This window comes from Bufo gargarizans, chromosome 2 (assembly GCF_014858855.1).
Source record: "Bufo gargarizans isolate SCDJY-AF-19 chromosome 2, ASM1485885v1, whole genome shotgun sequence".
Classification (NCBI taxonomy): Eukaryota; Metazoa; Chordata; class Amphibia; order Anura; family Bufonidae; genus Bufo; species Bufo gargarizans.
The window spans coordinates 575,950,011-576,238,368 of NC_058081.1; the positions used below are offsets into that span (position 1 = coordinate 575,950,011).

Sequence of the window (288,358 nt, forward strand, 5' to 3'; positions counted from 1 at the left end):
AAAACGATGGGGATTGTTGTACATTATATACAAGAGGAAGTGACAATAATGGGGATTGCAGTACATTATATACAAGGTGCAGTGATAACGATGGGGATTGTTGTACATTATATACAAGATGCAGTAATAACGATGGGGATTGTCGTACATTATATACAAGGTGCAGTGATAACGATGGGGATTGTTGTACATTATATACAAGATGCAGTGATAACGATGGGAATTGTTGTACATTATATACAAGGTGCAGGGATAACGATGGGGATTGTTGTACATTATATACAAGATGCTGTGATAATGATGGGGATTGTTGTACCTTATATACAAGGTGCAGTGATACGCAGCAGATTACCTTATATATATTTTTTATTCCAATGCTTTTTTGCCATACAGCTCTACAAAGGAATTGACATTACAGGGAAGACATACTTTTCTATAAAAAAAAAAAGCCAATCATACAAAAGACGTCATTACTCTGTCCTCCTTCTCCTTGACCTGTCCTCTGCCTTTGACACTGCCGACCACTCCCTTCTTTTGCAAACTCTCTCATCTCTTGGCATCACTGACCTGGCCCTCTCCTGGATCACATGATACCTCACAGACCGGACGTTTAGCGTCTCCCACTCTCGCACCACCTCCTCGTCTCATTCCCTCTCTGTTGGTGTCCCGCAAGGCTCTGTCCTAGGACCCCTGCTCTTCCCTATTTACACTTTTGGCCTGGGACATCTCATAGAGTCCCATGGCTTTCAGTATCACTCTTATGCTGAGGACACACAAATCTACCTCTCTTGTCCAGACATCACAACCTTATTATCCAGAATCCCACAATGTCTATCTGCTATATCATCCTTCTTCTCCTCTCGCTTTCTAAAACTTAACATGGATAAAACAGAATTCATCTTTCCCCCATCCTGCTCAACCCCCCCAACAGACCTATCTATCACGATCAATGGCTGCACAGTCTCCCCGGTCAACCAAGTCCACTGCCTTGGAGTGACCTTGGATTCAGCCCTCTCCTTCCGACCGCACCAAGCCCTTTCCACCACCTGCCGCCTCCAACTCAAAAACATCTCCCGTATCCGCACTTTCCTTAACTTTGAATCTGCAAAAATGCTTGTACATGCCCTCATCATCTCCCGCCTAGACTACTGCAACATTCTCCTCTGTGGCCTTCCATCTAGCACTCTCGCACCCCTCCAATCTATCCTCAACTCCGCTGCCCGACTAATCCACCTCCCACCCTATTACTCCTCTGCCTCTCCCCTTTGCCAATCCCTTCACTGGCTCCCCATTGCCCAGCGAATTCAGTTCAAAATACTAACAAATACATACAAGGCCGTCCACAACCTGTCCCCTCCCTACATCTCTGAACTACTTTCCCGATATATCCCCACACGCAATCTCCGATCCTCACAAGACCTCCTTCTCTCCTCTCCTCTTATCACCTCTTACCACAATCGCCTCCGAGATTTCTCCCGTGCATCCCCCATACTCTAGAACTCGCTACCCCAACATATCAGACTCTCACCTACAGTGGAATCCTTCAAAAGAAACCTGAAAACCCACCTCTTCAGACAAGCCTACAACCAATGACCCTGCTGCCTCTATACCGCCATGACCAACTTCACCCGCACCTACTGTGTCCTTCTCCCATACCATGTAGATTGTAAGCCCTCACGGGCAGGGCCCTCCCTCCTTCTGTACCAGTTTGTAACTCGTCTTGTTCATGCTTAGTGCAATTGTCTGTGTTATGTATGTGCACCGCTTATCATATGTACAGCGCTATGGAATGAATGGTGCTTTAATAATAAATAATTATTATTAACGCAGGGTGGTACAGCAGACTGTATGGGGCACTCTGCTACCACTATCAGTCCCACAGGGAGTAAATGAAGCAGTAGAGTACGGGGACCACCGGGCTGGACAGGGAGGACTGTTATCAGGGGTCAGACAACTCTTAAAGGATAGCTCGGCAGTCCATTAATGAGAGCATCCGATAGGGGTTATCGCACATTAGATGCAAGTGCTGTATATTATATACAAGTCATGATGTATATAGGAGGCTATTAAGATAATGTGCAGGGAGGATGAGTGTTGTTGTACAGAGGTAGTGATGATAAGGGTTGTTGCACGTTATATACAGGGAGCAGTGATGATAAGGGTTGTTGTACATTATATACATACCCAGGGAGGATGAGTGTTGTTGTACAGGGGCAGTGATGATGAGGGTTGTTGTACATCATATAAAGGGCCATTGATGATGAGGGTTGTTTTACATGATAAACATGGGCAGTGATGGTGGGGGTTGTTGTACATCATATACAGGTGGCAGTGATGATGAGGGTTTGTGTACATCATATACAGGTGCAGTGATGATGAGGATTGTTGTACATGATATACAGGGGCAGTGATGATGAGGGTTGTTGTACATCATATAAGGGGGCAGTGATGATGAGGGTTCTTGTACATGATAAAATTGGGGGGTTATGGTGAGGGTTGTTTTACATCATATACAGGGAGCAGTTATGATAAGGGTTGTTGTACATCATATACAGGTGGCAGTGATGATGAGGGTTCTTGTACATCATATTTCAGGGAGCAGTGATGATGAGGGTTCTTGTACATCATATACAGGGAGCAGTGATGATGAGGGTTGTACATCATATACAGGGGCAGTGATGATGAGGGTTGTTGTACATTGTATGCACATCATATACAGGAGCAGTGATGATGAGGGTTATTGTACATTATATACACATCATATACAGGGGCAGTGATGATGAGGGTTGTTGTACATTATATGCACATCATATACAGGGGGCAGTGATGATGAGGGTTGTTGTACATGATATACAGGGGCAGTGATGATGAGGGTTGTTGTACATCATATAAGGGGGCAGTGATGATGAGGGTTGTTGTACATGATAAAATTGGGGGGTGATGGTGAGGGTTGTTTTACATCATATACAGGGAGCAGTGATGATAAGGGTTGTTGTACATCATATACAGGTGGCAGTCATGATGAGGGTTCTTGTACATCATATACAGGGAGCAGTGATGATAAGGGTTGTTGTACGTCATATACAGGTGGCAGTGATGATGAGGGTTCTTGTACATCATATACAGGGAGCAGTGATGATGAGGGTTCTTTCTTGTACATCATATACAGGGAGCAGTGATGATGAGGGTTGTACATCATATACAGGGGCAGTGATGATGAGGGTTGTTGTACATTGTATGCACATCATATACAGGGGCAGTGATGATGAGGGTTGTTGTACATCATATACAGGGGCAGTGATGATGAGGGTTATTGTACTTTATATACACATCATATACAGGGGCAGTGATGATGAGTGTTGTTGTACATTATATGCACATCATATACAGGGGGCAGTGATGATGAGGGTTGTTGTACATGATATACAGGGGCAGTGATGATGAGGGCTGTTGTACATGATATACAGGGGCAGTGATGGTGAGGGTTGTTGTACATCATATACAGGGGCAATGATGATGAGGGTTGTTGTACATCATACACAGTGGAAGCGATGATGAGGGTTGTTGTACATCATATATACGGGCCACTAACAGACGCTTTATACTCTGCAGTCGGTGGAGGGGGTCGTTGCTAGGTAACCTTCTCCGGCCCCCGCAGGTGACGCTTTCAGGGGCGGAGATTGGACGGCAGCAGTAGGAGATTCCCGGTGCCCGGTCTCAAGTAGAGATCGGAAGTTCAAATCTTTTAAATTAATCGGTTCATTTGAAACAGTTCTTTCAAAAGAACCGATTCATGAATCGAATCTTCGATTCACTTGCAGTCGGCTGACAAGGAAGTGAACGGAAGCTCAGGAGCTGTCTGATCCTTTATAGAGGTTCGAATCCGAAGACTGATTCAGAGAAGGCTGCCAGGCAGATCCTGGGGAACATTGATCACAGTGCTCAGAGCTGTCACAAGTCTGATCAGCCAATGTGATCACAAAGTGACGCGCAGTCAGCTGCAACAGTGAGAAGCGTGTTCCTGCACAGCGCATTCTGATGATGTCACAGCTAAGGGTACTTTCACACTAGCGTTTTTGTTTTCCGGTATTGAGTTCCATCACAGGAGCTCAATACCGGTATAATAATGATCATGATAAGGTTATAGGGGAATTACCTCGGGTCCTCACTCCCCCACATTCCTATGACCATTTACCTTACCCCTACCCAAACTCCCCCCAAGAATAACACGAAGCCTTATCTTGGAATTAAATGGCCACAGCAGCCTTTTATTAATACAAACATAACATAAAATTGCAATATAAATATATACATATAAACATATACACATATATAATAATCCTATACCTGACAAAGGAGGTCCTAGAAGCCCCCCGGTTCCAGCTGATGCCCCAAACACCCGGTCAAGCCACCTTGCCTCCAGCCGTCTCACTCCAGCTCAGAGACACCGAGTGATGGTCACCCCACTGAAACCCACCAATTTACCATACCTGGGAGTCCAGCCCCACCAATTGAGGCCCTCCCATCCACAAACACCAAGCCCTACCGCCGTCTTCCAGGACCTCCTACCGCCAGACTGCTATGACAAATTCAAGTGCACCCAAAATTTGCCCAACCACTTGTAGAACTCATCAACGTACCTCCCTCCTTTCCCATTTCCCCCTTTTTTTTTATTACAAACACTCCCTCCCTACCAACCTCAAAACCAAGGGAGGGTGGGCGGGAGTTTCTCCTGCTCTAAAAAATGGCGTCTGTTTTCCCGCTTCGCTCCCCCCTTAAAAACCTAATGCTCCGCCCCTAACCTAACCCAGCCCCCCTTCCTGACTTAACCTTTTCCTTGCCCTAATTAAAACTACCGTCCCCTCGTCCCCTAAACTTATCATGGCAGCCTCCCCTTAGACTGCGCTCTAGTCCGGCTGTACCGTTTTATCCTAATGCATTCTGAATGGAGAGCAATCTGTTTAGGATGTATCAGGATGCATCAGTTCAGTCCCTTTTACGTTTTTTTTGACGGAGAAAATACCGCAGCATGCTGCAGTTTTATCTCTGTCCAAAAATACTGAACACTTGCCGGCATTAATTTAAATTAAAGTGTATTAGTGCCAGATCCGGCATTAAGTGTTCCGGAAAAACAGATCCGGCTTTTCGGTCTGCGCAGGCACAGACTTTTAAAAATGCCCAAAAAAATTAATACCGGATCTGTTTTTCCGGATGACAAACTGAGAGACGGATACGGTGTTGCAATGCATTTGCCAGACGGAGCCGCATCCGGATCAGTCTGACAAATGCCATCAGTTTGCGCCCGGATTGCCGGATTCGGCAGGCAGTTCCGGAGGCGGAACTTCCTGCTAGAATCCTCTGCCGCAACTGTGAAAGTACCCATGGCTAGCAGTCAAATTTGTCCATAGTCTTTGCAGTGTATGGGTGTGAACAGGGGCGTAGCTAAAGGCTCATATGGGCCCTGGTGCAAGGGTTCAGCTTGGGCCCCCTACTTTGTGGCAAGGGACAGGGAAACACATAGCCTTCGTGCCACCTGAGGCAAAAATTGAAACAGCACCCCCCCCCCCCCTTCCCCCTCAATCCAAATTCTTGACCTAACCCCTTCCCTTCAGCCACAGGTGTAAGGCTGAGTTCACACGGGCGAGATTTCCGCGCGGGTGCAATGCGGGAGGTGAACGCATTGCACCCGCACTGAATCTGGACCCATTCATTTCTATGGGGCTGTGCACATGAGCTGTGATCTTCACGCATCACTTATGCGTTGCGTGAAAATCGCAGCATGCTCTATATTGTGCGTTTATCACGCAACGCAGGCCCCATAGAAGTGAATGGGGCTGAGTGAAAATCGCAAGCATTCGCAAGCAAGTGCGGATGCGGTGCTATTTTCACACATGGTTGCTAGGTGACAGTCTATTCACTGTATTATTTTCCCTTATAACATGGTTATAAGGGAAAATAATAGCATTCTGAATACAGAATGCTTAGTAGGTGATCAATTGAGGGTTAAAAAAAATATAAAAATTAACTCACCTTCTCCTCTTGATCGCGTAGTTCCCGGTCTCTTCTTTACTTCCCTAATGATGAGCTGTCGGCTAAAGGACCTGTGGTGACGTCAGATCACATGCTCCAATCACATGGTCCATCACCGTGGTGATGGACCATGTGATCTGACGTCACCACAGGTCCTAGCCGGTAGTTCATCATTAAAGAAGTAAAGAAGAGACCGGGAACTACGCGATCAAGAGGAGAAGGTGAGTTAATTTTATTTATTTTTAACCCTCAATTGATCACCTACTATACATTCTGTATTCAGAATGCTATTATTTTCCATTATAACCATGTTATAAGGGAAAATAATAACATCTACACAACACCGAACCCAAACCTGAACTTCTGTGAAGAAGTTCGGGTCTAGGTACCACAGTCGGTTTTTTATCACGCGCGCGCAAAACACATTGCACCCACGCGATAAAAACTAAACATCGGAACGCAATCGCAGTCAAAACTGACTGCAATTGCGTACCTAATCGCGCGGGTTTGCCGCAATACACCGGGATGCATCCGAACACGCCCGTGTGAACCCAGCCTAACTTGACCAGCATGTACTTTCTATAATACAAGTGTCCTCTTATATGGCACAAGGGTCTTTGGGCCCCCTCAGGCTCCTGGGCCCGGTAGCGACTGCTACCTCTGCACCCCCTATAGCTACGCCGCTGGGTGTGAATAATTTAAGTGCAGTGTTTTCTTTCTAATTATTCCAGTGCTTTAAAAGTTTGATAATGTTCTATTAAAAATGGTTTATTCTTTAAAACCCTGTGTGTACATGTGTAATTATCTACCCCACTGTAGAGGTCATGGTTATCAGAACAAAAAAAAAGCATCCAAGGGGTGTGAAAAACTCAGGACTGGAGGGGTAAATTATATAATTAAAATAGAGGTTTATGTGTTATCTTATAAAAAAAAAAAAAAAAAGACCTCTCTCATTTAAGTTATATAGCTACTGAATGAGACAGATGTTTCAGAAGGGATTTCTGTACCTTTAACATACATATCTCCTTGAGAATTCAATCTAAACGAGGATCTCCTCTAATCTAAACTCTGTGTCATTTCTCTTCTCTCTCTGCTGACTGTCCGCTGTCTGTCCCCATCACTGCTGCAACCTGGTCATTAGACTCAGTTTATCGTTCTACTGGAGGCGACACACGATTCTTTTAACTCAAAGAATGGAATGAGTCTACCAACTAATAAGTAGAATCATTTGATTAGCTTCTTAGACTCAATGTACTGTGTGTAACTCAATGCTTTCTTCACAGATCTGATTGGTGGCAGGGGCGGGCTGGGAAGGGGCTGGCAGAAGTCTGGCTTTCACTTCTGGATCATGTTACACAAGACCGGCTAGAGTCTCTGCTACCTCACACGGATCAGCTCAGTCAGATGAACCGGACATCTCTAGTCTCAAGCCCCGATCTGGTGCCTGCTGGACGCCGCTGTGGGATTGTCGCAGGGACTGTGGCAGCGCCCTGGGGGAGGTTTTGGGCTGCAGACCCTCCTTCCTCCGAGCCTCTCTCATCGTGTAACCAGGAGGACGTCAGAAATGAGTCGATGAGGAGCTGCAGCATCCCGGACTCTATGCCCCGCACGCTGGAAGCCGGTCTCAGGTGAGAGCTCAACCCTAAGCACCCGTACAGGGCCTGCCGGGTAAGCCCGCAATGTAGTGTAATCATGGTGGAGTCTGTCCGCTGTGGAGCCGCACACCCCAGCCAGTGGATCCTCAGCATAGAGCGCGATCCCAGCCAGTGCCGGGTGTAAGAGGCGCCATAGAGAAGAGATTGTGTCGGGTCCCCAGTGCACCCTGTCCAGCCCGTATATACAGTGCACTGAGCTACTCTTATCTGTGGTGTTACATAGGACTGCAGGTGACATCTGTACTCAGAGAGTTGATTCTGTGTTATCTGTGGTGTTAAATAGGACTGCAGGTAACATTTACTACATCTGTACTCAGTTATCACTGTGGTGTTACATAGGACTGCAGGTGACCTCTGTACTCAGAGAGTTGATTCTGTGGTGTTACATAGGACTGCAGGTGACATCTACTACATTATCTGTACTCAGAACTATCACTGTGTCATCTGTGGTGTTACATAGGACTGCAGGTAACATCTGTACTCCGAGAACTATCGCTGTGTCATCTGTGGTGTTACATAGGACTGCAGGTGACATCTGTGCTCAAGAGAGTTGTCACTGTGTTATCTGTGGTGTTACATAGGACTGCAGGTGGCATCTGTGTTCAGAGAGCTATCACTGTGTTATCAGTGGCGTTACATAGGACTGCAGGTAACATTTACCACATTGCCTGTACTCAGAGAGTTATTTCTCTATCTGTGGTGTTACATAGGACTGCAGGTAGCATCTACTACATTATCTGTACTCAGAGAGTTAATAACGTGCAGGATAATACAGTACATGCAGGTCTCAGGAGTTAAATCCAGCTCTGCTCCATCTGTGTAGAGGACGGTGTCGGTGTTCCCTGGATGTTGAGCTAATGATGGTGCTGGACGCGGTGGCGGCAGGAAGGATCACCAGTGTTCATTTCCTATGGAGCGGAGGTGAATCGGTGAAGACAAACAGAGGTGTGGAGCATTTGCTTTAGCAGTCACCTGAGCCTCCTTCCCGCAGGAATCTGCTGACTGCAGTGACTCGTCCATTGTTTCCTTCTCTCCCTGGTCGCGTCCAGCAGAGACGGTGTAGGGGCAGTGACTGGGGAGTCCGCTGATGATGGGCCTGTCTGTTGGTAATGGCGTAGTGTGGGGATGGTGATGAGTGCTGTGCTGGGGGCCCTGCTGCCTGTCATGTATGACATGTACGCTCACTGCTGCCTCCAGGAGAATCTGCTGCCAGGAGCCCTGGGGAGTCAACGCAGAGTAAACCTCAGTGGTAGTGTAGCCGGTGGCTGTGTGTACACAGTAACAGGTAAGTCACATACAGTGTGGGAGACTTACTTAAAGGCACCTGAAAAAAAAAGTGTGTACAAGTAATGCGCCAAATTTATTATGTCCTTTTACAGCAGTTTATGAGGGGAATTGATCAAGCCCTGCCAATTCTGGCTCAAAATAGTAGTGACTTTGTGACTTTTTGGGGGTCAATTGTGAAAAATTACTACTTTTTTAAGCACTGCGTCTTCCAGCGCCACCTCCAGATTTAGAGTGAAAGTTTAGTTAGAGTTTCAGGGTAGATCACTTTTGTGAGACATTTATGAAATGCGACATTTTAAAAAGTCGCATCTTCCCCAGGCCTACCTTAAAAGGGCATCTGTCAGCAGGTTTGTACCTATAAAACTGGCTGACGCTTGGCAGCTGACGACATCTGTGTTGGTCCCATGTTCATATGTGTCTGCATTTCTGAGAAAATGATGTTTTAATATATGGAAATGAGCCTCTAGGAGCAACGAGGGCGTTGCCATTACACCTAGAGGCTCTGCTCCCTCTGCAACTGCTGCACCCTCTGCGCTTTGATTGACAGGGACAGGCATGATCACGTTTTTACTGTCTGGCCCTGTCAATCAAAGTGCAGAGGGTGTGGCAGTTGCAGAGAGAGCAGAGCCTCTAACGCCCCCATTGCTCCTAGAGGCTTATTTGCATATATTAAAACTTCATTTTTCTCAGCAATGCGGGCACATATGAACATGGGACCAACAGAGATGCCTTCAGCTGTCAAGCGCACATGTAACAGGTCAGCCAGTTTCATAGGTACAAATCTGCTGACAGATGCCCTTTAAAAGGGTTGTGCAAGAACGGACAGACCTGTAAAGGGAAGCTTACTTACCTGCTCTCCGCTCCTTCTCCTTCAGGCCTGCGATGCTCCGCCGGGCTCCCTGGATATAAAAATCCGGCTTACCTTACATCATGACAAATGGTCACATGACACAAGGGGATCTAGTCACCGTCATGCCCAGTGATTGGCTGCAGCCATGTCACACCAAATGTTCTTAGCGAGGGAGCCCAGTGCAACATACCCTATCTTAAAGGCGTTTTCCGACCCCTGGCACCCCTGCTGAAGAGGCCACAGCACTCCAGTGAGCACCATGGCTGTCTCGCAGTTACTCTAGGCCAGGGACGTCACGTGGTCAAGTGAATGAGGCTCAGATGTGATACCAAGCACAGCCACTATGCAATGGACGGCGCTGTGCTTGGTAAGCTCTAAGAAAGCTACGTTGCTCACCAGAGCGCCAAGTTAGACCTCCACCAATCAGATACTGATGACTTATACTGGGAGAGGTCATCATTATAAAACACTAGAAAGCCCCTTTAATATTGTGTAGCCCCTCTGTCTCCAGATGTGACCCCTGTAGTTTAGTGACCCCATGTGTTAATGCAGCACTGCTCTTATAAATATGAGACTATGGGGGGAGATTTATTTCTATACCTGTAGTAGTCTGTCATCCGCAGTGGAACAAAACGGGAGGGGGGGGGGGCGATTTATCAAAACTGGTGTAAAGTAGAACTGGCTTAGTTGAACATAGCAACCAATCAGATTTCACCTTTCATTTTCCTAAGGAGCTCTGAAAAATAAAAGGTGGAATCTGATTGGTTGCTATGGGCAACTAAGCCAGCTTGCTTTACACCAGTCTTGATAAATCTACCCCAATCTGTGCTCGGATAGCTGAGATTCTGCCGCCATGTCCACAGCGCCCTGTCAGACCCGAGGCATTCAGAAGCACATACCCGCCCCACGTTCCCTCCACCGTTACAGCACTGTCCTCCATATTACAGCATGTTTTATACTCCAGTCACATATTCAGTAACAGTGTTGAAGTACTTTTATTTTGGGTAGGGCTCCACAGCTGTCTGGTCACACTGAGCCCTCTGCCTCCCTCTGTTTCGTGAACGACCTGTTCTGCATAGTTGCATTTTGTGGGAACCCGGCTCTTTCATTGCTGTCTTTTCCCACCACTCGCATGGAGTTAACACAATCCTTGGCTGATCTGACCTCACTCCTCTCTAGACCCCATTGTAACGGGCTCCCCCCTCCGTCATATCTGCTTTCTTTCCAGGCTCTTTTCTCTTCCTCTCAACGAAATGCATTGAGCACTCCAACAATAAGGCAGCTCTGATGGCAGCAGCCGCTGAATGCAGCACTCTGGACAGAGCCAGGGAGGAGGACGCACCTCCAGTCAGAGAGGAGACCATGGGCCAGGCTCATTTCTGCTGGAGTGGAGAGGGGTAAATGCGTCTGCAGTACAGGTGCTCGGAGAAATATCATGTGCCTATATCCGGAGATTGGGGAGAGTGAGGCAGCTGGCTCGGGCTGCCCCTGTTAATAATGATGCCATCTTCCCGGTGGCTGTGTGACTTCAGTTCTATCAGTGGGCACCAATAACCTGCTGCATGCTGTGCAAGAACTGCAGAGATCTGCACAGCTAGACCTCAGTTATCTCTCTGGCTGCTGAAATACGGTATTTAAGTTTTTAATTAAAACCAGACATTACAGACATTGCAGGAAAATGCTTCTTCAGGGTTTTTTTGAGGAACCGGCAGCAAAGTAGGGAGCAGTGAATTGGTATCCCGCAGCAGCATTATTAGCGGCTCCCCGCTGTGAAAATATTCCTTGACCCTGTACATGCTGTTGTCTGCAGGGGCCTTTGATGCAGCTCTCCAACATGAAGAGCACTCCAGGAGATCACCCTCTGCTTTTCTTCTCCTTGACTTCAGATTTACAAACTTTAACGTTATATATCTCTTCTATCTTTATTCTCTTATCGCATTCAAACATAAAAATACAAGACTTATTTGTGCTGGGAGGCACCTTGTAGTATTAGAAATGTTCTCCATTGCTCTGTCTACAGACACTAAACTCAGCCCTTTTTACTTCCATTCATTCTCTACAAAGTCTTTCAGCCATATTATTTCCCATTTCAGAAGCACAGTTAGATGCATTTCACTCAAAAGCAGTGGGTGTCTCCTTTCTGTTGAATCTGCCAGCACTGTACTGCTGTGACCTTACTTCCCAGTACACTTGTTTTCTTCTTGGAAGCTCAGAAAGCTGATAAGGAGGGAGAGATCAGACTTAAAGGGAACCTGTCATCTGGATTTTGGGTATAGAGCTGAGGACATGGGCTGCCAGCAGAGGAAAGGAACACTATGCTGACACTGCGCATACACTAGCTCGCGCATCGGGAGATTACGGCACTCTAGCTTTGTGACGTTGGGGAGCAAGGAGGAGATTCGGAGGATGCGGGGCAGTGCTGGGCTCCTTCACAGTGGACATGGCTGGGCTCCTGAAACGTTAGTAACAGCTCCTTGGGCTTCTTACTAGCCTCATTTACATATATATATAATATTTTTTTGACACAATAAAAGCACAGAGAGCTATGGGGAATGGCTATGGATATTGCGGATGTGCTAGCGTGGATCTAGCAGCCCATGTCCTCAGCTCTATACCCAAAATCCAGGTGACGGGTTCCCTTTAAGGGTCCAGTCACACATCCGCAATTCCATTCCGCATTTAGCAAAACGGAATTGCGGACCCATACATTTCTATGGGGCCACACGACGTGCGGCCCCCGATCCGGAATTGCGGACCCGCACTTCCAGGTCCGCAATTCCGATCCTGAAAAAAATAGGACATGTCCGGCAATGTGCTTTCCGCAAAATGTGGAACGCACATTGCCGCTGTCCAAGTTTTGCGGATCAGTGGATCTACAGATAAAATTCCAGCTCTGCTGGGCCTACCGTCTCCGGGATTCCTCTAATGCGCACATTATTACGCCGATGGCGATCCTCCATATCTTGGAGCTTTTCTTTTATGGCCGCCACGTCCTCCTCCAGCGCTTCATGCGCATCAATCAGTGAGTTGTGTGACACAGCATATTCAGCCATTTTGTTTTCCACGTGTGTGACTCTGTCACCTACTCCCTGTATATCACGCTGCAGATCTTTAAACATGCTGGAGATGTCCGCTTTCAGCGAGGTTCTCAAGGAATCCAGTAATGTACGCAGAGTGTCCTCTGTGATCGGGAGAACCCCATCTGCAGCAGAAAGGAGAAGCGATGGGCCTCTGCCCGTTGCAGGGGAGGGAGCAGAAGTCACAGAGTGCCGGGGAGAAGAGGCGGGAGATCCCTCAGGACCGGCGCTTGACGGTGGAGTTCTGGGGAAGAACTCCGTCATTTTCTTCGGTGCCTGCTTCTTTCTAATCTTCCCCATTCTGGGAATCAGGTAGGAGAGCGCAGTATATGCCAGGACCTCTCAGAAGTAGTATGTGAGCCGCTGTGGATATGCGGGAAGCGGAGCTACAGTCTCAAGCAGCCGCCGCCATCAACGCGCAGGCCACGCCCCATCAGTGGATCTACAAAACACACATGGATGTGTGAATAGACCCTTAGGCTCATGCACACGACAATGGTTTTGGTCCGCATCTGTATATCTGTTCTGCAGCCCCACAAAAATTTTTTTTAAAATGTCCTATTCTTATCCTTTTTGCGGACAAGAATAGAAATTTCTACCAGAGTCCAGGACAGTTTGCTCTGCAAAATGCAGAACTCACACGGCCGGCATCTGTATTTTGCGGAACGCAAGAACATCTACAGCCGTGTGCGTGATACCTTACAGGCACACAGGAGGCTCCTATAATCTTCAGAAGCAGTGTACAAAGCAGTTCTTTTATCAGGATCTCAGCTAGCTCTGACAGGCCCCCACTTCCTCTGAGCCGTCTTCTGAGTATATGTTACCAGGGATGGATCTTGGCTAACAGGCAGTGGACTGCACTTTACAGACATTAGCATCCAGCTGTCCCCAACGGGGTCCACAAACCCACGCAAACACGGGGAGAACATACAAACTCCATGCAGATGTCCTTGGTCGGATTTGACCCCAGCGCTGCAAGGCACCAGTGCTAACTACTGAGCCACCGTGCTGCTATATATATATATGTGTGTGATTATTTCACGTAATTCACTGTAGGCAGAGAGGGAAGGGGGATGAGTCACTCAATTACAGCATCACACACTAGCCTCACCATGAGAACATTATAGCAGTCATCCAATTTCTACAATCTACTACAGGTAACCACTCACAGCAACAGTAAACTATCAGCGGGTTACTTATCTATATAGAAGTTGTATCTCATATGACCACTACAGAACAATAGGGCAGGATGTTGTATTTTATTTTCAATGGCATTTCACGGCTGAAATGAAAAATAAAAACTGCAAAAATACCCTTTTTGGCAGAGGTGTCCCTTTTTTTTTTTTTTTTTTTTTTTAATCTACAAATGTATTGGCCAATTAAGGTGTGTTCACACTCAGCAGTTGAGGTGCCATGAAAACTGCATTAGGAAAACTGCGGTTGTGGTTTTCACAGATGAAAGTTAAGTAAATATATGTTCAAAGCATCCGCATAGAAAAAAATTGCATAAAGATGTATCCTGCTTTTCATGTGCTTTTACCTGCTACGCCTGCATATACCCTGAGGCTACCTGCACATGGGAGCGGGTTTATAACAAATGGGGGTCATTTATCAAACTGGTGTGAAGTAGACCTGGCTTAGTTGCCATAGCAACCAATCAGATCCCACCTTCATTTTGAACAGCTCCTTTGGAAAATGAAAGGTGGAATCTGATTGGTTATTATGGGCAGCTAAGCCAGTTCTACTTTACACTGGTTTGATCAATGACCCTTAAAATGTCCACGCAGATTTCTCTGCGTTTCTGCACCAAAATGTGTTAAGGGCCGCTTCACACGAGCGGATGCCGTGCGTGGCATCCGCTCCGTGAAAGAGTGCCAAGACCCGCTGCAGACTGCAGAGGCACGGAGCGGTAACATGACTGTTAATGCTCCGTGCCTCTCTGTGATCTCTTTACTACGAAATCACACTGACAACTGTGATTTCGTAGTAAAGAGATCACAGAGAGGCACGGAGCATTAACAGTCATGTTACCGCTCCGTGCCTCTGCAGTCTGCAGCGGGTCTTGGCACTCTTTCACGGAGCGGATGCCACGCACGGCATCCGCTCGTGTGAAGCGGCCCTTACTTGCGGATTTTGATATGAATTTGCCCCAAGCGGGTGGAATCCGTAGATGCATTTAACTTGCATGGCAGGTTATTTTCCGAAAATCTGCAACAGAATACAGTACCAGCTTTCAAAATCTCATGTACACAGTGCGGACATTTTAAAATCCACATTATTCCAATTGTTTGTGTGGATTTCCGGCGCAGATTTCACCCTTTGCAATTCAAAGAGGGAGATATGGGGCAAATCCGTTACAGAATCCGCAAGTTAGGCTGGGTTCACATCAGCGTTTTGTTTTCCGTTCTTCTGATCTGTGGTGATGTGACCACAGCCTAAGGCCTCAAGCACACGACCGTGCCGTTTTTTGCGGTCCGCAAACCGCTGATCCGCAAAAAACGGAAGCCGCACGTGTTGCCTACCGCAATTTGCGGAACGGAATGGGCCCCGGCAATATAAATGCCTATTCTTGTCCGCAAAGCACGGACAAGAATAGGACATGTTATATTTTTTAGCGGGGCCGCGGAACGGAGCAACGAATGCGGACAGCACACGGAGTGCTGTCCACATGTTTTGTGTCCCCATTGGAGTGAATGGGTCCGCATCCGAGCCGCCAAAAGAGTGGCTCGGATGCGGACCCAAACAACGGTCGTGTGCATGAGGCCTAACACATGCAGATTTGGGGTGGAACCTTAACCCCTTCTACCCCGGGCCAGTTTTTTCGCCCTTCTAACCAGGTCATTTTTTGCAAATCTGACATGTGTCACTTTATGTGGTAATAACTTTAGAACACTTACTTATCCAAGCCATTCTGAGATTGTTTTCTCGTGACACATTGTACTTCATGAAAGTCATAAATTTGAGTCAATATATTTTATCTTTATTTATGAAAAAATCCCATGTAGTCGCAGGAGGAAGTGTAGACAGGAAGTGTGTGAGTTGTCTAGACTGCCAGGGGTTGAGGGTAGGCAGTCCCACAGTCTCTGAGATCTGTTGTGGGGTGAGCCATTGATCCGAGGTAATCAGATGGTGGGCCCTGAATTTGTTGCAGTTCACTAGCTCTTTGAAAGGACCGCGCTCTAACCCTGGGGGGAATTGAGGGTTTCCCAAAATAGGGAACATAGGAGACGGGGATGGAGAGATACCCGGGCGATTCTGAATGCAGGCTAGGGCTTTCAAGGAGGGGCCAATTGTTGGGTGTAGGCGAGCCTCCAATGGGACCTGGGTGAACTCAATATTTATTACCCTGATTCTGCGGTTTAGGCCTCATGCACACGACCGTTGTGTGCACCCGTGGCCGTTGTGCCGTTAGACGTTTTTTTCTGCGGCTCCATTGACTTTCAATGGGGCCGTTGAAAACTCGGCTTGTGCACCGTTTTTACACCGCGCCCGTGACCCGTGTTTCGAGGCCGTGAAAAAAATATAACCTGTCCTATTTTTTTCACGGCTAACGGTTCACGGGCCCATTCAAGTCAATGGGTCCGTGAAAATCACGGATGCACACAAGATTGTCATCCGTGTCCGTGATCCGTGTCCGTGATCCGTGTCCGTTTTTTCCTATCATTTCAATGGCAAACTTGACTTAGATTTTTTTTTCATCTTTCATGTCCGTGGATCCTCCAAAAATCACGGCAGACCCACGGAAGAAAAAACGGGCACGGATCACGGTACAACGGAACCACGTTTTGCGGGACGTTAAAAAATACGTTCGTGTGCATGAGGCCTTACAGAAACATCCCACATGTGGTCGTAAACTGATGTAAGGGCACACGGCAGGGCGCAGAAGAAAAGGAGCGCCATCTGGTTTTTGGAAGGCAGATTTTGCTGGACTGGTTTTTAGATGCCATGTCCCATTTGAAGCCCCCCTGATGCACCTTTACAGTAGAAACTCCCAGAAAGTGACCCAATTTTGGAAACTAGGGGATAAGGTGCCAGTTTTATTGATACCATTTTTGGGTACATATGATTTTTATCATTCATTATTACATTTTATGGGGCAAGGTGACCAAAATGTATTTAATTTTGGCACAGTTTTTATTTATTTATTTTTACAGCATTCACCTGAGGGGTTAGGTCATGTGATATTTTTATAGAGCAGGTCATTACGGTCTTGGCAATACCTAATATGTATACTTTTTCTTATTTATTTATGTTTTACACAATAATAGCATTTTTGAAACAAAAAAATGATGTTTTAGTGTCTCCATAGTCTGAGAGCCATAGCTTTTTTTATTTTTTGACCGATTGTCTTAGGCCTCTTTCACACTTGCGTTGTCCGGATCCGGTGTGTACTCCACTTGCCGGAATTACACGCCGGATCCGGAAAAACGCAAGTGTACTGAAAGCATTTGAAGACGGATCCGTCTTCAAAATGCTTTCAGTGTTACTATGGCACCCAGGACGCTATTAAAGTCCTGGTTGCCATAGTAGTAGTGGGGAGCGGGGGAGCAGCATACTTACCATCCGTGCGGCTCCCGGGGCGCTCCAGAATGACGTCAGAGCGCCCCATGCGCATGGATCATGTGATCCATGCGATCACGTCATCCATGCGCCTGGGGCGCCCTGACGTCACTCTGGAGCGCCCCGGGAGCCGCACGGATGGTAAGTATGCTGCTCCCCGCTCCCCACTACACTTTACCATGGCTGCCAGGACTTTAGCGTCCCGGCATCCATGGTAACCATTGAGAAAAAGCTAAACGTCGCATCCGGCAATGCGCCGAAACGACGTTTAGCTTAAGGCCGGATCCGGATCAATGCCTTTCAATGGGCATTCATTCCGGATCCGGCCTTGCGGCAAGTGTTCCGGATTTTTGGCCGGAGCAAAAAGCGCAGCATGCTGCGCTATTTGCTGCGGCCAAAAAACGTTCCGTTCCGGAACGGAAGACATCCTGATGCATCCTGAAGGACGGACTGTCCATTCAGAATGCATTAGGAAAATCCTGATCAGTATTCTTCCGGCATAGAGCCCCGACGACGGAACTCTATGCCGGAAGACTATAACGCAGGTGTGAAAGAGCCCTTAGGTAGGTTCTCATTTTTGTGGGATGAGGTGACGGTTTGATTGGTACTATTTTGAGGGGCATACGCCTTTTTGATTGCTTGGTGTTGCAATTTTTTTGATGTAAGGTGACAAAAAATAGCTTTTTTGGCACTGTTTTTTTTCTTTTTTCTTTTTTTGCGGTGTTCCCCCATGAGGGGTTAGGTTATGTGATATTTTTATAGAGCTGGTTGTTATGGACACGACGATACCTAATATGTATACTTTTTTTATATTTTTATTTTACTTTAACACAATAAGGCCTCATGCACACGACCGTTGTGTGCATTCGCGTCCGGTCCGTCATTTTTCACAGTTTAGCAGAAGTCCCATTCATTTCTATGGAGCTGTGAAAAAAAATATGATAGTCCTCTGTTTTTTCTCTGCGTCCATGATCCGTGATTCCAGTCCGTCAAAAAAATATAACCTGTCCTATTCTTGTCAGTGGAAAACGAAGGACGGACCCATTCAAGTCAATGGGTCTGTAAAAAAAAAAGTATGCACAACTGGTATATCATCCGGGTTCGTGTCCATTTTTTTTCTACAAGACCTTGGTGCAATAAAATTACACTTTTCATTAACCTTCCTTGTTTTTCACCTGTCAGACAAAAAAAAAGGAAGACACAAGGAAACACAACTGAAGCAAAATCGGACACGAACCACTGAAGCCAAATCACTGACAGTGAAAAAATACTGTTGTGTGCAAAATAATTATGTTTTAGTGTCTCCATGTTCAGAGAGCTATAGTTTTTTTATTTATTTTTTTGAGCGATTTTCTTAAGTAGGCTCTTATTTTTTGCGGGATGAGGTGACAATTTTATTGGTACCATTTTGTTTGACATACACCTTTTTGATCGCTTGGTGTTGCACTTTTTGTGATGTAAGGTGCCGAAAATGTTTTTTTTTGACAGTTTAAAAAAAATTGATGGTGTTTATTGGACGGGAGGGATCATGTGATATATCATTACGGATGCGGCGATATTTAATATGTGTGTTTTTCCTTTTTTTATTATGAAATCTGGGGAAAGGGGCGTTTTTTTTTCTTCTTTTTTTTTTACTTGAAACTTCTTTTTTTTATTAAAAACACTTTTTTAAAACTTTTTTTTACACTTTATTTCTGTCCCACTCTGGGACTTCTACTTCTGGGGGTCTGATCCCCTCTGCAATGCTTTACAATACATCCGTATTCTATTGCATTGCCTGTTAGTGTATGACTCAGTGTCATACACTAACAGGTTGCTTAGGAGACCCAGCCTGAGGCTGGATCTCCTGGGCACCCGTAGAAGGCAGGTCCTGATGCCGTGCAAGCCATTGGGCAGCCTCTGCACGGCATTAGGCTGCCTTGTCACGCATCGGGTCCCCACCAAAGCAGCGTGCGGACTTGATGCACTCCTTCACCCGCCGCAAACCACTATAAGCAATGTCGGCAGATACAGCAGGGGCCCGGCTACCAGGGACTGCCGGACCCCTGGAGTGATCGGACGGGCACCGCTCAGGTGCCTGCCCTATCACCATGACATACTATTACTTCAAAATGCGGGAAGTCACTGACTTCCATGACGTAATAGTACGTCACATGTCGGGAAGGGGTTAAAAAGGTTGTCCAGGTTCACAGCTGAACCCGGACATGACCCATTCTTCCCCCCTCCAGCCTCCCTGAGTGAAGCATTTGAGCATTTCAAGCTCCGATGTTCTCCCTTGCCCTGCGCTGTCAAGAGCTGTATGTTTACATTTTTACACTGCTAGGTGGAGGCTCCCGCCTAAGGCTAGTTTCACACTAGCGGCAAGGAACTCCAGCAGGCTGCACGACATGTCGTACTTTTATTCCGGCAGCCACTCGGCATGTTTGCCATGCTGCCGTTGGAATTCCAGCCCGCCCCCATTATAGTCAATGGGGCCGAAGCGGTAGTCCGGAGGTACGTGTGCACTAGCGGCAGCACGGATCAGACAGGCTGTTCACCCGCCGAAACAGCCTGCCGCAGTTCCTTGCCGCTAGTGTGAAAGTACCCTAACAGTGTTCCCAGTGACGTCACCGGCACTAATGGGCGGTCTTTAGCGCTGCCCTAGGCTGTTTTACAGGCTAGGACATCGCTAAAGTCCGCCGATTAGTGCAGGTAACGTCACCGAGTTCAGTGCTAGGTGGAAACTACTATGAGAAAGCTCAGTACCTCACCAGATATGAAGAAAAAGCCCTTGTCCTGTGCTATATAGCGCCACTCACGGCGGCTGGAGGGGTGAAGAATGAGTTATGTCCGGGTTCAGAGCTGTGCATATTCCTTAATGCACACGGCAGTGTAGTTTATACAGATTTTTCATGTAGTTTTTGCCGCTTTTCCGCACCAAAATCTGCACGTGTTACTCACATATTTTGTAGATTTGCCCCAGATCTTATCCTTTGCATTGAAAAGTGTGAAGGCTGCGTTTTTTTTATTTAGGCGGCATGTGGATGAGATTTGCTGGTGCTGTACAACGCTGTGGACGGCAAATCAGCAGCTTCTAATGGGTGTAAACTTCTAACAGGGTGAAGCTGTTTATGGAGGGGTACAGGCCCAGTTCTGAGCGCTGCAGTCTGGAATGAGGAAAGAAGACAAAACAATCAAGGTGACCCAGATTCCTTCCCCTCAGCTGAGTATATAGCGTCCCTATAGCAGATTAGCTGGAGGGTGTCATAATGAGTTGCAGTGGAAAGGACTTGCCTTCTTATGCTTCCCCCTCCCCCACCACTGCAGTGCTACTGGTTGTCTCTGTGTTGCCCATGTGCCAGTGTGACTTCACATCAGGACTGGCATGGTCCCAACACTACCAGGACAGGGCACACTGTGAACTTCTGCAGCCTGTCCTCAGATCCCTCCTCCTCCTCCTCTTACACTGACATATGGTGCAGTATTGCATTTTTATGTGGATTTCTGGCACAATGTAAGCTACTAGCTGTGTGATCATGATCTTAGTCTGCAGGCAATGGAACCTGGAGGTCATATTGTGCTTTACTGCTGCGTGGCACTTCATGACAGCCATTGGTGTGAATGGTTAAGGCTGGGTTCACACTTGAGCGTTGCGCAAACGCGCGTTTTACGCGCGTTTTTGACGCGCATTTTTATGCGCGTTTTTGTAATAGTAAACGCGCGTTTGACGCGCGTTTGTGTGATTCACTACAGTGTCCTATGGCCACAAACGCCCCAAAAGTCGCTCATGTACTTTTTGGAGCGTCGGGCGTTTTACAGCGCGATCGTACGCGCTGTAAAACGCCCAAGTGTGAACCATTCCCATAGGGAATCATTGGTTTCTCCTTGTTGAGCGTTTTACAGCGCGTAGGAACGCGCTGTAAAACGCTCAGGTGTGAACCCAGCCTCAAGGTTCCATACAGCTCCCCCCCCTACACATGTATGCCCAGCCGAATGTGTATGACGCTGCCAGGCATCTGACGACTTATCTTCCAGGAGAACAAGAGGATCAATGTTGAAATTCAGTGTATCTGATCCTTCTCTCTACCAGCATATTTGTCAGCGGAGATTCATGAGCTCAATATGCACATTAGATTGTCTTCTAGTTCCCCTGAAATTGGTGGGTTCAGATGACAGTCCTCTTGAGCGCACGGGGACCTTACACAGCCATCAGCTATTACTCCTGATCCCCTCATACACATTTCTGTTTGGCATGGCCAAGCAAACATGTATTTTCAGTGGGAAGAGGGGCTTATCTCAAAAGGATTGGGCAGATTAAAGGGAACCTGTCACCGGGATTTTGTGTATAGAGCTGAGGACATGGGTTGCTAGATGGCCGCTAGCACATCCGCAATACCCACTCCCCATAGCGCTGTGTGCTTTTATTGTGTAAAAAAAAACGATTTGATCCATATGCAAATTAACCTGAGATGAGTCAGGGACTGGACTCATCTCAGGTTAATTTGCATATGTATCAAAAAGGTTTTTTTTACACAATAAAAGCACACAGAGCTATAGGGACTGGGTATTGCGGATGTGCTAGCGGCCATCTAGCATGTCCTCAGCTCTATACACAAAATCCAGGTGACAGGTTCCCTTTAAATCCAACACGCCTGATCCTTATCTCCCTGACATCTTCATCTGGGGGAGAGTCTGGAGGCCCCAATACACATTAGACGTTCAGCCGATCCCACTGAAATTGGCATTGGAATGTTCAATTGTTTTGCATAAATGTGGCTTAAAACTACATCACATTTTCACACAAGTCCTAAAAGTAGATAAAAATAACTAGATCAAACAAATGAGTAAAAAATATTACACTTGATGATTTATTTATTGAGGAAAATGATCCAATATCGCATGTCTGTGTGTGGCAGGATTAGCAGACACTTTTAAGGTGAAATTAGGTGTTTTTTAATCAGTGAGATGACAATCAGGTGTGAATGGGCGACCTGTTTTTTTATTTAATGTCTGATCTTCACAACACTTTTGTGGAGATGTATCATGGCACGAGCAAAGGATATTTCTGAGGACCTCAGAGGAAGAGTTGTTGATGCTCATCAAGCTGGGAAACATTACAAAACCATGTCTAAAGAATTTGGACTCTAGCAATCCACAGTCAGACAGACTGTGTACAAATGGAGGAAACCTCCATTACTAACCTCCCTAGGAGTGGTCAACCAACAAAGATCACACCAAGGGCTAGTAATAATCTGTGAGGTCACAAAGGAACCCAAGATAACCTGTAAGCAACTAAAGGCACTTCTCGCATTAACTAACAACAACTGAACTAACATTAACTGAACAACAATAGTGTGCATGGCAGGATAACGGTCCAATCACACGTCCGCAAAACGGGTCCAGATCCGTTCTGCAACGTTGCGGAGCCTATCCGGACTCATTCATTTTCAATGGGGGCCGCAAAAGATGCGGACAGCACACAGTGTGCTGTCTGCATCCGCACTTCCGTTCCGCAAAAAAATAGAACATGTCCTATTCTTGTCTGCAGTCACGGACAAGAAAAGGCATTTCTATTTAAAGGGCCGGCCATGTGCCGTGTTTTGCGGCCGTGTAAATGGACCCTTATAAGGTAAAAGCTGCTGCTCTCCAAAAAGAACATTGCTGTTCATCTGAACTTTGCTTAAAGGGAACCTGTCACCTCCCAAAACCATCTCAAGCCGCCAGCAGTACCTGCGTGTAGCGAGCAGCATGTTTCTGATGATGCCTTTCTTCCTGAAGGCAGATGCAGCAAAAGTACTGAAAACGTTTTATCCCCTGCCCGGCGCGCTTCTCCACACATGCTTGAAGTTAAGGAGGCAGCGGCCTCCTTGCTTCAAGTCACGGTAACCACGCCCCCTTCCTGCCCCTTCGCTGTCACTGACAGCTGGCAGTTCGGCTGGCTTTGCCGAACTCTCTGCATAAGCGCTGTCAGTCACAGCGAAGGGGCAGGGAAGGGGGCGCGTTTACCGTGACTTGAAGCAAGGAGGCCGCTGCCTCCTTGACTTCAAGCATGTGCGGAGAAGCGTGCCGGGCCGAGGATGCTGCTGGCGGCCTGGGATGGTTTCGGGAGGTGACAGGTTCCCTTTAAGATAACCTGGACAAGCCAATAAGAAGCATTATGTTTGGAGAAAGGAAAACCCTTCATTCCAGCATAAACACATGTGAAATAATGTGGAGGTAATGTCATGGTTTGGGCCTGTTTTGACGGCACTGGGCCAGGACAGGTTGCCATCATTGATGGAACTATGAATTATACTAGCAAATTCGAAAGGAAAATGTCAGGACATTTATTCATGAGCTTAATCTCAAGAGAAAGTGGATCACGGAGCTAAGCTCCTCCCGGCCCGCGATGCTCCGCTGGACTCCCTCACAATCAGTGGTCAGTGATTGGCTGTAAGAGGAGTCAAACTGGGTTTTTTTTTAAGCGAGGGAGCCCTGCAGAGCATCACAGGCCAGGGGCCAGTGTCGGGAAGCTGGTAAGGTCCAGCCAAGTGTTTTTTTTTTTTTTTTGCAAAACCCCCCTCCCATTCTTGTATAACCCCTTTAAAGAGAACAAAGTTAAAGTTTTGGTAGCCAAGTCAAAGTTCTGACCTTTATCCAATAGAAATGTTGTGGAAGGACCTGAAGCTAGCAGTTCATAGGAGGAACCCCACCAAAATAACAGAGTTATGTTTTGTACAGAGGAATGGGCTAGCATTCCTCCAAGCCGATGTGCAGGACTAATCAACGCTCACTGGAAACGTTTATAGCTATGGGTCTGGCGGGAAGGGGGTAGTATCTGGCAATGCTGGATCTGGAGAACTGTACTGGAACAGATTTCCAAACGCAAGTGTAAAACTAGCCTAAGGCCTCATGCACACGACCGTTGTGTGCATCCGCGTCCGTTCCGTCATTTTTCACAGTTTAGCGGAGGTCCCATTCATTTCTATGGAGCTGTGAAAAAAAACTGATAGACCTCCGTTTTTTCTCCGCGTCCGTGATTCCAGTCCGTCAAAAAAATATAACCTATCCTATTCTTGTCAGTGTAAAACAGAGGACGGACCCATTCAAGTCAATGGGTCCATCAAAGCAAAAAAAAAAAATGATGCACAACTGGTATGTCGTCCGTGTCCGTTTTTTTCTACAAGACCTTGGTGCAATAAAATTTTTGTCAGACAAAAAAAAAAGGAAGACACAAAGAAACACAACTAAAGCAAAATCGGACACGGACCACTGAAGCCAAATCACTGACAGTGAAAAAACACTGTTGTGTGCATGAGGCCTAAGTTGCAGTTATTGCTGCACAAGGGGGGAGGGTGGGGGTGTGGGGGGGGGGTTCACACCAGATACTGAAAGCAAAGGTTCACATCCTTTTGCCATTCACGTACATTGATATTGACGTCTAATATTTCTGACTTAGTTTGATTAGGTTATCTTTATCTACTTTTTGGACTTGTGTGAAAATCTGATGTAGCTTTAGGTCAAATTTATGCAAAAGCAAAGGGAAATTCTGAAGAGTTCACACATTAAGCACCGCTGTACATCTAATGTGTGTGTCCAGCTTTGAAGATGTTTTCTAGGAGATAAATATTAATGGCCTATCCTCAGGAGAGGTCATCAATATCTGATTGGCTATGGTCCGACTCCCACACCACTACTTCCCTCTGGTGAACGCTGCATCCTCTTCTTAGGGTACTTTCACACTAGCGTTTTTCTTTTCCGGCATAGAGTTCCGTCACAGGGGCTCTATACTGGAAAATAACTGATCAGGCATATCCCCATGCATTCTGAATGGAGAGTAATCCGTTCAGTTTGCATCAGGATGTCTTCAGTTCAGTCGTTTTGACTGATCAGGCAAAAGAGAAAACCGCAGCATGCTACGGTTTTATCTCTGGCAAAAAAAAACTAAGACTTGCCGGAATGCCGGATCCGGCATTTTTCCCTATAGGAATGTGTTAGTGCCAGATCCAGCATTCAAAATACTGGAATGCCCGATCCGTCTTTCTGATTTGCGCATGCGCAGAACGGTAAAAATGTGAAAAAAGATACAAGACGGATCCATCTGTCCACATGACAAGCGGAGAGACTGATCCGTTCTTGCAATGCATTTGTGAGACGGATCCTCTTCAGAGAACTCGGTGAAGGAGGTCTTGGAACCCCACTGATCAGATATTGATGACCTAATCCAAGGATAGGTCATCAATATTGTATTTTAGGAAAACCTTGTTAAGTGCTTGCTGGACCAGGACAGTGGCGTTGACTGCCTTATATTATTGGATGTCATTCTGTCGTCTTGGGATGATCTTTCACTTGTGACTTTTTAATGGAGACATTTGTGCCCTCTGATTCCTAGAGAGCAAAGCTCCATGGACCTACTGTACACTGTTCCTGGAATGATGTATGATGTAGATCTCTTCTGGTCCACCTACTACTAGTAACACTGTACAGACTGTCCCTCCTTCATGTCTACCACTGATTGCAATAGCTTGAGGATGTATAGCACAACCGCCAGACCCAATGATATGATCACGTTGGCACCCATAGAGCTGCGAGTGGTAAACTTGTGGCATTAGACAGGTGAAGCACAACAGGTAGGGCTGATGTGTGACGTCCTCGCTCTATTTAGCATCTCTTGAGAATACAAAAACATTTTTTTATTACTTTGTAAAAAAAAAAAAACACTCTGCAGAGACGTGAAGTGAGAAAATAAAATCTGCTTCTTGGCAGGGGTTCAGCTTCTGCCTTTGCTGATGTCCTATTTTTTCTTTCCAGAGCATCATTTGGGGAGCGTTTAATTGCTGCAGAGCGGCCTCGCTTCACTGACCTCAAAGCAGCAGTTTGTTGACCGCTCATTTACTTGCATTGACTGTTAAAAGCCTCTTTAAGGAAGCAATGCTTCATCCTCCTGTTCATTGCTAAGTAGATATCGATCAGGCTGGCATGAAGACCGGGCAGCCCCTCTGCAGAATCTCTGTGCTGTAGCCATCCCACATAGCCCTTGGTAATCTGTGGGGGGGACCCTCAGATGTGTAATATGCAGTGTTGCCCACTTTCTGCCATATGATGATATCATTTACAGCATCACTGGGGTCTGTATGAAGTTAGCTGGTAGACGAGACATTATGTGTAAGACCGAAAGCTGGAAAAGCCTCCTATGTACTGGAAGGTAGTGAAGGGTTAATGATGGGGTTGTCTGGGTTCCCTGTACCAGGGCCCCTTACAGTTCCCCCTTTCCTGTTACCACACAGAACCCATTTCTTTTGGCAGGGGAGTTTTGTAATATCACAGGGCAAGATCAGGGTAAAACACAGGACACGGTGAGGGCCTAAAGGGGGACCTGTCAGGTTTTACTGCTGCAGCCAATTGTTGGCCTCAACAGTGCTCCTGGCAAGGCCAGTGATTGGCTGCAGCGGCCTTGTGTTGTCAGTATTATGTCACTGCTGCAGCAGTGTAAATAGAGCCTGGCCGGGAGAACCGGAGCAGTGGTGTCAACTGCTTACCAGTTCCTTATTGCAGGCAGTTCCTGAGGGTTGTCTGGTTTTCTCCTAAAATGGACAACCCCTTTAAAAAGGCCCAGTGTCAGCATGATCAACCCTACTAAACCAGGCATAATAATATAATAAGAAATATAATTTTTATCTTCTAATTATTATTACTAACCATTTTTTATATATATATATATATATATATATATATATATATGTATATATATATATATATATACACACTCACCTAAAGAATTATTAGGAACACCATACTAATACGGTGTTGGGCCCCCTTTTGCCTTCAGAACTGCCTTAATTCTACGTGGCATTGATTCAACAAGGTGCTGATAGCATTCTTTAGAAATGTTGGCCCATATTGATAGGATAGCATCTTGCAGTTGATGGAGATTTGAGGGATGCACATCCAGGGCACGAAGCTCCCGTTCCACCACATCCCAAAGATGCTCTATTGGGTTGAGATCTGGTGACTGTGGGGCCATTTTAGTACAGTGAACTCATTGTCATGTTCAAGAAACCAATTTGAAATGATTTGAGCTTTGTGACATGGTGCATTATCCTGCTGGAAGTAGCCATCAGAGGATGGGTACATGGTGGTCATAAAGGGATGAACATGGTCAGAAACAATGCTCAGGTAGCCCGTGGCATTTAAACGATGGCCAATTGGCACTAAGGGGCCTAAAGTGTGCCCAGAAAACATCCCCCACACCATTACACCACCACCACCAGCCTGCACAGTGGTAACAAGGCATGATGGATACATGTTCTCATTCTGTTTACGCCAAATTCGGACTCTACCATTTGAATGTCTCAACAGAAATCGAGACTCATCAGACCAGGCAACATTTTTCCAGTCTTCAACAGTCCAATTTTGGTGAGCTTGTGCAAATTGTAGCCTCTTTTTCCTATTTGTAGTGGAGATGAGTGGTACCCGGTGGGGTCTTCTGCTGTTGTAGCCCATCTGCCTCAAGGTTGTGTATGGTGTGGCTTCACAAATGCTTTGCTGCATACCTCGGTTGTAACGAGTGGTTATTTCAGTCAACGTTGCTCTTCTATCAGCTTGACTCAGTCGGCCCATTCTCCTCTGATCTCTAGCATCAACAAGGCATTTTCGCCCACAGGACTGCCGCATACTGGATGTTTTTCCCTTTTCACACCATTCTTTGTAAACCCTAGAAATGGTTGTGCGTGAAAATCCCAGTAACTGAGCAGATTGTGAAATACTCAGACCGGCCCGTCTGGCACCAACAACCATGCCACGCTAAAAATTGCTTAAATCACCTTTCTTTGCCATTCTGACATTCAGTTTGGAGTTCAGGAGATTGTCTTGACCAGGACCACAACCCTACATGCATTGAAGCAACTGCCATGTGATTGGTTGACTCGAAAATTGCATTAATGAGAAATAGAACAGGTGTTCCTAATAATTCTTTAGGTGAGTGTATATATATATATGTATGTATATATATGCAAATGACTTAGTTGGAGCACCAAGGGGCGAGCTGTAGAGCTATGAGCACCACTACAGCTGCGCCCGATGTTTGAAGCACACCCTTCCCTCTGGAGATTTGATTGACAGGGTAAGACATCTCGTCTTTCCCTGTCTTCGGCTCCTGTGCACTCTGCGCCATCTGGTTGTCGATGACATAATTAAACCCAGAAGTGGAGGTGCACTGGGCTTCAGAGACAGAGGAGCTATGCTTTCGGGTTCAATGACATCATTGACGCCTGAACAGTATGAATCTGTGCTTCTCGGCAAGCAGCAGCAGATCTAGAGCGCAGATGCAGAAGATAGGGCAAGATGAGATGTCTTGCCTTGTCAATTAAATGTCAGGGAGTAGTGTTCGGAGCCCTGGGTGTAGCTGTAGTGGTGCTCATACTGCTACAGCATGCCCCCGAGTAATTTGCCTATCTATAAAAGTAATGCCCGACCAGGCACTATGCCTAGTTTAGTAGGGTTGATCTTGCTGACAGGGCTGCTTTAAGGCTTATTCACACCACCTTTCCTATACAAGTCATCAAGGGTATTCACACATCCACCTTTTTTTTACGGCTCTGTGTGGCTAACGGTCTGTTCTGGTTCGCTTTCGTGGATTAGACTCGCCCATCCAGTTCGTAGGAGATAGAAAAAAAATGAGTGCACATGAAAGCTATACACGTGCTGCCTGTTTTTCATGGATCCATTTTTCATGGCAGGAAAATTGGCCACGGTTGTGTGAATAAGCCTTGAGGCATATTCCCTGCAGGGAACGTCTCACCAGTCCTTGCCCTGAGGTCACCCCGCCACTTGTCCGTGACATCTGATATGGGGGACCCATTAACTATGTGATGACTGGACCGACCTTCCATCTCTTCTATGTCAGATGGATCTATGTAATATCCATTACTTGTAGTGTGTTCTGCTTCCTTGCTGCTAAGAAAGGAAAAGCCCCTTCCAGTGAAGACCCCTAATGTGTGCCAGCGAGAAGATTCACACCTCTAATGGTGATAATTGCCTCTAATTACAGTCGCTGCCTGTCATGTGGAAACTACAGGGCTCATGAATGAAAGTAATTCCCTTTACTTGTATTCCCTACATAGGAACAATTCTGGAGCATCTATTCACATGGCTCTGTGTTCTGCCGTTCCTTTATTATTCCTGCTAGAAGTTATGAGTAAATTGGTAGCAATTTGCAATAAAGGTCCAGATGGGTGTTACCAGTTGAGTTAGTCCCTAAGGAGTCTGATGCTATCCAATCAGTTCCGCCAGTGTCAAACTGGGCAGGGACACCCCCCAACTGGTAACACCCATGTGGACCTTCATGGCAGACGGCTAGTAATTCATTCAGGAATAATAAAGGAATGGCACATCATAGAGTCATAAGAATAGATGCTCCCGAATTATTACATGGGGAATGCAAGTAGATAGTCAGGAGAGGTGACAGCTCCTCTTTACTGTCTCTTCCCCCAGTGAGGAGCTGGACATCGCATGATTCAAAGCCATCTTGCCGTCTCCTGATGCACATCAAGGCTGAGGCCTGCAAGGGTTTAGTGAGCAGAATACCGTAGTTATTCCATGTAGCAGTAATGGTCAGTCCAGGAATTCTGAGGTCCGGCCGGGCAGACAGCGTAGGGTCAGAACTTTAATTCCTGTTTCTGGCTGTTTTCCTATGCCTTAAATGCAGCCACTGCGTTCAGAGACTCCTGCTCACGCTGCTGAGGGTTTGCTACTGTGTATCAGTCTCAGCTCTGGGGTGAACAGGTTGCATTAGCAGTGAACCCAATCCTGAGCCCCTAGTTGCTAGAAAAGGACTGGTTTATAAGAAGTGTTTAACCCCTTGCCTTCAGTTCTAGCAAGCAGTGATCTTGAAAAAGGAAGCAGGGACATTTCCTTGTAGATTGATCCAACTTTATTTACAGAAACCTAGACAAGCTCTTTAACCCTTTCAGCTCTGGAGGTTTCTGTTTACGTTTTAGCGTTAACTTTTTTCACACCCTGTCTTTCTGGGGCTATACAGTAACTTTTTCCTTTCATATAGCTGTATGAGGGCTTGTTTTTTGTGGGATAAGTTGCACTTTCTAATTCCACCATTTAATATTGCATACGATATAATGGTACAGCTGGAAATAAATTCCAAATGGGGTGAAACTGGAAAAAATGTTAATTTTATGGGTTTTGTTTTTAAGGTGTTTACTGTACGGTAAAACTGACATGTTACATTGATTCTCCAGGTCAGTGCGATTATGGAGATACCACATATGTATAGTTTTTCTTGCGTGTTTTTACTGAAAATAAAATAAAAACCTTTCAGGAAATAATATTTTTCTTTTTGTTGCCATATTCTGACCCCTATAACGTTTTTGTAGTTATATATATAAGGAGCTGAGTGACTGCTCATTTGTTTTGAGGAGCGATGTGTACTTTTCATTGATATCATTTTGGGGTGTGTATGACTTTTGTGATCATTTTTTTATAAAAAAAAATTTGTGGGAGGAGAAGCAACCAAAAAAATGGCAAATCGGCCATTTTTACTTTTTTTCTGTTTTCCGTACGGGATAAATATTTTAATGTTTTAACAGTACGGATGTTTTCGCATGCGGTGATGTCCATCATGTGTATTTTTTTATTTTCATTTTGGGGAAAGAGAGGTGATTTAATTTTTATATTTTCTTAGTGTTTTTTATTATTAATTTTTTTAAATTTATTTTACACTTTTTTTTTTTCTTTACACTTTTTTCTATAAGGAACTATAGCAAGCAATCATTAGATTGCTTCTTTCATAGACTCCAATGCATTAGCTTTGTAGTCTATAGGAATTAAACTGTGAACAAATGTGCAGTACCCTCCGTTCACAAAGGAGGACAGGGGCTATGCACACATACTCTGCACCCCCTCGGGGGAAGCCGTAGCAAACTAGGAAGTGCACGCTTCTGGGTTTTAGCACGTACATATGCCATGGTCACGTTTGACCCTGGCATTTAACGGTTAAATGTTAGCGGCGGGTATCTGCTGTATGAAACGGCAGGCATCCTATGAGTATGGCGCCCGCTGCACTTGCGAGCAGGCGCCATTTTTAAAGTCCCAGCCAGCTGGTCGGGAAGGGATTAAAGGAAATTGGTCACCAGCGACCTCCCTATCCAACTATCTGCATAGACACATAGCTTTAGTTCACCAATTTAAACGCTGATGGTCTGAGGCTCCGTTCCTGAGTTAAACATTACTTAATATGCAAATCAGGCCTTTAGTGCAAAGAGGGCGTTACCATTGCTCTAGTTGCACTCAAGCTCCGCTTACTTATGTGGCCAGCCCCTCCCTGGTTGTTTGATTGACGGGGTCAGGCAGCGGCATAACAGCGAGGGAGGGGATGACCACAGAAAGGAGCAGAGCTTGTGTGCAACAAGAGCAGTGGTGACACCCTCATTGCACCAAAGGCCTAATTTGCATATTAAGGAAAAGTATCATAACTCGGGAACAGAGTCTCAGAACACCAAAGAAAAACTGTCTTAATCGGGTGAACCACAGATATGTGTCTATGCCAACAGCTCGATAGGGCGGTCGCTGGTGACAGATTCCCCTAAAGGACTGGACAGAACACTGCCCGTCTGCGATGAGACGTGATGTGTAAATGTGGTTTGCACCAGAGGATGATACATTAGTGTTGAGTACGTTCATCCACCTCATGCAATTATATAGCCCCAACTGTACATTAGAGCCAAAAAATCTTTATTCCTGTCTTTTCCAGTGGAGGAACTGGTGAGTGCTCCACTGACCCCTGGGCTGGGAATGGATAATGGTTGTAAATTATGAATGAGCATCTTGTATTACAGGGAAGTGGCAGCACCCATTCGTCTATGGTACGAGGTGCCCTCTCTGTGGCTGGAGGCAGCTCACAAACATCATGGCTGCGCTGCTGTTCTATACTGTCCAGACTTATGTCTGTGAGATGAGATTGGTACGTGGGGCGGCACATGGGCTACCAAATACACTTGAGAAGAAGAAAAATAACGCACCCATACAGAAATGTCTGATTGCTGCAAAACCCGGCATGCAGTTATGGCACAGTCATATGTAAATGATTACAGGTGAGGTCTGATTAGACACTGGGTCATGCCACAAAGGTGCTTCACCCACTGCCCTTTAAAAAGGCTCTTAGAGGATACTTTTGGGTAGTGTACCTCTTGGTGAGAGATCGTTGTCTGCTAGACATGCCTCTGCGACGCACTGGAAGACTTGGATTGAGAGAAGCAGGATGGTTGTTTCGATGTACTGCCACCATCTCGGCCGTTCTGACCTAGCTGTTAGGAGGTGTTGGGGGCAGTGGTTATATAAGGGCATGTACACATGGCGAGCAGGCTGTGGATGGCCCAGATAGACCACCAGTAGAGAGGATCATTTGATCTGCTGACAGACATGAGTAGCTCTTACGGTTTTGTTGTCCACCATCCAGATAGAGGCAGCCCCTTCATTACACACCCTGCCCTGTGTCTGTGCGTAAAGAAAGAAAATTTGGTGTCACAGAACACATTACATTTCCTGCCATCGACGTTTTGTTTGCTGTGTCGTCGTGAACAAGAAAACGGGACTGCTGTGGTCTGGAACCAAATCATCTTTCCAGGTGAATCCCAGTTCTGTATTGTGATCCAACGATGGTTGGGTTCAAGTATGGAGGCCTCATGATGAATGCTTCAATCCCACCTTTGTTGTGGACTAACACACTGTCCCAACTGCTGGTTTGGTAACCTGGGGGGATCTCATATGACAGTCGGGCACCCCTAGTAGTGATACGAGGGACATTAACAGTTCAGTGACTTGTGAAGGACATCCTGTGAGGACATGTATTACCTCTCCTGGCAGGGCTTCCACCTGGCATTTTTCAGCAGGATAAAGCTCCACCACACACAGCAAGAGTTTCACAGGAATGTCTCCACAGATTGTAACACTTCCTTGGCCTGCCCTGTCACACCTCCACAAAATGGTTCTGCATCCGTTCAGCGATTTTGCGGAATGGGTGCAGACCCATTCATTTTCAATGGGGCCTCAAAAGATGCAGACAGCACACTGTGTGATGTCCGTATCCGTACTTTTGTTCTGCGGCCCCGCAAAAATAGAACATGTCCTATTCTTGTCCGCAGCCACGGACAAAAAAAGGCATTTCTATAATAGTGCCGGCCATGTGCGGTCTGCAAAATGTGGAACGCACATTGCCGGTGTTCATGTTTTGCGGACTGCAAAACAGTTGCAGATGTGTGAATGGACCCTTAGGCCCGTTCAGATGGCCGTATGTGTTTTGTGGTCTGCAAATTGTGGATCTTCAAAACACGGAAAACAGATATTGCAGAACGTGCATGGCCAATCCTATGGTAGAAATGCCTATTCTTGTGTGCAATTGTGGACAACATTAGAACCATGTTCTATCTTTTTGGGGGGCTGTGGAACGGTGTGCTGTCTGCATCTTTTGCGGCCCCTTTGAAATGAATGGGACCGACTCCGTTACGGAAAATTGCAGAACGGAAGCAGACTCATAAACACGGTCGTGTGAATGGGCCCTTATCGCCAACCAAGCATTTTATTTACAGGACCTGCTGGGACGCCAGCTTTGGCAAACTACGAGTCTGCAGGAACTGCAGGTCCAGCTGTAATATCTGTGGGCAAACGTGCCACAGGATACCATACAGAACCTGTGTACCAACCAGGTCTCATCTTGTATCCGGGCTAGAGGCAGACCAACAGGTCCTAGAGCCTCCTTTCAGTTCTATAGTTTTTGCCAAAAAACATATCCTTTCGCTCTAATATTGTAATAACTTGCATATATCATCATTACATCCACACATAGAAAGTTTCATTCGATTCCAACTTCTTCTTCTTGGTGCGTTATTTTTTATTGTCAATGATTTTAGCTATATGTGAAGGTGTGGAACAAAGGATGTAGAGGTGGCGACTACTTCTTATACTCGTCTGGCCAGTCTACATATGTAGAGAACTTGTGAAATCTCTCTAAGGCCTCATTCACATCTCCGTTCTAGAGATCCAGCAGACTGTTCGGATTTCGCAGGATCTTTTTCTTCACCCCTGGATCCCCATTGACTGCAATGCGCCAGATCAGGCAGCCGGCTCTCCTAATGATGTGATCGCGACCTGAGAAGGAGTCTAGTTTTGTCTCACGGCCTGGAAGTATTCAGAGATTTCACCAGTGTGAGAAACAATAACTTCTCCACCCCCATTATACTCAGACTTTTCATAAACTCCAGGACCTTTCCTTACAAACCTAATGCCGGCTTCACATTGGAACAAATAGTATTTTTAGCTGTAATGTCCAGTTGTCCCGGAGTAGACAATGTCCCACTGTGTGGAGCGCTGGTGCCTTCAGTCCTATTCACTGTGTGAACCCCCCTAGCATCGAAGACTGGACTAGGAGTTGTCCCCGGCCCACAATGATAGTATTGATAATGAACCATTCTGCTCAGTCATACTCTGTGGTGGGGCTCGGAGCTGGATAATGGGTCATTGACAGCCCTGTGCCCGCTCCTACCAGTCTAAACCCTCATTTACATATTTGCTTTTCAGCAGCGCATCTTATCAATGCAAGGTGCCCTACCGGGGGGCGCAGGGCTTGGGAAAGTGAGATCCAGGATCGGTACCTCTGTCTTGTCACCCGATTCTTGGAAAAGGAAGATCTGAAAATCCCTAAACTCCAGATTTCAAAAGCTTAATCATTGTATAATGCAAACCCCCAACTTTCTAGCATCAGTCGCTGTCGATTTTTCAAGGTTTCTTCTAGCTGTCACTGAATAGAAACGTTCTTGTTTCATTTTCCCGGCTTAAATCTGTACGTACCCTCTTGCCTAGACTGGTTATGATTGTCAGCTGTGAGAAGTATTAGCTCAGAATCGGGATTCAGCCTCTGGATAAAAACAAATTGACAGCAAGCAGGGATCTTAAAAGCAATGAGAAATTGAAAGATAAAGCATATTAGAAAGCTGCAGAATCCCTGTCCAATGATGATGTCTTATTTGTGGTGTGATTAGATATTTGGGAACATTTCCAGGAAATGTCAACGCGGCTCCCCGTCATGCGATTGCGCTGCCGAACATAGTCAACAACAACAACAAAACATTTGTAAAGCGCTTTTCTCCCGTAGGACTCAAAGCGCATAAGCTTGTCTCAGATCAGTACATAGTGATATGTACAGAGGGAAAAAGTTATGTGATCGTAAATGCCAGGCTAAACAGGTGGCTTTTTCGGTTTTGATTTAAATGTGTCCACGGTTGGAGCTGTCTTGATTGCGTTTGGCAGGGCATTCCACAAGGTAGGGGCAGCATGACAGAAAGCTCTGGCTCCAAAGGTATTTAGTTGAATTCTGAGGGTGGTTCAAGTTATTGGAGGTCGTGTGAGGTGTGACGCAGATGCAACAAAACCTTCAGGTATCCAGGGCCTAGGTCGTGTAGGGATTTGAATGTTAGCATGCCAATTTTGAAAAGGATTCTCCATTTTATGGGTAACCAATGTAGTGAGCAGATAATTGGCATTATGTGACAGTGGCGGGGTTGGCTTAACAGTTTTGCGGCAGCATTCTGTTCTAGCTGCAGGCGGTGTAGGCTTTTATTAGGAAGGCCTACATAGAGGGCATTGCAATAGTTCAGCCGTGATGTGATGAAGGCGTGAACTAGGGTTGGAAGGTCTTCTGAAGGAATGAGGTGCTTATTTTTTGCAATATTCCTTAGGTGATTAAATTTGGTTCCTGAGGTTTAACTCCTTAACCCATCAGTGTTGGAGCTAGTAAGGTCTGAGTTCCCTACCCTCAGTGGTGTTGACTGTGCCTGGAGCTGTTTTGCTGTTAAACGATGGCCTCCGATGACAAGAACCTCTGTTTTGTCAGTATTTAGTTTAAGCCAGTTTCCATTCATCCACTCCTGAAGCTCGGCTAAGCATGTGTTTATTTTTTGGATTGGGTCTGTCATATCGGGTTTGAATGACATATATAGCTGAGTGTCATCAGCATAGCAGTGGTATGTTTTAGCCGTGTTTTTGTATAATTTTCCCGAGTGGCAACATGTATATGTAAACAACAACAAAGGGGATAGGATTGAGCCCTGGGGCACACCATATTTTAATGGTACAGGGTTGGACTGGAAAGACCCCAAGGCTACCCTTTGAGTTCTGCCAGGCAGGAAGGAGGAGAACCATTGGAGGACTAAACCATCTATGCCAGAGTACTCTTGCAGTCTGTTGAGCAAGATTTCATGATCAATTGTATCAAAAGCCGCTGAGAGATCAAGCAGTACCAGGATGGAACACTCGCCTCTGTCTCTGGCCATGAGCAGGTCATTGAAAATCCGGAAAGGAGCTGTTTCACAGCTGTGGTGCTTCTTGAAGCCAGATTGTAGGAGGTCAAAGATGTTGTTCACTGAGAGCCTGGCTTCAAGTTGGAGATATGCAGCTTTCTCTGTAACTTTTCTCAAAAAGGGAAGGCTGAAGAACGGTCTGTAGTTGCTCAGAATATCCAGATCTAGGGATTTCTTGAGTAGTGGCCTGATGATTGCTTCTTTCAGACAGGTAGGAAACTTCCCCGCTTGCAAGGAGCAGTTGACTATCTTATGGAATGCTGGCATGAACAGATCAGGGCATTTCAACATGAACTGTTTGGGGCCGGGGTCCAGGTCGCAGGTAGTCTGGCGAAGATTTAGAAGGATGTTTGAGATGGCTTCTTCGGTAATTACCTTACAGTCAGACCATGGCAGTAGGTTGTTGTGGCATACATTATGAGGCTCTGCGTAGGTTTTCAGTATTGTAGATTTGATAGCAGACCGAATAGATGAGACTTTGTCTGTGAAGAAGAGGGCAAATTTCTCACGTAGGTTCTTAGAGGATGTGATGTTGGGATTCCGGCACGATGGATTGCATAGACTGTCATATGTACGGAATAGCTGGGCTGGTTTGTTGGCTGCTTTTGCAATGTTCTGTGATAGAAAAGAGGACTTTTTCTTGTTGATCATTGCCTGGTAATTCTTTTGGTGACGAATTAGAGAGCGTTTATCCTTTGAGCGCTGGTGTTTGCGCCATTGTCGTTCTAGTCTGCGTCCCTCTTTCTTTAGCTTCTTTAAGGAGTTGTCGAACCATCGCGCATGATGTAATGGTGTGAAGCGTTTGATGCGTAGGGGAGTAATAGAGTTAAAGGCAGATGATACAAGGCAGTTATATTAATGGACCATGGAGTCGAGGTCTAAGCTGTGTTCTTAGTCCAGGCATGCTCAACCTGCGGCCCTCCAGCTGTTGAAAAACTACAACTCCCAGCATGCCTGAACAGCCTACAGCAGGGCATTGTGGGAGTTGTAGTTTTACAACAGCTGGAGAGCTGCAGGTTGAGCATCCCTGTGTTAGTCCATCCAGGTTTAGATTGTGCTGAAGATGTTGGGTTGATAGACCTTTCAGAGAACCGTATTTTGTGAGATCTTTTGGTTGGCGTTTTAAAGCTGGTCCTGCAAGGGAAAAGTGGATAGTGTGATGGTCTGACCAAACTACAGGATTTATTTCCATCTTGGATATTGATAGTCCTGAATGAAATATGAGGTCCAAGGCATGGCCTCTCTTGTGTGTAGGGAGGTGAACGGCTTGAGAGAAGCCCAGTTCATTCATGGTGAGAAGTAGATCTTTTCCTAGCTGGGAGGAGTGGGTGTCCACCCATGCGTTGAAGTCTCCCAGGATTATCTAAATTCTAGGGTGTTCCAATGCTAGACAGGATAGAAGATCAGCCATTTCCTTGAGAGAGTCTGAGCCACTGCCAGGAGGGCGGTAGATGAGCAGTATGTTTATGCTTTTCTCGGCTGAAAGTTGCGCTGCCAGGCATTGAAAAGAATGGTTTGATTTTTAAACTTGATTTGAAGCATAGTGCAACCCCTCCTCCTTTGCGGTCTTGTCTCTCGCAGTGTAGCACAGAGTAGTTGGCCGGCACAGCAGCTTCCAGAGTGGGCCCAGGGTTTTGAGACAGCCATGTCTTAGTTAGAAAGGCCAGATCTGAAGTCTCTATATAACTGCTGTTTTGTTATTTATTGACCTGGCATTGCAGAGTACTGCTTTAATGTGGCCTTCCTGAGATTTGGAGTCTGTGTTAACAGCCCCAGCTGGGGCCTGCATTCAGAAGAGTGGCAGCTGTCTCTGGGAGTTCTGGGTCTTTTTTCTTTTGTATTTCAATTACGAGATCTTCCTCCCTTCCCCTTTTACCTCTTTTCTTCTTTCTGAGAGCCCCAAGGGATTTTCATATGGCCTCATGCACACGACCGTGCCGTTTTTTGCAGTCCGCAAAAAATGGAAGCTCCCCGTGTGCCTTCCGCAATTTGCGGAACAGAATGGGCGGCCCATTGTAGAAATGCTCATGTTCAGGTGATGGATTTTGAAAATCCACCTACACATTTTTTTTTCCAGCTCAGCATGTTTCTGTGCTTTTTTTTGTATGTTTTTGATGGGGTTTTCAAACAAATTACCGTAGTTTTTTTAACCAGTGGGTGTTTACTTTAAGGGGTTGTGCAGGCCATACATATTGATGTCTTATCGCCAGGAAAGATAATCAATATCTGAAGGGCAGGGGGGGCAACACCTGGCACCCCCGCCGATCAGCTCCCTGCAAGCGGTACTTCCTCTTCGTTACATTGCCCGTCGTCTCTGAGTTTCGGCGGTGCAGTGTAATAAGTACACACTCCATTTAGTGGTGAATACTTGAATGGGGTGAATACTTGTAATTACACTACGCCACCGCTACAAGGGAGACCATGCGTAGTGTAATGAAGAGGAAGTGGTGCTCACATGGAGTGTGTGCCATTGTTACCGTTGTGGGAATGAATGGAGATCTGTAGGGATCATTCGCACGTACATGATGAAACGTATATAATTGCTTTCTTGTATTACCCTTTACCCATGGCACTGCATTCTTATTTGAGGATGGAGGTTTTATTAAGGCCTCATGCAGACAACTGTATGTTCGGTCTGCATCTGGTCTGCATTTTTTTGCGGATCGGGCCCATTCATTTCAGTGTGCGGTCTGTATCTGCATGTCCATTCCATGGCCCTGCAAAAAAGATTGAAAATGTCCTATTCTTGTCTGTTTTGCAGACAAAGATGGGACATTTCTATTGAAGTGAAAAAGAAAATGGCGGCATGCGCACATCCGGATCCTCAATTTGCAGGCCATAAACCACATACGGTGGTGTGCATGAGCTCCATTTGGCATCGTCCTGATTGTCGGCATTGTGCATTGGTCTCCGCTCCGGGTCATAATTCATGCCCACACATAAGTGACCTCTGACTCGGATCGGATTTTAACCGAGAGTTCAGTTATCAATAGGTAAGACTGTACCGGAACCCATCTCCCCTTTCTGCGCTCTCATTCCCTTCCTCCCACAGGAACTGTCTTAATTAATTGGATATTTTTACCCGTCCGCCTCTGCGTCCACATGGCTGGGTTACGGAGGTTTTCTAGGACAGAGCTCCCGGGAAGCTTTTGTTTCTTTCACATAAAAGGTACAGACGGTTTTGACCTTTTGAAAGACAGATTTTTCAATTTGAGAAGCTGGAGATCTGGGAAATCTGATGGGTCTCGCACGTCTTCTAAAAGCCTATTCGGCATGTATTTTATGTTTCCTCCTCCTACCTCTGTATGATTCACCCTCTGTATGGGCATGATATCTCTGTAGACAGACACAACCCGTTTTGATTTGCCCCCTTTAATTTGAAAACTTGGCTCCAAACCATCAGAATTGTCATATATGGTGCATGTGCATGTACCCAAACCTACCTTAGAGTACCTGTCAGCAGCATCAACCCTATTAAACCAGGCCTGGTAGGTTTGATCCTGCTGATTAAAATGATCCCTGTCTTGTAAAAGTCCCTTGCATGATTCAGAAGTAAAAAGATAAACCCCACAGGCAGTAACCCTCCCCCCCCGCCATACACATACATGCTCAATAGCGGGGGGAAAACGCTTTCGTTTTGCCCCCATTCATTGTCAGTGGGGACAAAACTGAACGAAACGGAGTGCACCAGAATGCATTCCGTTCTGTTTGGTTGCGTCCCTATCGCAGACAGAATAACGGTGCAAGCAACGTTTTTCTGTCCGCGATGTGGTGCGGAGCAAGACGGATCCGTCATGACTCACAATGTAAGTCAATGGGGACGGATCTGTTTTCTCAGACATAACAGAAAATGGATCCGTCCCCCATTGACTTTCAATGGTGTTCATGATGGACCCGTCTTGGCTATTTTAACCACTTCAGCCCCGCTAGGTGAAACCCCCTTCATGACCAGGCCACTTTTTACACTTCGGCACTACACTCCTTTCACCGTTTATCGCTCGGTCATGCAACTTACCACCCAAATGAATTTTACCTTCTTTTCTTCTCACTAATGGAGCTTTCATTTGGTGGTATTTTATTGCTGCTGACATTTTTACTTTTTTTGTTATTAATCAAAATGTAACGATTTTTTTGCAAAAAAATGACATTTTTCACTTTCAGCTGTGAAATTTTGCAAAAAAAACGACATCCATATATAAATTTTTCGCTACATTTATAGTTCTACATGTCTTTGATAAAAAAAAATGTTTGGGCAAAAAAAAAATGGTTTGGGTAAAAGTTATAGCATTTACAAACTATGGTACAAAAATGTGAATTTCCGCTTTTTGAAACGGCTCTGATTTTCTGAGCACCTGTCATGTTTCCTGAGGTTCTACAATGCCCAAACAGTATAACTACCCCACAAATGACCCCATTTCGGAAAGTAGACACCCTAAGGTATTCGCTGATGGGCATAGTGAGTTCATAGAACTTTTTATTTTTTGTCACAAGTTAGCGGAAAATGATGATGATTTTTTTTTTATTTTTTTCTTACAAAGTCTCATATTGCACTAACTTGCGACAAAAAATAAAAAATTCTAGGAACTCACCATGCCCCTCACAGAATACCTTGGGGTGTCTTCTTTCCAAATTGGGGTCACTTGTGGGGTAGTTATACTGCCCTGGCAATTTAGGGGCCCAAATGTGTGAGAAGAACTTTGCAATCAAAATGTGTAAGAAATGACAGGTGAAATCCGATAGGTGCACTTTGGAATATGCGCCCCTTTGCCCACCTTGGCAGCAAAAAAGTGTCACACATGTGGTATCGCCGTACTCAGGAGAAGTTGGGGAATGTGTTTTGGGGTGTCATTTTACATATACCCATGCTGGGTGAGAGAAATATCTTGGCAAAAGACAACTTTTCCCATTTTTTTATACAAAGTTGGCATTTGACCAAGATATTTTTCTCACCCAGCATGGGTATATGTAAAATGACACCCCAAAACACATTCCCCAACTTCTCCTGAGTACGGCGATACCACATGTGTGACACTTTTTTGATGCCAAGGTGGGCAAAGGGGCGCATATTCCAAAGTGCACCTTTCGGATTTCACCGGTCATTTTTTACAGATTTTGATTGCAAAGTACTTCTCACACATTTGGGCCCCTAAATTGCCAGGGCAGTATAACTACGCCACAAGTGACCCCATTTTGGAAAGAAGACATCCCAAGGTATTCCGTGAGGGGCACTGCGAGTTCCTAGAATTTTTTATTTTTTGTCACAAGTTAGCGGAAAATGATGATTTTTTTTCTTTCTCTTTTTTCCTTACAAAGTCTCATATTCCACTAACTTGCGACAAAAAATAAAAAATTCTAGGAACTCACCATGCCCCTCACAGAATACCTTGGGGTGTCTTCTTTCCAAATTGGGGTCACTTGTGGGGTAGTTATACTGCCCTGGCAATTTAGGGGCCCAAATGTGTGAGAAGAACTTTGCAATCAAAATGTGTAAAAAATGCCCTGCAAAATCCGAAAGGTGCACTTTGGAATATGTGCCCCTTTGCCCACCTTGGCAGCAAAAAAGTGTGACACATCTGGTATCGCCGTACTCAGGAGAAGTTGGGGAATGTGTTTTGGGGTGTCATTTTACATATACCCATGCTGGGTGAGAAAAATATCTTGGTCAAATGCCAACTTTGTATAAAAAAATGGGAAAAGTTGTCTTTTGCCAAGATATTTCTCTCACCCAGCATGGGTATATGTAAAATGACACCCCAAAACACATTCCCCAACTTCTCCTGAGTACGGCGATACCAGATGTGTCACACTTTTTTGCTGCCAAGGTGGGCAAAGGGGCACATATTCCAAAGTGCACCTTTCGGATTTTGCAGGGCATTTTTTACACATTTTGATTGCAAAGTTCTTCTCACACATTTGGGCCCCTAAATTTCCAGGGCAGTATAACTACGCCACAAGTGACCCCATTTTGGAAAGAAGACACCCTAAGGTATTCCGTGAGGGGCACTGCGAGTTCCTAGAATTTTTATTTTTTTTGTCACAAGTTAGCGGAAAATGATGATGTTTTTTTTTTTTTTTTTTTTTCTTACAAAGTCTCATATTCCACTAACTTGCGACAAAAAATAAAAAATTCTAGGAACTCACCATGCCCCTCACAGAACACCTTGGGGTGTCTTCTTTCCAAAATGGGGTCACTTGTGGGGTAGTTATACTGCCCTGGCAATTTAGGGGCCCATATGTGTGAGAAGTACTTTGCAATCAAAATGTGTAAAAAATGGCCTGCAAAATCCGAAAGGTGCACTTTGGAATATATGCCCCTTTGCCCACCTTGGCATCAAAAAGTGTCACACATCTGGTATCGCCGTACTCAGGAGAAGTTGGGGAATGTGTTTTGGGGTGCCATTTTACATATACCCATGCTGGGTGAGAGAAATATGTTGGCAAAAGACAACTTTTCCCATTTTTTTATACAAAGTTGGCATTTGACCAAGATATTTATCTCACCCAGCATGGGTATATGTAAAATGACACCCCAAAACACATTCCCCAACTTCTTCTGAGTACGGCGATACCAGATGTGTCACACTTTTTTGCAGCCTAGATGCGCAAAGGTGCCCAAATTCCTTTTAGGAGGGCATTTTTAGACATTTGGATCCCAGACTTCTTCTCACGCTTTAGGGCCCCTAAAAAGCCAGGGCAGTATAAATACCCCACATGTGACCCCACTTTGGAAAGAAGACACCCCAAGGTATCCAATGAGGGGCCTGGCAAGTTCATAGAAATTTTTTTTTTTTCGCATAAGTTAGCGGAAATTGATTTTTTTTTTGTTTTTTCTCACAAAGTCTCACTTTCCGCTAACTTAGGACAAAAATTTCAATCTTTCATGGACTCAATATGCCCCTCAGCAAATACCTTGGGGTGTCTTCTTTCCAAAATGGGGTCATTTGTGGGGTGTTTGTACTGCCCTGGCATTTGAGGGTCTCCGCAATCATTACATGTATGGCCAGCATTAGGAGTTTCTGCTATTCTCCTTATATTGAGCATACAGGTAATGAGATTTTTTTTTCCGTTCAGCCTCTGGGCTGAAAGAAAAAAATGAACGGCACAGATTTCTTCATTCGCATCGATCAATGTGGATGAAAAAATCTCTGCCAAAAAAAAAAAATGGAGGGGAAAGGCGTCTGCCAGGACATAGGAGCTCCGCCCTACATCCATACCCACTTAGCTCGTATGCCCTGGCAAACCAGATTTCTCCATTCGCATCAATCGATGTGGATGAATAAATCATTGCCGGGATTTTTTTTTTATATATATATATATATATATACAAAGTGCTTGCCAAAGCATAGGAACGCCGCCTCCTCCTCAGCTCGTATGCCTCGGCAAACGTATCTGTCACTGCAGAGGAGAAAATCCCGTCTTGCAGCGCCGCATACACCGACTTGCGTGTAATCTGACAGCAGCGCAATGCTTCTGTCAGAATGCACATCGGTGCTGCAGCTAGTAGATCGGTTGGTCCACCTGGAAGGTAAAAAGACAAAAAAAAAAAAGAAAAAACCAGGCCACAACGCAATAATTTTATTAACTTTGGAACAGAACATGTAACTTTAACTTTTGGAACTAAACATTAACCTGTTTGCTTACCTGTTTTTTTTTTTTTGTTTTTTTTTACCTTTATAGAACAAACCTCTCCTTCCCCATGGGTCAATGTGCAAAGCGCAAATCGCCCAAAGATGTGGCGAAGTGCGTTATGCACTTTGTCCCATGTGAAAGGAGACGTTTGCAGCAGCTGTGAGTGAATGGGCCCTAATAGCCCTGTGTGCCTATCCTGGTGAGATGTGATCCCTATGCTAGGTGTACCTGTGTGTGGTACTTTCGGAAACACTCCCCTAAGCATAGGGCAGGGTGGTCGGGACAGTCAGGACAGAAATAGCGGGTGTCACGCCTTATTCCACTCCTGCTACAGACACGACATTTTTTTCGGGGTGGCGGTCGGTTTGAGGTACCAGCAACGACACTGGGGAAGTGTCGCTCAGTGTAGACGGCTAACTACACTGGTGGATGGGGCCACGGAACCTCCTGGATACAGGAGGTTCGCGATGATCTCTTCCTGAAATTTGAGGAAGGATCCAGTTCTCCCAGCCTTACTGTAGAGAACAAAACTATTGTACAGAGCCAATTGAATTAAATATACAGACACCTTCTTATACCAGCGTCTGGTGCGTCGGGAAACTAAATACGGAGCCAACATCTGGTCATTGAAGTCGACCCCTCCCATGTGGAGGTTATAGTCGTGGACTGAGAGGGGCTTTTCAATGACACGGGTTGCTCGCTCAATTTGTATTGTCGTGTCTGCGTGAATGGAGGAGAGCATGTAAACGTCACGCTTGTCTCTCCATTTCACCGCGAGCAGTTCTTCGTTACACAGTGCGGCCCTCTGCCCCCTTGCAAGACGGGTGCTAACGAGCCGTTGGGGGAAGCCCGCGCGACTAGTTCGCGCGGTACCACAGGCGCCAATCCGTTCTAGAAACAAATGCCTAAAGAGGGCCACACTTGTGTAGAAATTGTCCACATAAAGATGGTACCCCTTGCCGAATAAGGGTGACACCAAGTCCCAAACTGTCTTCCCACTGCTCCCCAGGTAGTCAGGGCAACCGACCGGCTCCAGGGTCTGATCTTTTCCCTCATAGACCCGAAATTTGTGGGTATAGCCTGTGGCCCTTTCACAGAGCTTATACAATTTGACCCCATACCGGGCGCGCTTGCTTGGGATGTATTGTTTGAAGCCAAGGCGCCCGGTAAAATGTATCAGGGACTCGTCTATGCAGATGTTTTGCTCAGGGGTATACAAATCTGCAAATTTCTGGTTGAAATGGTCTATGAGGGGCCGAATTTTGTGGAGCCGGTCAAAAGCAGGGTGGCCCCTGGGACGGGAGGTGGTGTTGTCGCTAAAGTGCAGGAAACGCAGGATGACCTCAAATCGTGTCCTGGACATAGCAGCAGAGAACATGGGCATGTGATGAATCGGGTTCGTGGACCAATATGACCGCAATTCATGCTTTTTTGTCAGGCCCATGTTGAGGAGGAGGCCCAGAAAAGTTTTAAATTCGGAAACTTGGACTGGTTTCCACCGGAAAGGCTGGGCATAAAAGCTTTCCGGGTTAGCGGTGATAAATTGTGTGGCATACCTGTTTGTCTCTGCCACGACTAAGTCTAAAAGCTCCGCAGTCAAGAACAGCTCAAAAAATCCCAGGGCCGAACCGATCTGAGCTGTCTCAACCCGAACTCCAGACTGGGCGGTGAAAGGGAAAACTACGGGTGCGGCTGAAGTTGGGGACTGCCAATCAGGGTTTGCCAGCACCTCTGGGATTCTAGGGGCTCTACGGGCACGTCTTTGCGGTGGCTGCGACGGGGTCACTACTGCACGTGCCACCGTACCAGCTTCAACTGCCCTTCTGGTGCTCGCTACTTCACCAGGTTGTGCAGTGCTGGTACTAGGTCCAGGAAGGGCTGGGCTGCTGGTGTATGCCTCACCACGTAATCCGACAGCACCAGCCCCACTCTGCTGCTCTTGAAGCGGATCCTGCGCAACCTGCGGTCTAGCGACACGGGGCCGGGTACGCCTGGTGCTATCAGGGACCTCAGCCTCCTCGTCCGAACTTTGGGTCAGAGAGCCACTGCTTTCTACAGGTTCGTATTCTGACCCGCTGGATTCATCAGATGAGGGTTCCCACTCCTCATCCGACTGGGTCAGAAGCCTGTAGGCCTCTTCAGAAGAATACCCCCTGTTAGACATGTGGGCAACTAAATTTCGGGGTATTCCCTGAGACTACCCAAGAAAAAAAAAGCAAGCCTGTCTTACAAATGGGAGGCTAGCGAAGTACCGGAGGCCGCTGCGGTTGATAAAAAATATCAAAACTGATTTTTTTATCGCCGCAGTGCGTGTAAAGTGAATGTGCAGCGATCAAAAAAAAAAATTTTTTTTTGTCACTGCGGTGGGGCGGGCGTGGGTGTACGCACGTGTGGGCGACCGATCAGGCCTGATCGGGCAAACACTGCGTTTTGGGTGGAGGGCGAACTAAAGTGACACTAGTACAATTATAGATCTGACCGTGATCAGTTTTGATCACTTCCAGATACTATAAAAGTACAAATGCTGATTAGCGATAACGGACTGCGGTGCGGTGGGCTGGGCGCTAACCGATCCCTAAACTACCTAACCAAGGGGCCTAAACTATACTGAAACCTAACGGTCAATACCAGTGAAAAAAAAAAGTGACAGTTTGCACTGATCACTTTTTTCCTTTCACTAGTGATTGACAGGGGGGGATAAAAGGGGTGATCAAGGGGTTAATTGGGGTGATCTGGGGGCTAAGTGTGGTGTAGTGGGTACTCACAGTAATGATGTGCTCCTCTGCTCCTCTGCTGGAACCAACCGACCAAAAGAAGGAGCAGAGGAGCACAGCAGCCATATAACCCCATCATATTTACTAATATGTGGGGTTAAATGGCTGCTGATTGGTTTTTTTGAAAATCAGCAACCTGCCAGCCAATGATCGTGGCCGGCAGGCTGCTGACGAAATACTCTGCAGTGAAATGCCGGCCCGCGATGCGCATGCGCGGGCCGGCTGTGACGTAATCTCGCGTCTCGCGAGAGGACGCGCCGATGCGTCCAGGAGGAACTAATCAACCACCTCCCGGACGCATCGGTGCGTACAGCGGTCGGGAGGTGGTTAAAGATAATACAACCGGATACGTTCATAACGGATGCAGACGGTTGTATTATCGTGACGGAAACGTTTTTGCTGATCCATCACGGATCCAGCAAAAACGCTGGTGTAAAAGTAGCCTTATCTTTATAGCATGAGGAGCCTGCAGAAAAACAGCACTGATCTCCCGGAGCCCTTGGATTTTTGGGTGTTCTATTGTCAGTCATACTTTTCAGGTGTGGAGTAGAGAATCAGAGCCTGTAAGAGGGGAACATTAAGCTCTTGATGATCAGACATTCTCAACCGAAGCACATTTTTAGTGCACATTAGCCCATCTTAAAGAGGACCTGTCGCCTCTCTTGACATACCTGTTTTAATAGCTACATGCATTCCCCAGATAATAACAATTCTGGAGCATCTATTCTTATGGCTCTATGGTGTGCCGTTCCTTTATTATTTCTACTAGAAGCTATGAATGAATTGCTAGCAGTCTGCAGTAAGGGTACAGAGGGGAGGTAACCAGTTGGGGGGTGTACCTGCACAGACTCACTCTATCCAATCAGTGCTGCCATTTTTATACTGTGCAGGTGCAGATCTCCAACTGGTTACCTCCACTCTGTGCCCTTACTGCAGACTGCTAGCAATTCATTCATAACTTCTAGTACAAATAAGGCTACTTTCACACTGGCATTTTGGCTTTCTGTTTCTGAGATCTGTCATGGACTCTCAAAAGCAATCCAAAATGGATCAGTTTTTCCCTAATGCATTCAGAATGGAAAAGGATCCGCTCCGAATGTATCAGTTTGCCTCCGTTTAGTCACCATTCCGCTCTCGATCCGACACCAAAACACTGCCTGCAGCATTTTTCTGTCCGCGATGTGGTGCGGAGCAAGACGGATCCGTCTCGTCACACAATATAAGTCAATGGAGATGGATCCGTTTTCTCTGACACAATAGAAAACAAATCCGTCCCCCGCTGACTTTCAATGGTGTTCATGACTGATCTGTCATGGCTATAGAAGACATAATACAACCGGATCCGTTCATGATGGATGCATGCGGTTGTATTATAGTAACAGAATCGTTTTTGCAGATCCATGACGGATCCGCAAAAAACGCTAATGTGAAAGTAGCCTAATAAAGGAATGGCACAACATAGAGCCATAAGAATAGATGCTTCAGAATTGTTATAAATGGGGAATGCATGAAGCTAATAAAACAGGCATGTCAGGAGAGGTGACAGGTCCTCGTTAAACCATGTCCATTTTGTGTAGGCCACACCCCTTGCCTCTAAACCATGCCCCTATTGTGTAGGCCACACCCCCTTTCCCCCTGTAAACCATGCCCCTTGTTGAATCAGCCAAGAAAAATGTCTCAGGTGAGAATTTTACTGTACGCCAGTTTTTTTGGCACATATTGCGCCATAATTTTGGCACATTTGGATTAGTAAATCTGTCCCTTTGTGTGTATACGGGTTGAGGGTTGCTGAGATCATCGTTCGACCCCTAACATATCACCCATATTGAGGGTCCTATGACTGGTCATTGGCTTTACATCCTGAGGTCGGCTGTTGACTGCCCCCACGGTATTATTACCATACAAATGATGCAGGAGATTTGTTTCAGTTGGATCCATGGGGGAGTACACCGAAGGGAAGAATATTTCTAATGTTCTTATCAAAACCTTTCTCAGTGGCCGTGAGCAACCATCTCAGGGTCAGTGAAGGCGAACAAGATAAAGATACCTCGTAACAGGAACAGTGCAGATTTCATCTGATATCCTCCCGTTCGTAATCCTATCCATGCAGCAGGGATCACGTGCATTAGCCCTCGGTGCCTGCGGTTGGATATTGAGTCGTGTTATTCATTATGTGGTTGATCTTCCCTTCTTATTGTGAAATGAAGCTTGATACGGAGGCGCTGTGTCGGCAGTGATACACGACATAGGGTTAATTGTGTTCATCCAGATCCAAGACAAGCCTGGGGCTCAAAACCTAATTTCATGTCTGTTACGGGGGTTGTCCCATCTCGGCCCTGAGATGGGAATAACCCACAGTAAGCCCCCGTGGAGGTGGAGGTAAAGAAATGGCCGAGAGACTGGCGCTCAGATGTTTCTGTAAGGCCTCTTTTACACGAGCCATGCAGATCAGGAATCTGTTCACGAAAAAAAATTATGGTTTTGAAAACAAGTTGAATGAGTCTCCATCCGGATTGCAGGCGTTTTTCCTGTACGCAAAAAGAACCTGAATAGCGCTGTACATCTCCTAGCAACCATCAGTAAAAAAACGCATTGTATCCGGATGCCTTCCGTTTTTCACACAAGCCCCATTTACTTCTATTGGGCCAGGGCTGCGTGGAAACGCACAATATAGAATATGCTGCAATTTTTCCTGAACGCAGAGATGATGCGTAAAAAACATTGCTCATGTACAGACCCATTGAAATAAATGGGTCAGGAGTCAGTCTGGATGCTCTGTGTTCTCTACACATATCGTATCCGGATGGAAAACTTGCTTGTGTGAAAGAACCCCAAACTCCATAGCATGAATGGGGGCTACACAAACAGCATAGCGCTGCAAGCTACACCGTTTCCTTAACGTCACAACTGTTTGCGTAACTCCCATTGACTACCATGGAAGATACAGACACCGGACGTTTCCACAACTCCATGGAAAGCTGAGATAAGACGACTCCTTTTACACGCGGTGGAATTTTTGTGCATCTTTGGTACTTTCCAGTCAAGCCAGTTTGGTTACCATTAAAACTCCCATAGGGGTCCTCACCCATCTTTCCTAGGTTCTTGCTTGTTATACAGTCATGACATCCCCCATTGGTTAGGAAACTAAGAAAGCTCATGGGAATATTAATGGTGGCCATTTCCTCTGGCACTATGTTGTACAGTGATGTTTTAGACCTCAGATATTGGTCGCTCCCCTTGGAGGTTCCTTGGCTCGCTGTCTTACTCCACGTCTCGGCTCTCATTCTGCTAGAGAGTCTTCTTTTTTTTCTGCCTCATTTGGCTCTTGTTCTCCCACAGCTGAAATCTGCTGCGCTCCCCGCTCCTCCCTCCGCAGCTTCTGCTTCAAGCCATTAATTCATTTACATTTCATGCTCTGACTTCACATTGCATTATCATTCCATACCGTGTAACGCTGTGCTCTACATGCGTGACCAGTGCGTGGCGTGTTACTCTGCGCATTTCATTACCTTGTTCATTGCGGAAGATACAGAGGAATCTCTCTAGACTCAACTGCTTCTCGCCTTCTTACAGCGTTTCCTTCTGAAGTAAAAAATACCAGTAAATTCAGGTCCTTGAGTTGTCTTCTGATCAAACTTTTCATGTGTTTCTAGTCACATAGCCGTTCCTGGATGACAATGTGGTGACCATTATAGCCCCCCGTTTTTTACACAGGTCAGCGGGGGCACTTACGGCTTTGGTCATCACACACACCCAGATAATGCCTTAAATCTGAACTGATGTTGAAATAACTTGGCAGTAGAGGATGACTCAAGGACTTAGGGTATGTTCATCTGCATTGGAGGCTCTTTTCGGAGCATCTGTCACAGATGTAATCAAAAATAGTGTAGAAAAAAGTCCTACTTTTTTGTCTGTTCTTCTGAACAGATCCCATTATAGTCAATGGGATCAGTTTGGCTCTGTTGCGTGCTGAATCTGACACTTTATTTTTGTTGTTCTGCTCCTATAACTCCTAACGCTGATGTGAACGTGTCTTTATAACTGCAGTTATCATGCAGTTTAATCCGCTGCTCAGAGCCAGAGGCAGCGATGTTACAAGAAATCACATTTTTCGGTTTTGGAAGTCTCTGCATTTTGCTTTTCTCAGAGAAATGGAGACAAAAGAAAGCTAAGTGCTTGGCATCACCAGCGAGACGTCCTGAATCCAGGAAGCAGCCATTCAAAGATCTTCGCTTGATGAGAATATTTGCATAGGGACAATCAAACTAATTGGACAGCTGCTGGAAATAAGGATTGCTTCGTATGTTCTTTATAAAGTGACAGTTCGGGCTCAGTAACTGCGTTTCTACATCACTTCATCAAGTGGAGGAAGAGTCCTGCCCATTCCTGCTTCCTGTGTAGGTCATATATCAGGTTAATTGCGCATTCACCTTTTAATATCCACTTTATTAAAACCTTTAGATAACAAAGGCAATGCATAATTGAAGTTATTGGTGTCGTCCTTTTTATTAATTCTGCTGCTTCCAGGTTCCATCTGCATTCGCCTGAAATCCAGCTTCTCAGACTACACAGTGGGGCACATTTATCAAGCACGCCTGTTTTTAGGCGTTCAATAAGACAGGTGTATTTCCTTCACCTGTCGGTCTTTTGAGGACTATTCATCAAGCACTTCATAAATTAGACTAGACGTATTGCATGCCAATTGTCTGACCTCTGGCGGTTGTTTTTAAGTAGTTTTGCCTGTGCATAACCTTCAGCATGACAGGAGAAGGCGCATTAAGGAATTCAATGTATGGCTTGGTGAATGGTGTCTGAGCCAAGTGTTTGGCTTTGTGTGTCATGTTAGTTCTCGTTGGAATGGAAAAGAACTGTACAAGAAAGATGGTTTGCATCTTTCTTTCAAGGGAATGAATGTCCTCAGTGAACAGTTCTAAGTATTTGCTAAGGAGCATTTAAACTAGGAAAGGGGTTGCAAAATAGTGATAATCCAGCAGTCCAACTGCCCCCCGGAACAATGCCAGAAGATGCCAGTAGCACATAGGTTAAGAAATGACAAGCTCAGAGACCCATTTTTTTGTGACTTAGGGTCCCACAGGTGGAACTCCCTAGCTACAACATGTATCACCTTTTCTGGGTAGCTGATATAACTATAAGTCATCTTTAAAGGGTTAGCAACCTTATGGGAGTTTTTTTGGCAGACCTCCCTCTCTTGGACAGACCTGCAAAGGGAAGCATATTTACCTGCTCCCTTCCGCTGGTTCCTGGCTTCTTCACTTCTCGCCCTTGGTTGCCTTGCTTGGGTACCCCACTGTCAAGATCTTGATGCCACTGCAGCCAAGGACTGGCAGCAGCAGTGGCCTGCCCCCTTGCATTATGTGACCAATTGATATTACAAAACGGGGACAAAGTGGGCCCTGAGTGAGGCATTCTAGGCCATGTAGAGAAGGAGCTAAGACCCAATGGTCTACAACCCCCTGTGAATGGAGCCTTACTGGTTTGATTGTGAATAGTGCAGAAGCTGCTTCTTGCTTTCTCAGAAGGTGAGTTAGGGCTGAAGGTAAATTGAACCAACTCTGTATTCTGCATCATGTGGATTTAGTATGGAGCAGTTTTAATTAAATATAAGCCTGGAAGCCAAGAGAGTCCTGTACATGGTTGGTAATCCTAGCTGAATTACCACATCTCCTTGTTCTACAGGCAGGACTAATACAAGATAATCAATTAGGTTCTACTTGTAATGTAGCTCCATGCAAAACTGCCCATTTTTAATGCCCTTGAGATTCTAGTTTTGCTTTAATCGAGACTCTGAAATCACTGAGTACTGCACAGAGAATTTTCGGAATACAGACTCCCTAGCTTCATACATCCCTCATTATAATCCACTGCTGCAGTCATGGGATATACTGTGCTAGCTCTGGGGTTGCCATGGTAGCAGAAACAGTCCAGCTGCTGTGTGGGTGGACTTCCTGTCATGTGACCTCTGCTCATGACCACACATTGATAGAAGTGACACACGACAGGAAGTCCATGCTCAAAACAGATGGTTTAGGGATGCAACCTACCATGGCAACTCCAGAGCAAACATATAATGTAGTATTTCCAACGACTGCAGCAGTTAACGAAAATTAAGGTGACCATTCATCTAATGAGCTGCTGGACCCTTTATATATATATGATTTGATGGTTCCTAGACTTTTTGCAATTCCACATCAAAATCTGTGATAAATCTTTGGCAAAGTCTACCTGTTACAAGGGTATTTGCTAAGGATTTCACCCTATGCAGTTCGCAGCAGGCCAATTTTCACTGCAATTTATGGTGGTTGAAATGGCCTCCCGCCATTGCTCCCCCCACCTCGGCATAGCGGGGAGGTCCAACTGCAGGGAGAGACCGGCCATCTTCCATTGCAGAAGCTGCTCCATCAGCCGGCGTCCCTTCATCCCCTGACCGGAGTGGAGCTCTCCCCCACAGCAAAGGAGTTTCACCCTGCAACTCCCATGAAGACAGGAGATAACATGGCGGCCCTGGAAAGTGGCGCGAAGCGTTGGAGTGTGGATTCAGGTACTGTGCCCTCACCTATCCCACAGAACCCAGCCTCCTCACACCCTCCTAGGAGCCCACTTATGGCCCTTTCAGGGCTCTCTTGGTCTGACCCTCCAGAGTGTGTCCCCGCTGCCCTAGCCACTTAGAACTGTGGCTCCTCATGTTCCCCAGACGCCTGGGCTAATTCACCAAGCCTCCATCCGCTGGCTGCTTTGTCTTCCCCTGCTGCCCCTGATCCCCCACATTATCTTACGAGGTGTTCCTGAGCCAATTCCAAACAAAGGATTACTTTCGGATGCTAATATCTGAAGTTACGGAAGCCTGCAGGGCAGAGATTGCTGCTGTCCGCACCGATATTAAGCACATTGTTGACCATGTGGACTCATTGGAAAATGCTCACGATGACACCAGACAATACATCTCCGCCCTCCACATGTCTGTAACATCACAAACTGCAGCGCTTAGGGACATGGGTTGGCACCTAGAGGACCTTGACAACAGAGATCGCAGAAATAATATTAGAGTTAGAGGTCTCCCAGAGGCAACTGGGGATGAGGACCTTTTTATCACCTTGGAGGCCATCTTTAACATGATCCTTGGGGAGCCGCCTTCGCATAAGATCAAATTAGATAGGCCCCACAGAGCACTCAAACCCAAGGGCACCACCGCACGTCCTAGAGACATTATATGCTGCGTACACGATTATACTATCAAGGAGACTATCATGACGAAGGCCCGGACCCTGGATAACCTTACAAAAAAGGAGACATCTGCAGCCCCTCCTTACCTTGCTAAGAGATCGCCAAAAATCGGTGGGCTTTCCTTTTGCCCTTACAGCATGCCATCAAGGAAAAACAGTGACCCTCCGCTCCTTCTCGGATTTTCAGCCTTTCTGTGAAATGTTGGGACTTCATGTGCCTACAATGTCAGATTGGGAGATCGAATTCCCTGTACCACCACCATCCCGTGTCTGGTCTCAAGACGCCCAGAAACGAAAGGCGGGACAGAATGCAGGCTCTTCTTTATCCCCACAGACCCTCACGTCTCCAGGATATTGATCACCGGATTGATCTCTCTACACTGCATACCAGGAGATGGCATCAATTCTGACTTTGTGCTTTCCAAATGAGCCGTAGTCATCTTTTATTGTGGACAATCCGCATACATATGTTCCTATTTGCCTAATTTATCTGCTATTTAGCCAGTCCAGTATATCATTTTATTATGTTTCTGCTGTCATGGTGCAGGCCCAACTGAGCACTAGTTGACCTTTACAGGTCTTGTTAGTTTGTGCTTGCTCCGTCAGGAGCCTCTGTCTGTTGTCCTCTGACACTGTGACCCCGGAAGAGGCTTTGGTTGCTGCCTCTAGCAGGGATATGTTTCTCTGGGAATCAACGCTACTCGTTAGCTTTATGTTTCTGCCCCCCCCCCCTCCCCTTCCTTGTTCCTATCTGCCCTCCTAGTCCCATCACCCCATCATACTCTCGGGTCAAAGCTCTCCTGATCCCTGACCCCTGCGTTGGACGAGAACTCTTATACAGCTAACGGTCAAAGAATACGCAGAATCACATCCTGTGAATATTGGTGAGCTGTATTCTTCCTACAAGCCACTTTTTCTTACACCACCATGGTACAGTGTGTAACACTAAATGTTTAGGGACTCAACTCTAACACCAAGAGGAGACATAGTGTTCCTCCAGGAAACTCACTTTAACTACACTTTCATCTTTCGCTTTGCAACTCGCCAATATCCTATAGCATACTCAGCTGCCCACTCTCGCCGGAGGGTTAGAGTCGCAATACTTATATCATCTCATTGTCCTATCAGCATAGAATCCTCAGTATTAGATCTGCAGGGGCGCTATATAATTCTGAGGGGTACTCTTGCAGGTCAGCCAATTACGCTTTGTAATCTGTATGCCCCGAATACATCTCAGATTCACTTCCTTAGGGTACTTTCACACTACCATTTTTGTTTTCCGGTATTGAGTTCCGTCACAGGGGCTCAATACCGAGAAAAAATTGATCAGTTTTATCCTAATGTATTCTGAATGGAGTGCATTCCTTACCCCCCTTTATACAGATTTGTACAAGCTTAATTTTCCTCCCATGTATAGGGAAATTAGAGATCTGTTTACCAAATGGCATGCACTCCCAATATCCTTTATGGGTCGCATCGGGGCGGTGAAGATGACAATCTTACCTAAGATCCTGTACCTGTTTGAGATTCTACCCATTCCAGTTCCCCTCAAGGATTTGAGATCTGTCCAGTCCCAGCTCCTTAGATTCATATGGGCCAAGAGACGCCATAGTATCCTTAGGTCAGTACTCCTATCGGGCAAGTCTCTGGGTGGGTTGGAAGTGCCCGACCTAGTCAAATATTAGTTACGCTGCATCACAGCTTGGGCATCTCTGCAACCTTATTCTATTTGGATGCAAATAGATAGACTCTGGATGGCTTCCATCCACCCTAACTCTCTGCTATGGTCTAGCCCTTATAGTATGTCATCCCCTAAGGAACTTCTGGCGCCCATGGCCTGCACTAAATCCGTATGGCCGAACCTATAGTAGTAGATACCCGCTGGTCTCCTGCCACTCTTCCATGACTTCCTTTCTATACTACCCACTACTCTCTGCTAGTCTTACCACTTCAGCAACAAGACCATGGTTTTAGCGTAGTATTTTTCACTACGCAAACATTTTGGACCCATTCACTAGAGACCTATTATCTTTCTCAGCTGTCCGGAATAAATATAGCCTCCCCTCTTCAGCCAATTACTTCCATGTTCAGAGTGGACATTTTGCTCAATATGTATTCTGGGTTAACCGTCTCCCTCCCGACGGCATTTGAGCGCCTCTGTAGAAGAGGGGTACATATGAAAGGGTTAATATCTGAGATATACTCCATTTTGCTGAACCCTTTCCCGGAACGGATTAATAGACACTCTTATATGGTTCGATGGGAGGAGTACCTGGGAAGAACCCTACATCTCGAGGAACGCTACACCACATTTCCTGGGATTGCCCCTTAATACATACCTTCTGGTCTAGAGTTAGCACTCTTCTGAGTGATCTTTTTGGCTGTAGTATACCCCCGACCCCATATCCTTTCTACTCAATATTACACCGACACATAAGAAAACATACAAGTGCTGACTGCAGCTCGCTGCCTTATTTGCCTGGTTCTTGAAACGTTCTGACCCTCCAAAGATCTCTGACCTATATGCCAAAGTGACAGAAATATGGACCTTAGAATATACGACAGCAATGTTTCAGGATAAGGGCTCGTTCACACGACCGTTGGTGTCCCGTTCCCGTATAACGGACCGCATTTGCGGATCCGCAATACACGGGCACCATTCCGTTGTCATTCCGCATCATGGATGCGGACCCATTCATTTCAATGGGTCCGCAAATCCAGAGATGCGGAATGGAACATTAAGGAAGCACTACGGAGTGCTTTCTGGTGTTACGTTCCGTGCCTCCGCACCGCAAAAATAATTTACTTTAATAGGTCTGTGATCCCCATGCGCCGGCCCCACGGAAGGTGCCCGTGCATTGCGGACCGCAATTTGCGGTCCACAGCACGGGCCTCACAAGCCCTAAGGTGGACCTGTTTCATGCTATTTGGGATGTATGGGACACCTATTGGGTTACTAGGCAACCTTGAGATGAGCCCAAGAGAATGACATAATCCCTCTCTCCCTCCTTATGTGTCTCTGTCTTTATTGTCAAAGTCTTTTTTCTTTTTCTCTTTTGTAGTTACCGTACATTCTTTATGGCTGTAATGTTTTGATAAGTTGCAGTGCAGATTATATCCACCCCAATAGTAGAATCTTTGCAGCTACCTCCTCAGGAGCATTTTCTCTATGGTGGAATCTTTTCAAATAACCGAATACGACAAGAAGCTAGGTTCTCTCTCATTCTTTAATAGTTTATATTTGACTTCCATTGTATTTGACATCTGAACCTTCAGTTTTGTTTCTTTGGCTGAAGGCTTTGTGCGTACAGCCTTGCGCATTTTACTTTGTACATTATGCAAAAGATGAAACTGATTTGTACTGTTGTATTTCAATAGAAATACAATTACTATATATATATTTATATATAAAAAATAAAAATAAAATGATGGCACAATATATTAGTGAAACATAATAGTAAATCTGGTATTGCTGCAATCGTACTGCCCCACAGAATGAAGTTGTCATATCATTCTTAGCACATAATGAACACGAAAAACATGGCGGAACTGCACTTTTTTCAGTTTCACCCCACAAATAATTTTTTCCCCGTTTTCCAATACAAAATACGGTAAATTAAATGGTGCCATTAAAAAAATATAACCTCTCCCGCAAAAAAAATAAGCCCTCATTTGGCTTGTGAACAGAACATTTAAACAGTTATGGCTCTTAGACGGTGGGGAGGCAAAAATTAAAATTGGATGTGTCCTTAAGGGTTAACCTGTCCTGCCTGTTGTCTGTAGATCTGTTCTTATTCTTCACACTTCGGCCTACTGTCCATGAGAATTCCCAGCAGACACTTTTGCTGCTCATTGCTGACACCTCGGCTTTATATCTCAATTTTTTTCTACGGCAAAGTTATTATTCTCTTGCCTGAAACAAAAGCTTGGCGTAGTTTCCAGCCGTGTCCGCTTTTATCCATCATTTTAACATCTCCACGTTTTCCTGCCAACAAGTATTAGGATTCGTCTTGATCCCGCACTCGTTCTCTGCTGTTTCTTCCAAGTGTAACAAAGGAACATATCAGGACATATTAATTCATGAGACTTTATCTGTGATCTTAGTGACAGGCAGCGTTCAGTGTCCATGAGCAGATGCGTTATGTGTGATCTGATAAATCAGTGTGCCATCATGTGTACATCTTCACGGAGAGCCTTTGGAGGATGTTTAGATATGAAGTGCTGGAGGGGGTGTATATCTCGCCCAGAATGCTCCGATGGGTGAGGTAAAAAGAATCCAGAAAGCAGCCTGGTTTGCTGAGGCATTTTTGTTTAAGTCATTTCATGGGCTGGATTTTTTTTATTATTAAATGGTGTGCAGGTGTTAGTAGTGGGAATTGTCATTCCCTTCCACTCCAGAACTGCACTTTCCCCTAGCCTGAGTCAAACCTAGGTGTAGTTGCTGGGCTCATTACTGTGGGGATAAAGACAGGGCTGAGAGCCTCATTCAGAGTCCATGCCTGGAATCTACACGACCTGTGGTGGCTGCGCAAAGCCTGATCCCCCTGTGCTTGATTGGGAGTACTTGGGTGAGGTAACCTGATGTATAGTTAGCGCCCAGATGAGCAAGGTGATTTACTTTATGTCCACTATTTCCTGATCTGTAAACAATATATACCTGACTGATTCACGACATGACCACCCGCTGACCAGCTCTTTCCGTGTTACCTTTTTAATTATCATACTTTTTGCCAATTCATAATGTGCATAATCACTATGTGTAAAATTGAAGCATAGCCTGGGCCTGAATCTATGGGACAACCTCACGCCAGCCTCGTCCATGTGAAATGATGGCAAATGTGTTAATAAAATCTTCATGATCTGTTACGATGGGTAATGTGCAGGTGAGCAGTGGATCTCAAGATTTGGGCTGCCTTCATTCCTTGTGTGATCGCCCCGGGTGTGAATACTTATCACAAGAAGAACTTTATACAATGAAGGAAAATGAGTTAACAGTCTGAATGAGCTGTGAGAAAATCTCACTGTGTTCTCACCAATGTCCATTCTGTAGAGGCAGGAATGTGGGAGGGCGGGAAAGCTGGCATCGGTGACTGCCACTGAGAATGGCAGGCACATATTCTTTATGCCAGAAACCCGGATTTGTTGCACACTTGACTGGGGGAGGGGCGCCTCTTATTTTCGATCAGCTTGTGGTGCTTGGCATAGGGGCTGCTGGCATCAAGGATCAGGTAATCTAATGGGTTCATATTGTGATACTATGGGCATTGTTTAGAGGGGTTTTCTAGAAAGGAAAACTAGCTTAACAGCAGGAATTGTGATCATGTAAAATTATCCAATACCCGTTTAAGAGGTTTTTCAGGATCGATTGGGTTACAACACCCATCACCACTCAGCAGTCTGAAAAGTCCCTGAGCGCTTTCGCCTTAGAGTTCTGGAATGTATTGTATAACACTGACATAATGCTGTCAGTGTTATCCAACACATTCCAGATTTTTAAGGGCTACATAGCATCATAAATCAATATAATGCTATGCAACCCCGGCAGTGCTGGGTGGTCAGGCCGGGAGCTGCCACAGACACACGCTGCGAGTTCAATGCGTTGAACTCACTCGTGTGAAACCAGCCAAAGCCAGAAGTGAATCTAGCAGGAAGGAGAAGTATATGTTCTTGCATTATATTTCAGATTCCTTTAAAATCCACTTCTGGCTTTGGCTGAAAAATCTGCATGAAAATCTTCCCCACAACCTCCTCCAAAAATCTCTGGGCCACATTTATTAAACTCACCTTTTTGTTAAAAAAAAAAAGAAAACTGGCAAAATGACGAAGTTTGTGTCTCAATCCTTTAGGCTAGGGCTACACAGCGACAAAAAGAGTATAGCTACACTGTGACATGTCACACAACATTTTTTAAAATGATAGTCAATGATGTCGCACTGCGACATGTAACATGCTCCAACTTGGATGGATTTTTGAGACTATGGTGTAGCAGTATGACGCAGTTCGAGACCATTGACTATCATTATAAAAAATGTTGCACGACGCATGTCGCCGTGTAGCCCTAGCCTTAATAAGTCATATTTTTTTTTTGGGGAAGGTTTAAGTCTGACATCTAGTAGTCATTTTTTTGTAAGACAGATTCATATTCACCAAGACTGCCCTAATTAGTAGGCGCATAAAAATGTGGCACAAGTGAGCTGAAAGTAGGCACACGTCTCACATTAGACTGTTTTTAAAACTAAATCAGGTGCAAAATAAAGCACACCTACATAAATAGGTTGGAAATTAGGTGCAAATGTTTGAAACCTTCTGAATTAGTCTAAAAACTCCAAAACAAATGAGACTTAAAAATAGGACAGTCAGACACAGGCTTTTTACTCATGGAAACTGGCACAGACAATATGGTAAATGTGCCCCTCTGTGTGAATGCAGGAGTCATAAGGTCTGCATGATGTGCCCAGGAATTGCTCACTAATATAAGTAGGTATTGGGAACAGATTTTAAAACTGCACTTATAGTGCCACACAAGTCTTAAAGGGGTTATCCTCTGGCTAGGTCATCAGTATCTCATTGTGCAGCATACGGGTAGGCTACCCGACACTGCTAGATTTGAGTGTGTAGTTCCCTTTAAGCCAGTCAGGCCGGTTACCGGCAATCCTTATCACAGCCAGCAGAGGGAGCCCCCAGTTCAGTATAAATAGGCTAGGGCCTAGCTCAGGAAGTTAGAAGTTTCCAGACTCAGTGCAGAGAGGATTCCCTCCTGAGTCCATGCATAGAAGTCAGAAGGGCATAGCTAATCAGCCTGAAGACACAGAATACCACAGAGGCCGATCAGATAAAGCAAGAGGTACTCAAGATAACAGAGGAGGTACTAGATAAGGACAGCTTCAAGGGTACGCCAGATAAAGGGCATTAGACCTTGGAGAGAAAGTCACATGTAGCAGGACCAGTCAGGAATAGTGAGTAAGCCGCTTGTACTGCATCTCCTGTAATCAACACTCTGTATAATGCCTTGCTAAGACCGGCCATTCTGTACTTTCAAGAACCAGCTGTATTCACTGATATTCAGTAAATGTTCCAGTTTTTGTTGGCTACCCTATGCTTGCTTCATTCTTTTATAACATCATACACGGCGTGTCACCGTTTAATTGACACTGGCGTCACGAACTCATCAACTACCTGCCTGTTCCAGCATTCGCCCCGATTTGAAGACGACAGTGGATCCCAGGTTAGTGGTCAATCTGCACTACAAAGCCCAGCATACACTACTGACCCCCTGGGACACTGCATCGCTCTTTTTGGCGTCACAAACAGGATCCGCATACTTCGACAGTGCAGAGAAGTGTGAACTGTGTGCTTTAACTATTCCACCACCGTATTGCGAGGACTGCACCCTTTATTTCCAAGCCGGTGGATTGAAATTGTGCCTGGGAGGAATCAGAGACGCTGTACTGTGTTGCGCTACCCCCAGAGAGAAAATCGTATTTGTGGACTGTGATTTATTGGACTTTGCAACACCCTGCTTGCTGTCAGGGAATCGTGATCAAGATGGCCACCGGCCGCCTGGAGTAAAGTTTCCCGCGCTGCTGAGGACCTCCGTGGGCGGATCCCTTCAAAGACACAGAGAATCCCGCCCCTCTTCATCATCGCACCGCCGCGGCCCTGCTTTTCCTGCGTCAGCAACGTCACCGCGTACACAGGACGTCCGGAGTCTCACGAGATTTGGCCTGCGCGAACCCGCCGATACCGGTAAGAACTTGTATCCGGAGGGAAGGGGATTGTTCCGGCCCCTTTAGTCACCAGCGGCCACCTCGTAATAAGTTAACATGTCAGATCCGGGAGTTGCCGAGCGGCCGGACCCGGGAGAGCTTGCGGCTCCTAATCATCCTATAGCCCCCAGCATGATGCCCTTTACCATGCCTTACTATTTTGGGGCCCCATGGTTTCCCCGCTATAACGGAGAGGCCCATACCCTAAGAGACTTTAAAGAAAAGTTGCTGGCCTTATTCAAACTGTACCCCATAAATGCCGATCAGCAAATGGAAATCTTGCTAGCGCAACTTGAGGGGGCTGCCCGCAGAGAGGTATTATCCTGGCCTGCTGCTGAAAGGAGTACTCTAGAGCAGATATTCACCCGCCTCAGGGCCACTTTTGAAACGAGGACTGCCTCAGAGATAAAAATGCACTTCTTTGGCAAGAAACAGAAGTCCGGTGAGTCCCTCCGTGACTATGCCCTATCACTTCAGGAGGCTTTGGGGGCTGTAATCCAGATAGATCCCAAGGAAGCTGATAACCAGGATCAGACCCTGAGGGAACAATTTATTACCGGAGTGTCTAGTGAGCAAATAAGGACCCAATTAAAGATGCTGTCCGCCCAACACCCTAACAGTACCTTTCTGGACTTTAAAGAACTGGCTATAAAAATTCTGGGGTCAGCAGTATCTACAGAGTTGAGCCCCCCACCTGAGTTATCAGCCTGCAGGTCAAAACCGCTTATCATTAACCGAGCTGAGGCCGGTCAAGCTGTTCAAGCTACAGCTACCGATACTATCGCCATGCTGACAGAGCAAGTAAATCACCTCACTAAAAGCCTAGAGAGAGTGTGCAGAAAAATGGAGGAATGGGAAAAACCTATGATGTCAGAAGAGGAGTTCCTGTCACCCTCTAAGCCGTTCCCACCTCCATACCAAGAGACTCACCCCAGGGATCCTGGGAGGCGCACTAGGGGTCGCAAGCGGCCCGTGTGTACATACTGCAAAAAGATGGGACACACAGAATCCACTTGCTGGCAGTTAAACGGGCAACCCCTGAGGCTGAGGACCACCCCTCGGGAGGTAGAACACTAGGTCCAAAAGATCCAAATTGGATGCCACGGTATGTAGGATCCCATCCTAAAATCAATGTGGAGATTAACGGGGTCCCCTTTGAAGCCCTATTAGATACTGGGTCTCAGGTCACTACTATTCAGCTGCCCGCCTTTGAAAGATTCTGGGACACCAACCAATTGACCCAGCCGCCTGAATCCTGGGTAGAGATTATCGCCAGCAATGGCAAACCGGTAAAGATCCATGGATACTGGGAACCCACCCTGCAGGTGGGAGAAGTAACCTTGCCTCAACAGGGGGTGATAGTAGTACAGGCCGGCGACAGAGGAGGACATCCTGTCATTCTAGGCACCAATGTCTTCAAAAACTGTTATGCAGAAATCCTTGCCGTATTACACCAGACTCTGCCCACCGCTTCCTCTGCATCCAAGAGGGTGATTCAAAAGACTATCACTGTGTTAAGTGCCCAGCAGAGGTTTGCTAACGGGAAAGGAGAAATTTGTACTGCCAAGATTCGTGATAATAAGCCTGTGACTTTGCCTCCTAATTCCCAAACTCTCTTATGGTGTCGTGCTGTCCTGGGAGTCCAAGGCCAAGATTATCCAGCCCTGGTGGAACCTATCCAGATGGAGAACTACCCTTATGTGAGAGCTGCCAAGTGCCTGGTGAATGTCTCCCAAGGTAAAGTACCTGTCCGTCTGATTAACCTGAGTGACCATCCTGTTGCGCTTACTAAGCATTACCCTGTTGCCCAGCTTTCTCAGGTGTTCTTCCAAGACATCATCCGTCTTCCAGTGACAGAAAAGCCGCCAGCTGCAGTCAGCGGATGTCCGCCGGTGCCTCAGTCACAAGTACCCTGGTGGGAAGAGCTACATGTCGGGGACGAGACTACCCCCCAACATCAACAAGAAGGGATACTACGGCTTGTCAAAGAGCACCACCAGGCCTTCAGTAAACATGCTGCTGATTATGGAGAGGTTAGTGCCATACAACACACCATACCTACTGGCTCTCATCCTCCTATCAAGGAGAGATACCGACCCTTACCGCCTACTTCATATCAGACTGTAAAAGAAATGATCCAAGAGATGAAAGACTCTAATGTAATCCGGGACAGTCGTAGCCCGTGGGCGGCACCCCTGGTCCTTGTAAAGAAGAAGGATGGTGGTATCCGTTTCTGCGTGGACTATAGGAAGATTAACCAAATAACCCACAAAGACGCGTACCCACTGCCCCGCATTGAAGAGTCACTAACTGCTCTGGGCTCCGCTGCCTATTTCTCCACATTGGACTTGACCAGTGGCTACTGGCAAGTACCCATGGCCCCGGCAGATAGGGAAAAGACTGCTTTCACCACTCCCATGGGCCTGTTTGAATTTAATTGTATGCCGTTCGGGTTATGTAATGCCCCAGGAGCTTTCCAGAGACTAATGGAGCGGTGTTTGGGTCACAAAAACTTCGAAACAGTGCTGCTGTATCTAGATGACGTCATTGTGTACTCAAAAACATATGAAGACCACCTGAAACACCTAGCAGAGGTCTTTGAAATCCTTGTCAAATATGGCCTGAAGGTAAAGCCATCTAAATGCCACTTGCTCAAACCTGCGGTAAAATACCTGGGGCATGTGGTAAGCGGAGAGGGCGTACAACCTGACCCTGATAAGTTAGCGGCTGTCCGTAACTGGCCGGTACCCACTACCGTCAAAGAGGTGAGGGGTTTCCTTGGTTTTGCCGGCTACTATAGACGTTTCATCCCCCATTTTGCTCAAATAGCCGATCCTATCCAGGAACTCTTGAGGGGGCAGCCCAAGAAAAGTCCTAGAACTCCAGTGCTCATTGAGTGGAATGAAGAAAGAGAGATAGCGTTCCAGTTGTTAAAAAAGAAACTGACCGAGCCTCCCGTGTTAGGTTATCCAGATTACAGCAAGCCCTTCCATCTGTATACTGATGCTAGCAAACGAGGCCTGGGGGCTGTGTTAGCCCAGATTCAAGAGGGAAAAGAAAGAGTGATAGCTTATGCAAGCCGCTCCCTGAAAGGAGCTGAGAAAAATGACCAGAATTATAGTTCCTTCAAACTAGAGTTCCTGGCATTAGTGTGGGCGGTGACGGAAAAATTCAAAGATTATCTAGCCGCTACCCCATTCATTGCATTCACTGATAATAACCCTCTGGCACATCTAAATACAGCTAAATTGGGGGCTTTGGAGCAAAGATGGGCCTCTCGCCTCGCCAACTATGATTTCTCTGTAAAATATCGTGCTGGACGTACTAATGACAATGCTGATGCTTTATCCAGACTTCCCACAGAGACAGCTCCTGATGATGTGCGAGATGCCTGGGAAGATGTAGAAATGCCGGCCTTCTACCATAAATTTGCTCAACAGGATCAGGCTCGGGCTACCAGTAACAGCGCTGCAGTTCCTTCACCCTCCAGTAGGCCGGAACTCAAAGAAGAAAGGTGGGTGAAACTACAGTCTGAAAGTAGAGTGCTGGGTGAATTGCTGGACTTCATTACCAGTGGCAGAACCCCTGAGAGGATTCGGCGTAAGAGTACAGATCCTGAGCTCATCAAACTGTGGAGACAGCGCCATCAACTCTTCATACAAAAGGGCCTGCTGCTACGGAGAAGCCTAGACCCAGTGTCCAACGAAAGAGTGCATCAAATTCTCATACCCCGACGAGATGCAGGTATGGTGTTGGAGATGTACCACAATCAATCCGGTCACTTTGGGGTCCAAAAGACTGAGGCAAATATCCGCCAGCGGTTTTACTGGGTGGGCATGAGAGAAGACATGGAGAAGTGGTGTCGGGAGTGTGTAGCCTGTGCCTTGAAACGAGGTGAACACCATGATCAGAGGGCACCACTGAGACCCATTGTAAGTACTCGTCCTCTTGAACTTGTCGCCATCGACCATGTGAAACTGGAGCCTAGTCGCTCAGGGTATGTGTACGCTATGACTATTATTGACCATTTCACTAAGTTTGTTGTAGCGGTGCCTGTGAGAGACCAGACGGCCAAGACTACAGCCGAACTGTTCTGGAAACACTTCCTCCTGCCCTACGGTTGTCCAGAGAAGATCCTCACTGATCAAGGTCCTGCTTTTGAGTCCCATCTGTTCCATGAACTGTGCCGCCTGCACAACTGTAAGAAGATCCGGACGACGGCCTACCATCCGCAAGGTAATGGATTATGTGAAAAAATGAATCAGACCTTGATAGAGATGCTGAGGACCGTGCCTCCTGAAACCAGGGGAGATTGGCCTAATCTGTTGCCACAGCTCATGTTCACATACAATCATACCATACACTGTTCCACCGGGTATACCCCCTTTTATTTGATGTTTGGGCGCCAAGGATTATTGCCTGCTGACCACTCCTTGGATGTACTCGTACCTGATTGCATCAACCCATTCCCTAATACCGACTGGGTTGCTGAACACCAAAGGCGATTGAATACGGCCCAAGCTATTGTTCAGGAACGTATGGACTATGCTAGAGACCGGCAGCAGAGAGACTATGACCAAGCAGCCCATGCAGAACCCTTGACAATAGGGGCTGTGGTATGGTTAAAAAATAACCGCCGTACCAGTAAACTGGACAGTAAATGGGAGCAAAGTCCTTATGTTGTCACTGCAATCCCAAATGTTGGAACTCACACTTATGAGATCACCCGGGAGGGCAGGGGATCCCAAATTGTACACCGAAACCGGTTAAAGCTCTGCCTGACACCAGGACCCAGTGCCGAGAGTTCTATATCTGAACCCCCTGTGTCAGAGTCATCGATACAGCCCGAGGACCCTATGCAGGCTGTCCGAAATCTAAGGTATGACGCCGATCCCATGCATTGGCTTCTGACACCATGGTTGAACTTGTTGGTGCCCGCTCCGGCACCTACTGTACCTTTACTTCCAGAAGAGCCGGTTCAAGATGCCCCGGATCCAGTTCCCCCTCCAGTGGATCCTGTTGTTCCTGTTGTTCCTGTTGTTCCCGTTGTTCCTGACCAAGGTCTCACGGATGGAGATCCTCCTGTTGCTACTCCCTCTTCTACCTCGGTGCTAAGGGAAGAGGAAACCCCTGTGTTGAGAAGGTCCACCCGGATGACCAGGGGACGTCCGCCAGTCCATTTAAGAGACTTTGACTATGCTGGTGGTGTATCCTCCCGAACAGTTACTATCGGAAATAGCCTGCTTGATGTTTGTGCGCAAGAATGGACTCCTCCACGTGAGCCCTTGCCTGTTCTACACCCACGGGGAAATCCTGTGTAGTTCCTTATTATACCTCAGTCAAGAAAAATAGACTAACCTGGTTCACCTTAAGTCCGCTGTGCCAGGTCAGCGGCCGTGCCTAAGGAGAAAGAAGACGCCCCTCTTTCTCGCGTCATTTATTGCAAATGTTATATTTTTGTGTGAAATAGTTGTTTATTATATTTATAATGCCATGTTTAACTTATGCATCAGCTTATGTTGGTTCAGGCATGTGTGTGAGTACGAGGCCTTACTCACGTTAAAGTCTGGGGGTGTGCAGCATACGGGTAGGCTACCCGACACTGCTAGATTTGAGTGTGTAGTTCCCTTTAAGCCAGTCAGGCCGGTTACCGGCAATCCTTATCACAGCCAGCAGAGGGAGCCCCCAGTTCAGTATAAATAGGCTAGGGCCTAGCTCAGGAAGTTAGAAGTTTCCAGACTCAGTGCAGAGAGGATTCCCTCCTGAGTCCATGCATAGAAGTCAGAAGGGCATAGCTAATCAGCCTGAAGACACAGAATACCACAGAGGCCGATCAGATAAAGCAAGAGGTACTCAAGATAACAGAGGAGGTACTAGATAAGGACAGCTTCAAGGGTACGCCAGATAAAGGGCATTAGACCTTGGAGAGAAAGTCACATGTAGCAGGACCAGTCAGGAATAGTGAGTAAGCCGCTTGTACTGCATCTCCTGTAATCAACACTCTGTATAATGCCTTGCTAAGACCGGCCATTCTGTACTTTCAAGAACCAGCTGTATTCACTGATATTCAGTAAATGTTCCAGTTTTTGTTGGCTACCCTATGCTTGCTTCATTCTTTTATAACATCATACACGGCGTGTCACCGTTTAATTGACACTGGCGTCACGAACTCATCAACTACCTGCCTGTTCCAGCATTCGCCCCGATTTGAAGACGACAGTGGATCCCAGGTTAGTGGTCAATCTGCACTACAAAGCCCAGCATACACTACTGACCCCCTGGGACACTGCAATTGTCCTGGGTGTCGAACCCTCGCTGAACAGCTGTTTGAGAAGGCACAGGCGATCCTGTGAGTGCTGCGGCTTTCACGCAGCATCCAAGCACAGCGCCATACATTGAATACTACCTGTGCTTGGAATCGAGCTCAGTCCCATCCACTTCATAGGCAATGTGAATGATGAACGTAACGTCACCAGCCTAGGAAAAGCTGTGAGAAGACCGTGGAGCTACTGTGAGCTGCGGGGGTCCTGGCACCAAACGCGTTTCGGGGTCTATTGTTACCCCTTCCTCAGTGGTCACTGAGGAAGGGGTAACAATAGACCCCGAAACGCGTTTGGTGCCAGGACCCCCGCTACATTTGGACGCCTAGGACTACGATACCGCTACTATTGGAACCTCTGCTGCTGCAACCACAGTCTTGACGCGCACTCTCTGGGAGCGGATTTTAACATCTAAACACGCTCACCAGCACAACGAGTGCAGCGCGAGAAAAGGAGGCTGTGACAACATCTAAGCGCCGGCTCTTTCACCTACGGAGCGACGCTAGAGAAACAGCAGGGGAACCGCGGACTGTCGGAGAAATCCCTGATCCAAAAGACTTCCATAAAAGGGGAGCTTAACGCAGGAGTTTAACAGTGAGTAATAGCGGGACGCCGCTCAATATAATCACTGCACCAATTTCTGATTGCGATAACTTGTTCTTGCGGATCTATATAAAGACATTCGTCCTAAGGACTCATACCTCAAGGAGTGATTTATACCCCGAATACCTAGAGGCCATTCATTTCATTTTAACATATAGTTTTTTATTGGTACCAATAGGTGGAGGAACCTATTTTTATTATCATTCTTATCGTTAATATATGTATTTTTATGCTTAATGTATTGAAGTGTATATGATGTATTTTATTAAACTATTAGGTTCCATTAGTTAGAGAGTGCCCAGTATCTTTTTATTATTGATTTTCTATTTAAAGGAAGGGTGATATCCTTTTTACTGAGAGCACCTTCTGTGTCAGCACCAGTCCAGTGCGCCACTTCTCTTTTCCAATCATACAGTACATGACAATCTCTGTCAAAGCTAGAACCAGCCCTGTACCTCTCACATGGGCACAGAGATCTCCCCATTCTTTGCTCCAATTGCTCTTCTAGATTTATTTCAAGTGGGCAGCTGTCCTTACTCAGGGCCTGTCCTATAACTGACATTGAGTGTGTGTCCAGCTCGGTTAGGTGGACAGAAAGATGAGGAACAGAACATACAGCAGGTGGCACTATACAAATACATTTTATTGAATAACTCGGAGGCTGTGCTAAATCTTTCATTACATGCAGTTATAAGAGTATTCAGATGCCGGTTTGAAATATGTAGAATATTTTTCGTGAGACAACCCCTTTAATTGGTTTATCCTGGAGTCAAGTAATGATGGTTTACTGCTGCCCCTTCTTTCTGCTGATAGGCGCAGGGTCCTGGGGGCCAAATCCTCACCGATCGGGAGCCATCAATATTTGACTTGAGTAAAACTGCTTTATAGGTCACTGTCCCCAGCTGTCAGATCAGATATGATGTCTCCAGGAATGGTGTACCAGCCTGACAGATCCTCCCAGTATGGAGAGTTCTCATGTCTTCATACCCTGTCTGTTGCCATGGCTACAGCTGTACTTTCAGAATACTGTACATGGCTTGATCATCCGCCAGACAGCCCACAGAGTCACCTACTGTATAGAGAAGACCATTCTGAAGGAATGTCAATTCTCCAGGGTGCTTTTGAGATGCATTTAGCCTTAAAGGGGTTGTCCCATTACAACTACTTATCTCCCACCCACAGGATAGAGGAAAGTGTCTGATTGGCAGGGGTCTGAACAATGGGACTCCCACCAATCACTAGAACGGGGACCCCGTTCCTCCACATGAATGGGGCAGCGACACTTGCACGGCTGCTCCATTCAACTGTATGGGCTGCCAGGGCACTTGAACTCTGCTATCTCTGGCAGTTGCATAGAAATGAATAGAGTAGCAGACACATATTACTTAGCTCCTATCCATGCCCTTTAAAGGGCATCTGTCAGCAGATTTGTACCTATGCAGCGGACGGACCCCCAGGGCGATCAGGTCCTAGTGTTTAGAAATGCCGTTGTGTTGTGGCCCTGATAGTTTGTGTCACGGTGCTCCTACCTGGATACTGTCACTCCCTGGGGTTTGGCTCTGTAGCAACAAAGGTGTTGTATTTGGTGGAGTAAGTAGAGTCCAGGCTTGGAGAAATTTAACGGTTTTACTTGAATAAACTAGACAATACTTGATCTTTCTCTTAGCTCCAGCAGGATGAGGGTAAACTGGCAGATAAACTTGAATACTTTGCTTTTTCTATCTCTCTCTCTCTCTCTCTCTCTGCTGTGCTAATCTCAGGCTGGTTCCTGGACTTTCTGGCAGTTCTGGTACCTTTGAGTGGGGAGCCTTTAGCTGTTGACCCCCTCATAATACTCTGTCTATGAACTGCAAGCGGTCGGGGTGCTTTACAATCTGCTTCCCCTGGAAGACTCCTGCTGCAGGAGGGGAGAACGCCCTCCCACTACACCATGTTGTCTTCCAACTAACTTACAACAACTTCCTACTGTATCCCACATCTGTGTTGAACATGGGACCAACACAGATGTCTTCAACTGCCAAGCGCACATGTAACAGGTCAGCCAGTTTTATAGGCACAAATCCCTATACTGCGAGCTCCCTATACATAAGCTAAATATTCATTTTGGTTCAGTAGAATTTGTTAAAAATCTATTTTTATAATATGTAAATTACCTTGCTACCAGCAAGTAGGGCGGCTACTTGCTGGTAGCAGCCGCATCCTCCGATCCTAATGACGCCCCCTCCGCAGTGTGATTGACAGGGCCAGGGAACGGAATCGTTCTCTGCTGGCCCTGTTTGAATTCCAAATCTCGCGCCTGCGCTGTACCTGTCTTCAATCGGCGCAGGCGCACTGAGAGGCGGCCGCTTGCTCGGCGCTTCATCCTCAATGCGCCTGCGCCGATGACGTCATCGCATACACCCGGAAGAGAAGACGCCGGCATCGCTGGTGTATGCGATGACGTCATCGGCGCAGGCGCATTGAGGATGAAGCGCCGAGCAAGCGGCCGCCTCTCAGTGCGCCTGCGCCGATTGAAGACAGGTATGGCGCAGGCGCGAGATTTGGAATTCAAACAGGGCCAGCAGAGAACGATTCCGTTCCCTGGCCCTGTCAATCACACTGCGGAGGGGGCGTCATTAGGATCGGAGGATGCGGCTGCTACCAGCAAGTAGCCGCCCTACTTGCTGGTAGCAAGGTAATTTACATATTATAAAAATAGATTTTTAACAAATTCTACTGAACCAAAAATTTAGCTTATGTATAGGGAGCTCGCAGTATAGGGATTATTATTAACCAAAAAAAACAAAAACTGTTTAGTGGGCTGACAGAAGCCCTTTAAGTGTGTGCAGGAGGGGATCATTCAGGATCTCAATACATCATCCTTTAATACTACAGTTCATAGATTTATGGTCCCTTATTTTTTGGGTTGTGGTCAAGGGTTAATGCTAAACATTTTTGGTAGCTGAGGGTTAATATATGTTATACTGTCTACAATGGTTTAGAATGGAATGATCTTTCTATTGTTCTATGGTGGTTCTAAGGTCCCTGGTGTTAGTGTCTCTGGTGGTCTAGGTTAGTAAAGGGTGTTGATGTTTACATAACTGATCTACAGTAGTGAAGGGGTTAAACATAATCGTGCCATATGTACCTCAGCCAAGTACAGAAACTCAGCATATTTTTGCACCACTGTTGCAAATGACGCTGCCATAGTAAAGGTAGATTATCAAAAACGAGCGTTTGTACAGCGATAATTTGCTGGTGTAAAGGTACCACGGATTACATGATAAATGAATGGAACGCTTGTTCATCGAGTAATAGGATCATTGATGCGAACACCGAGAAACAGTGCTTACGTATGAGGACGAGCGATGACATTACCGATCACTCCTCCCCATACTGTGGAGGAGATCATGTAAAAGCATTGGTCTGCTCCACTGACGAGCAAGTGATTGTCAGGAAGAAATGCTTCCTGAATCATCTACTCCATCGGGCCATGGATAACGTGCGCTCACGTGGTGACCTCCAGGTCTTCTTGTATCAGGACCTTACTCATCCCACCCACCAGGACAGTTTCAGGTATTGTTAGCCTTTCCTCCTTCCACTACACTGTTCCTTTAAGTAGTTGTTCTACTATAGATGCAGCAATTCTTTGTGGGGTCATGTGACAGTAGTGTCGGTCCAGTGTGCCAGTCATGCCATGCCTGACCAGCATGGTGAGATCTATGTGATCAGCCTCCCTGCAGCTATTTCTCGATGCTGACCTGCTTTCCTCATCTTCATTGCTCATTACCTGCGCAGCTTTTTCCCATCATGCCATTTCATCCACTTACAGCAACGTGCAATCATATAAAAAACCCTGAACCATAATCAGACTTTTTATAAGCGGCAACATTAAAGTGGTTTTTCTGCCATGAAGTGGATTAAATAAACTTGCAATTACAATCATTGCCGGATCAACATCGCTTTTTTTACAGTAGCTGTTGGCCCTACATGAAGCAGAGTGCACCATTATAACGTGTTCTGCCGCCTTGTGACCAGAATGAAATGAACTTTGTATTCGTAAATGTAGTTCCTAATGGTGGGAAACACATTCCTTCTGCTCTTGTCCGAATTCTCTGCCCTTGTCACGACACTTAACATCTGCTGCTTTACCTGGGATATCAATGCAATGGTGGCTCTGACATAAGAACTTGCTCAGGGCTCCGGGATCCTTGACTACCGTTGGTGCCTCGGTAAAAGTTTTTTCTTACAGTAGAAATTATTTTCTAAAGTTATTACCTAAAGTCCCGCGAGACTTGGAGAAGTAATAACTTCGGCTCATAGGAGCCAATACATTCTAATGCTGTACGGTATTCTAATGAAGTTTTATGCGAATAGACTTCAGATGAAGCGTCCAAAGTCGATTCACTCATCCCTAGAGGGATGTTTGTACACAAGATAGCTGACTGCTTCCAGTAAGTTCCAGGAGAATTAGGAGTGCAGCTCTGGAGTATGATACAGGCTGTACTCCGCGATCAATGCAGGATAAGCAATGTATGTACACAGAGACTCCACCAGCATAATAGTGAGAACAGCTCTGGAGTATAATACAGGATGTAACTCAGGATCACTACTGGATAAGTAATGTAATGTATGTACACAGTGACTCCACCAGCAGAATAGAGAATGCAGCTCTGGAGTATAATACAGGTTGTAACTCAGGATCACTACTGGATAAGGGCCCTTTCACACTTGCGTTGTGCGGATCCGGCATAGAGTTCCGTCGTCGGGGCTCTATGCCGGAAGAATCCTGATCAGGATTATCCTAATGCATTCTGAATGGAGAGAAATCCGTTCAGGATGCATCAGGATGTCTTCAGTTCCGGAACGGAACGTTTTTTGGCCGGAGAAAATACCGCAGCATGCTGCGCTTTTTGCTCCGGCCAAAAATCCTGAAGACTTGCCGCAAGGCCAGATCCGGAATTAATGCCCATTGAAAGGCATTGATCCGGATCCGGCCTTAAGCTAAACGTCGTTTTGGCGCATTGCCGGACCCGACGTTTAGCTTTTTCTGAATGGTTACCATGGCTGCAAGGACGCTAAAGTCCTGGCAGCCATGGTAAAGTGTAGCGGGGAGCGGGGGAGCAGCATACTTACCGTCCGTGCGGCTCCCGGGGCGCTCCAGAGTGACGTCAGGGCGCCCCAAGCGCATGGATCACGTGATCACATGGAACACGTCATCCATGCGCACGGGGTGCTCTGACGTCATTCTGGAGCGCCCCGGGAGCCGCACGGACTGTAAGTATACCGCTTCCCCGCTCCTACTATGGCAACCAGGACTTTAATAGCGTCCTGGGTGCCATAGTAACACTGAACGCATTTTGAAGACGGCTCCGTCTTCAAATGCTTTCAGTACACTTGCGTTTTTCCGGATCCGGTGTGTAATTCCAGCAAGTGGAGTACACGCCGGATCCGGACAACGCAAGTGTGAAAGGGCCCTAAGTAATGTAATGTATGTACACAGTGACTCCACCAGCAGAATAGTGAGAACAGCTCTGGAGTATAATACAGGATGTAACTTAGGATCACTACTGGATAAGTAATATAATGTATGTACACAGTGACTCCATCAGCAGAATAGAGAGTGCAGCTCTGGAGTATAATATAGGATGTAAATTAGGATCACTACTGGATAAGTAATATAATGTATGTACACAGTGACTCCACCAGCAGAATAGAGAGTGCAGCTCTGGAGTATAACACAGGATATAACTCAGGATCAGTACAAGATAAGTAAAGTAATGTATGTACACAGTGACTCCACCAGCAGAATAGAGAGTGCAGCTCTGGAGTATGATACAGGATGTAAATCAGGATCAGTGATGTCATACAGTGTTATACAGATTTTATCTGTATATAATCTGTTACATGGTGTCATTTAAAATGTCAAGACAGGTTTAGAAGAACATTTAATTTCTAGATATTAGGTTTTTCTGTAGTACCGAAATCTTGAGGGTCCAGATTTCTGCCGAAATTGCCCTCTTTATAGACTGAGCCCTGGTGGCAGGTCATGTGTGCGCCATTGAGCATTCTTCAGGCGTTTGCCTAACTGATATGGATATTGTTAATGTAGTGATCCTGAACGTCGTCAGTGGTAGAGGGACTATCAGGAATGACTGTCGGTAGCAGATATTCATCCCGATGCAGCGCATTCATCAGCACCCTACACAGATAATCTACAAGAAATGTACAACCCAATGCTGATTCTGAAATCCTCTTAGTTATGACTGTATGGTTTACAGCTTTTTATAGCCATTGCCCCAGGCTTGTTTCCAGCCGCTGTCATCCCATGCAGAAATTGTGATTACGGAATACGTGGATGAGTGTGCGGGGTAATGTGCTCAGTCCTAAGGCTCTATAGGTATGAAACTGACTGAAGAACATGTTGTTGCCCATAGCAGCCAATCACAGCACAGATTTCATTTTCCAAGAGCAGAGTATGGCATGAAAGCCCTGCTGTGATTGGTTGTTTGCTTGCCGCATGATGTAGTGGTGTGTATAGGACATGAAGCTATCTAAATACAGCAAGACCACATGCTTCTGTGTATACGGGTGTGCAGGGCGTCTCACAGAAAGTGGCTTTGTTACCGATGGCAACCAATGAATGATGTGTGTAAGAGTCACAGATAGAGCCGACTGTAGGACAGGTGGGCAAAATCTACTGCTCTGCTATCGGCTAATCCAGACTGGGGGGAGACCGACTGTAAAATAGGCGAGTAGGTATGGCTCCCATTTATCCGCTGTTTCAGGCTGAGGAGAGGAGGTGACTGGAGTCCATTGCTCCCCGATATCGGCCAGATCAGGGTGAGACAGCTCGATGTTGCTCCAGACTTTACGTTTATGGCCCCTTTAAAGGGAACCTTGATTTTGGGTTTAGAGCTGAGGACATGGGTTGCTAGATGGCCACTAGCAGATCCGCAATACCCAGTCCCCATAGCTCTGTGTGCTTTTATTGTGTAAAAAAAAACAATTCAATACATATGCAGATTACCCTGAGATGAGTCAGAGCTTGAAGATATGACTCTTCTCTGGTCACACAATGAACATTTAGGGTAACACAATGAACATTTAGAAACGCTCAGTGAGGGTAGCATAGTAGAGGTGACAAGTTCCCTTTAAAATTGCTTGTTTGTGAGCCCTAACATTTAACCTTGTCCATCCGTTATAGTGTATGCGTCACCCTGCGGCTGGGACAGGAAGGATACAGCAGCTTCTGTGTCTTCTGACCTTTCACGTACACTGCGCTTGTCAGGACCCAGAATATGAAATTAATGAGTAGATTCTGCCTCTTCTGCGGGGTCAGCGCCCTGTTCTCGGTCCTGATTTGGGGAGGATCGGCTCCCTGGAGGACGCTCCGTGACGGCACTCACCTCACTATATCATCCTTCTTGTACAGTTTGTATGTGTGTGTAGAGGAGATGGGAAGATGGATTCCGGCAGACTGGAGGGCGGCAGTGATGTAGATCATCTGTCTCTGGATCAGTTAGCGTATGGGTACATTCACACGGCGGGATTTGAAAACACGCTACTAAAATCAGTTCGGAATCCACCCTGATTTATTTTAATTTTTTTTGTGGGATTTTGACCCGCATTTTTGGGGGGTGTAAACTTCAATGCAAATCTGCATTTCTTCTCCCATTTTTGTAGTGGATCCACACAAAAATACGCACTGGGAGATTTGGTGGGGCAAGATAGGGCATGCTGCTAGTTTTTTCCTTTTTTTTTTTCCCACGTGGAAAGAAAAGCAAGTGCTGCTTCCCATTGAAATTAATGGGAGGCCATTTGGACGAGGTTTTTGGCACTGTGTTGAAAATAAGCCAAAATCACTTCAATGGGGCCGCAAGCCATTCACTTCAATGGGGCCGCAAAAGATGCGGACAGCACTCCGTGTGCTATCTGCATCCATTGCTCCGTTCCGTGGCCCCGCGAAAAAAATAACATGTCCTATTCTTGTCAGCAAAACGGACAAGAATAGGCAGTTATATCAATGGCCGCCCGTTCCGTTCCGCACATGGGCGGCTTCCGTTTTTTGCAGATCCGCGGTTTGCAGACCGCACAAAACAGCACAGTCGTGTGCATGTAGCCTGAACAGGCCCTTATGGAAAATCATTTCGCTAGCGAATGGGTATACTTTGCTCACTCCCACAAACAATGTTTCACAGCTGAGAGTTTTCTACAATTGTATCCAGTCTAGACAATCCTCTGTGCTGCTGATGTATGCGCCTCACAATCTCTCTCATGTCCTGATAGTTTGCTACAATGTAACAGTGCAGGAAATATATTAGTCAAGCTGTGCATGGGGCCTCTTCTCTATTTCTGAATGCTTAGGCTACTTTCACACTTGCGGCAGAGGATTCCGGCAATCCGGACGCGGATCCGTCTGACAAAGGCCTCATGCACACGACCGTTCCGTTGTTTGAGGTTCGCAAATCGCGGATCCACAAAAAACGGAAGCCACCTGTGTGCCTTCCGCAATTTGCAGAATGGAACGGGCGGCCCATTGTAGAAATGCCTATTCTTGTCCGCAAAACGGACAAGAATAGGAAATGTTCTTTTTTTTTGCAGGGCCACGGAACGGAGCAACGGATGCAGACAGCACATGGAGTGCTGTCCGCATCTTTTGCGGCCCCGTTGAAGTGAAGGGGTCCACATCCGAGCCGCCAAAACTGCGGCTCGGATGCGGACCAAAACAACGGTCGTGTGCATGAGCCCAAATACATTGAAATACTGGATCCGTCTCTCCGGTGGGTCCGGAAAGCAGGATCCGTTTTGCCGGAACACTTAAAGGGAACCTGTCACCTGGATTTGGGGTATAGAGCTGAGGACATGGTATGCTAGATGGCCGCTAGCACATCTGCAATACCCAGTCCCCATAGCTCTGTGTGCTTTTATTGTGTCAAAAAAATGATTTGATACATATGCAAATTAACCTGAGATGAGTCCTGTCCCTGACTCATCTCACATACAGGACTCATCTCAGGTTAATTTGCATATGTATCTAATAATTTTTTTGACACAATAAAAGCACACAGAGCTATGGGGAATGGATATTGCGGATGTGCTAGCGGCCATCTAGCAACCCATGTCCTCAGCTCTATACACAAATTCCCGGTGACAGGTTCCCTTTAATGCCGGATCCAGCACTAATACACTTCAATGTAAATTAATGCCAGATCCAGCATTCCGGCAAGTGTTCAGTATTTTTGGCCAGAGATAAAACTGCAGCATTCTGCAGTATTTTCTCCGTCCAAAAAACGTAACAGGGACTGAACTGATGCATCCTGAGCGGATTGCTCTCCATTTAGAATGCATTAGGATAAAACTGATCATTTTTTTCTGGTATTAAAGGGAACCTGTCACCATGATTTTGCGCATAGAGCTGGGAACATGGGCTGCTAGATGGCCGCTAGCACATCTGCAGTACCCAGGTCCCATAGCTCTCTGCGCTTTTATTGTGTTAAAAAACTGTTTTGATTGATATGCAAATGACCTGATATGAGTCCTGTAGCCGGAGATGAGTCGAGCGGAAAGGAGCCCAGCACCGCCCTGCGTCCTCCGAATCTCCTCCTTGCTGGCTGACGTCACAGAGCTGGAGCGCCGAAATCTCGCGATGCGCGAGCTAGCGCATGCGCAGTGTCGGCATTATGTTCATTCCCTGTACTGGCATCAGCACAGGGAACGAACTACGCATGCGCTAGCTCGCGCATCGCGAGATTTCGGCGCTCCAGCTCCAGTCACCATTCCACTCTGGAGGCAGATATCAAAACACTGCCTGCAGAGTTTTGCTGTCCGCCCTGACGAAGCAGAGCAAGACGGATCCATCCTGGCACACAATGTAAGGGTCCATTCACACGTCCGTTTTTTCTTTCCTGATCTGTTCCGTTTTTTGCGGAACAGATCAGGACCAGATCTGGACCCATTCATTTTCAATGGGTCCTGGAAAAAATCGGACAGCACAATGTGTGCTGTCCGTTTCCGTTGTTCCGTTCTGCATGTCCGTTTAAATATAAAACATGTCCTATTCTTTTCCGCAAAATTCGGATCCTGGTACAATACAAAGTCAACGGATCCGTAAAAAACGGAAGACATTCGGATGTCATTCCGTATGTCATCCGTTTTTTGCGGAATCCGTTCCTGGAAACGCATAACAAATTTTTTATTTTTATTTTTTTCAATTTTTTTTCAAAGAAATCCAAACAACTTTATTTGATTATTGAAATGTATACATGTTTCCGTTTTTTGCGGATCCGCAAAAAACGGATGACATACGGATGACATACGGAAACATTTTCAGGAACAACGGATCCGCAAAAAACGGACCGAAATTCGGATTATAGAAAAATACTGACGTGTGAATGTAGCCTAAGTCAATAGGGGCGGATCCGTTTTCTCTGACATAATCTGGCACAACACTGATCCGTCCATCATTGTCTTTCAATGGTGTTCAAGACGTATCCATCATGGCTATAGAAGACATAATACAACCGGATCCGTTCATGACGGATGCATGCGGTTGTAATTTTTGTAATGGAAGCGTTTTTTGCAGATCCATGACGGATCTGCAAAAAAACGCTAGTGTGAAAGTAGCCTTACAGTCTCATTCCCAAGTCTTTCTGTGTAAATCTGGCAAAAAAAAAATGTATCCTTTCCCGTTCCATCAGTCTCTATATGAACAGAGGGAATAAAGAAGCAGCGCGTCTAGTAGAGAACTGTTCCCACAAAGGACCCCGTCAGAGCATCATATGGTGACACACTTGGTCCCTTTGGCCATATAAATTAGACCTAAAAGAAACTGTACACGGTATTTTGCCTGTCACTACGGCACACAATGCAGTGTAGTTGTCTCATTGTCTGGGACAATGCTCAGATCTCTCCATGTTTTTTTAGTTCTTTTATTTTTTTAGGTATATTCTATGAATAGGGCTTCACCTTCTTCTGCCTGCTATATGTGGTCTGAACGCAGAACATAAAGCTTTAAAATGCTCTTTTTTCAGATGTCGACAGTTTTTCTAAAAATAAAAACAAAAAACGAGCAGTGCTAAAAGCCGCTCCCTAGTAATAGAGGCGCAGCACTGACCCGTCACATGTTTACTACGCTTCCGCATCTGTTTAACTATTTAACATGCACTCAATGCGCTTTATTTTTAGCCAGATTGCAGAAAGCAGGTTTCTAAATGTCAGATATAAAGCAGAACTCATCTTTGATGCCGCCGGGGTGAGTAGGTCTCTCATAACTCATCTGAGACGAACACTGCTATAAATACATTTATCATCATTCATGTGAATCCTTCCTCCTGGACGCCTTTACGTTTAGTGATTAATCCGGGAATGGTGGGGACAGGACAGGATGGGACCTGATCGCCAGGTGGTGCCTAAAGAGGTTGTCAGGATAGGTCATCAATATGTGATTAGTGAGGCCCGACTCCCAGCATCCCCGCCAATCAGCTGTTTTAAAGAGACAGTTTTCGTCTATGAGGCCAATGACGTTACATTCTTTGTTCAAGTATATGAGCCTGTGCTACAATACCAAGAACAGCTGCTATCCAATGGACGTTGCTGTGCCAGGTAAGCTGCGAGGAGGCAGTGGCACTCCTCAAACAGCTGATTGGTAGGGGTTCTGGGTGTTGCACCCGCACCGTTCACATACTGATGACCTATCCTGAGGGAAAGGGGAAAGGGGGGAATGGGAAAGAGGGTAGAAGGACAGAATAAAAAACCCACTTAATTAGCATTCAGTTGGAATTAGAAAGAAATCTACTTTTGTAAAGTTCACAATTCACTTCAGAACCGTAGAGGTTACGCTGTTAGGCAAGTAATAGAGGGTCTGGTCCCTGACGGCTTGAAGGAGATCTCTAGATCCTAATGTCCTCTCAAGGTGGGGGTGAACCTTCCTCTTGGTGGTAGATTTCTAAAAGGGAGAAACAGGTCTGACATCCAGGAGTTCTAAGAGAAGGACTGTCTGAAATTTTACCAAAATGGAGAAGAAGGGATTCTTCTTCTTGGAAAGTAGAGAAGACGTATGGCCAGTTATTGTATGAGAAGCACAAATACGGCAGGAGGGCCCATCTATAGCGAATGTCTTTCCGCAATAGGTGTTGCAACAACACCTCTATGGCCCTGATTTATCATTCCTTCATTTCAGAATTCAGGCACTCGCTTGTGGAAAATGTAAGCACTTGCACAAAAATGTGCGACTTTATACACTCACTTGCGTAAAATTTTTGCATTTGTACACCACTCATTCCAGTTTTGTAATATGGGTGGGAAAGTGGGTGTGGTTAACTATGTTAATGAGTTTCACTCCAGATTTATCATTGCGACTCTTTTAAAACAGTTGCAATCTCACTCCACAGTGGAGTAGGAAAACTGGAGGAGCTTCTCTAGACAGAAGTGTTAGGTTTAAGGACAAGCCAAATTTATCAAACAACCTGCGACATTTGATAAATGTGGCACAAAATATTCCAACACAGACTCAAGAAGCAAAACTGACCTCAAATATAATCCTCATGATAAATCTCCCCCCCCCCCCCCCCCCCCAATGTGCATCTATATTGTAGAGGATCTGGAATCAGCGTTTTGAGTAGATCTTGTACCACCTGTGGAATATAAGTCACATGTTCAGGAAGCCTCCTAATTCGGAAGTTCTCCCTCCTAGGCTTTATGGTGGCCTCTACCTTCTGATCTATGACATCAAGGTACCTGCCAGTGTCCAAAAAGTCACCCCGGGAGACTTAGTAATAGTAGCAGAAGTCAGATAATATCAATGCCAGCATGTCTCATAACCTTACTAGAAGAATAGCATCAGGGGAGTATTTGGAGGGCCTTCAAGGTCCGTCTTTGGGGAGGTGCTGTGCTGACTAAAGATGGTCGCCTGTGAATCACCCATGCTTTCAGAAAGAATAGAGTCCTGTGAGCTTTGTTGATCAGGTTCAGTACTAAGAGGTTGAGGGGGGATAGAGATGGCATTTGGGGTGAATGCGGACCCTCTGGGGCACTAGATGTAAGTGGATCCAGAGAACAGAGGCCTTCTGTGAAGGTGGAGTCTGCGAATCGTCCATCAACATCATCCAGCAGGTGCCCTGCCGTGTAGGGGGAGGAATTCTGCAAAACAGGGTGAAAGCTGCTGTCCTTATGTATAGATAGCTGCAATGGAGTGAGCAGGCGTTGCGGATCTCAGCAGTCACATGTCTGCCATCTTAAGCCTCCCAATTCGACATGGACATGTTACTGCTCAGCCAATCACTGGCTGGGGCGAGTCACTGCTGCAGCCAGTGGTTGGCTGAGCAGGCACATGCTTGTGTCAAGAGATGCACCAGGAAGTAGAGGTCCGGCAGGGCGCCCAGGAGCATCAGAACTGGAGGTGGCACGGGATCGGTGCGTGTGACTTGTTATCTTTTTTTATTCCATACTATCAATTTTTCTGACCAGACAATCCCTTTTACATTCCTCAGGAAGAGGGCCCTAGACAAGAAGGAGCTGCGCACCGTAAAGCCATAATAGACTGAAAATGGCGGTACTCATATTTGCTGTGAGGATTGATTATAAAAATGTGAATATTGTTGGACTGCAATATTAAAGTTGGCTCCCTGCCGGAAAATGCAGAACTATAAAAATGTGCTTCTGATAATGTCTTTTTAGGCAACATTACGTTAAAGATACATTCAGCTCTGCTGGTCCTTGACCCCCACTGTGCAGACATCTGGAGGCATAGATGCCCTATACCAGTGTTGGCGAACCTATGGCAGGGGTGCCAGAGGTGGCACTCAGAGCCCTCTCTGTGGGCACCCACAGCCTGGAAAAAGTCTATGGTGTACCAATATGCCTTAGACTTTTCCTGCCATTTATCAGTGCAGGACACACTGTGAATGGCACAGGAAGCGCATTGAATGTAGGCAGGGTGTTATAGATAAATGATAAAGTACATGGTAGATATACTATATTGGACTGTTATATTCAGGGTAAATTGCCGTGTTGGCACTTTACGATAAATAAGTGGGTTTTGGGTTACAGTTTGGGCACTCGGTCTTAAAAAGGTTAACCATCGCTGCCCTATACCGTGATGTTGGACAATCTGGGCCCAGCTCACTGTCCTCTCCCTTTCCGACATTCGGTTCTGTGTGTAGTCACTGGTTACAGCAGAGAATCCTCTTCGGGTTGTCATGTTCTGTACACATCAGCCCAGGCTGAGTATTATCTGGACACGCCGGGCCTTGTGTCACCAGATTGTATAATAATCCTCCTACCTCCCGCCATTGATTGTGGCTCGTCTGTATTCTCCTCACGTTTCTGTGGCGAGCACATGAGATGCATCAAGCCTGAATCTATGACCCCGCCATTCCTTGCTTCCTGGTGCTTTCTTTTCATGTAACACAATTTCTTGTCAGCGCACAAGTTCTGGAAGGTTATCGGCTTCTGAAGGTGCGGTTGTAAAGAATAGCATTGTCCCTTCTCCCATCATCCCCCTAGACTTAGGGCTCATGCACACAAACTTATTTTTGTGTCCATTCCATATTTTTATTATTATTTTTTAGTCCTGTATGCGGAACCATTCAATTCAAAAGAAGTGGAAATGACTCTGTGTCCATTCTATGTACATATGTCCGCATGGCCGTTCAGCCCAAAAATAGAACATGTCCTATTATTGTCCATATTACGGACAAGGATAGGACTGTTCTCTTCCACAAAATGCGGAATGCACACAGTCGGTATCCATGTTTTACGGATCCGCAATTTGCAGACCACAAGACAACGTTCGTGTGCATGAGCCCTTATCCTGATATAAATCAGCCCCCTTTAGTTCAGGTTCTACCTCCATACACTGGTTATGCCATGAGTCCTAGATCCTCAGCGTTACTTTATGGGTGTATGGACCATGCTCAAATAACCTGCCCGGTGTGTATGAGCAACTCCCCAAAGAGAGATACTACTGACATTGAATGCGGAACAGAAGACAGGTTAGTTCTATAGGGTTCACAGCTGAAATATTCCAGAGTTTTCTGCTTGTTCAATGTCTGTACTTTAGGGCGCATTCAGATTGGTAATTATAGGGGTAGAAAAATGAAAATAACGGTGAAAGTGCTGGATCCGTCACTTTGCTGACACTAACAGCGCCTAATGGACCCTGCTGACTCTAATGGAATCCATCAGGTTTTCAGCAGGTGAGCGACCCGACATTTTAATGGACAGAATATTGTGTATTTTTAACGGAATCTGTGATGGAGGACTATATCGGAGTCTCCAATGTACACGTCGACGTGATCACAGTCTTAGACTCTGTTCACATCTGGGTTGGGCTGCTGTGTTAGCAGCTCCACATGTTCATATGTGCCCGCATTTCTGAGAAAAATGAAGTTTTAATATATGCAAATGACCCTCTAGGAGCAACGGGGACGTTGCCATTACACGTAGAGGCTCAGCTCTCTGCAACTGCCACGCCGCCTGCACTTTGACAGGACCAGGCAGTGTAAACGTGATCACACCCTGGTCCTGACAATCAAAGTGGAGAGGGAGCAGCAGAGAGAGCAGAGCCTATAGGTGTAACAGCAACGCCCCCGTTGCTCCTAAAGACTAATTTGCATATTTTACCATATTTCTCAGCAATGCGGGCACATATGAACATGGGACCAACACAGATGCCTTCAGCTGCCAAGCGCACATGTAACAGGTCACCAAAATTCATAGGTACAAATCTGCTGATACAGATACCTTTAAAATTGCTAAATAAAATAGTGTAGTGCACTGCGCTATTTTTCTGGTAGAATGACGGATGCCATGATGGAATGGAATAATGCACAAACCCAATTATAGTTGGTAGGATCTGTAGGGCACCCTTAGTGTCCATCTTGTGTCAGATCTGGCATGTCTACCATATTTGTTGTTCTGCTCCTCGGACAGAGACGAAAAACACAAATCAGTAGTAGAAATGTGATCAGCGTCTTCGTTCAACTGTAATCTGGAGTTCAGCCTTGTATAATGGTGGGATATTCTGTGTACAAGAAAACAGTAAAGCATTACTAAACTGCATAGTCTGCATTGGTGCAAATGTAGAGAGGAAAGCTTTCAGGTCAATGTGCCTTCTCAGATTAGGATCTCACTAGCCTTGTGGGGTGTTATTCTGGGGTATTAACTGTATCCGAATACTTCCAGGTCTTTGCAGAACATCTCCCTCCTGCAACAGTCTTACGATCAGACATGGAGGTCAGTGGTTAAAGAACTGTGGAGCCACCAGATGCTTTTTCTTCATGAGACTGATGCTTGCACCATCTGTGCCCCGGGTTGGATGTGTAACATACGCTGTGTTATGCCTGAGTGGGTTTTATCAGCCATGATCCAGGGGACAGTTAATTCTCCACCCGAGAACAACCCAATAAAAAGGATCAAATGTATTTATCTAGAAATATCTGATGACACAGTGCTCCGAACTGAAGAACCTATGTATGGTGGCTTAGTCCAATAGAAGGGTTGGCGAAATGGACTCTGAATGCATTTGGCCCTTTCATTGTAGGCCTTTATGCTTGACCTTCAGCTTTATCTTAACGATTGTATCCTATGGGATTTAATTCTCCTAATGGTTACATTTTATTCTCCTGATGGTTCCAGGTAATCATTAGGACTTGGGGTGGACAAATGACTGTAGAAGTCATGGAGACCCGTACAGTGCCCAGAATGAGACTTGTGTTTGTCTCCTTAGTTGTTTTTTTTTTACTATTTTTTTTTATGCAATTTACAGAGAAGACAGTCATGGCTTTAGAATTAGAGAATTGAAGAAAAGAAAAATTACAAGAATAAGATTTGGTATGGCCTATAGTAAGTTGTCAACAACAGGAATTTCCATAGAAATCAGCAGGAAACTTCTAAAAAGGTTAGCGCCAGCAGAACATTCCTTGGCACGTTAGGCTACTTTCACACTCGCGTTTTAGGCAGGTCCGTCATATATCTGCAAAAACGGATACGTTACAATGATACAACCGCATGCGTCCGTCATGAACGGATCCGTTTGTATTATCTGTAACATAGCCAAGACGGATTCGTTATGAGCTCCATTGAAAGTCAATGGGAGACCGATTGTGTCATAGAGAAAGTGTCCTTCATAGGGACATGTAACAGTGCTGGAGCCTGGAGCCTCCTTCTTCACATTTTCTAACTAAATCTACAACTTTAATTGGTTCCAGATTTTTATGTTTATTTTTCTTTTTTTCTTGATGTTTTTGTATCCTTCAGCCGACAGATGTGGTTACAGGACAAATGACCCCCAATGATTTGGCAAAACTGTCTTCCTAGGGCCGTGGATGTGAACTTTATGAGCGTGAGAAAAGATGGTCAAGAGAACAAGAGAATAATCCCCATATGTAGACAGGATGCTCAGTGCTGCCAGAATCTGGCCTTGTATTAGTTCACCACATTACATCACAGTCAAGCCTTTGGCAGTCATCGAATGAGAAGACGGAGACTGCTGAAGTGGACACGAGCCAAAAGGATTTGAAGCACTGCCACGAAAAAGCATCCATTTAACCTCTCCAGCTCTGTGCAGATGGATCACTCACTGATAAATCTGCTGTCTGAAGAATAGGTTATTGTTAAAGACCAGCAGAAAGGAGGCGCTTCCACCAAACCGACCAGCCCTCTGTCACCCGTTCTGTTGGAATCATCATTATCATCCACAGATTCACAATGTAGCCGAGGGTATAGGGTGCATTTTGTGGTATGAAAGATTTATTAAAAAGGTACACCATTTTTGTGTATTCATGTACGTTCAGGCAAGAGTATTCAGCATGTACCACATAAGTTATGTCACGATTTAGTTACATATGTCAATTTTTTGTGCCATTTTTGCTAGTTATTAAATATATGCAATTTAAAACCCTGTGATACATCTCTCCCTTTGCTACATCGACAGTGTCCTAGTGAACGACTGCAATGATTTATTTTTTCAAGAAAAGTATTAACTTTTTCAGTAGCTTCTCTGGTCTCCTCCTCTTCTTAGCGCCGGCATAGTGAAGTGGTCCATACACCTTTCATTAATTTGGCCATATTTCTAAATTCACAGAACTATATAGCTATATCTCTCTCTAGACAGTGGAGAAGGAACTTTGGAAGGTGGGAGGGTTGTTCTATATAATAGTGCTATTTATCAGTAGAATCTCTGGGGCTGTTTGTGAGGGCCTTTTTTTTTTGTGAAGAGGAGAAAGACCTAACTGCAGGTTGTCACATGTGACGAGCTGTTGCCTATGCACAGAAAGTGAAGAGACCTGTGCTGCAGAAGGGTGAGTAAACTAAACAAACTAAAAAGGGTGAAAGCTACACTGGAGAGCAGCCTATTTGCACTGATAACTGTAAACTAATGGGGTGCATTACAGCAGATACTTATTTTTTTAATTTGTGGGATAACCCTTGCAACAATAATTCACTGACTTCAGAATGTAAGTCACAGGTCGAGACTGCGCAGAATCGGGATGTGTGCAGGAAGGTCAGGCACCGATCAAATAAATATCACTGATTGCTGGGTCTATAGCGATGTAATCATTCAGTTCATTGGTGAATATCAGTCTAATTCATTATTCATGTGAGTAATATTTAGCTAGACTAAAGACGGGTAACGTCAGGAGTGTGCAGAAATGTTGGAGATGGCACAGTCTGCCGCTGCAGTCTAGACTTCCTCCAGGGGATCTTCTGACTTCCATCTGCCACGATCTGACATATTGACCAAGTAACTCCTGCCTATGACGACGATGTAGCAGATCTACAATGAAGTGACAAATAAGGTTGCTTTCACTCAGTCAGTGTTTGGTCAGTGATTGTGAGCCAAAACCAGGAGTGTAGGCTACTCAGAGATAAGGTATAAGGCAAAGATCTGCACCTATTCTGTGTTTCTGACTCATACCTGGTTTCAGCTGAAAATCACTGATCAAACACTGACCAAACCTGACTGTGTGAAAGCGCTCTTACCCATCATCCAAGATCTCTGCCTACTGTCAATGATTTTTGCTTGCATTCATAGCAGATGAGGCTGCATCTCAACCTATGATAAAGCATGGCTGTGATGATGTGATTCTGGGATCCATTACCACGTCCCCTTTCATGACCCTTGAGCCAATTTTCTAGCCCTTTGTCCATTAACAATATAGCTTCTCTGGGGACCCCTCCCTCCAAGGGCCACTTAGCAGCTGCATGACTTTCCTCTCAATAGCAAACAATCCAAAATGTCAGGCTGCAAATTTCTAGGCTCTCTTCCTCCTGGATCTGTCCACAGGGTCTCCAGATTCCTCCTTCAGTTGTATTCTGGAATGTTCTTCAATATGAGTTTCTGGAATGTTCTTTGAATTTTTTTATTTTTTATTTTACAGATGTGAGACAAATTGGCGGTTATGAAGGAATAACACGTAGCATTGAGGACAGACCCTTAAGCTGTGGTAAGTGGATTCACCTCCATGTCTTGGTTCATATTCTGTGGTTGTGTGCTCACTTGGCTGAGATTTTGTCTAACCCATGCTTTTGGGCTGTAACTGATCCATGCATTACATATCATGTAGTCACATCCACAGCTGCAATCTCGGTTCTCCTCTCTTTGCATTGTGGGAGCTCAGATGACATTAGGAATTGCAGTATAAAAAGTGTCCTACCTCAGGAACACTACAGGAAAAGTATTGATAAAGTTACTCAACAACCAACTAAACTCCATCAGCCTCAGATCAGACCTTTCCCCCCCATCAGCCTCCATCAGCCTCAGATCAGACCTTTCCCCCCCATCAGCCTCAGATCAGACCCCCATCAGCCTCCATCAGCCTCAGATCAGACCCCCGAAACCTCCATCAGCCTCAGATCAGACCCCCCCATCAGCCTCCATTTGCCTCAGATCAGCCCCCCAGCCCCCATCAGACGTTCTCCACAGACAGCACACGTACCTATTTATTTTAGCGTGTGTATTCACACATCCATGTTTGAGCACAGAAGCGTGTCCTATTTTTCTCTGGACCCATCATGTCGATTATAGTCTATGGATCTGCAGACCATTTGTAGGAGATGCTCTGAAATTAATTTTCAGCTGTGCAGTGTCCATGGGATACGGATGACACACGGAGAGCAAAAAACGGACACAGGGCCAAATATGGATTCATCAAGGAAATCTCCACAGATGAATCACGGACATGGAAGTGTGAATAAGTCCTAAGGATCCTTTTACACAGAGCGATGATCAGGCCAATTACTGGGGGTGAGAGTTTGTATAAATGCTCATTCCCGATAATTGGCCTGTGTAAAAGACCATTGGCCACAGCAGTGACCTGCTCCTCTTGCATTATGTCAAATGGTCACATGATACAGGGTGAGCAGGTCACCGCTGTGGTTAGCGATTGGCTGCAGCGGCATCAAAACGGAAATTTACATCATCCTGGGAGCCAAGCGGAGAAGCCGAGTTTGGGAAGAGAAGGAGCCAGGAAGCTGGTAACAATGCTTCACTTTGCTGGTTTGCCAAAGGGGTGGGTTGCCAACCCCCTCCCCAAAAAGGCGCACAACCCCTTTAATGATCTGTTTGTAAGCAACTGGATAACTATGGGCAATTATTTGATATTAATATGACCGCAGCAGAATTGCGTATGCCTTGAAAGCAATTGGTGTACAAGACATGCTGTTATAGCAGAATTCTGAATGCAGCTCTGGATATCACTGGAGTGTAGAACATGAGATCACCAAGGACCTGCAAAACATAAGTAGAGGAAATGATGTTCAAAGTTACTCAGAGCTTATATGGGAATGTGAAAAAGTTGATGTGTGCTGGTTCCTTTTGAAGTTTTCATGGAAGTTTTCTAGTTGAGCTGTTATTAGTTGCTTGTTGATCAGGAAGCTGCCGCGTCTTTTCATCATGAGTGTTTCAGAACAGCTCCTTGTAGTAGAGGCAATTCACAGGGAACGATTCTGCTAATTGCTGCTGAAAATCTGCCCTCCAGCTGAGCCTTTGTGGAGATCATTGATGCTGCAGCTCATACAAGGAGGTGAACCTCACCTGCCACGCAGTACTGTGCAGAACCGTGGTAACCTGGAGCACTGCTCTGACCTAGTATTGAGCCAAAGTTATTACTTCGCAAAGTCTCACCGAACCCGAGTTCAGTATCAAGGTTTTTTACAGTAATAATGAACTCACAAAGTTATTACACGAAGTCTCGCTGCATACAGTATTACAACGAAGTTTGATGCGAATCGACTTCGGATGAAGCATCTAAAGACTATTCGCTCATGCCGACCCATGTACTGTGCCGCTCTGTAGTGAGGGTTAAGGACCTGGTTCTCCCCCAGTGCTTTGTGGGAACCAAGATCTTGTGTGAAATCAGTATATCTCTAGGCTACTTTCACACTCATGTTTTGTGCAGATCCGTTATGGACGGATCCGTTCAGATAATACAACCGTCTGCATCCGTTCTGAACGGGTCCATTTGTATTATCTTTAACATAGCCAAAACGGATCCGTCTTGAACACTATTGAAAGTCAATGGAGGACGGATCAGTTTTCTATTGTGCCATATTGTGTCAGTGAAAACTGATCCATCCGCATTGACTTACATTGTGTGCCAGGACGGATCCGTTTGGCTCAGTTTCATCAGACGGAAATCAAAACTCTGCAAGCAAAGCGGAATGGAGACAAAACGTGAGTGTGAAAGTAGCCTTAAAAGGTATCCATCAGCAGATTTGTACCTATGAAACTGGCTGACCTGTTGGGAGCTGAAGGCATCTGTGTTGGTCTCATATTCATATGATTCTGCATTTCTGAGAAAAATGATGTTTTCAAATATGCAAATGAGCCTCTAGGAGCAATGTGGGTATTACCGTTACAGCTAGAGGCTCTGCTCTCTCTGCAACTGCCGCTCCACCAGACTCCTTAAGGCCCCTTGCAGTCGATCGTGTCCGGATTAGGTCCGGATGTGTTCAGTGAAAACAGCGCGATTTCGCAAGCAAGATTATTTTGTTTTGTTTGCGATCGCGTTCAGTTGTTCAGTTTTTATCGCGTGGGTGCAATGCGATTTAATGCGTTTTGCACGCGCGTGATAAAAAACTGAATGTTTACAAACAACATCTCTTAGCAATCATCCGTGAAAAACGCATCGCATCTGCACTTGCTTGCGGATGCGATTTTCACGCAGCCCCATTCACTTCTATGGGGCCAGCTTTGTGTGAAAATCACAGAATATAGAACATGCTGCGATTTTCACGCAACGCACAAGTGATGCGAGAAAACCAACGCTCATTTACACAGACCCATTGAAATGAATGGGTCCGGATTCCGTGCGGGCGCAATGCGTTCGCATTACGCATTGCACATGTGTGAAATACTCGCTCGTGGGAAAGGGGCCTAAGTCTGGTTTGCATTGGGCACTTGGAACAGCCAACCCCGCCCTGCCGGGCACTTGGGAGTTGTTTTCCAGTAGAACCAAAGCACTTTTTCTTGACATGGAATGAAGACACAAAGGGGGTCATTTACTAATCTGAAACACACCTAAATTAGGGGTATTTCTGGTGCAGATGGCAGCGGTTAGTTGCACGGCTATCTGTAACTTTTCTGCGCTCACGCCAGGTCTAAAATTCTGAGCGCGGTGTGGGCAGGGAAGGGGACTGGCCAGCAAGCTATTTTCTGCGCCTGTTTTAGGTGTAAAAAATGGTCTAAATGTAAGACAACTCGGATGCTCTCTTACATTTAGAACTGGCGCTGGATGCGCCGAAGTTATGGAGAGGCCCATGCCTCTTCATAACTTTGGCAGATCCACCGCCAACTATTGACCTTTATTAAAGAGGACCTTTCACCTCTCCTGACATGCCTGTTGTAATGGCTTCATGTATTCTCCATGTAATAACAATTCTGGAGCATCTATTCTTATGGCTCTATGTTGTGCTATTACTTTATTATTTTTAACTACAAGTTATGAAAGAATTGCTAGCACTATGCAGGAAGGGTACAGAGGGGTGGTAACCAGTTGGGGGGGTGTACCTGCACAGACTCACTCTATCCAATCAGGGCTGCCATTTTCAGACTGTGCAGGGAGACACACCCAACTGGTTACCTCCCCTCTGTACCTGTCACGGTCCCGCCTGTGACAGGGACTAGAAGATTAAGGAGACTGGCTGCACATGATTGACAGTCTCTTTGGTTTCACCTTTCTGTGTTGATGCTGGGGATGACCACACCTCTTGTCTCAGTTGTAGCTTAAGTGGTCATTCCTTCTTCTCTATTTAGTCTTGCCTCACCCATCATGCTAAGCAGTTGATAGCTCCTTGTTTGTGGAAGTCCTGGCGTTGGTTCTCTTTGAGTTCTTGCTCGTCCGCATACTTCTGGAAGTGTATCTTCTTTGTTGTTTTCCCCTTCCTCACGATATTAGGCCTGAGGGGTCTCCTATTCCTTCATCTGGGGAGGAATAGGCCATCCGTGTCCTGACACTATCTGCAGGGCCCTGTTAGGGTGAGATTGGGCTTAGGTTCCTGTGTATGAACATTCCTACCATCAAGGTCTGTTCATACTGATATCAGTCAGGGCTCGGCGTAGGGACTCGCTAGGTGTGACCATTTACCTTTCCCTAGGTTCCAGGCCTAATACCTTTTCCCTTCCCTGGACTGTATTTACCACACTGCGTCCTGACAATACCCTTACTACAGACTGCTTGCAAATCGTTCATAACTTAGAACAACATACAGCCATAAGAGTAGATGCTCCAGAATTGTTATAACACTGGTAATGCATGTAGCTATTAAAACAGGCATATCAGGAGTGGTAAAAGGTCCGACCGGCGTCTAGAATGTCAGTCTTAATAAATGTGTCCCAAAGTGCACACAGGTATGTTTGGAATGTATTGGCAATCTTTTGTGGGCAATTCTGTTAGTTATATTGGTGAAAATGACATGACAGATTCCCTTTAAACTGGTGAGCACTTGAAGTATATTAGAAAGTTACAAAACTTCTCCTTGTATTATGTTTAAGCTTTTCTGCAAAAAAAAAAGAAGACTTTAATCCATTTGGGACATACTTTATGATGGATCACACAACCCAGAAAAGATCCTGAGCACATACCGACAGAGGAGAAGAATGGAGGGGCACTCCCCATTTTCCTTCATCAATGTAAATGTTATGTTCTCAGTCTCCAATAATCCATCATGGAATAGAGAGGAATCAGCTACTGTGTGTGTGAAGCCCCTGGGCGCAGCAGGATCCTGGGATTCACTGGGGGAGAGATTTCCCACCATAGGGGAGGATGCATCCCATGACCTGGACTGTCATTCACAAGTTCAAGGTTTGAGATCAGGGAGGTCAGAGGACAGCTCGGGGCAAACTACAGAGACCAGCACGGTATACAGCTGTGCTCATTTAAAGGGCCAGCTCGCTGTTGTGTAAAACTTTTGGGGGGCCATTTATCAATCTGTGCTGCCAGAGTATGCGCCTAATTTATAACGAAGCACAGGTATCGTCATAAATTGGGCGCATCCTCCGGCAATCCATGTGCCTGGAGTGAAATCTACTTCAACATCATTTACTTCTGATATCAACTGACCCAAGTGTGAACACTGCCTAATTCTGAACACAGAGAATCACAGGATTATTGCAGGATTATGTTCAAAGCCCAAGGGCTTTCATGGGCTGATACACAGGCCAATGATCGGGAACAAAATGTTCATTTTTGATAATTTGCCGCTCGTTTATCTGCATTTCCATGCGGCAGTTTTGCCGTCTTTATCAGGACGAGCACTTGTTCCTCCGATCACTGGCTCCATTACAGTGTTTGGCGCCAAATAGCCAGTTTACACAGGGCAATGAGCTACCGACAAACGGTAATGTTATTTGTGCCGCATTAGTAACAGGTCACGCAACAGGAGGTGAGCGTGGCACAGTCTGCCCATGTAAATGTGCCCTTAGCTACAGATCACATTGTCCAGAAATGTGCCACAGCACAGACTGTAATTATCAGGTATAATATCACTATGTGCTTATCATTGAGTCCTGTAATGTAGACATATTGGGGCACATTTACTAAGGGACTTGCGAATATTTTAGCTGTAAAATAGTTGCAAGTCCACTTTTTTAACCAGCTGTATTAACTGGTCTATTTTACGCCGTGTCCGCCAGTTGGGGGTGGGGCCAGGACTCCAGCCCCGGCAAATTTACCGTACTAACATTTAAACCAAGGAAACGGGCATACTGTAAATGTTAGCGAAAAAGGATGCCAGCCAGGGACTGGTGTAGTTTCCGCACAAGGACAAGGCATTAGACAAGTCTAACAGCAGATCTGACAGTATATTCTAACAGAGGCGTTCCCATGGTGATGGGGACGCTTCTAGTTAGAATATACAACGAACTGTGTACATGACTGCCCCCTGCTGCCTGGCAGCACCCGATCTCTTACAGGGGGCTGTGATCCGTACAATTAACCCCTCAGGTGCTGCACCTGAAGGGGTTAATTGTGTGTATCATAGCCCTCTGTAAGAGATCCGGGGCTGCCAGGCAGCAGGGGGCAGACCCCCCTCCCTCCCCAGTTTAAATTTCATTGGTGGCCAGTGCGGCCCCCCCTCCCTCTATTGTAATAATAACATTGGTGGCACAGTGTGCGCCCCCCTTCCTCCCTCAATTGTATTAATACGTTGGTGGCACAGTGTGCGGCCCCCCTCCCTCCCGCTATTGCATTAATAACATTGGTGGCAGTGTGCGGCCTCCCTTCTCCCCCCCCCCCGATCATTGGTGGCAGCGGAGTTCCGATCGGAGTCCCAGCTTAATCGCTAACCATCGGTAACCATGGCAAACCATGATGCCCCCACCACCATGCTTCACAGTTGGGATGAGGTTTTGATGTTGGTGTGCGGTGCCTCTTTTTCTCCACACATGTTTCTTCCAAACAACTCAACTTTGGTTTCATCCGTCCACAGAATATTTTGCCAGTACTGCTGTGGAACATCCAGGTGCTCTTGTGCAAACTGTATACGTGCAGCAATGTTATTTTTTTTTTACAGCAGTGGCTTCCTCTATGGTATCCTCCCATGAAATCCATTCTTGCTTAGTGTTTTACGTATCATAGATTCGCTAACAGGGATGTTAGCATATGCCAGAGACTTTTGTAAGTCTTTAGCTGACTCTCTAGGATTCTTCTTCACCTCACTGAGCAGTCTGCGCTGTGTCCTTGCAGTCATCTTTACAGGACGGCCACTCCTAGGGAGAGTAGCAGCAGTACTGAACTTTCTCCATTTATAGACAATTTTTCTTACCGTGGACTGATGAACAGCAAGGCTTTTGGAGATACTTTTATAACCCTTTCCAGCTTTATGCAAGTCAACAGTTCTTAATCGTAAGTCTTCTGAGAGCTCTCTTGTGCGAGGCATCATTCACATCAGGCAATGCTTCTTGTGAAAAGCAAACCCAGAACTGGTGTGTGTTTTTTATAAGGCAGGGCAGCTGTAACCAACACCTCCAATCTCATCTCATTGATTGGACTCCAGTTGGCTGACACTTCACTCCAATTAGCTCTTGGAGATGTCATTAGTCTAGGGGTTCACATACTTTTTCCACCTGCACTGTGAACGTTTACATGGTGTGTTCAATAAAAACATGGTAACATTTAATTCTTTATGTGTTATTAGTTTAAGCAGACTGTGATTGTCTATTGTTGTGACTTAGATGAAGATCAAATCACATTTTTTGACCAATTTGTGCAGAAATCCATAAAATTCCAAAGGGTTCACATACTTTTTCTTACAACTGGATCTGCCTTTTTCTCTCTATCTGTGACATTTTAACACCAATGGCATTAAAATGCAACATTTTTAAACCAAAATGCAACATTTCCTGTGGTAAATTGCGACACTTGTCTCAGACTCGGGACGTTTTTGTTACTGTTTTGTTAGATGACAATTTAAGGACAAAACCCTGTTATTTAGCTCCTTTCTATTAGATGAAAATAAATGCTTCCTGCTTTAATACTCACCTATCACTTGTTCCCATTTTTCATAAATGCGACTTTTTACACAAAACACCACCACATAAGCTGGCTTAATTGTTCACAGCTATTTGAGCCATTTCTACTGATAAGAGGATTCATTTATGGCGTGATGCATTCTTTATGGTGAAACTTCTGGAGAAAGCAGTGGATATATTTGGTGCAAATGAAAACGCCATTCTTTTGGTGCATTTTACGCCATAATTCTGGTGCAACATGCTTAATGTCCCCCTTTGTTTTTGATTGTATCCGTTTTGAGGGCCACGGAGTCCTTCTTCAGGTGTGAGGTTATAGGGCCGCTTTTTCCCTCTTGGAGCCTCCGCAGTGCTGGTTCGGTCAGATAAGTCAGCGGTAAGTGTTGCTGCATAGCGCCAGGGTGACACCACACCATCCACACACTGTTGGTTCGAGTACCAAAAAATGTCCGCCAGCTCTTAGCGCTGCTCTGAGATGTTACCATGGTAACGCCATTGAGACAGAAAAAATGTCATAAGATCTGCTCCTTTGAAATGCCACTATCCAATATGGAGTTCAAGGGGTTTTCTGATATTACATAATTCAAGCTTTACGTTCTGCCCTTTTCTCATATCCTTTTTATCCTTTCTTCACCATTTCCAATGAATGGGAGCATTTGTGTTCCATTAAGAGGCTAAAAGCTAGTCCTGGCTGAGAATTATTACAGAGGACCTGTCCCCTCTCCTGACATGTCTGTCTTAGTAACCATTCTTATCATTCTATGGGGCACATTTACTAAGGGACTTGCAACAATTTTACATGTAAAAAGCGTTGCACGTCCCCTATTCTGTCCGGCCGCTCGACAATATTATGTCGCGCGGCCGGTTTTGCGCCATGTCCACCAGTTCCGCGGGGGCTAAATATACTTACATTTGCACCTGAAAACCGGCCCAAATGTTAGCTAAAAACTAACCAGCCAGGGGCCTGCACTCGCCACGTTATAAATTAGACGTATCTAACGGCAGCACAGAGGGGGAAACTAAGACCGGCATAAAAAGCCGGTCTTGGTAAATGTGCCCCTAAGTTGTGGTAAATAAAATGCCACCAGTCTACAATAAATGTCCAGATGGGCGTTACCAGTTCAGTGTGTGTTAAGTCCCTTTCACACGGGCGAGATTTCCGCGCGGGTGCAATGCGTGAGGTGAACGCATTGCACCCGCACTGAATCAGGACCCATTCATTTCTATGGGGCTGTGCACATGAGCTGTGATTTTCACGCATCACTTGTGTGAAAATCGCAGCATGCTCCTCTTTGTGTGTTTTTCAGGTAACGCAGGCCCCATAGAAATGAATGGGGTTGCGTAAAAATCGCAAGCATCCGCAAGGTGACGATCGGGATGGGGACCCAATCATTATTATTTTCCCTTGTAACATGGTTATAGGGGAAAATAATAGCATTTTGAATACAGAATGCATAGTACAATAGGGCTGGAGGGGTTAAAAAATTTTTTACAAAATTTAACTCGCCTCAATCCACTTGTTCGCGCAGCCGGCTTCTCTTCTGTCTTCTTCTGTGAGGAATAGGACCTTTTTGGACGTCACCTACGTTCATCACATGGTCCGTCACATGATCCATCACCTCGGTGAAAGATCATGTGATGAATGTAGTGACGTCATCAAATGTCCTATTCCTCACAAAAGAAGACAGAAGAGATGCCGGCTGCGCGAACAAGTGGATTAAGGTGAGTTAAATTATTTTATATATTTTTTTAACCCCTCAAGCGCTTTTTTACTATGCATTCTGTATTCAGAATGCTATTATTTTCCCTTATAACCATGTTATAAGGGAAAATAATACAATCTACACAACCTTGAACCCAAACCTGAACTTCTGTGAAGAAGTTCGGGTCTGGGAACTACATTCAGTTTTTTATCACGTGCGTGCAAAATGCATTGCACCCGCGTGATAAAAACTGAACAACGGAACGCACTCGCAGTCAAAACTGACTGCAATTGTGTACCTACTCGCGCGGGTTTGCCGCAATGCACTGGGATGCATCCGGACCTAATCCGGACATGCTCGTCTGCAAGGGGCCTTACAGTTGAGCGAACCTACCTTTTGGCAGTTTTGGGTTCGGGGTTTAAGTGAATTACATAATGGATTCTGTTCTCACGGAATCCATCACGTAATTAAGTGCCGGAATGCCGCATAATACAAGTGTATGGCCAGCCCCGAGGGTTCCGTTCTGCTGGCGATACACTTGTATTATGACGTGATGGATTCAGTGATTAAAGGGCTTCTGTCACCCCACTAAAGTGATTTTTTTTTTTGGGCTAGTGAAATTAGTTATATTGCGATATATGACAATATAATTGTGTTACTTACTTTGATCCAGCAGTTTCTGCAAAAAACGAAGTTTTATAATATGTAAATTCGGTCTCTACCAGCAAGTAGGGCGGCTACTTGCTGGTAGCTGCTGCAGAAATCCGCCCCTCGTCGTGTTGATTGACAGGGCCAGCCGGGATCTCCTCCTCCGGCCAGCCCTGTCGGCATTTCAAAAATCGCGCGCCTGTGTTGATTCGGCGCAGGCGCTCTGAGATGAGGAGGCTCGTCTCCTCAGAACTCCCTCAGTGCGCCTGCGCCGATGACGTCTTCTATTTCGGTGATGTCATCGGCGCAGGCGCACTGAGGGAGTTCTGAGGAGACGAGCCTCCTCATCTCAGAGCGCCTGCGCCGAATCAACACAGGCGCGCGATTTTTGAAATGCCAACAGGGCTGGCCGGAGGAGGAGATCCCGGCTGGCCCTGTCAATCAACACGACGAGGGGGCGGATTTCTGCAGCAGCTACCAGCAAGTAGCCGCCCTACTTGCTGGTAGAGACCGAATTTACATATTATAAAACTTCGTTTTTTGCAGAAACTGCTGGATCAAAGTAAGTAACACAATTATATTGTCATATATCGCAATATAACTAATTTCACTAGCCCAAAAAAAAAAAAAATCACTTTAGTGGGGTGACAGAAGCCCTTTAAAGAATCCATTACGTAATTTACTTAAAGAGAACCTGTCATCAACTTTATGCTGACCTCACTGAGGGCATCATAAAGTAGTGACAGAAATGTCAGCGGCGTGTCACTCATGAGCTAAAAGTAAGTGGTTGCTGAGAACCAGCATCATAATCATTGCAGCCCAGGCCTTGAAAAGAGTCAAATCCACCTGAGAAGAGTCCTGGTTATTCCTAATCTCCTGCTCTCACCCATCTGCTGATGACTGACAGTTCTCTCCTAGAGAGAAAGGGAGAAAACTAGGTAGAAGACTGTCAGTCATCAGCAGGTGGGCAGGAGAGCAGGAATTCATGAATAACCAGGACTCCTCTCAGGTGGCCGGGACTCTTTTCCAGGCCTAGTCTGCAATGATTGTGAGGTTGGTTCTCAGCAATTACTTACTTTTTACTTATAAATGACAGATCTCTGAAATCCACTCACCTGTCTCTACTTATGCTGCCTATAGCAGTGATGGCGAACCTGTTAGAGATCGGGTGCCCAAACCGCAGCCCAAAACACACTTATTTATCGTAAAGTGCCAACACGGCAATGTAACTGGAATACTCCAGTCCAGTATAGTATATTTTCCATGTACTTTATTCTTCATTTAAGTATAATGACCTGCCTACATTCAATGTGCTGTCCGTGCTGTTCATAGTGCGCCCAGCGCTGATAAATGGCTGGTAAAGTCCAGAGTATATTGGTACACCATAGACTTTTTCCAGGGTGCGGGTGCCCACAGAGAGAGCTCTGAGTGCCGCCTCTGGCACCCGTGCCATAGGTTCGCCATCACTGGCCTATAGTATGGACAGCATAAAGTTGATGACAGGTTCCCTTTAAACCCCAAACTCGAACCTGCCAAAAGGCAGGTTCGCTCATCTGTAGTGTGTGTCCCTGCACAGTCTGATACTATCCAATCAGTGCTGCCAGTGTCAAACTGTGCAGGGACACCCCCCAACTGGTAACACCCATCTGTACCTTTACTGCAGATTGCTGCCAACTCATTCATACATTTCTAGCAGGAATAGAAGAATGACACGGCGTAGTCATAAGAAAAGATTCTTAGAATTATTACATGAGGGCTACAAGTAGTTACTGAAACAGACATATCAGGAGAGGTAACAGGTCCTCTTTAAGGCTACTTTCACACCTGCGCTTTCCCTTTCCGCTATTGAGATCCATCATAGGATCTCAATAGCGGGAGGAAAGCGCTTCCGTTTTGTCCCCATTCTTTGTCAATGGGGACAAAACTGAACGAAACTGAGTGCACCAGAATGTATTCGGTTCTGTTTGGTTGCGTCCCCATCGTGGATAGAATAACGTAGCAAGCAGCGTTTTTCTGTCCGCAATGTGGTCCGGAGCAAGACGGATCAGGACTCACAAGGTAAGTCAACGGTGGCAGATTCGTTTTCTCTGACACAATAGAAAACTGACCATCCCCCATTGACTTACAATAGTGTTCATGACGGATCCGTTATTGCTATTTTAAAGATAATACAACCAGATCCGTTCATAACGGATGCAGGACGGTTGTATTATCATGACGGAAGAGTTTTTGCTGATCTATGACGGATGTGAAAGTAGCCTAAGTCAGGATATCAGCCGCTACATCTAAACATGTCATATACTAATAGCAAACAGAGCTATAAATGGTAAACGGGAAAAATCTAAGACCCTATGAGGCAGATTTACTAATCGTGTTTAATCGGCTAGATTTGTCACAGTGGCTGACACGTTTAGTGCATCTTTAGACACTTTTGGTTGGCTTACTTTGCTCAAAAGTGTCACACCAAAATTTTAGGCCACTTTTCCTCTGACCCATGTCCCTTTGTCAAGCGAGGCGCAAAACGTATCTAAAACACGGTGCAAAAGACTAGAATGTGGTGCAAGGCTAGCTATATTCTAATTCTCCCCGTGTGTCTGCCTGTGCACCGCAGTGCAGTCATGCATGTGCCCAGCCATCATTTTTGTCTGCCAAGTCCATGCTGTTATTCATATGCCATGTGTCTGCAAAAGGGTCTGATAAATGCCCAGAGAGGCAACGCTGAAGCCATCGCAGCACCATCAGATAAATATTCCCAGCCTGCTGCATTGCAGTCCCTGCTCCGGTCCTCTCCGCTCTGTCAGTGCAGGGATGAGACGGCGAGTGCAGCCCAACAACCACGTCTGAGTATGATGCTGGTTGTTGTAGTTCCTGTCCTTCACATTGTACTCTGTATATATCAGAATGTTGGATGAGGCTGGTTGTTGTAGTTCCTGTCCTTCACCTTGTACTCTCTATATACTAGAATGTTGGATGAGGCTGGTTGTTGTAGTTCCTGTCCTTCTCATTGTACTCTGTATATACCTGAATGTTGGATGATGCTGGTTGTTGTAGTTCTTGGCCTTCATATTGTATTCTGTATATAACAGATTGCTGTATGATGGTTGTTGTTGTAGTTCCTGGCCTTCACATTGTACTCTGTATATACCTGAATGTTGGATGATGCTGGTTGTTGTAGTTCCTGGCCTTCACATTGTACTCTCTATATACCAGAATGTTGGATGATGCTGGTTGTTGTAGTTCTTGGCCTTCATATTGTATTCTGTATATAACAGATTGCTGGATGATGATTGTTGTTGTAGTTCCTGGCCTTCACATTGTACTCTGTATATACCTGAATGCTGGATGATATTGGGTATTGTAGTTCCTGGTCTTCACATTGTACTCTGTATATACCTAAATTCTGGTTGTTGTAGTTCCTGGCCTTCACATTGTACTCTGTATATACCTGAATGTTGGATGATGCTGGTTGTTGTAGTTCCTGGCCTTCACATTGTACTCTCTATATACCAGAATGTTGGATGATGCTGGTTGTTGTAGTTCCTGGTCTTCACATTGTACTCTGTATATACCTAAATTCTGGTTGTTGTAGTTCCTGGCCTTCATATTGTATTCTGTATATAACAGATTGCTGGATGATGATTATTGTTGTAGTTCCTGGCCTTCACATTGTACTCTGTATATACCTGAATGCTGGATGATGTTGGGTATTGTAGTTCTGGTCTTCACATTGTACTCTGTATATACCTAAATTCTGGTTGTTGTAGTTCCTGGCCTTCACATTGTACTCTGTATGTACCAGAATGCTGGTTGTTGTAGTCCCTGGCCTTCACACTATACTCTATATATACCAGGATGCTGGGTATTGTAGTTCCTGGCCTTCACATTGTACTCTGTATATACCTGAATGCTGGATGATGGTGGTTGCTGTAGTTCCTGGCCTTCACATTGTACTCTGTATATAACAAAATGCTGGTTGTTGTAGTTCCTTGCCTTCACACTATACTCTATGTATACCAGGATGCTGGTGGTGCTGTAGTTCACATTGTACTCTTCATATGCCAGAATGCTGGATGATGTTACTGGTCTCCCAGCACAGGCCATTATGGCTGACAGGCCCTGGTGGTGGTGGAGGCTGCTATAGCAACAGATGAGATGGAGCCTGGCTCTCGCACGCTGAAGCCTCGCTCCCGCCTCACATCTTGGGGAGCCGCTCACTGTGGGAGGGATTGGAGTTGGAGGAATAAATGGAATTGGCATTTGTGTAGCTGAGCCTGGTGTTACTGCCAGGACATCTTCATCATGGAGCTCACGTCTGAGCGATCCCAGTGTTTCTACCACTAACAGGAGGACCACGTTACCCTGGATCTAACACACTGTTAGCTCATAGAAGGAATGATCACTCTCAGAATCCATGACTGCTGGGACCCCCCCCCCCCCCATCCAAATGAAGAAAATGCAAGAAACCCCCAGGAACTACAAGACATTGACTTGTCCTCCTCCTTCAACTTACTGAATAATCTATTCTGCTGTTTCTTAGTTTTCACTTTCTTTAAAACTGGTGACAACCAGCATGGTCGCCATTTAAAGTCTAGCCTGGGGGGTTGTCACTGGACTTGTAGTAATGGAGAGAAGGATCTATAACTGATATTCTGTCCTACTACTCCCGCTTCTCCTCTCAGCAGGTTCTTTCTCCATTGTGTGACGTTCTCATCTTTGGTCCCATTGCTGACTTATGATCCATGTATGTGGTAGTGAAGTGAGAATACTCCATGCTCCCTAGGTATTCTCCCTTTCTTCTTGGGAGTGATGTGACCCTGACGGTTCATGAAAACTGTTTGCTCTCAGTGAATAGCAGCCATTGTGGCGAGTAATGCGTTTGTCTGCAGCTTGTGACCCAGAAAATCTGCTCTATTAGAGGTCATTAATGGAGGAGAAATGAGAGCAGAGTCTCCACTGAAAGTATAGCCGCATGGAGATGCCTTTGACGTCAGACAAACTGTGACTGAGCCCCAGCAATGTACAGCAGAACGTCACACCAATGTCATAGGAGGTTCACACACCATAATAACACCATGACTGGATCAGAGGAAGGCCCCAACCTAAGATGTCATGATAAAAAGTTCTGATAGACGCTGTGTTTCATTCTTCACCAATGTCAATGAAGTGAAACATTCTTCTTTCTATCCAAAAACCTCTCCTTACATAGCCCAAATCACACAGCTGATGAGCTTGTCACAATGTGTCAGTGTACATATTAGTGCAGAAGCTGTAAGAAGAACCTTTACGTATCTTCCAGCACAGATGATGATGGATAATAAACTGTGAGAGCAAGAGCAGATCTATACTCCTATAATGAATGGTTTTTTATTTGCCCAGAGTACTCCATACACTGCATATTTTTGCCCCATATACCTGTTTTTCATGCCTGCACTTTGCTTCCCCTGTTCTTGGCCTCACTGCATTCTGGCAGGAAGTTTACATGCAGAACTTCCTGTGTTCCTCAGCTTCCTGTTGGCCTTGCTAACCAAACTCCAGCATGCTTTAGGCTACTTTCACACTTGCGTTCGGAGCGGATCCGTCTGGTATCTGCACAGACGGATCTGCTCCAATAATGCAAACGATGGGATCCGTTCAGAACGGATCCGTCTGCATTATATTTCAGAAAAAAGTCTAAGTCTAATTGTTAGTCAGACGGATCCGTCCAGACTTTACATTGAAAGTCAATGGGGGACGGATCCGTTTGAAATTGCACCATATTGTGTCAACGTCAAACTGATCCGTCCCCATTGACTTACATTGTAAGTCTGGACGGATCCGTTTGCCTCCGCACGGCCAGGCGGACACAAAAACGCTGCAAGCAGCGTTCGGGTGTCCGCCTGCTGAGCGGAACGGAGGCCAAACTGATGCACTCTGAGCGGATCCGCATCCACTCAGAATGCATTAGGGCCGTACGGATCCGTTCGGGGCCACTTGTGAGAGCCTTCAAACAGAACTCACAAGCGGAGCCCCGAACGCTAGTGTGAAAGTAGCCTATCCCTGTAATGTTTCTCACGCTCTTCTCTCTGCTGTAATCTTGCTCCCCTCTAGTTAGGCGGACCAAGCCCTATGAAATATTACAGAGCAAAGCATGCTGGGGGTTTGTTTAGTAAACCCAGCAGGAAGCTGAGGAAAACAGGAAGTTCTGCATGTAAACTGCTGACCCAAAAAAGCAAGTATATTGGGCAGAAATATGCGGTGTTTGAGGTCCGGGGGGTGGCGAACCTCACCAATAGCAAGCTTACATCTTCAAATTATAACGGAACGGACATACTGTACATAAGCGGACCGCACATGGTGTGCTGTCCACATCTTTTGCGGCCCCATTATAGTGAATGGGTCTGCATCCAACCCGCACAAAATGTGGATCGGATGCGGGGAAAAAAAAAAACTTTCATGTGCATGAGCCCTGACACTGAAGGTAAACCCTGAAGCAAATGACCTGACCTTTTTTTTTATGCTTTGCATTTTACTTTTTATTGGAAAGTACTATACTACATCTCTGTAGGAATGGACATCTCTGTATGGGGAAAAACACACCGGCAAGCAGAGCAAAAAAATAAATAAATAAATATATGGAGAAAATCACCAAACCTAGAATGTTGAAACTTAAAAAGATGCCATTGCCAGGCAAAATCCATCAAACGCCTGAAAGAAACCAGTGTGTGGCACCAGCCTTAAGGTCTGGGGAGGTGATGAGCGGCTGCCCGCACACATTGGTATTTCCTCTCATCTTCACTGCATGGAGGAAGAGGAAAAGCAGATTGTGGATAAATATAGAATCTTTTCTGGTGTGACGTGCGCCTGTAGTGTGAGCGCTCCTGAATGGCAGCTTATCCCGCTGAGATCTGTCACAACCATTCTGCTGTTATTCCCACATTTTCATTATAATGATCCTCCAGACCCCCGAATCGAAGAATCCTCGTGTCCAGACCTAAGGTGTGCCCCTCCTGCTCAGAAGGGGGGGGTGCACCTGCTCTAATGTGTGGCCTTAGGGTACTTTCACACTTGCGTTGTTTGATTCCGTCAGGATCCTGATCAGTCTGAAAAATGCCTGATCAGTCAGAAAAATGCATTGCAATACCGGATCCGTTTGTCATCAGGCAAAACAGATCTGGTATTTTTTTTTTCCTTATTTTTAAAGGTCTGGACGAAAGGATGAATCCGGCATTCCGGTATTTCGAATGCCGGATCTGGCACTAATACTAATTCCTATGGAAAAAAATGCCGGATCAGGTATTTAGGCAAGTGTTCAGGTGTTTTTTTCGCCGGAGATAAAACCGTCGCATGCTACGGTTTTCTCTTTTGCCTGATCAGTCAAAATGACTGACCTGAAGACATCCTGAAGGGATTGCTCTCCATTCAGAATGCATGGGGATATGCCTGATCCGTTCTTTTCCGGTATAGAGCCCCTGTGACGGAACTCTATGCCGGAAAAGAAAAACACTAGTGTGAAAGTAGCCTTAGTAATACTTCCATGGGATGGAGGATCAGTGTTATGACAGCATGTAGCGGCTAGCAGTGGTGTGAGCCTCAGGACCCAAGAAGTTTGGGATCCTCCGTGTATGACCTTATTCGCTCAGTTAGTGATTGTGAGCCAAAACTAGGAGAGGAGGCTACACAGAGATAAGGTATAATGGAAAGATTTGTACCTGTTCTGTGTTTTGGACCTGCACCTGGCTTTGGCTGACGATCATTGATGGAAATGGCTGACGAAAGGCCTATGCATAGTGTTTTGTGGTCCGCAAATTGTGAATCTCAGCTGTGAGTATGCCTCTTTTCTTTTTACCCCGTCTAGAGAAAATGTATATTCTTGTCTGCAAAACGGGCTGCGAAAGGAACATACGGTGGCACTCGTGTGCTGTCCGCATCTTTTGCAGCTCCTTTGAGATGAATGGGTCCGCATCCATTACGAAATAACTACGGCCGTGTACATGAGAGCTACGGCCGTGTACATGAGAGCTATGACTGTGAATATGAGATTGAATTGTAGGGCACTGAATCTCAGTATAAGGCCTCTTTCACACGACCGTTTTTTTTTTCCGTTTTGCGGGCCGTTTTTTGCGGTCCGTATACGGTCCGTATACGGAACCATTCATTTCAATGGTTCCGCAAAAAAAACGGAATGTACTCCGTGTGCATTCCGTTTCCGTATTTCCGTTTTTCCGTTCCGTTTAAAGATAGAACATGTCCTATATTTGGCCGCAAATCACGTTCCGTGGCTCCATTAAAGTCTATGGGTCCGCAAAAAAACGGAATGCATACGGAAATGCATCCGTATGTCTTCCGTATCCGTTCCGTTTTTTGCGGAACCATCTATTGAAAATGTTATGCCCAGCCCAATTTTTTATATGAAATTACTGTATACTGTATTTGCCATACGGAAAAACGGAACGGAACAACGGAACGGAAACGGAACCACAACGGAAGCAAAAAACGGAACAACGGATCCGTGAAAAACGGACCGCAAAACACTGAAATGGACATACTGTCGTGTGAAAGAGGCCTAAGGCTGGGTTCACACAAGCGTGTCCGGATTAGGTCCGGATGCGTCCCGGTGTATTGCGGCAAACCCGCGCGATTAGGTACGCAATTGCAGTCAGTTTTGACTGCGATTGCGTTCCGATGTTCAGTTTTTATCGCGTGGGTGCAATGTGTTTTGCACGCGCGTGATAAAAAACCAACTGTGGTACCCAGACCCTTCACAGAAGTTCAGGTTTGGGTTTGGTGTTATGTTATTATTTTCCCTAATAACACGGCTAGGAATAGCTTAATAAAAATAACAAAAATCCCACCAGCATAAACATACGGGGCACTGGACAAAACATCCGGGCTTCAGCCCCGAATCTTTTGACCTCACGATGCCCCTGGTCACAATACCAGAATTTTGACTCTGATCCCAATTGTTGATACTAAATGATAAAAAGAATAAAAAAGATTGTTTTACCAGTGAAATTGCCACATCCGGGTTATGGACATAATGTACAGAAGTCCGGTCTTTAAACATGGCCCCCTCTCAGAAGCTGAGTTTTACACAGCAGACACCTGGAGGCAATGTCCGTGATCGATGATGATAGTGATCATGGACGTTTAACCCCTTAGACAGTGTGGTCATACGTTTAACATACATACAAAAACGTAAACTATAACGGATTCCTCAGACAGATGCCATACACTTCCTTTGTAAAAAAATGGATACTTTGCAGTATGGAAAGACGTGGTACACTTCGATTTCCCATCCTAAAAAAAAAGTATACATTAGGATATATATATAATTTTTTATTTTATTTTTACAATGGAACTCTATGGTGATGGATGCCACAGTATGACATCTGTCTGAGGTGTCCGCTAACATACAGTTTTTTTTTGTATATGTTAAACGTAGGACAAAAATTCAACACGTCCGTGTTGAACAACAGAAATAAATAGCGGTGGTGTGAATGGGGCCTGAGAGGTGGGTATGCAGGGAACCGTTACTGGTCTAAATAACATCAATTCATTATGGCGAGCTGATAAAGAAACAGTACAATATGGCGGATCTTCCCTGAACTTTATCACTTGGCTATAATAGTCTGCTGTGCATTCACTACACACTGTACTACACAGTGTGCGATGTATGTGGTGCAGAGTGTGTGATGTATGTGGTGCAGAGTGTGTGATGTATGTGGTGCAGCGTGTGTGATGTATGTGGTGCAGAGTGTGTGATGTATGTGGTGCAGAGTGTGTGATGTATGTGGTGCAGCGTGTGTGATGTATGTGGTGCAGAGTGTGTGATGTATGTGGTGCAGAGTCTGTGATGTATGTGGTGCAGAGTCTGTGATGTATGTGGTGCAGGGTGTGTGATGTATGTGGTGCAGAGTGTGTGATGTATGTGGTGCAGGGTGTGTGATGTATGTGGTGCAGAGTCTGTAATGTATGTGGTGCAGGGTGTGTAATGTATGTGGTGCAGGGTGTGTAATGTATGTGGTGCAGTGTGTAATGTATGTGGTGCAGGGTGTGTAATGTATGTGGTGCAGGGTGTGTAATGTATGTGGTGCAGGGTGTGTAATGTATGTGGTGCAGAGTGTGTGATGTATGTGGTGCAGAGTGTGTGATGTATGTGGTGCAGTGTGTGATGTATGTGGTGCAGAGTCTGTAATGTATGTGGTGCAGGGTGTGTGATGTATGTGGTGCAGAGTGTGTGATGTATGTGGTGCGGTGTGTGATGTATGTGGTGCGGTGTGTGATGTATGTGGTGCAGTGTGTGATGTATGTGGTGCAGTGTGTGATGTATGTGGTGCAGAGTGTGTGATGTATGTGGTGCAGGGTGTGTGATGTATGTGGTGCGGTGTGTGATGTATGTGGTGCGGTGTGCGATGTATGTGGTGCAGAGTCTGTAATGTATGTGGTGCAGGGTGTGTGATGTATGTGGTGCAGAGTGTGTGATGTATGTGGTGCGGTGTGTGATGTATGTGGTGCAGGGTGTGTGATGTATGTGGTGCAGAGTCTGTAATGTATGTGGTGCAGGGTGTGTGATGTATGTGGTGCAGGGTGTGTGATGTATGTGGTGCAGGGTGTGTGATGTATGTGGTGCAGGGTGTGTAATGTATGTGGTGCAGGGTGTGTGATGTATGTGGTGCAGGGTGTGTGATGTATGTGGTGCAGAGTGTGTGATGTATGTGGTGCAGAGTGTGTGATGTATGTGGTGCAGAGTCTGTAATGTATGTGGTGCAGTGTGTAATGTATGTGGTGCAGGGTGTGTAATGTATGTGGTGCAGGGTGTGTAATGTATGTGGTGCAGAGTGTGTGATGTATGTGGTGCAGAGTGTGTGATGTATGTGGTGCAGGGTGTGTAATGTATGTGGTGCAGAGTGTGTGATGTATGTGGTGCAGAGTGTGTGATGTATGTGGTGCAGTGTGTGATGTATGTGGTGCAGAGTCTGTAATGTATGTGGTGCAGGGTGTGTGATGTATGTGGTGCAGAGTGTGTGATGTATGTGGTGCGGTGTGTGATGTATGTGGTGCGGTGTGTGATGTATGTGGTGCAGAGTGTGTGATGTATGTGGTGCAGGGTGTGTGATGTATGTGGTGCAGGGTGTGTGATGTATGTGGTGCGGTGTGTGATGTATGTGGTGCAGGGTGTGTGATGTATGTGGTGCAGGGTGTGTAATGTATGTGGTGCAGGGTGTGTGATGTATGTGGTGCAGAGTGTGTGATGTATGTGGTGCAGGGTGTGTGATGTATGTGGTGCAGAGTGTGTGATGTATGTGGTGCAGAGTGTGTGATGTATGTGGTGCAGAGTCTGTGATGTATGTGGTGCAGGGTGTGTAATGTATGTGGTGCAGAGTGTGTGATGTATGTGGTGCAGAGTGTGTGATGTATGTGGTGCAGGGTGTGTGATGTATGTGGTGCAGAGTGTGTGATGTATGTGGTGCAGAGTGTGTGATGTATGTGGTGCAGAGTGTGTGATGTATGTGGTGCAGGGTGTGTGATGTATGTGGTGCAGAGTGTGTGATGTATGTGGTGCAGGGTGTGTGATGTATGTGGTGCAGAGTGTGTGATGTATGTGGTGCAGAGTGTGTGATGTATGTGGTGCAGGGTGTGTGATGTATGTGGTGCAGAGTGTGTGATGTATGTGGTGCAGAGTGTGTAATGTATGTGGTGCGGTGTGTGATGTATGTGGTGCAGGGTATGTGGTGCAGGGTGTGTGATGTATGTGGTACAGTGTGTGATGTATGTGGTGCAGTGTGTGATGTATGTGGTGCAGGGTGTGTGATGTATGTGGTGCAGGGTGTGTGATGTATGTGGTGCAGGGTGTGTGATGTATGTGGTGCAGGGTGTGTGATGATGTAGTGTGATGTATGTGGTGCAGGGTGTGTGATGTATGTGGTGCAGAGTGTGTGATGTATGTGGTGCAGTGTGTAATGTATGTGGTGCGGTGTGTGATGTATGTGGTGCAGGGTGTGTGATGTATGTGGTGCAGTGTGTGATGTATGTGGTGCAGGGTGTGTGATGTATGTGGTGCGGTGTGTGATGTATGTGGTGCGGGGTGTGTGATGTATGTGGTGCAGGGTGTGTGATGTATGTGGTGCAGGGTGTGTGATGTATGTGGTGCAGAGTGTGTAATGTATGTGGTGCAGAGTGTGTGATGTATGTGGTGCAGAGTGTGTGATGTATGTGGTGCAGGGTGTGTGATGTATGTGGTGCAGGGTGTGTGATGTATGTGGTGCAGAGTGTGTAATGTATGTGGTGCAGAGTGTGTGATGTATGTGGTGCAGAGTGTGTGATGTATGTGGTGCGGTGTGTGATGTATGTGGTGCAGGGTGTGTGATGTATGTGGTGCAGAGTGTGTGATGTATGTGGTGCGGTGTGTGATGTATGTGGTGCGGGGTGTGTAATGTATGTGGTGCAGAGTGTGTGATGTATGTGGTGCAGAGTCTGTAATGTATGTGGTGCAGGGTGTGTGATGTATGTGGTGCAGTGTGTGATGTATGTGGTGCAGGGTGTGTGATGTATGTGGTGCAGGGTGTGTGATGTATGTGGTGCAGGGTGTGTGATGTATGTGGTGCAGTGTGTGATGTATGTGGTGCAGGGTTGTGATGTATGTGGTGCAGGGTGTGTGATGTATGTGGTGCAGAGTGTGTGATGTATGTGGTGCAGTGTGTGATGTATGTGGTGCAGGGTGTGTGATGTATGTGGTGCAGTGTGTGATGTATGTGGTGCGGTGTGTGAGTATGTGGTGCAGGGGTGTGTAATGTATGTGGTGCAGGGTGTGTGATGTATGTGGTGGCAGGGTAGATGTGCAGGTGTGATGTTGTGTGCAGGGTGTGTGATGTATGTGGTGCAGGGTGTGTGATGTATGTGGTGCAGGGTGTGTGATGTATGTGGTGCAGAGTGTGTGATGTATGTGGTGCAGTGTGTGATGTATGTGGTGCAGGGTGTGTGATGTATGTGGTGCAGTGTGTGATGTATGTGGTGCAGTGTGTGATGTATGTGGTGCAGGGTGTGTGATGTATGTGGTGCAGGGTGTGTGATGTATGTGGTGCAGGGTGTGTGATGTATGTGGTGCAGGGTGTGTAATGTATGTGGTGCAGTGTGTGATGTATGTGGTGCAGGGTGTGTGATGTATGTGGTGCAGTGTGTGATGTATGTGGTGCAGGGTGTGTGATGTATGTGGTGCAGGGTGTGTGATGTATGTGGTGCAGAGTGTGTGATGTATGTGGTGCAGAGTGTGTGATGTATGTGGTGCAGAGTGTGTGATGTATGTGGTGCGGGGTGTGTAATGTATGTGGTGCAGAGTGTGTGATGTATGTGGTGCAGAGTCTGTAATGTATGTGGTGCAGGGTGTGTGATGTATGTGGTGCAGTGTGTGATGTATGTGGTGCAGGGTGTGTGATGTATGTGGTGCAGGGTGTGTGATGTATGTGGTGCAGGGTGTGTGATGTATGTGGTGCAGAGTGTGTGATGTATGTGGTGCAGTGTGTGATGTATGTGGTGCAGGGTGTGTGATGTATGTGGTGCAGTGTGTGATGTATGTGGTGCAGTGTGTGATGTATGTGGTGCAGTGTGTGATGTATGTGGTGCAGTGTGTGATGTATGTGGTGCAGGGTGTGTGATGTATGTGGTGCAGGGTGTGTGATGTATGTGGTGCAGGGTGTGTGATGTATGTGGTGCAGGGTGTGTAATGTATGTGGTGCAGTGTGTGATGTATGTGGTGCAGGGTGTGTGATGTATGTGGTGCAGTGTGTGATGTATGTGGTGCAGGGTGTGTGATGTATGTGGTGCAGGGTGTGTGATGTATGTGGTGCAGAGTGTGTGATGTATGTGGTGCAGTGTGTGATGTATGTGGTGCAGGGTGTGTGATGTATGTGGTGCAGTGTGTGATGTATGTGGTGCAGTGTGTGATGTATGTGGTGCAGTGTGTGATGTATGTGGTGCAGGGTGTGTGATGTATGTGGTGCAGGGTGTGTGATGTATGTGGTGCGGTGTGTGATGTCTGTGGCGTAGATCACTCACTGCACTACATGTATGACACATATGGATACATTGCCGCACTGTCACCTTGTGGTACAGGTCAGACTGGATGTCCGGGCTCCCCTGCAGTTGTCCAGCACTCCATTCCTCTTCAGCTCCATGCCATGTTAGCCGGCGCAGCGCTGCCCCTGCTCTCCTTATTCATCGGGACTCGGGAGCTGGCCCCTCCTCCTTTCAGATCCCGCCGGCTCAAGTCTGTCTGCGGCTGCCGCACGGATGTTGCGGTCCCCAAAGCACGGAACGGCCAGCACACGGTGTGCATGTGCCCTAACACTGGTGAAGCCTGTGGCTCACTGATGGAGTTTCTGACTCCCATATCGTAGGTCCTGGGTTTCTGAGAGAAGAGACAGAAAAAAGTTAAAGGGAACCTGTCACAGAGCTATGGGGACTGGGTATTGCGGATGTGCTAGCGGCCATCTAGCAACCCATGTCCTCAGCTCTATACCCAAAATCACGGCGACAGGTTCCCTTTAAATATACAGGGGTATCTCCAAGCACTGTCAGATTGCTGGAGGGGCCCTCCTCCAAAGCATCCCTCTTCAGACTGCTGACAGGGACTCCATAGAGCAGAGCAGGTTAGTATTGGAATTCTGACTATGTCCATATTGAACTAGTAGACTGTGCTGCAACCCTACAGGATGGTAACCAAATGAAAGCCTGCTCGGTGACCTCTAATGATAGGAGGGGACATGACTCCTCAGCTGCTGCAAAATGTCTAATTCTACATTTTTCAAACCAGCCCCTGGATCTGAATACTTTCGTAGTTGTATGTAATTAAATATTTAGTATAACCAGTGAGCTATCCAATAAAATGTATCCGTATAGCGCCACCTGCTGTCTGTTCTTTTCCCTACTTTTTGTGAGCTGGTCGAACTGAGCTTGCCGCCAGCCATATGCAGCAGGAAGGACACACCCCTTAGCTACCAGGCTGAAATGGGTTGTCTGGGTTTTTAAGAATCTCCTGCCAACAGTCATTAGGCGATAGCTGAGCATCGTCTATGAATCTAGTGCCGCTGATCTCTGTATAATTTGTGACGGGCGACACATCTTCAAAGTGTGGCTTATGGGGGTCATTTACTATTGCCAGTTTGGTGTGAAAAAAAAATGTTGCTACTTTTTAACACCTGTGCGACAAAATTTGGTTGCACGCAGCGTTTTTGTTTTTTTCTCGGTCAGAGGCTGGGCAGTCGGCCCCGGCAAATTCGCTAACATTTACGTGCGGCCCCCACCACTCCCAAGTGGCGAGGACAGCATACGAACGCACAGGTGTTAACAAGTAACAACGGGGTCTCGCAAAAACTGGCATATTGCTGTTAGTAAATGACCCCCCATGTCTTCCGTCTCTATGTTCTGAGTATCCGGAGTATGTCAGTGATCTGTTTCCTCGTGTTTTTCTGAATGCTGGTGACATCACAGCGCCTCGTCAGCCCGGATGATGATGTCATAGACTGTTTACTCCTCTTCTAAACCCGGCACATGCAGGCCTGCCCCTTGTCATTATTAGAAAGCGCCATACGTCTTTAGCAGCTTCGCCCACGCTGCACTGTGCCTGCAATGATGGGAGTAATACATTGTGCGTGAGATCGGGGTGATTGTGAGCACCAGGGGACAGGGATGATGGGAGTGATACAACTGTGTGTGTGTGTGTGGGGGGGGGGGGGTGTTAGGCTGTGAGTTTACGAGACTGATATGTTGTAGACATCACGGCTGTGCAGTAATGGGATATAAATCAGAAGACCGATTCAAGGAAATCGGTATCTGTACAGGGGCCCCTCCCCCGCTGCGTTCTATTCTAAGCAGAATTTGTGGACCTATGCGCCAGTTCTCCTTATAGTTTGCCGCGCTCCTCCGTTGGGGGTTAACGGGAGCCGCACAGATATTGACATTGTCATAGTAACAGGCCGTATGGCACTGGAGGCATGCCACGGCTGACGGTTAATAAGCCGCCTGGACGTGGGTGTCTCGTGCGGCGGGATGCGATGGATTCACGGATGAATCAGCAGCCTCGTATTTTGAGGATGATTTGTGCAGCTGCTTTCACTCGTTCCTCATAGTTCTTTTTTTTTTTTTTTTTCTCCCTCATTAAATCAGTTCCAGGTTGTAAAGAAAGGCAGAGATGTTTTACCCTTCATGCCACTATGGCGTGTGCGGCTCTGGCGGCGGCTGTGACGTTGGCTGGCGCGATGTCACTGTGCACTTGTCTGCCTTCATTATGGGGCCATTATGTTTCTATGCAGTTAGATTCGCAGTCGCTCAGCGGCGCCGGGTTATTATCTAGGCAGAGCTCTGGGTTAGTGGTGTGAAGATGGACGGCTGTACAGTAATGCTGCCATGTGGTGCCCGCTATAGACATGTCTACACATAGTCCTTAAAGGGGTTGTCTCACTTCAGCAAATGGCAGTTATCATGTAGAGAAGGTTAATACAAGGCTCTAACTAATGTATTGTCATTGTCCATATTGCTTCCTTTGCTTGCTGGATTCATTTTTCCATCGCATTATACACTGCTCGTTTCCATGGTTATGACCACCATGAAATCCATCAGTGGTGGTCGTGCTTGCCCACTATAGGAAAAGGTGTCGGCCTCTCTGGTGGCCAGGACCATGGGAGCTCACATAGGCTGGTGTATTTTACTATATTGTACATGCATGGCCGCTGCTGGATTGCAGGGTGGTCGTAACCATGGAAACGAGCAGTGTACAATGCGATGGAAAAATGACTCCAGCCAGCAAAGGAAGCAATATGAACAATCACAATACATTAGTAAGTGCCTTGTATTAACCTTCTCTACATGATAAATGCCATTTGCTGACGTGAGACAACCCATTTAAAGATGAAGAAATCTTAAAGGAAATGTGTCACCACAAAATCTAGCTGCCAGTTAAAACCAGATAGTAGCACATATCCTTTTTACTAATCTGATTCTATTTTCTGAACATGATTATGGGGGGCAGCCCCAGGGGACCTCAGTGACTTCTATGGGAGAGTCTTCTAGGCATGCCCTGTGCAGAAGTCATTGTACAAGGAAAGAATGGATAAGCTTCGACAATCACCTATTGTGAATCCTGCCTTATCTGTACACAGAAGTGATAACATTACAGGCGGGATTAGAATGACAGATAAGCAGATAACTGCAGTAAAGTGATCTGTACAGACCAAGAAGTGGCGCCAATTATAAGGCTTAGTGGCCAGTGCGAAAACTGCAGTATTTTATGGTTTGTGTTTAAATGGGTTATCTGCTTTATTTTTTTAAGTTTACCATGCCAATATCTATATTTAAAGGGGTTGTCCGCTTTATATTGATGACCCGATGGGACTGCTGAGATGTAATTACACAACTCACGGCTGCGGTTGTGACGGTGTGCAGGTAAACAATGAAGGACAGGTTGTGCTTGCACGGCGCAAGGCCTTCTCTTCATACAGCTGATCGGCGGGGGTGTCTGGTGTCAGACCCCCACCAATCTGATACTGTTGACCTATCCTGAGGCTGTGTCATCAATATAAATAAAGCAGACAACACCTTTAAATATAGAGATTGACATGGTAAATTAAAATGACTATCAAAAATTATTTAAAAATATGTTAAGTGTAAAAACCTGATTTAAAGGGAATCTGTCACCGGAATCGTCACCATTAAACTGAAACGATTGCCTTGCAGCACTTACTACCTCCTTTCCAGATGTGCTTTTCTTTCCTTGCTGCTTGGTTTCTATGTTGAAAAATCCACTTTATTCCTTATGCAAATGAGCCAGTAAGGTGCCCAGAGGGGCGTTATTTTTGTTCGAAGGTGCCCAGGAACCGCCCGCCCTCCAGCAGAGCCCAAGCACGCCTCTCCTCAGGCTCATACTCCACACCCCCATAGCTCATTTTCTGAGGACACATTCCCTTTAAGATCTTCTGTCGGGTTCTGCAAAGTTCTGTTCGGTCATTATTTTGTTATTTGTATGTATGCAAATATTGCCTATTTACAACGGTTTACTCACCTGCAGCAGACGCAGGTACTGTAATAGGTTGCATTCACAAGACCATATCAGTTTTTACGGACTGCAATATCCGGACCTGCAAAACACGGATAACGGTGCATTCTGCGGATCGGATCACTCTGCACTATGATAGAAATACCAATTCTTGTCCAGAAAACGGACAAGAATAGGACATGTTCTATCTTTTTTGTGGGGCCACGGAAGGGATGTATGGGTGTGCTGTCCACGTCTTTTGCGGGCCCCATTGAAATGAATGGGTCTGCGTCAGATTGGCAAGAAATACGTAAAATACGGTTGTGTGAAAATACGGTTGTTTGCGGGCCCCATTGAAATGAATGGGTCCGCGTCAGATTGGCAAAAAAATACGTAAAATACGGTTGTGTGAATGGACCCTTACGCTGCGGTTTTTCTGCACTTGTAGAAGTCCATGCATCTGCCGCTTCCCCGTGTGGAAGGGATTTTTAAGTTGGCGCTGTTGAATTTGATGTGACAGGTGTAATGACTGAGGCACCTCACCTCCGTGTCCTACATGTCCCGGGCTGCCTGCTGCACCCTGCCGGGCCTAGGACAATTACCAGCATACTTAGTACAAGTTAATCGGTCTGAAAATGAGTCCATGAAGGTGTAATTTGTCCAGCGGCTGCCGCTCCCTGTCATTCTTCACGTCGGTGCGGAGCATTGTCAGCATCACCCCAAAACCGGAGCCAGGTCCATCCTAATGACCACCTTCGCACACGGCAGATTTAGAAATCCATGTGCTTCCCACCACAACCCCATTCAGATGAGTGGAATTGGAAATGATTGCTAGTCACAAAAAAACCTTCTGCACCAAAATCTGCTGCATGTGAAGGCGCCCTGACAGCAGGATCCAGTCCGTTCATGCCCATGCTCTGATCCTAGCAGGCGGCCCCCTGGCTGGAGCTGCTCCATGTGATCCCAGCCCTATGAGGGACATGTACCATCTGAGCTCCCCATCTGTATCACACAGAGGAGACCTCCTCACTGGACATGTTCTGCCAGAATCTGATCTCATCATCTCCATGTACTGCAAGACCACTCCTGTCCATATGATCCAAAGGAGCAGGGGGGGGGGGTGTGTCTGCTTCCTTGCCCACCCAGGATCCAGAGCACAGAGCTTCTCTGATGGACCTGGTTCATCTATTGCTGGTGAAGATTGCTCTCCACAGGTGGTCCTCTGCTCACTGACCTCATCAGCCGTTCATATATTTCATGATGAAGCTGCCCCCTGTCAACAATATAAGGGGTGGGGGTCGGATTCGGAAGCTGCTGTGCTCTCCTGTTACTGAGAGGATGTCCCCAGGAGATGTCATGAGGGGATTGTGATAATCACAGCCGATTATCCAGGGAGCGTCACCTTAAAGGGGAAGTAGCAATTTTAAAACTAAAGCCAATTCCACGGTTATGTCAAACCAAGGGCAGCCGTACACGTTACTTACAGCAGTGTCAGGTAAGCCCGCCATTTTTGGAGGGTCGGCCAACAACTTACTGTGTATGGGGAGCTCCTGAGGCCTCTTCACAGGAACGATACGGATTGTCTCGGGATGCGTTCAGTGAAACTCGCACCATTTTGCAAGTTCAGTCAGTTTTGTCTGCGATTGAGTTCAGTTGTTCAATTTTTCCTGCGCAGGTGCAATGTATTTTTCACTGAAGCCCCATTCACTTCTATGGGGCCAGGGCTGTGTGAAAAACGCAGAATATAGAACATGCTGCGATTCTCACGCAACGCAGAACTGAAGCGTGAAAAACAACGCTCATGTACACAGCCCCACTGAAATGAATGGGTCAGGATTCAGTGCGGGTGCTGTGCGTTCACTTCGTGCATCGGACCCGTGTGAAAGGGGCCTAAGGGCTCTTTCACAGGAGCGGATGCCGTGCGGGTAATCCACTGCATGAAAGAGAGCCAAGCCGCGCACCGGACAGCACAGGCATGGAGCATGAACCTGACTGATAATGCTCTGTGCCTCTGTGACCTTTTTACTCCAAAATCACAGTGAGATAAAGTTGTCACTGTGATTTTGTAGTAAAAAGATCAGAGGGGCACAGAGCATTATCAATCATGTCTGTGCTGTCCGCAGCCAGATGCAATGCGTTATTAACGCAGCCCCATTCACTTCTATGGAGCCAGGGCTGCGTGAAAAACGCAGAATATAGAACATGCTGCGATTTGTAAAGCATTGCAGAAGTGATGCATGAAAAAAAACGCTCATGTGCACAGCCCCATTGAAATGAATGGGTCAGGATTCAGTGCAGGTGCAATGCGTTCACCTACTGCATTGCACCCGGGCGGAAATCTCGCCCGTGTGAACGCAGCCTAACTCTTCCAACAAGTGATGTCGAAGGAGAAGAGGACACACTTTTTACCAGGGAGATAAGCCGCCACCACCATAGGTTTCCAGCAGCTAGACTGAGAACACACACAAGCATGGCCGAACCGAGAGGGTGTGTATGAGGGAGCGGCTGGCGGACGCCTGTTATGCTGCAGGTGTAAGGCCTGGTCAGCGGTACGGTCACCTCTTCTAATTATTGGGTTTGTCTTTCCAGCCATAGACCCCACAGCGTCCAGTGTCCATAGACAAACATTAACAGGGGCTCAGAGTGCAGCTCTGGAGTATAATACAGTATGTAACTCAAGATCCGTGCAGGATAAGTAATGTAATATATGTACACAGTGTTCCTGCAGCAGAATAGTGAGTGCAGCTCTGGAGTATAATACCGGATGTAACTGAGGAACAGTGCAGGATAAGTAATGTATGTACAGTGACTCCAGCAGCAGAATAGTGAGTGCAGCTCTGGAGTATAATACCGGATGTAACTCAGGATAAGTAATGTATGTACAGTGACTCCACTAGCAGAATAGTGAGTGCAGCTCTGGAGTATGATACAGGATGTAACTCAAGATCAGTACAGGATAAGTAATGTATGTACACAGTGCTCCAGCAGCAGAATAGTGAGTTCAGCTCTGGAGTATAATACCGGATGTAACTGAGGATCAGTGCAGGATAAGTAATGTATGTACACAGTGCTCCAGCAGCAGAATAGTGAGTGCAGCTCTGGAGTATAATACCGGATGTAACTGAGGATCAGTGCAGGATAAGTAATGTATGTACACAGTGCTCCAGCAGCAGAATAGTGAGTGCAGCTCTGGAGTATAATACAGGATGTAACTCAAGATCCGTGCAGGATAAGTAATGTAATATATGTACACAGTGTTCCTGCAGCAGAATAGTGAGTGCAGCTCTGGAGTATAATACCGGATGTAACTGAGGAACAGTGCAGGATAAGTAATGTATGTACAGTGACTCCAGCAGCAGAATAGTGAGTGCAGCTCTGGAGTATAATACCGGATGTAACTCAGGATAAGTAATGTATGTACAGTGACTCCACTAGCAGAATAGTGAGTGCAGCTCTGGAGTATGATACAGGATGTAACTCAAGATCAGTACAGGATAAGTAATGTATGTACACAGTGCTCCAGCAGCAGAATAGTGAGTTCAGCTCTGGAGTATAATACCGGATGTAACTGAGGATCAGTGCAGGATAAGTAATGTATGTACACAGTGCTCCAGCAGCAGAATAGTGAGTGCAGCTCTGGAGTATAATACCGGATGTAACTGAGGATCAGTGCAGGATAAGTAATGTATGTACACAGTGCTCCAGCAGCAGAATAGTGAGTGCAGCTCTGGAGTATAATACCGGATGTAACTGAGGATCAGTGCAGGATAAGAAATGTATGTACACAGTGCTCCAGCAGCAGAACAGTGAGTGCAGCTCTGGAGTATAATACCGGATGTAACTGAGGATCAGTGCAGGATAAGAAATATATGTACACAGTGCTCCAGCAGCAGAACAGTGAGTGCAGCTCTGGAGTATAATACCGGATGTAACTGAGGATCAGTGCAGGATAAGTAATGTATGTACACAGTGCTCCAGCAGCAGAACAGTGAGTGCAGCTCTGGAGTATAATACCGGATGTAACTGACGATCAGTACAGGATAAGTAATGTATGTACAGTGACTCCAGCAGCAGAATAGCGAGTGCAGCTCTGGAGTATACTCCAGGCTCGGTAATGTACGCAGTCCCGCGGTCTCCCGGCGGGAGGGGTTGGCGCAGGGAGCAGCCTCTGCCTGTCTGGGCTCGCCGTGTTGTGGGCAGGTATGTGACGGAGGGGCAGAGCCAGGATCGCCGCTCGTCTCCTGCGGCCGGACGCATCGTGTGAAGCGTGCAGAGGAGAACAATGTGGCCCGCGAGCCTCTCCCCCGCCCCCTGACTCTGCCCTTCCCCGCGCCCGACCAGGAACAGCTGAAAGCCCAGCGGCGCCCGCCCTCCTCCCCCCCGAACAGACGGGGCTCCCGCACCTGGATCCTGGATGCCCGGCAGGCGGCAGTGCACCATGAGCGGCCCCGGGGGATAGTGCCTGGCAGCATGAAGGGGACCGGAGCCTTCCTAGCGCTCCCCGCCCTCCAGGCAGCCCCGTCCTCAGCCGGCAGGATGGCATCGGGCGGCGGCGAGGATCTGCAGGAGCTGGAGAGGTCAGTGGTGCGGGCGGGCCTGGGCATTGTGTGTGCCACCTGCTCCCGGGGAGGGCACTCAGCAGTACATTGCGGTGCTGGAGTCTGCAGAGCCGGGGTGTGTGCGCCGCCCCGCGGTGATGTGGGTATAGGGGTCTCTACCGAGGGTGTGATGGGGTAAAGGGGTCTGTACCGAGGGGGTGATGGGGTAAAGGGGGTCTGTACCGATGGGGTAAAGGGGGTCTGTACTGAAGGTGTTAGACCCAGGTGTGATGTGACTAATGGGGGTCTGAACTTGGTGTGATGTGGCTATAAGGGGTCTGTACTGAGGGGGTGATGTGACTATAGGGGCGCCTGTACTTGGTGTGATGTGACTATAGGGGCGCCTGTACTTGGTGTGATGTGACTATAGGGGCGCCTGTACTTGGTGTGATGTGACTATAGGGGCGCCTGTACTTGGTGTGATGTGACTATAGGGGCCCCTGTACTTGGTGTGATGTGACTATAGGGGCGCCTGTACTTGGTGTGATGTGACTATAGGGGCGCCTGTACTTGGTGTGATGTGACTATAGGGGCGCCTGTACTTGGTGTGATGTGACTATAGGGGGCCCCTGTACTTGGTGTGATGTGACTATAGGGGCGCCTGTACTTGGTGTGATGTGACTATAGGGGCGCCTGTACTTGGTGTGATGTGACTATAGGGGCGCCTGTACTTGGTGTGATGTGACTATAGGGGCGCCTGTACTTGGTGTGATGTGACTATAGGGGCGCCTGTACTTGGTGTGATGTGACTATAGGGGCCCTGTACTTGGTGTGATGTGACTATAGGGGCGCCTGTACTTGGTGTGATGTGACTATAGGGGCGCCTGTACTTGGTGTGATGTGACTATAGGGGCGCCTGTACTTGGTGTGATGTGACTATAGGGGCGCCTGTACTTGGTGTGATGTGACTATAGGGGCGCCTGTACTTGGTGTGATGTGACTATAGGGGCGCCTGTACTTGGTGTGATGTGACTATAGGGGCGCCTGTACTTGGTGTGATGTGACTATAGGGGCGCCTGTACTTGGTGTGATGTGACTATAGGGGCGCCTGTACTTGGTGTGATGTGACTATAGGGGCGCCTGTATTAGACATGTTAGGCCCAGAGGTGATGACTTTGGGGAGACAGTACAGGGGTGCCTGGAACTGTAGGGGGGTAGTATTGCCAGTGGTAGACTATAGAGTGTTGTGTATTGAGAGTGTTTGACCCATTTGTGACTTCATGGAGTACCACTGGAGGGGTTAGACTCTGGTGTAATAACTGCAGCAGGTACTGTTTTATGGGTACCTGACCCAGTTGTGATGATGACTGTGGGTATAGTGAAGGGGTGGCAGAGCTGGGTGTAAGGAGGCAGTAATAGGGTTGTCAGATCCATTTATATTAGCTGTAAAGAGTCTGTATTTGGGGGCCTGATCAGTTTGTCAGGTCTAATTACTTGAGTGTAATGACTGTAGGGGTAGTATTGTGGTGTCACACCTGCTTGTAATGACTGTAGGGGTAGTATTATGTATCAGACCCAGATGTAACAACTGAAGGGAGCAGTATTGGTGGCGTCAGACCTGGATGTAATGACTGTAGGAGTAGTATTGTGGTGTCAGACCCGAATGTAATGACTGTAGAAGTGTTGTGGTGTCAGTCATGGGTGTAATGACCGTAGGGGTAGTATTGCAGTGTCACACCTGCTTTTAATGACTGTAGGGGTAGTACTGTGTGTCAGACCCGGATGTAACAACTGAAGGAAGCAGTATTGATTGAGTAATGACCATTGGGTTACTATTGTGGTGTTCGACCTGGATGTAACGACTGTAGGGGTAGTGTTATGGTGTCAGACCCAGATGTAATAACTGAAGGCAGCGCTATTGATAATGTAATGACTGTAGGAGTAGTATTGTAGTGTGAGACATGGGTATAATGACGTAGGAGTAATATGGTGGTGTCAGACCCGGATGTAATGACTGTAGTAGCGCTGTGGTGTCAAACATGGATGTAACAAATGTAGGAATAATATTGTGGTGTCAGACATGGGTGTAATGACCGTAGGGGTAGCTTTGTGGTGTCAGACATGGGTGTAATGGCCATAGGGGTAGCATTGTGGTGTCAGACATGGGTGTAATGACCATAGGGGTAGCATTGTGGTGTCAGACATGGGTGTAATGACCATAGGGGTAGCATTGTGGTGTAATGACCATAGGGGTAGCATTGTGGTATGCGAGATGGGTGTAATGACCGTAGGGGTAATATGGTGGTATGCGAGATGGGTGTAATGACCGTAGGGGTAATATGGTGGTATGCGAGATGGGTATAATGACCGTAGGGGTAATATGGTGGTATGCGAGATGGGTGTAATGACCGTAGGGGTAATATGGTGGTATGCGAGATGGGTGTAATGACCGTAGGGGTAATATGGTGGTATGCGAGATGGGTATAATGACCGTAGGGGTAATATGGTGGTATCCGAGATGGGTATAATGACCGTAGGGGTAATATGGTGGTATCCGAGATGGGTATAATGACCGTAGGGGTAATATGGTGGTATCCGAGATGGGTATAATGACTGTAGGGGTAATATGGTGGTATGCGAGATGGGTATAATGACCGTAGGGGTAATATGGTGGTATGCGAGATGGGTATAATGACCGTAGGGGTAATATGGTGGTATGCGAGATGGGTATAATGACTGCAGTAGTGCTGTGGTGTCAGACATGGATGTAATGACTGTAGGGGTAGTACTGTGCATCAGACCCGGATGTAACAACTGAAGGGGGCGGTATTGGGGGTGTCAAACATGTGTGATGTTTTGGTGAGTGCCTTGATTTTTACTTGTATAGTAGTTCAGTATGTGCTGGTAGAACATTGGTGATGTCTTCAGTTCATGGTCTGAGTAATGGCAGGGTCCGGCCACCTCTGCACGCCCTAATAAACGCCGGGCTGCCCTCTTGTAGTCAGTTGTGGGGCGCGTGTTACCTGTGCTGGACCGTCTCTCCTCCTAGATGGACTGGTCTTTGCCGGACTGTGGAGTCAGTGAGCCACAGTTCAGACTTGGACTCTGTTTTTCCATATTCTGACTTCTTCATGCGTTGCTTATGTCTAAGGCCGGATTCAGAGGGCTGTTCAGATTTTTGTCCACAAATCGCATACGTATCTGGACGTCCACATGGTGCCTGGTTTTCTTTGGACATAGAATGGACAGGATTGGTGCGCACTGCAAGCTTCTTAGCATATAGCCATAGACCAACGGTGAAGTGTGAATTTTACAGTTTACATTAGAGAATATCTGTCACCAACATCAACCCTATTAAACCAGGCATATAGGCTGGTTGGGTTGATCATGCTGACAAAAACAATTCCCTAATTAAGTATTTCTGTTGTTCCGTTTTCAAGAATTGCCAGTTTTTTATTGATATGTATATGAGCTTTCTGGAGCACCGAGGGGACAACTAGAGCTCTCGGAGCACCAATTAGTAACACCCCTACAGCTTTAGTCCCTTCCCCACCTCCCTTTGGATTGACAGGGCTAAATGAGATGTCTTGTTGCACCTGTGCCGTGCCTCCTGGTCTCAGCGCTTGTGCAGTGGATCTGCTTCTGCTCTCCAAACAGCACATATTCAAACTGAGCAAGCGCTGAGACCAGGGACACAGCACAGGCGTGAGGGGATGGGTGCGTGCTCAGTTGGAATCTGCACTGCTTGGCGAGGTTTTTTAATGGGTCAGTGTGCTGCGCGGATCTAGTCCAGGTGGCACAGATCATTCCTTATCACAGTTTTTTGATTGTCAGAACAGCATGTATTTATATGATTGATATTTCAAAGCTTTCCTAAATCCCTAGGACAGTAAATATCCATCAAGCTGTGCATTTAAAGGGACCCTGTCACTATGAAGTGCAGACCGGAATATGGTTCCATGGGGAAAGATTCAGTAAAACTTGTCATTTTTATATTTAAACCTCTGCTTTTCAGGCTCATGAGTCATGTGGGCGGTGCCACTCAGTGATTGACATCTACCTCTGCATAACCAGGCACTCGGGGAAGCCGGTCAGTCACTGCTTGGGACCGCCCACATGACTCCTAGGCATAAAAGAGCAAAAATATAAATTAATAAATGACAAGTTTTATAGAATCTTTTCCCGTAAAACTATATACCAGTCTGCTCAGCTCCTCCTGCTCTATAACCTGCATTTTCACGATTGAAGGTCCTCTCTAAAGCGGTTAGACACCCCTCTCCGACGCCAAAGCTGCATGCAGAGGAATGCTGACTTAATCCCCCCCCTTAATAAATTATGTAATACTAGTAATCTATAATAGTTTTATTCAAGCCAGAATTGGAGTCGGTACATTTCTACCGATTTTTGACTCCACAGCCCCTGGTTCTTTGATTGCTTTGGATAATTCTGTACCCTCTCAGTGCTATAAGGTGAGGATGGGTAAAGACATCAGAGCTGCCCCCCCCCCCCCCCCCCCCCCCCTCAAATAAAAACGGAACTCCTAGAAAGTGTCACCCTCACGAACACTGGTAAACCCTGCACCGCTGTGCCGCTCCCTCTTGTAGATAGTCCTTCACCGATAATTATGAGCCCTCGAATCATACGTACAGCCGCTCCTCCCCCGCAGAATTTCAGGTTTAGCTGGGATTTAAGGCTGCCTTCACACTCTGAAGATTTTGTTGCAGAAATTTCTGTGATTGAAAATCAGTTCCTTTTCACATAAATGGGGTTTGCAGAAATCCACCAAAACAACCCCACTGTGAAATGTCTGCAACATACTCTGCCATATGTGAAGGCACCCGTTACCCCCCGTTAGTATTCTCCTTTTCTTCCATGCCCGCTCTCTCCTGCTGCCCGTGTGGGGTGTCTGCCCTTGGCGTGTACAATCTCCCTTCCCGTGTGGCCACAACTTGATTCTTGCTGGATGTAGTCATTGATTGTGACTAATAGGAGAGGAGCCGAGTCTTTAATTAGTGAACGCTTGTAACAATGGCGGCTGCATGTCGGCACATGAGTCTCGGTGAACGCTGATCATCGCTGGAGCACAGGAGCTTCCCAGCACTGGATATCCCCGGCTGTGTGCAGGTCCGGATGTATAGCCCAGGAAAACCGCTCCATGTGACGGCTGAATTTCCCAGCCCGAACACCGCTCCTATGACCTGAACTTGCAGCATCATAATGGTTTATGATGCTGTGAGTACGGTAAACCCGCCGTTGGGCATAATCGTGCTGTGAGTTCAGGTCCGAGGAGAGGCATGCAGCCATCGCCTCCAGCGTGTTTCCCAGACCGAACACACGGAGACTGGCCTTTCTTTACGTCTCTGGACGTCAATGTCGTCTATGCAGCATGCGGATAAGGCCCCATTTACATGGGCCAGGACAAAGAGCGATGATCTGGAACGCACCATTCATTCCTGTCGGTAATCTGCTTATACACGCAGCAGTCCTCCCCTTGTTATGTGGAGGAATGATTGCTGCTAAGATCGTTTGACCCCAGCAAATCCCTACACAATGCTCCTATGTGCTGCATCACCCAACAGATGCTGTCGGTACTCCCAGTAATGGTTGTTAGTATATATTTTATATCGTGGTGACCTTTTTTATTTGTCAGGTTACCCACGCCGGGCCGGGAATGACCCGCAGCGCTCCACTGGCTAATGTGCATGGAAACTTTCCTAATTCAATCCCTCTGCAGTATGACACGTCCTCGCTGATAGCGCAAAATGTCAATTAAGTCATTTGTCATTTGTGGTGAACCTCGGATCACCTTCGCCACCATTCTCTCTGGTTCCCGGAGCTGCAGACGGGCTACTTGATCGTTCGCGATCGTTGCCCAGTGTAAACACAACATGATGGCAAATAATAATCCGCTCGTGCCCTCTATCAGATCTTTTATGCTGAGCTAAACCTCATTATTTATTGTCCGTACGTCCCAGCTTGTACGCTGGCATCCGCCTATTGCTTGAAGTTGATAGGAGAGGAATGAATGATCGTATTTACAGAAAAACCCACAATTACTGTGCTGATCAGCCTGCCATATTGTTGATTGCCATTTGTTACAGGCAATTTATCTGCCCAAGTACGAGGACACTTGCCATCACAGGTCGTGGGGTTCAGGGAGATTTAAAGGGGTTGTGTTAAGATTTTACTACTGATGATCGTGGTGGGGCCGACACCCTGCACCCCTGTTGATCATCTTGGCCTGAGACGGTTCGGTGCTTGAACTACTCGGCTCCCTCCATCCATTGTGTAGTGGACGGAGCTGGTTACTGCATTAGCCATCTCCATCCACCAATCGCATATTGCAGGCCTGTAGTAGAGTCCTGGACAACTCCTTTTATACTAACAGCATGAGTTTGGAATTGGTGACCTGAGGGAACCTAGAAACTTCATTGGGCATGCTCGAGATATGTGAAGACATGAACGTAGTAAAATCTTGAAGTCTCTGAGCAGGTCTCACAGCGTGGGGTGGGCATCATACTGGGTAGACTACTGCTCTTTCCTGCTGGCAGCCCACGCCAGTCGGGCTTTGAGCTAGTCCTGTCTGACAGCTTGGTTACTAGGGACCTGCTGCCTGACGGTCATAGAAGCCAGACTGTCTCTGATTACTCGGATCTCCAGCTCAGGGCAGAATTGGTTCTGAACGGCAGATGTCGGAGATGAACCCTTCCATGCTGCTCTTTTATCTCTTAAACATCTTGGTGGAGTTGCCTTTATCTAATGATGTGAACCGCCGGAGCCCTGTTGACTATAATGGGATCTGACCAATTTCTGGCATCAATCCTGGCTTTCGGGTGGACAACAAGTCTGGATTTCTTAACACTGAAGTGAAACTACCCTAACAAATCTAGAACCAGCCCTGTACCTCACATGGATCCACAGCCCGTCCCCAATTCATTGCTTTAATTGCAGACTGATTTCAAGCTAGCAGCTCAAGGGGATTTTCCTTTCTCATGGGGTGTGTCCTTTCTGCTTCAGCTCTCTCCCTGTAAGGGTGCGGTCCAGCGTTCAGGTTTCCCGACGCACTTTTGGAAGCCAAAATCAGGAATGTGTCGTAAAAGGAGAGAAAGCATTAAAGGGGTTTTCCGAGACTTTAATGCTGATGACCTGCCCTCTGGATAGGTCACCAGTATCTGATCGTGGGGGGTCTGACACCCGGGACCCCCGCCGATCAGCTGTTTGAGAAGGCAGCGGCGCTCCAGTAGTGCCACGGCTTTCTCACTGTTTACCGCCGGCCCACTGACGTCACGACTAGTCTCAACTAGCGTGGGCGGGGCTAAGCTCTGTTCACTTGAATGTAGCTTAGCCCCGCCCACGCTAGTTGATACTAGTCGTGACGTCAGTGGGCCGGCGGTAATGCGCTGCTGGAGCGCCGCTGCCTTCTCAAACAGCTGATCGGCGGGGGTCCCTGGTGTTGGACCCCCCCTGCCGATCAGAAGCTGATGATCTATCCAGAGAATAGATCATCAGTTAAAACAAAGTGCAGAACCCCTTTAAGGACAGATGCAACTTATATATTTTTTTTTATTCGCTCTTGGTTTTGACTCCTAAAACTGCATCAAGAAACCTGAAAATGTGTCCGTGCCCTGACTATCATATCTTCTAACACTAGATCCCCCTGGTGGCAGCAGAATGATGGAACTGAGCATGTGTATCCATCTCAGCAATGTTACTTAGGCCTCATGCACACGGCCGTTGTTTTGGTCCGCATCCAAGCCGCAGTTTTGGTGGCTCGGATGCGGACCCATTCACTTCACTGGGGCCTCAAAAGATGCGAACAGCACTCCGTCTGCTGTCCGCATCCGTTGTTCCGTTCAGTGGCCCCGCTAAAAAAGATATAACGTGTCCTATTCTTGTCCGCGCTTTGCGGACAAGAATAGGCGTTTATATTAAAGGCTGTCCGTGCTGTCGCGCATGGACGCCATCCGTGTTTTGCGAACTGCAAAACGCACCACAGTTGTGTGCATGAGGCCTTAGGTGGACACAAATTAATAAAACAGGTATGGCAATTTTCAATTTCAAGGAATTACAAAAGTGTTGACGTCCAGGTTTTGGATTGAATTGAAAAATGTAGAATATTTCTTTCATGGGACAACCCCTTTAATGTTAGAGGCCTAAAACCTGCAAAATTCTGCTGATGCTTTCTGCAGTCGTTTCGGGCAGACCTTGTATGAATCGGTGTCTGCCTCCAGTCTGGCCTGAATGGCGTCGGCTACGTCACACTTCTGATGCCATGCAGTTAGCCAGGCTCCACCACCTCATTATGTGCGGAGTCAGTTGATGACTGCAGAAGTACTGGGCACACTGGGGTGCCACACGATCCGTGCTGGGTGATGTCCTGGGTATCCATGGATCTATCCTCTTAATATCGAAGGTATTGCGGTGAGGGCTCGCAGTATCCACGCCAGGATGATGGGAATCATTGATTGTATACAGATGCTGTAGATAGTGGCGGCTGGATTACACATGAGACTGGACTCCTGCTATTGAGATCTTTTTGTTATAAGCTGAGCTGGGTACAAGATAAGTGGCCTGCCGCATGCCGGTACTTACCTTGAACTGGTGCATTGCAGATTGTCATCTGTAGAGATGGAGAGGCCCATAGAGCGGCTGGGATGTGCGGCATGTAACGGTCTCACAGCCCAGCCAACAATGAGACCTTGTTCACACACAATACAGAAGGAATGTGAGGAGGAGACCCTGGAATCTGTGCCCGCCGAATACAAAAGCGATTCAGAGAGCAGAACAAAGGCGGCTGGATGCTCCCTGCCGGCTGCTCCGCAGCGTCCTCATGAATGGAAACCATTTCACGTGATCACTTGTTTATGTTGTCAGGATGCATCGGCCTCCACACCTGCTGTATCCTCCATGCGGAGTCGCAATTTCAGAGGCCCCTGGAAAAATGAAAGGTGCCATCTGATTGGTCACCGCAGGCCACTGCTCCATTTTCTTTTGCACCAGTTTTGATAAATCTCCCTCTGCATTTAGTTGTCCCGTATTTGTCTTGTTTGCTGGGTAGGTACTAGGTGGGGTACATTCACATGGCGCAGTCAGATTGGCTTTATTCTATGCTTATCATCGGTGGCACAACGACGGTACAGGTTTTGTTGCAGTTTTGTACTGTTTTTGGGAAAAAAAACAACTTGTTTTGATCCCACTGAGTAAATTGTCAGGTCCAGCTGCAGAAGAGGACCCCCTACCATAGCAGCCGGGAGGGGGACCTTGTGTTTCATACGGTCACTAGAAAAGGCTGCATGACTTACAGGGCTCCTGTCAGCAGATCTAGTACCTATGAGACTGGCTGACCTGTTGTATGTCCGCTTGGCAGCTGAAGGCATCTGTGTCGGTCCCATGGTCATATGTGCCCACATTGCTGAGAAAAATGATGTTTTAATATATGCAAATAAGCCTCTAGGAGCAACGGGGGCGTTACCATTACACCTAGAGGCTCTGCATTCTCTTCTGACTAACGAACCCAAAAGTCATATTAGTCCAGAGAACCCCCAGTTCATGATTCTCGGGCTCCCCTTATAATTTTCCCTACCCAGGTGCCTAGTGCACACTGTCAGCCTAAGGACAGAAAGTTGTGAAGCAGCTTTTACCATTGCCCTGTTTGCAATATAAATAGTTGAAACTGCAGTCCTAATTCTGGAGGTTTCAGAGCTGAAATCTACCAACATCCCTTGTTTGTTCAGTGTCGGAATCCCAATAGCTCTAAATTACAGGAACTTGGCTAAACTGGGCTGGGTGTCTGTCCATGAGCTTTCAACAATGACCAGCAGAATAGTGAGTGCAGCTCTGGAGTATATTACAAGATATAAATCAAGATCAGTGCAGAATACAGTAAGTTAATTTATGTACACAGTGACTGCACCAGCAGAATAGTGAGTGCAGCTCTGGGGTATAATATAGGATGTACAAGCATGTGAAATAAGTATTGATCATGTCACCAATTTTCTACATATAGTCCTATTTCTAAAGGCGCTATTGAGCTGAAACTCTCACCAGGTGTCGGTAAGAACCATCCACTCCACACAGGCAAATAAATCAAACCATAGATGTCCATAAATTATGTGTAATAATGAGAAATGACACAGGGAAAAAGTATTGAACACGCTTACTGAAATGTATTTTATACTTGGTAGAAAAGCCTTTGTTGGCGATGACAACTTCAAGACGCCTCCTGTATGGAGAAACTAGTCGCATGCGTTGTCAGGTGTGATTTTTGGCGCATTCCTCCACACAAACTCACTTCAAATCCTGAAGGTTCCATGGGCTCCATCTATGAAGTCTGAGCTCTAGGCCTCATGCACACAAGCGTGTGCCGGCCTGGCCCATATTGTGGAGCACAAACTGCTGGTCTGTAACATACGGGCCCTGGCCGTTTTTGCACCGCATCATGGATGCAGACCTGTTGACTTGAATGAGTCTGCAATCCAGAAGGAGCGGAACAGAGGCACTGAATCCCACGTTCTATTTTTTTTTTTTTTTTGAATTGCAGCTAGATCACGGACCCAGGGTCTGGATCCATCTCTGAAATCTGCACGAATGTTGCCTGTGCATTGGGGACCGTAACTTGCAGGGAACTCCTTGTGCACGAGGCCTTAGTTCCTTCCATAGAGTTTCTATTGGATTCAGGTCAGGTTATAGGCTTTATTTTCTTTCTCTAAAACCTAATTGACTGTTTCCTTGGCTGTGTTTTTTGGGATCATTTGAAATGTCCATCCTCGTTACATCTCCATCATTCTGGTAGATGCAGCAGGTTTTAATCAAAAATGTCCATTTATTTGTCCATTCATCCTTCCTTCAGTCATATGCAGTTTGCCAGTGCCGTATGCGGAAAAACAGCCCCGCACCATGATGTTCCCACCTCCAAACTTCACTGTTGGGCCAGTGTTTTTGGGATGATATGCAGGGCCTTTTGGCCTCCAAACATGGCATCCAAAATGTTCAGTCTTGGTCTCGTCTGACCAGACTATATTCTCCCAGTATTTCACAGGCTTGGCTAGACGTTGAGCAAACTTGAAACGCGCTTGAACATGCTTTTTGTTCAGCAATGGAGCTTGGTGTGGTGAGCGCGCAGACAGGCCATGGAGGTTGAGTGCATTACTGAAGCCTCATTCACACGTCAGTGGTTTACAGACGTGTGCTGTACGTGTTCTCCACGGACAGCACAGGTCCCCATTCACTTTAATGTGTGTATTCAGACATCAGTGTTTTAGCACGCTCCGTTTTTTTTAGCACGGTTGCATGCTCTATTTTGTCCGTCACATACACTATAGTCTACGGGTCCGTGAATACCACGGATGCAACACGGATACCATCCGTGTTTCACGGATCATTAAGAAGAGATACTTTGAAAATATATTTTTCAGCTGTTCAGTGTCTGTGAAACACGGATGCAACACGGACAACAAAAATGGACACACGGATCCTTCACTGACAGCTTCGCGGATGCATCACTGACCACCTGCTCACGGATTTTTACACGGACGTTGAAACAATTCTACTTGCTGATCCCAGGTCTTTCAGTAGCTCTCCACAGGTGGTCCATGGCTCTTGGACAACCCTTCTATATTTCCTTTCACCCCTGTGTCTGAAATCTTGAGGGGAGCATCTAGTCGTGGCCGGTTTAAGGTGAAATGATGTTAGCTCCACTTTCGGATTAAGGCCCCAACAGTGCTCCCTGGAACCTTCAGTAACCAATGCCATCAGTATGTGCAGCAACAATAAGGTTGTGAAGGTCTTAAGGGCGCTCACTGGTGTTACCATCATGAGGTGTTTCTGGTGACACCTTTTTATAGGCAATCAGTTGAACCAGCTGATAATGTTTTACTAAGTGGAGGGGATTGCTTTCTAATTACTGATTTCTGCCAGTGTCATGACTCTCCGGGGATTTTCGCACCTCTCTTTCTTCATGTGTTCAATACTTTTTCCATGTGTCATTTCTCATTATTACACATGACTTAAAGGGGTTGTTCGGATTCAGAGCTGAACCCGGACATACCCTTATTTTCACCCAGGCATTCCCCCTGAGGCTAGCATCGGAGCATCTCGTGCTCCGATTCGCTCCCTTGCCCTGCACTAAATCATGCAGGGCAAGGTCTCTCTTGTTTTCAATAACATACTGCCGGGCGGAAACGCCCGGCAGTGTGTTTGGTGACGTCACCGGCTCTGATGGGCGGGCTTTGCCTATCAGTGCCAGTGACGTCACCGGGGTTCCTGGCAGCCCCATGGAGAGCCCCGGTATGTCACTGGATCTCCCAAAAATGCCTTTGCCCTGCGCGATTTAGCGCAGGGGAAAGGAGAGCATCGGAGCAGTTCACTCCGCTTCTCCTGTCAGGGGGGCTGCCGGGGTGAAAATGGAGGAATGGCTGAACCCGGACAACCCCTTTAATTTATGGACATCTGTGGTTTGATTTCTTTGCCTGTGTGAATTGGATGGGTTGTTGCCGACAACTGGTGAGAGTTTCATGTCAATAGCATCTGTAGAAATATATTTACTGAGAAAATTGGTGACATGTTCAATACTTATTTCACCTGCTGGTAACTGAGTATCAGTAGAGGATAAGTAACATATGTACACAGTGACTCTACCAGCAGAATAGTGAGTGCAGCTCTGGAGTATAATACAGGATGTAACTGAGGATCAGTGCAGGATAAGTAATGTATGTACATAGTGACTCCACCAGCAGAATAGTGAGTACAGGTCTGGAGTATAATACAGGATGTAACTGAGGATCAGTGGAGGATAAGTAACACATGTACAGTGACTCTACCAGCAGAATAGTGCATGCAGCTCTGAAGTATAATACAGGATGTAACTAAGGATCAGTGCAGGATAAGTAATAGTAATGTATGTACATAGTGACTCCACCAGTGGAATAGTGAGTGCAGCTCTGGAGTATAATACAGGATTCAGCTCAGAATCAGTACAGGATAAATAAAGCTTCATTCACATGTCGTTGTTCTGTACATGTTCTCCAAAGACGGCACACGTCCCGATTCATTTTACACATCAGTGTTTTTAGCACGGAAGCATGCTCTATTTTGTCCATCAAGCCCATTATAGTGTATGGGTCCGTGGCTCCATGTTGCATCCGTGTTTCACGGATCATAAGGAAGAAATGAGCAGGGTCAGTGAAACATGGATGACACATGGACAGCAAAAAACAAACACGGATCCATCACGAAAGCATCACTGACCACCTTTTCACGTATTTAAGCACCGTCACGGGCTTGTGAATGAGGCTTTATATAATGTATGTAGACAGTGACTCCACTAGCAGAATAATGATGCAAACCTGCGGATTTTGGTCGGACCGGCTGACCATCTAATGTGTATAAGGGTGGCCATGCACAGTAGGTAGAAGCTGGTTGATAGTTGAACGTTCATTTTGCAGACACGGCCATACACATATAAGTCCATATTGGCCATTACTGATCATCAGGGGTCTGAGTGACTACCGATGATCCGCAGGGGGATTACTCCATGGTGTAGAAGTCGGCTCTTTAGAAGCCATTAGCTCATTCTCTAGTGTAATGAAAGCCAATAATGTGAATTGTAATACATTGCTCTCATAGTGAGCTCACGTCCAGTGCCGAATATTTTCCACATGACATACAGAACCCCACATTGTGTCCTGAAATTGATCTCACACGTGACTTTGCAGGAAATGGATTATTCCACTCATCAGGCGTAAAGAGTGGTGGTGATCGCGCCGGGTCTCTGGGTGGAGATTTCACCAATATTTATTCTTCTTGTTAAAGGGACAATAACTTATAACTTATCCCCTAGTCCTACGTGGTGGACCCGTCCATAGGCTGAAGTCACCTCCTGATACAGGTCACCATGTACTGCAGTGCATTGTGATGTTACATGGGACTGCAGGTAACCTACTACATTATCTGTACCCGGACAGTTATCACTGTGTTATCTGTGGTGTTACATAGGACTGCAGAAGACCTCTACTACATTATCTGTACTCGGTTATTACTGTGTTATCAGTGGCATTACATGGGACTGCAGGTATCCTCTATTACATTATCTGTACTGGGAGTTATCGGTTCAGTGTGTTATCAGTTGTCAGTTATCAGTGTGTGTTCTGTGATGTTACATAGGACTGCAGGTGCGTTCTATTACATTTTCTCTACTTGTAGTTTTCATGAAAGAAGACGATAAGCTCTGCTGCATCTGGTCGTGATCTCAGCAGGTGGTGATTTGCTGGGGGCCACGCGATCGGTAATGGGGATGGTCACTATTCCTGGTCCGGAGGATTCTGCCTTCTCTCTGCTGGATACCCCCACCCCCTACCCTTCTCCTTTTGCTGGCCTCAGCGTTTCCAGTCATTTCTTTCTCCTGGAGGCAGAGGGAAGGGGCTACGAGTCTGCCCCTGCCTGAATTGATGGTTTTTGTCATATTAAATATTCAGAGGAGCTGTAAACATTCTTGACCTTGGGATAATGAACCAAACTGGTGCAATGGAGCGCAACATCCCAGAGCCAGCTCTGCCTCCCTACACACCCAGCATCCACGAGCGCAGGCCATATATCTGTGGAGGTGCACTGGTAGTAACATTACTGCCAGGATCTATCTACATGACGGCGGCAACTTTTCTTTTCTGGTCTCCTGGGTGGTCTTGGATCTTTAGGGTCCATTCACACTTCCGTAAGTGTTTTGCTGTCCGCAAATTGCGGATCCGCAAAACAACGGACCACACATGGCCGGCACCCCAATAAAAAAATGCCTTTTCTTGTCCGTGTCTGCGGACAAGAATAGGACATGCTCTCTTTTTTTGCGGGGCTGCGGAACGGAAGTGGGGAGGCGGACAGCACACTGTGTGCTGTCCGCACTTCCGTTCCGCGACCCCATTGAAAATTGCGGAACGGATCCAGACCCATTCATACGGACGTGTGAATAGACCCTTAGGCCTCTTGCACACGAACGTTTATTTTTTCAGTTCCTTTTTTGTGGATTCCGTTTTGAGGTCCGTATGCGGAATTCACTTCAATGGTTCCGCAAAAACAACGGAAGGTACTCCGTATGCATTCCATTTCCGTTCCATGATAGAACATGTCCTATGATTGCCCGCAAATCACGTTCCGTGGCTCCATTCAAGTCCATAATTCCGCAGAAAATACAAAAACTGAATGCATCCGTATGTCTTCCGTATCCGTTGTGTTTTTGCGAAACCATCTATTGAAAATGTTATGCCCAGCCTAATTTTTTTATGTACTTATGTTTCTTTTTGTGATCCGCAAAAAACGTATCACAAGCAGAAGAACGGAAGCTGAACGGAAACGCTACTGAAACTGAAAAACAAATCCGTTTGAAACGGACCTCAAAACCATACGGCAGTGTCCAAGAGGCCTTAGTAGAATTTAGGCTTTTCTGTCACCACCACAGAGCGGTTTACAGCCAGCACTACCATTCCATCTAATAGCCACGGCAGCAGGCCTGATGGATGTCATTGACCGGAAAGCGGAGGAGGCAACAGGGAAGACTTCGGGGATAGGATCCCCCATGTACATCGTGTCAATAAATAAGTGGTGACCCCACTTGTTCTCCTCAAAGATTTATCGCAATGGGGAAAACTGTTGACAGGTTCTTTGTAAACTTCCTTAAAGGGGTTTTCTGACCCCTGCCAATCAGCTGTTTGCGAAGGTACTGGCGTTCCTGTGAGAGCCGCGGCCTTTTTTTTTCAGCTCGCCCTAGGCCAGTGATCGCTAATCTTGGCACTCCAGCTGTGGTGAAACTACAACTCCCAGCATGCTCCATTTATTTCTATAGAGTTCTGAGAGCAGCCAAGCAAGGGGGGCATCTTGGGAGTTGTAGTTTTACCACAGCTGGAGTGCCAAGGTTAGCCATCGCTGCCCTAGGTCATTGATCTCACGTGGCCTCGGAGCAGTTGACTGGGGCTGAAATGCGATACCGAGCCCAGTCACTATACCAGCACTGGACTTGGTGAGCTGATAGAAGGCTGCAACGCCAGTGCCTTCTCAAACAGCTGATTGACGGGCCCCAGATACTGATGACCTATCCAGAGGAATGTTAAAGGGGTGTTAGAAAACGCCTTTAAAGGAACATGCACCAAAATGCATCCAATTTATGACCTGCGCACGTTTGGCTTTAATGGCTATTTGGAGAGATAAAGGGGCTGTGGCTAAGAGGAGACCAGCAGCGTTTTCTATGGAGGATATTAGTGTATTTAGGGACGTAGGACAGGGATGGCGGACATGCTGTTGTTTTTATACATTTGGCACATTTTTTCTATTGTGATATGAAACGTAATTGATCTCCCGCAGAGTGCCGCTACTCATCACTTGTGTCTTACCCGTTGCAGAATAATGAAGTCCTCTCTGCATTTAGAAGAAGATGACTTTGTACCAGAACTTCCCCGCAGTATTCACCCCAGGGAGAGGCCGGACTGGGAGGAGACCATCAGCGCCATGGTAAGTCCACGCATACCTCACTTCTGCCACATCATTTTATTGTGAGGGGTTTGGGCATCGCGGATAATCTCGGGCACATACCACACATTGTTCTTGTTCTGGAGGTTGCCATCTGTTTTCCTGAATTAAATTGGAGCAGGACAGCGGAGGGAAGAGGCGACACGTCGATCGCTCTGGGGAAATTGTTCAGATGACTCCTGTGCTGCAAGGAAATGAAATATTTTTCAGTCCAAGCAATCAGAGAAAGAGGGACGCGCAGCATGGCCCATATCCCTGCCCCACCTCCCCATGTAGCAGAGCTGTCTGTGATAAACTGTAGCTTCTCTCTATGTAGCAGAGCTGCACTCGATACAGTGTAGTGCCCTTTCCATGTAGCAGAGCTGCACTCGATACAGTATAGTGCCCTGTCCATGTAGCGGAGCTGCCCTCAATACATTGTAGTGCCCTTTCCATGTAGCGGAGCTGCCCTCGATACATTGTAGTGCCCTTTCCATGTAGCGGAGCTGCCCTCGATACATTGTAGTGCCCTTTCCATGTAGTGGAGCTGCCCTCGATACATTGTAGTGCCCTTTCCATGTAGCGGAGCTGCCCTCGATACATTGTAGTGCCCTTTCCATGTAGCGGAGCTGCCCTCGATACATTGTTGTGCCAATTCCATGTAGCACAGCTGCCCTCGATACATTGTTGTGCCAATTCCATGTAGCACAGCTGCCCTCGATACATTGTTGTGCCAATTCCATGTAGCACAGCTGCCCTCGATACGTTGTACTGCCAATTCCATGTAGCACAGCTGCCCTCGATACGTTGTAGTGCCGATTCCATGTAGCACAGCTGCCCTCGATACGTTGTAGTGCCGATTCCATGTAACAATCTGCTTATGATGTATTTTAGTGCCTCTTTCCATTTAGCGGAACTGATTTTAATACATTGTTGTTGTATCACTCCACTCACACTACTTTTTGTGTCTTTTTGAATGCCATTGCACCTAATTGTAGGCGCAATTGGCGTTTTTACCCTGTCCTCACTACTTTCCTGAGAAGGGGGTGTGGTGAAGGGGAGAGGCTTGCGACCTTGACAAATGTATCATCTTTTATGCGAGTTTCCTTGAAATATGATACATGGGCATTTTTTTTTTGTTTGTTTTTTTGCGGATTGGATGAGGACCTTTTTTCCCTTCTAACATAATGGATCTCAGATGAATGTGATGTAATTCTTCCCTTACTAATACTCTCAAGATTTTAGACATCTAAAATTGCGCCGGATTTATCACAGTGGCTGATGCTGGATGATAAATCTGGCGCACCTTTACACTGTCTAGTCTGTTTCTACCACATATTAGTCGGCTTACCTTATGACAGACGTTTGTACCAACCATTTGGCACAATTTTGGTAAACACTGTTCTATCTGCAACTAAGGGTGCATTCACACGACCGTATAAATGGATCCGCATCATTTCAATAGGGCCGCAGTAGATGCGGACAGCACACCGTGTGCTGTACGCGTCCGTTGTTCCATTCCGCGGCCCCACCAAAAATATGGAGCATGTCCTATTCTTGTCTGCGGTTGCGGACAAGAATAGGCATTTTCTATATAGCACCGGCCATGTGCAGTCCGCAAAATGCGGAATGCACACGGCCGGTATCAGTGTTTTGCGGACCGCAAAACACTTACGGTCGTGGGAATGCACCCTTAGACCACCCTTTAGCCTAGCGAGGAAAAAAAATTCTACTGATAGACTAAATAAAGCCTAATGCACATGACTGTAAGCATTTTGCGGTCCGCAAACCGAATATGGAAGCAGTTTGTTTGCCATCCGCGTTTTGCGGAGAAGTATATAGGATATAATCTGTCTTTTGCAGAACTGACATACGGATGCGGGAAGCACATTGAAGTCAAAATGCAGATGCGGCATGCACATGGACCACGTCCGTATTTTGTGGCTCCACGGTTTGCGGACTGCAAAATGCTTACGGTTGTGTGCATGATGCCTAAGGCCTGAGCAGTAGCAAATCTGCCCCACTTTGCTTCCTGTGATACATTGTAGGTCCTCTGTGTATGTAGCAGTATTTGTATTGTCGCTCGTTCTGTCCCTGAGACTTTCTCCAGACCGTCCCTTCCTGTCACCACCTTTAGGCCTCATGCACACGACCGTTGTGTGCATCCGTGGCCGTTGTGCCGTTTTCCGTTTTTTTTCACTGACCCATTGACTTTCAATGGGTCCGTGGAAAAATCGGAAAATGCACCGTTTGGCAGCCACATCCGTGAGCCGTGTTTCCTGGCCGTGAAAAAAATATGACCTGTCCTATTTTTTTCACGGCCAACGGTTCACGGGCCCATTCAAGTCAATGGGTCCGTGAAAGAACACGGATGCACACAAGATTGGCATCCGTGGCCGTAGGTTTTAGTTTCATACAGACGGATCCGAAGATCCGTCTGCATAAAAGCTTTTTCAGAGCTGAGTTTTCACTTTGTGAAAACTCAGATCCGACAGTATATTCTAACACAGAGGCGTTCCCATGGTGATGGGACGCTTCTAGTTAGAATACACTACAAACTGTGTACAAGACTGCCCCCTGCTGCCTGGCAGCACCCGATCTCTTACAGGGGGATATGATAGTACAATTAACCCCATCAGGTGCGGCACCTGAAGGGGTTAATTGTACTATCATATCCCCCTGTAAGAGATCAGGGCTGTCAGGCAGCAGGGGGCAGACCCCCCCCCCCTCCCCAGTTTGAATATCATTGTGCGGCCCCCCCCCTCCCCTGTTGTTAACTCGTTGGTGGCCAGTGTGCGCACCCCCCTCCCTCCCTCTATTGTTTTAATACATTGGGGCCAGTGTGCGCGCGCCCCCCCAACCCCCCCCCTCCCTCCCTCTATTGTTTTAATACATTGGGGCCAGTGTGCGCACCCCCCCAACCCCCCCCCCCCCCCTCCCTCCCTCCCTCCCTCTATTGTAATAATAGCATTGGGGCCAGTGTGCGCACCCCCCCCCCCCCCCCCCGATCATCGGTGGCAGCGGAGTAGAAGATTTTCATACTTACCTGGCTGCTGGCTGCTGCGATGTCTGCGTCCGGCTGGGAGCTCCTCCTACTGGTAAGTGACAGCAATGCGCCGCACAGACCTGTCACTTACCAGTAGGAGGAGCTCCCGGCCGGACACAGAGATCGCAGCAGCCAGCAGCCAGGTAAGTATGAATCTTCTACTCCGCTGGCACCGATGATCGGGGGGGGGGGCACACTGGCCCCAATGCTATTATTACAATAGAGGGAGGGAGGGGGGGGGGGGGGGGTTGGGGGGGCGCGCACACTGGCCCCAATGCTATTATTACAATAGAGGGAGGGAGGGGTTGGGGGGCGCGCACACTGGCCCCAATGCTATTATTACAATAGAGGGAGGGAGGGAGGGGGGTGCGCACACTGGCCACCAACGAGTTAACAACAGGGGAGGGGGGGCCCACTGGCCACCAATGAGTTAAAAACAGGGGGGGGGGTCTGCCCCCTGCTGCCTGGCAGCACCTGCCAGGCAGCAGGGGACAGTCATGTACACAGTTTTTTTGTATATTCTAACCTGAAGCGTCTCCATCACCATGGGAACGCCTCTGTGTTAGAATATACTGTCGGAAATGAGTTTCACGATGTAGCTCATATCCGACAGTATATTCTAACATAGAGGCGTTCCCATGGTGATGGGGACGCTACAAGTTAAAATATACCATCGGATTGGAGAAAACTCCAATCCGATGGTATAACAGAACTCCAGACTTTACATTGAAAGTCAATGGGGACGGATCCGTTTGAAATGGCACCATATTGTGTCAACATCAAACGGATCCGTCCCCATTGACTTGCATTGTAATTCAGGACGGATCCGTTTGGCTCCGCACGGCCAGGCGGACACCAAAATGACTTTTTTTTCATGTCCGTGGATCCTCCAAAAATCAAGGAAGACCCACGGACGGAAAAACGGTCACGGATCACGGACCCACGGACCCCGTTTTTGCGGGCCGTGAAAAAAAAACTGTCGTGTGCATGAGGCCTTAGTCCTAGTAGTGAGTGGCTGGCAGCCGCCTCTTACCGCCATGTACATGTTGCTCCTGTGTGGACATTTCTACTTCTCTGGGTGACTGTAAGTGAAGTTGAGTTATTTCTTTCTCGCGCTCTGCGCCGTCCAGCTGTCCGGACTGTAGAGGTTTTTTTTTTTTTTTTTTTTTTTTTTTGGCGGATTTCGGATTAGTTCTCCCTCGTGCCACATTCCTGTCCTAACTTGCTCTTGCATATCTTTCCATGGCTTTTAAACCATAGCCCTGCTCATGAGAATGTTTTACCATCTTTTGTAAACACATTCCTTGACTTGTGTTGATTGCATCATATCTTCTACTCCAGTCACACGTAGAGCTGCATTCACAGTCCTACTGGCAGAAATCGATGCGTTGTGGGAGGAGCCCATATTACCTATTATGTCCATGTGTTTCATCGTATATGCCACTTGACTGATGCGGTTTCTGACAGTACCAACATGTCCGAAATACTGAGAAAACCCTTCTTTAATATTTTCTTGCACGAAGCCAAGCTGTGTGACTGCAAAGTGCCAATGCACTGTAGACAAAATGGCTGCCATCAACTGCACTTTTTACGCTTGCGTTTGATGTTTTGTAGAAGAAAGTAAAAAATCAAGGTAAAGTAAATCATAAGCAAATTTTCTATTTTTTTATGCAGGTTTAAATTGCCAGGCTGTACCTGTGTAAACGAGGAGGGGGACGAGCCCTTTGCAGAGCTTGCACCCTTTTATTATGCTGGTTTTCGAGATTCCTGGAGGTTGGGCTCCCATTTATCAAACGTTTATGGCCGCCAGTCACTAGTGGGGTGCCACAGGGGTCAATATTGGACCCTATTCTCTTTAATATAGTCATGAATTAGCTAGGAGAGGCATTGCACCGCAATTCGATGACCTATCCTTCCTTTCATTGTTTACCTGCCCGCTGTCGACAGTGCAGCGGTGAGCAGGTGTAATTACATTACATTACATTCTATGGGACAGCTCTGTGGTATACACTTGAATAGGAAGGAGCTGTCCCATAGAGGTGAATGGGGACGGCTTGTAGTTACACCTGCTGACTGCTGCGATGTCAACGGTGAGCAAGTAAACGATGAAGGGAAGGCTGCGTGACCTTCTCTTCAACCAGCTGATCGGTGGGGTGCCGGATGTCGGACCACAGCCAATATGATATTGATGACCTATCCCGAGGATGTCATCAATAAAAATATCTCAGAAAACCCCTTTAACTGTAGCAACCAGTGTCCGGCAGCTGCTCCCAAGGCCAATAAGATAATAGGTTGCATCAATAGGGGCATAGATGTCCGTGATGAGAACATAGTCCTGCCACTTTACAAATCACTAGTTTAACCATACATAATATATTGTGGAGAGTACTGAGCGCACAAGACAGACATAGCAGAGCTTCAGTGGAGGACTGGACTGCCAGGACTGTGACGAGGGGACATCCTCTGCGTCTGGAGGAAAAAAGGTTTCTACACAAACCTAGAAGAGGATTCTTTACGGTAAGAGCAGTGAGACTATGGAACTCTCTGCCTGAGGAGGTGGTGATGGTGAGTACAATAAAGGAATTCAAGAGGAGCCTGGATGTATTTCTGGAGCGTAATAATATTACAGGCTATAGCTACTAGAGAGGGGTCGTTGATCCAGGGAGTTATTCTTCATTACCAGGATTGTCTTTACCCTGTCAAGGCTTTTCCTTCCTCTGGATCGAGATTGCACGATAATTCCATCCTTAGGTTACCTGTACCTGATCCAGAAAAATAGGCACAGTCTAAAGTGCGAATTTCAGTGCTTTTCTGCACCAATAAAAACCATGTTACTTGTGGTTATTGGTGCGGATTTTCTGCAGATCTTAGTCTTGCATTGCAATGGTGAAATCGGCACAAAACGTCACACAAAGAATTGACATGCCGTGGATTTCTGAATCCGCACTCATCATTCACTTTGCTGGTAATGTGTTATGCTCAGTTTTTTCCGCATGAGAATCCGCACAGAAAAAATGTGTGTAATCTGCAACGTGTGCAGACAGCCTTGGGATAGGACATCAGTATTTGACTCCTGGAGAACCCCTCTAAGTGGTTCCCATTCAGGCTCCTGTAACAGGTCCATGGTGCTCTAAGTTCTGAGTGTCACTCCCCTATTGGCATGTATAACGTATGTGAGGAGACCCCAGAAGTTTTCTGTGGAGCTCCAGGTGCTGAAGTTCTTGCTTGACATCTGCTTAGTGCAGACTTTACCTCATAGCACAGAGGTCCCTTAGGTTGGTTATTTTTTAGTGGGTACTCATTGATCGGGCACATTGCACTCTGCCAGTCCCTGTGCTCTGGTGATCCTGGTGTGGCACCTTGGTACTCCTAATGGGCTCCCGTTGTCTTCTGCATCCTCTTTCGTCTCATTTGTTGTCACATGTTTAAAGGAGTTGTCTCGCTTCAGCAAGTGGCATTCATCATGTAGAGAAAGTTAATACAAGGCACTTACTAATGTATTCGTTATTGTCCATTTTGCTTCCTTTGCTGGCTGGATTCATTTTTCCATCGCATTATACACTGTTCGTTTCCATGGTTACGACCACCCTACAATCCAGCAGCGGTAGTCATGCTTGCACATTGCAAGTTAAAGCACTTGTCTATTCTCACTCCTGTGGTCTCGGCCACCAGAAAGGCCTGCGCTTTTTACTATAGTGTGCAAGCACGGCCACCGCTGCTGGATTGCAGGGTGGTCGTAACCATGGAAATGAGCAGTGTATAATGTGAAGGGAATGAGTCCAGCCAGCAAAGGAAGTAAAATAGACAATAACAATACATTAGTTAGAGCCTTGTATTAACTTTCTCTTCATGATGCATACCACTTTCTGAAGTGAGACAACCCCTTTTATCATGGAATCTGTGACGAGTGTCTTCTTCTGCGTTCTGCTCTGTTTCCATCTCGCTACTCCAGTAAGCAGCCATGTATAAGGCTGCCATATTCCTCACTGTCCGTCTCCTCCACCAGAACATTCACTCTCATACTGCTCAGGTGCAAGTCCTGACTGATGATACATTTTGGGGGTCACTTACTAAGACTGGCGTTTTATACGCCAGTCTTAATAGCCCCTTGTGCTGGCGGTGGATCTGCCGAAGTTATGAACAGGCTCCAGCCTCTACATAGCTTTGGCGCATCCACCACCAGTCTAAATCTACGCCAGCTTCCTTGCTGGCTTAAATTTAGACCATTTTCTCTGCCTAAAACAGGCCTTGAAAATGGTAAATGATATGAACCTGCCGGCCTGTCCCTTTCCCCACACACACCCCAGGGGTGCAGCACTCTGAAGAGCTTTGTGGGTGAGAACGAGCAGTTTACATTGGATTCTATAGGCTAGGGGCAACCAGTGCAATGACTGGCACAGAGCGGAGGCATCAGAGTAGTGGTTGGACAGATTGGTGACCCTGGCTTCTGCATTACGGATAGATTAGAGAGGGGAGAGTCTGGTGAGGCGGAGGCCAATTAATATTGAGGTACAGTAATCAAGGCGGGAATGGATCAGGGAGACCTGAGCCGGCGAGAGACTGAATATACGGGGTCAAGGAAAGATCGGTGTCGAACGTGGCACAGAGACAGATGATGGTGTCTTTTCATGTCCCGTGTAGACTTTCGGCGGGTACTGCTGGTTACACTTTGTTCTCCGTCTCCCATCATTTGCATGTGTCCAACTTCCCAGTTCAGAGCTGCAGCATGAAGGTGTCCATCATCACCGCCCTCCACCTCAACATGGAGGTTATTTCCAATACTTCTCTATGTTCATCCTCTGTCTTTAGCTACTCATTTGGAGTTGTAACATTCTGTTTATGGAGTAGGATTTTACTATGATGAAGTACAGTGATCAGTTCATGCTGGGGGTTGTAGTGTTGTCACTATGGAAACGCAGTGCAATCTGCAGGCAGCTGAGCAGGAGGAGCGGAGCAGATTGATTTGTAGTTTTATGGTTAAAGATTCAGTAAAACGTGTACTTGGCCGCATTCAGACGAGCCTATTAGCAATGCGTATATATAGTCCGGATTTTATGTCCTGGAATCCGCTGCTAATGTTAATAAATGGAGCTATTCACATGGGCGTATCGTTTCCATCAGTGTTTGAAATCCGCAGCATGTCCGAGTTTTGTGCGGATTAGTCTCCAAATGCAGTCTGTGCAGTGCTTAAGGAAGGAAGAAATCGGCATGGAAATCCTGAAGCAATCCTGATGACTATACTCATGGTACATCATGAGGATCCTGAGCCAGAATACTGACAGATCTCAATACGCTCGTCTGAAAGCAGTCTTTCAGTAAAACTTAGTTTTTTTTGAAGGCCAGGAAGCGGTCCTATCAGTGACTGACAGTCCTCCCTCTATGGCTGTGTATACACAGATAGCTGTCAATCACTGATGGCACCGCCTCCTGGACATCAAAGTTCAGAATGAGCAGGAATTAAAATATATAAATTCCAAGTTATATACAACTATATAAAAATGATATATCAATCTGCTCAGCTCCTCCTGCTCTATAACATACTACCTGCAGCTCAGACACCATGGTCAACATGACAGGCTTCCTTAAAATCCTGCTTTTTCTATGCTTAGGAGTCAGTCATGCAGGTCGTCCTACTCAAGAGCTGAGATTTAAATGAAATCACAGATTTTACTGATTCCCCCCCACCCCAAAAAAATAACATATTTTGTGTTGAACTATCCATGCTCTATAACATGCTGCCTGTAGATTCCCTTTATTGCATGATGGGGGTTGCAGTATTCCAGGTGTAGTGTGTGATTGATTGTATATAGTGGACAGGTCATGTTAGTGGTTGTATACTATAAAGTAATGTAAGTCCATCTGCTGCCCCTAAATCAGTCCTGACACAATGAGCATTGACACCACAAGACTTCTGAAGGAGTCCTATGGAATATGCCAAGAAGATATTCACAGCAAATCGTTATTAAAGCCCTATAAGTTGCGAGCGGGCACCTCCATGGATTAGGCTAGTTTTTCCAGAACATCCCACTGATGCGTGATCGGACTGAGATATGGGGAATTTGGAGGCCAAGTCAATACCTCTTGAATCCTGTCATGTTCCTCAAACCATGCCTGATATTTTTTTGTTATCCTGAAAGAGACCATTTCCATTAGTGCTTCCATAAAGGGGTGTGCTTGGTCTGAAACAATCTTTAGGTACGTGGTACATGACTAAGTAACATCCACATTAAAGAGGTTTTCCGATATGTTTTCACTGAGTACCTATCCTCTGGACAAGTTATCAGTATCTGATCTGTGGGAGTCCGACACCCGGGACCCCTGCCAATCACGTGATTGAGAAGGCATCGGCGCTTGCAGTAGCAATGCAGCGTTCTTGCAGCTTTTCCTAGGTCAGTGACGTCATGCTTATTAGTTCTGGGTGTCGGACACCCACCGATTAGATACTGATGATCAATCCAGAGTATAGTCAATCAGTTAAATATTTTGGAAAACCCCTTTAATGCCAGGACCCTAGGTTTCCCAGGAAAATATTGTCCGGATCATCACACTGGCTCTGCCACCTCGCCTTCATCCCATCCCGACTCGTACCCATTGTAGGTGTTTTATGTGTAGGCCAGGGGCCACCACGAGCACATCTAACCTGTCTACAGCTATAGAGCCCCATATGCAGCGTACTGCAGTGCCCCGTGCGCTCTGACACCGTTCTGTCATTGCCAGTAGTAACAGTCAGTGCTCGAGTGGCTCTTCTGTGGGATCAGACAGGCTATCCTCAGCATGGGCCGCAATGAGTAGAGGGCACCCATGGCAATGTCTCCACTTCACCAGTTGTCCTTCCTTAAACCACTTTAGGTAGGTACTACTAGGGATGAGTGAATCGACTTTGGATGAAACATCCGAAGTTGATTCTCATAAAACTTCTGTCCATTACTGTACGGAGCAAATGCTCCGTGCGGTATTAGAATGTATTGGCTCAGATGAGCCGAAGTCTCGCGTGACTTGGCGTAATAACTTCATAGATTTTTTTTACTGTAAAAAAAATAATAATTCCCAAACTCTGGTTCGGGAAATGGTTTTTACAGTAAAAATTAATCTTTAAACTTATTACGTGAAGTCACATGAGACTCCGCAAAGTAATAACTTTGCCTCATATGAACCAGTACATTCTAAGGGTCCATTCACACGTCCGTATGTGTTTTGCGGATCCGCAAAACACGGACACCGATAATGTGCGTTCCGCATTTTGCGTAATTGCGGACAAGAATAGGACATGTTCTATTTTTTTGTGGCTCCGCAAATGCGGATGTGGACAGCACCTTCCGGCCCCATTGAAAATTAACGGGTCCGCACCTGTTCTGCAAAATTGCGGAATGGATGCGGACCCATTTTGTGGAGGTGTGAATGGACCCTTATACTGTATGGAGCGCTCGCGCCGTACAGTATTGGACCAAAGTTTTATGCGTTTTTCCTGCTTCCAGCATATCATCCTTATAAATTGACTGTTCACCTGCTGCCCTTTATATCCCCCTCCAGTCAATGGTTTTAAAGTTTCTACTGTTCAGTCTGATAAAACGATACTCTAGTCAGTCATGTTGAGGGTAGTAGTGTTCTACATGTAGACTATAATGTAGGTATTAGGGTCATATATGATTAGTAGTTCTGGTTGGGTGTCGTTCCTGTGTCCTTGGAGCGGGTATGTCCTCTCGGAGCTCCCCCGTCCTTTGTGGTTTGATGTGTGATTTATTGGTAGGTGGGGCAGGGGATTCTTTTGTATTACAGGGTGATTTTACACACATGGAGTTTACATACGTTTTTATTGGCATCGGGGAACTGCTTACGATGACGCTGGGGAGATGTGAGGTTTACAATTTGAGGGCCATGATTGGTAACATAGGCTGCAGATCACGGATTGTGTGTGTTACTGTACATGAAGGTATATATGTGTCCCTAAGAAGAAATTCATGAAGCCTCCACTAATGAGGTACATCTCCCAGATCATCTTGATAATGATGCAGAGTTGTCTTCTAGTCCTTCTCATGTGCTTCATGATATTGTGGCCCTTGTGTCGCGAGTGACTGAGCAGATCTGGAAGCCCTCTAGCCACATTTTAGATGCCTACTTTTTTTTGTCTATTTCATTGATGTCCGATTCTTGTCATTGTCTCGTGCAGAGCTGTATCTTGTCTGTCCCAATTGTAGAAAACATCAGACAGAATCTGACCTTGAGATCCTTCCCTGACTTAATCATTGAGATCCTCTGCGTTTCAGGGCTGTATCCTATTAATATAACTGACTCATTCACCTCAGGAACCCCCAAAGACCCCGCACACAGATGCAGCATTACTGGTAGTGATCCCAGAGTAGTGGTGTGTGTGTGGATAGGGCACCATTAGTGCATGTCATACAGCATCTGCTATCCATGTACAAGAGTCAGTCCGTTGCTTCCAGTTTTTAGCTATTTCATACTGGGTGAGACTGATATGGTGTTCTGCATGATGTGCCCCATATCTGCAATGCTGAGACCTTCCAGACACCTTTACATTCACATGTGTGACTGATATCAGCCTCTTCTTTTATAACTGTATTGTAATAAGGCTACTATTACACTAGCGTTCGATCGGATCCGTTCTGAACGGATCCGATCATAATAATGCAGACGGAGGCTCCGTTCAGAACGGATCCGTCTGCATTATTTTAGCATATAAAAGCTAAGTGTGAAAATAGCCTCGGACGGATCTGTCCAGACTTTCAATGTAAAGTCAATGGGGGACGGATCCGCTTGAAGATTGAGCCACATTGTGGCATCTTCAAACGGATCCGTCCCCATTGACTTACATTGTAAGTCTGGACGGATCCGCACGCCTCCGCACGGCCAGGCGGACACCCGAACGCTGCAAGCAGCGTTCAGCTGTCCGCCTGTCCGTGCGGAGGCGAGCGGAGCGGAGGCTGAACGCCGCCAGACTGATGCAGTCTGAGCGGATCCGCTCCATTCAGACTGCATCAGGGCTGGACGGCTGCGTTCGGGTCCGCTCGTGAGCCCCTTCAAACGGAGCTCACAAGCGGACCGACGAACGCTAGTGTGAAAGTAGCCTAAGATGTGTCTGATATCAGCTGCTCCTCTTATAACTGCATTGTAATCAGATGTGACTGATAAAGATGAGCAAATTTCATATTTTGAAATTTGTTCACACGTAGTTTGGTGGTAAAAGGTGAATTGCGTTATGGATTCCGTTACCACGGACCATAATGCAATTCTATGACGGATAGCATAACGGAATGCCTTTTGAGGCATTCCGTTATTCATTCCGTCATAATAGAAGTCTATGGGCTGCAAAATGGATCTGTCCCGTTTCAGTTATCCAGGAGAGGACTCCCCTGCGTAACGGAAACGGAACAGATCCGTTTTGCAGCACATAGATTTATATGATCTAAAGGCATTTTGTCATAGAATTGCGTTATGGTCCATGGTAACGGAATCCATAACGCAGTTCTGCTTTTACCACCAAATGAAGCGTGAACGAATTTCATAACATGAAATTCAGTCATCTCGAGTGACTGATATAAGCCGCTCCTTTTGTAACTGTACTGTAATAACATGTGACTGATATCAGCCGCTCCTCTTATAACTTTACTGTAATATGACTGATATCTCTTCTAATACTATACTGTAATCAGATGTGACTGATATAAGCAGCTCCTCTTATTACCAGGGTGGATAAAAATCGATGATTTTTAAAAAAATTAATAAATAAAAAAAATCTGATTTTTATTTTTTATTTAAATCTGATTTTTTAATATAAAATGCTTTTTGAGGAAAATATATTACCATCCAAAGGTTATTCCATCATGAAATAAAGATTTGTTTTTTAATTATGTAGAATAAGGCTGTATATGTTGAATTTTTTGGGGTAAATACATTCCATTAATCCATTCACAAGGTCATGCTCTTCCAGAGGTTTTTGTAAGATTATTGGGCAGTTTCTCTGCCTACAAGATATTATCCCAGATGCTGGTTTACTTTTGCAGTTCTCAAAACTGAATTTGACTCGGCAGAGATCACTTGCCTCTTCTTCACAGCAAAAATGTTATAACATGAACAGAGTTGAGAAAAATACCTTAATCCTAACTTCTACAAACCTATGAATACAGAATCAACCTAATCAAACTAATATGAAAAGTTGTTATTCTAAAAATCTTCATCTACTTGCATATTATAAGTTATACCAGCAAGAATTAGTCTTTTTAAGTAGAAAACTATGATTTAAATCACTAGTCAGTAAGGCTTGATTTAAATCAAATCCACCCTGCTTATAACTGTACTGTAATATGACTGATATCAGCCTCTCTTCTAATACTATACTGTAATCAGATGTGACTGATATAAGCAGCTCCTCTTATAACTGTACTGTAATAAGACGTGACTGATATCAGCCGCTCCTCTTATAACTGTACTGTAATCAGATGTGACTGATATAAGCAGCTCCTCTTATAACTGTACTGTAATAACATGTGACTGATATCAGCCGCTCCTCTTATAACTGTCCTGTAATAACATGTGACTGATATCATCCGCTCCTCTTATAACTGTCCTGTAATAACATGTGACTGATATCATCCGCTCCTCTTGTGAAGACCCTGTAGAGTTACACCTCCCATAGACAGTGACATCCATATATGCGAGTAATATCTTATATCGGGTCTCTGGCCTGTGGGGCTGGTGGCCCCTCTGATCATGTTTGGACAGATTGAGGCTCTGGACCTGCTCTTGGTTCTGCTGTGGCCTGCACAATGGAGGCTCCTGTTCTCCGCATTCCCCTCTCTTGCTCAGTTTGATGTGGTTTGCTGTGTAGTAAATTTGCTTTGTGCGTGAGACTTCAGACACTGCGGAGTTACATCAAAGCCTCTGGGGTAATGTGTCTCCACAGGGTCACCAGCTCTACTATCAGTGCCGTCATGATGAATACAGAGGCCTCTTCACTGCTCTGCTGCACAACGCATAGGCCTTAAGGTGAACCTGCCACATTCAACATGGTGCCTGATCTCTAAGCAGCAGGTTATAGAGCAGGATGCGCTGAGCAGATTGATGTATAGTTTTGTGGTGGTCCCATCAGTGATTGACAGCTTGCCCTGTATCAGTGTACATGCAAAGATAGAGCAGGGGTTACCTGACCAACATACAAATGATAATGAATCTTTATCTGTCTGCTCAGCTCTTCCTGCTCTATACCGTGCTGCCCACAGGTATACTGCATGGGCAACGTGACAGGTTCCCTTTAAATGCACCGTAGTGACTCCCAGAACACAGGCCTCCTCAAGTCCTCTCACTCCCATCTATCCAGTCCGCTATAGTCCTCCAGCCCTGACTAATGGACATGACGGTGGACAAGTTCTGCTGCTCTCATATTGATTCCCTCACCATAAGGCCTTATTCACACGTCAGTGTCTGTGATGAAATCCATGATAAAACCACGGCGTATTACAATACTAGCAAAGTGAATGAGATTTGACAAATCTCACGTAGACTTTGCTTCTTTCTTCCGTGCGTAAATTCACCTGCTCTATGGTTTTAGAAATCTGCAGCATTTTGATCATTTGTGTGAGGATTTGCAGGAGAGAACAGAGCAAAACTGCATCAAATCCGCACCAAAAACAGCAAGTAACACATGCAGATTTTGGGGTGGAAATGTAGAGAAATGCACACGAAAATCTGTTTGGGGGTTTCTGTTTTGAAACCTGCACCCCTGTGCAGCTACCCTAAAAGTTACACCATGTGCTGTCCGCATCAGTATGTCCGTTCTGTAGCCCCGCAAAAAAAAAAAAAAAAAAAAAAAAAAGTGTCTTATTCTTAAAACTGATTGCATACGGATGTCATCCGTTTTTTTTTTGGGCGGACCGCAAAGCACATACAGTTGTGTGCATGTAGCGTAAATGCTCAGTTCTAAGTAATCTCCTAAAGAGATTCAATATTGAGTGTAGATAGAGCTGGCTGATAATAAAAAGCACAATGTAAAAATCTTCCTAATGTCCACCCTGCAATGATCAAAGCCGCTCCACTCAGCATCCCCACTATCGGAAACAATAAGATGTTGAAAACAGACACCCGAAGTAGGTTTATTATACAGTGTTACACCGGTGGAGCCGCGGCATTGGCAATGTGTGCCGGACGCCATTCTTTGCTGCTGCATCCAAACCTTTCAAGTAGCATCTTGGAGGACTTTAGAGATGGACAAAGATGAAAGCTCTTCCATAAAACGTCATATAACACACGGAACGCCTTGCATTTGCCCGCCTTGGTTTCGCCCTTTTGGCTTCTTCCAGGGCATCTTACCAGATGCGTGATTGTCTTTGAAGTGTCCAGCCTGAGATACTTCACACCAGTGAGCCTCCAGTGGTCCTGGGCTTTCAGGGTGTCTGCTCTTCTCGCATCCCTGGTGCACACTGACAGCAGGCCTCTCGCAGTCCAGATACACCACATTTTGATCTGTGATCTCTAGTACGCAGTGATCGTGTGGAGTAAATGCCAACATTCTGCTGTATAACCGGTTATTAGAAGCTTCCAGCTATACCTGCAGCCTAACAGATGTGAGTGGTGCTCTGCTGCCCCCTGCTGGCAGCTAATGGCAACTGGATATTTACTGCAGTCTTTTAACTTTGAAAGGATGAATCTCATTGGCTGCTGATGTTCTGATCTTTTAGATCAGGCATGCTCAACCTGCGGCCCTCCAGCTGTTGTAAAACTACAACTCCCACAATGGCCTGCTGTAGGCAGATAGCTGTAGGTTGTTCGGGCATGGTGGGAGTTGTAGTTTTGCAACAGCCGGGGGGGCCGCAGGATGAGCATGCCTGTTTTAGATGGATAGGACAATACATGTCAGGTTGTGATTTGTTCTCAAACCTAGACACACAAGTCATGGTTTCCATTTGTACTTGATCTGTTCTAATGTATTTCGGATCACAAATCGACCCACCCCCCGGCCGTATAAAGCTTCTTGTTGGGTTTCTGTTTTATTTGATGGATTAGCATTAATCTGATGGAAATAAACAAACATAGCGGTGAACTGAGCAAAATCACAGCAAACCTCAGAGGACCATCACATAATATCTGTAAAGTGCTGCGGAATGCGTTTGCGCTATATAAATAAAAGATAATGAATAACAATATGAAAAGAGATATACTAAGGGTCAGAGATTAGGTAGTGGTGGCCCACTATATGATTACTCAGAGGTGTCCAAAAGTATTACTGTTGAACTGAGTGTACCTTATTATTATAGTGATTTAAAACATAACATTTATTTCATTTAATTTTAAGATATTGAGACACTGAGTCAATATGAAAAGAGAACTCATGCAGCACTTGGCTTCTAGGTTTCTGAGTTGCTCCATTGTGATCTGGGATGAAAGGAGAACATAAGGTGTTGTCAGTGGTCCTGCACATAGCATATACATACCTGGTGGGGGAATGCCTTGCGTTTTATAACCTGTGCTCATAGATTTTGCTTCATAGTTCTTGTTACCTTTATGCTTTGTAATACATTATGATCTGCATCTTGTATTCTTGTGTTGTTGCCTTTTAGGTTTGTCAAGTGACGGGCAGTGGGCCCTTCTCAGCTTCACACTCTCCCGGTGCAGGCACTTTTCCAAAACCACAAGTGCTTGTCTGTTAATTACGTGTCATTAAGTAGTTTGCGGCACAGTTGTTTCTAATAGGACGGTTTCTTCTTTCTGGCAGGCACGAGGGGCTGATATTCCAGTTCCTGGAGAGATTCCCATTGCCACAGAGCTCCCAATGAGATCCTGCAGTCACACCGCAAGCATGAAAGTCAAGAACGTCAAAAAGTGAGTTACGTGTCATCTCTTCCTTCTTAGGTTCTCTATGGTATGGTGTATGTATCGGCAACATTTATAGTGCCATGAAAAAGAATTCATACCCCTTGAACCTTCCACATTTTTTCACGTTACCCCCACAAACTTAAATGCATTTTATTGGGATTTTATGTGGTCGACCAAGACAAAGTAGCAAGTATGTGTGAAGTGAAAAGAAAATGATACCAGGTTTTCACAATTTTCAATGAAAATCTGAAAAGTGGCGTGCATTTGTATTCAACCTGTCCGGTGTGTTCCTTGGTTTTCATGATGCTGTTTTCTAACAAATCTCTGAGGCCTTGACAGAACAGCTCTAGTGATATGGAGAATAAATTATACACAGGTGGACTCTAATAGGTGTCTTCTGAAGGCAATTGGTCACACTGGATTTGATTTAGGGGTATCTGAGTACGGGGGGCGGAATACAAATGCATGCCACACTTTCCAGATTTATATTTATAAAAAATTTAGAAAACCATCATTTTCTTTTCACTTCACACATACTTGCTACTTTGTGTTGATTTATCACATAAAATCCCAATAAAATACATTTAAGTTTGTGGGTGTAACATGGGAAAGGGCAAGGGGTATGAATACTTTTTCAAGGCCCTGTAGAAGTGTGAGTCTGAGGAAACTGACATTTAATGTAAAGGGGGTTTTCCGAGATTTTTATACTGGTGACAAGCCAACTTGTGTTTTCAAGTTCGGAGTGCAAGGTTCGGGTTATCTAAGAATTCCGTTATGGATTCCGCTACCACTGACCATAACTTATAGTCCGTGGTAGCTGAATCCATAACAGAATTCTTGCACGCCCACCCCCACCGATCAAATACTGTTGACCTATCCAGAGAATAGGACAGAAGTATAAAGATCTCAGAAAACGCTTTTAATGTTGTGAAAGTTTTTAAAGGCAATAGTGCTAAATTGGACGAGATGGCTATTGAAAATATGGAATAACAGCAGGGACAAGTCCCATGAGGGAGCATTCTGCAGTATTACACACTTGTAGTGGCTTACATGGGCGATGCGCTGAGCTTTTGATGAATTTGACGCAAATAAGGCCATCTCACACTCTAGCAAAACTGGCTTCAAAACCTCCCCTCATGATAAATCCCCCCCTTTTAGAACTTTTCCCAGTTCCAGGATGTAGTCTCCCTTTTCTAGGGACCTTTGCTGTTTGAGTGCAGGAGACATCACTTATTCTCCTTAATTTTCTCCTCCAAGCAGAATATCCTTCACCAAGGGGCACTTCCCAAAATTGGCAGAGTGCGCTCACTTCCACTACGAGAACGTAGACTTCGGCTGTATTCAGGTAAGGGTTTGTTGTAGGGATTGACCGATATTGATTTTTTTTAGAGCCGATAATCTGTGAACGTTCAGGCCGATAGCCGATAATTTATACCGATATTTTGCGCCACCAATGTTTTTAATACTGGGGGGGACGGGGCGCACTGCGCCTCCAATGAAGATAACTCTCTCATTAATTCATATACAGGAGGCAGGAGCTGGCTGCAGAATCATAAAGCCGCACCTGACCTCTATGAGCGGTAGCCGCGATCAGCGGCAGTTAACCCCTCAGGTGCGGCACCTGAGGGTTCAACTATTACGGATCGCAGCTACTTGTCATACAGGTCGGGAGCCGGCTATGTGATTCTGCAGCCAGCTCCTGCCTCCTGTTGAATTTGAATGAATGAGTGAGTCAACAATATTTGTGGCGCAGTGGCCACAGCCCCTCCCCTCCTTTTCTCCTCTCTCCTCTCATTGGTGGCAGCAGCGGCACAGGGGGAGGGAGGCACTGCTTCCTTCTCCCTTGTGCTGCTGAGGGATTGCGCTGACAGCAGTGGGATCCGTTTTCCCGATTCCTTATCGGCAAAATAGATGCCGATACCATTAACTTTCAAAATCCTGAATATTGGCCGATAATATCGGTAAAACCGATAATTGGTCGATCACTAGTTTGTTGTATTGTATTGTGCAGGTAATGTCTGATCCTCCTCAGTCTGTGTGTGAGTTAGAGGCAGGTTAGATTGTGAGCTCCTAAGGATGGGATGATGGGAGTGATTAGTATATGTGTATAGCACTGTGCTATATGAGCAATGGATAATTCATTATACATAAGAGAAGGAAAGAAACGGAGTCCAGTACACCTTGCCTGTAATACCCGGTGCTCTCAGTGCGCTAGATATTGCATCTCTCCCTCTTGCTACACTTGTGATGTCATCTTGTATTTACTAAGTGGCGTGAAGCCATGCAGCCAGCAACCACTGCTCCGTACTTAGTGAATCCCATAAGGTCGTCTCACTGTGTGGCTTATAGCAGAATCCCCCGCCTCAGGCAGCCTCCGGTGGAGCAAGGGATTTAGGTTTTTGTAAAGCGTGTCTCCCTCCTTCAGGATAACAGATCAAAGGTGCAAATGAATAACAGTAAATTCCCACCCTGGCAGCATCTCGGCGCTAGAGGGCGAATATGCGATTACAGTAAGTGGATTAAGAGAGAGCAGTGATATAGAAATCACAGCGAGCGGCTTATAAGCTGTCTACAGACCTGACGGAAGTAGCGAGATCCATCCCGTGCAGCCCTCTGGTCCTTCTGTAGAGAGGATTACCGTAGTTGACTCTGTTTAATCAGACCAGTGAGGGCATGCTGGGAGGTGTAGTTCAACAGGAGTTGGAAGTTGGTTGCCCCCCGAGGTAGGTAGGTAAGCAGTTATCCTGGGGTACAGGTCAGTTGTTGTCTGAAGTTCTGTGCACTCTTATGTGAACTGCCTTTTACGAATGCTTCCATGCGTTTTCAGCACTTTGGCGGATTCGTACATACGGCCTTTTCACCCAGCGCATGCCAAAAGAAGGTTCAGGTTTAACAGGATGCCTTTTTGTTTCTGTGTAATAGCATAGTAGGCTACACTATACAATAGCATACAGTAAAAATATTCTATGGGAGTCTATGACCCTGTTTGCCTGTACATATGTTACCGCAGCGACAAGGTCCTTAGATGTGTAGCTCTTGAGGTCAGAAATTGTGATATAATCAACTGTAGAAGCCATTAAAGGGGTTTTACGAGATTTTACTACTTATGACCTGCCCTCTGAATAGGTCATCAGTATCTGATCGTGGGGGTCAGACACCCGGGAACCCTGCTGCCAGCTGTTTGAAAAGGCACTGGCGCTCCTGTGAGTTTATTAGTTTACCAAGCACAATGCCATACAACGTATACGACTGTGCTTGGTATCCCACTCTGCCTCATTCACTGGAATAGGGCTGAGCTGCCCCTAGGCCACGTGACCAATAAAGGTGTCGTCACCATCCTCGGACAAGCCGTGAGAAGGCAGTGGTGCTACTGCGAGGGCCGCTGCCTTCTCAATCAGCTAATCCATGGGGGTCCCTAGTGTGGGACCCCCACCGATCAAGAGGTTATCAGTATTAAAATCTTGGAAAACCTTTTTTTTTTTTTTTTAACAATCTACAATCCTGAGGTTACATGGGATGTCCGGTTTGAGTAAGAAATCAGACAATGCTGGGGATTATCCTGCAGTACAGACTAGGGCACTACTTATCCAGCGCAGCCATTCCTTTTCTCCATGCCAGGCTTTGTTAGCCGGCTGCCGCAATGACATCGCGATGGAAACACTTATCTGTTATAGTCAATCTCTGGCCTCTTCAATCTATCATTGAGGCCAGAGATTGACTGCAGCAGTCACGTGTTGTCGACATGATGTCATCACTTCCGCATTCCCATGATGTCATCCCTGCAACTGGGTAAACGGACGGAGTGGCGGCGCTGGATCTGCTAGATATGTATTGCTCTGTTCTTTATTGTAGGCTGTTCCCCATTGTTGACTGGTTTCTTACTGAAACTGGACAGCCCCCTTTAATTAAGCCACAAATGATGTCATGTTGCAGTCAGTTTCATTAGTGGCCACTAGTGGGCAGTATAAACACGCAGAAAGCTGATAAACGCTTCATACATGACAGGATGGAGATTTCATCTTCGTGTTACGTAAAGACCACAAGGCTCTGTGAAGCCAGGCCAATTAGTGTCACCGTGACAGCATCGTAAAGAACAGCATTCTTTCTGTTCCTCGTACAATACCAGGGGCAGCACGTCCCACCTGTAGGTGATGTAATCGCAAACATCACTGAAAAACAGGAAAATCTGTGACTATACAGGTGGCCCCACCTCGCAGATCAACAATAGTCCTCGGAGCGTAGAAACTTACAGCATATACAATTCTTGGCTGTTTTCATTGTGGACACATTCAGAAAAATACAGACGCACCAGGATTTCCTATAGATGTCCATATATGTTTGCAGGCGGAATTCGGTATGGCCATCAAAATCTGGTCTAGGGGAAACTTCAAGGTCTCCGAAAATTATGTTTTGTGGGGTAGTCCTTGCTTGGTCTGTCAGAGGCTTAGTATGGAAATTATTCGAGACCTGCCCCGTCTTGGTAAAAACGAAATCCCAGAAAGAATGCTTATCGAGGGCCCGTCTACCATCACAAGAACAAGGGCCTACATTACCCCATTTGAGTGGAGCAGCAGCGCTCATGTGTAACTACTGCTCTACTCACTTTGGGGAACACGGGGCCCTAGTTGTGATCAGTGAGGGCCCCAGCAGTCGGACCCCTGCTAGTAAGGCTCTTATGCTTTGGGTAGGGGATAATTGTATGACGTAGTAACGTAGTCTATGAGGTAAAGACATCTGTCCTACCAGTTCAGCCTGTTATCCTGCAAAGGTGAACCAGAGGAATATAAAAAACCTCATGAGGTAGAAGCCAATTTTTCTCATTTTAGGGGAAAAAAATCCTTCCTGATGCCAATCGGGAAAGCAGAATAACTCCCTGGTTATTCTCTGGTAGCTATAACCAGTAATCTTATTACACTCCAGAAATACATCCAGGCCTCTCTTGAACCTTCTGAAGCTCAGTAGGTGTCTCGTGCCCTTCCCATAGAGGGTCCACTGCCTCCTGCAGCAGAAGGACTGGCCCCTCACCCCAGGAGCAGCCACACTATGGCACTTTCTGCCATTAGGAGTGGTGATGTGGAACTTCCTCCCATTACATGTGTTGATGGCTCCTTTGTCATTTGAAGTCTTTCAGGTAAAAATAACTAATCTGTATTAGATGGCATATTTGCAGTCAGGAAGGATTTTCCCCTTGTGGGCTAAAATGACGTGCGTAACAGGGATTCCATTTTCTGCTTGCATTGTATTAAACACTATGTGACAATAAGCTGAATTTCATTGTCTTGTGTCCTTTTCAGTGTGTACAGTCCGTCCCCGTGTTACCCTGTATCTGGCATGTAATAACAGGCAGCAGTATGTCAGATCGTTGTGTACAGTCCCTCCCTATGTTTGTATCTGGCATGTAGTAACAGGGAGCAGTATATTAGATCATTGTGTACAGTCCTTCCCCATTTAACACTGTATCCGGCCTGTAGTAATGGGGCAGATCAATGTGTTCTGTCCGCCCCTATGTTGCCTTGTATCCAGCATGCAGTAACAGGGAACAGTGTACAGATCAATATGTACCATCCTCCCCTATGTTACCTTGTATCTGGCCTGTAATAACAGGGGGCAGATCCATGTATACAGTCCTTCCCTGTATTACCTGTATCTGATATATGATAACAGGGAGCAGATCCATGTATACAGGCCTTCCCTGTATCTGATATATGATAACAGGGGGCAGATCCCTGTATACAGTCCTTCCCTGTGTTACCTGTATCTGGTATATGATAACAGGGGGCAGATCCCTGTATTACCTGTATCTGATATATGATAACAGGGGGCAGATCCCTGTATACAATCCTTCCCTGTATTACCTGTATCTGACATAACAGGATGCAGATCCCTGTATACAGTCCTTCCCTGTATTACCTGTATCTGATATATGATAAACAGGGGGCAGATCCCTGTATACAGTCCTTCCCTGTATTACCTGTATCTGACATATGATAACAGGGAGCAGATCCGTGTATACAGTCCTTCCCTGTATTACCTGTATCTGACATATGATAACAGGGGGGCAGATCCGTGTATACAGTCCTTCCCTGTATTACCTGTATCTGGTATATGATAACAGGATGCAGATCCGTGTATACAGTCCTTCCCTGTATTACCTGTATCTGGTATATGATAACAGGATGCAGATCCATGTATACACTCCTTCCCTGTATTACCTGTATCTGATATATGATAACAGGGGGGTAGATCCATGTATACAGTCCTTCCCTGTATTACCTGTATCTGGTCTATGATAACAGGGGGCAGATCCATGTATACAGTCATTCCCTGTATTACCTGTATCTGGTATATGATAAACAGGGGGCAGATCCATGTATACTTAGTCCTTCCCTGTATTACCTGTATCTGACATATGATAACAGGGAGCACATCCGTGTATACAGTCCTTCCCTGTTTCATCTGAATCTGATGTATGATAACAGGGAGCAGATCCGTGTATACAGTCCTTCCCTGTATTACCTGTATCTGACATATAACAGGGAGCAGATCCGTGTATACAGTCCTTCCCTGTTTCATCTGAATCTGATGTATGATACCAGGGAGCAGATCCGTGTATACAGTCCTTCCCTGTATTACCTGTATCTGACATATGATAACAGGGGGCAGATCAATGTATACAGTCCTTCCCTGTTTCATCTGAATCTGATGTATGATAACAGGACGCAGATCCCTGTATACAATCCTTCCCTGTATTACCTGTATCTGACATATGATAACAGGGAGCAGATCCGTGTATACAGTCCTTCCCTGTTTCATCTGAATCTGATGTATGATAACAGGACGCAGTGTGTGAATGTGTTGTCTGTGGTCTTTGTCTGCACTGCATATAGTTACTTCGGTTCCAGGCCATTGGTATTCAGAGGTAGCAGTGTTTGCCCATTTGTGGATGTGATTAAGTTTACGGAAGTATTGATCCAAGTGCAGATTGATGTTTGTAGCTCGCTCCTATTGTCTGCTGCTACATGACTCGATAAGATCTTTGCTCCAAGGGGCAGCTGTAATGAGAACCATAATGAAAAGGCCAGCGTAGTAGTGGCGCCGATCACCACTGGTGATGCATCTGAAGTGGATATTGGTTCACAAAATAGAGCAACCATTATCCATCAACAATCAACACGCTGGGGCCACGTCACCACCGCTGTGTGGGAACCTAGGAAACTTACCCTGAGGGTTCTGCCACATGTTCAGGCTTTGTGATGCAGTTTTTGAGGCCAAAACCAGAAATGATTTATAACAGGAGAGAAGATATACAAGTTCTCCACTTACAATCCACTGGTTTTGGCTTCAAAAACTGCACCAAAAAACCTGTGCGGAAGCACTTGGTAGATGAGTCCATCCTAATCTTAAAGGGGTATTCCGGTAGGTAAAAGTTATCCCCATCCACAGGATTGGAGATAACTATCAGATTTGTAGGGTTCCTACTAATGGGAGCACCATACCCCCTGCTGCTCCCCAGGAATTATAGGGGTGGTCTCACTTCAGTAAGTGGCATTTATCATGTAGAGAAAGTTAATTCAAGCCACTTGCTAATATATTATTATCCATATTGCTTCCTTTGCTGGCTGGATACATATTTCTATCACATTATACACTGCTCATTTCCATGTTTATGACCATCCTGCAATCCATCAGGGGTGGTTGTGCTTGCACAATATAGGAAAAAGCACTAGCCTGTGTGTGCTCCCATGGTTCCTGCCACCAGAGAGGCTGATGCATTAACTTTCTCTTCATGATAAATGCAACTTATGCTACTTTCACACTTGTGTTCAGAGCGGATCCGTGTGGTGTCTGCACAGACGGATCCGCTCCTATAATGCAGACGATGCGATCCGTTCAGAACGGATCCTTCTGCATTATAGTTTAGAAAAAATTCTAAGTGTGAAAGTTGCTCAGACGGATCCGTCCAGACTTTACATTGAAAGTCAATGGGGGACGGATCCGTTTGAAATTGAGCCATATTGTGTCAACTTCAAACGGATCCGTCCCCGTTGACTTACATTGTAAGTCTGGACGGATCCGTTTGCCTCCGCACGGCCAGGCGGACACCCGGACGATGCAAGCAGCGTTCGGGTGTCCGCCTGCTGAGCGGTGCCAGACTGATGCATCTGAGTGGATCCGCATCCACTCAGAATGCATTAGGGCAGTACGGATGCGTTCGGGGCCGCTTGTGAGAGCCTTCAAACAGAACTCACAAGCGGAGCCCCGAACGCTAGTGTGAAAGTAGCCTTACTGAATTGAATCTGATAGTTACCTCCTATCCTGTGGATGGGGTTAACTTTTATCTACCAGAATACCCCTTTATCCCCATCCACAGGATAGGAGATAACCATCAGATTTGTAGGGTTCCTACTAATGGGACCCCTACAGATCACAAGAAATGGTGCTGCTGCTCCCCAGGAATTAAAGGGGTTGTCTCACTTCAGTAAGTGGCATTTATCATGTAGAGAAAGTTAATGCATCCGCCTCTCTGATGACGGCTGGGACAATGGGAGCGCACATAGGCTAGTGCTTTTGACTATATTGTGCAAGCACGACCACCACTGATGGATTGCAGGGTGGTCGTAACCATGGAAATGAGCAGTGTATAATGTGATAGAAATATGAATCCAGCCAGCAAAGGAAGCAACATGGATAATAACAATATATTATTAAGTGGCTTGTATTAACTTTCTCTACATGACAAATGCCACTTACTGAAGTGAGACGACCCCTTTCACGGAGTAAACGGTCGTACTTGCATGAGGCCGCCCCATTCATTTCTTTGGGCGTTCCGGAGATAACATAGTACAGTGCTCGCCTATCTCCGGAACACCCATAGAAATAAATGGAGCAGCAATGCACATGTGCGACCGGCTACTCTGGTCGTTTCAGGGGAGCAGCAGGTGGTACGGGGCTCCCGTTCTCGTGTTTGGTAGGACCCCTTCCATTCTGATAGTTATCTCCTATCCTGTTAATTGGGGATAACTTTTACCTACCAGAATACCCCTTTAATATATTAAAGCATATCTGCCCCTCTGTGTCCCTAGCGTAGTCCAGGCTGCTCTGTGCGGTCTTTTTCCCTCTAGGTCTCTTCTTTCTCAGACGTAGTTGTATGGACTGTGAATAGCCCTCGCCTGCTCTGACCATGGAGATGCATTAGTCTGCAGAGAAGCTGTATACACCACTCAGCCTGGTTGAAGTATAATAAAAATGTCTGCCTAAGCCTTTAACTGTTTCCGTACATGGCAGCCCAGCACATTTGTGCAGAAGGGGAACACCAGCTCCGAAGGCTGAGTTTAAAGGGAGTTAGCTTTTGCTCACCAGGATAAAGCGTTTCTATTCTCTTCATGAGCCGAGGTTTCATTCCCAAGATTACATTTTTCCTAATATGCAAAATGAAGACGTCACCGTTGCTCTCTTTTCACCAAATCTGCACCCCTTCTAGCGCTGATTGACAGGGCCAAGCAGCGGTGATGCAATCGTGACCGGACCTGTCAATCAAAGCAGGGAGGGAGTGGCCAGGTGTAGGAAGGAGCGGAGCTTTGGTGTAACGGGAGCAATGGTGACGTCCTTGTTGCACCAAACAGCTCATCTGCATATTAGGAAAAATATGATATTTCTGATCAGGAAGGATATAGAAAGATTTTATTCTACTGAGGAAAGGCTATGTAACAGTGCTCTGTGTTTAAAAGGGAGGTCTGTGGTGGCCTGCTTTTCCAGAACTGGTGCTCCCCTCCTGCATCTATGGAAACAGCTGAAGGGTTAGGCAGACAGAAATTTGACTATTTTAAACTATTTGTCTATCCTGTATGTAGATCATGGCAAACATTGAATTACAGTCTTCAGAGGGCATCTGTCAGCAGTTTTGTACTGGCTGACCTGTTATATGTGCGCTTGGCAGCTGAAGGCATCTGTGTCGGTCCCATGTTCATATGTGCCCGCATTGCTGAGAGAAATGAAGTTTTAATATATGCAAATGAGCCTGTAGGAGCAACGGGGGTGTTGCCATTACACCTAGAGGCTCAGCTCTGTCTGCAAATCCTGCACCCCCTGCACTTTGACAGGGCCTGGCAGTGGTCACGCCTACCTTGTATTGTCAGTCAAAATGGTGGTGATTCCTATGGTGCATCTCCAAGATGCTGTCTAGAGCAGGGTTCCCCAACTCCGGTCTTCGGAACCCACCTACCAGTCACAATTTGAGAATATCCAACAGAATGAATACCTGTGGTCAGTCCTGATGCACTGAAACTAATTATATCACCTGCTGAATACTAAGGAAATCCAGAAAACCTGACCGTTAGGGGGGCCCTGAGGACTGGAGTTGAGGAACACTGGTCTAGAGTAATGATATTTCGGTAAACCTCTGAATGGACAGATGGTGGCTGCACTCTGATTTTAACCTCTGCCTCATGCACACGACCGTTGTTTTGGTCCACATCAGAGCCGCAGTTTTTGCGGGTTGGATGAAGACCCATTCACTTCAATGGGGCCGTAAAAGATGACTCCGTGTGCTGTCCGCATCTGTTGCTCCATTCCGTGGTCCGCAAAAATAATAATAATATAACCTGTCCTATTCTTGTCCGTTTTGCGGACAACAATAGGCAGTTATATCAATGGCTGTCCGCGCCGTTCTGCAAATTGCGGAACGCATACGGGCGCCATTGCGGATTCACAATTTGCTGACCACAGAACACACAATGGTCGTGTGCGTGAGGCCTTATTCTGTGAATTTACCAGTCCAGAACAGGCAATCCCTATTTTTGGTCCGCATGTAATCCAGATTTTTTGCGGGTTAAATGCGGACCCATTTACTTCAGTGGGGCCGCAAAAGATGCGGCAGCACACCGGCTGCTAACCGCATTTGTATGTCAGTTCCGCAGGCCCGCAAAAAAATAAATAAATAGAACATGTCCTATTCATGTCCGTTATACAGACAAGGATAGGACTGTTCTTTTAGAGGGCAGGACATTCCGCAAAATGCAGAGTGCACATGTCTGGTATCCACGTTTTGTGGAACTGCAATTTGAGCCCTTATTTGCACGTTACCCGACCTCCAGATTATGGTCCAGATGAACCTTCAGTGAACATCGGTTACCGTTTTGAGGCGCTTGCTGGTGGTTACATCTAGGCTAACGTCCCAATTGTGCTCTGTTGGTCCAAATTATTCATTTTACCCTTCCTTAGGAGTGTGAGGATCATATCCACGTACACCAGCATCTACATTCATTGTCACAGGTGCAGTCACCAGTACATGGGCTTCTCACATGTGGGAGCTTTATCTTTAGAACAGACACATGAGCTACAAAACACCTGGAAGATGCCTTCTTCTATAAGCTGTGCTGCACTACTGATCGACCATGGAACTGCAAATATCAGGGAAGTCCTGCGACATCGGCACTCCTCCTCCTCATTTGTTACCCCACCGTATGCCATTCTCCGGGGTCTGTTCTCTTATATTAGCATCTAATTTCTTTTCTCATTGGTGTTCTCCCCTGATATCGATACCTCTTCCTTTCATGCATTTTTTTCTATCGTCTGCATTTTCCTTCAATATCAGCATCTTATGGTCTCATGCACACTACCGGTCCTCATGCACTCTACCGGTCCGTACAGCACACGGAGTGCTGTCTGCATCTTTTGCGGCCCCGTTGAAGTGAATGGGTCCGCACCCGAACTGCAAAAAATGCGGCTCGGATGCGGACCACAACAACGGTCGTGTGCATGAGGCCTATCTCTCATCTGTGTTCTGATATCTGCATATTTTCAGATTACTATTCTCTGATAGCAACTTCTCTCATTTTTTGTTCTCCTCTGATTGCAATGTCTCTTCTTCTCTCTCCTTTTTGTTCTCCTCTGGTATCGGCATCTCTCCTCTTATCCATGTTCTGCTCTGGTATCAGCAACTCTCCCGTCATCGGTGTCTTCCTTCGATATCAACATCTATTCTCTCATTCTCTGATATCATCACCCCTTTTCTCATCCTTGTTGTCCTCTAGAAGCCTCCTCTCTCATAAATGTTCTCCTTGATAACAGCATCTCTGCTGTTGAAAGGATGAGTTGGGTGATTGGGACTGAAAAGTAGAATAACGACAATGGTCATCAGTATCTGATCGGTGGGACTCCAGCCGATCAGCTGTTTGAGAAGACACCGGACCTTCTGTGAGCGCCACGGCCTTCTCGCAGCGTACCAAGCACAGCGCCATACATTGTATGGATGTTGTGCTTGCTATCGTGCTCAGCCCCATTCACAACACGTCACTGGCATAGAAAAAGCTGAGAGAAGACTGTGGCGCTACTTCGAGCACAACCGCCTTCTCGAACAGCTGATCGGCGGGAGGTCATCAGTACCTGATCAGTAGTCAGGCCCCTACTGATCAGGTACTGATGACCTATCCAGAGCATACTCACCAGTATTAAAATCTGGGAAAACTCCTTTAATAAAAGTTAATAAGTTGCATTACCCTAATGCTACTGAAATATACAACTTCTCCTGCACAAAAAAAATTCCATACATATATGTCGATGGAAAATTAAAAGTCTGAATGCGACCATGCAAGAAAAAAAATCTTGTTGCCCTAATACCAGATTAGTACTATAGGGGTTAAAAATATCCCCTGTACGCAGGATCTCCATCAGCGTTGCCCACAAAAACAACTTTGTTTAAATAAGTAAATTGGGTCTAAAGTGCACAGGTGCAGTCCTTTTAAGCTAACGATGCCCAACCCCTCCAACCTTGTTACCGCTTTGACATCACCATATCATGCATGTCCTGCGTGCTACCCAGCCCATGCATGTACCACCATCTACCTGCCTGCTGTGGGCATCAGCAACACTGCCGTTCGCCTGCTTCTTCTGTCTTCTCTGACATGTGCAGTGTAGTCGATCAAGCAGATGCACACAGTAGATAGGTGATGGCACATGCACGGGTCAGGTAGGACACAGTGCCACAACAAGATTTCAGATCTGGCCTAGGTGAGGTTAGAATAAAAATGAGGTGGTGACACAGAGCAAAGGGGGTAGAGCGAGGCCTGAACAAGATGGGAGAGGCTGGGGCACCATTAGCTCTGAGGACTATTTGAACAAAGTTGTATATCTGGCTCAGCGTTGATAAGATGTGCAAAATGCTGTCTGTCACCTGCAGGGTGCTGGGGTTAGGCCTCATGCACACGACCCTATGTATTTTGCGGTCCACAAAAAAAACTGATCCGTGAAAAATACTGATGACGTCCGTGTGCATTCTGTATTTTGCAGAACGGAACAGCTGACCCCTAACAGAACAGTCCTATCCTTGTCATGTTTTTTGCAGAAAGAAAATACGGACATACGGAAATGGAACAGACACGGAAACAAATTACGTTCGTGTGCATGAGGCCCTAGTTTGGATAGTAAAATAGGACAGACTCCCTTTTAAGTTGGAAAAATTACATTTTATAAGCAAATCGTCCAGCTTTATGTGCAGCTGTAGCTTAGTTGCTATGAACTGTAATGAGTTATAGTGGCGTGGCTGAGCTCGCAGGATAGTGACAAATCTGTCGCAGTCCAGAGGACATACCTCCAGTACACGAGACATTACCACCTCACAGCTGCTTATGATATTTGGATCATTTCACTGGTACATGCAGTGCTGTTTAATCCAGAGGTGAAAGCAAGTAAAGGGGTTATGACTTGATTGATGTAAAAAATGAAAATCGGAAAACATATAATACAAGACAATCTCTTTATAACAAAGCTAGAACCAGCCCTGTACCTCACAACGGTCCAGAGATCTCCCTATTACTCCAATAGTTCTGCTAAATTTATGTTAAGTTGGCAGCTCAGGAGGCGTGTCCTTTTGGCGGCAGCTCAGGAGGCGTGTCCTTTTGGCGGCAGCTCAGGAGGCGTGTCCTTTTGGCGGCAGCTCAGGAGGCGTGTCCTTTTGGCGGCAGCTCAGGAGGCGTGTCCTTTTGGCGGCAGCTCAGGAGGCGTGTCCTTTTGGCGGCAGCTCAGGAGGTCTCTTTCATGTTCTCCACAAACAGCACACGTATCCATTGATTTTAATGTGTGTATTCACAAATCGGTGGTTTTCCACGGGCTGTGGAAGCATGTCCTATTTTATTAGTAATTACTGATTCATCACACAAATACTAGTCTATGGGTCCGTGAAAACCAAAGATACGACACTGATATTATCCTTTTTTCGTCAATGGTTTTACGGACCATTGGTAGGAGAGGCTCTGGAAGCTAATTTGCAAAAATGAACGCTCAGACCAAACGCGTATCTTCACAGATGAAGCACTGACCATCTTGTCTCGAATGTCATGACATATACGGACGAGAGAACAAGGCCTAACTGTCACCGCTGCTAATACAGGATGATGGCAGTTAAAGGCTGAAATTGAGCATGTGCGACTACCTCAGTAGGTGGACGTGCACATTCCTCTACAGCGCAGCTATAATTAGGTAAAGAATTCTGGCTTCAAACAGTTAAAAAATTAGGCTTTTGCAACTTTTTGGGCTCACCCCTCCTGATAAATTCCCTGTGTCTTTGTTTTTGTAACATAAAGACAATTACAATAGTTTTCCATGCTTAATTATATTAAAATGGCATTTAATGATGACACAACTCCTGTAATAATAAGTCTTCTCCACTTTAAAGGATAACTGTCACATTTGGACCCTAATTAAAATTTTCATATATGTAGTTACTAATACCATGATATTCCAGAATCACTAACTATTAGACTGACTTACCCCATATTTCAGAATATTCAGCCCTTAGCAACCAGTCTGCATAAAACTGCAATTTCACTATTCTGTTAAGATGGCTGCAAATGCCCTCACCTTGAGGCTAATCCCGCCGGCCCTCACTACCCACAATGCATTGAGCTCCTCGTGCACTAGCTTCTGCACCTCAACCAATGGTTGCTCGCCACATTTAAACACGCCCTCGTCCTCCTTCTATCACATACACTTTAGGAACATCCCCCTCCCCTAAACAGTGCCATCCACAGATCCCCCTCCCGACGCCTACAGGAGTACATTTATAAACTGGAATCCATAACTAACTTTAATCATCGCTCATCTCTTTACTTGGATACCTTACTCTCAGCTCCAGTAACAGCAGGCAGTGCGGGCGGCGCTCACTCACTGATGTCACATGCCTGCTCCTCCCACTAGGCGGCGCAGGCGCGTGACGTCAGTGAGTGAGCGCCGCCCGCACTGCCTGCTGTTACCGGAGCTGAGAGTAATGTATCCAAGTAAAGAGATGAGCGATGATTAAAGTTAAAGGGCTTCTGTCACCTCCCATTGTGCAATTTTCATTAGCCGACATTAGCTATTTGCTAATGTCAGCTGAGTGCAATCATACATGTCCTACCTTTTGTGGCTTATTTCTTGTAAAAATCATACTTTAATCAAATGCAAATTTCTTCACTACCAGCAAGTTGGGCGTGTACTTGCTGGTAGCTGCCGCTTCTAGACACGCCCCATCTCCTCTTGATGGACAGGACCAGCGAGCGCTCTCCTCCTCCCGTTGGCCCTGTCTGCTGCTGAATGCCTGCGCCGTAACATTCCTCGATCGGCGCAGGCGTACTGAGTGAAGGACGCGCGCTTGCCAGCTCCTTCCTCAGTGCGCCTGCGCCAATTACGTCACACTACACCCGGAAGAGAAGACTGCCGATTATCGCTGATGCCGGCAGTCTTCTCTTCCGGGTGTAGTGTGACGTAATTGGCGCAGGCGCACTGAGGAAGGAGCTGGCAAGCGCGCGTCCTTCACTCAGTACGCCTGCGCCGATCGAGGAATGTTACGGCGCAGGCTCGGGAATTCAGCAGCAGACGGGGCCAACGGGAGGAGGAGTGGGCTCGCTGGCCCGTTATATCAAGAGGAGATGGGGCGTGTCTAGAAGCGGCAGATGCGGGGGCTACCAGCAAGTACACGCCCAACTTGCTGGTAGTTAAGAAATTTGCATATGATAAAAGTATGATTTTTACAAGAAATAAGCCACAGACAAAGGTAGGACATGTATGATTGCACTCAGCTGACATTAGCAAATAGCTAACGTCGGCTAATGAAAATTGCACAATGGGAGGTGACAGAAGCCCTTTAAAGTTACAGATTACAGTTAATAAATGTATAATCCTTTAAGCTGCAGGGCCCTGTATATTCTAACCCCCAGGCAAGCATCCCTGTCACCATGGGGTTAGAATATACCATCGGATCTGAGTTTTCACGTGAGATCGTACTCGGCTGTACAGTGCTCTCACTTCCGGGAATAGATGTGAGCACGCACGCACCAGGGCAGCCTGCTCGTGCGTCTCCCGTCCTCCAGCGCAGCCAACAGATAGACGGACCTCTCCTAGCAATACCGTTTTAGAGTAAGGTGAGAATAGGCGCTAGGGGGGACAAATAGAATCATTTTAATGGTTTAGGAAGAATTAATATAAAATTTGAAGATGGCCACTAAGGTGATACTAATCACCTTTCTCAAAATATGGGGGGGGGGGAAATATGACAGTTATACTTCATCAGCTGCAGATTCTGCTTTTATGTGATGCGCTCTCGTTATTTCATGTTACAGGCCTTGTGCCTGCTCTGCAGATTTACTACCGAATGGCTGCTGTCTGGTGCCTGCCTAATAACTCGTGTACATGGCCGTATCTGATTTTTAGTGCCATGAAAAATCAAATACACGAAAAACTGTTGGCTTCTCATGAATAAAGGTCTACTCCCATCCGGAAAGAAAAGAATAGGACCAGTGGTGAGATTCTCAGATCGGGCACACAAATCTGCGAAAGAAAGGATGTGTGGGTTCGTGTAAGGCTTAAGCGAATCGACCTACGTATCATAGATCCGAAGTCGATTCGCTCAAATACTTTGATGTTAATGCTGTTTCCGTACAGCATTAAAATGTATTGGAGCCAAACTGTGGAACACACATTGCCGGTGTCCATGTTTTGCGGATCCACAAAACGCATACGGACGTGCGAATGGACCCTTATTTACACAGTCTGTGTTCGGCCCGTGATTTCCATCGGGGATTGTGAGCCGAAACATGGAGGTGTTGATCATCTTTCTTTATACCTTATGTCTGTGGAGGCTCCACTCCAGGTTTTGGCTCACAATCACTGATAGAAATCACTGACCAAACACTGACGTGTGAATGAGACATGCAGTCATGAATCGGAACACATGGAAGTCATGTCTGTTATATGCAAGGAAAGCTCGCTGCTCTCAGTGGATCGGGGACGTGGGTAGAGTCTGTCCTCAGCACACTTTTCAGCCAGGAAAAGGAAGTATTTCACAGTGAAAAGGTTTCCGTGCGCCATGCCAGGGAATTCCTGCTTCCTTCTCCAGCATCGGCACCGTGTCAAGCCTCGCTGACTAACTCTGCAGCTGGGTCCATTAACTCCTTCAGGGAACCACAGCTCCTCGTCTTGATTTAGGCAGATTTTCAGGCATGTCTTGACCATTTCCATACTCCTAACTGCCCTGCCTCTTGTAAAGTAAAGAGGGCACCTGGTTAATGTCAGTGCCCAACCTGGCATTTCTTATTTTTCACTCTTGCGGCAGATGCTGCGGTTAATCCTCCGGAGTATATGGTTTGGTTGCCTCATACACTGTTTTATCTCAAAGTAGAATTTTGTTATATAAAAAGCTGATGAAAAAAAATGTAACTCGGGGCCTTGGCATAATGATTGCCAAAATACTGGTGTAAGAGCCGTGAGGAGGAATACAGAGGTCTAGGGTGCCATGAGTTGTGCCAAATGTATTGATAAGTGTCCCCCACTATGCAAGTGCCGTAATCTGAGTTGACCTTGAGAACAGAGCACATGAAGGGTCAAAGAAACCCCCCCCCCCCTATATTGTATCCCGTTTTTTTCATTATTATTCCAGTGTGTCCCCCTTCCCCCTACACACTCCTGTCTTATTAAACCAGAGTGTGTCCCCCCCCCCGGTACATTCTGTATGCTGGTTTATTATCCATAAATTCCCCTCTCCCGCTGCATAGTGTGTGCCAGATTATTGGATTTAGGCTCCATTCACACATCCGCAATTCCATTCCGCATTTTGCGGAACGGAGTTGCGGACCCATACATTTCTATGGGGCCGCACGACGTGCGGCTCCGATTCGGAATAGTAGACCTGCACTTCTGGGTCCGCAATTCCGATCCTGAAAAAAATAGAACATGTCCTATTCTTGTCCGCAATAGCGGACAAGAATGGGCATATTCTCTTAGTGCCGGCAATGTGCGGTCCGCAAAATGCAGATCGCACTTTGCCGCTGTCCGTGTTTTGTGGATCCGCAAAACACACACGGATGTGTGAATGGACTCTTATTAATCCGGATTGTTGCCCCCTTTCCTATACACTTTTTAAGGCTGGTATATTAATCCAGAGTGTCCCCTCTTCCGATACACACTGTATGCTGGTTTATTAATCCAGAATATTCTCCCACCCCCCACATTCTATATGCTGGCTTAATAATTATGTCCCCCCCCCCCCCCACCTCTTTACACACTGTATACCCATTTATTAATCCAGAATATTCCCCCCACATTCTATATGCTGGTTTAATAATTATGTGCCCCCCCTCCCCCCACCTCTGTACACACTGTATTACCATTTGTTAATCCAGAATATTGTCTGTCCACTTTCCATTCTAGATGCCAGTTTTAGTCCAAAGATTCCCCTCCCCATACACACTGTTTGCTATTTTATTAATCTAGAATATCCCCTCCCCCATGCACACTGTTTTCTGGTTTAGCATTGTAGATTAGTCGACCTGGTTGTGCTCGGTCATATTCATCTCAGCTGCTCAGACCCCCACCGCCCCCTTCCCAGCCTCTGTGTCTGTGAGTAATTTGAGCTGATCTGTGGATGCACATGAAATACTTCAGCATCCGCACATTTGCAGCATGGGTGCTGTGTGGACTTGGTGGCGGTCCCATGATGGTCACCTAAAGGACCTAGCGCTGGAATAACAGGCGGGTCACAGCGGGCAGAGTGTTGTATTATGTTCATCTGTATAGCTCTCGGTTCCTCCGACTGTTATTATTCTAAATGACTTCTTTGAAAGTAAGAACTGTCATGAGGATGAGCCTCCATGCTTTATGACAGTGCTGTATGTTTATGGGGCAATGGAGTGGTTCTCTTTATGACCAGCATCTTGAATGTATTACAAGTAATGGTGTCTCCTATACTGGACTTGGAGGACGGGTCAGGAGCCAGCTGTGTGCAGGACGGGTTTACGAGGGTCCGATGTATACTGTACACTTCATGGACTCTGGCCTCTCTCCCTGCTCGGCTCCAGTTTCATGTCTTTGGAGGGGAACCTCATGGTCTTGGGGTCATGTTGCACCAAGCAGTAAAACCGGGAAGTGGTTACAATAGATTCATTTGTCTTCCCCCTCTGATTTTTCTGTAAAACCATTACCTCAAAGGAGGCAGAAAGCAAAGCCGCTCTACAAAGGTTCTGCTATGTCACTGTCAGTTTGTCATAGTCATCGTGAAGAGTGAAACCACAAAAAAAGTCATGGACACGAGAAAAAAAATGTACAAAAACTTTCAGTGAGGAAAGAAAAACTTGTTGAGTATAAATTCTCCTTGGTCATATCAAAAGAACAGCTCCCGGAGGCATTAGATCCACCAGTTCATTCCTCTGCAGTGATAGCCTAAGCCGCGTTTTGTGCGGATCTGTCACCGTTCAGATAATACAACCGTCTGCATCCGTTCAGAACGGATCCATTTGTAGTATCTTTAACATAGCCAAGACGGATCCGTCATGAACTCCATTGAAAGTCAATGGAGGACGGATCCGTTTTCTATTGTGCCAGATTGTGTCAGTGAAAACTGATCCGTCCCTATTGACTTACATTGTGTGCCAGGACGGATCCAGTTGGCTCAGTTTCATCAGACGGACACCAAAACGCTGCAAAACATTTTAGTTCATATTCGCTATTACTGTTGTTCACGTTGGCCATATTGTACAAGTTCAATGAAACCGGGCGAGGGATGAAAGGTCTTTCTGGGAATGATCTCTTTGATTGAAGGATCTTTTTATGACTATCAGACGAAAATTTCAAACATGGCTGGCGTCTTTTCAAACTATAACGATCTGTCATCAGTCGACTAAAACAATCTTTCACCAGGCGAATGATAATTTTGGTTAAAATCATCTGTTTTGATCAAGTTTAAACTAAAGTATATGGGTACTTTACAGCCAATCTACCCCAAACCCAATCAACAGTCTGCAAAAGATGTTGCATGTTAAATGACTCTGCATAAGGCCATGTTCACATCGGCACTAAAGATAATCCGGTAGTCTGTTATGGCGGCGATCTGGCAGCTTTCCGGCATATGGATGCATGCAGTGGTATTTGGCCAGCTGAAAGCCGGCAGAAAATACGAAAGCAGCGCCCCAATCTTTTAGGGTTGGTGAGACCAGTGGGTTTTAGTAACATCTACATAATGATTTTCACTACTCATATTGTTGACACTTAGGCGTTATGCATAGAACCATGTCCATATTGTATTTCGCAAGCCACGGATCAGCAAAATACGTATAAGTGCCTTGTGCACTCCGCATTTTTCCTACTCCCATCACTAGAGATGGTTATTCTTGTCAGGAATAGGACATGTTCTATAATTTACAGAATTATCGATATATGACCTGCCTGTGGTGTTTCTGGAGAGCTGCAGTAACTCGCACTAGAGGTAAAGAAATGTCTTTCTACTCCAGAGAACTAAACCATCAGAGCCAACATGGCACAAAGAGCGGAAAAAAAGATGTGGGATCTGCTGACTCACCGACTGGACTTTCAGCAATCATCACGTGCCAGACCATACACACAGTGTACACCCTGCCCTCTCAGGGGGCATCGCTTTCCTGGTGCTTGACAATGCAGTTGTTGAATTTGAGGGTTTTTGCCTTTATTACAGCAGTGGTTCTAGCAGAGTTCTAGTATCTTGTACAATTACCGTATCTACAACCCCAATTCCCAAAAATTGGGATGCTGTGTAAAATGTAAATAAAAACAGAATGCAAAGATAGATATTTTTTTGGTATTCACAATAGATCTTAGAATACATATCGGATGTCGAAAGTTGAGACATTTTACCATTTCATGAAACAAAAAAGTTGGGACGGTGCAAGAGAAGGCTAAAAAAGAAAGTGCTACTAATAAAAAGGAGCTGGAGGAGCAATTTTGCAGCTAAGTCACATGACGGAGTATAAAAAGAGCATATTTAGAGGCAGAGTCTCTCAGAAGCAAAGATTCACCAATGTGCTCAAGGGAAAAGGGCGATGGTCAATATTGGATGCTCGTGATCTATGGGTCCTCAGGTGGTACTGTGTTAAAAACAGGAATGATTGTGTACTGGAAATCACTGCATGGGCTCAGGAACACTTCCAGAAATCATCATCTGTGGACACCGTTCGCTGTGCAATCCACAAATGGAAATTAAAGCTGTATGATGCAAAGAAGAAGCAATCTGTCGATACGATCTAGAAGCACCACCATCTTCTCTGGGCCAAAGCCCAAGCAACTTGAAAACTGAATCTAAATTTGAAATTCTTTTTGGAAACCACAGACGTTGTGTTCTGTGGACTCAAGAGGAGAGAGACCATCCAGCTTGTCAGCACACAGTTCAACAGCCTGCATCTCGGATGGTATAGGGTTGCACTGGTTCTTGTGGCATAGTGCCTTTCCAGTTGTAAGGTTCCTATCAATGCTGAACAGTGTATAGAGGTTTTAGAACAACATATGCTCTCATCCAGAAAACATTTCTTTCAGGGAAGGTCTTGCATATTTCAGCAAGACCATGCTAAACCATATACTGCATCCATCACAACAGCATGGCTTCACAGAAGAAGGGTCAGGGTGCTGATCTGGCCTGCCTGCAGAGAGGACTCTGTTGAGCAACTAGAATCCTAAGGCTAATTTCACACTTGGGGCAGGACGCATCCGACAGGCTGTTAACCCTGTCGTATCCGTCCTTCCGTTATTTCGCGGGACCGCCGCTCCGTCCCCATTGACTATAATGGGGACGGGGCAGAGCTCCAGTGCAGTACAGCAGTTTGCGGTGAGAGGCCGCCGGACTAAAAAGTCGGACATGCAGGACTTTTTTAGTCCGGCGGCCTTTCACCGTGCTGCACCGGAGCTCCGCCCCCATCCCCATTATAGTCCATGGGGACGGAGTGGCAGCACGGCGAAATAACGTGGCAGGACGGATCCGACAGGCTGTTAACCCTGTCGGATCTGTCCTTCCAAGTCTGAAAGCCTGAATGAGACAAGAATGGGACAACATTCTTTTCTCAAAACTCCAGCAATTGCTCTCATCATTTCCCAGACTTCTATAGACTGTTAGAAGAGGGGATGGTAGACATGGGCTTGTTTCTACTTTTATGAGGTGTATTGCTGCCTAAATGAGTATTTTTTTTATATTTTTTTTCCATGAAATGGTAAAATGTCTCACATTCAACATTTGATATGTGTTCTATGACTTCTTGTAAATAAAATATGGGTCTGAGATTTGCAAATCATTGCATTCAGTTTTTTATTTACATTTTTCACAGGGTCCCAACTATTGTGATTGTATTAAAATCCCAGCCTCCCAGTGTATTCACCAGGATCTGGTCCAACACTGAAGTTGGTCAAGGAGTTATAGTTGTGGTCATCCATCTGACGGTGTTTCAGTAAAGCAATGAAAAGATTAGATGTTGATGATCAGGTTATGTAAGCATATCTGGTCATGGTTGACTGGCGGTGTTGCCAATAAGGCTCCACAGACAACAGAGCAGAAATCTGGAGTATTGGGATAGAGGAGGACTGCACTGCCTTTTTGGTCTCCCCATATCGGTCCCTATAGGACCACAATACCATCTTGAGATGGTTCATGAGGTAATATTTTCACACACACTTAGTGCTCAGTTAGTTTTCTTCATATAAAACATCCTTATGCCTTGGAGCTCCGCAGATTGGTTAGATACCATTTGATGGGGCACTGCGACCTGGGCCTGTGTTGCAGTAGTGGTCACTGAGGTTGAAGAGCTGATATCTCCATGTAATCCCAAAATGCTACAACCTTAATTAAGCCCATGTTGCTTCTCCAGTCTCAGTGGATAATATCACTAGAAATGATAGGAAGCACCTGGTTATTTATGAGATAGGTAGGTAGATGGTGAGTTACCGTCATTCCTGCTCATGTAAACTTGGACGTGTACAGTCGTAGTGTTTATCACATAACTTAAATCGCTGTGCGGCTTAGGAGGATGTGATAAATACAGCGTTCCTCTCTTCATTTCAGTCTCATCTGGTTCAGTAATTGTGCACAGGCCATCTCCACTGAGTATGTGCTCATATAAGACTTTCCCTGTCATAACAATAAAAGTCTAATCTATTGTAAAACGATGGGTTAAGAGCTTCTCCATGGTCAGTGGATGATCAGATCTGCTATGCCTTGTATTCCACATCCTCACATGATGGAGCAGAGAAGCATCCTCACTATCGCCTCCCATCCTCCCTCCCTCCCCTCCCTGCTTCGCTGCTGAGTGTCCTCTGGGACCCCTGCAGCCAGCTAGAGAGTGAGCGAGTAGAAGAGAAAAGGGATCACTGCTGATTTTCTGTAGTACAAATTGAGCATGAAATTGCCAGCGTGCAAACAGCGGACAGGACACAGGAGGTACAGAGCCAGAAGCTGCCGTCCATTTGTATGGCGGGGCTAACACCACTGCAGGTTCTATTACGTGATATTCATTGCGTTGCTGCTTCCTCCAATGTCTTCTGCAGCCGGGACTTGGAAACCTTGGAGTGTAGACCTGGAGCCTACACAAGGTACCCCTCCGACCTCAAGCAAGGAGTAGTGCTCAGTGCCATAGGTGAGTGACATCGCTCTCAGCCTTTGTCTTATTCTGCTAATGATCAGAAAATGGAAAAAGAAAACACCTTCTTCTAGGCTGGAAGCAGATCCTGGCAAACAAAGGATCCATCTCCAGGGCTAAGGCAGTAGCTTGCCTCTGCCAAGATGCATCCAGCGACTGCTCTGCATGCTCTGTGCTGTGTGTGAATAAGACTTGTATGTACATAGGTATCCCCCGATCATCAGGAGATTGTGCAGATCCCAGATAGCATCTCCATAGGAGTGGACGCAGATGTGTTTGATTATGTCTTCTGCCCCAGAGAATTGTGTGGAATGTGAGAGAATGTGCTCAGTTTTCTGCAGCCTCACAATGGTTAAAACACTTTAGTCATCATTTCCTGTGCTTCAGACTGGAAGTTGAAACCAAGTGCTGCCATATGGATCTTGGGATCCCGTGCCATCATAACGGAGTCTGTTAACCCTTCCACACTTTGGTTCGCACAGAGGTTTTATGTTTTTCTTTTTTCTTCTTTTTATTCACTCCCTACATCTTCATATCTTACATAAGAAATCTTGGAAGCTGCCTCGTGTAATTCTACTAGTCAATCAGGTACCATAGCTCCAGTCACTTGTAAGTTTGGGTGGTTCATGTATGGTCTTTGATGAGCTCCACATTTATGTAATGACTGGAATACTCCTGCAGTATCTTGCCTTGGTCATGAATGTGATAGGTTTCGCTGGTTTATCTGGTATTGTGTGTCTGGTCCTTGATCCCCAGAGTTGGTTCACTGGCAGAGGATGTGACTGTACAGGAGTAGTGGCCAACACCTCCTTCCAGGGCTAATGCAGGGAAGCTTTTATTGGTTTAAGGCTCTGACCTAATCAGCTTTGCCCCGGCTAATACCCCACAGGAAAGAAACAAATCAATAGAAGGAGCAGTGAGTGCTGTCAAAGGAAGGACACTTACACCATTACACTTCACAGGTTCTAACTACCCTCTGCATCTAGAGCAGATCTATCAGCCTTGACTTGCTGGTTGCATGTGGGGCACGGTTGTCAGCGCTCCGCCTTTCCCTGTCTGTCGGCTGTGATTCTTGTTTATCAGGGCTAAACTGTCTTGTTCAGGTAAAGGTGGAGCAGTCTCATGCTGCTTCAGATGGTTCAGGACATCACTGGTTAATTCTGTTACACTGGGATTTCTCGAGGCAGCCCTGTACCACTGAGGACAAACCTGATCTGCTTAATCCACTTACCCACCTGTCCTGTTACACAGCAACGTTTCCTCTTTATGGACGAAAAATCAGCACCACGTTCCACAATGGCTTCATCGTTTGCAACTTCCTTCTTGAAAATAGGTCAACTGGCCTGGGATGGTGACATCAGCCTCACGTGTAGTCTGGTGGACTTTAGCATCATGGTGTGACGCCTTATCAATACAGCAGAACAGATGGAAATGTAAGGTTTAGGTGAAGGAGTCAGATGGATCCCTCATTTTTAAGTATCACTATAATTTTCAAGGTTCTTGCATAAAGGAACACACTGACTATTAGAAGTCACTGAGCACAATGGTATAAGGCAACTATTGATTGTATTTGACAGAAAAATGATTCAGATATGCTATAAACGGTGGGGCAGAAATCATGTTCCATAGGTAGAGATGCATTGTGCCATTTTTCCAATAATTTCACCATAAAGGTGTCTTTTTATTACCCCTTTCATTTCCCCAATTATATAAGAAAACGCGTGTGACCAGCTTGGCTATTTGAATCAGATTAACATGGATTTATGGACCAGTATACCATCAAATTAATCCTTCACCCCATGAATTCTCCATGCCTGCAGATATTTCGGTAGCTGGTCAGGTTGGAGGTCCACTCAAACTGTAGAGGAGGTTGCATTCAATGCTGTATAACGAGCCCCTGCTTGTAGATACAACTTTCTAGGAGGCGACTTTTGACAAATGGTGATGTCAGTGAGGTGAGGATCCCGGAGTTCAAGATTATTCATAAAAGGTGTAAAGATGGCGTAGGTGGCGAGAACATCTGATCTGTGAAAAGCACTTCATTAATTAGTCTACTCTTACCCCAGCAAAACGAAAGAAACGTGAGTGAAAATGTATACGTCCAAAACAATTTTTAGAGAACCATATATCTACAAGGACGTTATAAATAGAACAAAATTTTTTTTTTTTTTTTTTTTTGTAATGCTCAAAAACGTGACCTAAAAACATATCGTAGGCACAGGAGTGTACATCACATGAGGCCCAGAATGTGGTGACTTGCGATGTGGTAACACCACTAAATATGGCACTCAATGGAGGTACAGTCCTGTTTAAAGGCACAGTGTCCAGGGCAGATTCTATCAAGTTTTAAGACATTGATCTGATAAAGATGTCACCCAAAGGCGGGGATGTTGACCGCATTCTATTGCAAAGGGAGGCTCTGGATTTTTATACTGAATACTTTCAAACCCACTGGCCTCAATGATGCCGTTTCATATACCCCCTTCATTTGATCCGCATTTACCCGTCAGTGTGTCCCTCTATGTACGACATATTGTGCCTCTTGTCCTGCGATATTTGTGGATTTTGCCTATTATCATTTACTAATTGGGTCTTTATTAGAGTATTTTCTTCTTGTCATTCATCTCTGAGCTCACCCATGTATTCTGTTATACTATATACCAGCTATTATATGCCCCCGTCGTATTCCTGTTATACTTACACTAAGCGCTGGTCTGCTCTCCCCGGGGTGTCCCCTGTTTCCCTGCTGGTCAGCTGACCGGCTTCGTCGGAGCTGCGCCTCCCGCTGGATTGGCTGATCGAGCAGGGGCACGCCTGCGGGGCGTGGTGTCTGCCTTTTAAACTCTGATGCTCGGGAGGCCGCTTCACGGCCATCCCAGCGCCGTGGTTCAAACTGGAGCCACAGTAGAAGCCGGCTCTCAACTTAGCGAGTGCGGTCTAGGCAGGCTAGATTGCTGTCCGTGGTTTACCTTATGCCAGCTCTCAACCTTGAGAGCGCGGTCTAGGCAGGCTGTACACCGACCTGTGCTAATTTCTAAGCTCCTGAGGAAGTGCTCCGTCATTGGTGCACAGAAACGCGTTGAGCTCCTCACAACTACACTGTGGGTCAGTTCCTACCGCCTCATGGCTGTGTATGAGCCATATTGGCGGTTACTGCTCCTAGTCTAGCACTCACTTTATTGTGTCCCTAGTGCAGGCATGGCCAACCTGCGGCTCTCCAGCTGTTCCAAAACTACAACTCCCACCATGCCCTGCTGTAGGCTCATAGCTGTAGGCAGTCTGGGCATGCTGGGAGTTGTAGTTTTGGAACAGCTGGAGAGCCTCAGGTTGGCCATCCCTGCCCTAGTGGATGGCAAGTCTGCCGTCCTCTAGGGTCACTGGATCACAATCCAGTTGTAAGATTGTGGCACTTGTTGTTGCCCAACACTGGACACTGTGCCTTTAAACAGGACTGTACCTCCATTGAGTACCATATTTATATAATGGAGTTATCCACATCACAAGCCACCACATTCTGGGCCTACGAGTGTGTTGTACACTCCTGTGCCTACGATATGTTTTTAGGTCATAAACCTCTTTTATACGTTTTTGAGCATTACCAAATAAAACTTTATTATTTAGTTCTATTAATAACGTCCTTGTAGCTATATGGTACTCTCACCCCAGCACCTAAAATAATGGACCTTTTGTAGCACGGCCTATTCCTCGGGTTTTAGATTAGGTTCTGATTTTGAAGTGTATGCTTGGCGTGTACATCTGCATGCGCATAGATTATTGTTGGGTCACTTTTCACATCTGTAGTGTCTATGCCGGCAGGCTGTTTCGGTTAAGAACAGACAACCTGAATTCTCCAGTTCCGGCCCTGCCCAATGCAACCGGAATGCCCGCCAGACCCATTAAGTATAATAGAGTCTGTTGGAGATCTGTCTGTATTCAGGCGATAGATGCCGAGAATCGGCCAGACAAAAACAGCTGTACGCTGCAATTTGTGCCTGGTCAATTCTCTGCCGGAACAGGCGGTTGAATCGCAGTGCCGCAGATGTAAAAGAACCCAAAGCCAAATGTATGCAATTAGTGTGTGCCTTTGACATAGTTTTGGTTGCTCTAAGTTAGTAGGCCTCAGTTTTTTTTTTTTTTTATATAAATAAGTCCAGTCACCGGCGCAGAGTTACTAGTCCTATAGATGGTGTAAATGTACAGGCTGTCTAGACCTGCACCAGATTTATCACAGGGGCTCAGGCTGGATCTGTGGCACGGATAGACACTTTTCTCTGACTCTATACTAACCATTGGTTGACTTACTCTGCAACAGAAAGTTACACCAGAATTGCATTACAATTATGGTGCAAAATGGCGTACTTTAAGCCACACCCCCTTGGCGAGCTAGGCATTGTGGATTTTTCGAAAATTAGATATGCTGAATTGTGCCAATTTGCATCAGCAACATCTGGGTCACATTAGTAAATGTATACAAAGGTATAGGACTATATAAGATGTCGGGACAAAGTTGCGTACATTTGTGGGTAATGTTTGGTCACTGCATGCTGAATATAAGCTCTGAATGTGAAAAGAGCTTTAAAAGGGTACCGAACTAGCAGCATGCATTTCCGACCAGCTGCACAGGGGAGCTTCACAGGTTAGGCTACTTTCACATAAGCTTTAGCAGGGGAACAGCCTGCCAGATCCGTTCTAACGCTAGCCCATGTGTGCTGCCAGAAGTCCCCTCCAGCCTGATTCACTATAGTGGGGACGGGCCAGAGGTCCGGCAGCAGCATGGCAAACCTGCTGAGAGGCAGCCTGACAAAAAACACCGATAGAGGCTAACTTGTTATAACCGGAATTATTAAACAGTTATTTTTATGGTCTTTTTTTTTATTTTTATTTTTTGGGGGGGGGGGGGGGGTCTGCTGATGACTGCCTCCAGAGCATTAAGTCTCAGTGAAGTAATAAGGATAAATGTATGTACTTGCTGATAAATGATAGGGATGTCAGGACATATTGGTGTCCTGTATACAAATAGTGTGTAAAAATGTCCTCCTTTTTGGTGTGGGCTCTCCATCTGATGCACATATTTCACACTTGCCTGTAACTAGAGCGCTGGCCTGTTGCATTATTGGGGAAGATGCGCACCCCATTATTTATTTCTTTTACGCAATAATATAGCGCTACTATATTCCACACCGCTTTACACACATTAGCATCCAACTGTCCCCAACGGGGCTCACAATCTAAGGTCCCTATCAGTATGTCTTTGGAGAGGAGGAAACCGCATCTTTGCACCTGACTTCCAAGCTCGTTGTTCTCTAATCCCCAGTGCATCCATAGTGGAAGTTTGTCTTGGACATAGAGCTCTGTTGACTTTCTGCCTGTTTTTCCGGCTCAGGACTCGTCCTTCTTGGCCACTAGCATTTGTAATCTCAGCAGCTGTGTGAACACATTTGTATTGAGGGATTGGTTCATTAATATGAACCATTCATTGGCCGTTCCTGGTGTGAGGTCTCCAGCAAGAATCTGAGGAACTGATAAGTGCAACATCTGTCACCTCTGCTGCACACAATACATCTCAATCATCAGTGGTCATTTTATTAGAAAGTCATGTGCTTAAATAATCTGAGGAGGACCTATCACACCTTACAATGGTGATGTGGTCAGGTCTTCATACAGATGGGAGATGCGTGCTGTAATACAACTAGTTATAGTCAGTTCTTGTGTAATGTAAATGAAACTTTGAGCATTCACTTGGGGAGCCTCCAATAATCTGATCTTGAGCACAGTGATTTTGCTGGTTGTAAACATGGTCGCTCCTCCACAGATAAAGGCTCCATTAGGAACGTATCAACATCTGGTCAGCAGCTGCGTCTGAACAATTGTTACAGGCAAATAACATTTGTCATCTTAAAAACGGAAGTGAATTCTTTTTATTGTCCGCAATACACAAGGCCTCAGATGGACCTTGTACTAGTAATGGACGATGTTCAGACTGTGTACGAGCTTCCATTGTTGTCCTTGTAATGGGGGGGTGGGTAGGATGGGGGGGGCCTCCTGTGTGATTAGTGGTTTGTAGGTTGATTCACGTGGATGGGATGCCTGCAGGGACTCAGTTTCTCCTTATCAGTCAGCTCTCCTCTCCTGTATGTATTGTCTAGGTTTGCCTTGTATTTAATATTCACAGCCAGAATTATGGAATATTTCCTTTTCAATATCTGAGCTCAGTCAGAGGAGACGTCGTATAAGATGTAACTTTCTCCTCAAGATCGAGGCCGCCTTTCAGGACTCCTTGCACCTCCGGTAATTGATGGCTGGAGGCATGTCCTTGCTCCTTCGCTGCACAGCATTAATGTCCCTGTGGCTGAGTCACTGTATGTGATCCCAGGCCCTCCTCATGTATAATTAGCATCTATATGGGAATGGTGAGAATCGATCTGACATACAGTATACACTGATAGCTTATCATAAGGGAGCTCCATACATGCCTGGTGACAGGTCATTCGTAGGGAATTATTGGCCATTTTTGGGAAATTTCAACTGCAGTCATTTTCTAATAATCTTCTAACAGTCGGAGAAATGTGATAAATAATCAGTAGATAATTTATGATTAGCTAAGCAATGTTTAGATTGGAAAGGAGAAAAACTCTGTGGTCCCTTGGTTGTAAGCAATGTTTGGTACCCCAACAGTTGGGCAAAAAAACTGAAACTTCTCTGATTGTTGTAAAGACATGTGATTGTTGAAAACGACAGATGTTGCTAAGATGTGATAGTTTTACCTCAGGTCTGCTTGTGTAAGACATGATGGTCTTACCTCAGTACTGCTCATGTAAGACATGATGGTCTTACCTTGGTACTGCTCATGTAAGACATGATGGTCTTACCTTGGTACTGCTCATGTAAGACATGATGGTCTTACCTCAGTACTGCTCATGTAAGACATGATGGTCTTACCTCAGTACTGCTCATGTAAGACATGATGGTCTTACCTCGGTACTGCTCATGTAAGACATGATGCTCTTACCTCAGTGCTGCTCATTTTAGATGTGATGGTTTTACCCCAGTATTGCTCATGTAAGATGTCATGGTCTTGCCCCAGTGTTGCTCGTGTAAGGGCTCTTTCACACAAGCGGATGCCGTGCGTGGAATCAGTTGCGTGAAAGAGTGCCAAGCCCCGCTCTGGACAGCAGAAACACAGAGCATTAACATAATTGATAATGCTCTGTTCCTCTCTGTGACCTTTTTACTACAAAATCACAGTGAGATAAAGTTGTCACCGTGATTTTGTAGTAAGAAGGTCCACGGAGCATTATCAATCATGTTAATGCTCCATGTCTCTGCGGGGATTGGCTGTCTTTCGCGCAGCGGATTCCACACACGGCATCCGCTGGTGTGAAAGAGCCCTAAGATGTGAGTTTTACCTCAGTACTGCTCATGTTAGATGTCATGGTCTTACCTCAATGCTGCTCATTTTAGATGTGTTGGTCTTAACTTGGTGCTGCTCATGTACAGTAACATTTGATAGTTTTACCTCAGTACTGCTCCTGTAAGATGTGATGGTCTCACCTCAGTGCTGCTCGTGTAAGATATGATGGTGTCACCTCATTGCTGATCTTGTTTGATGTCATGGTCTTACCTCAGTGCTGCTGGTGTAAGATGTGATTATTTTTTTTTCCCTCAGTGAGTCTTTGCTGTCCATGGTCAGTATGGACATCTGTCTATATGCGGACCTTTGACATCATATGATTGTTGTTTCGAGGAACAGCAGTTAGTATTAAATTTCATTGACTCTTATATTTAATGTTTATTTTTTGCATTACAAGGACACATTGACATTTTTGAAAGTTAATAATAGCTTTGATATGATGGAGTGTGGCTTTCCATGGTAACCACTCCACGTAGCAATACAAACTGTGTACAGTACAGACCACATTTATAGACACCAGATGGTTGTGGCTCTTCACTGGTCCGTACAGTGTTCTACATAGCAGGGTCCAATCCCCCATGACCCCTCATAGACAACATTTTACTTGCATAGACTTTCCCACCATTCTTTGTCACTTCTCTTAGCCGACATAACCCTGGATGGGTCTGCTAACTAGGGATCACTAGCAATCCTCACTGGACCTATTGACTTTTCTGTACAATGTGCTCTGGGTCCAGGCTGTCCAGATCACTTGTGTCATGTTGGTTGACCTACTTGATGTCTAGAAGGCAGCACAGGATCGGGTTTAATGGAGCGTAGGGGATGTGATGAGCCCACTGCTGCATTGCAGGGATGTCAAGTCTACAGCACTGTGATGGTCTTACCGAGAAATAAATAGAGACTAAAGCATTTATAATCTAGATGTGACATGTTCTCCTTGGAGGCTTGTGCAAATGGTAAATGTGAATCGGTTTATGACTTTTAGGCTACATGCACACGACCGTTTGTGTTTTGCGGTCCGCAAATTGCAGATCCGTAAAACACGGATGGCATCCGTGTGCGTTCTGCAATTTTTTTGGAATGGCACGGACAGCCTTTAATATAACTGCCTATTCTTGTCCGCAAAGCACGGACAAGAATAGCACAGGTTATGTTTTGTTTTTTGCGGACTATTGAACGGAACAACTGATGCGGACTGCACACGGAGTGCTGTCCGCATCTTTTGTGGCCCCATTGAAGTGAATGGGTCCGCATCCGAGCCGCCAAAACTTTGGCTCGGATGCGGACCAAAACAATGGCTGTGTGCATGAGGCCTTACTATGATAAACTTACTATGTGAGATGCTGGTCACTCCTATAGGCCTGTGATACATGCTCCATAATGATCAAAATATTGTCATGTATATGGGTCCATCTTGCCACAAGAGCCACCTTATTGTGATCAGTATGAAGTCTATGCTCTTCATGCAGCCTAACCCCCATATTTAGTAAAAAAAAAAAAAAAAAAAAAAAAAAAAAAACTGTGAAGAAATGAGTTCCTCTGAAATGATGATTTGCAGGATGGGAAGGAATCCGCTGGAGAGTAGGGCTGCAGCTATCAATTATTTTAAACAAATATGAGGGGGCACACTCAAAAGGGAAACACAAACGGTGTAATAGTGATAATACACTTTAATATTCAAAAATTCTAAGAACATACCCCTAAAAATGCTAGATAAAAATATACATATACCACATATATAGATGGTGATTGGTGTAGGAAACTGTATAGCCGACACTCAGTCTACCCACTGGATCAGACACTGCGGCAACCACCAATCAATAACAATAAGACCGCGTAGCGGCAAAGTCCCAATCAGGTGGTAACGTTCCTAGTCCCTGAAAATGATGTCCCAATCAGATGAAACACGTGATGATGTGTAGATTCTATTAGTGTCTGTGGCACTCTGGCCAGACTCGGACTAAACAGTAATGGTGTAGTAATGTAATAGCCCAGTTCAATGCCCGGCACAGTAATGTAATAGCTCAATTCAATGGCCTTCTTATTGTTATTGATTGGTGGTTGCCGCAGTAGACTGAGTGTCGGCTATACAGTTTCCTACACCAATCACCATCTATATATGTGGTATATGTATATTTTTATCTAGCATTTTTAGGGGTATGTTCTTAGAATTTTTGAATATTAAAGTGTATTATCACTATTACACCGTTTGTGTTTCCCTTTTGAGTGAGCCCCCTCATATTTGTTTCCAATTCCTTGCTCTTACTGGTCCTGCGGGTGGGACCTGAGGGTGAGCACCTTATCCATGTAGAGAGGGGATGAGCCGCTGTATTTCTTATACTTATCAATTATTTTTTTAATCGAGTATTCTACTGACTTAATCCAACAATTAATCGAGTACTCTAATAAGGAAAAATGTATTAAAAGATAGTTTTCTATAAAAACTCATCAGCCCCTCTGCCATCACCTCCCCCCGTGCAATCAGCTCCCCAAGCCTTGTGCCATTAGTTTCCTCCCCCAGTGCCATCAGTCGCTCCCTCACATTTCCCCCTCCAATGCAATTAGTTCCTCCAGCAGTGCCACCAGTTCCCCCTCCAATGCCACCAGTGCCATCAGCTCCCCCTTCAATCCTACTAGCTCCTCCCTCAATGCCATCAGCACCCCCATGCCATCAGGTCACCTGCAGTGCCACAAGCTGCCCCCACTGCCATCAGTTGCCCCACTTCCCCTCCTAGCCGTCAGTTTCCAGCCACAGCACCAGTGAACTAAAATACTTGCCTTTCCTGTAGGAGTGATGCCGACACTCCAGAGATCTTCCATCCTCTTCTTCACGCGCTGCACTGTCGTCCTGACGTCACACAGCATCAGGTCATAGTGCGTGCTTACGTGTGTGTACTGACTGTGTGTGTACACCAGGATCCAGTGCAGCACTGTGCGGGCAGGCGGGTGACCATGGAGCGTGAGTAATAACAAGCTCTTCACTCACCCTCCGTGGTCACATGGCACAAAGAATCATCGATGCAAAAAATTTGCTTTGAGGATTTTTTTTGTGTCGAGTTAAACTTGAGTTATACTTGAGATAGGGTTGGACGATATCAAAAATATTCAGACGATAACGATATCATTTTTTTTTATCGCGATAAATACCCGTTTAAAAGAAAAAAAAAATACAAGGGGACGTTATACTGTATGGGGGGCAGCCACAAGGGGACGTTATACTGTATGGGGGGCAGCCACAAGGGGACGTTATACTGTATGGGGGGCAGCCACAAGGGGACGTTATACTGTATGGGGGGCAGCCACAAGGGGACGTTATACTGTATGGGGGGCAGCCACAAGGGGACGTTATACTGTATGGGGGGCAGCCACAAGGGGACGTTATACTGTATGGGGGGCAGCCACAAGGGGACGTTATACTGTATGGGGGGCAGCCACAAGGGGACGTTATACTGTATGGGGGGCAGCCACAAGGGGACGTTATACTGTATGGGGGGCAGCCACAAGGGGACGTTATACTGTATGGGGGGCAGCCACAAGGGGACGTTATACTGTATGGGGGGCAGCCACAAGGGGACGTTATACTGTATGGGGGGCAGCCACAAGGGGACGTTATACTGTATGGGGGGCAGCCACAAGGGGACGTTATACTGTATGGGGGGCAGCCACAAGGGGACGTTATACTGTATGGGGGGCAGCCACAAGGGGACGTTATACTGTATGGGGGGCAGCCACAAGGGGACGTTATACTGTATGGGGGGCAGCCACAAGGGGACGTTATACTGTATGGGGGGCAGCCACAAGGGGACGTTATACTGTATGGGGGGCAGCCACAAGGGGACGTTATACTGTACGGGGGGCAGCCACAAGGGGACGTTATACTGTATGGGGGGCAGCCACAAGGAGGCGTTATAATAAAGTCTTGTGGCCACAGGCCACCATACATGCAGTAATACTTTGCGATATACCTTTCCTGCGGTTGCCTCGCTTGTGTGCTCAGATTCTGACATCAGATGCCGGTGGGCGGAGACTTGAATATGGGAGCAAGGAGGAGGGAGAGCCGGGGCGGCCGCTGCGGGAAGTAGTACGTTTCTAATTTCGGCATCAGAGCACACACTAGCGAGGCAGCCGCAGGAAAAGTCTCTCCAGAGACACCAGTACTCACACAGGGGATCGCCACATATACAATAGAGCCGGCACTGGTGGGTGACGACGGTGATGTCAGATGGTGGGTGGAGACTTGACTAAGGGAGGCGGAGCAAGAAGGAGCCAGGCCAGGAGCGTGAGGAAGTAATGTTACTCAGCGCTATGCAAGGTGCAGGGGCAGGCGGACGTTTAGAAGCGGTCAGCGCAAATGACCGCTTTGATGACGTCACAAAATACCGCGGTATTTAGGCAAACAGCGATATCGCCATATCGCCGTTTTTTGAATACTGCGGTATATCGTGATACCGGTATATCGCCCAACCCTAACTTGAGAGTGTTGGCTCACAGGGCAAGATTGGCAGGTTTAGTCCTATTATCCGCCGTCTGTGTTGTTATCCCTATCTTATTGTGATCTTTTTTTTTCTTGTCTTTTTAGCTCACGTTGACAGAGGATCAAAGTGACCAAAGCAGAAACGGCTGTGAATCTAAGGAGCTGGTTTTCCTGGTACAAGTTGCATGTCAGGTAATGGTTGACAGGTAGCAGAGGACCCCATTTGTTTTATATAAGCTGCCAACATTAAAGGTGGATTTACTTTGCACGATGTTACAGCTGATTGGAAGGAAACGTTCCATCCCAACAGTCGGCTGCTCATTCAGTGAAGGAGGCGGCATATTTACATGCAGCGATCTCCATCACAGTATGAGAGATCGCTATTGCTATCACTCGTCCCCGTACAGAATTATTGTTTCTAGGCAGATCGCTGTTTAGACAGCACTATCTGCTGCCCAGAAACTATAATTGAAGTGCTTGCACGAACAATATGATCACCCGATGAATAAACACATTTAGATGGGCAGATTGTTTGTTCCCGATAATCTGCCCAATTATTGGGCAGCGTAAATCCGCCTTTAGTCTAGTTGCTCCTTTGCCGGAACTGTTGTAGGTCATGGCTCATTTGTTAAGGTCTGCGGGAGACATTACTAAACAATGATTCTCTGGTATTGAGATCCGTCATATGGTCGCAATAGCGGAAAAAAATGCTTCCGTTTTGTCCCTTTTCATTGTCAATGTGGACAAAACGTAACTGAACAGAATGGAGTGTTCCAAAATACATTCCATTCCGTTCTCATACCACCACTGCAGGGTAAGTGGTCAAGGCTGTTGTTTAGGCTTTTATCTGCATGACTTCATTGCCTGGCCTATTCAAAGAGGAGATCAATACCTCTCCAGTGATGCTATAACATGAGGTGACCCATCTTCAATTTACCTAACATGACTTCTCCAATCTCCTAATGTCTTCTTTGGCTTCAAGTCAAAAACCTAACTGTCTGGAAAGCCACAGCGCCCTTCATTCTCCCCTCTCCCGCCACTTATTTCTTTGGAAACAGTGTAAGCAGATCAGCGGCATGCTAGATGTGACGTTCATTCTGTATAATGAGAAATTAGAGGAAAACCATGGACAAGAAAATACTGTGAATTACAATATTTGGCATGTATGTGGCAGTTGATCATGAAGTACTGCCATAGCTTTGCCCCACAGACTTGCTGTATACAGTATGATGTTTCCTGGGACTCGTTGTTTGGTTTGTGCCGTTATACTACGTGCTTTACCTCTGTCTTCCACGCGGTGACCTAATCGCACGTAATGTCCATGTCATTCTGCTTTATATAATGTAAGGCAGCAGAGTACTTAGGAGGGCGGCTGAGGTATAGGCACCCGAGCCGTGTCTGGCAGTATATAGAGATGCCATGGTCGCTGGGTGCGCAGTTCATGATTTACTTTACTTCTCACTCCTGTCAGTGGAGTTTCTAGAGCAGATAAGTCTGTTTACCATCTAAGAAAAATGGTATCCATCTTCTTCCCCTGCCTTCTGCACAAGTCATTCACTTCACTGGAGGTGAGAAGATTGGACATCTTCCCAGCTGTCTCCACATGTGACGCATTCAGGACATAATGATGCAGTCAGTGTAAGCCTGCTGATTCCTACATTCACTGCCTGTCAGTTGTGCTGAGCTGTGCAGATATTTCTGACATTGTTTCGGCTCCAAGATCCTATTAATTCTGTTACGGACAATGAGATTTGCTCGCTCACACCTCCTGAGAGCTGCAGACTTGACTGCACTCTGAAAATAAGAATCTGCGGCTGAGGTAAAAATAAGAATGAGTACATCACGTCAGTCCTTCTAGAAGGTCTATGCACCCAGCAGACCCCTCCGACCAGATGGGAAAGCAATTAACAGTCTTATACCGGTGATTGGGAGTGTGGGTAGTAGCTCCCGCTGCCAAAACCAACCATGTATTTAACCGCTATTGTTCCCAGTCAGATCAGACATCATCAAAATCTCAAGTCTCAGACAAATTCACAATGTATGATGTTGTTCTCCCCCAGGGCCGCAGCTGGATAGTAAAAAGGAGTTATGAAGATTTCCGGGTGCTGGACAAACACCTGCATCTATGTATATATGACCGCCGTTTCTCTCAGCTCTCAGAGCTGCCCCGGTCCGACTCCGTGAAAGATAATCCAGAGGTAAGTAGGCATCCGCAGCTAGGGCCTTCAAAACTGGCAGTCTATACTTTACACAGAGCGGTACAGTTGGTAAGCTGAAGTTCTGACTCTGGCTCCTTCATCAATTTCATGAATTAGTAATTTGCTGTAGTAAAATGATAACATCAGGCCTTTTCTCATTATGTAAATAATCAGGCTACTTGGATAGAACTTAAAGGGTATTTTATCCTCAGAAGTTCTGTTATGTAGCTGACTATGTGCTAATGTCAGCAGTACATAACACTGTTCTTTATACTTTTGTCCCTGCCACCGCTCTAAAAAAACACACTTTTAAAAAATGAGCCTCTAGGTGCTATGAGGGCGTTGATTCAACACCTAGAGGCTCGGTCTACTAACCATTTATCCCGCCCAGCTCCTCTTGAGTGACGTCCGAGTTAGCTGAATTGCTGAAGAAATCCAGCGCCTGCGCTGTCCACTTCTGTGAAGGACGCACTTCTGATGCTGGCTTCCTCACTGCGCCTGCGCCGACTTCGTCACACTGAGGAAACCAGCACCAGGAGAGTGTCCTTTTCTCACTGCGCCTAATACAGAAGTGGACGGTGCAGGCGCGGGATTTCTTCAGCGATCCAGCTAACTCTGGCGTCACTCAAAAGGAGCCTGGTGGGCTAAACGGAGGACCTGGGCGGGATAAAGGGTGAGTAGACGGAGCCTTTAGGTGCTGAATCAACGCCCTCATAGCACCTAGAGGCTCATTAGCATATTTTAAGTGTTTTTTTTTTTTTTAGGAGAACAGCGGCAGGGACAAAAGTATAAAGAACACTTATGTACTGCTGACATTAGCACATCGCTGTCAGTCAGCTACATAACAGAGTTCCTGATGATACAAACCCTTTAACGGGTTTCTGTCATTAACTACTTTTTCCTCAATTACTCTAGCTCCCATTCCTCCTTGGATAGTTTTTTTTTTTTTTCTTTTCCACATTTGTGGTTTTCTCTTATCCCCGATGCTTGAATTCCGCTTCCTGGTTTCTCATGTGTCTGCTGTCCCATAATGCCTTAGGGCAGTGAGATGAGTCCTGAAATCAGCAGATCATGTGACACTAACCATGCCCCTTGTTTCTTACCAATGACACAACCACATCCTACCTCACAAGTTGTATGAAATTCAGATTTTTGCATTTTAGGTCAAATTCATGCAGAAATATAGAACATTCTGAAAAGTTCACAAACTATCAAGCTCCACTGTATGCATTACATTACACATTCAATAACTGGAAAACACGTAAAGAGGACCTGTCACCACTCCTGACATTCCTGTTTTAATAGCTACATGCATTCCCCATGTAATAACAATTCTGGAGCATTTTATTCTTATGACTCTATGTTGTGCCATTCCTATATTATTCCTGCTAGAAGTTATGAATGAATTGCTAGCAGTCTGCAATAAGGGTACAAAGGTGTGGTAACAAGTTGGGGGGTGTTGTGCACAGTTTGAAAATGGCAGCACTGATTGGATAGTGAGACTGTGCAGGTACACCCCCCCCCCCCCCCAATTGGTTACCTCCCCTCTGTACCCTTACTGCAGACTGCTAGCAATTCATTCATAACTTATAGTAGAAATAATAAAGGAACGGTACAACATAGAGTCATAAGAATAGATGCTCCAGAATAGTTGTTACACGGGGAATACATGAAGCTATTAAAACAGACATGTCAGGAGCGGTGACAGGTCCTCTTTAAGAAAAAGTATTGCTTCAGTCATATCCGCCTTCATGGATGACCTCAAATCCAATCTAATTATTTTGAGACCAGACAACCTTTCTACTCTAGCTTTAGTTGGTATCAAAGCAGAAACCAGAAGGGCAACATCTCTGACTATTTCAGGATACAAAGCAATAGCTTGTTGCATTGTCTGTCAAATTGATCTAATTCTTTTAATGAGAGTGAAAAGAAAGTTATGTAATATTAATAACAGATAATTTCTTTTAAACTGAAGTCAATACATTTCTACCGACTACACCCAAAACTAGCTTTGAATCCAACTCCACAGCCCTGAGTTTACAGCTGGAATGCCATTAAGGGGCCACATTGAGCTGGATCAGGAACCTGTCTGTTCCTCCCAAGATGAAACAATGAGTGTTGTAGTCGGTGGATATAAGCAGCGGTTGTAGTGATTGTTAGCTGTGCGCTCACCTGCAGAACATGTTCATTCATCAGAACCTGGCTTTATATTTAAGCCTTTTCAGTAGTAGATTCCTATTTTTGGTTAAATGTCACCGGGTGCGTCTCCTTTTTATTTGTGTCCCACACTCGCTGCAGGTGCAGTTAGTAAACTCCACACGCACTAAGCAAGCATGGCTGCAATTCACTGACTGTGTCGCTGGCCAGCCCTGCTGATTTGAATGGAGCGGCTTAGTGTCCATGTCACATTTACATATGAGAGAGCAGAACAGTGATATGGGGACTGATGAGTGCAGTGACCCCCTGTGAGGAGTCTGCCGCCGTCTCCGTTGATTTGTTATCTAATCATCTTGTGTCTTGTCTCAGCTGGTCACACAGATGCTGATGGCTTACTTGTCACGCCTGTCAGCCATTGCCGGAAATAAGATCAATTGTGGACCAGCCCTGACGTGGATGGAGGTAAGATATCTCAGACCCCAGGATTTGTTTCCATAAAGTTTTCTTCTGAATACATAGAGGTTTCATTCTCCTTGCTCTTGACTAGATCGATAATAAAGGGAACCACTTGCTTGTGCACGAAGAATCATCCATCAATGTTCCTGCTATTGCTGCCGCTCATGTCATCAAACGCTACAACGCCCAAGCTGCTGATGAACTGTCCTTTGAGGTAAGTTAGGTTGGGTGGCGCAGAGTCCTAGCAGAGGTGAAAATCTGTACCATCTAAGGGTCCATTCACACGTCCGTAGTGTATTGCGGATCCGCAAATTGCAGATGCGCAATACACCCGGCCGCCACCCCCATAGAAATGCCTATTCTTGAACGGCGGACGGGAAGATCGGCGCCGCGCTCCGGAAATGCGGATGCGGACCGCACACTGTGTGCTGTCCGCATCAATTCAGTCCCCATAGAGAATGAATAGGTCCGCACCCGTTCCGCACAATTGCGGAACACAATTGCTGACTTGTGAATGGAGCCTTAACTGGGTACATGCTGTGGAATATCATTTGTAGCTCTAATGTTTTCACTTTTCTACAGGTTGGAGACATTGTATCTGTTATTGATATGCCACCAAAAGAACTGACCACGTGGTGGAGGGGAAAACATGGATTCCAGGTGATAAAACATTCACATCTTAACATGTCTGATTACCATTTTACAGGTCAAATAGAAAGTCCTGCAAGAGCAATCAATGAGGCTTGGTTCACAATGCATTTAAGCCTCTGCAGGGCTTTCCATCAGGGATATACACCTGAAAACCTGAAAACCGTATTTAAACTTTTACCACAATGGGCATATTCACTTAATGGACCAAGAAGGCGTTGAATAAAGAGTGTTGAACAATCAAATGAAACTTTCTATGTGTGAATGTAATTTATGTAATTAATTACGATATTACAGTGAAAGGATACGTTTATTGGGGAAAACTGTACAATAGAAAGGAAGCTCTAGGACCCTGTTAGGCCCCCTCTAGCCTGGGTACAGTTAGGCATGGAGACATTTAGGTTCTGTATGGTAATTGTCCACAGATGTTGCAGCTGGGCCTGTAGATCCTTAACTCTTGTAGGTTGCTAAAGCTGGTGATCCAGCTCGTCTCATAAATGCTTGATTGGCGACAAATCTGGCAACTGGTCAGGCCAAGGAAGAGTTGCAATCTGGAGGATATATTCCTGGGAACCGTTGCTGTGTGCGGGCGAGCATTATCCTGCTGAAAAATGGCAGCTTAGCCTTAGACATAACTGCATACTGAGTTTTGATCTTGAGTTATGCCCTCAATTATAATCCAGAGCTGCACTCCTCATTCTACTGGTGAAGTCACTGGGGTAACTTATTATATCTCTAAAACAGTTTGGTTTTTTGGGGGCATAAAAGTTTGCTCGCGTCAAAGTTTGCAACTTTAAATTTTTTTTTCAATACCCATACCTCTTTTCCAAAAAAGGGCAAGTCGTGGAAGGGAGGAGATGGGCGTGACCTTCACAGCCTGACTTCTCTAAACATGTCTACTAGTAAACGGATGCACATTACATTGGAAATCTACTCCAGCATTTGGCCAGAGTAAATTTCAGTTCAGATGCATGAACGGCAGAAGATGCAGCAAATTTATTAAGCAGTGTGCTCTCCTTTTCTGGTCTTGAGTTGTATTCTACTCCAGAGCTGCACTCCCTATTCTTCTGGTGGAGTCCACCATGTTTATAGGAACACTAGTTAGTGATTTATCTGGCGGTGTAAGGCTAGGTCTACATGACGACATAGGGCACAACTACACTGCAACATTTGTCACGCGACAAATGTTGCAGTGTAGTTGTGCCCTATCTGTCGCGCAGTTTACATAATGATAGTCTATGGTGTCGCACTGCTACATGCTGCGATTGCGACGCGACAGTTGCGCCAAAATCCATCTAAAATGTATTTTTTGCGACTGTCACAGCATATCGCAGTGCGACACCATAGATTATCATTATAAAAATTGACGCACAACATTTGTGCGACAAATGTCGTTGTGTAGACCTAGAGGTGGCGCCGATTTAGCCAATGAAAGATTGAAACGTGCGTTTATCAGGTGATTGAATCATTTGTGTAGACACCTAGATCGTTGTTTGCCGGCAGCAGATCGTGCTGTGTAAATACGCTCTGCGGTCAGCAAAGTCAGCATGGGGAAGAGCGATGGTATTAGTAATCGCTCCTCCCCATACTGTAGAGGAGATCACTGCATGTAAATGCAGCAGTCTCCTTCACTGACGAGCAGGCGATTGTGAATTGCCTGCTAAATTGTCCCGTCTAAACGTACCTTCAGTTATGTAGTGGTGGACCTGGTGGAAGAAGTTTGTTCAGATGACTACAGTGACGGTGGCTGTTATGAACATGACAAATGGGAGGTTACAACAAATTCTGGGAGAATACAGCACAAAAGCTTCTGGGGTGTGGACATGAGAACTCACATGATGCTTCTTCCACAGGTTGGCTTCTTCCCCAGTGAATGTGTAGAATTGATCAATGACAAGGTTCCCCAGTCAATGACCAACCCCGTCCCCAAACCAGGTGAGTGACTGATGTGTTGTAAATGTGTTTTCTGAATTAACACCTATGTCCCTATTCTATAACATGTCCCTCATTGTCCTGTCTTTAGCTGATTGGTGCCCTATACTATTAAGTGTCAAGATGTAGCAGTGCTGCCACCGCAAGTCATGTATGTTTGTGTTGTGTGATGTTGTGTGTCCTTACAGGTTTGTAGTCCTAACAGATCACAAACATCATCTTGCGGTGTGTCCTACATCCAGGCCGAGTGTCTGTAGGAAAGTTGTTACAGGTCCCTGTCATAAAGAAGATGATGGTCCAAATTATTGTGCAGAGTTTGCCCATGGTGTAGAGACCCAATGGGTAATAGATTTTGGTATAATTGTACATCATAAAAAGCTTATAGAACCAGGAAACATTGTATAGCTGCCGCTTATTTTATCACATTTAAATGCTGCCTAATCATTGCACTAGGAAAGTCCTGCAAATAGACGCTATAGAGTATTAGGCGGGCATTTATTATACACGATTCTTAATCTAGTGAAAGTCGGTGAAACCCTCATCATGCCTGGCCCGTCAATCAAAGTTCAGAGACAAAAGAGCCTCTAGGTGTAATGGTAACACCCCCGTTGCTCCTAGAGGCTCATCTGCATATATTAAAACATAATTTTTCTCAGCGATGCGGGAACATATGAACATGGGACCGATGCAGATGTTGTCAGCTGCCACACAACAGGTCAGCCAGTGTCATAGGTACAGATCTGTTGACAGATGCCCTTTAAACTTGTCTGGGTATCAGCCGGTTAAAATGGACATGTTTGTGAGCAGGATTAGGTCTGTGAATAGAAACAGGAATGTTTCTATTCTCATACAGCAAGAAAGGGTATATTCACACATGGCAAAAGTTTTGCAGAAACTTCTGCATCTAAAAATCAGTTCCGAACATCTGAACAGGGCTACTTATGCAGCAGACTGCTGCCGTGTGAACATACTCTACTGGTCTTCTAAACGGCAAGGAATTAACATTCAAAAGTAAAAAATATAAAAATAATTGAATATGCAGTAACTAATGGGGTATAGGATATTGCTGTCCTTTCCCCAGGAGTATAAGAGAGGATATTTCAGCTTAAGTGATGACTAGGTAGACGACATGCGTGTAGACAGACCGCATTAGCGCTGCAGCCCCTTCAGACAGCTGATAGCAGGGATGCCAAGAGTGTATCCCCACAAATTGGATATTAAAGGGGTTGTCTGCTTTTTAGTATTGATGACCTATCGTCAGGATAGGTCATCAATATCAGATTGGTCGGGGTCCGACTCCTTGAGTGGAGTTGTTTTTCGACCACTTTTACGCCTGGGAATGGTGTAAATGTCTGTGAATATGCCAGGGCCGATTTAGCGGCCCTGGTCTGGCCACCGCCACTCTCCAGTGATGAGGACGGCATAAAAACTTTTTTTACACCAAAAACTGAAGTAGCGCTACGTGTAAACGACTCCCGCTGACTGCTTCATTCAGAAAACTTGTTTGCCAGATAAGATTACCTTTTCACTGAGCGAGAAATAAAGCTGCTGAATTTCTTAGGGTTAATTCCCGCTTCACATATATCAGTTCTGCCCGGCCAGTTATTTTAGGGCGTATAGACTGATGGCATCGGACAGAAAAACTGAATATGCAGCGTTTTTCTGTCCAGCACTATTTGACACATGGCGACGTAAGTGATGTATGTGAACAATCTGATAGAAAACGATGGGATCAGTTCTAGTTTCAGTTCCCTCCGGCGTTTTCTGCTTCATGCTGGAGGAGAACTGAACTGGATTGCCAGATATATGTAAAGGGGCCCTGAGGGAAGTGTCCAAGTATGTAGAGGAAAAGCAGAAGCCGACGGATATAAGGAAGCTAATAGAGACGTGGAGAAGAGCGTCCGATGTCCTCCAATGCATCCGACTGATCTATAGTAGAATATGAATCTGCTGAGCCCTGGCCAGACCTGAGCAGTAGAATATCCATGACTGCCTCATAAGCTAGCCTAGCCTCTGTGTGATGGCTACTCCTGGAACGGGCTTACCTTCACAATTTCTGGGTGCCATTAATGTGAGGCGGGCAGACACCGATATCGGCTGTAGTTTATGCAGGGCCCTGCAGTGTGTCGTGTTCTCATCCAGTTTCTCGTCGTCATTGTACTAACACTGAGCAGCGGAGCCGCTTGCGCTCCTGACCCGTTTCTGTTGTTCTCGTTTAGTAGTGTTGTCCGTCCTTCTATGTTGTGTGTTCAGCAGTCTTTCTCTGGGTGCTTGTTCCTTGCTTTTTGCATTTAACATCCGTAAATGATCTGGTTCAGAGGAGAAACTACAATGGGAAAGGTTAAAGTTCTGCTTTGCTTGTTTGCTTTTTAATCCTTTTGTTGTGATCTGTTCCCTCCAGTCTCCCCTGCACACGGAATGAGGCCGGCGTCCTGGAGCTACTTCCCCCCCTGTACGGTTCCATGTCTTCTCTCTATCTCTCTCCCTTTCCCTTTCTCTCTATAATGCATGTGCTACAGAATACAGGGTAAGGGCTGCGCATGTATTGGGGACATAAACCCAGAACGTAGGATTTAAGACCAGGGCTACATTGTAGACTGCAGCCTAACCTGGCCTTCTAGATTGTAACATGGCTCTTCACATGTCCTATTGCAGGTTCTCTTACTGCTCACCCGTATAGACAGCGCCAGCTGCATACCCACATTCAGGGATTGCTGCAGTAGTGCTATTACTCAGCAGCGTTGTACACATACCATTATTGTTCACATTCTGCAGCAGTGAATACACACGTCACTTACATATGTGCAGTACAAATTATCCGATCACACTCCTGCGCTGCTGAGGTCTAGTCTCACCGGGGGGTCCCACCTCGCCAGGCTGACCTGCACTCACTTTCTTACTCCCACTGTTTCTCAGCTCTTCTTCATATTCATTGTCCTTCATAATCTGATGTGTCTTCCCTCTCACTTCCCCACACAATCGCAGATTTGGAGATGGATAGTGTAAGGCAAGGGCCAGCATGCCTTTCTGAGGTACCCAGCCCCTACAAGCTCAGTTCAGGTATCTCATCCATGTATGTTCTTGTATCTCTGCAACCAGCTCCTGTGCCTGTGAGTCCTGGGAGGGGGTATTCCTCTAGTGCTAGAAACGATGTCCAAGCCAACCACTCGTTACACCCAGCAGTCTACTCTATTGTCTAGGGGTCATAGGGGTTCATTTACAAAGACCAGTGTTTTAGGTCAGTCTTTGATTCCTCCCTGCGCTGCTGGAGGATGCGCCTAATTTATGACTAGGCATGTGGCGCACCTATGGCAGTCCGTGAGCCTGGAGTGGAAATCTTCTCCGCTCACTGAGTGGAGTAGTTTTTTCTCAAACATTTACAACAGTTTCTAGGCATACATGTTAGTAAATTTGTTGGGGCCCATGTCCCAGAGCACCCACCCTCTTCACGCCACCACCACTCCCAAGTGGCAAGAATGGCATAAAAAGGTGTTACGACTTTGTTACGCCACAAATTGGCATTACATGTTAGTAAATGACCCCAATAGAATGTAGCTAATGATATCCCACATATAAGTGATGATGTGATGCTCCTGACAGGAGGGGGTCTGTATGTCCCCAGCCTAGGTGTCAGTGAGACACGTGAGATTTAATGAATAATACATTTGTAGAACTAGAGCGACATATTCCCCGCAGGACTCTGGACAGGCGCTGAGTTTCTAACACCAATGTAGTCTAGATCTGGAACTTTCTACTAACAAGTAGCCGGGGACAGGAGAGCCCCAGCCCCTGCTACGTGTATGGGGGCGGTGTCCCTCCACATGGCCAGCATGAAGGTGTTTGTCGCCTATGTGTGTCTTCTGGTCTGGAAATCTCTCCATTATGTAATGTATGAAATAAGAAAATGCAACGCTGCGTGGGGCTTATTGTGCATCCACACTGTGTCATAGAGCATGGCTCCTGTCTGTAACAATGGGCTCAGATATCATCCATGGGGGAAGGGTGGCCAAATTATCCCTGAAATGAAGGTCACGTGATTCTCACATCCAGTCACTGGTTCTAGTAATTGCTAGGCTGCATTCCTTCTCATCTGTTTGGTTCTCTCTCTATATATATATATATCTATATATATCATACTGGTTCAGAATCATGCCCTACCACTGAGCTCTCAGTACAGAGTGCTCAACTGGATGTTATAAATAACACTGGTACATATAATTATAGGGATAGCCTTTATTGCTATCATACAAAGCTGTACAAGCAGGGGTTAAAGGTCTGCATGACAAATGATGGAAACAAACATAAAAAACAATGAGACCCTGACAGAAGACAGTCTGAAGGCCCTCATACACATTAGAGTATTGTCAACTAAACCCACCATTTTCGGCATGCATGTCCCACAATCTTATGTGTATGGAGAGCAATTGACTCTTCATCGACATATAATGTTGGGGAAGAGGAGGGTAGGTTGTGTTGCATGTCAAAGCCTGGTCTTTTTCCTTATTCTGGGACATAAGCCACAACCAGAGGTTCCTGGGGAGGGTCTATGGGGTAGAAGCATCTGGCAGTGGCTCCTCTCTCCGCATTGAAAACCTACATGCTTAGCTGTGCATAAAAGAGTTGGGAATCACAGCTGTCGACTGATTAAGGCCTCATGCACACGACCGTGCCGTTTTTTGCGGTCCGCAAACCGCGGATCCGCAAAAAAAGAAAGGCGCCCGTGTTGCCTTCCGCAATTTACGGAACGGGCGCTGGCAATATAAATGCTTATTCATGTCTGCAAATCACGGACAAGAATAGAACATGTTATATTTTTTTTGCGGTGCCACGGATGTGGACGGCACACGGAGTGCTGTCCGCAACTTTTGCGGCTCCATTGAAATGAATCGGTCCGCATCCGAGCCGCCAAAACGGCGGCTCGGATGCGGACCCAAACAACGGCCGTGTGCATGAGGCCTAACCCCCATACTCCTTCCCAACCTCCGCTGTACATATTGAGGAGCAGGTGCCATAGCTGCCAGGGTTTTCTGTTTTTCACACCAGACATCCGGAGGCAATGTGTGTGATCGGTGATGACGCCGATCACGGACATTTAACCCTTCAGATGCCATGGTCAATTGCGACCATGGCATCTGTCAGGCTCTATAGGAACATGGTGAATCAACCACATATTCAAGTCACCTAAGGGGACTTCAATTAGTGTAAAAAAGTTATTAGAAAAATATAAAAATTCAAATCACTTCCCTTATCCTACTTATATTAAAACTAAGAAAAAATCACCAGAAATGCCTATACTATTGAAATGTAAAAATATGTATCCCATATGTTGAACGGCGTAATGGAAAAAAATCAGTGGCAAGATTTTTTTTTTATACATTTTTTTTATTGCATTATCTCCCCAAAAAATGTAATTAAAAAAATGATCAAAAGTTGCACACACAAGATGTGCAGTAATTTATGAAGGAGCGTCACGTCATAAATTAGCCGCATCTTTCGTCATCCATACGCCTGCCAAAAAATCAACTGGTCTCATTTTTCGCCACATTTGTATGCCTTTTTCCTCGCGTAAACTTAGTAAACTGACCCCAGCCCTGCCCCTGTCACTCCCTTGACACACCTATGTGTCAAAGCATAAAAATGTTGCACTGACGTTCAAAAGTGTCAAAAAAGGGGTTGTGTGACAATTTAAGGGTACTTTCACACTAGTGTTTTTGTTTTCCGGTATTGAGTTCCGTCACAGGAGCTCAATACCGGAAAAAAAACTGATCAGTTTTATCCTAATGCATTCTGAATGGAGAGCATTCCGCTCAGGATGCATCAGTTCATTCCCTCTTACGTTTTTTTTACATTGAAGTTAGGGCTGCACAATATGGGAATTTTGTGCGATTGTGATTAGGGCCCTAAAAATTGCGATAACGGTATGCAATATTTTAAGGGAATTGTGCTAGAGGTCTATTTGCTTGGATTTTCAAGGCAAAAGCACACACAAATTACTGATAATGCTGAAATGTAGTTATGCTTAACTCCAGAACTGAAATGCACAGTGTTTTTCAAAATAAAACATCTTTTACTAAATTAAATAACATATTTGCATTACTGCAAAAGTACAAAATACAAAACTTGCCATTTTCTTAATAGCACTGCACAGAACAGATAAATAAAATAGAATAAATAAAAGAACATTTGTTCATTAAAATAGCGACTTGCCTCCAGCCCCTCCTCCCTCCCCATACTGTAACTGATGTATCGCCGGCCGCGCTGTGCAGCATAGCGGCCGGCGATACATCCGTGTCAACCACGTAAAAAGTCAACAATCGCTTTATAAGGCGCACTGACATTTTTCCCCCCACTTTTTTTTTGGGGCGGGGGGGTTGTCTTATAAAGCGAAAAATATGGTAATATAATTGCAGCATTTTTGGGTCGGCCCTTACACACCCTTAAAGGGATTCTGTCACCTCCCCTAAGCCAAAAAACGATTTTAAAGCAGCCATGAAGCACAGCTTACCTGGATTAGGCTGTGCTCTTTGATCTTGAAATCCGTCCAGCAGTTACTGCAAAAAACGACTTTGATTGATATGTAAATGTGTCCTGAAGGTGCCCAGAGGGGCGTTTTTTTCTTCTTAGAGAGCCCAGTACCGCCCCTCTTTCAGTGCCCAGCCCGCCTTCCTTGTACTGTCTAACCGCCGCCCCCAGCCTGCCACAGCCTCTCCTCCCTCTCCTCCCCCTCCCTCACGCCGAACGAACTTTCGCACAGGCGCAGTACCCACTGAGGGCTGCGCCTGTGCGATCAGCAGGAGACTGAGGGCAGCAGCTTCATCTTCGTCACTGGGCATGCGCCGAGCCCAGTGACGTCCGATGCTCGCTCTTCCCTGCTGACTGAGGGAAGAGCGAGCATCGGACGTCACTGGGCTCGGCGCATGCCCAGTGACAAAGATGAAGCTGCTGCCCTCAGTCTCCTGCTGATCGCACAGGCGCAGCCCTCAGTGGGTACTGCGCCTGTGCGAAAGTTCGTTCGGCGTGAGGGAGGGGGAGGAGAGGGAGGAGAGGCTGTGGCAGGCTGGGGGCGGCGGTTAGACAGTACAAGGAAGGCGGGCTGGGCACTGTAAGAGGGGCGGTACTGGGCTCTCTAAGAAGAAAAAAACGCCCCTCTGGGCACCTTCAGGACACATTTACATATCAATCAAAGTCGTTTTTTGCAGTAACTGCTGGACGGATTTCAAGATAAAAGAGCACAGCCTAATCCAGGTAAGCTGTGCTTCATGGCTGCTTTAAAATCGTTTTTTGGCTTAGGGGAGGTGACAGAATCCCTTTAACACTTCGATGTGTCCAACACAGCGCAAAAGCACCTGTGCAAATATTGTTGCATGAATGTTCAAAAAGTTGCAAAAAGGGGCTTATGCAACATTTTTATGCCAGAAACCGCCATAAAAATGTTTGGCGCTGGTAACTGCAGCATTGCTCCCATTCACTTTGGTCACAGTAGCCCTGCAGTTACCAGCTCCGTCCAGTAAACCATGAATGGAGCTGTGTAATTCCAGCGTTGGAGCTATAAGGAAACAAATGATCAACAGCGGTGCAGAGTGTGGGACCCCTGCTGGTCTGATGTTATGGCCTGTCATGAGTATCCAAATCCTGGACAACCCCTTCAAGGGGGCCTTTATAGCTACCCCAGACTTTCTATGCACAGGAGGATTGTATGGTTAATATGAGCCTAGACATTGTATGGATGGGGCGGTAGGAATGTCAGGCATTTTGTGCTTTTTGAGCAGGACAATACACAGGAGACACATCTGATGCTCTGTCCTCACTCCATAAGACTTGCAGATTAATATGCAGACCTAGTCTCGGTGATGATACAGTGGTCCTCTGTGTTATTGCCATGCAGTGGGGAGGGGGTGGGGTATGCCGGGAGGACAGTGCCAGACAGCACAGGGGTGGGGGTGGTTCCAGACGTTGCACCTGGTAGAAAAGACAGTAAAGAAAGGCAGGAGCCCGAAACGGAGGTGTGACGAGGGCTGAGGAGGAGCAATTACCTGAGCTGAGTGCAGCGGAGAGGAGAAGCAGAGAAATGCTGTGCAAGTGATCAGCAGTCAGGGCCAGGACGAGACGTGGTGCTGTAATAGGGGACTAGTGTGCAGAAGTCTGGGCAGGGTCCAGAAGAACATACATGAGCCCATGAGAGAGACCTGGGAGCAGCGTTGAGCCCCTCAGTCATTCACAGGCCTGGAGAGTGTCAAGCAGTTCACTTACAGAAGGAAAGCCAATGGTGTATGTCTGTGCTGTAGACGAGGCTGATTTACCTGTGGGACTCTGCTCACAAAGGACCAGGTAAGACCCCCAACCCCATGTGTCTGGGAACGTTTTGCTTCTTTCTCTGGTTTCCATGCTAGTGGAAACTATGCTGCAGCTCACAAAGCTGAACGCAGGAGGGGGTAGAGCAGTTAAGGCGAGGGGTGGTCACTGGAGCTGAAATTGCATATACAAATAGTGCCTTTCATGTAAAGTTTCTGTCTTCAGGATCCTAAGGATCCACTCTGATACAGATGATAATCCTGGCTCTTATTCAGGCACCAGGACATAATACAAGTCTTGGAGGGAGGAACCATCCTGAGCCTTATGATCTGACCATGTGTTGTTTAGGTCTCCAGCTAAATGCCTCCTAAACTGTTGGTGTCCCTTCTGGTGCCTGGGCTGAAGCTGGGCAGGTGAATACATTACTCCTCTTTCCCAGCATGTACAGTGCAGCTTCCATCCCAGGGAGCAATGATGTCCCTGACCTTGGTTCGTTCCATTCTAGATTTATTCTCGTATTTCACTTTCATTAAAGCCGCTGTGTGTATTTGCGGTTGCGGGGCGAACGTAGTGCTTAGCTGTTGATACGACGCTGGTGCCTCCTCCAGTGTAGCACTGATTCATGACTTGTCACACCTGGATCTAAATGAGATTATTGTACGGAGAGGGAGTTTTTTGCGTTTTCCAGACACTGGGCAGGATTCCAGAAGCGAAATGGAAGGAGACTGCGTCGTGCAGGCTTCTGCCAAGCTTCAGTCATGGCAGCTGTTGGCATAGATACTTGAGGGACGTCTACGCTCTCACAGAACCTGTTCCACAGTCATAATGTTGTGTATGAACAATTCATGTGAAACTAGCATTACCTGCACCACATTTGTCAGAATTCAGATATTTTTATGGCACATCCAAAACATTATTTATTTATTTTTTTGCTTGGACCCCACCTATAATTATTATTGCACAGTAACATATACCATGTAACGCTCTTACCGCTGCACTCTTTTTCCATATTTATTGCCTCCACATAAACATTTTATAAAGTCTGGAAGTAGTGTTTTGTAAGCTGCCACCTTGTATCGTGTGGTCATTGTCCGCCTGTGTCATAAGCACCAAGGACAAGAGCTTCCCCAGCATTAAGCCTAATTACACATTCTGCAGAAAACAAAGAGCCCACAGAGATGGACAGACAGATAAGTCGTAGGCCGAGGAGCAGGGGACTGCTTCCATACAGAGTTTTTTCTGTGCTGATAAAACAGATGCTGATACCGCTTCAGGTTTTAGGAGCGGTTTTTATGCCAGCACTTTTTTAAAGAAGTTTTTAATGTGGTTTTTGATCCTGCCCTCTTCAGTGGGATGTTTGGATGTGGACTCAGAATTCCTACTAAGGCTACATGCACACGACCGTGTGCCCATCCCCTCCCCCTTTGGCCGTGTTGCGGCCCGCATACAGTGGGTCCGCAATACATGGGCACCGGCCATGTGCATTCCGTATCATGGATCGTTGACCCATTCACTTGAATGGGTCTGCAATCACGGAGATGCAGAACGGAGGCACGGATGGGAACCCCACGGGAGCACTATGGAGTGCTTCTGTGGTGTTTCTGGCGGTGTGGATCGCGGACCCCATTCAAGTTTATGGGTCCGCGATTCACATGCGGCTGCCCCACAGTCTGTGCCCTAACGGAGCCCTAACGTTCGTGTGCATGTAGCCCAAGAATGAACGCCGATTCTTTTTGCATGCATAATTTTTTTAAACCACGAGATGAAAGAAGACATGCAGTGTAAATTAACAATTGGTGATCCCATTGAAATCAGTGGAGATGATTTGCAAGTATTTTGGTGTGGTGTTTAGGCCCGGAATCCTAAAAGACTCAGGTACACATTTTTTAAGACCGGCGGTGGATCCGCCGAAGTTATGAAGACACGCTGGCTTCTCCAGAACTTCGACGCATCCAGCGCCAGTTTTAAATGTAAGACCGCTCCCTAGACCATTTTGTACGCCTGAAACGGGCATAGAAAATGATGAATGAGACGGGCCTACCCCCTTCCCCGACCACAATTTTGGACCTGGCGTGAGCAGGGCGAAGTCGCAGATAGCAGTGCCACTAACCGCTCTCTGCGCTGCTGTCTGCGCCTGAAATACACCTAATATAGGCGTATTTCAGCATGATAAATGACCCCCTCAGTGTAAATGTGCTGCAGAGCTCCAGCTCAGGAAGCATACGAACCCGTATTGGGTAGGAATGATATTAAAACATAAAAATAAAAAAAAACATACATGTTACAGAAACGGAGTAGTACACAAATGTGAGATCGGATGCGAGTTGCCGGTTGGCCTGAATGATTGATTTAACCCTTCGATGTCTCCCACCACCACCGTCTGTTAATTTGTGGATTGTGGATGATTCCCCCCTCGCTGGGCTCCTGTCCGTGTGACGCTGCACTGACCTTTCTGTGATAATGAGCTTGTTCTCTCAGGCTCTTCATTATAGTAATTGGTAGTGACATGCTCTGGGTTGCCTCCTGCTCTCTGTGCATTGTGTACACTGGCTGATTTGGGTAATGAATGAATTTGGAAAGCTCTGAATGGCGGGTTGTCCTCCTCCATGTGCAGTGTGTGGCCATCAGAGATATCCCTGATTCAGCCCAATAATGCGAGACGCAGGGTCCTCGACTCTGGAATCATTGACTCTCAATAAACTGATCCATAATGGGGTTGTTGTCCATTCATCTTCACATTGTCTGTGTCTGTAACCGTGCGGGACAATTGCACTTATTTTTTTTACTAAAGTGGATTTCATACTTTCTGTGCAGTGTCCCGGAAACACGGCAAGCTCATCACATTCCTCAGGACCTTCATGAAGTCCAGACCCAGCAAGCAGAAGCTGAAGCAGCGAGGGATCCTGAGGGAACGTGTATTCGGCTGCGACCTCGGAGAGCATCTGCTGAACTCTGGCCAGGATGGTAAGATCTTCCAGGGTGGTGGCAGCCGTCTTCAGTGCCAGGCACAAGGCAACTGCTGCTTTCTTGCTATCTATTGTTCTACCTTTCTCGAGGCTAGGTGGTGTTATTTTATGCTCTTGTACACGACGGACTGGTTGGGATGGATTGCTGCGAGCTCAGCCAGTGGGACAACACTCGTGTTACCAGCTCGGAGCATTGACAATGTATACAGTCATTGACCGGTCAGGCGATGAGCAGCTGATTAAATGGCTAAAAAAAAGTACAGTCTTAAATAAATATTAATCTTTGCACAATGTAAAGTTCTGCAACTTTCTTCAGATTCTCTCAGTTTCAATTAGTCACCATTTTCTAGATGTCGGTGAATGGAATCCCTTCTTTATATGCAGAGGCGGAAATCCAGTCCTAGACATGTGCATGTACAATGTATTAAGAGCTCTCCCTTGTAATAATCCTGCAGATGTCAGCATAGGCATTTAATGCCCTGATATATATAAAGAGGTGTCCATTCACTGACAACAAGCAGAAATCTGGAAAATAATGGATATAGAGACTGGATGAGCTCTTTACATTGCGGTTGGTTTTTCCTGTACACATGTCCTTCTCCATACTTTATTCAGTATAACAGAGACCCCCTTGAGAAACATTACAATGAATGGTTTGGAGTGCTACAGATGTGATGGAAAGAGGCTAAAATCAAAATCGAAGGCCTCATACACACAACCGTTGTTCGGGTCCACATCTGAGCCGCAGTTTTTGCGGCTCGGATGCATACCCATTCACTTCTGCATCCGTTGCTCCGTTCCGTGGCCCCGCAAAAAAAAATATAGCATGTCCTATTCTTGTCCGTTTTGCGGACAAGAATAGGCATTTCTACAATGGGCCGTCCGTTCCGCAAATTGTGGAAGGCACACGGACGGCTTCCGTTTTTTTGCGTACCGCAAAAAACTGAACGGTTGTGTGCATGAGGCCTAAGTGTGTGGGAGCATGTATGTAACATGACATAATATATAGCAGTGATGGCGAACCTGTTAGAGACCGGGTGCCCAAACTGCAGCCCAAAACACACTTATTTATCGCAAAGTGCCAACACGGCAATGTAACCGGAATACTCCAGTCCAGTATAGTATATTTTCCATGTACTTTATCATATAAGTATAATGACCTGCCTACATTCAATGTGCTGTCCGTGCTGTTCATAGTGCGCCCAGCGCTGATGAATGGCTGCTAAAGTCCAGAGTATATTGGTTAACCATAGACTTTTTCCAGGGTGCGGGTGCCCACAGAGAGAGCTGTGAGTGCCGCCTCTGGCACCCGTGCCATAGGTTCGCCATCACTGATATATAGTAATAGAAGAACAGGGATGGGCTAAGCAGTCGCCATGTAAGGGACAGGGGAGTAAAGCTGGCCATACACATTAGATACAACTATTACTGCATATTGGACGTAAGTTGTTCAAACTGCCCAAACACATTCAATGAAATGGGCGATGGACAAAAGATCTTTCTGGGAATTTTCAAGTCCTCATGCCTACGACCATATTTTTGGTCCACGTTTTTTGCGGATCACATGCGGACCCATTCATTTAAATTCTGTCCGCCTCCATATGTCCGTTCCACATAAAAATACATCATGTCCTGTTCGTGTCTGTTTTACCGACAAGAATAGACATTTGTAGCATAGTGCGGGCCTGCGGAAGGGAGTAGGCAGGATGCACGCAGCCGATACCCAGGTTTTGCGGTTCCGTGATTTGTGGATTTACAGTTGTGTGCATGAGGTCTTAAAGAAAGATCTTTCATCCACGACAGGCTTCTTTACAAATGATAGGGGCCTTTCATAGGTTGGCTTTAACAATCGTTCAACTTCCAAACGTTTGTTTTGGTTGAAATCGTCCATTTTGATCAGCTTTAAACGAATGTGTATGCGCACCTTACGGATATTCAGGTAATGGAATTCCACACACCCCGAGGTGCTGGCGGCTGATTCACTAAGTGGATTCAGAACAAATCGGATGCTTTTCCTACAAGAAATAGTCACTATAATTAGTAATAATGGAGAGCTATTAAGGTGCATTTCCACCACGCGACAACCAGAAAATGATGCCGTTCCTTTCCAACAACTGCCTGCTCGTCAGTGGAGGTGTAGCGCTGCATTGTCATGCAGAGAATGTATGGGAATCTCATACAGATTAATTCGGTGTCATTTACTAAATGCTCCTTGGCAATTTTTTGCTGGAAAAAAAAAGTTGCAAATCCCCTTTAAACATTAAAGGTGATTTAAATATTGTCACACAGGCATTTTTTCACCATGTTTGCTGCCTGGAAGTGGAGGGGGACGGCACATGCATCCCGTCAAATTTACTTAACATTTACGCCTGCTCCTATACGTAAATGCTGGCGAAAAAAAATAAGCTGGGCACACAGCTGCCCTGGATGAATATGGCAGTGCATAAAAAGCCCCCATTGTTTAAGACCAGAAACGATGATTGAGGCGCCCACATCTCAGATCATTTCACCCGATGGACAAGAGTTTTTCTTGTTAATGGGCTGATCTGCAGCACCTTTACACAGGCAGCTTATTGGGTAGAAAGGTTCATTTCTGATCTGCCCTAAAATTCGGTAGCATAAGAGCTCATTCACTCAAACGTATTTTCTGTGTGTGTCCATTCCGTTTTTTTTTTTTGGCAGACCATATGTGTAACTATTAATTTCAATGGGTTCGCAAAAAAATGGAAGTTACTCTGTGTGCATTCCGTTTACGTATGTCCATTCCGCAAAAACAATAGAACAATTCCTATTATTGTCCGCATTACGGACAAGGATAGGACTGTTCTATTAGGGGCCAGCTGTTCCGTTCCGCAAAATATGGAATGCACACTGACGTCATCCGTATTTTTTGCGGACCGCAAAATACATACGGTCATGTGCATGAGCCCTTAGTCTGGGGATTTACTGAACCTCTCACTTGTCTTTTTTTCTCTGGTTTGTGTCTGCCTGTCATTGTCCCTGTCACTTATTGCATAGTAAGGCTGCGCAAATCATATAGAGGACACGGTGGTGGTGACAGAAGTGAGTGACCTGAATCGGCTAATTTATCAAGCTTATCTGTTTTTGGCAATAAAATTAGACTGGTGTATTTGATTGGGCGGTCTGTGTTTTTGCTGAGTGTTTATTAAAAGTCGCACACCTGTTGATGAATTAGGGGTATTTTTCTTAGTCTGACTTTGGTGGTTGTTCTTCAGTTACACAGGTTCATATTCACTTAGACTGGTCAAAATTATTTGCGCATGAAAAAAGTTGCATCTTTGCAGAAAAAAGTCGCATGTTTCCAGGAAAGTGGCACTTTTACCGCAAAAAAATAAAAAAAATTCAGTTCTGAAAACTGACGACGAAAAGAACGCCAGCCCTGGAAGTGGAAATTACAGCACCTGAATTTGTGGATAAAAGGTGCACCTACATAAATAGGTCGGAAAAAATTCACAAAAGTTAGGAAACTTCTGAATTAGTCTAAAAAATGTGAAATAGGCAAACTAGGTGCAAATGCCTTTCAAACAGGTGAAGTTTAAGTGGTAAATGCAATAAAAAAAAAAAGCCTAAAACAGCATTTTTCAGACTAAAAAGAGGTGTAAACACTTTGGTAAATATGCCCCAAAATCTTTTGTAATTTGCCCATAAGGGTCCATTCAGACGTCCGTAGTGCATTGTGGATCCGCAATACACCCGGCCGTCACCCCCATAGAACTACCTATTCTTGTCCGCAATTTCGGACAAGAATAGGACATGTTCTACTTTTTTTCTGGAGCCGTAGATCGGAAGATCGGGGGCGCCCTCCGGAAATGCGGATGCAGAGAGCACATAGTGTGCTTTCCGCATCGATTCCGTCCCCATAGAGAATGAATGGGTCCGCACCGCGGAACGGATGTGGACCCATTATACGGACATGTGAATGGAGCTTAACTCTGAGTGTGTAAACACCCAGAGCTGCATGTGTCTGCAGTAATTATAGGGCAGAGCTGCTGGGATGGGGTGTGACCGCTGGGAAGAATCACTGGTTGCTTTCAGTACACACATGCAGAAAACCTGAAACAAGGTGTGAGAGTTACACCTGGATAAAGAGCGTCTCCTCCTGTCGCCAGCATTGTCAGGCCTGGCAGTCCGCTTCTCTCTCGCACTGCAGCATTCCTGGGCTGATAGTAATGAGGGAATGTGATATGCCTTGCCACATGCTGCGGGTCCTGGTGCTGACACGTTAGGGGGGCAGGGCCATGGCTGATTCTGCGCTGTGTCCTCGGGGGTAATGGGAAGCGCTCTGACATGTTTCTTGCATTCTGCCTTCTATCACCTGTGGTGTGCAGCCATAGACACCCCATACTAAAAAGGACAGTGTCCCAGGATTCTTGCTGTTATTAGACTGTATATGTTTGAACGATACAAAAAACTCAGATATAACATCTGGATAAGGCACAGCCTGTTGATTGCCAAATTTCTGCTTGCAGTGAACCTGGCAGGGATTTCTGCTGAGCACAGCATATGTGATATAATGGTTTATATGATTTGAGGCAGGATTTCTCAGTACAATGTAGAGTATGTTTATGGTCTCCATTTAACATGTATGCCTGGACAGATGCCATACATAAATGTTTTACTCAATACCATTGTATGGAATAGCATACTGTTTCTGGGTACAATGACGTATACTGGCCAGACAGAGGCCAAAAGGCTGCTCTTCTAGCCTCCACCTGGCTAATGTAACCCTGTAAACATACGCGTTGGGAGCTTTCCCCATGTACATGACAGAAGTGAACATAGCCTAAACCCTCCTCCTACTCCAACCACACAGTGATTGACAGCACTCGCTGTATCGGTGTGTACACAGAGCGCTATCAGTCACTTTGTGTGGGCGGAAGAATTAGGACTCACTGACTTCTATGAGTCATAGGACTCAGCTTCTCTCGATCTATTATATGCTGCTCTCAGATAGGACACTAAGAATCGCTTGAAAACTTAGCTGAGACTGATCAGCTATTGTATCCAGTCTACTTTGAGCTGAGTAAACTGATATATTTTACCAAGAGCAGACTGGGAATTTAAACTGGTCCTGGAAAAAAAAAAAAGTGTCCCCATGTTGTAGGTGGGACCAAATTGCCAGAAGATGGGGCCAACACGAGTAGGCAGTCCCAACAATACCACAGTGTAGGACTGCAGTAAATGATCATTTTAGCAATCGAGTATTCTATCGATTTATTTTTACGATTAATCGAGTGCTCTAATAAGAAAAACCTTCTTAAAATAACGTATTGTTTTATAAAAAACTATATTTTTCATCAGAACACAGATCATCAGATCAAACTACACCCCCCAAATCAGACTAACACATCTCAGCCACAGATAAGACTCCCACACGTCAGTCAGCCTTGCCCTTAAATCAGTCCTCCCATGCCGCAAGCCCGCAATCGGACCCCCAGGCTGCCACTATCAGCTCCTCCCTTGCTACAATCAGTCAGTCCCCCATGCCATCCAGTGCCATGTGATGTCCCCCACTGCCATCAGATTAGCCTCTCCATGCCATTTCCCCCACTACCATCATATCAGCCCCTCCATGCCATGTCCCCCAGTGCCATCAGATCAGCCCCTTTATGCCATCCGATTCCATTGCCAGCCCAATTGCCATGTCTCCCACTCCCCCAGTACTATGAGATCAGCGAGCGCCCCCCATGCCATGTCCCATCAGCCGCTCAATGCCCTCCATTGCCAGCCCAATTGCCATGTTTCCCACTCCACCAGTGCCCTCAGATCATTCCCTGCCTCCATGCCATGTCCCCCAGTGCCATCCATATACATGTCCCCCAGTGCCATCCGTGGCCATGGCCCACTTCCCCAGTGCCTCAATGCCATCCATCATGTCCCCCAGACCCCCAGTGCCATCAGATCAGCCCCTCCATGCCATGTCTCCCACTTCCCCAGTGCCATCAGTCCCTCCATGCCGATCCATTGCCAGCCCAATTGCCATGTCTCCCACTCCCCCAGTGCCATTAGATAAATCCATGCCATGTGTCCCAGACTCCCACCCAGCGTCATCAGCTCTTCTATGCCATCCATGTCCTGTGCTGTTCCCCAAGCGCCATAAGCCCCTCCATGCCATTGCCATGATCATTCATGTCCCCCCAGCGCCATCAGCCCCTTCAAATCACAGGTGCCCCCCCCCCCCCCAACTTTACACTTACCTTTCCTGGCACTGCAGTGCGCTGACATGGAGTCCACAGGAGACGGACCGCGTCTTCTTCCCAGCATGCACTGGGCGGGAGCTGACGTCACAGCGTCAGCCAGCGCGCTGACAATGTGTGCCCGTAAGACACTGGCAGCGCGGTGCGAACGGGAGGCCACGGAGCAGTGAGTGAGAGGCTTTTCTTCACTCACGCTCTGTGGTCATGTGATTTAAGCGAATCCTCGATGCAGGGAAACTGCCTCAATCACATCGATAAATCGTTTCAGCCCTACCACAGTGCAGCACAAAATACCGCCCCAGCACAATTAAATACCACAGTGCAGCCCAAAATGCTACCTCAGCAGAACCAAATACCACAGTGCAGCACTGCTGCAGCAGAACAGAAAACTACATTGCAGCACAACACACCGTCCCAGTGGCAAACAATACCTCCCCAGAAGTTTCTCTCTGTGGTCGGCAGTGCCAGCTGCCACGTTCTGTCCTCCTTCTCTCCTGGTTAAAGTTAAAAATTAGAAAAAAATAAAAATATTAAGTTTAAATCACTCCTATTCCGAAGTTTACATATAGAAGTATATAAACAAAAAAATAGATATAACAGGTATCACCACGTCTCAACTATTAAAATATTTTTTTTAAAATCCTGTGCAGTGTACATCGGAAAAAAATCTAAATTTTTTTCCCATTTTCCAATACAGACATGGTAAATTAAATTGTGCCATTAAAGAGGACCTTTCACTACTCTACATTGGCTATGAGCTGTGCGCTGCGATTGGCCAGCAGTGCAGCAAGGGACACGCCTCCTACAAGAAATCAGTCAGAGGGAGCGCAGACACCGGAGCCTATACCGGGCGAACGGAGCGGCGCCCAGACTTAGTAGTAAGTGCAGGGGGACCCCTGGGCGCCGCTCTGCCCACAGGTATAGTTAGTTTTTCGTTTGTAGAGTAGTGAAAGGTCCTCTTTAAAAAAAATAACTTATCCCACAAAAAATAAGCCCTCATGGGCTATATGCACAAAGCAAAAATGGGCCTGGTACTTCAGGGGTTAACATATGGAGGAGGGGGGCTAAGGGAATGAGACACTGCCATAATACTGAGTTAGCCCTACCTCAGCATCCTGCCTGATTTGTCAGCACTTCAAAACATATAGGAGAATACAGCACTACGTGCCTATTACATCCAGTAGTATCTCCTTTGATGTAGACTTCTCTTTCCTCATCTTTTCCATTAGGACCAGACCGCCATGACGACCTCTTTTATCCCCTTCTCGTCTGTAGAGAATTTGTCACACAGGCTTAGATTCCTTGCTTTTCCATCATCATCCCCGCCATGGTGTCCCAACAGTACTGTGCCTGATCTGGTGTCCAATGCCCCCTATTACTATACTGCAGAAAAAAGTGTCCCCAGTACGAATAATGTCCCATATAGTGCCTTCAGTAATTATAATGCCTACTACAGAATCCCCAGTAATAATAATGCTCTCATAGTGTCCCCAGTAATAATAATGCCCCATGTAATATCCTCAATAGTGCTGCTAGTATTAATAATGCCCTCTATTGTGTCCCCAGTATTAATAATACCATTTATAGAGTATATAGCAATAATAATGCTCCTAGAATTCCCCCTTGTAATAACAATGCCCGCATAGTCCCCCAGCATTGAAAAAAAAAAAATAATCACCCTTTTTTGCCTCCTCCAATAATGCCTCTTATTCCCACAGTGCCCCCAGTAATAATGCCTCCAGTACTGTCCCCCACAGTGCCCCTAGTAATGTGGAAGTGTCAATGAAAAAAAAAACCTGAAGCCTATGAGTGTGAATGGTGTAGCAGAGAACTATCGGCTACCGTTCCCTGTCACAGTATTCAACTGCATCGTCATCCTAAGGACAGTAATGCAGTTGAATTCAGAAGGGGGACCTGCGGCCACGTGTTGCTAGTAGCGGCATTTGTACCAGCGGCCATGAGGAGGCCTCAGGCGGGCCACTGAGCCTCAACCACACAGGAATCATATGGGTAGGGTCCATACCCTGTCCACTCCTGCTTTTTTTATCTGCACAGATACATTGTAGCAGAGAATTTAGCTGACGACCACAACCTGGGACTTGCTTGGCCTCCATTGTAGACAGGACAGTAAGGCTGTTGTGAACTCTGGCAGTCTGTTCCGGTGGAGGAACAGACTGCTGGAGTTCACTGTATGCTGCAGAGCCGGATACCACGTTGCACCACCAGATCCCCACTCACTGCAATGGGATCCGGCGGTTATCTGGACGCTTTCCGTTCGGCCGGACAAAAAAATGTTGCTTGTAGCATTTTTTTTTTTTGTCTGGCTGAAAGCCGGCATGTATGCCAGATACATTTGCAGGATTACAGGGCTGGCGTTCACAACGCAGATGTGATCCCGGCCTAAAGAAACAATTCTGCTGCAACAAATTGCCCTCTAGACAGAGCCACAGGAGGGAAGCACGTCCTTACAAAATATGTTGGTCACCTGTTGTTTATGGTGGGTGAAATATACACTAAATATAGTAGTGTGTGCCTTCAAGGCCTAGAGAAATGAAGGAAGAAAGAACGGGACAATTATCCTCTTAATGATTTAATTGAGTTATCACTTTTATGGCTGCGGAGTAAAGATCTACAGATCGTTATCTGCTTGAGAGACAGGAAATTGTTAGTTTGTTTTGCCTCCTAATGTTTTCCTCCTACTTTCCCATGTCAAGTCCCCCAGGTCCTCAGGAGCTGCACAGAGTTTATAGAGAAACATGGAATTGTGGATGGAATCTATCGCCTGTCTGGGATTGCCTCCAATATTCAGAAGTTAAGGTCAGTTCTAGTCACTGTGACATTTAGAACATGTTGGAAGCTGCAGATGATACATTCACTATTGTGCTTCTCCCTTCTAGACATGAGTTTGACTCTGAGCAGATCCCAGACCTGACCAAAGATGTCTACATCCAGGACATTCACTGTGTGGGCTCCCTCTGTAAACTCTACTTCCGTGAGCTCCCCAATCCTCTCCTCACCTACCAGCTGTACGAGAAATTCTCTGTAAGCATTTCCACCCAAAACTTAATCTATTCTGTCCATAACAATGCAACATTTTTCCTCCGCTTCCAACTGGATGTTCAGGCTGTGTCCCTGTCTCACACTAATTGGCAGAAAGTACAGGGACATACAATTGGTAATGCCCATATTTCAATTAAAAGAATGCTCTAAAATTTGTTTTTCCCCCTATAGGAAATATATGTATGATATGAAACCGACAAGTTAGATGAGGTCACAAGTCCTCTTTACATGAAGAGATGGCAAATTAAACTGGAGCTTTAAAAAAATCTGCATATCAAGGTGTTCAGTAACACGCTGACTGCAGATTTGACTTCATAATAAATGTTTGTCCTTGTTTAGATTACTGTTAAGATTCTGTGTTGCTTTGAATTTTCTGATATGTTTGTCACATATAACAGGATGCAGTCTCTGCCGCAACAGATGAAGAACGACTAGTGAAAATCCATGATGTCATCCAGCAGCTTCCTCCTCCGCACTACCGGTCAGTTCCTCTCTCACCCACAAAATAAATAGAGATCAGAATATAATTATTACTGACTGTGATGATCACATTGGGGGATATTTACTCACAGCTAGTGTTGAGCAGACTTGTGTTTTAAGTTCTGCGTCCAAAGTTCGGGTTTGGGTTATCAATGAATCCCATTATGGATTCCAAATTCCGTTATGGTCCGTGGTAGCGGAATCCATAACGGGATTCTTTGATAACCCGAACTTTGGACGCAGAACTTAAAACACAAGTTCGCTCGACACTACTCACAGCAGATTTGTTGCAGAAATTTCAGTGACTGTACCATTCATCTGAATTGCGCACATCCATGCACTTTTTGCAGAAGCAACCCTGTGCCCATGTATGCAATGAAATTTTTGTAACAAATGAAGTGTAGAGCATGTATTGCACAGCCTATGCGTAGTCTACAGCAGAGGTTCTCAACCTGTACGTGGTAAACAATGTTTCTAGATCAGACTCCAACTTTTTTTATTTTTTTACTTGGGCTCAAAACCAATTCACAGTGATTCTGGGACCTCGACAAACAAATACCACCATGCAGCACCCAAATTACTACAATACCACAGTGTCACAAACACTGCAATGCACCACAAAATACATTTCCAGAAGGGCCAAGAATACCACAGTGCAGCACCTAGTACCACTGTGTAGAAGCATTATCCCACACCTCCCTCACTGGCAGCAGCATTGTCCCCCTCCCCTACTCTTCTTCATTGCTATAAGCATTCACTTCACCTCTGACTGCACAATTCATCCATGAGAAACCCCAAACTCCACTATCCCACTGGCAGCAACTCTTTTCCCCAGTGGGCTGCTGAATGTTGCTACAGGTGGGAAGGAGATTGTAAGGGAAGCCCATCTCTTACCTCCTCTGAAGACTCCGACTAAGTTAGTGTTGGAAGGACCTCTGCACTCATGGTCATGTGACCATGATGTCCCGGTCAGTCAGTCGCCCCTTATTCCCAGGTATATGGCACTGACAATGGGCGGCTGGCATTATTAGTGCCTTTTCTGCCTTAGAGCCCCTGGTTTGTGCCGATACATATCGTACGCCTCACGCTTTGGGAAGCACTGCTCTAGGGGATGATCAACATGTCTTCATGCTGTGTTTTTAATATACAGTACAGTGCATGATACTTTGATGCGGTTTGAGTAGGATGAACTTGGCTTATAAACATTGAGGAACATTGTTCTAGAATAATGCGATACTTAAGAGCAGAGAAGAAGATGCTGCATACAACCTCAGCCCCTTCCCATGTCTTAGCTGGCCCCTCAGCATGAAGGAATGTGGGGGAAGGCCGGTCGTGAAAGGACATGTCTTTACACCATGTCTGTCAGGAGATGTTGTGACTACACTGTGCTCCAGAAATGCATCAAATTCTTTTGGTTGGAATGAATGAATTCACTCCATTAATATGGCTGATGCCCTTCCAGTGGGCTGTGTGTGACCTCTTCAGCAGGACATTTACAGGTTCCCTAGTTTATAGCTGCATTAGAAAACACTGTCCCCAGGCTGATCGGTGGTGGTCCAACAGCCCACAACCCCACTGATCAGCTGTTCTGTCTAGCTCCATTGCATCGTCAAAATTGTAGTGGACAGTGCTTGTAACTGTAGCACGGCTACCATTGAATTGTATGGGTGTCAGCCGATCAGCTAGTGATGGCCTGTGAGGATAGGCATCACTTAAAGGGAACCTTTCACCGTGAAAATGCAATGTAATCTGTCAGCAGCCTGTTAGGCTTCGTTCACATCACCGTTCAGCCTTTCCGTTCTCGGAGCAGAACGGAAATGACGTAGAAGGCACATAACGGAGCCCTTAGGACCCCATAGACTATAGTGAGGTCAGTTAGGTTTCCACTCAAAAGATGATTTTGGAGTGGAGACAAAAGTTGTACATGCAGGACTTTTGTCTCCGCTTCACAATCATCTTCTGAGCGGAAACATAACTGACCCCATTATAGTCTGTGGGGTCCTAAGGGCTCGGTTATGTGCCGAGTCCGTCCTTTCCGTTCTCCTGCTCCTAAACTGAGCATGAGAACGGAAAGGCTGAACGGTGATGTGAACGAAGCCTTACAGAGCCAAAGGAGCTGAGCAGATTGTTGTATCTTTTTGTGGGAAAAGATTCAATGTAACTTGTATTTTATTACTTGGGTCTGTACAGATCACTTTTCAGCAATCATCTCATTATCATCACAGGCAGGATTCAAATGACAGATAGCACCTATATATAGATGGCAGAGGATCCATCATTCGCAGTAGATGATTGTCAAAGCCTGTCTGCTCCGTCTCTGTACAGGGACCACTGCCTAGAAAACTCAGCAGTAGAAGTCAGTGAGGTCTCTTCCAGTCTGTTGTGTCTACGGCCCATGTGCCTCCAGTAAAGCATATATCTAAATACTGTTTATCAGTGGCTCAGGCAAGATGGCCGTCCCATTAATCACGTACAGGACATAAAATACAAAATCTGCAATTGAAAAATAAAAACAGGTTAGAAAAAGGGATATGCGTCACTATCTATCTGGTTTTAACTGCCCCAAAAACATTATTGGTGACACATTCCCTTAAAGAGATTTTTACGTAAGATACCAGACAGAACAGAAGAGATGATTCTCTGTTGTAAAACGTGCTGCTCCTTTATTATGACCAGACAGCAGTAATACGACTGCACCGCCCAGACATCTCACAGGTTCTACCAAACTGAACTTGGGTCACCATAAAACTCTACATTTACCTAAAGCAGGCGTATTCATGAAAAAGCCATAAAAATGTATGTTTTGTGCTTATTTATTGCAATTTGGAGAAGGAGAGCACGGTTTGGGGATGATGGAATTCAACCCAAATCCTTTCCGTGGGAGCCTCCACACACACTAGCCCCCCAGCAGTTCAGCTGACTTTAAGGGTGCCTTCACAATCTGTCTCAATTTGTGGGAAATCCAAATCTGCATGTAACACATGTAGATTTTGTGACAGATTTGACTTTGGCTTTAAATCCCGCCATGTGTGAAGGCACCTTAAAGTATCTGGCCGATTGTAGTTAGTTTAGTACGACCTGGGGGAAGGTGAGTTAGTATCAGTTTACCCTCATGATGTGGTCACTAAAATGCAGTCCGATTGTCACAGAATGAGAAGAACCTCTAATCACTGCCACTCTGAAGTTTGGTTACCATTGGATGATATGAAGGAATTTCTTTATGCTGTCAATGAACCTACAAGATTTTTGGGTGATGATGGACATGTTTTAAAGGGGTTTTCTGGGACTTTTACTATTGATGGACTATCTTCAAGAAAGGTTATCAATAGCAGATTAGAGGAGGTTTAAATTCTGGCAGCCCCATCAGTCAGCTGTTTAAAGGAGCTGTGCTAGCAGGCCCGATTCCTTCTGCACTGCTCCCATGAATGGAGAGGAGCTCCAGTAACCATGCACAGGCACTACACAGTGTTTGGTTGCTGGGAGTCAAACCAACGCCAATCTGATATTGATGACTTTTTTATATTGATGTCCTATGTTTAGGAAAACTCCTGGGGAAAAAACTAATCACTATACAGTGGAACATTCTGTATTTTTTAATACATTTATTGCGGGAATTTATTATTTGACCAGGTATCTGCCATAAAAAAAAAAGAAAAAAGTGAAATGTTTGCGCATGCTGGTTATGCACAAATGTTTCCAGATGTTTTTGTTTTTTTTTTACTTAATTTTTCTAAGTACTTGGGGATTAGCTAGTGGTGCAGGACGTCCCACGAGCCGACAGTTACCGTCATTTACACAAGACAATGGTCAATTCTTCGCCAGCTCATATGCTTGTCTGGTGAATAGACTATCATGATAGATTTAATAATAGATTTCTTAACATAAATTTGGTGCAACTTTTCCAGCATACTTCTAATTAATAAATTAGTCTTAATAAATTTCCTCATGTCCTGACTTCACCTCCTTGTTTCTGTTCCCGATTTAATCTCCTCATTTTATACCATGTAAATGGAAACATCTCACATTCGAGGCTTTGATAGAGTTTTCCTATTTAAGTTTTGTACCTAAAGCATAGGCTTGGCTCATGTACTTGGCATTGGCATAATGTACTTTTGTAACATGTGTTTGCAGGACACTGGAGTTTCTCATGCGTCACCTCTCCCGACTGGCAACCTATTGCTCCATCACCAATATGCACACCAAGAACTTGGCCATCGTCTGGGCACCAAACCTGCTCCGGTATGGGACCGTTACTTCCCGGTATGGTACATGGCAGAATGGCAATGGACTCTGCCTCATTTCAGAACCTTCTTCTTTCCCTTTCTTCTTCCTTTCCCTCTTACAAAGCTCTCTGAGACGCCCTGGCTGATGGTAAAGCATCTCCATTGTCAGTGACGCCGTTTTCAGCACGATGCATTTTATGTAATTGCTGGTGATGAGCTATTTAGCAGAAGCAGTGGATCCATAACCATTAACATCTGTGTCATTCCACAAAATTATGGGGATGTGGTTATGAACAGGGTTGAAAGTGATTACACCCGAGAACCAACTGCGGATGTAACCCCAGCCAAACCATGCAATAATTAGTTTTTTCTTCCAGTGGGGTTGGGGTGTACTGTCTTGCATTCTGGAAAAAGTATGTTTAGTAATTGCTTATATAACTGTTGGGGATGATGTAAAAATCACACTGGTAGCAGAATCCATAACGCAATGCTTAAGAACCTGAACCTTGTACGTCGAACTTGAAGACAGAAGTTTACTCAACAATGTTGATGGAGCACATTAATTTCTCCCAAATAGATGGAGACACACATCATTTTCTAATAAAACTTTTCCCTCTCCCCCACAGGACACCCAGGTGTAACCACAGTCCATTATATCTCACTTGCTGTGTGGATTCTCCATTAATATTCAAATATATGTTTATTTTTTAGATCAAAGCAGATTGAGTCGGCATGTTTCAGTGGTACGGCAGCCTTCATGGAGGTGCGGATCCAGTCTGTGGTTGTGGAGTTCATCCTCAATCATGTGGAAGTGCTGTTCAGCCCCAAGCTGAGCTCTGTGATACGAGAAGGAGCAGGTGATGCATACAGGATAGTTGTTATAGGGAAATGTGACATCTTCCAACATCATCGTACGTGTCGTGTCCCATGTTATATGACACTCTTAGGAGATGCTTTTGAAAAATATCCAATTGCTTGTAGCTCTGCCCCAGTAGGTGGCAGTTGTGATCAGTGACTCCAGTTTAGCGGCAATGTCTATTGGCATTTTAGGTAATCTGAAATCCACCTTATGTCTCATCAGAGGCTCAAGATGCAGCCCTGTTATTCTCCCATACTATACACGGTCACTCGGCTTGTTTATATTTGCTGTACAAGCTTTCTTTGAAATGTAATGGAAGCAGTCACGGACGACACTCGCATTCCCTTACCTAATAAAGCCAAACAGGAATGGAGAGCCAAAACACTGGCGTTTTACTAGCGCTATATATATATATATATATATATATATATATATATATATATATATATATATATATATATATATATTAAAGAAAGTCTGCAGCACTCCTTGAAGTAAAAAATGTGCAGTTTATTCACACATGTCAAAAAATAGACAACGTTTCGCTTCTCTCACAGAACCTTTCTCAAGTCAGGCACCTGACTTGAGAAGGGTTCTGTGAGAGAACCAAAACGTTGTCTATTTTTTGACATGTGTGAATAAACTGCACATTTTTTACTTCAAGGAGTGCTGCGGACTTTCTTTATTATGTACCCGTCCTGGATCGAGGGACCACCGCGGGCACCATATAACCATCCCTGCATGTGTAGGAGTGCTGCCTAACCTTTTCTATCGAGAATGTTCGGCCGAACACCGAGTGGGCTCGAGCACGATGCTTGAGTCTCCTCCTCGTATGTTTGTTAGCCAATAAACGTGCAGGAAAGTACTGGCACTCACTGTAATGCCAGTAGCCATGTTGGTTACTGGCCTTACAGTGATTGGCTGGCCGGAACGAGTCATCGGGTGCTAAATAGCACCCGATGACACGTGTTCGACTCAGTCTTAGTCAGGGAGAGCTGCACGAGAAGGGACACTTTGCATGTGGAAATGGGGGAAGACAGTACACAGGGTGATAGCCAGACCACCCTCAGTTCGTCTTCTCAGCGCGAATTGGACGAGGAGCATCAGACTGTTGCCTCCGCTACAGAGGGTAGTACCCATAGCAGGTTTATTCCATCTGTTCAGCGTGGATGGGCGAAAGAGGAGGAAGCGGATGAGGAGATTAAGAGTCATCCTCCTGATGAGGACAGCAAAGTTTTGTCTGTTGGGACTCTGGCACACATGGCTGACTTTGTTATGCTGCCTTTCCTGTGACCCTCGCGTTATGCTCGTTTTGGCCAACACGATTACTGGTTGTTCATCCTTCTCGACCCCCGCTACAAAGAGAACTTCTCATCTCACATTCCTGTGGTGGAGAGGACTAGCTAAATGGCTCAATACCAGAAGGTCCTTTTGGAAAAATTGCTCCAAAAATTTCCAGCTGACAATGCTGACGGCAGAGTACGTAGTTCCTTGGGGAACCGGGAGACTAGGGGAAAACACAGCAGTTCCAACAGAGACAGGGCAACACTCTCCTAGGCCTGGGACAGTTTCAGGACACCCCACCAGCACCCTCACCCTGATGCGCAGCTTAGTGTCACAAGGAGGGAAAAGTTTTGGAAGATGTGTCAGCGTCCTCAGTGATCCCTGTGTGCCTTACAACTACTGGGTGTCCAAGCTGGACACGTGGTGCGAACTGGCGCTCTACACCGTGGAGGTGCTGGCCTGCCCTGCCGCCAGCGTTTTGTCAGAGTGGGTATTTAGTGCTGCTGGGGGCATAATAACTGATAAGCGTATCGGCCTGTCAACTGAAAATGCTGACAGGTTGACTCTTATCAAAATGAACAAGGCCTGGATTGCCCCTGACTTCTCTACTCCACCAGAGGAAAGCGGCTGAACATAAAGGCACTTTAAATGTGGCTTTTATGGTGTATTGAATACACTGTATTCTCATGCACCCCTTCCACCACAAAAAATGGTATATGGATTAATCTTCCTTTTCTCGTCCTCCTTTTCCATCATATCAACATGCTTATTAGGCTGCCCTCGCTCCTAATGTTTTATAGGGTCAGCTCAGCAGCAGACCCTCGCTCCTAATGTTTTAGAGCAGGGATGGCCAACCTGTGGCTCTCCAGCTGTTATAAAACTACAACTCCCAGCATGCCCAGACAGCCTACAGCTATCAGCCTATAGCAGGGCATGGTGGGAATTGTAGTTTTACAACAGCTGGAGAGCCGCAGGTTGGCCAGCCCTGTTTTAGAGGGTCAGCTCAGCAGAAGACCCTCGCTCCTAATGTTTTAGAGGGTCAGCTCAGCAGCAGACCCTTACCCCTAATGTTTTTGATAGTCAGATCAGCAGCAGGACCTTTCTCCTAATGTTTTTGAGGGTCATCAGTAGGCATCAATCATAATTTTTCAAGGGTGTGTATGATGCCCTCCTTTGTGTAATACAGGGTGTATTGGAGTGCCAGTTCCTTGTAATTTTGGCAGCCCTTTCACTTAGTGCATAGGCTTTATGAGTGTAGGAGTCCCACTACCTGAACAATTGTACCACAATGTGAATGAGGCCCTCCTTTATGTGATATACAGGTTGTATCGGAGTGCCTCTTCCTTGTAATTTTTGGCAGCACTTGCACTTTATATACAAGTAAATATACAGGAAAGAATGTTTCCTAACAAAATCGATTTTAGAGGAAAAATTATCTTCGGTTTTGTGTGCATTATTGTCAGTCTGTAAAAGTGGCGTACTACTCGGACAACATCGTTCCCAGCAGCGACCTGGGAGTCCAAGATGCATCCAGACATCCTCCCTATGCTGTTCCCGAACTATTTTGGTGGTGTTTCCATCAATTTCTGACCTTTTCCTGTGAACCAGATACCCTCCCCTCTTCAGAGCAGGGGGTGCCTGGTTTAATGCTCTGGTTCTCCCAATGACTTCCATTGTGCTCTGTGGAGCACCCGAGCATCCCGAAGTGTTCTACTCGAGCACCAGAGCACCTTGGTGCTCAATCAACACTAATCTAAACCCTAACTTTTGTCTCTCTTTGTCAGGCCACACTTCTCTGTCGCGACCAAAGTCTCTCCTTGTGTCTTCACCTTCCACCAAGCTGCTTAGCCTTGAAGAGGCCCAAGCACGAACACAGGCTCAAATAAACTCCCCAGTTGTGGCGGACAGTAAATACATAGAAGTGGGAGAAGGACCAGCTGCTCTGCAGGGCAAGTTTCACACAGTCATTGATTTTCCATCAGAGAGGTGAGACCACAGATGATGAGCTCTACTCCATTCAGGGATGGTATATTGCTCCACCTAGTGGTAGGCAAAGGAGCCAGCAGCAGATGTCTGCAATGTACCATATCTAGCTCTTTTGATACTACAACTCCCAGCATGTTCTGACAGTTAAAGGCATGCTGGAAGTTGAGGTTTTACAGCAGCTCTGCATCACAAGATGCAGACCACTGCTTTATAGAAAAGGATTGTCCATTTAATGGTACAGGCTTTTATAATGATTAGACATGATTATTCCGTATTGAACACTGATTTATTTTTACTTAGGACATGTATAGATTGCTCATGGCACCCAAGAGTTCGGCTTGGGTCCTATTATTGTTCATGACATTGGAATTTCTAATTTTGTACAGTGTTGGTCATCTAGTTACCTTGCTTTTTGTTTGTTCTGTAAGAAAAAGGCCACCCCCCAAGATGAAGAAGTCTCCCGTGGGCAGCTGGCGCTCCTTCTTCAACCTGGGGAAGTCATCGTCGTCATCATCATCTTCTTCAATGTCTAAGAGGAAGCTGACCCGGAACCCAAGTGAACCATCTGAAATTAAGTCCATGGCCTTAGCAGGTTAGGATCAGTCACTGATGGTTTTGGCTATGGCTGCAACATAGATCTGTGGTCTGGGCTCTAAGAGGGAAGAGTGTAATTGATTGTAGATTTTCATCTCTGCAGGGGGAAGAGGAGACTCTGGGACTATGCGTTCGGCTAAAAGCGAAGAGTCCCTAAGTTCCCTGCACACCGCTGATGGTATGTTAAGCTGGAACATGCTTGTCTGTACTACACTCATAAGGGTCACACTTAATAACCACAGATTGGAATGGATAGGGTTACTGTGCAGTTGCTGGTTACATAAGGAAAGTTTTTTTGGGTCCACTTCCGTATATTGCAGAAGGCAAACAAAAATACACATTTGATGACCCAAACAGAACTGTACTGACCCTCAGCATTCCCTTGCATTACACATCATTCATAAATCAGTATGGAAGATTGATCACAGCGAACGTGGTAGGTTCCCGATTCACTACCCCAAGTAGATAAAACTTCTGCATAATACAAATCTCAATTGAACTTCTTTAATTGAAATGAGCGTATAGTGGTGTGTCAGACAGGCAAACGCTTTCCATGCCGTGTAAATTGCCTACTCCTCTGTGTGAACGATATCACCCTGGGCAGTCAGATGGTCTGAAGGTTAGCTGACCGTGAAATGTTCACCTGTCCCTATGGGATTTGGAGTGTGTGGAAGTTTTATCTTCAGGTCATTCATTACGGTTCTGTGCTGCAATGCTTCATAAAGACCACCCATTTCATGCTTCCACCAGGACCCTGTAAAATGATGAACCCATCACTTATAACGTGTATGCATTATATGTGGTCGCCGCATCATTCTGCTGCCAATATGATGGGGCAAGTGCTGGACAAAGTCACCCTTTCGCAAAAAAAGTGTGCAGAGGTTAATGGATGGGAGCAAGGCCCATGTAGCCCAGAACACTTACTATAATATACACCGAAAAAAATCTTTATAAGTGTTTATTAGTGTCCGGCACATGAACATCATATAGCCTGCACCTCTTCATAGATTGGCCACATCTTACTCCAGTGGTATTTTTAGTGAGACTGGTGTGTGAAGCACAAATGAGGTAGGAGGTAGGGTGAATGACACCACCTCCCCATTATTTGTAGCCAGATGATTTTTCAGATGAAGGTTTGGTTTGTATAAAACTGGAAAATTCCTTTTAATGAATGAGTCACACTTCTACTGTGTGTGAGGAGAGCAGACCTAATGTTGTAAACGACCAGTTTTTACAGTATTTTCTTGGCTTGACTGTGATTGTGTCTTCATTTTGCAGTGGAATCCAAGCTTTTCCGTCCTCGGCGCCCACGCTCTAGTAGTGATGCTCTTTCGGCCTCATATAATGGGGATTTACTGGAAAGCTGCAATCGTTGCAACTCCTATGATAATCTGCCTCATGACCAAGACAGTGACGTGGATGAGGGATTGATTCATGTGCCTGCCATGTTATCTACGCGATCTCATGAAGACGAGGATCTGAGTCCCCCTGATATTGGGGTGGCCAGTTTAGATTTTGATCCAATGTCTTTCCAGTGCAGCCCACCCAAACTAGACTGTGAAGGTCTGGATAGTCGCAATACATTCTTCTTGGACTCCTTACTGAGCAACAGCAAAGAGAGGGTACAAGGTGGACCCCAACCATCTGTCAGCGGCCACAGCTCTGAGCCCATGTCTCCTTACCAGGAGCAGATCGCCAGTCTCTTCCGAACATCTGACCGTAGTCCCAGCACTGAGAAGATTCAAAAATCCACATCCTTTGCCGAAAAGGTGGTGCAAGCCTTCTCGCCAAAAGTGGGCCGCAAAGCAGTCAGATCTCCACCACTAAGCATCTCTGAACCAGTCACTGTCTCGTTGCCTAGTCGGGTGTCAGAAATGATTGAAAACATGCAGGGAAGTGGTGCAGCCGCCCAGTCTCTTATGTGGTTCAAGGAAAGTGGCTCTAGAGAACTGGTGACTGTTCCAGCTTTTACATTCAGATCTGTGGACATGGGTCCTGCGCAATTTTCTATATCAACACCCACAGAATCGCCCAGAACCGTGGATTCTGTTGTAACGTCTCAGTGGAACAGCCCTGCGCATGAGACAGATGACACTGCAGAAACTGGATCTCCAGGAATTCCCCATGCCACGTGCAACACTGAGCTCTCATTCTCTGATTGCTGCACCCAGGAGCTCAGCACCAGCCACGTAGCTGGATCATCTCAGATGGAGAACACGGAATTGTCAGGAGAAGAAAACACACGTGTCCCCAGCTTGCCTACACCCCCAGGTATGTAGTCATTCGCACACACCAAACCTGCTGGGACAGTTTATGTATAGTTAATATGTTATGTAACTGTATTATTAGGACGCTGCTAAAGTTATGAAACCAGTGGAAAGAGGAAGACTGAACCTTCTGTACTTTTTGTAACATTAACAAATACACTGTCAAATTACAGCATTCAATTGAAAATAGTGTAAACTGGGAGCACTAAGAATCCAGGGAGAATTTCCAAACCTCATACAATCCTGACCATTGGGTTTACAAAGCAGCAACCGCAGCCCACTAGCGCCCCCCTCTGACACTGGAGCTTTATTATTAGTATTCAGTTCAGCCACATTTTTGTGGACTTTCATGTCTCTTTTCAGTCCCTTATTGTTCCAGGACATCAGTGTTTGTATATCAGTCCCATACTTTTTGGCAGATCAGGTTAAGTGGCATTCTTTTTTAATCTGGAACTGATTATTACACAGTCATAGAAAAGTATATATTGCAAGGGTTGAATTGCCAGAAGCCCAAAATACATACTAATACAAAATGTGCTGCCAGATGTGTTCTCTCTGCTCAGTCTTCTGGTCTTGTGAAGGTGAATATTATCCTGCACTTCCTTTGCTGGATCACCAGAATGTCTAAATTACTGCATGTTACATAAAAGCAATTTTTCTGTATTAAAGGGGTTGCTCTCACGTCAGGAAATGGCATTTATCAAGTAGAGAAAGTTAATACAAGGCACTTACTAATGTATTGTGATTGTCCATGTTGCCTCCTTTGCTGGCTGGATTCATTTTTCCATCGTATTTATACACTGCTTGTATCCAGGGGTTATGACCACCTCTGCAGCGCTAAGACAAGGTGTGCCTACACGTATGCGCTCTTCCACAGTCACGGTTACCAGAGAGGCCTGTGCTTTTTCCTATGTTGTGCAAGCATGACCACTGCTGCTGGATTGCAGGGTGGTCATTACCATGGAAGCGAGAAGTGTCTAATGTGATGGAAAAATGTATCAAGCCAGCAAAGGAGGCAATATGGGTGATAACAATACATTAGTAAGTGCCTTGTATTAACCTTATCTACATGATAGATGCCATTTTCTCCTGTTAGTGTTGGAAATTTGAACAACTGTTTAGGCTACTTTCACACCTGCACAGACGGATCCGCACCTATAATGCAAACACTTGTATCCGTTCACATTATTCATTAAAAAAAAAAAGTCTAAGTCAAAACGGATCCGTCCTGACTTACATTGAAAGTCAATGGGGGACGGATCCGTTTTCAATTGCACCATATTGTCAGTGAAAACTGATCCGTCCCCATTGAGTTACATTGTAAGTCAGGACAGATCTGTTTGGCTCTGCATAGTCAGGCGGACATCAAAACGCTGCAAGCAGCGTTTTGGTGTCTGCATCCTGAGCGGAATGGAGGCGGAACGGAGCCCAACTGATGCATTCTGAATGGATCCTTATCCATTCAGAATGCATTGGGGCTGAACTGATCCATTTTGAACCGTTTGTGAGATCCCCGAAACGGATCTCACAAACGGAATTTAAAACGCCAGTGTGAAAGTAGCCTTAGCTGTGCTGCGAGGCTGAAGAACAGGTCTTGCAGATGGTCAGTCATGTCGCCTGGGTTTACATGGTGTCTAGAAGTAACCAAAACTGTTAGATTCCAGAGCACCAAATCCACTGGTTTCTGAATCCTTTCAATAAAATGCCACCGCAGATTAACTTGGTAACATGCACCCCCTCCCAGAATGGCGATGGTGGCTCTTGGCTGTAGGTGACTTCCTGGCCCATAACATTATATTCTGTAAGACAGATGCAAGTTCTACTCCGCAGCAGCTTTTATATCCGTACGAGGAATATCAGGCTGCGGCACATTAGACCTTGTGTAGCCCAGTTTCCAGTTTTAACGACTGAGGTGTAGGTGAGAGGAATGCCACAAATCTGTGGTTAATGCTTCGATAAATTCTATAAAAGCCTGCCATGTTAACTCCACATTAACGGCATTACTGGCTGCTTGTGTTCTCACCCTGGTTAAGGAAAAACATGGCAGGAATCGCCATGCTTTAGGCCAGGGATGCATAACTACAGCTCCCAGCATCCCCTAATAGCTGTAGGCTGTACAGGCATGCTGGGAGTTGTAGTTTTGCAACAGCTGCAGGTTGGGCATCCCTGCTTCCTCCTGCTTTTGTTGCTGCAGTCTCTGAGGTTTGTGTGCTGTCCAGTCATGTGACTTAGTACTGGGGCCCACACGTGACTGATTAGCTGCAGATTTTCTGCTGCGTTTGTAATTTGCAGCAGAAAAAAAATGCACCAAATGGTGAATATTTTTTTTACAGATTTTATTTTTAATGCTGAAAAGCTGCAATTTTCAGTCTTTGCATTGGTGAGGGTGAAAACCGCAGTATAAATTGACATGCTGCAGGTTTTACATCTGCACCACAGGTCAGTTTCTGCTGTGGAGTTTTTTGTACCACGTGTGGATGACCATTACTGAAAGCTCATCCACTTTGCCAGTGCAGTACAACGATGCATATTTTCCGCATTCGCAGCTAATCGGCCACATGGTAACCCAGCCTTAAAGGCAGAATGACTTTACAAAAATTAAATAAAAAGTCATGCTCGGGGGCCAGGAAGCATCAGAATTGGATTGGTGAGGGGAGTATGGCCTTCATTTTTTATTTTATTTTTTAAAGCAGTTCTGACCCTTTAAAAAAATCTTACTAGGAAGACCACCCCTTTTTCCTTTAGATTATGAGGGAAGAAATTGACTTGTATACCTTGTCACTGATCATTGCTATCCGGTAAGTGTGTTGTGACTGGATATCCCATTTCTAATCTTCTCTTTAAATCTCAGTTAAAGGGGGCTTCTGGTTTTAAAAAACACTTCCTATTAAAGGAGTTGTCCAAGTTCAGAGCTGAACCCGGACATGCCCATAATTTCACCCAGGCAGCCCCCCTGACATGAGCGTCGGAGCAGTTTCTGTTCCGATGCTCTTCCTTGCCCTGCGCAGGATCGCGCAGGGCAAGGGCTCTTTTATTTACTATAACACACTGCCGGGCGAGGCTTCCACCCAGCAGAGTGTTCGTTGACGTCACCGGCTCTGATGGGTGGGTTTTAGCTCCGCCCTAGCCGTTTTACAGTCTAGAGCAGCACTAAAGCCCACTCATTGGTGCCAGTGACGCCCCCAGCTCACTGCTGGGCAGAAGCCTCCGGCTGGCAACCCTATGGAGAGCCCGGTACGTCACTGGAACTCCACAAAATGCATTTGCCCAGCGCGATTCAGCGCAGTGCAAAGGAGAGCATCGGAGCATGAACTGCTCTGATGCTCTTGTCAGGGGGGGGCTGCCTGGGTGAAATTCTGGGTATGTCCGGGTTCAGCTCTGAACGCAGAAAACCATTTTAACATAAAAACACCGATTGCATATATTTGTTGCACTGTCTACATCTTGACCCTGTTTCTGCACTGCTGCCCCTTTGATGGCGGAGTAGGAATGCATTAAAGGGGTTGTCTGAGTGTTTAATAGTAATGGGGCTGAGCTAGTCAAGTAAGAGGCCACAGTGCTCACAGAGGGCCAGGAGTCAGACCCCCACAGATCACATATAGATGACCTACCTGGAGGACAGGTCATCAGTATTAAAACACTTGGACAACCCCTTTAAGTTTATTTAGAAGTGACTATTATATGGCCAAAAGAAAACCCGTTTATTGTTAAACATCCCATAGCTCCGGGCCAGATACCATCACATGATCATCCATGGCCCCTGTAAGTAAATGTGTGATTCCTAATTCTCTGTCCCCAGGGTGGCATCTGCTGCCTGCTGGGGACACTACAGGTGAGACACGAAAAATTAGAATATCGTGCAAAAGTCCATTTATTTCAGTAATGCAAATTAAAAGGATTTGCATTAATGCAGCTTAAAATTTAGAATTTTGTGAAAATGTTCACTATTCTAGGCTCAAAGTGTCACACTCTAGTCAGCTAGATAATCCATATCCCCTGAGTAAAGGGGACCTCAAAATGGTGACTTTGGGGTTTCATAATCTGTAAGCCATAATCATCCAAATGATAACTAATAAAGGCCTGAAATATCTCGCTTTGCATGTAATGAGTCTCATATGTTAGTTTCACCTTTTAGGTTGCATTACTGAAATAAATGAAATTTGCATGATATTCTAATTTTTCGAGTTTCACCTGTACATATACCCACAGCATCTGCCCATGGTGGATCATTTTGAACAGTTTACGTATGGTGCAGGACTGATGGCAGGAGCACGTTTTCAGTGGCTATAAAGCATTAAACTTTTGCTTCCATTAAACAGGGTTATCTGCTGTGGAGACTCCGTTGGATCCTGTCCCTGTTACCAGTGTTTCCTTCATTCCTCCTCCTCCTCCTCCCAAAAATGCTGCTCGTATGCTGGCTTTGGCATTAGCAGAGTCTGCACAACAAGCTTCTAGTCAAAAGAGAACTTACCTTCAGTTCATGGAGTTACCACTGCCTCCTCCACCAGAAGAGGAGCCCCTGCCAGATCTCCCACCACAGACGGTGTCCCCTACACTAATGCCAGGAGCAGATGTATCCCCGACAAGTCCAGTCCTCACTGCGGCGGCTACCCCCAGCACATCATCCTTCTCCATCACCACTATCCAATACAGTCCAGTGAGGAGTCACAACACTGTACCAAGAGAGAGCCCGTCTGCTGTCACCCCAGGACTTAGCCCCTCATCCCAGGTACAGAGCCGATATATGCGCTTCCATCGTGTCCCTGTGTTTGCAGCAATTTACATGTTTGGGGGTCATTCATGAAAGCAATTGTTTACGTCATAAACACTGGACTAAAAAAAACTTTCATACCAGTGACTGTGATGTAATTGTTTAGTGTCACTTTTTTGGGATCATTGTTTAGCATATTGATAGGGCGTAAAAGTCAGATGGATATATCATGGCGAGTTAGTAAATTAACGTATCTCGGCTCTGTAGCTCTCGTTTCTGCATTCCTTTCAGCTCATAAACACTCTTTTTGGGTACATGTGGCTTTTTGTCACAGATTTCTTTGTATTGCAAAGGGTGAAATCTGTTCAAAAAAATCCACGTGAACTGTTGGCATGCTGCGGATTTCAATATACACACTGCAGGTCAATTTCCACATGAGAAATTTCTACACAGCATAGAGGAGTTTGAAAATGTCATCTACTTAGCTAGTACTGAAAAAATCCATCCTGAATATGCACAGTGTGCATTTTGCCTTAGGGTAGGGGTGCCCATGCCTCAAATTCTGCTGTGGATTTTTACCCTTATTATTGAAAAGGGCGAAATCTGCAGTAGCTAGCCTCAGAATAAATCAAAATACTGCAGATTTAAAATCCACACTGACAGCCAAGTACTTTTTTTTTTTTTTTTTTTTTTTTACAGCATGGATTAGATTCCTTAAAATCTCTTACACTTTGCAGGTACTGTAAACCGCTGAGGATCCGTGCGGTGTAAGTGTACCCTTAAGGGTCCATTCACACGTCCGTTGTTTGTTTCCCGATCTGTTCCGTTTTTTGCTGAACAGATCTGGACCCATTCATTTTCAATGGGTCCTGAAAAAAAACGGACAGCACAATGTCAGATTTTTTTTTTCAGGACCCATTGAAAATGAATGGGTCCAGATCTGTTCAGCAAAAAACTGAACAGATCAGGAAACAAACAACGGACGTGTGAATGGACCCTAAGAGTGTGTTCACATGATGGATTTTGAAAACGTGCTGAAAAAAATCATGCATGCAGTTTTTTCAGCTTTCAATTTTTTCAGCTTCCCATTCATTTTAATAGGAAAATCAGTGTGGATTCCACTCCAACATAGCACATGCTGCTTCTTTTTTCCACACTTTCTTTCTCCCATTGAAATGAATGGGAAGCTTTTTAGAAGCGATTTTTGGCGCAGAGATGCATGAAAAACTGTGCCAAAAAATGTTATTTGAACTGGCCCTGGATTCTGGTCACATTAGTGAGTGTATTTTTAAAATTTTGTAGGAAAGGTCTTTATTTTTACTAGAAAACTGCATGTAAACAGTCCTTAGCAACCCTGAGCTTTGCTATGGAGACCCCATCTTCGGCGTGGAACATACAGAGGCAGGCTTCTCAGCCTTCCTCTTATCTCACTACGGGCTCTTTCACACTTGTGTTGTTCTGTTCCGGCATAGAGTTCCGTCGTCGGGGCTCTATGCCGGAAGAATCCTGATCAGGATTATCCCCATGCATTCTGAATGGAGTGAAATCCGTTCAGGATGTCTTCAGTTCCGGACCGGAACGTTTTTTGGCCGGAGAAAATACCGCAGCATGCTGCGCTTTTTGCTCCAGCCAAAAGTCCTGAACACTTGCCGCAAGGCCGGATCCGAAATTAATGCCCATTGAAAGGCATTAATCCGGATCTGGTCTTAAGCTAAACGTCATTTCGGCGCATCACCGGATCCGACGTTTAGCTTTTTCTGAATGGTTACCATGGCTGCCAGGACGCTAAAGTCCTGTTTGCCATGGTAAAGTGTAGTGGGGAGCGGGGGAGCAGTATACTTGCCGTCCGTGCGGCTCCCGGGGCGCTTCAGAGTGACGTCAGGGCGCCCCACGCGCATGGATGACGTGATCGCATAGACACGTCATCCATGCGCATGGGGCGCTCAGACGTCATTCTGGAGCGACCCGGGAGCCGCACGGACGGTAAGTATACTGCTCCCCCGCTCCCCACTACTACTATGGCAACCAGGACTTTAATAGCGTCCTGGCTGCCATAGTAACACTGAATGCATTTTGAAGACGGATCAGTCTTCAAATGCTTTCAGTTCACTTGCGTTTTTCCGGATCCGGTGTGTAATTCCGGCAAATGGAGTACACGACGGATCCGGACAACGCAAGTGTGAAAGAGCCCTACCACAGTAACTGGCTTACTATATGTGCCCTAATGATCTCTGCCTATCCTTGCTCCTTTATCTCTTTTCCCAGCACTTCTCTGTTAATTACTGGGGAAAAGAGAGGAGAAATGGGGCTGAAAGTAGCTTTACAGGTATACATAGTACACTTACTCCTAGCACCAAGTTCAGACACTCCCGCTGTCCTTTCTCTTTAGTGTGCTCAATAACTAAGAGAAGTGCAGGAAATAATGATAAAGGAGACAAGCTACCACTGGTCAGATAGGCAAGGGACACAGGGAAAATCATTAGGGCACATATAGTAAGCCAGTTACTGTGGTAGGGAGATAAGAGGAAGGCTGAGAAGCCTGCCTTTGTATGGTACACATAGTCCCCTGCAGTGTTCAATAGACACTGAAGACGGTCTCTTAGCAATGCTAAGCAGGTTGCGAAGGAGACTCTTAACATGATGATCTCTACTAAAAATAAAGACCTTATAGGGGTTGTCTCACTTCAGCAAATTGCATTCATCATGTAGAAAACATTAATAAAGGGCCATACTAATCTATTGCGACTATCCATATTGCCTCCTTTGCTGGCTAGATTACTATTTCCATTACATTAAGCTTGTTTCCATGGTTATGACCACCCTACAATCCAGCAGCGGTGGTCGTGCTTGCACACTATAGTACACTCCCATTGTCTCGGCCACCAGAGAGGCCTGCGCGTTTTCCTATATTGTGTATGCACAGCCACCATTACTGGATTATAGGGTGATTGTAATCATGGAAAGCAGCAGTGTAAAAAATGAATCAAGCCAGCAAAGGAAGCAATATGGACAATCACAGTACATTAGTAAGTGCCTTGTATTAACTTTATTTGCATGATAAATGCCATTTGCTGGAGGGAGACAACCCCTTTAATAAACCTAATAATTAGACCCTAATAAAATATATTACAAGAATACCAAAATAACAATTACTCTTCAAATGACTGTTTATGACCTCTCTGGAATGCAGACTGAATCAACAGAATGCTCCTTGAGTGATTGACCGATTTCAAGGTGAAGGAGACAGGGCAACCTGCACTATCTTGTGAAAGGTGCTGGTTGAAAGTGCAATGAAATTATATAAGTGCATTCACTAAAGATCAGGCATTTTGATTATAGATTTTTATATATAGATATAGATAGATATATATATATATATATATATATATACACACACATATTCTGAGAAAGCACTGTAAATCTGATGGTCTGCCATTTATACACAAGCTAAGCAAGTTTTAGGCCCAAGAAAAAATTAAATTTATATTTCCACATTTCCCTAGATCTGTTCTGGCCCTTTGTTGACATGCAGTTGCAGAGCTGTGAGGGTGTTTAACAACATTCTCTAAGGTTTTCCTCAAGAATATTTTTGGGTGTCAACAAAGACTGCCATTCCCCTGCTCTGCAAAGGGAGTGAATAAAATTGTTGCCGTGTCTGCAGTCTGACTGCTGGGATACTTATGTTTGTGTGGGACTTACAAGTCCCAGCTGTACAATACCGTGACATTGCTGATACACACAGGATCTTCCCCCTACCTGTTCTTGTGCAATGCTCTGCAGATACTCCTTCACAGCCAGCAGAAGAGTAAGGAGGAGAGAACTCCTCCAGTCTTTGTAACGGTGAGGAGGGAGGGAGGATACTGTGCACAGCATTTGTCTCTTCACTGCCTGGAGAAGAGGAAACCCTGCAGTTTTTCAGTACCTGAGTCTGTGCTGCTGATGGCAGAAGGGGTTAAACTTTGCTGAAAAATCCAGTGGAAGGGGAGACGGGACAGACAGCTCAGACAGCAGATCGGTAGTGCAGGGGGCGTGGCTTGTTGCTCCGACCATCACCACCTTCATAGTGAGGTTCCGTGCACAGCGGCAGGGCTGCTCCTCCTGCTCCCTCAGGCTTGTGCACGGAACGTCATCGGCGCAGGGAGAGAAGCTGACATCACAGTTCATGTGCCCTCAGCTAATTAGGAGAACAGGGCCACTGTACATGAAGTCAGTGAATTGAAAACCCCTTACATCTGTTTGTAAGTTTTTAACTAAAGAACAAAAAAATAACTTGTACAACCCCTTTAAGGGGTTAATTTAGCAGCTGATTTGCTATGATCGAACCAGAATTCTGGTGCAAGAGTAGGGTTAACACACAGATTTTTAATGGCGTTTTTGGGCACTTTTGGTGGTTTTAGTTTTCTGCGCTGTGGTAGCACTGCCGGCTCCAGATGTTAGCTGAAGGTCTATGGGAAATATACAGGGGTCACAAAGCATTTTTTTTATGCAGTTTGCATTTTTGTAAATTAGGTGGCATTTTTGGGTGTGTGGCAGTCTTAATTTACCCGAAAAACTAGCTGCAATTGCATTAGTGAATAGGAGCCAATGTCTGTAGCTGCAGAAATGATTTGCAAAATAGCAGTGTGCCTAAGGAACAAGTTAGTTGACCAGGTTCAAGTAATTGAACATATTGTTAAATTTGTGTACACCAGATGATACAATAATCTCATGGGATTGATACAATTCTTAATAGTATACTGTAGTCATGATGTCACACGGTATATGGTAGGGTTTGGAAGCATAATGCAATCATGATTGGTATTGGAAATGAATCTGTTTCACTCTGACCTTTTTGATCCATCCACATAAATCTTTTTCAATATGAAAGAGTTAATCCAAATAGCATTTTTTTTTAATCTTTAAAACCTTTGCAGCATTATTTTAACAAATGTTATTATTATAGACATAAAAGGAACATTTACCCTATGGGCTTTTTTGTCCATGTTCACATGTGACTGAAATGGCTGTGACGTTCACCCTCTCCACTGCAAAGGGTGGCGATCTGCACCTTAGGCTTCGTTCACACCAGCGTTCAGCCTTTCTGTTCTCCTGCTCCGTTATAAGAGCAGGAGAACGGAAAAGACAGATTGGGCACATAACTGAGCTGAACGGAGCCTACGGATCCCATAGACTATAATGGGGTCCGTTAGGTTTACGCTCAGAAGATGGTTTTGGAGTGGAGACGAAAGTAGTACATGCAGGACTTTTGACTCCGCTCCAAAATCATCTTCTGAGCGTAAACCTAACGGACCCCATTATAGTCTATGGGATCCGTAGGCTCCGTTCGGCTCAGTTATGTGCCCAATCCGTCCTTTCCGTTCTCCTGCTCTTATAACGGAGCAGGAGAACAGAAAGGCTGAACGCTGATGTGAACTCGGCTTTAGACATGCTGTGGTTTTCTCACGCAGGATGTGGAGGAGTTCTTAAAATCTCATCCACTTTGCTGGTACTGTACAATGCTGCAGATTTGCTGCATGTAAATCCACAGCATTTCAGCCATGGGTGGACATCGCCTTAAACTTTACATGCTGCTGGTTTCCCCACAAAGACCTTACTTAATGTGGATGAAAACCCCTTTACTTCATACAAATGATCATACTATTTTGTGGATGTTTCTAACCTGGATTGTTTGTGTTCAAGGGCCCAGGATCCATTCCAACTGAAGAGATGACGCCACCTGGGCCATGTGAAGTCAACTCCAACTACCTTACAGAACTGTGTACTACACTCCCCTCATCTGACAGACCCAGCCCAAGGCCTCATTTTCATCAGCGATCCGAGTCTTTTCCTTCCCATCCTACACATGGTACAGGACCGCCAGCCCCACCAGTTAGAACCATGGAGAGTCGTCTGGCCACTGCCCTACACTCCAACTATAACGATGCAATCACGGCTAGCAATTATCACTCCTTCCTGAGTACTATCACTCTGCCATCATCTCTGGAGGATGCGCTGCCTAGGCACAATTATTCAGCTCACGTAAGATCTGAGATCCTGATGGAGCAGGGTGCCAGCTACAGACAGCCTTATTCTTCCCAGCCTAAAACCGAGGAGAAGCTTGAAACTGGGGATGGATACAGACATCCATATCAAACCTCAACTAAGCCTGAGAACACAGAGCTTACCTACAGAATCCCATATCCTGCTCAGGTAGAACCAGAGAATCTTAATGAGACATTCGATGCTTTTGTGCATCCTAAACCATCTATAGTCCCCAAGTCTTACAAGGCAGACAGTGCTCCACTGCATATGCCAACACAACCATACATTTCCCGCTGTGAAACGCCCTCTTCAAATTCTACACTTTATGGCACCTACATGAACCAGACTAAGCATGCAGGACTACAGCATTCTCGTGCAAGGAGTCGACCAGAATTTATGTCATCCTTGAGTCCGAGTCTACGTACCTACTCAGAAGAAGCTCCACCATATCCAACTATAAGACGGGTCCAATCCTTGCATGTGCCTATGCAACCTCCACCACCTCCAATGCGTACAGTTCCTATTTCTAGAACAGAGGTCCCTCCAGATGATGAGCCTGCATACTGCCCACGCCCTGTCTATCAATACAAACCTTGCCCATCCTTCAATTCTTCATCAGATTATCATGTCACTCAACTGCAGCCTTACTTTGAGAATGGAAGGGTACAATATCGATACAGCCCCTTCTCAGGCAGCACCACATACTACTCATCAGATGGCACCTTCTATGATATGGACCCTTACAGCACATTGCGTTTGCGTCCGTACCACCTCTATCCAAGTCGTGACTTTGCATCTTATACTACAAGACTGCAGCCCAAGTCCACATATCGGTCACAGATGTTGGCACCATATCCAAGAGGAAATCTGCGCGAGCACAATTTTATTAGCAGAGATGTCCCCCCTGCGTTACCCCCTGAACATCCTAGGCCTCTTCATGTCTCCTGGGATATGGAGGATATGGATAGGTATAGATTACAGTCGCTGAGACGTGATAACAGAGCCCGTCAAATATCTAAAGGACCTGTGATGTCTCAGTATGATAATGTTACCCCATCCTTAGTGGAGGATACATCAGGACTGGATGTCCTACACCTGAGAAGTAGGTCTGACCCTGGGAAGACTCCAGGGCTTCTTAGTGTTGCTGAATCTAAAGACTCCCGCTACCCTGGAAGAGCAGAGACTGATGAACGCCTAGCACATACTCTCTCATCATATGGAAATGGGTCCCAGGATAAACCATCCCTACCCCACAAAAAAAGTGGAGGGAGTAGGAATCGCATACATCACGACTTTACCTCTGAGCATAAGACTCTCCCACAGCAGGATGCTGGACATAGACCATCAACGGATGGACGAAATGGTCCACCATTTCCACCTGCTGACTACAGCTCTAAAACATTGCCACTGCCTTCTGAACCTACATATCAGTCCTCAAACAGTAAATACAATGTGAGTCCACAAGAACCAATAAGGATTAACCACAAGGAAATGAGACCGTCAGAGGACAAGGAGCGGTCACTTGCCAGACCAACTGACAGCTCACACCGAGACTGTTACAGAGAGGACTCCGCTCAGTTTGCTACCGCTCCACCCAAACCAGAGAGGAGCCACAGCCTCAGAGGCCACAACTCAGAGACTTTGGAGAGAGACCCTGCCATCTTCTATCCCTACCAAACACTCCATGGAAAGCTGCACAGCTCCATAAGTGCACTATCACAGTATGATAATGTGGCAGATTACCATTCCATTCCCCACCACCGATCAACAAGTCAATCTAACCCAAATGCCTTCCCCCTACCACATGGCCGGACCTATGCGACTGCACTGGGCCAAGGAGCTTTCCTAGCTGCAGAGTTGTCCCTGCAAAGGCAAGAGGCAAAAGTCCATGCAGAGTGAAGGCTGCCAGGGAATAACGGGAGGGTTAAATGTGGAAAGAGAACTTCATTCTTATTAGGCAGACCCCTGCTGGACAGCGGACTGTTTTATTTTTTCAAAAGACAGAAAAAACAAAAAAAAACAAAAACAAATCCTAGTAACAAGACAATAACTTTGGTACACACAACTAGCAATACACACACAAGACACTCCTGCACTCCATTGTTAGATGACCGTTTTTATGTTGTATTCAGTGATGTCATAATCCTGTACCGTTCGTCCCCATTGGTGTCCTTCCTAAATGTGAGGAGGAACGCAGAGGAATAAAAAACTGCTATTTAATCCATATTGGGTTTGTTGTGTATATGAAACATGACATTTATAATGATGTTCCTTAACACTGTGTTGTGTCCCATCTTATAGCCTCTTGCCATGATTCCCTATTCTTAGATTTTATCTCCCCCCCTCCCCCCATTTAAAAGATCAGTTATGAATGATGGCATCTCCAAGTGGATATGATCCCTCTCATGCATGTGTATCCACATCATACCCCTTCTGTCTGTATATCATACAAACACTCTGGCTGCAGAAATGTACAAGTTAGCACAACCTGGTGACCATTAATGATGGCTTCCTCTAGTTATAAAGAATGACACTGTGCAGCGCCCCTCTCCCCTTTTTCCTTATTTAAAGGTAACAGCCATAACTAACAAGTCTTATCAACGGTCTGTGAATTATTTACTGTGTCTAAACTCTAAGTAGTAAGCGTTTCTTTCTCTTAGGCATCAAGTTTGCAGAAAGTCTATATTTTTGTTGTATTCTTGGAATAAAGTTCTCCCCGCTGCAGAGTTTTGCAATTATTACATCTACAATGTGCCTGAATAATCAATATCGCTGGACCCAGAGGAGGGGAATCCTGCCGTGCTCCTACAATATAAAACCAGGAGCATCGGATGTGGATCAAAAATACAGTTGTGTGCATGGCGCCTTATTCAGACATCATTGATTTAAATGAGTGAAACTAGGAGTGGAGGCTACCAGATGTAAGGTATAATGGAAAGATTTGTACCCGTTCTGTGTCTTTCACTTGGTTTTGGCTCACAATCACTGATGGAAATTACTGAGCCAATGCTGACTTTGTGAATGAGGCCTTAGGCCTCTTTCACAGCAGTGATACGGAATCTGTTGTACACGGTCGCGAAGAAAAACTAAAGACAACAATCGGTGAAAAACTGACTGCATCTGGATGCTGTGTGCGCTGTCTATTGTTTTTCACTGAGCCATTGACTTGAATGGACCAGTCCTTCATGAAAAATAGATGCTGTGATTTTTCCTGAACGGACAGATGGTTGGTGAAAAACAATGCTCATGTGCAGATACTTATTGTAATAAATGGGGTGGGATTCCGTCCAGATGTCTGTTCGCAAAACGGGATACATCCGGACGGAAAACTAACTCATGTGATATTAGCCTTAAAGGGATGTTTTGGTTTCATGTTAATGCAACTTTAATAGCAAAACAACTCTCGGCACTGTTATGGATGGGTCTAGTGCAAGATGTGAGAAGCTGGAGCATGACACCATGATTCAGACAGCACCCAAAGACAATTCCCTGTGCTATGCACTGCCCCCTCAGACGTAACAAAGTAACTATTTGTCCAGTGTTTCTTTTAATGCAAAGCAGAGGAGATCCAGCTTCAGGTTGGGTCTCCTAGGCAACCTGTAAGTGTATTACTCAGTGTCATACACTTACAGGCAATGCATTACAATACAGATGTATTGTAATGCATTGCAGAGGGGATTAGACCCCTAAAAGTGTTTTTAATAAAATTAATAAAGTAATAAAATTAATAAAGTTAAAAAAAGAAAAAAAAGCCCCTTTCCCTTATTTTATAATAAAAACCAGGGGGAAAAAAACACACGTTAGGTATCGCCGCGTCCGCAATGACCGGCTCTATAAATATATCACATGATCCACCCTGTCTGATAAATACCATAAAAAATTAAAACAATGTAATTTTTGTCACCTTACATCACAAAAAGTGCAACACCAAGTGATCAAAAAGGCGTATGGCCCCCAAAATAGTACCAATCTAACAGTCGCCTCATCTCGCAAAAAATGAGCCCCTACCTGAGACAATCGCCCAAAAAATTAACTATGGCTCAGAATATGGAGACACTAAAACATCATTATATATTTTTTTCAAAAATGCTGGTATTGTGTAAAACTTAAGTAAATAAAAAAAGTATACATATTGGGTATCGCCGCATCTGTAAAAACCTGCTCTATAAAAATATCACATGACCTAACCCCTCAGGTGAATACCGTAAAAAAAAAAAAGCAATTTTTTGTCACCTTACATCACAAAAAGTCATATGCACCCCAAAATAGTGCCAATCAAACCATCATCTCATCCCGCAAAAATCATACCCTACCTAAGATAATCGCCCAAAAACTATGGCTCTCAGACTATGGAGACACTAAAACATGATTTATTTTTTTTGTTTCAAAAATTAAATCACTGTGTAAAACTTAAATTAAAAAAAGTTGACATATTGGGTATCGCTGCGTCCGTAATAACCTGCTCTATAAAAAATATCACATGACCTAACCCCTCAGGTAAATACCGTAATTTTTTTTATATAAAAACTGTGTAAAAAAGGCCATTTTTTGTCACCTTACACACAAAAAAATGTAATGGCAAGCGATCAAAAAGTCATACGCATCACAAAATAGTACCAATCAAACCGTCATCTCATTTTAAATGCGTTATGTAAAACTGAAAACGAACAACCAAAAAAAGTAATATTTGGTATTGTCGCATCCGTGACAACCTGCTCTATAAAAATACTACATAATCTAACCTGTCAGATGAATGTTGTAAATAACAAAAAATAAAAACAGTGCCAAAACAGCTATTTCTTGTTACCTTGCCTCACAAAAAGTGTAATATAGAGCAACCAAAAATCATATGTACCCTAAAATAGTACCAACATAACTGCCACCCTATCCCGTAGTTTCCAAAATGGGGTAAACTTTTTTGGAGTTTCTACTCTAGGGGTGCCATCAGGGGGGCTTCAAATGGGATGTGTCAAAAAACCAGTCCAGCCTTTCCTGCCGTGTGCCCATACAGCAGTTTACGACCACATATGGGGTGTTTCTATAAACTACAGAATCGGGGCCATAAATATTGAGTTTTGTTTGGCTGTTAACCCTTGCTTTGTAACTAGAAAAAAATTATTAAAATGGAAACTCTGCCAAAAAATTAAATTTTAGCTAAAGGGTTAACAAAGTTTGTAAAATCAGTTTTGAATACCTTGAATGGTGTAGTTTGTAAAATGGGGTAATTTTTGGGTGGTTTCTATTATGTAAGCCCCACAAAGTGACTTCAGACCTGAACTGGTCCTGAAAAGGTGGGTTTTAGAATTTTTCAGAAAAATTTCAAGATTGGCTTCTAAAATTCGAAGCCTTGTAACGTCCCCAAAAAATAAAATGGCATTCACAAAATGATCCTAACATGAAGTAGACATATGGGGAATGTAAAGTAATAACTATTTTTGGAGGTATTGCTGTTTGTTATAAAAGTAGAGAAATTGAAATTTGCTAATTTTTCTAAATTTTTGGTAAATTTTGAATTTTATTTATTTTTTGGACTCCATTTTACCACTGTCATGAAGTACAATATGTGACAAGAAAACAATCTCAGAATGGCCTGGATAAGTAAAAGCGTTTTAACCCCTTAGGGACACAGCCTTTTTACACCTTAGGACCAGGCCATTTTTTGCAAATCTGACCAGTGTCACTTTAAGTGCTCATAACTTTAAAACGCTTTGACTTATCCAGGCCATTCTGAGATTGTTTTTTCGTCACATATTGTACTTCATGACACTGGTGAAATGAAGTCAAAAAAATATTTTTTTTTGCACCAAAAAATACCTAATTTAACAAATTTTTGGAAAAATTAGCAAATTTCAAAGTTTCAGTTTCTCTACTTCTGTAATACATAGTAATACCCCCAAAAATTGTGATGACTTTACATTCCCCATATGTCTACTTTATGTTTGAATTGTTTTGGGAATGATATTTTATTTTTTGGGGATGTTATAAGGCTTAGAAGTTTAGAAGCAAATCTTGAAATTTTTCAGCAATTTACAAAAACGACATTTTTAGGGACCAGTTCAGGTCTGAAGTCACTTTGCGAGGCTTACATAATAGAAACCACCCAAAAATGACCCCATCTAAGAAACTACACCCCTCAAGGTATTCAAAACTGATTTTACATACGTTGTTAACCCTTTAGGTGTTGCACAAGAGTTATTGGCAAATGGGGATGAAATTTGAGAATTTCTTTTTTTTGTCAAATTTTTTATTTTAACCCATTTTTTCCACTAACAAAGCAAGGGTTAACAGCCAAACAAGACTGTATCTTTATTACCCTGACTCTGCCGTTTACAGAAACACCCAATATGTGGCCGTAAACTACTGTACGGCCACACAGCGGGGCATAGAGTGAAAGGTGCGCCGTTTGGTTTTTGGAGGGCTGATTTTTATGGACTGGTTTATTTACACCATGTCCCATTTGAAGACCCCTGATGCACCCCTAGAGTAGAAACTCCCTAAAAGTGACCCCATCTAAGAAACTACACCCCTCAAGGTATTCAAAACTGATTTTACATTCGTCGTTAACCCTTTAGGTGTTGCGCAAGAGTTATTGGCAAATGGGGATGAAATTTGCAAATTTCATTTATTTGTCTAATTTTCCATTTTAACCCATTTTTTCCACTAACAAATCAAGGGTTAACAGCCAAACAAGACTGTATCTTTATTGCCCTGACTCTGCCGTTTACAGAAACACCCAATATGTGGCCGTAAACTACTGTACGGCCACACAGCGGGGCGTAGAGGGAAAGGTGCGCCGTTTGGTTTTTGGCGGGCTGATTTTTATGGACTGGTTTATTTACACCATGTCCCATTTGAAGACCCCTGATGCACCCCTAGAGTAGAAACTCCCTAAAAGTGACCACATCTAAGAAACTACACCCCTCAAGGTATTCAAAACTGATTTTACATTCGTCGTTAACCCTTTAGGTGTTGCGCAAGAGTTATTGGCAAATGGGGATGAAATTTGCAAATTTCATTTTTTTGTCTAATTTTCCATTTTAACCCATTTTTTCCACTAACAAATCAAGGGTTAACAGCCAAACAAGACTGTATCTTTATTGCCCTGACTCTGCCGTTTACAGAAACACCCAATATGTGGCCGTAAACTACTGTACGGCCACACAGCGGGGCGTAGAGGGAAAGGTGCGCCGTTTGGTTTTTGGCGGGCTGATTTTTATGGACTGGTTTATTTACACCATGTCCCATTTGAAGACCCCTGATGCACCCCTAGAGTAGAAACTCCCTAAAAGTGACCCCATCTAAGAAACTACACCCCTCAAGGTATTCAAAACTGATTTTACATTCGTCGTTAACCCTTTAGGTGTTGCACAAGAGTTATTGGCAAATGGGGATGAAATTTGCAAATTTCATTTTTTTGTCTAATTTTCCATTTTAACCCATGTTTTCTACTAACAAAGCAAGGGTTAACAGCCAAACAAGACTGTATCTTTATTACCCTGACTCTGCCGTTTACAGAAATACCCAATATGTGGCCGTACACTACTGTACGGCCACACAGCGGGGCGTAGAGTGAAAGGTGCGCCGTTTGGTTTTTGGAGGGCTGATTTTTATGGACCGGTTTATTTACACCGTGTCCTGTTTCAACCCCCCTGATGCACCCCTGGAGTCGAAACTCCCTAAAAGTGACCCCATTTTGGAAACTACGGGATAAGGTGGCATTTTTTGGGGGAGTATTTTTAGGGTAAATATAATTTTTGGTTGCTCTATATTACATTTTTGTGAGGTAAGGTTACCAAAAATTGAAATTCTGATATTTCATCTCCATTTGCCATTAACTGTTGAGGAACACCTAAAGGGTTAATAAAGTTTGTATAATCATTTTTGAATACCTTGAGGGGTGTAGTTTCTTAGATGGGGTCAATTTTAGGGAGTTTTTACTCTAGGGGGGCATCAGGGGGGCTTCAAAAGGGATATGGTGTCAATAAAAAAGGCCATCAAAATCGGCCTTCCAGAAACCATGTCGGTCCTTTCCTTTTGCAGCCTCCCTTTTACGGATACAGCAGTTTACGACCACAAATGTGGCGTTTCTGTAAACTGCAGTATCAGGGTAATAAATTTTAACTTTTGTTTGGTTGTTAACCCTTGTTTTGTTACCGGAAAAAAACGGACTGAAATGGAAAAGTGCCAAAAATAGCGGTTTTGGCACCGTTTTTTTTGGTTTTTTTTTAACCGTGTTAATCTGGGTAGTTAGGTCATGGGATATTGTTATAGAGGAGATTCTTACGGACGCGGCAATATCTAATAAGTCTACTTTTTTTTACAATTATTTAGGTTTTTTACTATATTATCTTTTTTGATACAACTTTTTTTTTTGGGTATCTCTAAAGTCTAAGTGTCATTTTTTTTATTTTCTTTTAGCCAATTATCTTATGTGGGGGCTCATTTTTTGCGGGATGAGCGGACGGTTTTATTGGCACTATTTTGGGGGCTATATGACTTTTTGATCGCTTGCTATTAAACTTTTTGTTATGTAAGGTGACAAAAAAAAAATTTTTTTGCACCTATTTTTTTTTTTTTTTTTTTACTGTGTTAATCTGGGGGGTTGGGTCATGGGGTATTTTTATAGAGGAGATTCTTACGGACGTGGCGATACCTAATAAGTCAACTTTTTTTTTACAATTATTTAGGTTTTAGACTATATTATCCTTTTTGATACCCTAAAAAAATTTTTGTATCTCTAAAGTCTAGAGTCATTTTCTATTTTTTTTTTTATCTGATTATCTTATGTGGGGGCTCATTTTTTGCGGGATGAGATGACGGTTTTATTGGCACTAATTTGGGGGCTATATGACTTTTTGATCGCTTGCTATTAAACTTTTTATTATGTAAGGTGACAAAAAAAAACCTTTTTTTTGCACCTTTTTTTTTTTTCTGGACCGTGTTAATCTGGGGGGTTAGGTCATGGGGCATTTTTATAGAGGAGATTATTACAGACGCGGCAATACCTATGTCTACTTTTAATAAATTATTTTAGTTTTTTTGGGTGTCTCAAGTCTGAGAACCATTTTTTTTTATCTGATGTCAGTGCTAAATTGGGATATAAATTTAGTACTCCATGGAAGTGTGATACTCCCTGAAGCAACCGTCAATGCAGAGGCCCGGATGATCGGGGCATGTGTCGCACTGAGTAGTCGTGTCCTTCCGTATCCCCCTCCTGCGACACACTCTGCACTTTTTTTGGGTTCGTCCCTTCTTTCCAGTATGGGGGACCACACCTGGAAAGTGTTGGCCAGGGACGATCCGGGCGCCTACAGTTCCCGAGGTACTCCGGCCTGCTCTTTCCCGGTCCGAAAAGATCAGGGCCTTGAGGACTGCCTCATAGAACTGGAGGAATGTCCCTGTGCTGCCAGCGCTTCGGGATAGTACAAAAGAGTTGTACATGGCAACCTGTACCAAGTAGACCGCAACTTTTTTGTACCATGCCCGGGTTTTGCGCATGGCGTTATATGGCTTGAGGACTTGATCCGAGAGATCAACTCCTCCCATATACCGATTGTAGGCGACAATACAATCGGGCTTGAGGACCGTTGCCGCGGTACCTCGCACAGGGACAGGGGTGGTGCTGTTACTGTGGATTGTGGACAGCATAAGGACATCCCTCTTGTCCTTATACCTGACCAGCAACAGGTTTCCAGTGGTAAGGGCACGGGTCTCACCCCTGGGGATAGGTACCTGGAGGGGGTGGGCAGGGAGGCCGCGTTGATTTTTCCGCACGGTCCCACAAGCGGACGTGGATCTGGCGGCAAGGGACTGGAACAAGGGGATACTGGTATAAAAGTTATCCACGTACAAGTGGTAACCCTTATCCAGCAGTGGGTGCATAAGGTCCCACACAAGTTTCCCGGTAACACCCAGAGTGGGGGGACATTCTGGGGGTTGAATCCGGGAATCTCGCCCCTCGTATACACGAAATTTGTAAGTGTACCCTGAGGTACTCTCACAAATTTTGTATAGCTTCACGCCATACCTCGCCCGCTTGGAAGGCACATACTGGCGGAAAATGAGTCTCCCCTTGAACGCAATGAGAGACTCATCAACCACGACCTCCCTTCCAGGTACATAGGCCTCCATGAATTTGGCCCCAAAGTGATCGATGACCGGCCGTATCTTGTACAGACGGTCATGGGCAGGATCACCTCGGGGTGGACATGCTGCATTATCGGAATAATGCAGACATTTCCTGATGGCCTCAAACCGGGAGCGTGTCATAACCGTACTGTAAAGTGGGGTCTGATATAGGACGTCCCCACTCCAGTACAGCCTGGCACTGGGTTTCTTGACCAGGCCCATATGCAGCACGAGGCCCCAAAATGTCCTCATTTCGGCTGCACTGACCGGCGTCCAGCCACCGGGCCTGGCCAAAAAGGAGCCCGGGTGTTGAGCGACGAACTGTTGGGCGTACAGATTCGTCTGCTCCACCATCAGATTTACCAGTGGGTCACTGAAAAAATGACAAAAAAAGTCATATTCAGTGTAGCCCACTGTGGAAATCTGGATTCCTGATTGGCCTACAAAATCAGGAATCACGGGCTCGTATCGCTCTGGGCTACACCAGACAAGTTCACCGGCAGGGTGCTCCGGTGGATTTAACTGGTGGGCCGGGAAACCAGTACGAGCCCCAGAGCTGCTCGTACTAGTGTGGGCCACAGGGTCCCTAACATGGCGGTCCCCTTGCTCCGCCTGGCGGCGTCTCCGCCGCCTTGGGGGCTCATCATCATCGCTAGATGATGAGGAGGATGCGGATGACAACAGGAATGTGGGGTCATCCTCATCCTCACTGGGACTCTCGGACTCGGAGGCAAGCTGGGCGTATGCCTCCTCGGCCGAGAACGTCCGGCGGGCCATAGGGGAGTGTGTGTCTGCGTGTATATGTGCGTGTGTGTAACTCTTTATTTGGTGTGCGTGTGTGAGGGGGCACGGGTGTTCACGAACTCACCCTAAAACTAACAGAAAAAAATAAATAAAACTAACTAAAAAAAAGGGCAAAAAAGTGAGGAAAAAAAATTCAAAACTGCTGATCAACCGTCCGAAGTTGATCAGCGGTGGGGTGTGCGATGCGCTAACAGTGGCCGGACGCTAAGTGCCGGTCACAGTCAGCGAACTCAAAAAAAAAATATAAAAAAAAAAAAAGCACCCCAAAAAAGGTGAGGGGGGGGGGGCAAGTGGCAGGGGGAGGGGGGCAAGTGGCAGCACCCCTGGGGGGTCTAGGGTCACACAGCTGTGCTGTGGACCCCAGACACCCTAACTGGGGTGATGCAATAAAAAGTCAAAAAAACTACCTTTCCCTTTTTTTTCCCTGCCTATCCCAAACTTTCCCTAGCTGTCCCTATGTACCTGATGGGGTGCTGGGGGCAGAGATCGGGTCCTGGGGGGCACAGATCGGGGTGCAGGCAGCGGTGGCAGACACGTGCAGGCAGCTCCTCTCTCCTCCGGCGCTGGAACACAAAAGGAGGAGGAGAGGGGCGCCTGCCTCTTTTGAATCTGCCGCCGGACCGCCCCCTGACCAATCAGAAAGCGATCCTGAGTGGTGATGTCACCATCACCACTCAGGATCGCTGGATGGTGATTGGTGGAGTGAAATCACACCACCATCACCATCCTGCTCCGGGTTATCGGGTCTTCAGAGACCCGAATAACCCGGAAACGCAGAAAACCGCAGGTCTGAATTGACCTGCGGTTTTCTGCGATCGCATACATGGGGGGGTCACCGGACCCCCCGACGCATTTGCCCCAAGTGCCTGCTCAATGATTTGAGCAGGCACGGGGTTCCGATCGCCGCCGGCCGCGCGGCGGTGATTGAAAATGCACAGGGCGTACATGTACGCCCTGTGTCCTTAAGTACCAGGGCACAAGGGCGTACCTGTACGCCCTGTGTCCTTAAGGGGTTAAAGTAATCACCACATAAAGTGACACATGTCAGATTAGCAAAAAATGAAAAATGGATCGGTCCTTAAGGGTTTAAAGGGGTTGTACAAGTTATTTTTATTGATGACCTATCCTCCAGACAGGTCATCAATATCAGATCGGCGGTAGTCCGGCACCCCTGCCAATCAGCTGTTGAAGAGAAGGCGCGCGCCATGCCAGCGCTGCCTCCTCTTCATTGTTTACCTACTCACCGTCGCATCCACAGCGATGAGCAGGTGTAATTACACCCAAGCCGTCCCATTCATTTCATTCGGACGGCTTGTTCCTATATACTTCTATAGGAGCGATCCGTCCCATTGAAATGAATGGGACGGCTTGGGTGTAATTACACCTGCTCATCGCTGTGGATGCGACGGTGAGTAGGTAAACAATGTAGAGGAGGCAGCGCTGGCATGGTGCGCGCATTCTCAACAGCTGATTGGCGGGGGTGCCGGGTGTCCTGAGGATAGGTCAATATGAACAGCCCGGAAAACCCCTTTAAGGACTCTATAGTGACAGGGAGTGTTCCACAGGATTGCCTCTTAGCAAATGTGACTATTCAAAAAGGGGTAAAAAAAATTAATAAAATAGAGCCCGGGAACTATAGGCCGGTAACTAGAATATCTGTCATGGGTAAACTGTTTGAAGGTGGTCTTCTAAGAAATGCTATCTTGGAGTATCTCAATGAAAATAAGCAACTAACTTCATATCAGCATGGCATGAGGAATCGGTCATGTCAAACTAATTTAATCAGTTTCTATGAGGAGGTAAATTCTAGACTTGACCAGGCTGAGTCAATGGATGTCTTATATCTGGACTTCTCCAAAGCATTTGATACTGTACCACATAAAAGGTTAGTATATAAAATGAGAATGCTTGGACTGGGAGAAAATGTCTGTATGTGGGTAAGTAACTGGCTCAGTGATAGAAAACACAGGGTGGTTAATAATGGTACACACTCAGATTGGGTCTTTGTCACTAGTGGCGTACCCCAGGGGTCAGTATTGGGCCCTATTCTCCAATAAATTTATTAATGATCTTGTAGAAGGCTTGCACGGTAAAATATCAGTGTTTGCAGATGACATTAAACTGTCTAACGTAATTGACACTGAAGAGGACAGTATACTGCTACAGATGGATCTGGATAGATTAGAGGCTTGGGCAGATAAGTGGAAGATGAGGTTTAACACTGACAAATGTAAGGTTATGCACATGGGAAGGAATAATGCAAGTCACCCGTACATACTAAATGGTAAAACACTGGGTAACACTGACATGCAAAAGAACTTAGGAATTTTAATGGAGGACAAACAGCTGTAGAAACCAGTATCAGGCCGCTGCTGCCAAGGCCAATAAGTTAATGGGTTGTATAAAAAGGAGCATAGATGCCTGTGATAAGAACATAGTCCTGCCACTTTACAAATTACTAGTCAGACCACACATGGAGTACTGTGTACAGTTCTGGGCTCCTGTGAACAAGGCAGACATAGCAGAGCTGGAGAGGGTTCAGAGGAGGGCAACTAAAGTAATAACTGGAATGGATGGACTACAGTACCCTGAGATTATCAAAATTAGGTTTATTCACTTCAGAAAAAAGACGACTGAGGGGAGATCTAATAACCATGTGTATATAATAATCGGGGGTCAGTACAGAGATCTCTCTCGTCATCTATTAATACCCAGGACTGTGACGAGGGGACATCCTCTGCGTCTGGAGGAAAGAAGGTTTGTACACAAACATAGAAGAGGATTCTTTACGGTAAGAGCAGTGAGACTATGGAACTCTCTGCCTGAGGTGGTGGTGATGGTGAGTTCACTTAGGCCCCTTTCACACGAGCGAGCTTTCCGCACAGGTGCAATGCGTGAAGTAAACGCATAGCACCCACACTGAATCCTAACCTATTCATTTCCTTTTTTTCACGCATCATTTCAGCATTGCGTGAGAATCGCAGCATGTTCTATATTCAGCGTTTTTCACGCAGCCCTGGTCCCATAGAAGTGAATGGGGCTTTAGTGAAAAATGCATTGCATCTGGATGCAATTTGTTTTTCACTGATGGTTGCTGGGAGATGTTTGTAAGCCTTCAGGTTTTTTTTTACGCACATGAAAAACGCATCAAAACTGATTCCACCCGCATGGAAAAATTTTAAACCTTGAACACAATTGCATACAAAACCGACAAAACTTGCTTGCGAAATGGTGCAAGTTTCACTAAACACATCCTGACATAATCCGTATCATTCGTGTGAAAGAGGCCTAAGAGTTCAAGAGGGGCCTGGATGTATTTCTGGAATGTAATAATATTACAGGTTATAGTTACTAGAGATGAGTCATTGATCCAGGGAGTTATTCTGATTGGAGTCGGGAAGGAATTTTTGGGGGGAAATGCCCCTGCGTCTTATGGGGCGAATACTAATGAGCGCTTCCATTATGGAAGCGCTCATTAGTACCGGAGGACCAGGAAGCAGTGAAGGCTCTGTACTCACCGCTTCCTGGTCCTCGACTGTCGGCTGCGCACAGCGTGAGGGCGCTCTGTGACCTCACACTGTGTGTGCCAGTTCACAGCACAGCCGACAGCAGTAGGAAGCGGATCACAGGCGGCGAGGAGCAGGAGAGGTAAGTGTTTTTTTACTTTATAAAATATGAGGCTGCTTGGGCCTGAGGCAATGGGGGTTAATAAGAGGCATAAGGCTGATAATAGGGATAATAAGAGGCATAAGGACTGATATGGGGGCTGATGAAAGGCATGGGGCTCTTATCTGAGGTCTGATTGGGGTCTTATTAACATTGGGGGTCTGATTTGGGCTGTCTGATTAACATTGTGGATCTGATTGGTGGTCTGACCTGAGCTGTAAAGGAAAATATATTTTTTTTCTTATGGTCCCCCTCAAACCTTAGGGGCGTCTTATGGGCCGGTGCATCTTATAGGGCAAAAAATACGGTATGTTGCTATGTATCAGTTTAGACAAAGATAAATGACAAACATTTGTAATACGTTTTTTTCTCATAAGGACTCAAAGTGCAGGGATAGTTGTGTGGCTGGGGCGACTCCCTGGCAAATGAGTGGCTGGCAAATAGGCGCTCAACCCCAACACACAATTCACACTAGGATGCCACTTTGCCTATTTGTATATATTTTTTGTGGACGGAAACCGGAGAAAATCGATGCAAACACAGGGAGAACATACAAACTCCATGCAGATGTTGTCCCTGATCGAACTCAGGACCCCAGACCTATTAGTCTGGGGTTTATGAGTTTGTAATCGTAGTCAACCCTGTAAACAGTTTTCTAAACAAGACTATATTATGGCTGGTTTTCAGCCAATGGACTATTCACTGACTGAAAGAAGATATCTTGAAAGTGGTGAAGAATAGAAACAGTGTATTGTGTGACAACAGATGGCATACATTCTGGTCTATCTGGTAGTCCTGAAAACTACATCTGAAAGCTTCAAGGAGTTGTCCAGGATTATATAAACATGGCTGCCTTCTTCAAATAAACAGTCCCACACCTGTCCACAGTTTGTTTGATGTATTGCAGCTCTACCCCATTGAGTTGAGCTGTAGTACAACACATCCCATGGATGGAGTAGAGCTGCTTTTGGAAGAAAGCAGCCACATTTTTCTAATCCTGGACAACTCTTTACAGCTATACATCATGGATCCGTTCAGATAATACAACCGTCTGCATCCGTTCAGAACGGATCAGTTCGTATTATCTTTAACATAGCCAAGACAGATCCGTCTTGAACACCGCTGAAAGTCAATGGAGGACGGATCTGTTTTCTATTGTGCCAGATTGCGTCATAGAAAACGGATCCGTCACATTGACTTACATTGTGTGTCAGAACTTATCCATTTGGCTCAATTTCGTCAGACGGTCACCAAAAGCAGAATGGAGATGGAACGGAGACAAACTGATGCATTGTGAGCGGATCCTTTTCCATTCTGAATGCATTAGGACAAAACTGATCCGTTTTGCACCGCGTTGTGAGAGCCCTGAACGGATCTCCCAAACGGAAAGCCAAAATGCCAGTGTGAAAGTAGCCTTTTATAAGTACAGCAGGACACTCAGCTGTCAGGATTGTCACATCTAGAGTAGCAGAGCCTCAGGACAGCGGGAACATGGCTGCCTATGGTGTGCACAACATCTAAGAGCACTGTGTGAGCCAATATAGCTGTAAACCTCCATCATGCCCTCAGTCTATACAGGGAAAGATCATCCATGATGGAATCTGCTCTATGATCTTAAAACGATCAGTACTGATGATAGAGCAGAAACAATAATTGTCTAGACCGGTGGAGAATAGTCCAACATTTTTCTGGCTGCTGGCCTTCATTCAGCTTGAGTGTAAGTTGCCTGTGTTTAATGGTCTAGTGTGGATATAACATCCATACCCTTGATTTACCCATAAATCTGTTGGTGTTCAGTAGAACCTCAGGGGAGGTCCAGGTAATGCATCTGGAAAACGAGCATTAAAAATGTACAATACACCTTTAAAAGGCTTAAAGGGGTTGTCAGAGATTAGACGAAGTCCAACCAAGCGTGGAAATGCCATGACCTGGTAAATCTAGTGCTCCTGTTTAAAGATGAGCAAATTGTTTTGTCTCATCAGCAGAGCTTTATTTTATTTTTACCTGTGGAAGGCTGTTCCCACAGGTGAAGACATGACCACCTGCTACAAGATGGCCAGGAATGGACATTTAGCCCGGCCCTCACAATTTTCTGACTGCAGCTGCAAAGCAGGCTTTGCTTTGGCTTTAGGGCAGTGTCTGCTTTAATGGGTAATTTAGATTTTTTTTATTTATTTTTTACAATGGGACCTTGTGTATGTTTAAAGTATACATTGTGTACATATATCTTAAATGTGTGGCAAAAATGTGATATGAACACTGCTGTAGCCATCTTAATTATTAAAATGGAAAAACAAAACACGAGGTACACATCGCAGTGGCTGAAAATACACAGTAAAGACAAGCACCCTGTAAACATGATATATGGACTAATGCTACATTATTTCCTGATTGATTCAGGAAAAGTGGGCTCCACATGTACTGTATATGCTGGATTTGCACTGTGGCATATGCCTTCCTGTGCCAGGAGTATACATGTAGAGTCTGAGACCTATTTGGCACAGAGAAAAGTATATAGATTAGGTTCCATCCAAAAGAGGTCACCTTGCCGTGGTGAATGGGCACAAATAATATTGATCAAAATGTGTTAGCTAAATACCTCATGTTCATTTGAATTGTTAATGTAGCATTTCATATATTTTTCATGTTTGCAGTGTGTTTGTCTTGATTATTAAAATGAAAAACGGATATAAACAATTGTTATGGCTGGGTAATGTTAACTTGGAGTTGGTAGGGGGTGAGCGAGACAAGCTTCAGATCCAAGATCCAAAGTCAATTCGTTCAAAAACTGTTTTAATGCTGTATAGAGACTACAGAATTAACATGCATGTTCTCTGGCGAGGCAAAATTTGTGGTCAAAAGTCGCTTAACAACGGGCTTCTACTCTACGACTTTAAAAAGATTTTAAAACAGGAATCTGGAAGTCCGCTTCGGTACTGAGGTACCAGCCAGTACTGAAGCAGACTTCGGATTCCTGTTTTTAAAGTCGTAGAATCGAAGCACAATGTTATTCACCAAAGTCTCGAGCGACTTCGGAATTAATGAATTTTGCCTTGCTGAAGTAGCTACATTTTAATGCTGTACGGAGACAGGTCTTTCTCTATACAGCATTAAAACTAAGTTTTTGAACGAATCGACTTTGGATCTTGGATGGTTGATTCGCTCACCCCTAGTTGTATGGTGATGCTGCTGGTAAGAACTTCTAGTAATGCTGTTGTAAAACTAAAATTCCCAGCATGCATACTTACTGTGCTATTTAATAGAAACAAATGGAGCATGCTGACAATTGTAGTTTCACAACAGCTGTAGTGCCGCAGGTTGCCCTCCCCTGCCAGCTAACATCTGGAGATGACATTTTTACAGCAAAAAAAAACACCAAAAACCTTCTTGTGAAACCTAGTGGGGCAAATTATCCTAATATTTAAACAACGTATTAGATGAAACAAAATTTGTGCTAAACTTCTCAGTGGTGTGGGCTGCTTGATGGATTAGCAATTTTTTCATCAGCTCAAGCCAGATATCCCCAGCATGGAGGTCCTGCACACCCTCTTTTAAAAAGTGGGTGGGAGAATGTATGTGTTTAGTTATGCTAAAGGGAATCTGTCACCAGGTTTATGGTGTCCGAACTAAGGCCTTCATAAACTAGTGATAGATCCCCTTAGTAAAATGCCGGGTCATGTTCTTTAATTAACCCAGCCATTTTGCCAAAGTCCCCATATTCATTTGCTCATGGCTTTCCCCACCCACCTGCTTCTGATTGACAGTTTATTTTCCATATGAATCAGCAGCAGGTGTGTGGGTGGAGAAAGCCGTGAGCTCATGAATATGGGGACAGTTATAACCTAGCAGCATAAGGCCTCCTGCACACGACTATATGGTTTTGCGGTCCATTTTAAATGGATCAGTTTTTCAATTTTTTTGTTTCAGTAGTGTTTCCACTTCTGTCCCGTTTTGCCGTTTGGTTTGTTTGTGATAAGTTTTTTGCGGATCGCATACGGAAACGGAAGCATACGATAATGTTTAAACATTAAGTACATAAAAAAATTGGGCTGAGAATAAAATTTTTAATAGATGGTTCCGCAAAAACGAAATGGATACGGAAGACATACATTGCAAAACCATGGACTTGAATGGAGCCACGGAACATGATTTGCGGGCAATAATAGGACATGTTCTATGTTTGAATGGAACGGAAATATAGAAACGGAAGACATACGGAGTACCTTCAATTTTTTGGCAGATCCATTGAAATTAATGGTTCCGTATACGGAACGCAAAAAACATAAGGGAATCTGAAATAAAAGTTTGTGGCAGGAGGCCTAAAACTGGTGACAGATTCCCTTTAACAGGTTTCACTTCACAGGGCTCCAGATGGCCGACCAAAATGGTCGCCAATGCGACTTAGAATTGTGAAATGGCGACAAGACTTTGTAGTCTTGTCGCCATTTGCGCCTAGACCCTCCGCTGCTCTGCCGCTTTAAGAAGATCGGCATTTCATCCAGCAGGCAGAAGGCAATCCAATAACAGAGCTCCGCACAGTGGATAGAGCTCTGTTAGAGAGGAGGCTGCTGATTGGTCTTAGTATTCCCGCGCTGCCCTGCCATTGGCTGCTCCTCTCACCCCGCCCCCATTCTCCTGTGCTGAACACAGCAGACGCTTGATCTCAGTCAGAGTAATGAAGAAGACAGGGAGCCACGCCATGCGGACCGCTCCATAGAACGGAGGTTAGCTTGAGAAGGAATAATTAACAATCCACAAAGAGACAGTCACTCACCCCTGCGCTGATAAAGGCTAATCCTTGTCTTTACAACCCTGATAACACTCAGGGGGCCCGCTGCTGGTGCTCCGTGTGAGCTCCCTGCCTGGGCTCACAAACATTCTTAATAAGGGAATAAAAGGGTTAATAGGAGCCGCACTGGTCAAGACACTAAAAAGCCAGCGAACCATATCTCTTTCAATAGTCGTGCTTAGTAGGAGGGGAGGTTATCTCCTAAGCACTAACTTTTGAAAGAGATATGGTTCACTGGCTTTTTAGTGTCTTGACCAGTGCGGCTCCTATTAACCCTTTACATACTTAACATTAGCAAGTGGCGAGATGACTGCTGATCACCCCCCCCCCACTTGCTAATGGCTGCCGCTGCCCAGTATCCCCCCCCCCCCCCCCCTAACTTTCTCTGCGCATCTCCTATTTTATGTTGAAGTGTTGGGGGGGGGGGGAAGACACCTTTTCTTGTGTGAGCCTGATAAGTGCAATTGTGACCAGATCCATCAGTTGCCGCACGTGTGGCGGTATTGAGGGAGCACTCCGCCATTTGTACAGCCTACAATGTACTCCAGAGCTGCACTCACTATTCTGCTGGTGCAGTCACTGTGTACATACATTACTTATCCTGTACTGATCCTGAGTTACATCCACCCCAGCTGCAGATTGCATCGCTACGCTCCTTACTCTTTGCAGTCTCCGGTCTGACACAGTCCCGCCAAGTGCCAGAGTCTGCTAAAAACAACTCAGCGCTCCAGATGGCGACTAAAATGGTCGCCAATGCGCCTTAAAATTTGCAGATGGCGACAAGACTTTTTAGCCTTGTCGCCATTTGCGACCGGGCTGCCGCGCTGTAGCTGGATATTGTGGCGGGGCACGGGCATAAGTGACGCGCTGTCATCTCAGACTCCTAGAGAAACAGACAGGAATGGAGCGGAGCTGAAGTAAGTGTCCATGGTGCTGTAACAGGAAGAGGCAGAGCCCACAGTCATGACAACTTAGCGGCGGCCTCGCTTTTTGGCAGTGTCGGGAGCAGCTTTCAGCCGGGGTGTGTGAGGTAGGCGCTCTTAGCGGGAAACTCTGTTGTTCTCGGGGCTGCTGTGTGAGTGGCACTGGTGTTCGGGGAGCAGGGCAGAGCCAAAATGAGCGCAGCCGATCGGGAGATCATCCGTATCGCTAAGAAGATGGAGCGGATGGTGCAGAAGAAAAACACGGTCAGTGGTGCCTTCTGTGCCCGGCGGGTGAGGGGGAGCTGCCTGCTGTGGGCTCACTGAGGACGACTTACCTGCGGCCAGCGGGAGTCACCTGAGGACAAAGCAGGCTGACTGCAGGAGCTCTGCTCTGGGCCCTCAGGTCCTTCTCTGGTGGTATCAGAAGTGCCCCCTGATGCAGCAGAATACAGGCTGCTGTGAATGGAGGGCTGTATCTGAGGCATCAGGGTGACCAGCCTCACATAGGGTACTTTCACATTAGCGTTTTTCTTTTCCGGCATAGAGTTCCGTCACAGGGGCACTGATCAGGCATATCCCCATGCATTCTGAATGGAGAGTAATCCGTTCAGGATGCATCAGGATGTCTTCAGTTCAGTCATTTTGACTGATCAGGCAAAAGATAAAACCGTAGCATGCTACGGTTTTATCTCCGGCCAAAAAAACGGAAGACTTGGCATTTTTTCCCATAGGAATGTATTAGTGCCGGATCCGGCATTCAAAATACCGGAATGCCGGATCTGTCCTTCCGGCATGCGCAGACCGGTAAAAATACAAGACCGATCCGTCTGTCCGCATGACACGCGGAGAGACGGACCCATCCTTGCAATGCATTTGTGATCCGGATCCGTCTCACAAATGCTTTCAGTCAGCGGCGGATCCGGCGGGCAGTTCCGACGACCGAACTGCCTGCCGGATCACACTGCCGCAAGTGTGAAAGTAGCCGAATACTCTAATTATTCCCTTTCTGATCAGGTTCTGACGTTAGGGATCTGTTCATGTTCATCCGTCTGTCAGGATCTCCAGTATCTGTTATACAGTAATTACATGTATTTTAAATTTGGCGACTAAAAATGTAATTTGGCTCCTAAATTTTTCAGGTTAGGAGCCAATGGCTCCTTGATATTTTTTTTAGTCTGGAGCCCTGCTTCAGATTCATCACGACTTTTGTAAAAATCTGCATAATCACTCCAGTTAGGAGGCAGGTGTAAACAGCATGTCTCTAGACAACTGTAAGTCTTAAAAGATGCGCCAAATTTATCAAACCGCATGCAGTACATTTGGCACAAAGTACATCAATGCAACTTCAATCAAAAATGTATTTTAAAAATGACCTTCATAAAAAATTACTCCCAGTACTTTGTTTCTTGATTATTTCTTTTTTTTTTCAGGATTTATGAAATATATACCTATAATTTAGGGAGTAAACATGCATTATGTTCATATACACTCACCTAAAGAATTATTAGGAACACCATACTAATACGTTGTTGGACCCCCTTTTGCCTTCAGAACTGCCTTAATTCTACGTGGCATTGATTTAACAAGGTGCTGATAGCATTCTTTAGAAATGTTGGCCCATATTGATAGGATAGCATCTTGCAGTTGATGGAGATTTGAGGGATGCACATCCAGGGCACGAAGCTCCCGTTCCACCACATCGCAAAGATGCTCTATTGGGTTGAGATCTGGTGACTGTGGGGGCCATTTTAGTACAGTGAACTCATTGTCATGTTCAAGAAACCAATTTGAAATGATTTGAGCTTTGTGACATGGGGCATTATCCTGCTGGAAGTAGCCATCAGAGGATGGGTACATGGTGGTCATGAAGGGATGGACATGGTCAGAAACAATGCTCAGGTAGCCCGTGGCATTTAAACGATGGCCAATTGGCACTAAGGGGCCTAAAGTGTGCCCAGAAAACATCCCCCACACCATTACACCACCACCACCAGCCTGCACAGTGGTAACAAGGCATGATGGATACATGTTCTCATTCTGTTTACACCAAATTCGGACTCTACCATTTGAATGTCTCAACAGAAATCGAGACTCATCAGACCAGGCAACATTTTTCCAGTCTTCAACAGTCCAATTTTGGTGAGCTTGTGCAAATTGTAGCCTATTTTTCCTATTTGTAGTGGAGATGAGTGGTACCCGGTGGGGTCTTCTGCTGTTGTAGCCCACCCTTCTTTCCCATTCTGACATTCAGTTTGGAGTTCAGGAGATTGTCTTGACCAGGACCACAACCCTACATGCATTGAAGCAACTGCCATGTGATTGGTTGACTAGATAATCGCATTAATGAGAAATAGAACAGGTGTTCCTAATAATTCTTTAGGTGAGTGTATAAGCCCCACGCTCTGGACATGAGCGCATAATTATTGCCCCAATAAGCATTGCTCTTAAAGGGGTTCTGCACTTTGTTTAAACTGATTATCTATCCTCTGGATAGATCATCAGCATCTGATTGGCGGGGGTCCGACACCCGGGACACCTGCTGATCAGCTATAGCAGAGCAGAATGGAGACTGATTGGAGGCACACTGATGCATTCTGAGTGGATCCTTTTCCATTCAGAATGCATTAGTGCAAAACTGATCCGTTTTGGACCGCTTGTACGAGCCCATGAATGGATCCCACAAACGGAAAGCCAAAACGCAAGTGTAAAAGTAGCCTTAGTGAACAGGCAATGTTATAATTTATGATACTGTAATGAATAGCTGGTGACTTGTAGTGACCCACTGCCATCTTCTGGCCACTATGGGGCATTACATCTTGCACCAGACTATTTAGGGAAACCTTTTGATTATCTGGCCATATGAATACAGATTCTCTCATATTCACACACCGTATCAACCACTTCATAACCAGACTGTTTTAGGCCCTAATAGACAGATTATGATGTGCTGGTTTGTTTCTACTGTATTAAGGTCCCTTTACATGGGACAATACAGCAGCAGATTGTCAGGAAGGAAGCACGGACAACCTCCTGCTCGCTGGTGGTGCAGACTGCCACCATTACATGCAGCGATCTCCCCCATAGTATAAGGGAGGAGCAATCAGTAATGCCATCACTCGTCCCCATACTGACTAGTGGTTTGCAGGCAACAGATGCTGTTTACACAGCACAATCTGCTGTGGGCAAACAATAATTTGTGTGACCACAGAAATGATTTATGGCCCGATGAATGAGTGTTTTGCTAGTTTGCCAGGTAATCGGCGGCACATTTACACCGCCAGATATTCGCTAACAAGCATTTTTATGAAAGCTTGTTAACTATTATCTGCGGGAATCTGGGCCTGTGTAAAAGACTCTTTATCCAGTGGTTTATATTTTATGCATTCTTTGTGCATACTTTCCTATCTTTAAGGCTAAACTACATGGAGACTGTAAACTCTGCCAGTAAGTGCAGACCAGCCTCCCATAATGAAAAAGTGCCCCTGTTAACAGCACAGTCAGTCACCCATTTATGACCAGCGCCCTCACTTCTAATGAGAACATCTACTGTACATTTGATACCTTGCAGTTAATAAAGGAGTCAGAGTATATTAAGTAGTGGTGTGGGTGAGCCTTTTTATGAATCTTCATAGTCAACTGGATGGGGGTGCAGGACCCCTGCTTATCAGATAGTTCTGGCCTTTCTTGTTTTTACAGCTCAGTTTTTATTTTATTTTTATCCCCTATCTACAAGATAGGGGAAAAGTATCTGATCGGTGGGTACTGCTGGATCCCCCATGATCATGAGAATGGGGATCCTGTGTCCACAATAAATGGAATGGTGGGTCAGCCATGTTCCCTTATGCTTCATTCAATGTCTATGGGACTTCTGGAAATAGCTGAGAATTGTACTCGACTATCTCCAGCAGTCCCATAGAGAGTGAGCAGAGTAGCTATGTCCACGCTCGACCTGCCACTTTATTCATAAGGGGACACAGGATCCAGTTCTCGTGATCAGTGGTGGTCCCATATATTCTGTGGATAGGGGAAAGTTTTGTATTGACAGAAACTATCTGTGGACCACATACCCATTGAAGTCAACGGGTCTGCAAAAAATGTGGATGTAGCATGGACCACATCCATATTTTTTGCGGATCCGCAGTTTGCAGACCACAAAATGGATATGATTGTGTGTATGGGGCCTGATTCTACTGATTTTTTTTTTTAATTAAGAGGTACAGTCAGGCAGCGGTGTACCCCCAACTGAAGCAGACCACGCAGCTGCTATGGGGTCCCTGGAGGAAGGGGACCTGATCTTGGACAAAAGGCCCCGCCTCCTAATTACACTTAATTCTCACTCCTGTCTTGAGTCCCTGTCCTCAGCTCAGGCTCAGACTCTGCTTTCCAGCTCCCTGCTTCCTCTGTCCTGTCCTCGGGGCCCCCATTTACTTAGCACATAATCGGTGGCTAGCGCTGCACCCGCTGGAGTCCCAACTAGCGCTGTATGTTATCTCGCTGCTGGGCTGGCCAATCAGAGTTTGCTGCTGACTGGCTTGCCTAATGCCCAATAGAGAAACGTTAGTGTCCTGTGCAACTGGAGTCGGGATTTCATTCCTCTGCAAGCAACTTGCAGGTTACGGTATAGGATGATGAGAGTGACTTCTGCGGAAATGATGACTTTAGGTCAGAAGTGACGGTGCTGTCAGTAATATGTGTTTTAGGTGTGAAGTGAACCCCCTCATTTCCAGTGCTGAACCCCCAGTTCTTGTCACGGCTGTGTCATGATCTGGTGCCGTGCATGCTTGTTGCTGATGCCAACATGTTGTTTTACATGTTTGGACTCTAACTCTTTAAGTTTTGTGTTCTTTCCCATCCTGGTGTGTTCGCGGTTAAGGCTACTTTCACACTGGCGTTTTAGCTTTCCGTTTGTGAGATCCATTCAGGGCTCTCACAAGCGGTCCAGAACTGATCAGTTTTGACCTAATGCATTCTGAATGGAAAAGGATCCGCTCAGAATGCATCAGTTTGCCTCTGTTCCGCCTCTGTTCCGTGTTTTGGTGTCCGTCTGACAAAACTGAGCCAAACTGATCCGTTCTGACATACAATGTAAGTCAATGGGGACGGATCAGTTTTCTATGACACAATCTGGCACAATAGAAAATGGATCCGTCCTCTATTGACTTTCAGTAGTGTTCAAGACGGATCCGTCTTGGCTATGTTAAAGATAATACAAATGCATCCATTCAGAACGGATCAGGACGGTTGTATTATCTGAACGGATCCGTCTGTTCAGAGCCAAGACGGATCCGCACCAACGCAAGTGTGAAAGTAGTCTAAGTTGTGTGCTTGGGGGAGCAGGGGGTGGCCTCTGAGCTCTTCTTATTCTGTCTTGTGAGCCTGAGGTCAGATGGTTGTCTGCCTTTATATGTGTAGGAGCTCTGCTCCTCTCTGGATGTGTCCTCTTTCCAGTGTGAGGGCGTCATTGGACATAGTTTGTCACCCTTTGTCTCCTTTCCCTTCCTCACGTGTTATGTTGTTTGGTGGGGTTTTGTTGTTTATGTCTAGTCTGGTGTTCCATGTCTGGTCGATGTGGTGTTAGCGATCAGCATGGATGATTGACATTTACCCCTGTGTGTTGTTCCTCCGTGAGTGGGTCCCTGGGGACTATGAACAGCCCTGCCTGGAGCTACCTTGCATCTGGTGTCCGTATAGGGGCCCGGGTAGTTTTAAAATCGTGGCTCCATCTTTGCTGTGGCAGGTAAGTGTTGGTTGTTCTGATGTGCTGTTGTTACACTGGGCGCTTACCTGCCGTTCAGTTGCTGCTCTGTCTTTTTCATCCCCTTTGTTGCTGGCCTGTTGGAGACTCCGGTTCCTCCGTGTCGTGAAGGAATCGGTTGTCTCCACCTTCTGACACTATATTGCAGGGACTGATAGGGTTTGTAGGGCCCAGGGTCGAGAGTATGAGCCCCCCTACCATCGAGGACGGCTCATACAGTCAGGAGGTCAGGGATAGGTTGAGAGAAGCAAATGGACTGATTCCCTGAGTAGGACCAAAGGGAATAAAACTTAACATTTAATCAAAGATGCTTTAGGTGGTGGGGCAATATCCCAACATTACTTACTGCAGAAGACGTAATCTCAGCGATAGACTGGTCTCGGGTGAGTTTATACCGCCTGTACCCTCTGGCTCTGTATGGTTACAGTCTAACATCAAAGGCTGTTACAGATGCAGTGGCTGCATTGCCTGCAGCCACTTGCAAACTGGTAAGACTTTCCGCAGTAACAACACTGGGAAGGTCTACACCATTAACCATTTCATCAATTGTAGGACCCGAGGGGTGATCTACAGTCTCGCCTGTGAATGCGGCAAAGAATATGTCAGTAAAACCATCCGCGAGTTTCGCAGGCGGGTGGGCGAGCACCTTAATGACATAGCCAAGGGCAAGGATACACCAGTAGCCAACCACATCCAGAACCATCATAATGGCATTGCCCATGTGTCTGTCATGGACATTGACAGAGTCTTCCCTCCACTTCGGGGGGGGGGGGATCGGGACCAGTCGATCCTGCAGCGTGAGACTCGCTGGATCTATTACTTAAAATCCATGACTCCATTGGGCCTTAATGAACAGCTTAATTTTAGCTGTTTCTTGTGATCTCCCTCTCGTCCATTTATCTAGCTCTTGTCATTTCCTTTATTTTTGAGCTTCACCATCAGTCATATTGTCCCTGTAACTAGGCCTGTTGTCTGTGTTCACCAGCACATATGTAGCTCTGTGAGCTCAGCAATTTCCTTTTGCTGTAAACATGAGACCGCTGACTCGCTGGTCTCCTCTGCAGCCGCTGATTTCCCGTGGCCTAGCTCACGGCGTCCCGGTTGCCAGGTAACCAGCTCACCCCCAGGTTGTTTAACTTTTGTCCCTCCCTCGGTCCTGCGTGTCACCCCACAGCGGCGGCGGGCGTTGCGTTCCATGTCCTCCTGCCCCCGACGCTGAGCACACCTCCACCTCTGTAGCTCCATGGGCGTGACCTGGGACGCACATGCTGCCGTGCGCTACTTTCCATGGCACGCAGGCCCGCCGATCACGTGATTGAGCTTACTCGGCCCCACATGACCTAGGAGGGCGTACCCTGGCTAATGGCGCGCTGTGTTCACCTTTAAAAGTGGCGCTTAGAAGGCAAGCAATTGCCGACAGCCCCATACTCTATACCCAACGTTTTGGGCCCCACAGTGACCAGGCTGCGCTTCTGTGCAGCCCACTGGCACGCCAGCACCTGAGGTCCATCTGTGATGACAAGTGTGTTGTCAGGTACCACTGGCTTGGCCACTGTACTTTGAGCTTAATTGGTCCCACTGGTCAATTTTTTGTCCGTTTTTGAGCCATTTTGGCCTGAACGGCCTAGCTCATAGCCTGTAGCCTGGCTTTAAAGGTAACAATTTTTAGCCCACCTGGCTACCATTGTTGCTATAACCACAGGCGCCCTTTTGCCTGTTACCCTGTAATTTTCACTTCCCCTGATTGAGTTTTTGTCAAATGAAACGTTACACGTCGGGACTTCTTTAGGGTACACTAGGGATACCGGCCCCCACCAGGGATAGGTATCCAGACGGGGTCGCTCCTTGCAGGGCAAGTACTCCGTATAGGTAGGCAGGGTCTACTAGCCCCTTCCCTCACCTCTGGGTTTTTATTAGGGAGTCTGTTCCTGACCTTGCCTACTATCCAGCAACCCACCGTACGATCATCTTTATGCATGGCTTCCAGTGACCACCACCTGAAAGAATTGGAGGATTCCCATCATGCCTTCTTGTTTTGGCACCGTCTGAAAAGACCTATCCATCCATCAAGTTCATCTTGGGTGAGAACGCTCCTCTTCTACACTGGTTTTTTCCGTGCTCTTGTCTTTGGTCTATTTATGTGTTTTGTGATTGTCCTTTTTGTGCCACTTATTCTAAAGCATCTTTGATTAAATGTTAAGTTTTATTCCCTTTGGTCCTACTCAGGGGATCAGTCCATTTGCATATCAGAATTTTGGGAGTTTACTGGTCAAGGCTTGAAGCTAGACCTTGTGCACAGTTTTTTCATAGGTTGAGAGAAGCCTAGGTGGTGACCTTCTACCTTTTTCCTTGCATCCAGGTTTAGTATCTTTCCTTTTTTTTTTTTAACTATATACGGTGGGGGTTTTCCCCCTCTCCTCACCGTGACAGTTCTGCTCTGCAGATGAACCTGAATCTTCTCCCTCTCAGTCACTGACACAGTGTAAGGGTCCATTCACACGTCCGTTTTTTCTTTCCTGATCTGTTCCGTTTTTTCAGGAACAGATCAGGACCAGATCTGGACCCATTCATTTTCAATGGGTCCTGGAAAAAATCGGACAGCACAATGTGTGCTGTCCGTTTCCGTTGTTCCGTTCCGCATGTCCGTTTAAATATAAAACATGTCCTATTCTTGTCCTGAAAAATCGGATCCTGGTACAATACAAAGTCAATGGATCCGCAAAAAACGGATGACATTCGGATGTCATTCCGTATGTCATCCGTTTTTTGCGGATTCCGTTCCTGGAAACACATAACAAATTTTTTTTTTTTTTTTTTTTTTTCAATTTTTTTTCAAAGAAATCCAAACAACTTTATTTGATTATTGAAATGTATACATGCTCCCGTTTTTTGCGGATCCGCAAAAAACGGATGACATACGGAAACATTTTCAGGAACAACGGATCCGCAAAAAACGGACCGTTTTTCAGGATGAAAAAAAACAGGACGTGTGAATGGACCCTAAGGCCGAATGCACACGGCCGTGTTCTGCAGCAGTGAGCGGTCCGTGGTATGCCGGCCTGGATTCCTGCTGACAGCAGGAGCGCACGGCGTCATTGGTTGCTATGACGCAGTGCGCTTCATGCTGCACTACAGTAATACATTGGTTGCTATGACGCCGTGCGCTTCATGCCGCCGCTGCACTACAGTACATGATCTATACGAGTGTATTACTGTAGTGCAGCGGCGGCATGAAGCGCACGGCGTCATAGCAACCAATGACGCCGTGTGCTCCTGCTGTCAGCAGGAATCCAGGCCGGCATACCACGGACCGCTCACGACCGTGTGCATTCGGCCTAATGCTGCCATGCCCTGCTCTGTGCATCCAGGTACAGTAAGGGTCTCTGTGTCAGCATCATGCACAGACGTAGACACATTGGGCCAGATTTATCATGACTCTGACAGCTCACTCCACTTTAACATATGGCTAAAGTCAGTTTTAGCCAAGTCAGATTTATGATCGGCCCTTTAAGACTGTAATAAATGTGGTTTGACAGTAGCAGTTTATCCATCAGTAAGCAGCTTTGCAAAAGGCGCACGTTTTTATGAAAAAGTTGCACGTTTTTATGAAAAAGTCGCATGTTCTATTAAAAAGTCTCATAAGATAAGCATGGTCCTCACTGGAGTGAAATTGTGACTTTTTTGCGACTTTTTAAATAGTCCCAATAGTAAATCTGTCTAGAGATTCATTTACATAAGAAAACATGCCCACTTTCAGAAAACTAGCGAGCATAGTGCAGAGCAGAAAAAAAGTCGCAAATTTGTGCGCAGTTTTAGCGTTTGGGACTTTTTCACTCCATTATTCTGCCCTGAGCTAATGATAAATCTGGCCCATTGTCCTGCTTTACACCGCCGCTTAACTCCGTAAGGGCATTACTATGATCAATGTCAGACTGCGGTGCCTAGGACCCACCAGTAAAATTTATTTTGGGGGCCCACCGTACGCATACATTCAAATATTACCTGATCACACAGCAGCAGGATGCTACCAGATGATTAATAAATATGGGGGGCCCTACAGCAACTTTGAGAAGGTAGGTCCTGGGGAGAAGAGGACACTGGTAGCTTTTCTCTATAACTAGAAGTCATCTCCGCTATCTGATAGTGTTTATAATAATCTATCATGTTTTTTTAATATGAACATAGGCTGGTGCAGGTGCTGTACACTGAATATATGTATGTAGTGCAGTAAGTCTACTGTGTTATGTGCCACTTGCAGGGGGTGGGAGACTAGGGGTCACCTTGCTCAGGGGTCCACCGGGTGATTCACCTGTACCCCTGTGGGCCAGTCCGAGCCTGGTGGACCATGATAAACAGGCCTCTGTTCACCTATGTACAGGACAATACTTTTTGGGCCTCAATCATTAGAACTGTTTTACAGCAGAAAGGACATGCGGATGTACTGTCTGGATTTTTTGCAGCCGCATTTAAATGAATGGTTCTGCATCTGATCATACAATCTGTATTTCTTGTGGAAAACAGAAAATAGGGTCATGTGAATGAGGCCATCTCTTAGGGCAGGTTCTTTATACTAGCATGATACAATACTAGCATCTGCAGTACATGGAAGAAACATGGCAGCAGCGAGGACGCAGGGCACGCAGCGCAGGAACTAGATGTTTCATATTTCCCCGTTGACATCACCTCTGCATGTGATCATTTATATTAATAAGAAACCTGCCATATGAGATGGATCAAAGTTCAGTCCTCTGCACATTAATCAATCTGTCCCTGATGTGCATGACGGTGGTTAAGGACTAGCTGCCAGACCTAATGAATGAGCGCTGTGTGTGGACCGCCACATCCCACCATACACAGCCGAACACGAAAATCAGAAGTGTGGTATTTCCATTATTATACAGTAAAACAAAGCCTCGCTGATTCAGTGGTTCGCACTGCAAACGCATACTGTCAGGGTAACCGGCCTCAGCGCCTGCAACAGAAGAATAGATGGTGAGCTCCTAGGTACAAGGATAAGGGAAGAGGCACATTTTGTGTGAGATTGTATTGCACACTTGGCACTAGACAACACAATACAAACAGCTTGATTTTTCAGGAAATAAAAATTTCCACTGAACAGTTGTCACATTAGATGTAATCATTACAGTCACAGGTTATTGATCAGTTCCTTGCAGTAATGGCTGCTCGGGATATAGGACGCCACTATCTGTGCTGCTGTCCATGGTACTGCTGTATTCCCATCACTAAGGACGCTAAAGATCAGTTTTCATTGGGCAACACACAAGTCAGAGCAGAGGTTCTAATCACGGGATCTCCATCTTGTATCTATGAGGAAATACTTAGATATTAGAAAGATGCAGAAGCTTTCCTCATACAATGATTTTATAGATGATTTACAGAGACCCCTATTTGGCTTGTACAACCTTCCAGCACAGATTAGACAAGATCCTGTAATACAATATGTTGCATCTTGGAAGACATTTTTCATTTTTTTATACAACACATCCCAGAATACACCTCAATAGAGTGGTGTACAGATCCAAGTAGAGATGAGCGAAATTCATATTTTGAAGTTCGCTCACACTTCATTTGGCAGTAAAAGGTGAATTGCATTATGAATTCCGTTACCACGGACCATAACGCAATTCTATGACTGAATGCATAACGGAATTCCTTTAGAGGCATTCTGTCATAATAGAAGTCTATGGGCTGCAAAACGGATCCGTCCCATTTCCGTTATGCAGGGGAGTGCAATATGGGATGCATTGGAAAGGGGCCACTTTCTATATGTCTCCCTATTATTAGGCTCCGAATATCTCCTGAATCACAGATGACCAGGTCACTGCAGTGTGCAGTATGTGATGGATCTCTAACATGTAACCCGAACAAACAACAAACTTCGCAACCTGGACACAAGTGATGCTTACAGATCTTCACATCAAAATGCACGTATAACACCTGCCTTGCTGTTTTTCCGGTTTTGACACTTTACAACCTGAAATGAAATTGGATTTGAATTTTATTTTATGTAATAAGCCTGAAAAAAACAACAAAACAGTCCAATATAAATAGTGGAATATAAAAAAAAAAAGTTGCGCATATGTAATCATCCTCTTTGTTATAAAACCCAGAAATAAGGTCTGGTCCAACCAATTAAAGGGGTTATCCGAGTTATATAAATGTAAGTTAATAGCTATTTTATTACTATATAAAACTCTTTTGTAAATCACTTACTTTACTGATTTTGCTCTGTTTAGCCACTGCCGATTTGGGTCATGTGACCTCCGACGTGATCAACCCTTCTCTGGCACTGGCGTCTCGTTTACAAGCGTCTCCCTGCTTGAGGGAGTGGCCCGGCTCTGTAAACGAGACGTCAGAGCCTCTGGTGCCCGCCCCTCTCTCCTCACACAGCCTCGGCGATTGTCGGAGATCGCTCATGCGCGATACTTACCAGAGTGGTGGTAGATTTTCTTTAGCAGCAGGGTATGTGTCTGGCTCTTTCCCTCACTTCCATGGGACAGTTTACACGTTCCCCTCCAGTGGATGGGGATCGTTACACTGGTAATAGCACCCCCAGGACACACAAATTAAATAATTGTCCATTATATAGATTAAGCTATATCTGAATCTAAGCTTGAACTGTATCCATGATATATATGTATCTAAGTTATATATATAACTAAGCTATATCTATCTAATATAGCTATACAGTCAGGTCCGTAAATATTGGGACATGGACACAATTCTAACATGTCTGGCTCTTTACACCACCACAATGGATTTGAAATGAAACAAACAAGATGTGCTTTAACTGCAGACTGTCAGCTTTAATTTGAGGTCATTTACATCCAAATCAGGTGAACGGTGTAGGCATTACAGCAGTTTGCATATGTGCCTCCCACTTGTTAAGGGACCAAAAGTAATGGGACAGAATAATAATCATAAATCAAACTTTCACTTTTTAATTCCTGGTTGCAAATCCTTTGCAGTCAATTACAGCCTGAAGTCTGGAACGCATAGACATCACCAGACGCTGGGTTTCATCCCTGGTGATGCTCTGCCAGGCCTCTACTGCAACTGTCTTCAGTTCCTGCTTGTTCTTGGGGCATTGTCCGTTCAGTTTTGTCTTCAGCAAGTGAAATGCATGCTCAATCGGATTCAGGTCAGGTGATTGACTTGGCCATTGCGTAACATTCCACTTCTTTCCCTTAAACTCTTTGGTTGCTTTTGCAGTATGCTTTGGGTTATTGTCCATCTGGTCTGTGAAGCGCCGTCCAATGAGTTCTGAAGCATTTGGCTGAATACGAGCAGATAATATTGCCCGAAACACTTCAGAATTCATCCCGCTGCTTTTGTCAGCAGTTGCATCATCAATAAATACAAGAGAACCAGTTCCATTGGCAGAAATACATGCCCACGCCATGACACTACCACCACCATGCTTCACTGATGAGGTGGTATGCTTAGGATCATGAGCAGTTCCTTTTCTTCTCCATACTCCTCTTCCCATCACTCTGGTACAAGTTGATATTGGTCCATAGGATGTTCAATAACTGACGGCTTTTTTAGATGTCGTTTGGTGAACTCTAATCTGGCCTTCCTGTTTTTGAGGCTCACCAATGGTTTACATCTTGTGGTGAACCCTCTGTGTTCACTCTGGTGAAGTTTCACAAAGTGACTTCAGACCTGAACTGGTCCCTAAAAAGTGGGTTTTTGAAAATTTCAGAAAAATTTCAAGATTTGGTTCTAAACCTCTAAGCCCCCAAATTGATCCAAACATGAAGTAGACATATGGGGAATGTAAAGTAATAACTATTTTGTAGGTATTACTATATATTATAGCAGTAGAGAAATTAAAACTTGGAAATTTGCTATTCTTTTACAAATTTTTGGTCCATTTGGAGCACAGAGCGCACAGCCTGGGAGGTTATTTTCTCCCAGGCTGTGAGCTCTGAGATGCAATTGGCCAGTGCTACAGCAGAACAAGGGCAGACTCCGCCTACCATAACTTAGTGACCGAAATCTCCGCCTACCATAACCTAGTGACCGAAGATACCGGAGGGCACAGCGGGAGAACGGAGCGGCGCCCAGGGATAATAGTAAGTGCAGTGCCCAGGCGCCGCTTTCCATGTCTGTATACTTAGTTTCACAATGTCAGGATCGGTGAAATATGGCTGTGTCCTTAAGGGGTTAAAACATGCCCCCGACCCAGTTAGGTCAGCCCCCAACTCCGCAGTCGACAGGGATTGAAAAAATGAAGGTAAAAATCAACTTGTGCCAGCTGCAGGGATGGGAGGAAGGGTGACTTTACATTCACATGGAAAATGACAGTGGTAGTCTATGGGGTTATTCACACTACCATTATTATTATTTTTTTTTTTATGTCTTATTTTGTCCATTTTTACACACCAACAGCCGCCATAAAATTGAAGGGAACAGTTGCCATTTCTAAGAAAGGCATCCATGAAAAAACGTTTTTCTTTTTCATTGTCATGTGAATATAGCCTTAGAAGTCCCTTCTGTTTAGTTTTAGGTACATTTTATTATGTAATATATTTTATTTGTTAATTAACAATCCTCTTTAGCACACCGACATCTGGTGTGCGACACAAAAACACGTACAACTTGTCTGCAACTTGCAGTTCCGCAACTGTTGTGTGCCGAGTTCACACTTCAGTTTTTTGGTCAGTTATTTCCAAGAGTAAGGGCTCATTCAGATGACCATATGAACGAGTCCGCATCCGTTAAACAATTTTGCGGAAAGGATGCGGACCCAGTAATTTCAATGGGACTGCAAAAGATGCGGACAGCACACAGTTGTTCCGTTCCGTGGCCCTGCAAAAAATATAGAGCATGTCCTATTCTTGTCCGCAGACAGGAATAGGTATTTCTATAATGGGCCGCCTATAATGGGCGGAACGCACACAGGCAGCATCTGTGTTTTGCAGATCGCTAAACATGGTGCGGTCTTCTTAATGCCCCACCCCTTTTGTGAGCCAAAACCACAGAACGGGTGCAGATCTTTCCATTATAGCCTTCACTACTGGTTTTAGCTAATAATAACTGATCACATAACTGAAATTATTGCTTGGGGGGGTGACACCATTTTCTACCGTACCGGGTGACACCAGCCCTAGCAACGCCCTCCGGAGGAAAGAGAATAGTATAAGCAAGGGGGTGCAAAGTTCTGACACCTCTGGGCACAAACACGACCACAATAGGATGGAATAGATTTTTATTACTTTGTTACCAATAAAGAAAAATCTATTCCATCCTATTGTAGTCGTGTTTGCGCCCAGATGTGTCAGAGAATTAAAGAGTGTTGATCATCTGCACCCCCTTGCTTTATACTATTCAGTAGTGGTAATGGTATGGTAGTGGTTATGATGCCCCATATAGTGGCATTATTGGTAATACTGGCCTTTGTACAGTTTGTTTTGTTCATTTTTAGTGTGGACGTTGGACTAGATAAACCTTCTTTTTCAATCTTGTCATCTACACAACTAATTAATTTATATTTAATCAATTTATAGTGGTAACTAGGGATGAGCGAATCGACTTCGGATGAAACATTCAAAGTCGATTCGCATAAAGCTTTGTTTCAATAGTGTACGGAGCGAGCGCACAGTATTCTAACGTATTGGCTCCAATGAGTCTCGCGAGACTTTGCGAAGTAATAACTTCGGCTCATCGGAGCCAATACAGACAAAACATGTTTCATCCGAAGTCGATTTGCCCATCCCTAGTGGTAACAATTGGTCCTGGTATAGTAGTATTATTTGATAATTACTTTATATACATGACATTCTGCGGATTTCTAAATCCACCTGGCAGGTCACTTTGCACAAGGAACAAAGAAGCAAAATGTACATGAGATTTGTCTAATCTTATACACCCTGCTGGTACTGTATTACGCTGCAGTTTCTCCGCACGAGAATCTGCGTGGAAGAACCATGCTCATCTGCAATCTGCACAGGCAGGCTATATATGACTGTGTGTTTGTGCAATATTTCATTTAGGGCCCCACTTAAAATTTTGCCTAGGGCCACAGTTTCTCTAAAACCTGCCCTGCACATGCTTGACACCGTCTGAACCAAATAAGTTTATCTTGGTCTCATCAGACCACAGGACATGGTTCCAGTAATCCATGTCCTGCCCATTGTGTTCAATGTGCTGCCCATTGTGTTGGAGTGTCAATGCAACCCTCTTCTCTCACTCTTGCATTGACAATCCAACACAGTGGGCAGCACATTGAACACATTTTATAAGTGGTCAGAAACGCGTAACTAACTCATGAAAGAATAAAGTTACGTTAAAAACAAGCACACCATTGTTTTTCTTGTGCAATTCCCAATAAGTTTCTTGTGTCACATGACCCTCTTCCTATTGAAAAAAACTAAAGTTGGATTCAAAATGGCCGCCATGGTCACCACCCACCCACCACACACATACTAATGTGCCACAAACAGGAAGTTAATATCACCAACCATTCCCATTTTATTAAGGTGTATCCATATAAATGGCCCACCCTGTATATCTTCCCTGTACTTTATCATATAGCTATAATAGCTTAATAGCCTACATTCAGTGCGCTGCCTGTGCTGTTCATAGTGCGTCCTGTGCTGATGAATTGCAGGAAAAGTCTAAAGCATATTGGTACGTCATAGACTTTTTCCAGGGTGCCATAGGTTCGCCATCACTGGCCTAGCGCATCTTTATGTAGAGCTGCAATTCTTTTTTCCAGATCCTCAGAGAGCTCTCTACAATGAGGTGCCATGTTGAACTTCCATTGACCACTATGAGAGAGTGTGAGAGCGATAACACCAAATTTAACACACCCTATGGTACCATACAGTCAAGGTATAGAGGTATAGATTAAAACTCAAGTTTAATAGAAAAATGTAGAATCTGACAAATACAAATACTCAATAAAAGGACACATAAATGCCACTCTGTAAACTTGTACACAAAATCTAAAATTGCACATAGATTAAAATGACGCAACCAGCAAACAAGTCCAGGAACAAGTGTCTCATCCAAAATGGCCCCCTTTAAGTTGTCACCGCTGAAATTTACGTGTAAATGAGGGCTAGCTAATAATATGGCCTCCCAATCTAAAGCCTCCTTGATTTTGTATACAGTATATTGCCTGGGGTATATATACTCCTCAAGGGTAATATCTGTTTGAGATGACAAAAAGGTACTTCTCAGTTCATTAGGTTGTAATTGACAATAATATGTCGTGCTGACAGCTTAATAGCTGTTCTGTTTGCATTTGGTACCAATTGTTCTCTTTATTTCATTGCTGGCAGTTCTATGCGCTGATAAGATGACATTAAATGTTGCAGATTGTTTGTTGTTAGTATATATTCTGCTTGTTTCTCCTTATGGTTAGTCGAGTTGATATAGTCTCATAACAATGAGTGCATATGTTCATGCAAACATAGGCTGGCAGTTGTATAGTAAATACCTTGTTTAACAGCCCGTACCTCTGCTGCCACGTGGCGTCCCGCGGAGCGGTCGGTACCTGACTTGTTTTTACCTCCCTACTGTAGAGGACTCCGGCCGTGATGCTTCGCCGTCCAGATGCACTGGATGTAGCTCTCCGACTGCAATACCTTGCGTGGTCCTGGAGATGTCAGCTCGGTGTCCCACATGATCAGGTATGTCGGTTTCTGGCTGTGCGGTCAGGTCCTAGGTATCGGAGGTAATGTAAAAGCTCAAGCGCTTAGGTGCCGGGGCACTTTATCGTCCTGAAATATAGGGATCAAACCATAAGCGTTTCGGAGTGTATACTCACTCCTTTATCAGTGGTCATTTGTTCCACCATGACTTGCCCACTCTTATAGTCAGTTGATTAATCACCTGGGACCTTGGGCTTTCTCAATACCTGTCCTGGATCACCTTCTATTTCCCTAAAAAGTTTATTATTGTCTATTGTCCATACCAAACAATTTCTTCAAGAATCCTCTATAGGGGATATAGCTCGCAATAAGGAGCAGCCTCATGCATAAAAACGCAACTGCGGTTTTGGCACGTTTTTGATGGGTTTTCTCTGCGTTTTTCCCTTTTTGAGTATACAATCCCTTATTTTTACTTGCTGATTAGATATTTCCCCAGCCTGGTTGTTTCTCTCAAGCAAGAGGGCCAATTCAAGAGACCTTATGAGATGTTCCAAACATTATATATATATTTTATTTTCATTTATAGATAAACAAAAAATATATAAAAATATAAATATAAAAATGTAGATGGATATAAAAATAGTTACAAAATTATAAAAAAAGTTATTAAAATTGTGTTCTGTCTCTGCACATGTATGGACATAGCTGTTCTATACTTCTGGTGTGGTATATGGATATAGTCTAACCCAGAAGATATAGGGACGGTGACCCCCTCCAAGGGAAAATCGGAGAGCCAATAGAACACCGATTTCCCATCGGAGTAGGGCAGCCGTCCATCTCTATAAAAACCAAACAATTCCATTTCGGCGTTAAAGCCTCCTGATAAAGCCTTCTGATGTGATCCCCACATCTCCAATGTCTTTCCACCTGTTAAAGTGCTGCAAAAATCATTCCTTTAGGGTCTTAAATGTTTTTTTGGGGAATGTTGAAATTTTGCAGTTATTAGATTTCTCACATTTGTAAAACCCTTTCATATTCAACCATTTATTAATAGATTGTTTACTCGTCTGGTTATATTTAATCGTTGGTGCTATTTTGAGGCCAAGATTCGGGGCCTTGGTGTATGTTATTCGGGGAGCATTTGCTCATATGGGGCCAATATGTTTGTCTTTCAGAATAAGGTGCCAATGTTGTTTAATGATTTGTTCTACTTTCTTATGCTGTGAATTGAACGGTAAGATTATACGGATAGTTTCTACTTCTCCAGTTCTTCACTGTAGGGGAGATATTTGTGAAAAAGGTTTGTCTATATAATTGGCTCACCTTCAATAAAGATTGGTCTATTATGTTTGTGGGGTACTCTTTCATCAAGAATTGTGTTTTCATTATTTACAGTTTCGCTTTATTCGACAAAATACATTATTGTCAATTACAACCTAATGAACTGAGAAGTACCTTTTTGTCATCTCAAACAGATATTACCCTTGAGGAGTATACAGGTCATTCTCAAAAAATTAGCATATTGTGATAAAGTTCATTATTTTCTGTAATGTACTGATAAACATTAGACTTTCATATATTTTAGATTCATTACACACCAACTGAAGTAGTTCAAGCCTTTTATTGTTTTAATATTGATGATTTTGGCATACAGCTCATGAAAACCCAAATTTCCTATCTCAAAAAATTAGCATATTTCATCCGACCAATAAAAGAAAAGTGTTTTTAATACAAAAAAAGTCAACCTTCAAATAATTATGTTCAGTTATGCACTCAATACTTGGTCGGGAATCCTTTTGCAGAAATGACTGCTTCAATGCGGCGTGGCATGGAGGCAATCAGCCTGTGGCACTGCTGAGGTGTTATGGAGGCCCAGGATGCTTCGATAGCGGCCTTAAGCTCATCCAGAGTGTTGGGTCTTGCGTCTCTCAACTTTCTCTTCCCAATATCCCACAGATTCTCTATGGGGTTCAGGTCAGGAGAGTTGGCAGGCCAATTGAGCACAGTAATACCATGGTCAGTAAACCATTTACCAGTGGTTTTGGCACTGTGAGCAGGTGCCAGGTCGTGCTGAAAAAAGAAATCTTCATCTCCATAAAGCTTTTCAGCAGATGGAAGCATGAAGTGCTCCAAAATCTCCTGATAGCTAGCTGCATTGACCCTGCCCTTGATAAAACACAGTGGACCAACACCAGCAGCTGACATGGCACCCCAGACCATCACTGACTGTGGGTACTTGACACTGGACTTCAGGCATTTTGGCATTTCCCTCTCCCCAGTCTTCCTCCAGACTCTGGCACCTTGATTTCCGAATGACATGCAACAGTCCAGTGCTGCTTCTCTGTAGCCCAGGTCAGGCGCTTCTGCCGCTGTTTCTGGTTCAAAAGTGGCTTGACCTGGGGAATGCGGCACCTGTAGCCCATTTCCTGCACACGCCTGTACACGGTGGCTCTGGATGTTTCTACTCCAGACTCAGTCCACTGCTTCCGCAGGTCCCCCAAGGTCTGGAATCGGTCCTTCTCCACAATCTTCCTCAGGGTCCGGTCACCTCTTCTCGTTGTGCAGCGTTTTCTGCCACACTTTTTCCTTCCCACAGACTTCCCACTGAGGTGCCTTGATACAGCACTCTGGGAACAGCCTATTCGTGCAGAAATTTCTTTCTGTGTCTTACCCTCTTGCTTGAGGGTGTCAATGATGGCCTTCTGGACAGCAGTCAGGTCGGCAGTCTTACCCATGATTGCGGTTTTGAGTAATGAACCAGGCTGGGAGTTTTTAAAAGCCTCAGGAATCTTTTGCAGGTGTTTAGAGTTAATTAGTTGATTCAGATGATTAGGTTAATAGCTCGTTTAGAGAACCTTTTCATGATATGCTAATTTTTTGAGATAGGAATTTGGGGTTTTCATGAGCTGTATGCCAAAATCATCAATATTAAAACAATAAAAGGCTTGAACTACTTCAGTTGGTGTGTAATGAATCTAAAATATATGAAGTCTAATGTTTATCAGTACATTACAGAAAATAATGAACTTTATCACAATATGCTAATTTTTTTAGAAGGACCTGTATATACCCCAGGCAATATACCGTATACAAAATCAAGGAGGCTTTAGATTGAGAGGCCATATTATTAGCTAGCTCTCATTTACACGTAAATTTCAGCGGTGACAATTTAAAGGGGGCCATTTTGGATGAGACACTTGTTCCTGGACTTGTTTGCTGGTTGCGTCATTTTAATCTAAGTGCAATTATAGATTTTGTGTACAAGTTTACAGAGTGGCATTTATGTGTCCTTTTATTGAGTATTTGTATTTGTCTGGTTCTACCTCTTTCAATTAAACTTGAGTTTTAATCGATACCTCTTTACCTTGACTGTATGGTACCATAGGGTGAGTGCCTGTCGCTACATTTTATTCCAAATCAATCTTTAACCTTTGACTGGCTGGGTCAAAACGCGACAAGAGCACCTATCCACACCTACAGGTGGGCGAGCCTCTATAGCAGTTTCTTCATACCAAATTTAAGACACCTGCTCCCCATTTACACCTTAGACCTTGTAACACTAACGAATCACAAAACACTGGGGAGTAAAAATGGCTAATTGGGCACAATTTGGCCATTTTCACTTAGGGGTATACTCACTTTTGTTGCCAGTGGTTTAGATATTAATGGTGTGTTGAGTTATTTTGAGGGCACACCAAATTTACACTGTTATACAAGCTGTACGCTGACTACGTTATGTTGTGTCATGAAAAGATATAAGATAATAAAAAAGCTGAGGGGTGTACTCAGGCTTTTAAGGCTTTTATAGCTGTAGTCCCTATGGAGACCTGAAGGTGGCGGAGCAAATCTGCAATGAATCACATAGGTAATCCATTGCAAAGTATTGGGGAAGCAATCTAATGATTGCTTGTTATAGCCACCAAGAATGAATAAAAAAAATAAAAAAGTTAAAATAAATACTACATCATATGCAATATTAAGTGGTGAAGAAATTAAGTCTATAGACAAGTTGATGGGGATCCAAAATTTGGTGTGATGAAAAAAAAATCAATGCTTATGCCAATAATATCATTGATGCAAAACTCCACAGTTACTTGATACAGAAACACCCGGTTACGCCCACTCTATATATCTTGCCAAAGATACATAAAGATTTGTACAATCCACCCGGACGTCCCATAGTGGCGGGAATAGATTCTGTCTTTGCCCCTGCAGCTGTGTTCGTCGACAAATTGTTGAGGACTTCAGCTACAGGGGCCAAATCATATGTAAGGGACACGACTGATTTTCTCAATAAACTCCAACAATTAACATTTGGTGCGAGTGATAGACTGGTGTCCTTTGATGTCACCAGTCTATACACTTGAAAAAATATGGGAGATTCAGCCCGCACAACCCCTAGCAGGTGCAGATTGCTATGGCGAAATACAGATACAAACGCAAAAACACAAAATGCAATCACACACTGCAACCAGCACTCTGCCCTGCCTTTATGCTGGATGTTGAATAAGGCATTGGTGTACATTTTGGCCAAAGCGTAATAAGCCACACACCACGTCAAGGTCGCCTTAATGAGTGGTCCCTAACACTAGTTCCTACCTTTTATGGGCCATGACAGCCACACAAAGTCCAGGGAGGCAAATTGAGGATCAACCAGCACAGGTATTCCATCCGGAAACTATTTACAAAAATGCAGAATCAGTCGGAAAATTTGGAAGGTGAACTCCCGTTCCCAGAACACTTTTATAGATGCAGACATAATGTTGTGCAGTTGAGGTTCAGAGTCATTGATGGTGTTCCCTCACTACAGAGGGGAGGTGATCGGGAACGACTGGAACTCAGATGGATCTTTGAACTGGACACCATTGAGCCAAAGGGGCTCAATCGGGAGTTCAAGGTGGGCTCCCTCTTCTAAGTAGCCAAATGGGATGTGTTAGTGGGGTTTATTTTATTTTATATAGACTAAGTTGAAGTACCCGATATTGTATCGTGATTATTAATAATTTTTTCTCTCTTTTTTATCACTAACAGATATGGCTGCCATGTAAGATTCGGGCGAGGGATGGACTACAGTCTTCAGAAACAGTGATCCAGGAACCGATTAGCAGGACGATTATGTCATCATACTGATTGTATGTTGGGTTTGGATTCCCTATACTGGATATATGTTGCGGATTTGGGCTACATTTATAATGGGCAGATTTGCAAATTCCTCACCCTGTATCTGGGGAGCTGCGCAATATATGCGGATTATACTGAGGGTTAATGGCACAGGGTGTTATTCATACAAAGTATGATAAATCTTCTCTATACTCATAGGAGACAATGGGGATAAGCAGGGTAGGGGTCATCTACTACGTAGTTGGGCCCAGACCAGGCAAGGGCTGATATCTGAGGCCTCCTTTTGACTGAGGGTGGCGATGGATGTGGCCCTAGTAGTCCCAGTCCCAATTTATCATTTTTAGGTGTGTTACACCGACATATCCCTTAGGTATATACCTGTGGGGAGTAGGTGGTCGGATACCTAATATCGAGATATATATATAGGATCCCACCCTATGTGCCATTTTGGAATATTCCCTCTTTATATTTGCATTTTTGGTGCAGCCCCTGAGAGATATATATATAGGGTTCTTTTGAGATTAATTTATGGTGCTATACCCTTCTGCTATACGTTTATCCAGTGGGGAACTTAACCAATATGATTGAGCTGTTTTTGATACCCTGCAGGGAATGGTTCCTGCGTCGCTGTGGAATGAAATGACACCCTGGTTAATTTATTTTCCCAGTCCAGCACTGTGCCCGTGGGGATCGACGTTTGAGCATTTAGATATGCGCGCCGAATTTATCACTAGTTTAAGAGGTCCGTGAAGCACGATGAATTGTTTTTGCAGGACCTGTGGTTACCACAACACCGACCGGACGCTTAACTGCGTAATGTGTCATGGGGCCAGGTAGTGAGTCACCGATCATGTGACCGCTGCGCTGGACACGTGATTCATGTGAATCTGGTTCGTAGTTTCGCGCAACTGCAGCTGTATGCGGAAGACGCCGACCACCACGGGCCCACTGCAGGATGGGAACCTTCGCCTGAACACTTGGTATGCCTCATGTTATTATACACAGTGGTTGTTAATGTTATTTTAATTAATCATGGACACTGTTTTGTATGCTTGTTTGAGCCTATTAGTTGTCGAAACGTTGCTGTTGTACATCTTGGTGTAATAAAGAACACTAAACCTGGAAGCTTTGAGAGTGCCGTGACCTTTTTCATTTCTTCATGGCTTTTTGGGGGGTCCCTGACGCCACGAGCACCGCCGCAAGCCTTTGAATGTTTTCAAGTAAGTGGTGCTGTCCTACCATACATTTTTCCAATATTAAGTGGTGCCATTAAAAAGTACAACCTGTCCCACCAAAAACAAGCCCTCATACAACTATGTGAATGAAAAAAAAAAAAAAGGTTATGGCTCCAGGAAGGCAGAGAGTAAAAAATGAATACACAAAAATGGAAAATCGCAATGTGCTTAAGGGGTTAATGAACTGGGTGCAAGTTACTCCAGTGCAGGGAGAGCAAGACTAGTGCATAAGACTGGTCCCCCTTAGGCCTCATGCACACAAACTTATTTTGTTTCCGTGTTAGTTCTGTTTTTTTTTTGCGGATAGGATGCAGACCCATTCATTTCAATAGGACCGCAAAAAATGCGGACAGCACACTGTGTGCTACCCGCATCCGTATGTACGTTCCGTAGCCCCGCAAAAAAAATATAACATGTCCTATTCTTGTCCGTTTTAGGCATTGTTACAATGGATCCGCAAAAAAAAAAAAAAACGGATGGTGGACTGCAAAACACATACGGTCGTGTGCATGTAGCCTTAGTGTCGAGATGTGCTAAGCTAATAGAGTAGTGCCACAGGAGACTTGCATCCCTAACTGCAGCAAAAAGGGGCTAGACAAAGAACTGACAAGGTGAATACTTACGCACATTAAAGGTTTCTGTTTTTTGTCTCGTTTGTGTCACAATAAAAATATTTTGTACCTAAAAGAGGGAATGGTGTGTAAATAAAATGGCACAAATTGCCCAAAAATCCATGTGAATTCCAAGTTGTAATGCAACAAGACAGAACAAAACATTAAGGGAGTGAATACTTTCACAAGGACTGTACCTGGGCCGTATATGATGGAATGGCACATTTTTCACCAATGTCCAGCACAATTTTCTCAACAATTACCACTGTGATTGATGAATATTTTTATGTTTATGCTTTTTAACCACCTCCCGACCGCTGTACGCACCGATGCGTCCGGGAGGTGGTTGTTTAGTTCCTCCTGGACGCATCGGCGCGTCCTCTCGCGAGACGCGAGATTACGTCACAGCCGGCCCGCGCATGCGCATCGCGGGCCGGCATTTCGCAGAAGAGTATTTCGTCAGCAGCCTGCCGGCCACGATCATTGGCTGGCAGGCTGCTGATTTTTAAAAAAACCAATCAGCAGCCATATAACCCCACATATTAGTAAATATGATGGGGTTATATGGCTGCTGTGCTCCTCTGCTCCTTCTTTTGGTCGGTTGGTTCCAGCAGAGGAGCAGAGGAGCACATCATTACTGTGAGTACCCACCACACCACATTTAGCCCCCAGATCACCCCAATTAACCCTTTGATCACCCCTTTTATCCCCCCCTGTCAATCACTAGTGAAAGGAAAAAAGTGATCAGTGCAAACTGTCACTTTTTTTTTTCACTGTTATTGACCGTTAGGTTTTAGGTATAGTTTAGGTCCCTTGGTTAGGTAGTTAGCGATCAGTTAGCGCCCAGCCCACCGCACCGCAGTCCGTTATTCGCTGATTAGCGTATCGCTAATCAGCATTTGTACTTTTATAGTATCTGAAAGTGATCAAAACTGATCACGGTCAGATCTATAATAGTACTAGTGTCACTTTAGTTCGCCCTCCACCCAAAACGCAGTGTTTGCCCGATCAGGCCTGATCGGTCGCCCACACGTGCGTTTGCCCACGCCCGCCCCACCGCAGTGACAAAAAATTTATTTTTTTTTGATCACTGCACATTCACTTTACACGCACTGCGGCGATAAAAAAATCAGTTTTGATATTTTTTATCAACCGCAGCAGCCTCCGGTACTTCGCTAGCCTCCCATTTGTAAGACAGGCTTGCTTTTTTTTTCTTGGGTAGTCTCAGGGAATACCCCGAAATTTAGTTGCCCACATGTCTAACAGGGGGTATTCTTCTGAAGAGGCCTACAGGCTTCTGACCCAGTCGGATGAGGAGTGGGAACCCTCATCTGATGAATCCAGCGGGTCAGAATACGAACCTGTAGAAAGCAGTGGCTCTCTGACCCAAAGTTCGGACGAGGAGGCTGAGGTCCCTAATAGCACCAGGCGTACCCGGCCCCGTGTCGCTAGACCGCAGGTTGCCAGGATCCGCTTCAAGAGCAGCAGAGTGGGGCTGGTGCTGTCGGATTACGTGGTGAGGCATACACCAGCAGCCCAGCCCTTCCTGGACCTAGTACCAGCACTGCCGTACAACCTGGTGAAGTAGCGAGCACCAGAAGGGCAGTTGAAGCTGGTACGGTGGCACGTGCAGTAGTGACCCCGTCGCAGCCACCGCAAAGAAGTGCCCGTAGAGCCCCTAGAATCCCAGAGGTGCTGGCAAACCCTGATTGGCAGTCCCCAACTTCAGCCGCACCCGTAGTTTTCCCTTTCACCGCCCAGTCTGGAGTTCGGGTTGAGACAGCTCAGATCGATTCGGCCCTGGGATTTTTTGAGCTGTTCTTGACTGCGGAGCTTTTAGACTTAGTCGTGGCAGAGACAAACAGGTATGCCACACAATTTATCACCGCTAACCCGGAAAGCTTTTATGCCCAGCCTTTCCGGTGGAAACCAGTCCAAGTTTCCGAATTTAAAACTTTTCTGGGCCTCCTCCTCAACATGGGCCTGACAAAAAAGCATGAATTGAGGTCATATTGGTCCACGAACCCGATTCATCACATGCCCATGTTCTCTGCTGCTATGTCCAGGACACGATTTGAGGTCATCCTGCGTTTCCTGCACTTTAGCGACAACACCGCCTCCCGTCCCAGGGGCCACCCTGCTTTTGACCGGCTCCACAAAATTCGGCCCCTCATAGACCATTTCAACCAGAAATTTGCAGATTTGTATACCCCTGAGCAAAACATCTGCATAGACGAGTCCCTAATACATTTTACCGGGCGCCTTGGCTTCAAACAATACATCCCAAGCAAGCGCGCCCGGTATGGGGTCAAATTGTATAAGCTCTGTGAAAGGGCCACAGGCTATACCCACAAATTTTGGGTCTATGAGGGAAAAGATCAGACCCTGGAGCCGGTCGGTTGCCCTGACTACCTGGGGAGCAGTGGGAAGACAGTTTGGGACTTGGTGTCACCCTTATTCGGCAAGGGGTACCATCTTTATGTGGACAATTTCTACACAAGTGTGGCCCTCTTTAGGCATTTGTTTCTAGAACGGATTGGCGCCTGTGGTACCGCGCGGGCTTCCCCCAACGGCTCGTTAGCATCCGTCTTGCAAGGGGGCAGAGGGCCGCACTGTGTAACGAAGAACTGCTCGCGGTGAAATGGAGAGACAAGCGTGACGTTTACATGCTCTCCTCCATTCACGCAGACACGACAATACAAATTGAGCGAGCAACCCGTGTCATTGAAAAGCCCCTCTCAGTCCACGACTATAACCTCCACATGGGAGGGGTCGACTTCAATGACCAGATGTTGGCTCCGTATTTAGTTTCCCGACGCACCAGACGCTGGTATAAGAAGGTGTCTGTATATTTAATTCAATTGGCTCTGTACAATAGTTTTGTTCTCTACAGTAAGGCTGGGAGAACTGGATCCTTCCTCAAATTTCAGGAAGAGATCATCGCGAACCTCCTGTATCCAGGAGGTTCCGTGGCCCCATCCACCAGTGTAGTTAGCCGTCTACACGAGCGACACTTCCCCAGTGTCGTTGCTGGTACCTCAAACCGACCGCCACCCCGAAAAAAATGTCGTGTCTGTAGCAGGAGTGGAATAAGGCGTGACACCCGCTATTTCTGTCCTGACTGTCCCGACCACCCTGCCCTATGCTTAGGGGAGTGTTTCCGAAAGTACCACACACAGGTACACCTAGCATAGGGATCACATCTCACCAGGATAGGCACACAGGGCTATTAGGGCCCATTCACTCACAGCTGCTG

General features: G+C 45.6%; 1 protein-coding gene across 7 annotated transcripts; it reads left to right on the top strand.

The window, feature by feature from the left end:
* Positions 1–7,426: 7,426 nt before the first annotated feature.
* ARHGAP32 (Rho GTPase activating protein 32) lies at positions 7,427–243,170 on the top strand. 7 transcript variants are annotated; one of them, XM_044281753.1, is made up of 23 exons: positions 7,427–7,658; positions 88,476–88,541; positions 137,337–137,445; positions 154,215–154,321; positions 155,573–155,660; positions 190,200–190,286; positions 192,155–192,292; positions 194,819–194,911; positions 194,997–195,119; positions 195,488–195,565; positions 197,407–197,488; positions 208,592–208,741; positions 217,676–217,778; positions 217,859–218,003; positions 218,420–218,502; positions 222,633–222,761; positions 223,436–223,581; positions 226,652–226,853; positions 227,282–227,445; positions 227,551–227,625; positions 228,726–229,718; positions 234,034–234,443; positions 240,105–243,170. In XM_044281753.1, exons 3-23 carry the CDS (start codon positions 137,341–137,343, stop codon positions 242,343–242,345), a joined length of 5,742 nt encoding a protein of 1,913 aa, XP_044137688.1. In that variant the 5' UTR covers positions 7,427–7,658; positions 88,476–88,541; positions 137,337–137,340; the 3' UTR covers positions 242,346–243,170. The 7 variants fall into 7 exon arrangements, with proteins under 7 accessions (XP_044137688.1, XP_044137684.1, XP_044137685.1 ...); XM_044281749.1 differs by lacking the exons at positions 7,427–7,658; positions 88,476–88,541 and adding an exon at positions 120,612–120,993; XM_044281750.1 differs by lacking the exons at positions 7,427–7,658; positions 88,476–88,541 and adding an exon at positions 120,612–120,993 and having other exon boundaries at positions 155,576–155,660.
* The last annotated feature ends 45,188 nt before the right edge of the window (positions 243,171–288,358 follow it).

Coding starts and splice junctions, on each gene's coding strand:
- ARHGAP32 (XM_044281749.1), top strand. CDS start 120,887: ATGAAGGGGACCGGAGCCTTCCTAGCGCTCCCCGCCCTCCAGGCAGCC. Junction 192,293..194,818: donor CCGTGAAAGATAATCCAGAG/GTAAGTAGGCAT, acceptor GTCTTGTCTCAG/CTGGTCACACAGATGCTGAT. Junction 195,566..197,406: donor GGGGAAAACATGGATTCCAG/GTGATAAAACAT, acceptor CTTCTTCCACAG/GTTGGCTTCTTCCCCAGTGA.